A 288,358-nucleotide genomic window follows, 5' to 3' on the forward strand; every position below is an offset into this window, starting at 1 on the left:
TATAGGCAGAGGGAGAAGAAGGCTCCCTGCAGAACTCGATCCCAGGATCCTGGGATCACAACCTGAGCCAAAGGCAGACACTTAACCATTGAGCCACCCAGGTGCCGCTATAAAGACAATTCTTACATTGTTCCACTCTTAAGTATATAGTCTGCATTTGTTTGTTGAGTCCTGTCAGATTAAAGAAGTTCTTTTTACACATAGTTTGTAATAAATTGTCTTGAATATATTTAAAATTATTTCAAATATATTTTCTGAGGTGGTTGTATATATTTTTCTTTAACTTGTTAATATAATGGATTACATCAATAGATTTTTTAAATTAAATTACTGTTATTTTTCTAAGATAAACTAAAACTAGTCATGCTATATTATTTATTTTTCAATACACAATGGGTTTGTATATTGATAACACTTAGATAACAATGGGTTTGTGTATTGAGAACACTTAGATAACACTTAGAATTTTTTGTATTTATAGTTATAATTTTATGCCTTAAATTTATTATTTACATAATGTCCATCTCTGATTTTGTATCATGCATACTAATTTCATAAAACAGGGAACAATTTGGTTAAATATTACACTTTAACTTGTAAGTGTAGCAGAGCTTGTAAAAAACTCTTGACTATTACGTGTCCATGGAAAGTGAGTATATTATGAATTCAACATTTAAGATTTTTTTTTGACATTTAAGATTTTCTTAAGCTGGGGATCCCTGGGTGGCTCAGCGGTTTAGCGCCTGCCTTTGGCCCAGGGCGCGATCCTGGAGTCCCGGGATCAAGTCCCACATCAGGCTCCCAGCATGGAGCCTGCTTCTCCCTCTGCCTATGTCTCTGCCTCTCTCTCCCCCTATATCTATCATGAATAAATAAAATAAAATCTTAAAAAAAAAATTTAAAAAAAGATTTTCTTAAGCTAATTTTAGTATTTTTTATAGTGTTCTCAAATTTGTTCATTTCCTATTAAGTTTAAAATTTACTGATAGAAAATCCTTCAGAGAATTTCTCTAATTATGAACTGTTTTCACTATTGATATTGTTTATTTGTGAGGTCTCTTTTCTTAATTTTCTCTGGTGTGTGATTTTTTTTTTTATTAAACATTTCAGTTTTGCTTGAATCAAGATGTGTTCTTGAATCATTTTGGCTGGATTTTTATATGCCATTAATAATGCTTTTTCACTTTCTTAATGAAAAATTCATTTACCAATTTTTACTGTGATATATATACAAATAAATGAGAAATTCTATTAAAATGAATGCCATAATTATGGGTTTAGAATTTCTCTTCATAATTTTCTTGAGTTTTGGTTTTGCTTTGGGGCTTGTTATTAGGTGTACAAAAGTTTAGGCCTGTTTTTATAGTTAGTTCCTCCTTTTTCAGGATGAAGTAACTGTCTTCATTTCTACTAACACATTATGCCTTAATGTATATTTAGTTTGATATTTACCTATATATCTCATCTGCCAGTTATATATTTTCACATTCCTTAATGTATTTTCTATTTCCTTGTGTTGGGGGGTGTCCTTATGTATAACTTCTATCTATGATAACTATTACATAGATTTTTCCTTTTGTTTTTAATCTGAAGTCTTTTTTATTTAACAGGATTAATTTATTTATGTTCATCATATGCAGTCTTTTGAATGCAATATAGGTACAAATTTCCTTTCTTATGTGGGTCAAAGGCTACTAAAAGTATTCTGGTAAATATTTAGCAATTTCTCAAGGAAAAAAAGAAGTAAAGGAAAAACCTTAGTTTGTAGTGTCTGCCAATTACTGTAATGTGAATACTCCCACGTGACTGATTTCAAACTACTGTTACTGAAAACATAAATACTACTGGTTTTGTACACAACCATATATCTTGTACCTAGCACAGTACCAGGTACATACAAAATGCTTGGTTAAAAAAAAAATCATTGAACAGTAGACAAATATTTGCAGCATGATATAAGAAGCGATATAAAAGTGTGAGAGTACTTGCAAATAGCTTACTCCCTTGCATATCATCAAATTGCATTCCAAAGAAGAGGAGTGTCCTAAAAATTCTGTTTACAGAGTATCACAATATTATTTTTAAAAATGATTACATATTTACTCATGTGATATCTCCTCCTTCCCAAGGGCCTATGATATAATTCTGACATAATAGACAAACTAAACTGTGCTATCAGATTGGTAAGTGATGAGTTAATTAAGCCTTTTTCAAACTTTATGTACTACCTAGATTAAATTTCTCTAAGCCTCAATTTCATTACGTATAATTTCTTTTTTGCAACCACTTCACATATTTGTGGCAAGGAGTAAATGGAATAAAATGAAATTACTTAGCCCTTTACTTAGCCTATTGCAGTTGTGTGCAAAGAAGCCAACTCCCTTCACTTATTATTTCCAACTAGTGTAGGAATGCATTGGAGTCATTTTTAAGCATTATCTAGAATTACCCATTAAGTTTGGAACATGGGCAAAGTACTGGGAGGCTACTGTGTTTGGGTTTTATGGATTGTGTATCATTTTTTTTTAAGATTTTTAATTTATTTATTCATGAGATACACAGAGCACAAAAGAAAGTGGCAGAGACTCAGACAGGGAGAAGCAGGCTCCACGCAGGGAGCCAGACGTGGGACTTGATCCCCAGGTTCCTAGGATCACAACCCGGGCTGAAGGCGGCGCTAAACCACTGAACCCCCCCGGGCTGCCTGTGTATCAGTTTTTTAATGTCATAATAATTTTGCGTAACAAAGTATGTCGACACTCAGTGGCTCAAAACAAACATTTATTTGGCACACAAGATAGCAGTTCAATAATTTATGCTGGACTATCTTTTGGTCTTGCAAGGGCTCATTTACATGACTGGGGATGCACTGGTTACAAGTTGGAAGGTGAAGCATCTGGCAGTCAGCTTTCTTTTTTTTTTTTTTTTGGTGTTCAATTTACTAACATACAGAATAACCCCCAGTGCCCGTCACCCATTCACTCCCACCCCCCGCCCTCCTCCCCTTCTACCACCCCTAGTTCGTTTCCCAGAGTTAGCAGTCTTTACGTTCTGTCTCCCTTTCTGATATTTCCCACACGTTTCTTCTCCCATTCTATAGGATAGAGTTACTTGGTTCTGCACTCACATCCTTCCAGCAGACGAAATAGGCAAGTTCTTATGAAAATAGCAAGAATCCAATATGATGAGACTACTTTAGTGGCTGCTGCTCCTTTGATCAAAGTAAGTCACATGTCGAAGCCCTGAGTCAGTGTTGAGGTGGGCCAGAGCGCTGGTGGAAGGCTTGGATACGGGTTGGTGTGAACCATTGTGGCCATTGATGGCTATTTGTGTATTTGTGTAGCAAAAGTGGGATTTAACTATAAAGTTTTACCTCTAGAACCTTTAATAATTCAAATATATTTAATATATAGGCTATGTATAGATAAGTAAATCATAAAGTAGTTTTAAAATGTAGAAAGGAATAATCACTTCACCTTGAAATCAACAAGAAAGTGTTAAATAGGATTTATAGCTTGACATGGAAGATGGGAGCCGGGAGGAAGTTCATTGGAGGAAAAGGATAAATAAGCAAAAGCATAAAATAAGAATGAATGTGGTATCTGGGGGAGATGAGAGGAAGCCAGGCTAAAGCAGGTTTGTGTAGGTGTATGTTAAAATATGGCTTCAGACTGCTTTGGACTATGGTACCTAAATGCCTTATATGAGATCACAATTTATTGCCCTTCCTTTCAAGATAACTATAAATACATAGGACATACTTCAGATACCTAAGCATTGAGGTTGAGATGTTTATGGAAGGTAAGAAAATAAAAACAGTATTTGGGAATGGACCTATAATCGAATTATTTACAACACGTGAATAAATGCTTCAGATAATTAAAAAGGAAATAGCATCATAAAGCTAATGTTATAAAATCTCAAATAAAGTGTATTGAAATGTTGGAATATACCTAGATGCTATTTTTTTCAGAGAATATTAAAGAGTATATCATAATTTATAATATCAAAATCAGGGTAAATCAAATCGAGATTAATTTCTGAGTTAGGTACTCAATATAAAGATGCATTAAGGACACATGATGTCTGAACTGTTTACCTTGACTATTTTGTTTTATTTTTTACTACGGGCACACTACTAACAAAGAAGGTGTTCAAACATTTTCTTACTTTATTTCAGTGCATGCTTTAGAATAGTTTTATACATTTTTTGGAAATTCAATGAAGTTGGTGAACTTTTCAGTTAAGAGATACATTCTTGTCACTCAGCTAGGTAATTTTTGCCTTATGAAGACAAAGAGAGGGGGACAGAAATATATCAAAATGTATTATGTAAAAAAATGTATTATGTAAATTTGTTTCCAAAGTCATTCATATTGCTCAATGTAGCTCACAAACACACAGTTTAAACAGGTTACGTTTAAGTGCACTCTGATATAATTAGAGGCTAGCTGAAGGCTCAGGGTATAACTTGAGCAAAATTATCAATTCCATTTTCTCAGATTAGTAAACCCAAATATTACAATATTTCACTCTATAGTAATTTTCATTTGTTTTTTTGTTAATTAATTCCCTCTGTAATAAACAGATTAGTTTCTCTCATGACATGCATTCATATAAAAGTCACTGCATTCAAATAAAAGATTGCTACCTATATGGTGATCACATTTTTATTAAGTCAGTGCTCCAGGGCAAAGGAAGCAGTTTGAAGTTTTGAGGAATCAAGCTCAAAACTGCAAACAATAAAATTCAATATATAAGTACCACATCATTTATGACAGGTGAATTATTAAGATGAACTTCATTCTGAGATATAAAATTATTTTTCTTACATCAATTTATTAGATCTACTTGAAATAAGACATGAATATTCTTGTGCGCATTTAGAGCACTCCAAATATGTTCTTATATAGCAAGAGACACTAGAGAGAGATGCAATGTTACAATCAGGGATGACACTTAAGGGTAGTAAATTAATTCCATCAAACCCCAAGTATTTATTCTTGAGTTACTTCATATACATTGACCTGGACTATACAGTCTCCTAGGTTTGCTTTCATATGTGGCTCAAAGTACAATTTGCTTTAGCTAACAGTATCATTATAAAGTAAATCAAGTCTTTTGAAGTGTGTTTTTTCCCTTTAGTTCTGTTTGTTTTAAACTAATTGGTCTCTATTTTAAATAATTTATGGAAAAAAAAAATAAATAATTTATGGAAATAGTTCTCAAATATTGGTCTGAGAACTCCTTTACACTATTAAAATTTATCAAGACCCTGAAGAACTATTATTTATGTGGTTTATATCTATTAATATTTATCATGGAAGAAATTAAAAATGAAATTTATAATATATGTATTTATTATTTTGAAACACCAATATAAATCCTCCATACATTAACATAAGTAATATACACTGATAAAAATAATTTTCTCAGAAGAGTTAGTAAGAAAAGTTCCATTGTTTGGCAAATCCCTTTAAAATCTGACTTCACATAAGACAACTGGATTTTACACCTCTTCCTTTCAACTTATTGAAATCTGGTTGGTTGGTTGGGTGCTTGGTTGGTTGAAGGATATGACAATAATCCAACCTCACAAGATCTATATTTGGAGAAGGGAGACTTAATTTAATTGTCTTTTCAGATAATTGTGGCTATTCTTACTTGCTACTATACCAAATTTAATAAATGGTAATTTATGTGGAATATGAATCATCTTAATAATCTTTATGTACTTTGAAGTTATGGGTCTATTTTATGTTTTGAACACATTTTTTCCCAAGCATGATTTGTTAACTGCACTTTGTTATTTTGGAAAAAAAATTGGTTTATGGAGTTATGCAGATCTCCTAAATGTTGAAATATCTCATAATATAATAAAAAATACTATTCATTATTTGCAGCTGCAATATCATAATTCTTCTGAATCTGTTAAGCTCAGGAGGGCAGATATAGGTTTTTGAAACTTGTATTTTCACTTGAAAATTTGACTTTCATCATCTGCAATTAATACTATTATTTGTTTTTTATGACTAACAGACTTTTTTTGTTTATTGTCAAGAAACTGTCTACCAAATGCCCAAGTCTGAATATCCATAGGTTCCTTCTCAGTTCCTCTTTCAATTAAGGATGATGTTTTTGATAAAAATGGCTAATTCAGCCCATAACTGAGAGAAACAGGTGCTTTTCCTCAAAACAGTCATACTTTGGTATGCAGCCAAAGTGTTTTCAGCACAGTTCTCATTTTGTTAAACAGAATATTAAAAAGATGTAATTAAAAGTATAAATTAAAAAAAATATTTTATTTATTTAACAGAGAGAGAGAGCACACAAATAGGGGAACAGCAGAGGGAAAAGCAGACTCCCCACTGAGCAGGGAGCCTAATGTGGGGGCTCGATCCCAGGAGCCTGAGCCAAAGGCAGATGCTTAACCGACTGAGCTACCTAAGCACCCCAAAGGTATAATTTAATGAGATTAAGAACACTTACTAGTTTACCAACACATTCTTAGGTGAAACTGGATTTATTTTTTCCTACAAGTTCATGGTGATGAAGAAAATAATAACTACTATCAGAATCTGATGTCATTGCCTTGATTTATACTGTGGGAAAAACAATTTAAGCCATCACTGTTTTGGCACCATCTGCTCAAATATCAGCATAGTGAAAAGGAAAACAACATCATAGAATAATTATTATGAAAGTATTTTTTATTTCAAGGACTTCCTGAAAGGAAGTCAATTCCAATGCCCCCCCACCGCCACCCCAGGAGTAGCAGGAGGTCCACAGACCACACTTTTGAGAAATTTTGATCTATTAATTTAAAATCATTTACTGTGAGCACAGATTCATTTATTAAATCAGTACTATTCAAATTAAAATTATTTCACATTAATGTTTTCAAATATGAAATATGTTGGTATTTTTCATCATAATTTTAAAAAATCGAAATGATAAATGTTGAATAAATGTACATTATGAACTATAGATGCTAAAAATAGCACAACCAAACATATATAACAAAATGTTCATAATATTTGCAACTCTGAATATTCACTAATTATCATAAAAGCTTAAAAAAAGAGGAAAAATAATTTCTAATTTCCTATTACTGCAAGTGTGTTTTCATAAATTTGGAAAATCTCTCTGGGTCTCTGTATTTTACTTCTATTTTATAACAATATGCTACAATAGAAAAAAGTATATATTTAGATTACATATACCACGTATATATTAGGTGTGTGTGTGTGTGTGTGTGTATTTATTTATTTATTTATTTATTTATTTATTTATTTCCCAGTCCTACCCTAGAAGAATTTAATTCCAGGGAAATCAGATTTTTTTTTAAAGATTTTATTTATTTATTCATGATAGTCACACACACACACAGAGAGAGAGAGAGAGAGAGAGGCAGAGACACAGGCAGAGGGAGAAGCAGGCTCCTTGCAGGGAGCCCGACGTGGGATTCGATCCCGGGTCTCCAGGATCACACCCTGGGCCAAAGGCAGGTGCCAAACCGCTGTGCCACCCAGGGATCCCGGAAATCAGATTTTTTTTTAAGTCTATATTAAAACTTCAAAATAACAGTACTTCAATTGACTTTTCTTCCCTCAGATTATCCCTTTTAAGCTCTAGGAATTTTTTTTTAATGTGCAAAATTAGTGGAAGTTTATGTTTCTTAGGTAGCTCTTTTTACTTATGATGTCAAAACTTTTGATATACCTATTTTATCTCTCAAGATCAGAGTCAGATGATGTTTTCCTTTGGAATCTTATCTATCTCATGTCATTTTATGGCTTTTAAAAAAATATTTTATTTCTTTATTCATGAGAGACACAGAGAACGGTAGAGACATAGGCAGAGGGAGAAGCAGGCTCCTGCAAGGAGCCTGATGAGGAACAATTCCCAGACCCCAGAACCACGACCTGAGCCAAAGGCAGACACACTCAACCACTGAGCCACCCAGGCATCCCATGTTATGGCTTTTTAAATCAAAATATTTTACCTGTTATTGTTGATTAGTGTCTTCATTAATTCTACCAATGGCTGAAAAATTATTTATTGAGAATGTTCTGTGTGTCAGGCATGATCTAGGAAGAAGTCTTAGAGATCGAATGGCAAATAGTTCATCATGGTCTCTGTTCCCACAAAGTTTACAGTATAGTGTCAGAGATAGTCAAGTAATGGGTAACTCTTTAGGGTACATTTAAAATACTTTCAGGGGCACCAGGGTGGCTCAGTTGGTTAAGCATCTGCCTTCAGCTCAGACCATGATCCCAAGGTCCTGAGATCGAGCCCCAGGTTGGGCTCTATGCTCAGCAGGAAATCTGCTTCTCCCTCTCCCGCTGTCTGCTGCTCCACCTGCTTGTGCTCCTGTCTGTCAAATAAATAAAATCTTTAAAAAAGTAAAATACTTCCAAAAATTCTTTGATCTTCCTCGCTTTAAGAAGTGGAGCCAAATTCACCTCTGCCTTGAGTTTGTACTCCTCTGTACTCATGTTTCAAGAATAGAGTACTGTAGAAGTGATGGTGTGAGATTGGAGATTAGGTGGTAAAAGGTCGAGCAGCTTCATTCTTGCTCTCTCTCTGGGTTTGCTCACTCTATTGGAAGCTAAAAGTCCTGTCAAGAAAACACTCCAGCAACTCCATTAAGAAATCCACGTAGTCAGGACCTGAGGCTGTCTGCCAATGGCTATGTGAATCAACCATTTTGGAAGTTGATCATCTAGCCCCAGGCAAACTTTCACCAGATGACAGCTACATTTTCTCTAAGTCAGAAGTCAGCTAAACTATTCCCAAATTTCTGACCCATTGAATTTGAGAGAGAATATTTTTTTGTTGTGTTAAGCTACTAACGTTTGATTTTTTTGTTATACAGAAATAGATAACTAGTACACTGTTGTAGAGTGGATAAGTCTGGCTGGAGAGGTCAGCCTAGGATTCAATGAGAACTTGGAGATGCAGCATCTACACCAGTCTGATGATTTTGACTGTAAATAATGTCTAAGCTAGACTTGGTGAAGGAACAGAAGTTAAACAATATTACTGATTTATTTTTCCCTTTTATCTCAGTTCCTGTGTGGTCTAGTTGATCTTGTCCCTATTTAAAATTCTGATATATATTTCATCATGGATTTTTTCCACTAATATTGGTTGTTAAAAATATATCATTAGAATGTTATTTGTCTCAGGTTTTTTTGAACTCCCTTGAATTTTGCACCTGAGCAAGTGCCTCACTAGTCTCATTCTTGTCTCAGTCCCTCTGAGAGAAGAGTAACATTTCAGGCATTGGAAAGTGCATGTGCCAAAATTGGGAAACAATTTTATAGTATTTTCATGAAATATTTCAAAGGATGCCCTAAGTACTATCCACCTTCTTTTAGCTCTGTTATAATAGCTGGAATTATTGTGATGTAGTCAAAAGAAAAAACTATATAAATCCTAGGTTTGCTATTCCTGAATTTATGATCTTCGACAAGTCACTTAAGCTCTTTGAGCCCCAGTTTTTTGAAAGGTGAGAACCATAATGCTCGTGTCACAGGTTGTTATCAAGTGAAGTAGGATAATGAACATGACACCACCTCGTTCATTATAGGTAGGTCAGCATTTAATTAACAATAGTTCACTTAGTGACTGTTGAGTTGACTCTTTGGGCTATTATAATTGAGAGCTGAGTATAATATCTTTGTGTTTGAAAACATTTTGGTTCTTCTGTTGCCAATTATTTTCCAAACCCTGGTCCATATATTTTTGCCTGTAGAGACAATGTGATAAAGCTCTCCTGTGACTTTTTCTATTTTAGTACCTTATATGGTGTTAAAAAACAAAACAAAACAAAATCTTGAATAATACCATGAAAGGTATAAAGGTAGCATTAATGTGTACTCCTTGCATGCCAAGTACAGTGTGTAGCATATTAAAGACACTTTGTTTCATTCACAAGAAAGATATTGTTATTACCCTATTTCATAGCTGTGAAAACTGAGGTCTTGAGAGTTTGATAGATGACCCAGGATTGTGCAGTGCAGCTAGTTCATGCCAGAACTTGGATTTCCATGCAGGTGTTCTGAGTGGAGAGACTCGACTCCACCATTTTAAGTTCACCGCTTCCCAACATTTACCTGTGCACCCACTTTTTCATTTGATTTAGAAAGCTCTTGATAGACTGATTTTATTTAGGAAGTGCTTGATTTTGTTTACTTTCTAAAGTCAATTCTTTCATCATCTCAGATTTTCCCCTGTGATTAATTCTATGTTAACTCACATTTTAAGAAGTCTTTTGGAAGTAACCTTATCAAAGGATTTAAAGTTTCTAAATATATGAAATTTAGTGGTTGTTCATTTAATTCACTTACCTCAAAGAAATTGATTGGATTTACAAGGTATGTTTACCGGTTTCAAGGAAGAATAAGTGCCTTTTAGGTACTTGTGAAAATAGACAATACAGGACAGCACACAGTCTGTTGAGTGATTTGTTCAGCTATTCTCTGTGGTGGTGGACTGATCTGTGATAAACTGGCTATTTGTAATAAAAATAAGTTGAGTAAAATTTTATTATAGTATCAAATAGAGTTTAGGTATCTTGTACTTTAAGATAACTCTCTTTGTATCATCTCTGCTTTCCTTTGGTCTACTTCTATTGTGAGGAATATAAATATATGTAGACATACAGAAATATATAAATACATGGATGTACATAAACATTTATGTACATACACATATAAATACAGATATTTACATATTTCTGTGGATGTACATAAACATTTATACATACACACATATATATACAGGTATTTACATATTTCTGTGGATATATCTTATCTTTATTCAAAAATTTTAAATTACAGTCTTATGTTTAAAATTTCTGCTTAAATTAACAAAAATGCATTAATTTTTCATTATGTATGATGTTAAAACCATACAGTGATTTATATATTGTACTGAAATACTGTCAAAGGAATATATCTTTGGTTTACAACATAGTGTAACTATTGACCTGGGCTATGTTCAGCTAGGATTGATGTGCTTCACATGTTGTTACCAGAATAATCACAAATATGTGAACATAAAGACATTTTAGAGAAATTGGCATCCTCTTAATGATCAAGAGGACTTGCTGTTATCACTGTTACAAATATTTGCAGGGGGACTTTCCTAAATAAAATTAACATTTACTCTTACATTTTTTAGAAATTGTCTTTCCTTACACTTCGATTTAAGTTATAGTGAATACATTTCAAACCCTTCAAAGGTATCCATAGTAACCATGTTTTCTTTTTCTTTATTTTTTAAAAATTTTCATTTGATATCTGCAAGCAATTTTATTAATCAGGCAGTTTCAAAGTTTCCTATGTTCCTATAAAAATTTAACTTTGTTATGTCTGTAACTAACTTTCTTAACAGACCTTATCAATTTTTGTTGCAATACATTGCATTTTCCCTAGAGCAGTAATGCGCTTTAGTGGAGTAGTAGCTAGTACTGTACTATGGAGAATGAAGAAAACTGATTAATTGCTTTTAGAATAGTAAATGAAGCCTTTTAATTTAATGAATATTTCAACAGAATCCATTCACTTTGTCTCTCTAAAGGCAAAATCCCATAGGGAGAATTTCTTTGGGGTGACCTAGAGAGCAAATTGGAACCTCTAGTGAGGTTGGCATACAATAATAAGTTTTCACAAGCACTTAGATTTTCTGAATATCTCTAATATATTACCCCTAACCTAAAATGCATTCAGTTTCAAGAGTTTAGATTTACAAATTATCCTTGACTATTGTGAGTTGTGAGGCCAGGGCATGGGTTCTCTCTATCTGAGATCTGTCTATTCTAAGTAAACCACTGAAGTTGAATCTCTTAAAAGGCTGGAGAGTATAATAGATAGGTTGGTAGACTCAGAACATGTCTATGTGTGGTAAAGGGAATGAACTGCATCTTAAATCCTGTGAGCATGACACAATACAACTCATTTATATGACATAGCCATTTGGATCTTTGAACTAGCTTGATCTTATAATCATAGTCTAAGATTATAAGCCAAAAATCAAGGCAATTTCTTTCTACTTGCTTAACCATTACATGTTTCTTTTACTTCCTCTGTTGGACCTCACCTCATTTTTCTATTCATTTGAAAATGTAGTAACCACATCAATTATTAAGTAGCTTTCTCTCAACATTCTTTTTCTGTGATGGAAAATTGCAGAATAATTGTTGATAATTTTTTATTTAATTTGAATAAACTATTATCATGTCTTCATTAATGTATATACATAAATATGTATTCAGGAAAATTTAAGACATTAAAATATTACCCTCAGAAGTAGGGTCAGTATTTATTAAAAGCAGATGCACAGTTTGATCTTTATGATGCTCTTGGCAATTTAATTTTGCTGATTTTTACAGAAATTTCAGACACATACTTCATGACTGTTTAATGCAAATGTACCAAGAATAACATAAGACAATTTAAATATACGATAATGTATGCTATCATTGTACCACTCAATAAAAAGCCATTTTATATCCATAGCATGTTAAAATATATTGCAATTTCTTTATTTGCATCTATTTATTTTATTCTTTATGTACTTATGATTATGTCTCTCCTTTGGCTGTCTGGTTTGAATTTAACTGGTACTTTTATTCTTCAGTCCAATAAGATGTTCTAAATATATTCAGTAAATTCAAACTAATAGAGATTTATAAAATGTTGTGAGGTACAAAAATTTAGAGGTCTAGCCAACAGGGCATAAATTTGAATGATACAATAAAGTAGAAAAAGAAATTACAAAAGCTGTCTTCAGATGTCTTGTTTTTACATCAAGTCAATCCACAAAGATGTGAAAACTAGAAAGACATCAGAAACATCTGATTAGTTATTTGATTCCTTATATATAAGCATCAACAAAATTGGAAAATAATAAACTTTATTCTTACTTTTTAGATATTCAAAAATTAGGAATTCAGGTAAATATTTGTTTGATGATAAACATAGTATTTTTCAAAAAGTTTTGACCTAGTACTTATATTTAGAAATAACCTTATAATGCATCTCAGAATAGTGCATAAATAGATAAAACTGGATTTCCTGTTTAAACCTGAAGTGGAGTATCAGAGCCTGTCTGCTTCTGTTCCCTTTCTCTTCACTCTTTTTCCTCAACAATCTTTGGGAGGTTTCTGAGGTCATTAGATCAGTTGAGAATACCTGAGAAAATTTTTGAATAGAATCAGAAAAATTGAAAATATCTAGTTAATTGTGTTCCCCACATCAAGTTTATTTTCACAATAAGATCGCGTTAGGAAATTTTTATTCACCACTGAGCTGTTTTACGTTTGATTTCATCCTAAAAATCTCTGTATATTCTTTCCAGTCACTTTCAAACACTCATTTTACAACAGTCATTATTATCCATGAACTGTTTGAAGTTGGACAACTCATATTTTCTCTTTGGGAGGTAATTTGAACAGCTTGGAATAGAAGATTTATGGAAGACATGAATATACGAAGATCCTGAAGAAGACTAATGCACCACATTTATGTAGTCTGAAGTTTATAGCTGCCCTCATTAAACAGCTGGCCAGAACTAAGCTGCAAGAGTTTTTGTTACTGCTGTGAAAATGTGTTTGACCCCTTATGGTCGCTCCCAAAACTGGTTAGGAAGCATCATTCTATGTCACTGTTTTTCATATTTAATAATGCACAGGACTCATTTAAAAATGAACAGCTTCAGCAGAGTTGAATATCTTAGGGCTGCTATAACAAAATATCGCAAAGTAGGTAGTTTATAAACAACGGGGCCTTTTCTGTCATTTCTTCATTTAGTATAATTACAAGTATATTAATTTTGTTGATATTTTCAAATAAACACCTTTAAGTTTTATTGATTTTATTTCTTACCTTTTCTATTTAATTGATATTCACTCTATGTTTTCTTTCCCCATACTTATTTTGATCTTAAAGTGTTCTTCTTTTTCTATACTCCTGAGGTGTAAGCGTAGAGTTTTGGTTTTGGACTACTTTTCCTTTCTAATAAGAGCATTTAAAATTGTGACGTACCCCCTAATAATTGCTTCAGTTTTATACCACAAATTTGGATATGTTCAGAGTTTTTATTATCATTCAAGATATTGTCTAATTTTCCTTTTTATTTTTTATTTGACTCATGAGTTTTTTGGAAATATCTTGTTTAATTTCCAAATATTTAGAACTCTTTTCAAATTCCTAATTTCAAACTTAATCCTGTTTGGAAAAAAAAAAAGAAAAAGAAAGAAGGAAAGAAAAAAAAAATCCTGTTTGGCTCAGGGAACATACTCCATATGATTTTGATCCTTTTAAATTGAATAAAGCTTTTTTATGGACTAAAATATGATCTATATTGGTTAATATCTCATTTCACCTCAAAAGAGTGTATATCATCCAATTCATGTGGCAATTAGTTGAAGATGGTTTATATATTACTACAGATATTTTTTTTGGTCTAGTTTTTTTTAACAGTTACTGAACCAAGTGCATTAAAATTTCTGATTATAATTATGTTTATGTTCTTTTAGTTTTGTTGGTGTTTATTTTGTGTATTTTAAAGCTCAGTTACGATGTATATCTATGTTTAGAATTATTATATCTTTAGGAAATATATTAATTTATCATGATGAAGTGTTCTGCATTATTGTCTCTAGTAATATTCCTTGTATTTAAGTTTTATTTTTCTGATATCAATTTACTCCAATTTTTGTTAGGCTTTCGTTTTTTTAAGGTATGTTTTTCATTTTTACATTCAACTCACTTAAGTTCATATATTTGAACTGTTTATTCTGTAGACAGCATAGATTGTCCTTGTTTGTTTGTTGTCATGGTGGTTGTGTTACTTATGGACTAAAATATGATTTATGTTGGTTAATATCCCATATCACCTATAAAGAGTGTATATTTTTCAATTTTGGTGGCAATTATTTGAAGATGGTTTGCACATTACTACAGATTATTTTTGGTCTAGTTTTTTTTGTTTTTTTAATCTAATTGTGGTTGTCTTTACCTCATCTCAGCCTTTTGATTTTAATCTGAGCATTTTGACTGGAATGTCTGGTGAACTTACATTTAATGTAATCATAATATGATTGTATTTATTTTAAACTCTGATATTTTGGTACTTGTTTTCCCTTTTGCCTTCAGTTCATTTGCTTTTTTGTTTTTGTTTTTGCTTTTGATTTTGTTATTGCTTCTCTGACTCTTCTTTCTTAACTTATATTGTGTTAGTCAAAAACTGTAATATTCTTTTTTAATTCCTTGCTGACATTCTACCTGAATCTATTATATTAGTTTTTATGATTGTTTGGGGAATTAAAATATACTTCTTTAACTTATTGCAATCTTTTTACAGTTATTATTGAATTATTTTTGATAAGATATTTGAAGTGTACTTGTAATGACTTTATTTCCTTTTATACCTTTAGTCTATTGATAATGTTTTCATATGCATTATATCCATGGGTGGTGATGATATAATGCTACAATTTTGTTTTTAACAGGTCACAGTTCCAGGGGGAAAAAGATGAAAGTGTGTGTGTGTGTGTATTTTCCCACATACTTACCAGTTCCAGCATTTCAGTACTTTTCATTCATATGCATCTTGCCATCTAGGGTGATTTTCTACAACTTGAAGAACTTCAGCAATTCCTATAGTGCAGGTCTGCTGGTGATTAATTTCTTTAAGTTTTGGTTTATATGAACATGTCTTTGTATAATTTCATTAAAAAATAAATTTGCTGGATAAACAAATTTTGGTTGGCAGGTTATTTTTTTAATATGTAGGATATCATGTTGTGTTATAATTGTAATGAGAATCAGCCATTACTTATATTGTTTTCTCCTATAGTAAAGGGTTTTTTGTTGTTTCTGAAGTGTTTATTTCTAGCTGCTTTCAAGATGTTCTCTTTATAACTCCCCTTCAGCTATACTGAAGAGTGATTTTTTCCTGTTTTACTTTTACTTAGAGAAACTTTATGTCATTATTTTTTCAATTTTATTTCTGCCTCCTTTTCTGTCTCCTCTCACTCTGAGATTCAAATTTCACTTATTTTTTACTACCTGATATTTTCTTATGTGTCTCCAAGACTCATTTTTAGTTTTCTTAAATCTATTCCCTCTGTTTTCAAGATTGAATAATTTCTTTTGATATATCTTCAGAATACCAATTCTTTCTTCTGCCATTTTTAGTCTCTGTCAAAACAATCTGACAAGTATTTTATTTCAGTTATTGTATTGATCAGCTTTAGCATTTCCATTTTTTATAGTTTCTCTGTCTCTTTTAAAATCATCTGTCCTCTCTAGGCTTTTCCTTTGATTATTTGAATATACTTGTAAAACCTGTTTTGATAGTTTCATTTGCTATGTCCACCATCTGTGGGGACTGATTTGAATCAGTTTCTATAGGCTAATTTTTACTCTATTAGATCTTATTTCAATTTATTTGCATGACTATAAAATATTGGTTAAAAATGAACATTGTAGATAAGACGCAACAGTGACTCCAATTCTGTTATCCTTTTCAAAGGATTCTCAATTTTTGTTCAGTTCTGCTGCTTATTTTAACCTACTCCCTTTTTACTCTATCTTCCAGAGTATTCCTCTGCAGTAGCATAATTTGGTGGTCAGTCAAGTAAGTATTTGGGTATGATTTATACATAGACTTTGTGTTCACACTTTTTGATTCTATGAAATGCCTAATAAATTTCTAGCTATTTGCCTGTCTTGGTGTCTGTCTTCTCAGACCTCAAAGAGTTAAGTTTTAGCTTCCTGCTGCCCAAGCTGTGCAGAGATAGGAAATACACTCAGTTGAAAGCAGTAACAATGACAAACAAAAATCTCACCAAGTCACGCTTTGTCTCTGAAGAGTACATTCTTCTCTGATCTCTGCTATGATGGAGGGCCTTCATAGTTCATAATGAAAATCCTTCAAACCTATAGTTCCATAGCAAGGTGGTCTATTAAATGTAAGGTTAGCAAAATAATATTTCAGACATGCAAGATCTCAAAAAAAAGTACATCTCATGCACCCAATCTCAGAAAGCTACCAAAACAGATTCTCCCCTAAAATGGAGTGAATCAGGAAAATAACATGAGAGTTTATCTAGGAAAAAGGGGGTCTATCTAAGAAAATGGGAAAGTAAGCCCCCAGAGTGATAATGAAGGAAGCATCTGTATTTATGTTAGGTGTCCAAAATGGTAGAGAAGAAACATTTGTAAGTATTTCTAAGTGATGAAATACTTAACGAATACTTCAGATATGTGAGGGAACTAAAAGAAGATTTAGGCTATTAAGAAAGGTTTGCCTATACGCTAGGTGTAAAATCTACACAAATTAAGAATTTAAGAGGAGAATTTCAGAGAAAACAGAAGGTTGTGCAAGAAAGGTTATAATAATCACAGCAAATATAATAGCTTATCTATGACTAGTTTACAGGATCACAGTTGTGTCCCCAATGAATGATGCCCTCATCAAATGCTTACATAATAATGTTGAAAGATTGAAGAGGGGTAGGGGTGGCAAATAAAATACAGGATGATCGCTTAAATTTTAATTTCAGGTAAACAATTTTTTTGTATAAGTAAACAGGATTTAAAACATTTTATGCTAAAATATGTTCAGCTTTTCTACCTTATTTTACCTTAAATTCAAATTTAGCTGGCTATCCTATATTTTATTTAATATATCTGACAACTCAAAGAATGAGAATTGATGAGGTGGGAGTATACTAAAGAGCTGAATTCTTACCTTACGTAGTAGAAGGTAATAGAGAAACATTAAAATTTGAAAGAAAAAATAGACAATATACGTATATTTTTATAGACATGGAGGAAAATACCAAAAAAAAATAGCTCTGATAGTTGAAATTAGTTGCCTCTAAGAGGTACAAAATATGTGGGAGTTGGCAAAAAATTATTTTTTCTTTAGAAGTATTATGGAACCATATACATAAAAATGTAATGAAAATAGAAACAAAATAATTTACATGCAATCAAAAGTACAGAATAATACAAACTAGAAAAAAATAAAATTAAGGTAATGAAAAATAAGTATTTGGGGTTTAAATTAAAACCTCATTCAAACTATGAATATGGTGTGACTTCCATGTTGTCATGCCCATGTTTGGTGTGCCCATACTGATGTGTTCCATGTGTTCACTCTAAATGAATCATTTTACCACTTCTATTTTAGCTATTACAGAACTTTATTGTAGTGGATCAATATATCACTTTGCTTTCATTTAATAATGAGTTTCTATTTTTGTATTAAATATTCCTGTCATTTTCTCATTAACAAACAACATGAAAAATATTGTGATATGGGACTAATGAGATCATGAATATAAAGACAGGAATGCTAAAATTATTTACTAATGCTTAGATTTCAGTGATTGTGAACAATATTTTAATGCTAACATTAATTTTTAGTTTAATATTTAAATAGAAGCATGAAAGTCAAATATTCATATGGAAATCTCAAGTATCCCTGAGATGACTTTTATGATACCTAAAATTCATATATACCACTTTGGGAAACGGTCGCTACCTTGCTTATATTCTTCCCTTCATCCCTCCCTCCTTCCCTCCGTCTTTCTCTTCCTCCCTCCCTTCTTTCTTTCCTTCCTTTTCTTTCTTTTTTTCTTTCCTAGATTAAAGGGAGAGAGAGAAATTAAGACATTCAAGTTGTACCCCTAAACACTCACTGAATTATTAATTGAATTGAAAATATAAATAGCTGTATAATTGAAATTTTCATATATATTAAATATAAGAAATGCGTTTTAGATTCATAGAAATTCTCACACAAATTCTATTTTTTTTTTTTTTTTTTTTTAGAGAGACAGAGAAAGAGAGAGAGTGAACAAGCAGGAAGGGGCAGAGGGAGAGAATCTTAAGCAGGCTCCATACCCAGCACAGAGCCAGACACAGGCCTCGATCTCACAACCCTGAGATCGTGACCTGAGCCAAAATTAAGAATCAGATGCTTAACCAAATGAGCTATCACATGCCCCAGAAATCCTATTAAATAGATTTCATTTTGCTCCATTTAACAGACAGGAAACCAGAGCCAGAGAATTTAAGTATCATGTAGTTAAATCTACAGAGTTCAAACATCCAGTCAGAGATAGGTAGTTATACCCCAAATGCCTAACTTCATTTTCTTCTCTTATCTGGGTTGCTCCCTCTTATCTATTAAAAGGTGGTTGCCTTCAACTTAACTGCACAACTCTAATCACTTTAGAGCAAAAGCCTATCCTTGCCCATCTTCTTTCGTTCAGTGTCAGTATTGTTAATTTCAGTGCATTGGGTATCATTTTTAATAAAATTTCATTCTAGGATATTCATAAAAATAAAATATTATAAAATATATATAGTAAACATATGTTTAATGTTCAGTGTCTAGTGACATCATTATTATAAATTCAAGTACCTTGTTAGAGTACAAAGTTTGAGGCCAATCTCTACCAATTATGTTTGTTTTGCATCTGTTATGATTCTTAAAACTGTGTCTTAAAGATGACTTTTGCATATTTCCATTTAAATTTCTGAGTCTTGTAGCATAGGAGAGATCGTAGGAAGGTTAAACATTTACTGCATAAACATTTATCATTTAAAAAAAAATCAAGTACTGAAAAAGACACCTAGTGAAGCACCAGCTTCTGCATACCATGAGATTATGCACTTCCAGGATGAGGACCAGCGTTGTATGTTTGGTTTACATCTGCCTTTTATGTATTAGGAAATACTTACTTCTCCCAACCACTCCTATTTACTTCATCTTTTCAGATGGGAAAACACTTTTCTCTGAATTGATGACTACTTATTTTTCAGCTAAAGTAAATACAGGTCTATATCTCTTTTCATTTGTGTGAGAAGCTGACACATTCTGTCACAACATCTCTTGAGTAAATGGGAAAGTGACAGCTTCCTGGCAAAATTTTAAAGAGATAAACATCTATTTTTGTTTAAACAGCCACTAAAAAAAATCAGATAGAAGCTTTCCAGGTTGAAAGGATAAAGAATGCATGAGTGGTGCAAATTGGTAAATGAATGCATGTTCGAAAACTTCTGATGTTTGCCTGTGTGATTTTAAACCAGAGCTCAGTGGTTTTTTTGGGATAAAATAATAAGTCTTCGAAGAATAAATTCTATCAGTATGATTGAATTATCAAAATGTAGATTAACAGGACTTTTAAAAATTACAAAATAATATCCTTAGGAAAGAACATATCCTTAGAAACAATTCTATATTGAAATATCAAATATTTGCTTTTCCCAGCTTTTGAAATTTGTTTGTTTGAAATACTGTATTCCTAGAAATTATATTGCTGGTTTGAAAATGGCTCTAAGAAAATTACTGTTACATAGTCTTTATATATTATAATATGTAATATAATTATATATAATATATTATATATAATATTATAATATATTACAATAATATATTTTTGTACTGTTTTCCCTTTGTAGCTATTTTACTGTTATAGAATAAGCATTACTCTTTTTACTCCAGCTTCTCTTGGAATCTATTCACATAAGGAGGTAAAATTTTTATCTCAAGTAGCTATGTTACTTACAAAACTTGTGTTTTTTCTTCTTTTTTGCAATTGAGTCTTTAAAACAGAATTTTATAATTCACACTATCAGTTTAAATAATATAGGGTGAGTGAACACTATATTAAATTTAGTATAAAGAATTTATTAAATAAGAGGTATTAATTCTTGAGACATAAGATTACATGAATGGCAGTCAGAGGTAGGTATTAAATACATCGTTGTTGGATTTTATGGCTCTCCCATTTATAATTTCTATTGATAGTAACCCTCTTTATATCACTAAATGATTCTTTTTCAGAATTTCCTGGAGCAAGTAAACTGATGTTTAATCTTGCGGATTCTTTGCTGTTCCGTTAACACTCAGTGAGCCTTTCATTGAAACAACCATAGTGTATTTCCGTATTCCTGTCTCATCTCATTCCACACCTCTTCAGCCAAATCACAATTCTTGGAAGATGAGAACAGCAGGAGATTTTAATTTTCTTTTCAGTTACAAAACCAAGGTTGAGAGTACTAAACTTTACTTCTATGGTCTGTTACTGATTAAGTAGGATCATATACTGGTAACTGATTAGTTATATGATTAACACAATGATTGGCAAATAAATCAAACAAGAATAGTGCTCAGACTACTTTGACACTTAAGTAAAATGGATTTTTTTGTAGAAGATAATAGAAGAAGAGTCATAGACTATGACTCATAGAGCCCCTCGTCTGAGGGTCCCAAACAAACCAAATGCTGCCACTTGTCGCTGAAAAATCTAAAAGTAGAGAGACAGTGGTAGCGAAATGAGAAAGGAATATATTTCAGTGAGGTCGACATCAGCAAGACAGTGGACTAATGTCCCAAAGCCTATCTCTAAAGTGCTCAAAATACATCTAGGTTACACAAGGACAATGTAGGACAATGGTCAGTGGGTTCACGCGGGGAACAGTAAAGGTCAGGTCAATCATTGTCTTGGGGTCTAATCATATAAGGTCTTGCTGATACCAGGGCAGTCATTATAGCTTGAGGTGGTAGTTTCGGTTCCCATCATGAGATGCTTTGCCCCCTGGGTCTTTTGGCTGAGTTAAAACAGAAGCTGGAAAGAAGATCTTAATCAGTTACAAAGTACAGATGATCCAGATGAAGGTAGTTAAAGCCCCCTATCATAGTTACTTTATCTAAAAGTTTTTTACTGCACTATCATGAAAATTTGAAATGCTTTATTCCTGTCTTTATAAAAACTCTAAAATATTCACTAATTTCCTTTAAATATTCTTGTTTTGAAACTTTTGGAACATATACTGTTAAGGTTTATATGTGAGAAAAAATTTACTCATCTACATATTCGTAGAGGCATCTCATCCTGAACTCCATCATGGACTTTATCATTTACCTCTTCTGACAGTCTTTCTGATTTACACACACAGGGAGACCTTGAGATTGCAGTCAGGATGTCCAGGAAAAAGCAGAAGTGGGACAGCCAAAATAATATTGACTCTGTGATGACCAGGATCTCCATTTTTCCGACCTTAGTATCGAACTACTCTGAGGCAAGAAGTAAGATGGGCTGGGATTTAAATAAACAGCACATTCATTTTTACATTGAAGTCTCTTGATTAACAGTAGAAGACATCACTCCTGAAAGCATCTGCAGTGTCAGTAATTCCATTAACAAAGAAGCCACTTTATTATCAACATACTGTAGATTCATTTTAATGTGTCATTTGCACTTCAAAGTCACATAACTTTTATTATGGTAAATCAATTAAAACTATTTCTCATGATAATTTATCTTCTGCAGAGTTTATCATCTCAGAGAATGCAATATTTCCCAATTTAACTTCCAAGACAAAAGTGATGTAATTTGAATGCCTTTTACTGAGCTTATTAAGCATAAAGATCACAGAAATTTCAAACCCTGAAAGATAACTGTTTCATCTATGTGATAAAATGGAAGCCACATTTTTTTGTAGTGTACTATAGGTAGTGGAGACAATATGCTAATTAGTAATATAACCTCATTTACTGATTTTCTATGTCTCCCATTTTAAAAGATAATCTAGTAAAAGCAGATAGTTTCTCTGATATTAATTTTAAAGAGAACGTAAAGATTTATATAAAAACATTTTATTGGAGATTTGCAAATGAACTGCATTTGAGGGTGATAGAGTCACCTGTTTTGTTACTTTTAATGACTTCATAAGAGCATGCTTCAGAGATTTAATCCTTATCTTATCTTTGAAAATGCCAGTATTTTTCAGCCATTGTTGAATATTTCTAAAATTGGCAGTTTTAATATCCACTTGCTGCCTAAATAATATTTGTGTGAAATGAGGAATTATGCCTTTCTAAGTTTAGTAAACTTAAAGGATATATTCAAACACTGATCATATTTTTGCTTTAGGTATGTTGCTCAATGGAATTTAGCTCAAAAATTCTGTCAATACAGATAGAAGATAAAATCCTCATAATTTTTTATGAGTGCCAATCAGAATATTTTAGGTAAGTACTGTATAAAGTCCAGGGTACGTATATTTATTAATGCAATTTTATTAAGGTTCTATTTATTTTATGCTAAAAATAAGCAACTTAAATGGCATATTTTTCTTCTGAGATATTTATATTTCTTGAAAAACCTCATTAGATATGGATGCATTATTCATTTTCTTATCATTGTCTCTAAGTTCTCATTTTGTTCCTAAATATTAGGAAATTCATACCTAACACATATCTTTGGACCCATTCATTTAATTTCTGCAAGGAGATTGTAGTATCTAGAGAAGTAGCACTTACAAAAATTAAGCTACTATATACCATCAGAAACAGATAGTGTCCTTAATTTCAGAATTTGTAATGGGAAAATTAGAACCTAATATAAATGAGGATTTTGCTTGTAAAAATGACCAGGGAGTAGAATTATGTTAATTATAATAAACTTCCTGCCTTCCATCATCATAACAGTGCCTAAAGGATTTCCTGAACATCCTTAAGTCTTTGCAGAATAATTTGGGCGCTACTGACATTGTTGAAAATCATGAGGATTGAAACTGGAGAGACCTAGTCTAAAACCTGACATATGTCATGTGTTTGTTTTACATTAGACATTTTACAGTATCCCATACATGTTTTGTTGTTATTGATGGTGGTGGTGGTAACAGTAAAATGATATTAATGTCAATTGTTTTAAGGATACTAGTGTAAAGCATTTGGAATCCAATTGTGTGCAAATCAAAGGAAATACATTAAGCTATAATTCTGATCCCCTACCCAGTCTATACCTCTAACCTAGAGACTTACAACATCCCTGAACCTCATGGCTATGTATTCCAAATGGTAATTAGGTTTCCACACCTAAGTGATCTTGAATTTAATCAGTTCACCCATCTTTTTTTCTCACTACTGTACAATGTGACTACAAAAATAGACCTATCAACAAGAGGAGGACTTGCAAAGAAACTAAGTTTGAAGATGGTGCAGTTACCTTTTCTTTCTTTCTCTTTCTTTCTCTCTCTCTCTTTTTCTCCTCCTCCTCCTCCTCCTCCTCCTCCTCCTCCTCCTCCTCCTCCTCCTCCTCCTCCTCCTCCTTCTTCTTCTTCTTCTTCTTCTTCTTCTTCTTCTTCTTCTTCTTCTTCTTCTTCAATTACCTTTTCTGATAGTTTTAATGACTTTGTAAGAAATTACTTTGAGGACTTACATCCGTTTTCTATCTTTGGAAACTCCCAGGATTTTTTTCCTCTTTCATTATTGAATCTTTCTCAAATAAGTTTTAATATCCATTTCCAGCCTGAAAATGTTTGTGTGGAAATAAGAACTTTTATGCTTTTGTAAATTGAGTACAAATATTCTAAAGTGGTATCCACATTTTTATATTACATACTTCTATTACATTATATATATATTTATTGATGTATAGAGCATATCTATGAACTTTTAAACTAATGTATTGTATATTTAGAAAATATTAATTAATAAGATGCCTTCCTAATAATAGTGACTTAATTTTTTCAATAACTAATGTCCCAAGGGAAAATATATATATACTTGAGACAAGGCTATTGATAGCTAAGGGTGTAAATCTTCTTTTCAACCCACTTTTCAATTTCAAATCCTGATAACTTTGAGTTATTTTGAACAACTTCTTGTTAGATGTAGTACGTCAAAAGTGTGTTGCCTCTGAATGAGGTAGATGAAGAGAGCTTTGAGCAATAAACTACCAACCCTCCTATAACCTTGTTGCCCTCCTGTACTTAAACACTGGGACTATCATCAGTGCATATTTTGTAGACATCTGGTTTTACTCACTTGTCCATTTTTGATGGGTTAGTTTAGTTAAAAATGGATGATTAAATAACAAATCTATTTAATTATGGAAATATATATGAACTATTCAGCAGTACACCAAACCCATGAGGATAGCTCCTTCATTGTGGAAATCCTACTCTTCAAACCTTCCCTTATAAATGCAATGAAATGAAATGGGACCTGAGAAAGCTCTCCATGTCAATTAATGCATTAAAGACTTAAACACCTTAAAGGATACAATTTTTACAATAAAAATTAAAGATAAATAGAAATTGTAACATTTTCTTCATATAACTACGTGGTTTGTCTTGTACAACTCCTGGAGTGTTTTAATTCTGTTTTATAGCTAATGCATCAGATGCTGCTATTTGAGTGCTGTGATTCACTTTTCTTCCTCCAGATACCAGCACACACATCATAGGAAATCTTTCCCCTGGAGGAGTGATCTTACTTCTCGTTGTTAAACTTGGGCCAGAGTCAAGATTTCAGCTCTGTGTTTGGCTTCATCTGTTTCCACTACAAGCATCTTCCAGAGAGGCTCTCAACCAAAGAAGTCCTAAGGTAGAATTGGCTACTATTTGAAACCTTAAAAATTTCCTTTCTGCCTTTGGGAGCCACACCCAAGTATTTGGCAAATTTTACTTTAAAACCAGGGAAAAGCAAAGGGTCTTTCATCTTCAGTTCCACACTCATCCAGGACCCTAAAAAGACTCATTAAACCACTAGAGTTATGCAATCCATGTTCCCCATGAGTTCTCCACTTCCCTCCTCAAGAGATGTCATTTTATAAATTCAGTGTTTACTTATTGTTGTCATTATTTTAAGGAAGATCTCGTAAATGATTCCAAGTTGCTAAGTCTATTCTACATGAAAGTAGAGTGAAGGATCACTGGTATTGCTAAGGCCTTCTATATTGCCCTCCTGAGGGAGAAATGCCCTCAGTGAGTAAAAAATTACATGCAGCATATCTTTAATAAAGAAGTATAAGTGCAATTTCTAGAGAGAGGATGCCAAGCCAAAACAAATAACAAAAAGCTATTTCAACACTTCTAATCCTTTTTGTTATTATCTCTTCTCCCCATTGTAAAAATTCTTGAAAAAATTGCTTTCTTTCTTATTGACATATTCCTAAATTCTATATTCATATGCATGTAATCATCATATAAAAACAGTTCTTTGGAATGTCATCACTGGCTTCTCTTCCTTGGAAAATGAAACCAGTCATATCTAATAACATTAAGGACCAGGAGAATGCCTTCATTTACATGACTTTAATATTCAACTGTCTCCATTAATATAATTATTGATATGATATTGATATGAGTCTGACAGGAAACATGAATAAAAATATAAAGTCACAGATAACTTTATTGTTTCAGGAACTTCCTAAGGACCTATTTATCTGATAATACCACTAGTCCTCTTCAAGGACCCTTCTCATAACAACAGATTATTCAAAAGAGTTCAAAAGACTGTGTACTCTTCAAGAGTTCTCTAAAACACTTCCTCAAAACTCCCTTACTTCAGTCAGTGCATCAATTCCACCTTATCTAAAAAATATTTCTAAATCTTGATCAAACCCTTACATAAAAAGACCTACCTTAAACCAGACTCCAAACAGCCTGCCTTTGTCTTCCATCAACCAAAGAAACAAAATAGCAAGTTATTTTATAACTAACTTTATAACTGGAATTGCAGTTTGGGATAGGCAAACAATGGCAAAGTTTAGATGAGTCCAAAGAAACAAAGGGAAGGTCCACTTTCATTCAGTGTCAGGAGGAGATGGAGGAGGATAGCTTTAAGCAAAAAGTTTATTGGAGAAAAACAAGAGTTTGAGGTTGTTGATGTTTCTCACTGGTTGTGAGGTGTGGCTAGTGCCTCATGAGGCAGGGAGTGATCTTCCTTTTCACTGCTAATTAAGCAGGCTGTCAAGAGTGGTACGTGTATGTGCATGAGAGCTCCCCCTTCAGGGCTTTCCTTCATTTTAAAGAGTTTGCCTTCATTTTCGTACTTCCAACTTCCAAAAGGCCCTCAGACCCTAAAGAAGCACCTTCCCTTCCTTTATTTTAGGAATCAGTAACCTCAAATTTGCTTTTTTAACTAGTTATTTGGTGTTTTGGTTTATTTGTTGTTTGTTTTTAGGGACTTAGATATTTCACATGCTCATTTGTTCACTTGTGATATTTTAAAAACAAGTGTATATATAACGTATATGTACATTTAAATAATAATGTTAATAATTCCATGTACTTCTGCTTTCTAATTATCTATAGTACTATTATGGCAGCCCAATGTTCTGCTGCAAACAATTAAAAAGATCATTATGAATTACACAAATTTAGAAACCATCATAGATATGAGACAATGAAAACTAGATGGACTAACATTCCAAAGAGGGGGAGATTCATTCCAAAGTGAGGTCACAGTTGCTCTGAGAGAAGAATTGATCTTTGCTGGTACAGCCTGAATTTCTGTAGGGGAAAGAGAAACCAACAAAATTTTCAACAATCAGATGGGGGTAGAGGAGAAAATAGAGAACTGAGTGTCCTCAAATGTATGATCTTTTGCTCCCCAAGACATTTCATGTATTCTGAGGTTCTGCAGAAGGTTAAAATGCTATGTAGAAAGTTTCTGAAAAACAGAGCAAAATCTTTTTTTTTAAGATTATTTATTTATTTATTCATGAGAGACATGGCGGTGGGTGGGTGGGGGGGTAGCGGGCAGAGACACAGGCAGAGGGAGAAGCAGGTTCCATGCAGGGAGCCCCACTCGATTTCGGGTCTCCAGGATCACACCCTCTGCTGAAGGCAATGCTAAACTGCTGAGCCACCCAGGTTGCCCAATAGAGCAAAATCTTATAAGGTTCACCAGTCTTTAGAAAACAGAGATCTATGGTGAGGGGTGTGGTAGGGGTGGGTGGAGTCTTTCAACAGAGGAAATTAAAGTCCTAGGAGAGCTGAATGGATTTCCTACATTTCCTCTGTAGTCACTTCCTGAATGTGGGCCTAGGTGTGGACCAAGAATCTAGACTTGATCTCTAACAGAAGGTTGTTGTGGAGGGGCAGGCAATCAGCAGAGATTTTGCATTCTCTGAGTGATAAAATTGGTGACTAAATGGGCCCGAAATTCATGGTATTTTTATATATCAAGATGTTTGCTGAGGTCTGAAGCTGTGTAGTGCTGAATGATAAGGAGCTAAACCAAAAACTTCTGAATAACACAACTGAGTCATCTATTGCCTTTCCAGGCGATGGAAGCAAATGGTCATGTCCTAGAAACAGCGATAAATTAATGACTGACTGACCACCAAAAAACTGCAATCTAGTGCCAGCCTAACAAAATTTTTGACTTGATTGAGGATATCAATTAGAATTAAAAAAAAAATGTCTTAGCCCCCAAGAGTAAGTGATGGACTGAATACATCTTTGCTGATATTAGCCTACTGCCTGAGCCAGATGAGAGGTTGAATTGGAGACCTGTTCCAAAATAGCTCAATAGCTGAAATAGAAAAGAAAAACCCCAAAAAACCTGTATTGATTAGAGGTCATTGGAGATATTTGCCAATTTCACCCTTGGGTATAGGTGGACATTTTTAGAAAAAATCTTTGACTATTAAATAAGTAAGGAGTAGTTAAATAGCTTCACCAAAAATATCCATTTATCACCTCTATCCATTTATCACCAGACTATTTTTTGTTTGCATATGTGAAATTTCGTTTTTTTAAGATTTTATTTATTTATTCATGATAGACATAGAGAGAGAGAGAGGCAGAGACACAGGCAAAGGAAGAAGCAGGTTCCATGCCAGGAGCCTGACGCAGGACTGGATCCCGGGACTCCAGGATTGCGCCCTGGGACAAAGGCAAGCGCAGAACCACTGAGCTACCCAGGGATCCCCCCATATGTGAAATTTCAACATGAGGTTTTTTACTTTCTGCTTAAATTTAGTCTGCTTTGGACTTTCCATATTCCCTTACTATATTTTTTTCTTGGATTCTATTTTTAACTCTCATTCTTAATATTTTTCCTGAGTATAAAATTCCAAGTTTATAATTAATATCTCTAAGTTTTTAGGCTTATTCAATTGGTATCTTTTAAGAATTTTGAAAAATGATCATCCCATTATCTCTAGATACTATTATTTTCCCTATTCTATTGATGCTTTGGGGTTTTATATGGACCTAGTGATGTGCTGCCAAATATTTAATATTGACTTTTCAAAATAACAAGATCTGATAATAGCATTTTCAAATTTCTGTGATGTGAATAGTCCCATCATGGTCAGTTTCAAGCTACCAAAGGTAATGTTCCTAAATAGACTTTGAAAGAGATAGTGTACAAGCAGCTCTTGCAAACCCATCAGAGCTGGTTCTAGCAAACTATTGTATAGACTTAGATTATTCTCTCTGTATATATACTCTGTGTTCCATGTTACATACTTTAGTTGTTCCTCCAGGATTCTCACATTCCTCTTAGGTATGATTAAGCTGCTAATGAGAACCTTGCATTTGAATTTCAGTTTAATTTTTTTTCATTTGGGGTTATGTTGAGTAATTTTTAAATATGGTAGTTTTCTGCTCCTATTTTCAAGACTTCTTAGATTTGTTTCAACAAATACATATAAGTTACATATAAATTATGTAGTTATGCATATAAAATTTTATCTTCTGCTTAATCATTTCAAAATTGTTTTTGGAAATTTTGTCTGTTTTTGTTGGTTTTTGACTCAGAGAGCCTTATTTTCTCTCATGTGTTGTGATTTTTGACTGTGAACTACTCATTGCCACTGAAAAATTATTTTTGGAAATTGCGCTAAAGTTGAATTTCACAAAAAGGGTATGTGTTTTCTTATACTAGTGACTTTTTAAAAATTCTCTCTCAAGCTTTTAGAATCTAAACCATAATTTCCTAAACAAATCTGTATGAAAACAAACCACCCTATAGTTACAGATTTTCCAGAGATTTGTCCATTTCCACCTCATTCTCGTATTGAAAAATGGCATGTTTTCTTGCTGTTATTTTCAGCAAAATAGTTTTTATCTCTCATTATTTGTTAATCAGAGGACACAATCCTTTGAGGTTTTGGTTTTACGTGGATTTCTCCTATTTGAATTTCCATGTTATATGGTCTAGAGATTTATTTCTTATCCTCTGCGATCTTTAAAATAGCCTTCCCCACAAAAACTCAGGGTCTCCAGCATTTAGTAGATACCCTCAGGGTAAATCTTCAAGATAAAAACTGGATCTGGTCCTCATCTGACTTTGGGGTTCTGGATTTCCCAATTTGGGGTCTGGGAATTGACCTTCCTGTTTTCTGTTTTTGTGTGTTTTGGTCGGTGTCAACTTAGCAGTGAATTTTATTTACATTTATCTACCATTTTACTAGTTTTTCAGAATGTTACTTCTTTCACCATGGAAAGTAACATGAAATAGCTAATCTCTCAAGTTACATATCAAAACCTAAGGCCAGGATTTTTATTTTCTTAAACCAGAATTTTAATCTAATGAAAATCCAAAGCACAGAATATAGCAGACTACATCAACACAGAGAGCCAAAAGTTGGGCTTTTAATCTTAATCAATGCATGTTTTATCTTTTCACCTAATCCTTTTTTAAGGAGCATTTTCAATTTCTTATAATAATTTAAATTTAGAACTTTTTCAGATTGTTAAATTAGATTCAATTTGCCTAATTAAATTGACTCACCTCACTTGTTTTACACAAAGGTTTTTCTAAGTATAAAATGTAACAAGCTAGTCTAGTTCTCATGAACCACAGACAACTACATTTAACATGCATTAATCACGTCAAAATAACTTCTGAAACTGAATTGTACGCTTTAGTTGGGGTACTTAAGTAGCATCTGTTTTGGAGTTCATTCTCTGGTGTTTAAATTTTCTGTGTTCTATATGATTTGTGGAAAATCAAGGTATTTCTCTACTTACTCAAAATTATTGTCTTCACTCTTTTGATAGATATGGTTGTAGTACCCCTAACATTGAAGGATTACATTTTAATATTATACCTTTATTGTGTTTCCAAAAGTATCTAACAACAAACTGGTAATTTTTTTCTTTGAGTACAGATATTAGGAATCAAAACAGGACTGTTAGTTATTAATAACATACAACTGTTGGAGAAGGGCATCAAAAAAACATGACCTCTGGTTGACCTGGGAGCTGGACCCAGGCACTGGGAGGGTTCTCACCCCCTGCTTGTCCTTGGTATGTACCTTCCACTTGCTTTTCCTGCTCACAGACTTAGGGATCAAATTGCATATCAAACCAATGCTTTCAGCATTTTGGGTTGTGGTAGACAGAATAATAGGTCCCCAAAAATGGCCAGATCCAATTCCCTGGAACTTCTAAAACTTGAAATGGCCAACTAAAACTTGTTAGGTTATATGGCCAGGGGGAATTGAGGTAACATGCAATTAGTTTTGTTAATCAGTTGACTGTGAAATAAACTGGGTTACTCAGGTGGGCCCAATGTAATCACAAGCATTCTTAAAAGCAGAAGAGGGAGGCAAGAAAGAACCAAAGAGAGTCCTGACCAAGGAAGTATGGTCAGAGAGCTGCAATGCTGGCTTTGAAGATGGAGGAAGAGGTCCTCCTTTCAAGAAATGCAGTTGGTTACTGGAAGCTGGAAAAGGAGAAGAATGGAATCTCCCCTAGAGCCTCTAGAAAGAAAAGCATTCCTGTATAAGTTGAGTTTAGGCTGGTGATACCTGAGATGAACTTTCTTTCTTTCTTTCTTTTAAAGATTTTCTTATTTGAGAGAGAGAGCAAGAAAGAAAGAGCAGTAGCACAAGCAGGGAAAGTGGCAGAGAGGGAGAAGCAGGCTCACTGCTGGGGAGGGAGCCTGATATGGAGCTGGATCCCAGGATCATGACCTGAGCCAAAAGCAGATGCTTAACCCACTGAGTCACCCAAGCGCTCCCCTGAGATGAACTTCTGACCTGTAGAAAGGTAAGGTAATACAAATTGGTAATAGTTTAAGCCACTTATTTTGTGGGGATTTGCATATATATATATATACATATATATTATTTCTAGCTTTATTGAGATAAAACTGGCATATAACTCTATGTAAGTTTAAGATCTATAGCAGAGTTGGGACGCCTGGGTGGCTCAAAGGTTGAGCATCTGCCTTTGGCTCAGGGCATGATCCCAGATCCCTCAATCGAGTCCTGAACCGGGCTCCTGCGAGTAGCCTGCTTCTCCCTCTGCCTATGTCTCTGCCTCTCTCTCTCTCTCTCTCTCTCTCATGAATAAATAAATAAAATCTTAAAAAAAAATCTATAGCAGAGTGATTTGATACACGTAACAGTTGCAAAATGGTTAACATTTGTGGTCACTTGTCATAGAGAAAACTAATGCAGAGGTATCTGTTAGAGTTCTGTGAAATCTGTACTTTCCATACTTAATATATCCCATCCTCATTATCCAGAAATCAATAAACATAGTGCAACTATTTGATACTATTTTCAAAACGCTTTGCTATAAATTAAAGTTACAATAGTAAACAAGACAGAAATTCTACCTGTATTCAGAGAATACATAATAATATAGAATTTCCAGTATATTAACTTTATTATTAACCGTAAAAGCAAGCTCATTGGATATAATATTCTACATAAAAGGATGAAAGCCGTGTCCTCAAAATGTCATTTAATTTTGAAAATTTTGTTGGTGTAGAGGAAGATTTACTGGAGCAAATCTGAGGGTGTTGGGTGGAAAAATCTCTCCGTCATACTAAATTTCAATTGCAAAATTGGCCTATTTGCATATCTTTCACCACATTACTGTGCTCTTGCTGTGCTCTATCCAGGTTCTAGAAATAAAGGATGGTCTTTTGTACCTGTCTGAGTCTTGCATGTACTGTTCCTTTTGTTTAACCTGCTTTTTCTGATGCTTTTCACTTGGCAAACCCATGCATTACTTCTTTTTCATTTCCCCTCAGGTTTTACTTCTAGGAAGCATCCAGGATCCTCTTACTAGCCTAGGTTATTTTGTCATGTTTATGTTTCCACAGTTTTTCGTGTTCATCACTATCCTATTTTAAAAGAATATCGAAAGGAAAACTGTTATGTGACTATAATAGAAAACAGGTGCAAAAATAAGTGAGCCTGAAACCAATTCAGAACATACAAAGGAAATATCTGAGAACTAGTTCATAACTAAGCTATAAATAACATAGAAAAACATTTCCTAACATAAAGTATATTGGTATGACAAAAGTTGCCTAATGAGAGAACAGAATTTCCTTGGGAGAACTTTGCCATTCTCTCTGATGCTGAGAGCATGCCTCACACCAGGGCAGAAGGATGGAAGTTACTATCTTCCAAGCTCAAGAATAGTGCAAGGTTTTCTCTCACGAGACCAATCAGGGAGCTTGACTGGCATCTCCTGAAGTGGAGGCACTCGGCAAACTGGTGCCTGTTTCATGCCTAAGCAAGCCTGCACGCCTGTGTTATGGCTGGATAAGCACGTGGATACTAGTGATACTACACTACATTTCTAACAAATGATGAGGCAAGGGATGTTAATGTTCCCCATGGGTCAAGAGAGTTGCTCTGGAGTCATCAGATTCTTTCCATAGTGACAGAGTATTTGACTCCATGTTTTAATGCTCACTTGATTATAGAATCCTATAAATATTACGTATTTATACCTCTAATACATGGCTGGTGCATTGTTAGTATACAGTAAATTGGATGTTGAATGATGAATGATGTATGCTAAGTGGATAGGTGACTTTTTCTGGATATTTCTGGATATTTTTCGGGATATTAAGCTAATCCAAAATAGATGGCCTTTTAAAAAAGGCAAAGAGATTTTCAAAACAAGAACACTTTTCCCTCTAATTTTCTTAATATTTATCTCAAGTAGATAAGACCTAGTATTCTTTCAGATTAGGTAACCAGCTCAGGAAGAAGTTAATAAGAACAGACTTTGTTTTTCTAAATCTTTTCCTCTTTCATTGCATCATGTTGATTTAAAATGTCAATTGAATTAAAATGATGAAAGGGTCCCTATTTTGTGTACATGGAAACATTACATGAACTGTTTGAAAATTATCACTTTATTATTGTCATGACTATCATGATAATCAATACGAAATTTATTGGTTGAAAGTTGAGATGAGTAGAAAACTGAGAAGTTGATGTACCAGTCCTACTATCACAGAAGTATACATGGATGCTAAAATATCCCATTGCAAGTAGTTTTACTTTTTTTTATTAATAACATTGCTAATTTAATAGCCACACCTTGACCATGCAGCTTTTTTATAGAATCCACTTTCATTACTAGTCAGTTTTGCCAAGTAAGCTTCAGGGGGAAGTAATTAAATTTAATAGAAGCCACCTTCATTTTGAATCTGCCGTCAATTTAAAGCCATGGGGAAAGGTAATTACATTTAATAGACACCACAGTTTCTAGACGAAGATGTACGGTATGTGACGTTAATCATTAGCTCAACAGTCTGAAAAGTAAAATCTCACTTAGAACAAACTCCCTGTAAGTAAACTAGACCTTCCTTTTTCTTTTTCAACTTAATAGAAGTAAAAAATGATGCCTATTTGGCTCTTAAATATGTTATTGAAATTTTACTCAGAAGATTCAGTTCATTGATTTCAAACAGTGAAACGAAGGTAGATGGCATTTATGAATCCCACTGCAGTATTATTAACTCTTAAGGAAATATATATTGATAATATTTTTATTAAATATTCCTTAGACTCAATAACATCTTTCTCTTTCCTAATTGCTGAGGCTGGCACAATAAGCTACTGTTTGTTGTTGTTTTAATCCATTCTTAGTTTTTTATGCTGTGGTTTATGTAAATTAGAGATGTTTACTGAGTTTCAGTATATAAGAGTTTTAAATCGGTGAAAGATCATAATAAATATGAAAGCAGAACATTCCTTATTGGTAAACACATCTACAAGCCTGACTGCATTTCACTAAGCATTTTATAGGTTCATTATGCCATTTGGCTCACATTGAAGTCACCTTAGATTTAATTTTTATTTTTTCTTCAGGGTGTATGAATAATTTTTGGCTTCTGTTTAGACATTTGATTTTAGAAATAGTTTTTAAATCAGATTTAGATAATGAGCTCTTATATAGTTCCATGGAATTTCCCAAGAGCTCATGAAATTAAAAGTGCATCTAGAATTGGTGAAATTCGCAATGCTATTTTTAGGAATCTAGGATTATTACTCTTCAGTGATAATTTTATTCCACACTTTCTTACTTGTACATCTTCAGGCTAGCATAGTCCTATTAGAGACATGGAGAGAAGAATATGAATGAGAATATTTTTCAGGATTGAAGACAATATCTTAATCAAAAATTGATCTAAAAAAATAAATTGATCTAAATAGCATCTTGCCACTTACCTAAAGAATAGGTTATCAATTTATAATTATTACTAAGACACAATAATATTGTTTTTTAGAACCAAAACACTACAGAAAGAATTTTGAAAGGAAATTTTAAGGAATTATACATTTACTACTGGTGATTAAAAATGCAACCACAATTGTCCTTTTTTTTTTAAAAACATCTATAGTTTTCACTTACTTTTACCCAGCAATCTTTTTAAAAATACCAGTAGTGAGTTTGCTCATTTTTTAAAGTATGTATTCGGACTCCATTGGTTCGTTATCCTTAATGTCATTCACAGTTCTCAAGGGATATGTTTAAGACTGTAACAAATACTTAGTTATGGGGTCATGTTTCATTGGATTTTTACGAAGACTCATTTAGTGAAGAGGTTAAAACAATTGATTAATTACATCAGGTACCTTGGTTAAGTGTCTAGAGACATCCTCCAAATTTAAGAACTAAATTTGTTCAACATTTTCAAAAATCTTAAATTTTCAGTATTCATTTATAGTTTATCTGAACAATAAAACCTAAACTCTGCGGTTTTCTTTTTGAACTCAACATTGTGTATCTTATATTTTGCAACAGCCCAAAGAGTAGTTAGAAATTCATACTTTTTAAAAATATTAGTACAGTTTTTCTATTCAGCCTTGTTACAGTCATATAGTTTATGTAAGTATAAAGAAGAGTTTTACATCACTATCTACAAAGTTTGATGGTCTTTAAAACTTTTCAGTATAAAGTTTGGTGTAAAAAATTGGTTTTGAAAGGCTGTAATTTTTTTAAATCAAGTTGACCCATATTAACTACAAAGTGAATGATCTAAGTGCATCTATTTACCAGACTATTCCAATGTTCAAGTATTAGAAAGTAATATGCTTTGGTCAAATTGTATTTCAGAACTACTGTCTAAAATGTAAAGTTTTACATTTATTTTTTCAAATATTGTATATAAAGAAATACCATAAAATCTGCTAAAGCGAATAACCACGAAAAACACCTTTTGTAAATTCAATGACTTTTTGAAATGCTGTGGATATCAAATAAAGATAGCAAAACAGATAAACTCTAAAACTACCCTGTGGTGATTTAGGAATAAAGTAATATTTTCAGAATTGTATTGTTAATTATTAGTATTGATGGGTGCTGCTGTAACACCAACCTCCAAATAAGGTACCTAATATTTGCACATAATATACATTTTACTTGTAGAACATTGTGTACATCCATGCTACCTAAGCAAGTGCACCTAAGAACATAAGTTTGTAAGTTAGAGTATATTAGGGTTGAGTAATAGAAAATTACAAATTTGCTAATCTGTAGGCCAAACCCAGCCATGTTGTTCCTTATTGTTAAACATTTCCTGCTATTGCTTCCCAATGTCCTTATAGAAACCTCCATGTGAAATAATCTCTGCCTCTCTAAGAGGTCTGCCTACTATAGCATGAAACTCTAATACGTTACATTAATACTTTGTGTGTATCTCCATTAATATATTTGTCCTACTCATCTGAAAAATAAAGACCTATTATGAAAAAGAATGTCTGTTGACACTGAAATATAGCAGTAAAATCTCTCATGTGGATCATACAATTAAGTGTATTAAAATACTTTTATGTATCTATCCCATTGTGGACTGAACTATTACCTTATTTATTGAAATGTTACTTATTTTCCATTAGTATGTAGTTTCAACTGGTATAACAACTCCAAGAATGCAGTAATCGAACAAGATAGTTTCTCAGTTAAATAATAGTAAAAAAGAAACAGGAAATTTCTGGCAAGTAGATTTTGTTCCACAAAATTTTTCAGAGATCCAGGTTTTATTCCTATTATTACCACACCATTCTCTAGAGCAGCATTGTGCATCAGAAATATAATGCAAACCAAATCAGAAACTTAAAAATCTCTACTAACCATATTCAAGATAAGATAAAATTAATTTTAATGTATTTTATTCCAATATATTTCAGATCTCCAACAGATCTGGATCAATTACTGAAATATTTAACCTTTTTTTCTTTTTTCTCCCACCCCTTTAAACTTTTTTCATACTATATACTATACTTTTCATACTATATCTTTTTTCATACTATATCTTCATACTATATCTTCAAAAATAGGTATATATTTTATATTTGCAACTCATGTCAATTTGGGTTAGCCACTCAATCTGGACTAGTGTCTGCTATATCGGACTGTGTGGCTATAGAGTACTGCTCTTACATGAATGGTGGATGGTGGCTCATGACCACTATATTTAGTACCACCCTTAGAGATGGGCAGTAGGGACTGCTTCCTTGCTTTTCATGCTGCAACAGGGTCCTGCTCATTTACTCTATGCTTCTCAGCATATGGTGGTAAGCCCAAGAACAAGGGTATATGTGTACCTGAAATCTATGCTCCTATTTTTAGGCTATAGCCAGAATATCTGGGAACTCAGAATTTCCTTCCAAAAATGTCTTGCCTACGGGGCCAAGACGGTCATTCTAAAGGTAAACTTGACACCAGTATATGTACCCATTAACCTAAAGGATGACCATTCGGCTGGGATATAGATGGTGTTGGACATGTGGTTTGGGGTATCCATGCATGTCTGCAGCCAATCTCACTTCAGAATAGTACATGAGGCAGGAATAGTATACTGCTCTGTCATGGACCTTGGGCTAGGTGCCATATTTTCAAGTATTCCCAGTTGTGACACAGAACATAGAGGAGTGGAAATTCTAGAATTCAACCTGGACTTCCAGGTTGTTGGGAAGATGAAATTATCAGGTTAGAAGGATAATAAAATTATCTTGATACATCTCTTAAATACTTATGCATGTATGCAGATGTCCATTTGAACTCTTACTTCAGTCTCTACAGATGTTAAGGAGGTGTTTGGTTACATCTGTACTCAGCATGTAGGTAGGAATAAAGGAGGGAAATGTTTTTCCACTCATGTTAAGTGTAATATTCAGGAATTTCAGCCATGATCTCTATTCACAACCCATGATGAAAGCTTAATTACATAGATTCAATTAACTGTGAAAGAAGCAAGGAAATAAAGTACTGAGCTGAGAAGCCGTGTGACCAGTTAAAATATCTGTAAATGTGCAAAAAGAAAAAATATCTGTAAATGTATTAATATATAAAAAGGAAAATGAATATTGGGGAATAATTAGAGGTATCAGCTGCAACCCACCATATGCTTAACATTTCCATCAGCTTTCCTGGTGCTAAGTAATCACACAGACTCTCAAAGTTGAGTCTAGTGTGGAACAAGACAACTAAATAAGCCATCATATTATAGTGTAATGAATCTTCTAATAGTGTTAAACATAATCCAAGCTGCTTTGAAGGGCCAGTAAGAGCAGGAGCCAATATGTTTTTTGGCAAAAGAAAACCTTGTCTAACCTTATTGTTTATCATAAACACATGATTGTATTCAGTGAGTATTTGATGGATGAGTTAGCTTTCATTTGACCCATTAACAAGCATGCCGTAATTCTTTGCTTTTACATAGTCATTTAGTCATAGATTCTCAGAACATATAGAAAAAGTAAGTTATACCCATTCAACTTCTTAACCAAAAGATAGTTCATTATGATATTTGTTGAATGTCCTCTAGGTTCTGCTTTAACTTCAACTATTTTTCAACAATGTATTAATCTAAGCCCTCAGGGCATTTTGTCTAATAGAGACACATTATATTGTGATACACTTAGCTCTTTGCATCTGTTTCCCTTGCTAGAGTGTGGACAACTCAAGACCAAGCTGTATCCTATTCATCTTTATTTCCTAGCATATGTCCCAGTAGACAACATAGTAAATACTCAGTACCTAAAAGTGCTTAAACAATTTGTAAAAGATTCATCTTTCATAGATGTGAAAGATCTAACAAGTTCTTCTGCTTTCAACTAAACCCTTACCCACTTCTCTACAAGCAAACAGAGCTCACAAAGCAGTCCTATCATCAATTCCTCTAAATATCCATTACCTGCATGTACAGGAGTTGAATCATAGGAGAAGAACCCCAGCGTTGTAAAATTCAGAATTTGCATAGGATGGCTGGGTCATCTATTCCTCTGTATCTTAAGAGAGTGAAAGGGAAACCTTTACTATGGAATATAAAGAAATCATCTCTTCCCTTCTCCAGAGGATTTTTTTTTAATGAAATAGGATCTTTTTTTTTTAATTTTCTTAATTTATTTATTTATGATAGTCACACAGAGAGAGAGAGAGAGAGAGGCAGAGACATAGGCAGAGGGAGAAGCAGGCTCCATGCACCGGAAGCCCGACGTGGGATTCGATCCCGGGTCTCCAGGATCGCGCCCTGGGCCAAAGGCAGGCGCTAAACCGCTGCGCCACCCAGGGATCCCAAATAGGATCTATTTTTAATTTTCCTCCATTGCCCTGGAATGTAAACCCAGGGCTCCAGGTGCAAGGATACTTTAAATCCTTCCAGATCAGTCTGCCTTCCAAGGTAAGCTTGTCATTCAGTCACCCTTTAACCCAAGAGCCAATGTTCTGTGCTTGGGGGAATATGAAATATAGTAATTTCCCAAACTAGTTGATAAAGTTCAAAAAAATTAATAACCATTTGTGAAGTGGTTTTAGTTTTAGAAGGCTTCAGAAATGAAATCTAATCAATCCTATAGATGTTGACTCAATTCATTTGAAGCTATGTTCATGTTATTCCTATTGCAGCTTAAAGATCTCCAGTCCCTTCCTTTACTTTCTCTTAAAGAGGCATCTAGAGTTCTTTTTGTAGAACTCATTATGGTCATTGAGGTGCCAACATGCCTTTTTAAAAATAAGGAATTGGCCTATAAGTACCTTTAACTGGAACTTGCCAAGAAAAAAACAGATTTATTAAATTCCATGATCTAGACAAGAACTTGGTATTAAGACAGACTGGTTTATCTGCATCAAAGATGTCTAGATAGACTACTTTGAACATATATAATTGTTTTGAGACCAATAGAGCAATAATACATTCTTAATTTAATATTTATTTCCATCACTGCAAGTATGTTGAGTTCATGGTCTTTTAAAAATTATCTTACATACTTTTCTTCCCAACTTTCATTTTTGATCTTACAGTAGAGTAGATGGAACATGTAAGTTACTAGTACATTACAATGAGGTAAATGCTATTCTAACATAGAAATTGGGCTTTCCCATCAGATGGCATGGTCAAGGGTGATTTCCTAGCAGGAGTGATGCTTGAGTAGAAGTTTGAAGGGTAGATTAGGATTTAACTCTAGAATGCAAACACAATCCAGCAGAGTTCTCTGCCACTCTCTCATGGGATGGCTTTTACTCCAGTTTGCAATAACACATTCCACATGCCATCAGAAATCTCAGAATAGTCCTTTCTGTCCACATTTCCCACAACCTTCTATTTAGGATTACTTAGGCATTATCTAAGAAGACCAAGGCTTTTCTCTACTGCTCTTTTTTTTCTTAGCCTTCATTGAAATTCTCCATAATGTCCATTCACAGCAATGCAGGCTTTTCGAGCAAGCAGCTGGAAACTCTTCCAGCCTCTGCCCATCACCCACTTCCAAAACTGTGTGTACATTTTACCTATTCATTATAGCAGTACCCCTACTTCTCAGTTTCTTAGTCCATTCAGGCTGCTGGCACAGAATATCATAGATTAGGTGGTACAAAGGAGAGAAATGTACTTGTCTTGAGACTGAGAAGTAAGACCAAGGTGCCAGGTCATTCAGTCTCTGAGAGTCAATGGACTTTATAGATGGCTGTCTTCTCACCATGTTCTCACATGATGGAAGGAACAAAGGAGCTCCCTGGGATCTCTAATTTTTTTTTTAAACTTTAATTCCAGTATAATGAACATACAGTGTTCTATTACTTTCAGGTATACAGTACAAGGTTTCAATAATTATTTACATTGCTCTGTGTGCATCATGGTGAGTATACTCTTAATACCTATCACCTACTTATCCATCCCCTTACCTATCTACCTTCTGGTAACCATCCATTTGTTTTCTGTAGTTAAGGGTATGTTTTTTGGCTTATCTTTTTTTTTCCTTTGTTTTTTGTTTCTTTAATTCCACATTGAGTGAAATTATATGGTAATTGTCTTTCTGACTTATTTCACTTTACCTAGAAAGCAGAGTGCTATTATAACTGGCAATATTTCATTTTTTTTTATGGCTGAATAATCCATTTGTGTGTGTGTGTGTGTGTATATAATGTGTATTTTATATATATATAAAATATATATGGGTGTATATAATGTGTGTGTATATATATATATATATATATATATATATACACACACACACACACACACACACACACACATCTTTATCCATCCACTTCTCCATGAATACTTGGGCTGCTTCCATAGCTTGGCTATTGTGAAAAATGCTGCAGTAAACAGGGGGATGCATAATATCTCTTTGAATTAGTGTTTTTGTATGCTTTGGGTAAATACCCTGTAGTGGAATTACTGGATCATATAGTAATTCAATTTATATTTTTTGAGGAACCCCCATATTTTTCCACAGTGGTTGTACCAGTTGGCATTCTGGTATCTCATTGTGGTCTTAATTGCATTTCACTGAGTGGTGTTGAGCATCCTTTCAGGTGTCTGTTAGATATCTGTATGTTGTCTTTGGAAAAATGTCTGTTCAATTTTTCTGTCTCTTTTAAATTGGATCATTTGTTTTGTGGGCATTGAGTTGTAAAAGTATTTTATACATTTTGCATCCTAACCCTTTATTGGATAGGTCACTGGCAAATATCTTTTCCCATTCAGTACATTGTCTTTAGTTTTGCTTTTCTTGCTGTACAGGAGCCTTTTATTTCATAGTACCAATTGTGTGTGTTGTTTTTTTGCTTGTTTGTTTTTGTTTCCCTTGCCATAGGAAACCTTTCTAGAAAAATGTGCTACAGCCAGTATCAGGGACATTACTGTTTGTGCTGCTTTCTAGGATTTTATTATTTCAGGTCTCACATATAGGTCCTTAATTCATTTGCAGTTTATTTTTATGTGTGGTGTAAAAAGTGATCCAGTTTTATTCTTTTGCATGTAGCTGTCCAGTTTTCCCCAACCCTATTTGTTGAAAATAGTGTATTTTTCCCATTGCATATTTTTGTCTCCTTTGTTAATGATTAATTAACCATATTATTGTGGATTTATTTCTGGGATCTCTATTATTTTTCCACTGATCTAATGTGTCTGTGTTTGTGTCAGTATCCCAGTGCTTTGATTGCTACAGATTTGTAGTATAGTTTGATATCTGGGAGTGTGATATCTCCAGTTCTGGTCTGCTTTTTCGAGATTGCTTTGGCTATTAAGGGACTGAGTGGTTCCATGTAAACTTTAGGATCATTCTAGTTCTGTGAAAAATGCTGTTGATATTTGGATAGGGATTGCATTAAATATGTATATTGTTTTGGGAAGTTGAGCCATTTTAAAAATCTTTGTTCTCCCAATCAATGAACATGGAATGTTTGCCATTTGTGTTTGTCCTCTTCAATTTCTTTCATAAGTGTCTTATTTGATTTCTCAGCTGACCCCTTCATTGTTAGTAGTTCATTATTTAACCTGTAGGTACTTATGTGCTTTCCAGATTTTTGTTTATTTTTAATTATTTTTGTGGTAAATTTCTTGTTTCATGGTATTGTGGTCAGAATAGCTACATGGTATGACTTCCATCTTTCTAACTTTGTTGACAGTTGTTTTGTGGCCTTTTATGTGATTTATTGTGAAAAATGTTCCATGTGCATTTGAATAGAATGTATATTCTGTTTTAGGATAATGTTCTGAGTGATAGTTAGATCCATCTAGTCCAGTATGTCATTTAAAGCCACTGTTTCTTTGTTTTTGTTTTGTTTTGTTTTTTCCTGTTTGAATGATCTATTTAGTGATGTAAGTGGGGTATTAAAGTCCCCTACTTTTATTATATCACTGGTTTCTTTGTTATTAGCTGCTTTATGTATTGGGTGCTCACGTCTTGGGTGCATAAATACTTATGACAATTATCTTATCGATTGTTCCCTTTATGATTGATTATACATTGTCCTTCTTTGTCTAAGGTCAGATAAAATAGACTTTAAAAAAAAAAGTTAAGTATGGCTACCCTTTGATTTTCATTTCAATTTGCATGATAAATACTTTTCCATCACTTCACTTTATCTGCATGTGTCTTTAAAGTTTAAAATTAGTCTCTTTGGCAGCACTCAGATGGGTCATTTTTATCCATTCCATCCCTCTATCTCTTGATTGGAACATTTAGTAGATTTAATTCAAAGTAATAATTGATAGGTATATATTGCTGTTTTTTTTTTTTTTTTTTCCCTTATCCTGTGGTTTGCTTTGTAGTTCTCGGTTCCTTTCTTCTTTTGTTCTTCTCCCATGGTTTACTATCATTTATTTAGTGATATACTTGGATTTCTTTTTCTTTTTCTTTTTCTTTTTTTTTTTTTTTTTTTTTTTTTTTGCATGGCTGTTACTGGTTTTTGATTTGTGGTTACCGGTAGGTCTGTGTGTAACATCCTATTCATATAGCAGTCTACATTAAGTTGATGGTCACTAAAGTGTGAACCCCTTCTTTATTCCTCTCCACTGTCCCACACATTTCTTGTATAGGGTGTCATACTTCATATCCTATTTTGTAAGTCCCTTGGCTGATTAGTAAAGAGCAATTTAATTTTACTGCTTTTTGTGCTTTCTACTTTTCTTATTCCTGCTTATGGTCTTTCACTTCCACTGAAAGAGTCCCCTTTAATATTTCTTGTAGGGCTGGTGTAGTGGTTATAAATTTCTTTAACTTTTGTTTGGGGAACTCTTCATCTTTCCTTCTATTCTGAATGATAGATAGCCTTTCTGGATAGAGTATTCTTGATTGCAGATTTTTTTTTTCTTTCCATGCTTTGAATATATCATACCACTTTCTCCTGGCCTACAACATTCCTGCTGAAAATCAGCTTATAGCCTTATAGGGTTTCCCTTATAGAACTGTTTTGTCTTGCTTTTAAAATTCTTTATCACTGCTTTTCACTATTTTAATTATTATTGTCTTAGTTTTAGTGCTCCTTGGTTTGATGTGTATGTGTGTGTATGTGTGTGTGTGTATGCCTCCTGAACTTGAATTTCTGTTTCGTTGCCCTAATTTGGGAAGTTTTAAGTATTATTCAAACTTTCTGCTCCCTTTTCTTGTACTTCTTTCTGATTCCTATAATATGAATATTATTATGCTTGATGGGTTTGCTGAGTTCCCAAAGTCTGTTTTTTTTTTTTTTTTTTTTTTTTTTTGTTTTGTTTTGTTTTTCTCTCCTGTTCAGCTTGATTGCTTTCCAAGTGCTCATTCATTCTTCTGGTTCTAGTTTGATATTTATTCCATATAGGGTATTTTAAATTTCACTTATTGAGTATAATTAACTCAGTAAGAGTTCCTTATGATTTTTATTTTGTTTTCTGCCTCTTTTAGGGTCTTAACACTCTAAAGTCCAATATTTTTTTTCTTTTGATCATTACTTGAAATTCTCTATCAGGCATATTATCTCCATTTTGTTTAGCACTCATGCGTATTTTTTGTACTGTTCTTTCTTTTGGGACATACTCATCTGCCTCCTCATTTTATGTGTTTATTTCTGTGTGTTAGGAAAGTCTGCTACATGTCTTGCTCTTGAAAGCAGTGACCGTATGAAGGAGAGACCCTGCATTGCCCTGCAATGCAATTTTCCCTGTTCACCACAACCTGGTGCTTTAGGGATTGCATATACTATGTGGGTTGCATATACTCCTGTGGGTTGCTACGGTAGTGGCTGAGCTGCTCTGTTTTTAGTCCAGTCATCTGCACTGATCAGTGCCTGTTGTGGGTATAGTTTGGTCTTATTTTGTTAGTAGGCCAGTCTGGGGTCACCTTGATGATGAGTTGAGTCAGACCAGGTGTTTGTCATAGATGCAGAAGCATAGAACTGCAGGGCATTTCCCCTACATTGTCCCCTGAGGAGCTTTTGTTGTTGGGCAGGTCCTGCCATCAGGACCAGACATCGGCTCCAGCCCACTGCTGAGTCTTCTGTAGGACTGGTGTCTGAAATTATTTCACTCTCCCTGGGTGGGAGGAGGAGCATCACTTTAGAGTGGGGCTGGTCCCTGTCTGAGCTGCTTGCTCATTCTCATGCTTGTGGCACTGCTTTGAATGGGCTCCAGCCAAAGATGTATTGAAGGAGTCAGGTTTGTAGGAGAATGTGAGCATGGGGTGTGGTATTCTAGGTCTGTCGTAAGAGGTGAACTGGTGCTAATTTAGAAAACTGAGGCGGGGGTGGGGTGGGGCATGTCTGCAGGATGATGTGAGGGCAGTGTCTTTTGTTAGCCCAATAGGTGGAATGAAGCCCCATGTATGTCCCAGGACCTGTTTGCTGTGCTAAGGATAAGGATTTAGGTCCTCTTGCCTTCCTGGTTCTGCAAAAGTAGAGCCTGCTGATTTTTAAATTTCCAGGTGTGCAGTCTTACTGATTGTGAGAATTCGCAAAATTATGCGCCTCTGATCTTAATGTGGTTCCTGTGTCTGGGGTGCTTGGTTTGGAGGTTTGTTTTCTCCCCTTTTTGCCCTCCTGGTCTCCCTCCCTCCTATAGATGGTCCCAGTGGTCCACTTAGCCTCAGGCCATGTCTCTGCCCTTCCTACTGTTCACTGATTAGCTACATTTCTAACTGGAGGGTCTGTTCTTCCAGTCTTTGGGTTATTTTCTAAGTTATTTACATGGGTGTTGGTGTTACCTAGTTGTATCCATCAAATGAAGTGAGCTTAAAGTGCTCCTACTCTTCTACTTTCACCAAGAGTCCAAGAATGCATTCTGTGAGTCCTTTTTTTTTTTTTATAAGGGCATGAATCCCATTCATCAGATCTCTGTCCTTATGACCTAATCACCTCCCAAAGACCCTACTTCAAATCCCATTACACTGGGGATTAGGTTTCAACACATGAATTTTGGAGGAATGCAAACATTAAATCTATAACAATTACAAATCAGTAGTTTTGTATTTATACAAAGACTTTTGGTCAATGTTTACTTGTTCATGTATTAGAAACGTCCTAATGATAGCAGTCATAGTACAACAGGTATAGTAGTACAGTTATATTGGATAGTTGTTGCTATGTATGGAATTAGTAATATATTTTAAGATGGTTGTATTATTGCATTATACAATTGCATCTTCAATTGTATGTATAAATCAAAAGGTCATTAAAAGAACCACACTTTAAAAATAGACCTATTATTCAAACTATTATTCAAACTCTAAAATGTATCAAAAGCAGTGAGAGATGGGGGCAGCAAGAGTAAAATAGGTGAAGGAGAATGGGAGATATAGGCTCCCAGTAATGGAATGGATAAGTCCTAGGAATAAGTGGCACATCATAGGGAATATAGTCAATAATATTGTAATAATGTTGTATAGTGACAGATGGTAGCTACACACATGGTGAGCATAGCATAACGTGTAGAAATGTTAGTCTTTTGTATCTGAACCTAATGTAACATTGCGTGTCTACTATACTCAAGTAAAAAACTTTAAAATATGTTTTACAGACATACTTAATTGCCAGACATGGATATTGTATAATCTGTCACTTTAATAGTGTTCCCAATATATTCTTATTTCTCTTATCAGTGCTATTAAATGGATTGACCACTCTATACAGAGTATCATTTCTCACCTTTCAGTATGCCAGTGTTTAAATTAATTGAACCTCAGGGACAACTTACATTACATTTCCAATTTAAAATAAATATGTTGATATAACTTCTTGCTATTTCATTAATTTAACCATACCAAATAGATTTATTTAGTTTTTTTGAGTAATTTGTAGAAATGTAGTTATTAATGGGTCTTCTAAATATTTTAGAAAAAATATGAAGCACATTTTCAATGCAAATGTGACTTTATGTGAAGGTAAACTTTTTATTTAAAATGAAAATATTTGTATTTAAATATCAGTGAAGATTTAGAGTCAATAAACGAACCTTCAGGTAGCCCCAAAGTTAATGTTTGATAAGAAGGACTCTTAAATCTACCAATGCCAATCTAATAGGTCGTCTTGGTTAGCTTAAAGAGTCTAGATGTGTTCCCTTTCATTTGATCACCAGTAGTGGATTAGAAAACCTAGCTGTACAAATTCCTGCTAGTTTTGTCATTAAGACCTCAGAGTTACTTGCTCTGTCTCCATTTGAGCATGTGAGAGGACATTAAGCATATTTTCTAAAATCCACTAATAACTCAGAAATATGTACCAGTTTATTGTGGGGGGATCTGTTTGATATATATTTTGTAAATATTTTTCAGCAGGGAATAAAAGAACCAGAACTCTATACAATCTTACCACTTTTAGAAAATTTCTAAATTCCATTTATAGAGAAGTAAGTAAACACATGGAATTTATATCTATATGTACTGTCCAAGCATCCCTAGTCTGTCATATATGCAGGATCTCATAAAATGGACTTTCTAAGAATAAATGTATTTACATATGTTACATGTTTTTACAAAGTTGAATGTGTTGACTTTATGATTTTTATAAAAATGGTACGCATATTGGAATTCAAAATTGCTCAAATAAGATTACAAATTTTGTAAATTTTCATCAAATAGTTGAATTTTGGGCAATGTCATTTACTTTTGAAGGCCACTAAAAGTTTACTTTTACTAAATAGACTTATTTAGTAAAATAGATTTTACTACTAATGCAGAAACACAGATTCAGAGATTAAAGCCCAGTTATTTTCAGGGATACAGTTCACTTAGTAATTAGCAATGATTAAAAAAAAAATAGTCTGCCAAACTGTTTCATCTTGAGGGTTCTCTGCTGTGTGTTTCTGCATGTGTCTGGGGATGTGTGTGTGTGTTTGTAAACATGCATATCTATCTATACCTACACTTGAAACTACATGGTGCATAAATACAAATGAATAAAACCAACATATGTCTATATTTTAAATTTTTATGGAGGTTAGTTGACATACAATGTTATAGTAGTTTCAGGTGCACAACATAGTGATTCTATAATTTGATGCATTATGCAATGCTCACTGTAAATATCAATATCTGTATCATTAATATCTGTCACCATCATTAAATATTGACTATGTCATGGTTGTTGTACTTATCTTTGTGACTCGTTTTATAACTGGAAATTTGTACTTCTTAGTCTCCTTCACATATTTTTGCCCATTCCCCATTTTCACATATTTTTGCCCATTCTCCATTTTGCCCATTCCATTGCTCTTTTCTGGCAACTCCCAGTTTGATCTCTGTATTTGAGTCTGGTTTTGTTTTGTTGTTTTTGTTTTAATTCACGAGAGACACACAGAGAGAGGCAGAGACATATGCAGAGGGAGAAGCAGGCTCTCTGCGAGGAGCCCGATGCAGGACTTGATCCCAGGACCCCGGGATCATGCTCTGAGCCAAAGGCAGATGTCAACTGCTGAGCCAGTCTTGTGTCTGGTTTTAGTGTTGTTATTGTTCATGTTTTGTTTCTGGTTTTCCTGGGTCCCATTTATAAGTGAAATCATGCAATATTGGTCTTTGATCTGTTTCACTTAGCATAGTACCCTCTAGGTCTGTCCACGTTGTCACATATGGCAAGATTGCATTCTTTTTTATGGCTCAGTAATATTCCATTATGTATGTTTATCACGTCTTTATTCATTCTTCTGTTGATGGGTGCTTAAGTTGTCTCCATATTTTGGCTGTTGTGAATAATGCTGCAGTGAACACAGAGGTCCATTATCTTCTTAAGTTGGTGTTTTTATTTTTCTGGGTAAATACCCAGCTGAGTTGTATGGTATTTTTGTTTTTGAGGAACCACCATATTGTTTTCACAGTATTTGCATCAATTCCTATTTTCCCCAACAGTTACATGATAGTTTCCTTTTCTCCACATCCTTGTCAACTATTATTGTTTCTTACCCTTTTGATACTAGCCATTCTGTCAAATATGATATGAATCATTGTGGTTTTCATTTGTGTTTCCCTGATGATTAGTGATGTTGAGCATCTTTTCTTGTGTCTTTGGCCATCTGTATATCTTTAGAAAAACATTTATTTAGGTCCTTTGCACATTTTGTTATTATTTTTTTTATTTTTATTTATTTTATTTTTTTAATAAATTTATTTTTTATTGGTGTTCAATTTGCCAACATACAGAATAACACCCAGTGCTCATCCTGTCAAGTGCCCCCCCCAGTGCCCGTCACCCATTCACCCCCACCCCCCCGCACTCTTCCCCTTCCACCACCCCTAGTTCATTCCCCAGAGTTAGAAGTCTTTATGTTCTGTCTCCCTTCCTGATATTTTTTTAATGTGTGTATCTCTGTTGAGGTGCATGAGTTCTTTATATATTTGGGACTTTAACCACTTATTAGATATATCATTTGCAAATATCTTTTCCCATTCAGGAGGTTGCCTTTTCATTTTGTTGGTTTCCTTTGTTGTGCAAAAGCTTTTTAACACGGTAAAATCCCAATAGCTTATTTTTGCTTTTGTTTTCCTTGCCCAGAGAACTAGATCCATAAATATGTTGCTAAGGGTGATCCGAGAGTTTACTGCCTAAGTTTTCTTTTAGGGATTTTATGGTTTCAGGTCTCACATTTAGGTCTTTAATCTATTTGGAGTGTATTTGTGTATGGTGTAAGAAAGTAGTCCCGTGTCATTCTTTTGCATATAGCTGTGAAGTTTTCCCAACTGCATTTTTGAAGAGTTGGTCTTTTCGCCATCATATATTCCTGTTTACTTTGTCTTGGATTAATTGACTACATGAGTGTAGGTTTATTTCCAGGCATTCTCTTCTGGTCTGTGGATCTGTGTGTCTACTCTTGTGCCAGTACAATACTGCTTGATTACTATAGCTTTTCAACATATCTTGATATCTGGGTTTATGATACCTCCTGCTTTGTTCCTCTCAAGATCACTTTGGCTATTCATGGCCTTTGTGGTTCTGTACAGATGTTAGGATTATTTTAGTTCTGAGAAAATACTATTGACATTTTGATTGGAAATGCATTGAATCTGTAGATTGCTTCGGGTAGAATGGACATTTTAATAATGTTTTTCTAATCTGTGAGTGTGAATGGTATCTATTTATGTCACCTTCAATTTCTTTGATCAATGTCCTATGGTTTTTAGAATATAGGTCTTTCATCTGTTTGGTAAAATTATTCCTAGATATTCTTTTCGATGCAATAGTAAATGGGATTTTTTAAGTGTCTTTCTGCCACTTTATTATATAGAAATATCACAAATTTCTGTCTATTGATTTCCTACAACTGTACTGAATTCATCTATTCTAATATATAGTTCAGGTCCTTTGGTTGTTTGTTTTTTAAAATTTTTTATTTATTTTTTTATGCTGTATCATGTTATCTACAAATAGTGACAGTTCTTTTTCTTACCAGTTTGGAAGCCTTTTATTTCTTATTGCTGCAGCTAGGACTTTCAGTAATATGTTGGATAAAAGTAGCAAGTGACTGTCTTGTTACTAATTTAGGGGAATGGCTCTCTGTTGTTCAGCTGGGTGGGATGTCAGCTGTGAATTTGTCATATGTGGCCTTTATTTTGTTGTTATGTTCTCTCTACACTCACTTTTAGTTGAGAGTTCCGATCATGAGTGGATATTGAATTTTACCAAATCCTTTTTCTGTGTCTATTGAGATGTGGATTTTTATCCTTCATTTTGTTAGTGTGATTTATCACATAAATTTTGTGGATAAAGGACCATCCTTGCATCCCTGGAATAAATCCCTCTTGATTGTGGTGAATCATCTTCTTTATGTGTTGTTGAATTCAGTTTGCTAATATTTTGTTGAGGATTTATGCATTGTTGTTCATCCAGGAATATTGGCCCATAGTTTTCTTCATTTCTAATTTTAAAGTCTTTTTTTTTTTCACTAAATAAGTCTGGTAAAACTTTATCAGATTTATTAAAAAAGAAAAAAATAGCTCTTTTCTACTTTGTTCTGTTTTATTTCTGCTCTGATCTTTATTTTTTTTCCTTCTATTAATTTTGGAATTTGTTTTTATTTTAGTTCCTTCAAGTGAGACATGTATTACTATAAACTTCCATTTAGTACTGGTTTCTTTGTGACACAAAGATTTTGGACCATTGCCTTTTCATTTTCATTGCTAAGTATGTTTTGACATCCTCATGTCTTCACTGATCCACTGGTTATTTAGTAGCCTCTATGTGCTTGTGAGATTTGCAGATTTTTGTTTGTAATTTTTAGTGTTTTATTGTTGGGATCAGAAAAAAATTCTTGATAAGACTTGGGAGACTTGTTTCATGGCCTACCATTTGATCTATCCTGGAGAATGTTCATGCACTTGAAGAAAAAAAGCCTGTATTCTATCTTTGGATAGAATGCTGATCTGATAAATCTATCTGATAAATAGATATGGTCTAATGTGTCCTTAAAAACCACTATTTTCTTATTGGTTTTCTGTTTGTATGATCTATCCATTGATGTAACTGGGTGTACTGTATATTTTTATAGATATATCCTTATATATATATATATATATCCTCCTGTGTGTGTTCTTATGAAAAAAACAAAACACATTAAGAACTATATATGTAACAAGAGAGCAAGACAACATTAATACGTTTATTTAAAGAAACTTAAAGGACAATACAAAATATTCCTTGAGAATGGCAGGAGAGAGAAATCCAGGTAAAAAGTAGTGTAAGTTACGCAGAGAGAATGTGCGTGGTAGTGCCTTAAAAAAAATGGCTATAATTAAGCTCTCTAGAAGCAGAATATTAGAAAATAAAGAGAAATTATAAAGCACTAAAGAGTTTAAGATTGAATTTGAAATCAAATATTTTGAAATTGGAACATCTTTATTTTTTTAAGATTTTCATATGCCAACTACATACGTATCCTTGGACAATTGGCTCACTCTAAGATTGTGTCTATATACATAGAATAAGGTTAATAATGGTACCTCTATCACAGTAACATAGAGAGAATCAAAATAGTATCAGCTGCTGACTAATTTTATAAGGTAACTTTTCTTTTTATGAGGATAGCCTTGAAAAAATAAAGGGATAGGACCATATACATACACATCTGGCAGATGTTGAGATAGTCTCCTATGGAGGCTAAGCATTTATCCTCTATACTGTTTTCTAATAGAAAATCAAATGACTTTAAACAAAGTCTTTGCGAAAGATTGTAAATGTTTCTTCTTTGAAACTGTATTTGACACCAATAGTTAAGATAGTTGGGAAATCTAGAGAGAAATGAAGTTGCAAAGGCCACAGAGCAAATGACAAAAGGGTACTTTCAATCCAAACAGGTGAATATGCCAACTGGTGAGGTGAATGTCATGACTGATAGATTTTTCCCAAGTTTAAGAGAGGAGGAAAATAGATATTCAATGTGTGTGTGTATCAATGACATTGACACAAGATATCAATGTGTGTATCACTTTAATACTAGGAAAAATGAACTGACCCTCAAAGGGTTCTAAAAAGTAATAATTTTTAAGTAACTTAATAACTTCTCCCAAATTAGCTTTTTTGCTATAGCATTCTATCCTTTATTTTCAATCATGATTTCTTCAAATTTGAGTCCAGTTTTTAAGCATGATTTTTTCTGCATTTTAGAAATTGAAACTTAGATATAGACATGACAAAATTACTTTGTTTAGCTTGAAACTCATGTTTTTCTTTCTGCTTGAACAATTGAACTATAACTAGCTTTTTTTTTCTATTGACAAAATGTCCTAAATCAGCACCACATATCCACACACAAATTGCATTAAACATTTTTTACTCTTTATCAGTAGAATACATTTCATTCTTGCAGAATTGAAGGATGTTAACTTCTAAACAAGATTGCTGACATTAGTGGGAACGTACTGAACAGGTCCTGTCCCTCTCTACATTCTATTCTGTCAGAATATAATTAAGCAATTAGACATGACAGTGTGTATTGTAATGTAGGAATAACACAGATCCTTGGATATGTTGTGCAGTACAAGACTGAATTCCATTAGTTCTCTCCCCTTCTCCTCTGCACCAGAAAAAAATAAAAATAATAAAAAAACCCACCACCACCACACACACACACACGCGTGCGCACGCACACACCAACTTATTTACAAGAATAAAACTTACCCTTGACTGAGCACTCCAACAGAACAAGTCCATGTCAGGTCACTTTTGATGGATTATGGTAAAGTTGGAGAAAAGCAAAGGCTACATGTTGGGTGGTTATATTTTTCTTTACAAAAACATGAAATATGTTATTTTGCCTCTAGCTATTAAAGTCAGTTGGAAAAAAAAAATAAAGTCAGTTGGTATACTAGAGATGCTATTTTAATTCCATCCTAAAGTATGAAATTTCTAGTTTCACAGGTTTCCAAGTAACCCTCTAAATATAATAATGTAAAATTTAGTTCTTAAATCTTAAGTCATTTAACCTTTTTCTTTGAAGTCTTGATTCTTGTCCCCGCATAAAATTTATTAAATGGAATATCATTGAATGTATCTGTTCCAAATATGAATCATAACTTAAAAATAGGTATTTATTTCCATATGAATATGTTTGAGAATTTAAATTTATAGAATGAATATACATGTTCAATGACTCTGATAAGATTAGACATATTTTTAAATGTATGAATGTATGCACGTCCAAATTTTACCATATACTGAAATATAACCATGTGAAGGCTATATGTAATATTAAATAGAAAGATGACAGCTTAAATTTTTAAATCTTTAAAAATTTTAAATTTAATCCTATTTAGTTGCAATAGAAAAGTATGAATATTGATAAAACTTTAAAGTAGCATCTGTGAAGGCAAAGACTTTTCTAAAACAAAGAATATTCCTAATTTATTTATAGGAGTGATATTTACAATTGACTGTGAAACTATGGAACAAGTTAATTACCGAACCATTCTGTGTAGTGTGTACGTATTTGTTGAAACTTGTGTGTGTACATATAAATATACATATATCTGTAGATTTAGACTATATAACCAAATTTGTACATAAATTTATATGAGAAGACCTATATATGTGCATGCACATATAGACTTATATACATACACATATGTTGGGCATGTGTAATACCAGTAAAGGTAGAAAAACTAGATGAATATATTTATGCTAAATTGGATGTAATAACTCAAGTACGTATTTATTGTTCATACAGGACATGAAAATAATCCTGATGTTAGTAACCACTTGCGAGACCTTGAGCCAGTTACTAAACCTCTTAAAAGAATATATATATAATATATTAAAAGAATATATATGTTAAAGGAATATATAATATAAATATAATAAAAATATAGTAATTTTTTGGAGGGAAGATCAGTGGGGATAAGAGTATCTAGAATAGTGGCCAAATGTAATAAGAACCAAAATCACTTCATGGGCTTGAAACCAGCACAATCCATCAAAAGGGTTTCATGTTGAGTATTTAATCTCTGCAGTTATGTTATGAAATACTTATCTTTTATCTTTGAATCTGTGCTTTAAGTGAAGTGGGACAGCAGAATATGAACAGAGTGAGAGCTGAAGCCTGGGCTCAAGTACAACTCCCCTCCCTTTGCCTCTCAGGGGTGAGGGTGGTTTCTTTGAGGGTGGGGACAAGCCTCTCCTTCCAAATCTCCTGAGTGTGGTTTGTCTATTTGCATAGCTTTGGAGCCCTCCAGCAATGGGCCCAGGAAACCAGAATTGAGTAATGTCAGTAATTCTGCATAGAGAGGAATACTCTATTTCCTTTTAAACCTGTCATTGGACACTGTAAAAATGAAAGGTAAAATCCATGTTAATTTAAATTGTTCTTAGAACCATATTAAATAGCAAATAAAAAGTAAGTTGAAAGAGGGAGGAAATGGGAGAGGAGGGAGTGAGACAACAAGGAAAGGAGAGAAGTTTTATGTGTACCATTAATGGTAATTTTTAAAAAAGGGACCAGCCGTACTCATTTTGTACAGGGGCTGAACCCAAATGTGTTTGTTCATATTATCAAGATTTTTTTTTTAACTTAAAGTGCACTCTGTGGCAAATTTGGACAATTATGTACTTGGTTTTACTTTAATTTTCCCGCTTTGATTTTCAAAATTAAGGCTTTCTTTTTAAACTTGAATAAATGCATTATATACACAAACGTTTGGTCAAAATAACAATTCTCCTTTATATTTCTGATGAACAGTGAACGTTTGTGATGAGAAAATAGTAGATAAATATGGAATAAAGCTGTAAGTGTGCTATGCAAATGATGAATAGTAAATTGGACACATTGATTGGATTCTTAGGTGTAATAGAAAAAAAAGTCTGTCAACTAAGTTTTTGACAGGTGTCAAATACACAACTATTTTAAATGAGATTAAGTAATTGGCAGAAATGCTATGTGCACTTTTTATATTAAGTATAATACCAGGAAAAAAAAATAAGTATAATACCAGGGACTTTTTACTGGTATGAAGATTACTTCCATGATTGATAGATGAGTTCTTCAGGTCACTTGCTTTTCAAAAACGTGTCCAAATTCAGTACTAGATTCAAGGATTCTACAATGTAATCTGTATTTTGTAAGACCATGGTAGCATTGCATACTTCATTCTATAGGAGTAATGCATTACTTGTAGGCTGAACATACAATGCCATGCTGCTTCTGTATCTTAGTGTGACCATTCAAACTTTATTATTACTATGAGAGGAAGAGATCTAGATGTGGGTTTAAGAGTCGCAAGTTCAAATCACAACTCAGTCTTACTATCTATGTGACTTTGAACAGGAAATTAGCATTACTGAATCCTGGTTTTGTGATCTGTGAAATGGGTATAACATTTTCTGTATTTCATGCATAGAATGTAGATATTTATGGAAGAAATCATAAATGTAAAAACACTCTGTAAGCCTTGATCGACTATACAATTGAGAGTTTCATTAATAATGGAATAATTTCCACTATGGGCTCAATTTGTACTTATCCGGAAAATAACATTGGTAACCCATTGTGTTATGACTGGTGTGTACAAATGAATAACCATGTATATAGATTTATATTTATTTTTGGTCTAAGAGGAGTTAATTGTAGCAAGTAATACATCAAAATAGTTGTTGAGACCTAAAATTACTGGGGAGAAATGAAAGAGTTTCTAACTTAAAGTGAATTGTCTGACAATACTGTTGTGATGAGGAGGGGGCATTTGAATTGAATTTTTCTGGTTGAAAAAGTTTGCCAGGGAAAGTAAATTTTAAGGCAGAGATACCGCAAATAAAAAGTAAGGGGCTTTGTATTTGAAATGGCAATGGGAGACCATTTGAAGGGTTTCGAATAGGAAAACATAATGTACTGTATACTTTCAAATGATCACTTTAGCTGAAGTGTGGACAATGATTGGAGAAGGTGCCTAATTGGAGCAGATGCAATAGGAAGCTACTGTGGCAATCCTAATGAGAGGATATTGACTTGGATGCAGGACTGCTGTGTACAGTTGTATAGTGTGCATACTGCACAGATCTATGTGGTGCCATTCTTGTAGACTGCAAAGTGATTGGATTTCTGTGGAGTTGTACAAGAAAAAAAGTGTACAAGTGTACATAAAGATCCTGCCTGGAGCGGGTGGTATTGGAAATGGTGACAATTGGCAGAATCAAAGCACAGTTTAGAATAGAAATGGTATGCTTTTTAATTGTATGGACATTGGTAGAGAAAAAAGGAAGAATTCCTATTTTAGAACTTCTCATATTTGTTGTTTAATTCTTAACTGGTTCTATGCTTTCTTTTTCTATTAATTATTCTAAATAATTGAAGAATTCATTAAATCTGTTAAGATGGCTTGTATATATTTTTGATCCCCTGGACAAATATGTGCCATATGTATATGGTGCAAGTTTGGTTTGTCAACATGGAAACATTTTGAAAAGATTAGCCTAACAAATTAGAAACATTATGATCTTTCAAAAACTCAAAAAATACACAGTAAGTGATCAATAACTATTTATTGATGATGATGCTGTCTGCCCTTTGAGGAGCTGTTAATGATACAATGCAAACCGTGTGCTTCTGAAATCACTTGAATGGGATATTTAATAACATGATTAGACTAATTTGCTGCAAGGTTGAAATTCTTCTCTGGCATTAATGTCGACTATAGTGTAGGCCTCTAAAAGTCACAGTGGTACACAATGCTGTTTTTTGAAAATAAGCTTTTGTAGATTTATAGAATATGGCATTGAGATATTGATTTAACCTATTAAATTCAAAATGCTGAGATTCCAAGCCTTTTCTACTTTTCGTTCTGCCCAACAAATCACAGCATGTTGATTCTTTATAGGGTTTAACACATTAACTTGGTCTTATAGGATTGGTATTTAAAAGCAACAAAAAACTTCATTGTAAGGAGAATCTTCAAGGTTCCCTTTGAGAGGCCTGGCAATTGATTCAATATTTCAGTGCTGTCACTCTGTAATCTGTTGGTGTTCGTAATTCTTCAGAGATACCGTAAAGATTAACCAAATAGTTTGTAAAGTATTTTATCTCTTCAAATGCAAGTTCTGTGAGCTGAACATTTAGAAGCCTCATTATACAGAGGCTATACTGTGCCAGAGCTCTTAAACGGTTAGTAAAACCACTTAAGTGTTGTACTTTATCACTGCTGTCTTGATAATGCAGGGCTGTGCCTATCATATCAGTTTTTGTCTCTTCAAGACTGTTTAAGCATAGTACTATTTATATTTGACATTTATCAGAGTTATAGTGATCCTTTTAAATTTGGAGAGTATAGAATTTTTACTTCATCTATCACATACTATTACCTAATGTCAGACTCTATATAAGCACAACCCAGAATTACACAAAGAGCAGTTCTGTTTAACGTACACCCGGTGTGTAACAACAAATCTCCCAAAGTTTTGCTCTATGACCTAATGTGTTCTCCCAAAAGAGCTTCAAAGTATAGGAAACTTAATTAAGCTACTTAAAGTAGTACCTCCTATCAGTACAACTTCCTGGATCATTACCATAAAAGAACATTAATTCCAGAATGTAGTTTCTTCTAGAGAAGTCTTTAATTTTTAGAAGAGAGAAAACAGGCAATTCTAAATTCTGAAGAACTTTAATTCTACCTTTAGGAAGAAAGAGGTGATGAAATAGAGTTGTAAGGAAATTCTGTAGTAACCACATACTGTTCTTTCGAGTGGTAGGGGAGTCACTAGATCTTCATTCACAGCTGCTCAAAGGTTCTAGGGGCAGTCTTGCTCTGGAAGGGACTATCACTGAATTTACCGAAAGGAAAAACTGTCCAATTACTTATAGGCTAGCTTGCTTGCTTTTTTTTTTTTTTTATGAAAAAACTTTAATCTGATATAACTCAGTTGTAAAACATTTATTTTTGCCATAGAGGATATTCTGGGGAAGTCCTCTATATATATATATTCTTTGGAAAACAATTCAAATTTTGTCATACAACTCACATTAAATATATAATCTAGCTTAATGACATCAAAGAAGATTACTGAGAATAACTTTTCTTTTCTGACGGACTATACGTTTGCCAAAGTACTTCATAAGGTTAAGAGTTTCTCATGTAAATATATCAAAACAAATATGCCACTGAACTAAAAAGGTAGTGGAAACAGGTGAATTAAATAAGAACAGATACATAAAAATAGGAATACAATGTTGACAAAAAGGTCTAGGTATTGTAATTATGCATTAAGAATATATAGTGCTTTTATTTCACCCAAATACTGGTTTTTAGTCAAGATAGAATATTTTTTTTAATCATGAACATTTTAATCAGGAAGTTATCATTTTACTCAAAATGTTTTAGGCTACTTGTCACTTGGTCATCTTTAAATACTCTTCTGTATTAAAAGGAACACCTTTCATAGACTGTGTTTTTTAATATATCTTCTGAAAAATATTTTTATAAATCTCTCTATTTCAGGGTATAAAAACTATCCTCTGCTACTGAGAAAGATTTTAGATGGCCTGTAAATCTGAAGTTTAGTTTAAGACTCCATTTATGTAAGAATTTGATTTCTTGGGATCCCTGGGTGGTGCAGCGGTTTAGCGCCTGCCTTTGGCCCAGGGCGCGATCCTGGAGACCCGGGATCGAATCCCACGTCGGGCTCCCGGTGCGTGGAGCCTGCTTCTCCCTCTGCCTGTGTCTCTGCCTCTCTCTCTCTCTCTCTCTCTCTGTGTGACTATCATAAATAAATAAAAAATTAAAAAAAAAAAGAATTTGATTTCTTTACACTATCTATAGATATCTTTTAAAGTCTCTTTTGCTGAAAGTTTCTGCTTACATTTACTCTTTGCTACATATTTAAGATACATTTTGTAATGTGTTTCCTTTTTGACAAATATGTTAAATTGTAACATTTATCATGAGAGTGATATTTTAAGAGGCCCTGTATATCAGGTATACCATAGTGCTACTTTTCAGAGGTTTTCTATCTGGACAAATAGGGAATAATTTAAGCAGTAGGGAAACTGAGGGACAGTTTATGAACATCTTAAGAGTGAAAATAAGAGTCCTCTCGTTAGATATAATTATTGGTAGCAAAATTTGATACCTCAAAAGATAATTTTTAAAAGCCTGAAACAATGTGAATCCTTGTAAACTGGTAAAAATTAAAAATTAGTGTTCAACTAGTCGGAGTATCCAGTATTTCATAGGTAGTATTGAAAATTTATAACACTTGATAAAAAGTTACACTTTACCAGAATTCTGTGATCAAGACAATCAAAGGGGAAAAGCGCCACCTATTGATGAGAATATGCAAATTATTTGGTCTTTGAACTTAGCTATGTAAACTGCATTGGAGTAAAAGAACTCACTGGGTTGAGTATTTTTAGCTCTTCGGTATGAAATCCTCTAAGTCCTTTTCATTCTGAGGAATATGATCATTGCACTTAAGTATATGTTCAACGCATCTGTAAATCCTGTCTTAATTGGTTTTACTTACTGATTTTTTGCCATTTTGTCTTTATGAGCAGCAAATCACAATGCTTCTGACAGTATGTTTGGATGTCTTCTGAAATAATGAAACATAAACACCTCTCCTTTTTATTGAACAATAAACTTTATAAATAGAAAAGTGTTCATAATCCTGAGAATCTGGTGTTTAAAAAAAATAATCAAATTTTAATGAAATTGTTAGATGGAGGTCAAATGTGAATTGCCTGACATGACATCATACATGTAGCTTAATGTGTTTAATCTGTATAATTATAAATAGTCATTAGCTACATATTTAACTTTAAAATCTTAAGGCTTGATAATGAACACTTAATTCATTGAGTGACATTTCAACAAATCGTATTAAAATTCATGGACCGTGTAGGCTGTGTGAAAAGGTAACTGTTAGTATTTTAAAATAAGCTTTTATGTCTTCATAGACTTGAGAAAGATTGACCTTCATGTGGGAGATCTCGTTCTTCTGTTACATCCCCAATATCAATGGAAAAGTGTTCTTCATCTACACTAGTGTCTCATATCCTTTGAGTGCCTGGGAGATTATCGGACCTAAATCCTGAATATATTTACAGGCAGAAACTGCCCTCAATCTCTGAAGTTATGGGGAAACAATTTAGAGTGAAACTTTAGTATAGTTCTCGCTCAGCAAAATCGCTGAGCCTTTACAAAAGAAACAATACTGTTATGCAGTTGAAAGAACTATAGAACTGTAATTGTGACTAATTAGATTAAAGTGTGCTAAAATTTTCCTTAAATGGGATTTTGAAGATACAATGTTTAGAAAGAAGAAATCTCCATGTGCGTTTATTTTTCTAAAGACAATGTATGACGTTTATAATTTGTGTATCTATTCTACCAAATGTGATTGTAATGCCTCCATTTTACTAGTCTCACTGTGAAACTTTGCAGGTTATCTTTGTTCTTTTCCAGATCAATAAAGTAACAGCAGATAACTATTAATATATTTCTTTGCATCTGCACAGTGAAAACTTTAAATATTAAAACGAAATATTGCAGCCCATATATCATCTACTCTTACAAGACAAGAATGACAGTATTAAGATGCACATTCAGGATAGCACTCTTTCTACTTTGAACGCTGTCAAGAACAAAGTGCTTTACAGACTTAAAATAAATCTAGGTACTAATCCATTGAATTTCTGACAACAGGAGCCCAAGGTTTCCATGCACTTAGCTGAGTACTGCATAAGAGCTTGTGCATTATTTATGTCCACTAATGGTGTTGCAATGCGCTTTGTGTGAAGCAGTGACAGTGCAATCTGCTAAGATAGCTGCTGCTGTGGACAAAGCCATACATTTTCTTGAGCTTGAATTTTTGACAGAATACTCTATTAATGCCAATTCTGCTTAAGTAAATGCTGAACAGGGGTCAGTTGTTCCTTTTTTCCCCCTTCTCTTATTATTTAAGAAAACAGTGCCATAAAATTGAAAATGATGTTCTGAGGTTTGCTGAATTTTTCAGTACAATAGTAGCCGATAAAGGTCACTCTACTTTTTTTGTCTACTTTTATGATTTCGTGTGATGGTCCACAGACTCAATAGGAAAGCTCTTAGCACTAGGAAAGGGAGGTGCTATTAATTCTAGTTTCAGTGCCATTATACTCTTCAGTGGATCAATAGAATTAAATGAGCTGAGATATTAGGAAAATATTGAAAAAAGCAGGAGGGTTGTATTGTTTGACCAGGGTTGGGATGAGTTGAAAATAAAGAACCATCCGTGGCAGCTGTCAATAAATCAGGAAAACTATACTTTTACAAAATAGAGTACAGCAGGAGACCTCAAGTCTTAAATGCCTATAATATCTGTTGTGGTTTCTCTAATTAAACAGTTTTTGAAATATCCATTGCAGTTTTCTTTTATCAGGTAGATTTTAAAGTGCTCACAAAGGGAATATTCCTCAAGTTACATAAGTAAAGACAGTTCTGTTCACAAACTTCACAATATTTTGGTGCATGAAGCACATCAAAAAAAGGGAGATATTTCAGATGCTAAAATTCTTTTTTACTTTTTAAAAAAATTGTATTTATTCGAGAGAGAGAGAGAGAGAGAGAGAGGCAGAGATACAGGCATAGGGATAAGCAGGCTTCCAGCAAGGAGCCCATGTGGGACTCAATCCCAGATCCCAGGATCTCACCCTGAGCTGAAGAGAGATGCTCAACCGCTGAGCCAGCCAGGCATCCCCAGATGCTAAAATTTCTTGATTCTGCTCATCTTGGATATCTCTCTAGCATACAACTTTTTACATTAGAAATATATGGCTGATTTTTCTCCCCTATATTATGGTAATGTTTTGCCATTTAAATTATAAGAAGTCAATACATTTTAGTTTTCTTAATGGCAAAACATAAGTGTTTTAGCTAATAAGGGGACATATTAGATTGCACATTAGTAATTGTCCTTTGAACAGATAAGAGCAGGAAAGACTTCAATCCTTGAAAGAGTGAAGTGTGCAGCACGATACAAAGTGGGTCACAAGCATGTGTTTAATTCTTCTGTCATTAAGCCTTACTAGAATTTGGCCATATTTTAAACTGATCTTGCAGTGATAAATTTAGGATTCTTGTGATACTTTCAAAGCTAACTTCAAAAATTTTGAGAAAAATATTTTTTAATGTGTCTAAGATGGCTGAGTCTGCAAATTGCTCATCCATAGAAATAGTCTCTTTATATTGGGCATAGTTCTAGACATGTTCCTTCTGCCTTTGTGGTTCGGTGTGGGCATTTCAAGAAACTAAAGAATTGTGAAATTAAGTAGTATGTACCTTTTCTAGGTTAAGATATTTAAGTAGTGACTCTGCCTCCTCATACCTTTTTCTCCCCCTTCCACCTGAATGGGTGAGAATGATAGTAGGAATAGTAGAGATACAAAAAGGGAGACACAAGGGCACTGGAATCACTATCAATTGGGACATATGCTTGTTCTGTTATGAAACCAAGGATGATCATCAGTTGGGTCACTGAGTCAGTTGAGTTTGGTTTGTTACCAAAGCTTAGACTTCCCCAAAATAACAGAGACAGTATTATATAAAAAGGTCAGTAGTCGTTGTAAAAGTTAAATATGTAGCTCATGTTACTTTTGCACTTCTGAGTTTTTCGGTTTGACATGTAGCAATTTATGCTCTGGTTTTCCCTTTCATGACTTCGAGTTTGTCCTTTTGTGAGAAGTCCTCTCCTGTTTGAGATAGCCCAAATGAGTTTAATTTGATGACATTTTCATTTAGGCTATGTATATATATGCATTGCTAGCAGGATGAAATATAATTGGAAGATCACTTCATTTGTTCTGCAAAAAAAGTTATTTTAATCATCTTTCTGAAACAAAAATTACAGTTCTCACTCTTGAGAAGAAAAGCAAAGTGTTGATTTCTCTGAGAGAAACCTTTCCAGTTGAGCACAAGTTTGTATTGGGACAAGACTGAATAGGAATTTAGGGTTTCATTTGCTCTAACTTCATGTAGATGCATTCTGATCTCTATTGATTTTTGATAAGGTTTCTTAAAGTTGATAAAGAAAAATTGGTTGAAGTAAATGATGTCAGAACTTGGCAATAACCCTTACATCCATCTTAAATTGAAGACCAAATTTTAAGAGAGCATACTGAATTTCTAAAAGAAGAATGAATTAGAAAACCTAAAGTTGTTTTAACAATGATTGTTTTTCTTTCCAGTTTTAAAGAAATGATAAGTCCATGGAGGTAAAAAATATAAGTTCCACCATCTATAACCTCTTTTCTCAAGCCCTAGGATTTAGATTTCATAGTATGATGTTCTTCTATGTATGTCCTTGACATCAGTTTATATGTACTTCTTAAAAAATGATAGAAGTAATCTTCATATGTACCTATATACTTATCAGATGTTAGTTTTTTAAAGTTCTAATAATTTAAGATGTGTATATATATACACATATTAAATTCTTTATTATATATATATTATATATATAATGAATACCTGGATTAATAAGTAAAATATTGGTGTCAACAAGTATCCGTGAGATTTTGGTTTCCCAGGAACTATTTTTAACTCTTAAACTTCCATATCCCAAAGCACTGATGCAGCTTAACATCTTACAAAACATGTTAACCAAGAGAAATAAACAGATTTCTAACAATATCTTCTTCAGTTTGAAACTCTAAAATGGAGTATAAAGGTAGTGACACAAGAATTCCTGTGACTCTCATAACTGTTAATATGGCAAATGTCAGCCCAAAGAATGAGGAATTACTAGTGCCTCTTCTTTTTCTTTTTTTAATTTTCTCTATCTGAATTTCCAGGCTTATAAATATATTTGGCAGAATCAACAGAAAAATTGAACACTCATGAGCCCTAAGAAGGATTAAGATTGGTTAATATCTAATTTGTAGGCAGGAAAAGTAGGCTCTGATTGTCATAAATTTGTTTGAAATATACGAGAATATTTTATGGTTGCAGGAACCACTGAGCCACAGATTCAAGGGGTGAAGGAATGAGATGAAAATGAGCAGAGTTTCATCAACAGGAATGTATGCATCTTTCTTCAAAATAGTGTTGTTGGTCATGTTCCATTAGTGGCTCCTGAATTCCACTTGGTAGACCATCATCAGTACTTAAAATAATAGCTCTTCCTATTTCTATTGTATTCTACCATAATGCCTAGGGTAATTATTTTGTAGGGCATTTCTCCTAATATATACTTGGATATAGGGATTCTGTTCTATATTATTGTGGTCCCAGCCAAAAAAATTAAAAGAACTGTATTGACTTAACTCAATTTCACTATATTCAAAATACCACATTGCAAGGGAAAACATCTAATTACTTTATCTTGGGCCATATGTTCACTCAAGTGTCTTCATTCAACTATGTCCACGAATGCAAAGTCCAATAATACAGGCCTGGGGCTAGCCCCTAGGTAACTGCCTAGGTACGGTAGACTTTCTATGAGCTCTAACTTCCCATACTTATTAAATTCATGGATCTTTTTCTGAAACCTAGTGGTTTTTAATGAAATCAGAAATCTCATTGGAATACTGAATCTATGACACAAAATGTGCTTTGTTCAAATATCTAATATGTAGAAAAAAAACAGAACCGCGGGTATATGACAAGGGTTAGAGTGACTTAAAGTTGCAGAAATCACACCCTTCTTGTATTAAGTGAAATACAGTAAAACATGCAAATGCATAGCCTCTATTTTTGTTTTCTTGAAATGTCTTTTTGTGGAGAACATGCTGTAAAAATATCCTTGCACAAGCTATTTTGGTGTAATGTCAAAATCTGTTTACTCTTCCATCAATCTGTATGTGGGAAATAACCTGTCCTGACAAAACAATAGTAATGTTCTCTTTAGTACTTTAGTAATTTCAAAATACAGATTTACAACTTTAACTTCAGATTATTTTGTATGTGGCTACTAAATGTCACCATTACATCTTTTTTTTTTTCTAAAGTTAAGTTTCTGAAATTCATATGTAAAAAGAAATAATTCAGCTTCTACTTTCCTTCCAAAAGTAGAATCCCGTGTTTTTGTCTTTGGAGACTAGTTATTGGAAGTGGTTATAGTTCAGAAATCTACCAATGGGAAATTTTTTGCTGATTGGAGAATTTTCCATCAATTTCTTAGACGGACATCTTGTGAAAATATGACAATAATCTGGTACTTTCAAGAATTATTTTGAATTCTATTTCTGCTTCTTGGTATTAGTACTTATACATTTTGTTTAAAATATCCTATACAATTTTATAAAGTTTGGCTTTAAATTCAACTCCTCCAGCAGCACACATTTCTAACTGGACCAAAATTGTACAACATAGTTTTACTTATTTTTTACATATACACAAAATTATAGATACGTGTAAATGTTTTATTATACACAAATCCTTTTCTCATTCCTCCAATATCCCCTCTCATTCTGATCGAAATAAAAGCACAAGGACAATTCACAATCAAGACTAGGAATACAGCTCTCAGGGTCAGTAAAATCAGAAACCAGGCCCTTGGGTATCACCAAAAGTCTATGTTCATTCCCTCCATCTTATCTGTCCCTAAAAATTGGTTCAGTACACACTTTTTTTTAAACAACAAAAATGGCAGCCACAGCATGGGAGTTTTGCATCTCTCACCTTGAGAGATCTTTTTCTGTGATGCTCACCTAGTCCTTTCTTTGTCTTGGGTATATTGGTTCTAGACTGAGCTTATTGTCTCTTGTTAGGTCAGACACTCAAGTATGGGCTAAAGAACTATAGATAGTGTCAAGGTCAGGAAGCTGTTGTGATTATTATAATTACTGTTCTGGTATTTGTGGCAGAAAATTCGTCTGGTATAAACACTATGAAATATGTTGAGATGATATAGGGGCTTAGAATGTGGCCAAGTTTGGGGTTATCTGGAACCTTGTGGTTAAAAAGTAAAATCAAACCAAATAGTATAATGGGAAAAAATAATTCTTACCTATCCATTGGAAGATAATGAGTAGGGAATTGGCCACATAAGACAGCATGGTATCAGCATTGGTTAAGTCCATGTAATGTAATAAATAATGTTCTGGAAGAATGCATAAAAATACAGTTTAAATGACTTAGAAATTGAAATGAATGTCAAGTGGTAGAATTTCTTAAAAATCTGTTATGCAGAAATCCCACTCATGTATAAGTGAAATCATGATTTCAAATGAGATAAATTTTAAGCTTAATGTTTCTTGCATAAAACTTGGTCAGTATAGACCTAAATATCTATCTTACTATAAAAATGTAATTTCAATTAAAATATATAAGATGGGAATCCTAAAACTTATATGTATGCATGTATGTAGATGTGCATGTGTATACACACACACACATAGCAAAAGCTGGAGCACTTCTTAGGAATCAACTAATTCAGAGCTCTAGAGAAAGTAAATGACTTTCCCAAGGTCAAGGAGCCCAAAGGTGAGAGATCCAAAAAATCTTTACGTTTAGATTCAAAGTCTAGCCTCTTTTCAATTGTACTACATAAATAATGTAAATTTTCATTAATTTTTACCATTCCATATATTTTTCTGATAAAATAAAGTTGAGTACTTGAGGATAAGAACAAAATTTTTTAATAGTAAGCCAAATGTTGTAATTCTTTAAATTTAGATCTCCTTGCTAATTTCTTTCAAGGCTTGCTGGGTACCCAGTAGCCCTGAGTCTAGTATGTTCACATAGCATTCCTCTTTAGGGTTGGTAAAAATCCCTTAGGAAGCTATCAATAAGAATGACTAGTGGGTGGATTCAAACCCAAGAATGGCATGACATTATTTCAAAACCACACAATACTGTTGTCTATTCCAAATGTTCAACTTCAGACTCTTAGAATGAGGTCTTAATTGAAACAGATTCCTAGTAAAATCTCCAATGAATTTCTTTGGAATGTATGTATTTCTAACTCAGACACTATACCTTCAAAACGATACATAGATCTGAGGAAGAAAAAAGATGGACTTGGAATTATAACTTTAAAGTTGTTCGTATAAATCTGTATCTCTAGTAAATATATAACAGATGTGCTAATGTGTCCTAAGGTAAATGCATAATGGACAAAGATAATATTTTCTCTACAGTAACATTTTATTTCTTTCACCTGTTCATCTTTTATGCACCTGTGTCTTGTTGGCAGTTGGCTCAGTTGGAATTTGGAAGACATAAGTATCAACAAAGTATAACTCCTATTTTCTCTTGTGTGTTTTAAATTGTTCATAAAATGTTTATGTAGATTTTTGTATACCCTTATAATTATACTGAGTCAGGCTTTTTGGTATTTGTAGTTTTTCTTGACTTTCTCAATTTTTTTCATGAAAACAATGGAATAAAGTTGTCAGAATACTCTAATTTGGGCTAGTAGGTATTTCAATACTTTTCAAATGCTTTTGGTGATTTTACTTTGTTTCTAAATTTCTGTCATTTTATTTGACCTCAGCAGCTATGATTTTAGGACACTGCCTTATGTTCATAGGATGGAGAAAAGTAAACATTTTTATATAGATTTTTTAAAAGATTTTATTTATTTGAGATAGAGCATGATTGGGGTTGGGGGAGAGGGAGAGTGGCCTCCCCACTGAGCAGGGAGCCAAAGCGAGCCAATCCCAGGACTCTGGGATCATGAGCTGAGCCAAAAGCAGTTGTTTAACCAACTGAGTCACCTAGGTACCCCAGTTTTTATATTGATTTTAAATCTTGTTGTTAACTATCACAATTTTTATGCTTATGAGTGAGTAACATTTTTGGTTCAGCAGCTGGGGTTCAAGTTATCTAACTTTTATACATTTTTTCCAAATGGTTTCCTTTGTTTTCTTCTAGTCGCTGTAAATCATGTTCACTTAGGGATAGATTAAAAGTTGTCATTGGATATTACGTCTTTCTTACCGTTGTTACTCAAAACTTTGATATTCATACCTAAACTAATGTTAAAACTGCACTGATAAGCTATATTAGCCATTTATTTTCAGACATATGTCCTGTCTAATTTGAATCCTAGAAACTAAAAACAGAACTACCAAATTGAACTACCAAAAAGAAAGGCTACAAGTAAGCTTTTAAATAGAACAAAGTAAGTTGTGTTATTTGCCATGGAAAATAATGGAAGAAGATAATTTATTGTTTTCTATTATAATAGAATATTGTCTTACCACGTGCATGAATTATTTCCACATAGAATATAAAAGGATGGAATTACATGATACTACACATGAAATGGATTCCTTTCTTAAATCCAGTAATAACATAGTAAATGAAGTAATACAGGATAGGGAAGAAAATTTCTTTTTTTGGCAACCTAAATGTAGCATAGCCAAAGAATAGGGATAATACTCATATATACTTTATCTAGTTATATGACTTTTGAAGTTACTTTTGAAGTTACTCTTCAGGTCCAAATGTGGCATCATAAACTACCTATATGAATGTGTGCACCCCTTATACTATATAAATAATATAACTCTTAGGAATATCTCTTTCACTTCTTCCTACATTATGAAATTCACATGAAAATTTAAGTTCTCAGTAGCTACATGTGGCTAGTGGCTACCATTATCAGGCACTGCCAAAATTTTCCATTATTTGCAGCAAGTTTTATTGGATAGCGCTGCTCTAGAACTAGTCACATTCATCTCTTCAATGTGTATACTTTCGAACAATTTCTAAACCTACCATTTCATGCCTCCTGTAGAATAGAAGCAAATACAAAACTCAGGGTATCAATAGAATTTAACAAGAATTAGTGCAGTAGTAATAGTTTGGTCTGCTTTTTATAACCTGAATAGCTTTGGAAATTGGCTATAATTCAGTTTCAGTTTCTTTGTGTGCAAAGTAAGACTGATAAAAATATGTCCTCCTTGGATAATTAAGGTTATATAATATATAGAGTATATAGTTATAGGGTAAGGTGAGCTACCTAATAGCATTTGGTCAGTATTTGTTCTTAAAGTGTTTATTAATCAATAGTTCTGTCAGATGATGATGTAATAACACATGGTTTAATAAATTCATTACAATTTTCTATCCCTTATTTTGTTTTATTGTATCATTACTTCTTTGGGGAATATCAGCAAGTGCTGAGAGGGTGAGATCTTCCCATTGCAGAGCCTTTTGGAATCAGAACATTAGCATTCTTATGTAAACCTGAAGAAGACATTTAAGCTAGATAAGCCAGTTAGAAAATTGAAACTAGTATTATAGTATCATGGAATTATTAGTTGGTCTCCAGATTATTCAACATAAGTTGTAGAAAGTAGGTGAGGGATTTCTAAACAAACAAGCTGATAGTGAATACAGAGTCATCTTAATCATTTACCTGCTCAGCCTTTTACACCAGTGGCCTTTGATATACTGCACTTACTGTGAATATATTGTATATTTCCCTTGTATAATAATTTCTTGCATGCTCACTTAGGCATTAGAGCTTAGCACCAGATGTGTTGCTGTTTTCATGTTGAACCTTTTACTGCTTTTCCACAAGCAGCAGTAGATTGGTTGTCTATAAATGGACTGAGTGTAATTTTCTATTTTGTTCGAAAGCAAAGCACTCTAATCATAGAAACTAGAATGAAGCATTTGCTTTTACTTCATTAAAGCTGTTAAATTCAATTGAATTATTTAGCAATTTAGGACATATCTAGTCTATATAGAAAGGGTAAGTCTAGAAAGATGATCTTATTTAGTTAGAGTAAGTATTAAACATGAGAGTTTGAATCATTCTACCACATTTAACTTCATGCCTAACGGAAGTAGGTCTGAAATTACAGTATGTCTTATATGAACACTTGGTTTAGGAGCTCTCAACTATGTGTTCTTCAGAATACAGTTAGTGAAAGCAATCCAATTTAGTGAGCAGCTGTTAAAATGAAAGGCATTTGCCAAAAGCATATTTAATCTTTGACTTGATGTTATGTATATGTATACATGTTAATATATGTGCACTACTGCTTAACGTGTCTCAGTTCTATTATCTGGATCCAATTAGAAATTTCTCTTGCATTTTTCCCTTTACTTTGCTGAATATTCTCTCAAAATTGCTTGGACTTCTGCAGAAGTAAGCTGAAGATGTTGCTTTCTTTGGCTCCAGTCAGGATCCCACGATAGAGCCTTACAAATAGGGAAAGATGAGTTTGAATCCCAGGTATCCCCAGTTCATTCATGAGTTTGTTCCCTCATCCAAGATTCTTTTCAGAAAAAAACAATATATGAACCTGTGATAACTCCTTTGGCTTGCTTGCTATCCTGATATCAGTCTCATGTTAGCATTTCACTAGTGAACAATTTCTTCATGTGGAGATAGTTTGAAACTGGGGCTTCCAGAGATGGACTTTCTTAAGTAATGAGGTTAGAAATGAAGGAGAATGGAAACTGAAGAACTTTACTTAGGCTAGAAACCATCTGTTTCCTCTAAGTTAAAAAAAAAAAATGTTGACTGAATCCAATGCCTTAGTGAAATCCCAACTTGCATTTTTGTTTTCAAATAAGTTCCAAGAGTAATAAAAAAGATATATATATATCTTTATATATATATATATATATATATATATATATATATATATATATATATATATATATAATTTCAAACTTGGGACAATAATTGTATTAAGTGAAGATATTGGTTTTATCTCTGGATTTAACTTTTTAGGGCATGACAACATTGCGATAGAGTGTAATTCGTACCTATCTTGAATAATTTTATTTTTTTCAGTAGTAAATTTGCTAATATGCCACAGTATAGTTAAAATAATAATCCATAATTATATTTTAAAATCCAGTAGGATTTGATCCAGGATTTTGATAATCATATTATGTTACTATTACTCATGACCTTTTCCACTTAAATTTTACAAATAATGCAGATAACATTTTTTGGTGGGAAGAAAAAAAATGTAACTATAGCATTAATCAATATGAACCTCTTTTCAAAATATTTTCCTGTTTGTTTTTGACTATTTGTATGCATTTGCTTTATATTACTTGTTAGCTACAGATGTTCATAGCTAAAATTGGTTTCTAGCTAAAGGAAAACCAAGTTGCTTGGAGACGATACTTAACCTCAAACCATCAAGTAGGAAATCACCAGTATTTCATTAAAATGGGTAGCATGAGCTCTTTTTCTATTTCTGCTGTGTCTGCACATTTTTACTTTTTAGTCCTTGTCCTGCCTTGGTTTTTGTGTTCCCCTATAGCCTGACTCCATGATTTCTGATTTACCTGCTTGTCTGAAATCTCAGTATTTCTGTATCATGAACTCTTTCCCTTCTTTCAGTTCCTTGAGAGTATGAGTTGCATATTGGTATAAAGTGTAACTAAATTTGTTTCCACCAGAACTGCGATCTGTTGTTTTTAGGATCTACTTCTGAGCAAGTTATCTTGTGATTGGAGAGTCTACTACTCTGGATTTCGGTCCCTGTCTTTTGGGATGCATGGGTTTGAATAGTGCTTTCGGCCTTCTTTCATTAGACTACAAGCTCGATGAAGGCCTACATCATATAATTTTGTCTGCCCACCTCACATTGATCAAGCACCTGGAAAAGGAAAACATGCTTATGTTTCAAGACAATCTAATCCATCACTATACGCTTTAGTTTTCCTAAAATGTCATAATCTCTATGAAAAGTAATATTAATCATTCACTCTATGATTCAACTGAGTGTCATGGCCAGAATTCAAACAATACTCTAATTGCTGACATTCTCAGTATATAACTTTATTCAATCAGGAAGAAGAATAAGAAAATGCTTAGAAATATCTGAAACATAGGAAATGGCCTACATGAGCAAAAGGACTAATTTCCCACTGGAAAAATGCCATTGGTAGCTTTTATTATACTTAAGAGCTTGAAATTTGAGGTCCAATATCTGAGTTAAAATCATGCCTCTTCCTTCTCCTTGGTATACTACCTTAAACCTCAACAATTAACCTCTTTATGTTTCTGTTTTCTAATTTGTTAAATTACTATTAAGTAGAAAATGAAAACAAAATACTTTATAGGCTGTTTGCTATGTTAAATATATGAGAACTCTTATTTTTGAGACTAGATTTCTCCTATCTACCAAGAAACTGACCAATATGCAAATATATTTGCTCTTCTCTCATTCATTACACATTTCTACCAGAAGTCAGGGATACTATTTTTAGAGGCATTGACTAACATTCCAATAAAAAGGATTTATTCCTTCTGAAGCATAGACCATTTTTAATCTAATATATTATAAATACTTTAAGATATTATAGAATGAATTTCTATGTCTACAGCCTCTTTATCTTACTGATAAAACAAATTTGGAGACTTACATAAATCATAATACATATTTTTATCCTTAGGTGTTATAATCCATCCCCTACTCATGTCAGTTTGATATAATTAATTAGAGATGACCAAATAATAGAAGTAGAAAAGCAAGCAAAAATCTCACTTAGCACTTGGTCCTTTTCAGATATACTTCTGGAAACACTCTAGCTTCAATAAAGTAAATACAGAAATCTAATTGTTCCCATAAGTGTAATATTTAATCCCATCACAACATGCTGTCTATAACATTTCATATTCTACCTTGGTGGAGTAAATTTGGCAAACAACTTTGTTAGAAGTGGTTTTGTGTTTATCATGTTCCTTTTTTCATGAGGTTTCCAAGAAAAGAGGGGTTACAAGCTTGACTAACTCACAACCAGCAGAAATTTTATTGCCATTCTTTTTTAGTAGTTTTAACTGGTACTTATCCCAGAGGGATATATACTAAAAGACAGATGTTGGTTGATTCTTTTTGCTTTTCTTTTCCTTAGGCTAGAAACTTTTCTATTTATTAATCAAGGGTAAAATATATACTGACTAATTACTCAGACTCTAAAACTATACACCTTTGTAAATTTATCTCTTTGAAATCTTTGAAAACAAGAAACAAGGCATCGTTCTTAGTTTAGCATAAATAGTTTGTCAAGTCATTTGAACTGACTACCGGACAAATAACTTTTATTTTTTCTTTTCAAATAGTTGCTTTTTTATTTTTAAGATAAATGTTTTCTGAATGTATTTAACTTAATTTCAATTTACTGTCTTCTCTTTTATATCCAGGAAAAAGAATCCCTATGTAATTAGAGTATATAGAAGTAAAGATAAAATGTTAATAACAAAAAAAGTAGAAGTTCCTTCCTAATACTTTCAGATGAACCAGAAAATTTCTTTCTTGGAAACAGGGTTTTTTTCTTTTGCAGCCAAAGAACAACAAAGGCAACTTATTCCTTCCATTATAGAATGATTCACATTATAGAGGACTAAACTGTATTATATGAAAGGAGATCTTCCAAATTATTAGACGATTGAAATTTTAGAATGATAAATCAGGAGTTTCAATATATCTAAAACTATTCTTACCTGCCAGAACAAAAATTAAATTATGGGAAGCTTAAAAAAATATAATAAAACAAAAATTCCACTACCACTACCAACACACATACAAATATTTATACTTCACTTTTAAGAGAAGTTCATAAAAAAAGGTATATAAAGCCATAATAACTAAGATAATAAAAATCATTTTTGTTTGGACAAATATGTTCCTTAAAAGGGTTCACTTTAGAAAGACTTCCTTGATTCTCCCCTCAATGAAATAAAGCAAACAAAACTTCTCGGAATTAGATCTGTTCTTTGTATAAGAGTGTATGTGTGTCTCTCTCTGTTTCTTATATAATTCATATTAGAATCTATTTTTTGTGTGTAATGCACTTGATATTGCTAATTATGTTACTAAATTTTGCAATCTTTATGAACATCTAAAAAGTACAGCTCAAAAATTTCAGTTATCACTCTAGAATATAAATTTGAAAACTTTTTTTCAGGATTTGGACTGTAAAAATCAATGTATACAATAGCTAATACTTATAAAGGGGTGCATATTTTTAGAAATATGAAGTGTTTGGTAGTGGAAATTATGTAATTATATTCTACATTTGAAATTAAACTGAAGATTAAAAATTGTTTATGAAGAAAATGACAATACAAAAATGAGAGTATACAAAAAGCATTTTCATCATGGGCTTAGCATCTTGAAGGAAGGAAACAGAATTATACAGCAATGCATTTTATAATAAGGAATAAAATTTTATGAAATAAAAGTAATATAGGACATTCAATTGAATATGGAAGGTCTCCATGTAGGTTCATTTACTTTAAGCTAGTTTTCTATGCTTTCTTTTAATGTTTTTACACACCTTTAAGTATAGATTCTTCAGAAACCTTTTACAATCAATCACTGAGAATATGCCATGGACATCTATCTCGTTTTTGTTTTGATTTGTTTTTAAAATCTTTATCTCCTGCAGGCATCAAAAATATTGTATTATATTTTTAGGATTAAACTTTATATCCTAAAGCTTCAAATAACAGAATTGGAAATAGGCTTAACTTCAATTAGAAATAATACTAAAGTTTCTAAAAGTTGTCTTTGTATAATACTTTAAAAAGAGACACAGAATTCTGCGACACATAGAACCATTTTTGTTAATAAGTCTACTGTGGCATTAAAATAAAGCAAGTCTAGTTGAGGCTTTAATTCTAAGAACAGAAGTATGAGAAGAAGAAAACAAGAGTATTTAAGAAATTTCTCTATGGGAAGCAATATTTTGCTGACTAGCCAAAAATCAAAAGCACACACAAAGGAACTAGTCAAAAATCAATCACTAAGGTAGTCATGCAGATCCTTACAGTCATAAGGAAAAACATACAGATGAGGAGTATGTAAAATTTCAATTTGAAATTTCCTGTGATCATTGGGGAAGCTAATGTTTCCCAAACATTTAAGGAAAAGTCAGTGGTCTTCTGAGGCAAAGAGCTACTGGGGAAAAACCCCACCAAAATATGTAATAGGAGACAGAATACTAGCAAAGGCTTATGCTGTCCCCCGACGGCACCCAGGTTAATATCTCAAGCAGCTGTCCTGATCTCTGTGGTCTAAGCTTTTAACTAACTTTAATTAAATGGAACCTTTGGTGTGCAAGGGTACATATGCCTGGGATATGAATAAAAGAAACAAACAGCAGAGCCTGGCATATGGTTGCACACACATGCATCATTTGATTTTTGATTTTTTTTTTTTGCAAGGATATTTTAACATTCATGAGAGGTAAAAAAGATGAGAGCAGAAATAGAATTGTCTCTCTGGACTTTGACTTTTTGCCTACTATTCTTACCATCACAACTAGCATTAAGAAACACTAGGTCTTAATTGTCAGATGCACAATCTGCAATGTTTAAATGGACCCTGTGGATTTTGGTCCAAAACCAAACCAATTGGTTGCAAGCTATTTTTCTCTTCCGTTAGATGTTCTGCTGCAATATTTGCATAAATGTAACCGTGCTGTCCGTCTTTTAACTTTCACTCAATTAATTATGCTTCCAGCCCCCTGCTGATGGACAAAAATGAGACTTCATCTGCAAATAGCTTCAGCAGTTTACAGCTTATTAAATGCCAAAATCTAGTTAAGACAGTTTGAGAATTCTCATGTCAGGCATTTCAACATGCCATTTTTAACACAAAATTCTTATTAAAAAAAATGAACCTACTACTTCAAGTCAGGGAGAAAAAAATCACTGGTATAAAGGTAATGAACAGATTAGAATTTTATACAAATTGTGTACTTAGCATATGTAGCTTACTCTGAGCACACTTAATTGGTTTGCCTAATAATGAAACTGCTATGAGAAAGACTACCAAGTTGACAAGAAAATGGCCTCTACAAATTACAAACAGCTTTCATCTATGGAACCACCTTTTATAATTTATATAAAAGTCTGTGTATAGTCTGAAAAAAGAGATGAATAGGAGTTATATACTCAAATATTCTTTTAAAAATAACTTTTCTCTTACTTCATGTGACAGGTTTTACATATTGCATCAGACATCTGGTGCATTCATGATCTAGTATTCTTTATATCATTTGGGGTTAGCTCTTCATTTAAGCCAGAAAGAGAAAGTAAGAATAATATATCCATTAAAGCCAAATGAATAGATAAAAACATACAGCATTTTGCATCCTACTATGAAAGAATTGAAATAATTCTTTCCATAATTCAGTGTGATAATTTGACCTCCCTACATCCCCATGAGCATGCTTATGAAATTAGATAAAATCAAGATGTCCTTGAGAAACACCTTTTTTTTTTTTTTCTTTCATCCAGTATCTGGCAGAAAATGTTTAGTTTCTGTAGACACTTTTTTCTTGGTCTATTTTATAATATTTCTAATAATAAGATACGTGTGATTCAATTTACTTAGTTTAGGGAGAAGGGGAAAGCATTCTAATTATTTCCACAGAGGGAATTAAAATACTTTATAAAATATGTTTGTATTTGATTCCACTTTAAGAATATTTTAGCTATTGTCGCAGAAAAGTCAGGTTAAGTTCCTATGGCAATTGGCCGTCAGCCTCAAATCTGAGGTTGTTGATTTTTTTTTTCTTCAATCTTATGGCATATCATATGGTACTCTACCGTATTGGATTCTATTGACAAATTGTGTCATGTTTATGTTCTCTTCTTATAAACTACCATGATAGAGCTGAATGTGACATGATGATTTATGACAGAAATGTCAGATTATTTTAAAAGCAATTTATGTCTGATCATATCCCAATTAACAGCTTTCATAACAAATCCCCAAATATGTAATTGGCATTTGATCAAAAGCAACATATTTTATTGCTGGTATTTGAATATTTGAGACATATTAAAGAATTCATGTTATCCACTCAGTGTCTATGACTCTGGAAACCAGCAGTGGCTACAACTATTGCTTTGACACACAAATTCTACATTACTCCAAGCACATGCCATATACCAACCTTTCTAGAGCTTCTGGTAACAGGGGGAATACAAAAAAAAAAAAAAAAAGTCAAGTGCTTTCTCTGAGTTTTCATGAATCTTGCATGATTTCTTATGTATGTTTGCTATTAACAACCAGAAGAGTAGACTTCTAGAGCTAAATAGAAGCAACCAAGATAATTTGCTGACCCAGAAGAAAGGAAAATATATAGTAGCTGGAGCTTTAGATTACGTACAATGTTTGCGAAGATCTGTAAATTGTGTTGTGGACATGGTTAAGCAGTTCTGGGATTTCTTAGAATTTCTTTCCATGAGGAATTTATATGCAACAAGTGGGAGATAGAACAGAATGCTTGCTTGAATTGTTTGTTTTTTAGTTAAAAATTAAGAATTTTCATCTTTTTCATTTTTCAGAAAGACTTTGAGACTCAGTTGTGTGTGTGGTTGTAATGGGAGTTTTGAGATATTTTATGGGTATTTGTCTATTGGGATATAATAGAATGTAGAGTGCTTCCCTCTCACCAAGACCATTGCAAGTATGGGTTTTTCTTGTGTTGGGTTTTTTTTGTTTGTTTGTTTGTTTGTTTTTGGGTTTGTCTTGTTTTGTTTTTTAGCTTTCTTTCTCTGCCGCCTTCTGCATTATTCTTCATCCATATCTGGGTTTCTGGTATAGGATTTGCATTGTTCACAAACTTGAGGGAAAGTTGAAAATTACTACTCTAACTATGGCAGAAAAATATACATAAAATGGCTAAAAATTCTACAACATATAGTGAAAACAAAAATAGAATGTAGAGCAACAGCAGCTGATCTGTCAGGCAGATGATTTGACCATTTCATCTGATACAGAGAAATTCTGAAATACTACTCCAAGAGGGTTACAGATATACAACTTTAGTGCCACAGGTAATACATAGGATTTCTTAGAGAAATTTAAAAGCAGAGAAATAACAACACACATACAGTCCTCTCAATTTTCATTATTGGGTAGTATAGACCAGGCATAGGTGTTTGACATGTGTCATGATCAAGGTTCCGGCAGATGAGGCCTACCTTAACCAGCTGGAGATGGGACATACAATGGAGTGGGGCTCTTCAAGAAACAACCAGCTTCCGGGATGCCTGGGTGGCTCAATGGTTGAGCATCTGCCTTTAGTCAGGGCCTGGTCTTGGAGTCCAGGTATCAAGTCTCACATCGGGCTCCCTTGGAGGAATCTGGTTCTCTCTCTGCCTGTGTCTCTGCCTCTCTCTTTCTCTGTGTCTCTCATGAATAAATAAAATCTTGAACCAGCTTCCCTAAACTCACTTGGTTGCTTTACATATTTATACGTTAGCCTGAGAGATTGGGCGATACTTGAGTAAAAGAAATATATCTTCAAGGAGTCTCCAAACCCAGAAACACCACTAAAGGGTATGTATATTCAGGGCCCTCGTCTGCCAGGAATGATGAAGTCAGGCCAAGGCCACTGCTCTCTGCAAACTGGCTTACTGCAACTGAGCCAGCTCTCTAAGAAACCAAAGGCAGAAAGGAACTAGGGCCTAGGGCTATCCAAGCTTCTTGCAAATGAAATAGAAAGTTACTGTCAGACTTTTAATGAACTTTTAAAAGTTCTTTCATCTCCTCTTCCCTGTTTAAAACTTCACATTATCAGTTACCTTTGTGGTATAAAAATATATATCTTGTACTCTTATTATATCGTTCCAACTTCCTTTTTCCTTCCCTTCATAACCAAACTACTCTGAAGAATTGGCTGCACTCACTGTTGCTTTCATTTACCCAGTCTCTAACAAAACTGGCTTTTTTTTTTTTTTTTTAAGATTTTATTTATTCATGACAGAGAAAGAGAGAAAGGGAGGGGGGGAGCAGAGGGAGAAGCAGGCTCCATGCAGGGAGCCTGATGTGGGACTTGATCCCGGGACTCCAGGATCACACCCAGGGCTGAAGGTGGCACTAAACTGCTGGGCCACCGGGGCTGCCCAAAACTGGCTTCTATATCAACTCCATTGAATCAGTTCTCACTAAGGCCTATCTAGGTAATTAACTTTCATGACTCCAAATCAATGTCCATTACTCAGACTTCAACACTTTTTTTTTGTAAAACATGCTCTTTTCTTGGTTATTTTGTCACAACACTCTCTAGGTTTCCCTAATTGTTTGTAGTCTCTACCTATACATTTCTTTGTAAATTCCTTCTGTCTCTTGACCAATATATAATAGAAATCTGAAGACTTGATTCCATCCCATATTTTCTTCTAGATTCTCTCGGGGCAACTTCATCCATGTTTATGGCTTCCAAAGCCATAGTCCCATCCAACAGATCACCCCTGAGCTCTAGAAACCTCTATTTCCTGTTAATAGATATTTCTACTTGGATTTTTCAAAGAGACCTCAAACCAAACTTCAAAACAAAAATCATGATTTTCATCCCAACACTGTTTTTTTTGTGTGTGTGTTCTTGAAAACGGTGAGCGATAACACAAAACATCAAGCTGGAATTATTACCTGCCACATACCTCTCCCATTGTTCTATCCAATCTCTCAGCAAGTCTTGTCAATTTTACCATTTAAATATCTCCTAAATTTATGCATGTCTATCACCACTTCCTTTACTATATAGTCTTACCTAATATTTGCTTAGATTATCTCTAAATCCTGGGCATTTTCTCTCTTCATATAAGCACCTATGTTGCAGCTGGACTGCAATTTTCAAAATAAAATCTTACCATTAAAGCCCCTCAGTGACTTTGCATTGTTCAGAAAATAAATTCCTTAACACAGGCAAAGATTTTGGGGATCATAACCATGTTTATCTTTTCAGTCTCCTCTTGTACTACTTGTTGCTCCTTGCCCTCTGGCCTCTTTGAGATTCATTCTGATATCTAGAACTATATAGCATGTCTGCTTCTTAGCCCTTCCACCAACACCAGGGTTTTCCTGTGTTGTCTGCTCACTTTGCCAGATACAAAACAGCCCGTTTGAGGCCATTCCTTTAGCTTCATAGAAGTCTGAGGATTTTCTTTGACCTAATCCTCATTGCAACGTGAAATCGGGGAGTCTAAGGACAGACATGGATCCCAAATAAATGAGAACCTGAGAATATGATATACAGAGGCAAGTACCTCTCCTTTATTAAGGTAACTTAGTGAGGAGTAACTGATATTAATGAGCTACAACTGCACTGGAGAATGGATTCTAGTCACATATCTCTAAGGGGTACAGAACTGTAAAATATAAAATCCAGAGGGACTCAAAGCATATTCATTTCCTGTCATGAGGTAGTTTGCCCCAACCTACTCCTGGGCACAGTAGGCAGCTTCAATGTAACAGCTATGAGGCTTCTACTATACTTTTGTCATAAACTTAGGTCCCTGTCTACCCTGTCACCTCCCTAAAGCAAAATAAATTTGTGTTGGGTAAAACTTAAACTATCTCATATTTTATCAATCCAAACTCAAGAACTCAGGTGCTGGACAAGCAAAATAGATGTGCCCCAAGGAGGTACATTACTATGTGCACTGTAGCACATTCCTTATGTTCTTCATCCTCCTAATCTCCCCCCACCCATTAATATTTCTTCAGCGAAAACTTTAAATACCAATTTAGTTTACAAGTTTTCACTGGAATTTCCTTCAGATAACTATGTCTCCAAGAATAACATCCTTTAGTATGATTCTTCTACCCTTACCTTAGCATCCTCCTTGATTTAAGTTCCAGAAGAGTGGATACCCTGTTACATCATATCCTTGAGTATCCCAAACCCTTAATATTATGCCTGATATGTAGAAGAGTTAGTAAGTACTTGTTAAATGAAAGAATGCAGAACAGGTTCTGTGCTATCTTACATCAGAGGAGTCTGCTCCAATCTAATAATGTGGAGCTTGTTGCTATTGTTAAAAGAAGTAACGTTAAGCAAAGGCCTAAAGTTTGAGTAGTGATTGGGAAAATTAAGAGTATTGCATTTCAGGCAGAGAAAATATTTGTTCAGGCTCTGATATGGGGTGGGTGGATGGGGGATCATGCCACATTCAAGAATTGAAAGACAAAATCTGGTAAGATAAGATTATAGCTAATAAGAATGTAAGACAAGGTGAAACTATAGAGTTTCAGGGATTGGATCAGGAAATCTTTAATGGACATTTTATTTATTGATTCGTTTTTAAGATTTTATTTATTCATTGGAGACACAGAGAGGCAGAGAAATAGAGGGAGATGTAGATTCCCTATGAGGAGCCTGATGTGGGACTCGATCCCTTGAACCCCGGAATCATGCTCTGAGCTGAAAGCAGACACTCAACTGCTGAGCCACTCAGGCATCTCTTTAATGGCTATTTTAAATATAGTGTTCTATAACTTAGCTAATAGAACTCCCTGAAGGAATGTCAAAGATTTTATTTTCCCTTACATCCAACTTGAACCCAAATTCTTAACCTAATTCCTAACCCATTCTACTGGTAGTACCTTTTGCAACTCCTTAGAGTCTCATTTCCATTTCTGTTATTGGTACACATTACTTTAGGTACAGTGACAGTTATAAGTCACAAAACCTAAGTGACTTAACACACTTAATATAGGGTAACTAGGAAATCTATCTTGCTGCATATCCAAGAAGAAATTCTGATCCTGATAGGTATTTAGAAATCTCTATCATAGTTGCCTACAGACAGAAAATACTTCTACTTTCACAAAGTATATGTAAAAGTGCATTGAGTCTGTGAATTTGGTTCAGTATCTGGCATCACATTTTTCTCCATTAGATCCAATTATGTTTCCATTTGAGTTAGTCTAAAAGACTTGTTACCTGCTCCCATCCTTATACCTTCAGCCCCTAGTGTATGCTTTTCTTGAACACTCAATGTACAGCTAGCTGTCAAGCAGGTACCATAAAATGCAGTTAAAACTTGTTGGGGAAAGTGTGCAATCCAAAGAAGTCACTAGCAGAACTTCTAGGCAGGCACTGTAAGGCACTTTCCTTGTCAGGGGGAATTTTCTTGATTACCTTCCTAGGCCTATTAATGAATTTCTGATGGTGCTAGATCCATAAACCCAAGAATCACACATGTAGGAAACCTGCTTTCTTATCCTAAATGCCCTTTTTGAATGGTTAGATGAGGAAAAAAAATAAACTTTTGTTTGAGACGTATGCTTTGGGGGTCTGTTTTGGAGAAGCTATCATTTCTCCATATAATCATACACATTGCAAAAGCAATGTTAGTTTTTGACTAAAGCCATGTTGTAAAAAGCAGTTGCTTATATGCGGATGTTGTAGCATCAGGAAGAAACAGGAGTGTGAATGCTACGGCTAATTCTGTTGACTAGTTTGTAGCAGATAAAATGGGAATAGATAAAGTTTGTAATTAATTTATTTAAAGATCACTGTGTGGTTTTTAAAGAGAAAAGCAGTTACTAACAACTAAAATCCTTCTTTCTGTTAAAGAGAATGTGAAGTGAGTTAATAAAAGTGATAAGCATGCATTGATCCATTGGGGGTAAAATGATAAATAAAGGCCCTGAAACATAATGTTCTCAAGTTAAATCTCAAGTTAACTAATCAGTGCATTTCTTGAATTAAGAAATTAGACATTAAGAATGTAATACTATTTGAAGGAAAATTAAATACTGGTGTGAAACAAAATAGCAAAATTTCTTATTAGGAAATCATGTAGTATTGCAAAGTGTTTTCCTGAATTAGTGCAAATTCTCTTTGTACATACCACTGTAGATGACTTTTGTCACAGCTCTGGGAAAACAAAACTACCAACAATTTTCTGGAGACAAGTTACAATCAGGCTCAAAAAAAATTTAAAAAATCTTGTATTTGTCTTATTCCATTCTTATTCCTGGTTTCTAGACATTCAGAGCCCACGGCCAACTACTACAAACCCTATTCTCATGAGCTTTCATTCAATGAATCATTCCTAATGTCTTCCTTTCTCTTCCCAAACTATCTGTTGTGTGTCTCATTTCTACAGAACTCTATTTTCTTGCATAAGACTTAATTTGATAAATGTGCAGGGTTGATTTTGAGGGACTATATTAAGGTGTCATCTAGGGTTATTTTTTTAGGTTCCCAAAGACATGGCATTAATTCACAGGAATAACATTAAAGACAGGGAGAAAAGCTATCTTCAGGACTTCATAATTTCCTTCTTTAGTCCACATATTCATTTTTTGAGCACTATGTCATAGGTACATTTCTTTATGTAGTAATGAATTTATTATTACCTGTTATATCCTCCACTCCTGCCAGTATGTGCTTTTGCAGGCTCTAGAGTATACCATGTTCTCCTGCTGTGAGTCTTTGGACATGTTTCCCCTAAATAGAGATTGTCTGCAATGACTCTTGTGCTTTATCTCCAACACGTTTTCTTAATACAACTTAAGATCACTTCTTCGTGATGGTATTTTCCATTTCAGCTGGCTACTCATCAAAGCATCCACTAGCTTTATCCTATAATATATTTGCTTAACAAATTTTATCATAACTATTTTCTAATTTATCCAATCTCCATACTAAACTTTAGAAGTTTGAAGACCATTATCGTTGTGTCCTTGTAGAAAAAAAGCTCTTATCTTGGTAATCAGGTACAGAGATGTTTGTGAAATAGGTGAATAAATGAATGATTGAATGAATACAAGAGTGAATCTGCAATGGAAACATTATGGCAAATAAACTATAATAAGATAGAGCCAATTAGAGATGACATGTACAAATAATGTTTGATCAATTAAAGGTACCTGAATTGTGGCAGACCACCTTTTATTTCATTATTATAAAATGAAATATTCCAAAAAACACCTTGTCATCTATATCCTTTTGAAATTCACATTAACATTTTCTTTGATAAAGGCTTTCCAAGCCATTAGAATAACCCTATGTTTTGTTTTATCAATGGCATGAGGAATACATATTGACCTTAGATTAGTTTCAAGAATTTCCCAGTTCGGTGGAATCTGAACTATTGGATCCACCAGATTATTCCTCCCTTGGGCACTAAACTGAATATCAAAGCTCATCTCTAGATGTAATCATGAGCAACATTGCCCACACTTTCACTCCTTGTTACCTGGGTCTGGGCCAGACCCAGTATGCTGTCACAAAACATATACCATATGTCATAAGAAAGTACTTCAGCCTCACAAGATACTTCCTTTCTGCCTAGCAGTAGCTAGATTTTTCAATAGGCCTATCTACTATCCTACAAGGCCATTTGGTCCTATGTTAGAAAACTGGGTGCATATTAAAACCAGTGAATTCTAAATGAATTATCTTATTATCTCACACTGGGAAGTAAATTTGGATGCTATGGTTTGCAGTGTACCATTCAAGAGTGTTTCTGGAAAGAACAAGGCAAAGGAAGTCTAAATTAAGAACAAGTGTCTCTTACAGTGAGGAAACTGCTAAGTATGTCTTTCCTTTGCTGGAAGGGTCCAATTTAACCAGTATGCTAAAAACTGGCAGTGTGGAACTCTATCAGGAACTCTGAGCTGTTCAGTATTTTAGAACTCAGCAGGGAGTCTAGTGAACTCATCCTTGGTAAGGGAATATTTGTGCTTTTTGCACCATGAAGATCCTTAGTCACTGAAACAGTTTCCATGAGAATAAGCTGTTTTGCTGTTTTTGTCTGTTTTAGTCCTTTCTTTGTTGCATCAGAGCCTGAAACAGGGTCTGGCACATGATAAGAACTCAAATATTTGAATTAATATATTAATCTCTTTGTCCATGGATGCTTTGTTTTTGAAACTATTTTTTTCCCCACATCAGTTAGGCTGACAAAAAAGGTAAACAATATCCTTAGTATGGGTTATCCTGGCCATTTCATTATTTAAAAATACATTATCCCTGGTACATCTTTGAGAATTTGCAACAGAAATAGATGATCTCAGATTCTGGGCTATTCCAAAGTGTACTTCTATGAATCTCTTCCCTATCTTATTACTAATCATTGTACAACTTTAGCCACTGCCTAAGATTAGATATAGCTGTACTTCATCCTGCCTTTTTTTTCTTCTAATTATATGAGAACTATATATACTACTTACAATTATATTTATAAGATTTCCTCATCCACTCATCTGTACAGACTTCAGAATCTAGGTTCTAACTCTAGCTTTTTATTCAAAAGCTTGATTTTTTTTTAAATCAGGCTATTGAACAAAAGTAAATTTCCTATGAGACATAGATTGGAGAGATAACTTCCAGAATAGTTTCTTTGCTCTCTTCTTGCATGCCAAAGGAAAATCGCCAGATAAGCTGGATTGACGTGTTTTTTTGTTTTTGTTTTTGTTTTTTTGTAAGATTTTATTTATTTATTCATGAGAGGCACAGAGAGAGGGAGGCAGAGACACAGGCAGAGGGAGAAGCGGACCCCATGCTGGGAACCCGATGTGGGACTCAATCCCAGGTCCCCAGGATCACACCCTGGGCTGAATGCGGTGCTAAGCCCCTGAGCCACTGGGGCTGTCCGGTTTCTTAATCTTAGTAGAAAAATTTGGTGGTCACAGACCAAATGGAATGAACAATTACATCTCTGGAAATGAATTGACACTGAGGTGCTTGATTGTGGCTAATGAATTAGTGGGATCCTAGGAAAAAATGTGACAGGCAAAGTACTTGAAGTCTCATTTGATTTATATAACAACCCAAACAAACAAAAGCACCTTCTAGTTTTGGTGAATGAAAGAGTTCGACACCAGATTAGAGATTCTGGGCTCTTTTCTTAATTTTATATACTTGAGTCAGTTCACAGAATTCTTGAATGAAGGATAGGCAGGTGTCCTTGAGCAAGGACTTCATGTTGGTCTTTTGAACAACAGGTGCTTCTCCCTTTCTGCCTCTTACACAACTTCTACCTTTGCTAGTAGTTCAGAAAATTTCAGCTCATCATTTCTGTATGATAAATAACTATAATTTCATTTCACTCTTCTCATATTGAAATCTTCTTCCATTTTAGAATTTATATTACCCCCTTGACACACAATTATGAAGTCTTCGAAAGGTATAATCAAGATTTATTCATTTTTTCCCAACATCATACCTTCTGTATATTTGCTGCACTGAATGAAAAATTTAGTTCCTTTCAAAGATTTTTTTTCCCACCTAAAAACAACGAACCATAATAAAGCCTGTTTTAGAATTTTGCTTTCTCTCAATTTCATAATTTGTTAGACTTAACATATTCCTAAAAATCATTAAATGAAGGAGGATTATGTGGGGAAATTCCCAAATCCTGACGTATGGTAAAATGGTATAGTAGTTAAAAATGAAAACAAATACACTTCAAAATATGGATAAGTGCTCTTCCTTCTGTATTACCATTGTTGGACCATAGACAGGTACATTGGCCAGCTAACCATTGAGACCAGCTGTGTCAATGGTAGCTGAGAGGACAAGCAGAAAAGAAGAGGCAATTGCATCATGCTCACAATTAGTCAAAAATAAATTGCAGCATGACAAGAGATGGACATTTGAGAGCATTTTCTCAGTTTTTATATCCCAAAATACATTTTTCTTAATTGTTAAAATACAAATAAACTGCACCATTTCATATTAATCATCACCTTCCCAATGAAATCTAAATTCCATTGTATGCAATGAGAAACTGATCATGATTTTGCCTCCATGTCCATTCTGTGGCTTTATATCTCACCATAAGTCATCTCTTTATTTCCAGTTTCTTATCTTTTGCCTCATTTTGGGTTTTATAGAAGCAGATCCTGAGATGAAGTTTGGGAAAAACTATTAGGGAGTGGTATAGTGGAACAAATAGGAGACAAAATGTGTGCTGTCAAGCAAGTTAATATTGAGGGGAACTGGAGTTGACTCCTGTGGGAGTTCTGATAACATATAAGACCCCAGCTTTGGAGCTGTCCTGCAAGAGGACAGATTGCACCAGCTTCTGGCAGGCATTGCATGGTCACGGATTCATTTCTAAAAGTTTGGTTACCTGGATTATCTGTTATACCATGAATATTTATTGTCAGATTCCTATTTGGCTCTTTGTGTTGTTTTGTCTTGGGAACAAAAGCTCAAATCTCTTAAAGTTAATATTTATGTTGTCAAAAAATAGAACTCTACAGTGCAGATTGAAAATGTGAATGAATACTTCAAATCTTGGTTTTTATGGGAAAAAAAACTGAAAGAACATTCATAAGGAGCGTAATGAAACTTACATATTCAACCTTATATTTCTTAGTCTCTTTCAAAGTTACTCTGGAAAATTAGAACAAAGTAAACAATTTTAGCTAAAATGCTATGCAGGTTTATGTTTTGTTTGGATTCTCAATGAGAATGGAGAAAACTCTTCATTATGTTGGTTTTCATTTGCTTTTTACTGTTATAATGTCAAATCATATACAGTATATCACAGTAAAAGCAAACATGTTAACCTTATGGTGCTTTTTTGAGTGTTAATGATGATGTTTTTCATTATTTGTTTTTGTAACAAAGCATTATGGTGCCAATGGAAAAAATAAACCTTGTAAAACATTTTATCACCTATTCATCTTAAACAAAAGTTTCATATATTTCAATATGGTGCAATATTGCAGTACAGAATTATGCAAACTAAAAGGCATTTCCACCTGCAGAAAAACTGATTGTTATTACAGAAGCGGAGGAATGAAAGCAGATGAAGAAAGTCACCTGTGTTGTATTACGGCAATAAGTTTTAAAACACTCATAATCTAGTGATGTCAATAGCTCAGTTATGATCAAATATATATTTTCATTTTGTGTCTATGTGCTGGCCCAAGCTGACAACTAAGATACCATCAATCATAAAGGGAGAAAATAACAAAGCTAAAAGCAAGTGACACGAACTAAATACTGGGTGTTATTCTATGCAAAACAAAGTTTGTAAATCATATTGAGAGATATAAACAATTATTTGATCCCAGAAGAATCTATATAAAATATAAGACCCCAATATCAAATCTAAACCCTGTTGGATAATAATATTTTGCCCATGTGGTCTGTAACACTCCTATTTAGAATTCTGGATTCCCACATGTAAATGGTATAAATCGTACCTTTCTGGACCCACTGCCTAATGTAGTGTGAAAAATAAAAGCCCTCTCAAAGGGTTTTTGCTTTTCTTCCAAGCATCACTTCTCAAGGCAGATGCTGTGCGCTTCCCACCTGAGAATCACTCTGGCACATGCTTGGAGACCACGACAGTGTCTAGCTGAGACCTCTTGAGTGGTGATCAGAAGGGGTCTGTGAAAGAGGGAAATACAAGCTCTACCTGACTGGTAGAGTGGTAGAGACCTCATTGCTAATCTAGGGAAGATTTAGGTGGTACTTTGTTTATTGTAAATTTATTATATTCAGACATTTTCAAGTATTTCAATGCTGATGTTACAAAAGATGCAATCCAAGTTTTTCTAAGCCAAAATACTGCAGTCAGTGATAAACATATTTTCTATAGCACTTCAGCGAAAGAGACAGTATTTAAAAACTATTGTGAAAAAAATGGATTTCAAAGTATTTTAAGTTGTCTTTAAGGAATACTCATTCCGTCTTGTCTGTATATAGTTATCTTTGTCTAAGATTGCTTTTCTTTAACATTTTGGTTGTAAAGTCTCCTAACTATTCCTATTCAGGCATTGTTCTACTACAGCTGCAAAATTTCAGGTTAGAATATAACTCTCCTGACTACTAAAGCCCTATTCTGTCTAATTTCAACAGGTACTTAAAATATTGCCTATTCCTTCCAGATGGATGTTTTTAAAATTAGTATGAAAGGTAGATAAGAAAAATATATTATCCAGAAATGTATTCTGTAAGTTACTTTGTAGACCTCAAATACAACTTCGACCCAAAGAAAATAATAAAAGGACAAAAGAATAATTTTGGAAGCGCTGTGTTTATGGTATGGATTGGTGATTTCATGGATGTATACTTATTTCTGAAATTCCCTAGTTGCATACATTAAATATGTACAGTTTTTGTATGTCATTCATACCTCAATAAAGTTGTATTTTTGTTTTGATGATTTTATTTATTTATTTGAGAGAAAGTGTGCAAGCAGGCCATGAGCAGGAGGGAAGGGGTAGAAGGAGAGAGAAGCATTTTTTTTTTTTAAGATTTTATTTGAGAGAATAAAGTATTTTTAGGAGGCAATTAATGAATAAATTTGTAATGGACTAGGAAAAAGTATGAGGTAATAAGTTTTTCTTTGCCTCTGCTCCAAGTTGATCATGTGACCCAGTTCATATACCTTAACATACAAAAAATAACAGTTTAGAGTTCACAGGAAGAAAGCCAGCTTCCATGATCTGTGGTCCTTGGACTCTCACTAATGGTTTGGATGCCACGCCTGCTGATTCCCATAATAACCTGTGAATAACTCTGCTGTATACACCCTCTCCATACAACATTTTAAATTTCTTTTTTTTTAATTTTTATTTATTTATGATAGTCACAGAGAGAGAGAGAGAGAGAGAGAGAGAGAGACAGAGACAGAGACAGAGACATAGGCAGAGGGAGAAGCAGGCTCCATACACCAGGAGCCCGATGTGGGATTCGATCCCGGGTCTCCAGGATCGTGCCCTGGGCCAAAGGCAGGCGCTAAACTGCTGCACCACCCAGGGATTCCACATTTTAAATTTCTATGAATATTATCCCTGGAATATAAACTCTCAGAGAGCAAGAGATGTTTTTCTTGGCATCTCCAATATCAACCTGAGTACTCAATAAGTATTAATTGAATGTTATGAATAAAGGAGCACTCCCCATACAAAAGTGGGAGCTACCTTCATTTCATCTCTTATTTGAAAGAAATAATTCCAGTGTTCCAAGTTCCACTCATTAGTGATAAGCTCCTGTTTTGCAAAGAGATCCATTTTATCCTTATGCAAGTTGAACTCTTGGTTCCTGATAAAAGCTCACAATTTACATACATAGATTACCTTCTCCCAGGAACTGTCCTTAAATTCACAACATGTAATAGATATACAGTGGACATAATTTAACTCCTCTAAAATAAATTATACTGTGGCGAAAGCGAAGTTCAACTTCTCTTGCCAAATTACAAAGTTAAACCACTGCATGAACTTTTACAAATTTCATAGCCTGGATTAATATACAAAAATCATTATATAAATAGGATGTACTTTGGCCAAGAATATTTTAGTTTGATTACATATATTCTATAGTAGTACTAAAGTAAAACTTGAGAAAATTGCTAGAAAATTAAAGCTGGCAAAGTTGGTTGCAAAGGGGAGGTGGCAGTAAGGTTCATGTCACCATATTCTATGAATCTTAGAATATCTGAGGACATTTAGACATAGAGTTCTTGTACCATGAAACTTTTGTTTTTATTTTTAGGTGTTTTGTTTGTTTGTTTTGTTTTGTTTTAGACTTGAATTTTCTTAGATCAATGAAGTTGGCTTTTGTTCTGTTTTAGGCATTTTTTTTAATCCAGTGGGGTTTTTTTTAAAAGATTTTATTTATTTATTCGTGAGAGACAGAGAGAGAGAGAGAGAGAGAGAGAGAGGCATAGACACAGGCAGAGGCAGAGGGAGAAGCAAGCCCCATGCAGGGAGCCCAACATGGGACTCGATCCCAGGTCTCTAGGATCAGGCCCTGGGCTGAAGGCAACGCTAAACCACTGAGCCACTGGGGCTGCCCTAATCTAGTGATTTATAGATATTTCTTCCCTGTTAGAATTCCTTACTTTCTTAGTAGTTTCTAAATGGGAATCACTTTAATTAATTTTGCTACACTTATTGGGCCTTTTTGTCTGAGCACCACTTGGGACCCTATTCAGCTCAAAAATGTGCCATTATAGACTTCTTTTTTTTTCCCTTATTTTTTCAAAGGAGTATTACTTTACCTGCATAAGATCTTATGCAGATCCTGAGTGCAGATCTCACTTTTTTTCATTATTTTCTCATTTTTATATCTATTTTTACCATGGAGTTATTTGAATTCTGTTGGTATTTCTCAAGTGTGAGGTGTATATCCATGGTTTTCTACTCTATTTGGCATTTCAAATATGTCTTTTATACAGGATTAATCCTCTCACACTCCATTCCCAGTATTTTGGGGGATTTTTTGTAAGATTTTATTTTAGAGAGAGAGAGAGAAACATGGTGAGAGGGAGAGAGAGAATCCCAAGCAGACTCTGCACTGAGCACTGAGCCTGACATAGGCTCCATCCCACAACCCTGAGATCAGGACCTGAGCCGAAATCAAGAGTCAGATGCTTAACTGACTGAGCTACCCAGGTGACCCAGTATCTGCCCTTGTGACTTATTTCCCTCTTAGGCTTTTGCTGTTGAGGTTTTGCTTTAATTTTGATTTTGATTTTGTTTTGTTCTGTTCACCCATTTCCTCTAATTTTGCTCTTCTTTAAGGGAGGTTATGAGTTCTGATCTATTGGGATCAGTGGATAATTTTTTAAGAAATATATTCTGATCTCTTACAGCAACATTCCTTTGTTGTGCTATGGAAATTTCACATAGGACAGTTTTTTCCCCTCCATTTGCTTGATTCGATAATGCATTTTCTATGCAACTCGACAAGAGGAGAGGATTTGTGTGTTGCCTTTAGCCCATTCCCTGTTCTTGTGATCCCTGCAGGGTGAAGCGGAGAGCCTGTGAATGAGGCAGGCAGTCTTCCATCTTCACTGCACATTCTCTGACTGTGAGAAGGATGCTGACTGTTATGAAGAACCAGAGGAGGTATGTAACTTTAAAAAGTAATAATTCCACTAATTACATCAACCAGTACAATTTATGAGTACCCTCTGTATACCAGATGCAATACTCCTACTGACTCTCATTCCATTATTGATCCTAAAATTTAGAGATTTTTATTACTGAATGTTATAGATGAGAGGAATGGAGATAAACTCAAATTGTTCTCTTCACATATTGATTTTTGATAGGAGAAAAATTTTGGATAGTCAAGTAATAATGGAAAGAACAAAGCTTTGAGAAACAAAGATGAGGTCAGATTCTGTAGTTTTCGGTATTCATTCCAAAATATTTATGCAAGAGTAAATGTCAATTAAAATGTGTTATGAGAACTAAGCATTAGTGATTTGGCGATGTGTCTGTAAAACTTAATCAGAAGTGATATTTACATAAAAGGATCTTCAAGACTTGATCAGCTTGTGTGGTTTTATTTCTCCAACGTTGTTTGAGGTAAGTGAACACTAATGCGATAAAACTACTTTTAAACTATTGTTATTAGGAAAAATTTACTGAACATATTTTTAGCCAATTTACCTGGTAAGATTTTCATTTTAGTCTCACATACACATATGTCTTTGGCATTTCAGTTTATCTTGCATAGTATGGGGGAAATGTGGTATATAGTTCTGTTTAATAATGCTTGCTGTTTCTATTTAAGCTTCTTGAAAATAGGTTAAGGGCAGTTAAATGGATCAGGATTATGTTGTAATTAGTAAAATTTAATATTTCTTTGCCTAAATCACAGTATGCTTTTCCTCAATTTACTTTCATCAAAGTAAGTCATTATTCAAGAACATATAATTAGCTTGTTTTAATCTTATCATTTTCAGATACCTGCTAAAGTAATTAGCTTTCTCTTCTTTTTAGTTAAAAGATTGCTAAAGGATCAATGCACAATACATCATTTTTTATTCCACAACACCAATTACTTTGACCCTCAGTGTAAATTTATTGATTTTTCTTAATAGTACATTATCACCAGTTACTCACAGCATGGTGTTTATTAATTAGTAAGAGAAATATAGATTCATTTATGAATAGCTATCCTTTTAAGTTTCTTGTCTAGAATGTGTGGTAGTATGGTTGGTACCTGCTAATAGCATGTAGAATTTAAGAATCAAGTTTATTTCTCATTCCCAAGGTTTCCATATTTTTCCTCTTGAGATACATCATAAACTCAAAGTTAGTAAAAAGTAAATTGAATTTCTTATGTCAGTTACCAAGTTAATAAAAGTTTGGTTTTTCTGGCCTTTTTTTTTTCACAGACTGATTTCATTTCTTTTTCTTATGACCAAGAAATATAGGGGTGCCTGGGTGGCCCAGTTGATTTGGCATCTGCCTTTAGCTCAGGTCGTGATGCTGGGATCAAGCCCTATGTTGAGCTCCCTGCTCAGCAGAGAGTTTATTTCATGCTCTCCTTCCGCTCTGCTCATGCTTGCACATGCATTCTCTCTCCCTCTCGAATAAATAATAAAATCTTTAAAGAAAAAAAGAAATACAAAGCAGCTGTATTGAATACCTCTTTATAATATTGGTTATTGCAATATTGTGTCAAATTGAAATAATAAAGATGAAGTACATATAACTTGGTTTAATGAAGGAATATACTTTTTGACTATTTTTGTGCATTTCCCTACTAGACTGAAACTTTCTAGACACAAAGAAAAACTGAAAGATAATATTGAATTTTCTCACCCACAATCAGGGCTTATTGTACCATTTATTCAATTTTATTCACTTGTCTGGCACTAAAGATGCATAGTTCGTGCCATATAAGCCTTAGACAGTTCTTACTTATTCTTTGGTACCTTAATGATTTAATCAGTGTCTTTTATGGAATATGTTTGTGTAATTGGGTATTTATGTGTTATGTAATTTCTCTTAGTAGATTTCAAGGGAGGAGGAGAAAGAAAATGTCTTTATTTCTTTCATTTTTATCTAAATATGAATTTTAAAACCTGAAACTTCGCAGCATCACTACACCCTTATATGATAAATTAAAATTCATATTGCTTCAATGACCTGCAAAAACTGTAATTCAGTATTGAAAATAGTGTATGGATTTTAGCAGACTGCCTTAAAGAATTAAGTTTACATTTTCGAAAAGTTAACATTAGGATTGCCAGTGTCTATATATCATCTACGTTATGTTTTATTAAGTTTACTAAGAAGAGTAAGTTCCTTGTAAGTAGCTTGGAGGACCAACACGCTCTATGTTTTCTTACATACATCATTACTTATGCTATTGATCTTGAATAGTATTTTTATTTCCCCTCCTGTTTAAATCCATTATTATTGATGATTATGTAAAATGCAATTGGAAGGACCATTGAATGAGTAAATACAGATGTGCTCAGGCATTACTGAAGATAGGATGAATTTTGTTTTACTTTTTGATGACTAGAAAAGTATAACGTGTGTGTGTGTGTGTGTGTGTTTGTGTGTGTGTGACATACATAGTTTTCATGGGCTTAGTACCCTGAATATTTCTTTAGGGCTGTTATTACCAGTTAATAGTTTTGATGAGGTCACAGTGTTAACTCTTAGTTTCTGGTTTACGTAAAGTAATTTGAAAGAAAAATAGAAAAATAATCTAAATCCTACCATGTACACAACAGGATACAAACAATATGTTGATTCAGTGATGACTATTTACCTCTCTGTTTTTTATGATCACTATTGCCTTTTTCAAAACCCTAACTTCTATGAAGGGAGCTTCTGCTGTATCTCCATCATTCTCTGAGCGCTCCTTTTTCCTATTATGACAGCCTTGATACTCCAGCCCATAAATGTAATTATTTCTCAGTATTTTTCTTGGTATTGTTTCAGAGTTTAGGCTCTAGAGCCAGATTTTACGTTTCAGCCTAGATCCTAACACTTTACAACTGTGTGAACATCGGCAAATTAGCATTAATACTCTGCCTATTTTTTCATCTTTATATAACAAAATAATAATTACTTCATTATTGTTTCCATCAGCAAATATATTATTTTAGAAATATTGACTAGTATGATGTCTGATGTTCTTAGCAAGTATATTGTGAATTTATCTCCTCTCCATTGGGGCTTCCACCTTCTGTATTGGTTCAACATTTACTATTCCAAGTATTTTCATCAAATGTCATGATGATTTTATAAGTTTTATAACTTTCAGATTTAATGATTCAGTGAAATTAATTGGATTCATTTGGTGTTGAGTTGTTTGTGTGAATTAGTTGCAACTTATTAAACTTTAAACAAAACTGAAATAAAGAAGGAAATTCTATCACTGAATGTCCACATAGTGGACATTAAAATTTGAATATTAAAATAGTGAATATAAAAATTTCTAATAACCTTGGGGCACTGGTTTGCTCACTTGGTTAAAAGCATCTGAACTTGGCTCAGGTTATGGAGTTGAGGTCCTAGGATCAAGCCCTGGCTTCAAGCCCTCCGCTCAATGAGGAGTCTGTTTCTCCTACTTCCTCTGTCTCAACTCCAGCTCATGCTCTCTTTCTCTCTCTCAAATACATACAATCTTTATTTTTTTTCTAGTAACCAATGTTTGGGCACTCACCTTTTGAATTGAAAATAATTCATATAATTGTTTAAGATGTATAAAAATTCCGTTTAAAACAAGAATTTGAGTATTTTTTCTTAATTAAATATAGTTATTGGTATAAAATACTTTCATAATATCTCATCATATTATACATTGGAAATTTTGTGTGCATCATCAGTAGAAAGTGTTTTCTTTTCTTTTTTTAAATTATCTATATATTCATGAGTGACAGAGAGAGAGAGACAGAGACAGAGACATAGGCCGAGGGAGAAGCAGGCTCCATGCAGGGAGCTCTATGTGGGACTGGATCACAGGTCTCCAGGATCACGCCCTGAGCTGAAGGAGGCGCTAAACCGCTGAGCCACCTGGGCTGCCCTAGAAAGTGTTTTCTTAAAGCATATATTCTATATAATTTAAGTGACTACAATTTATCTGAGTTATTTAAACTTAGTTTTTAACCAAAAAATATGAAAGTTGTAGAAATAACCAGGCTAAAAATTAGTGTATAAATCAGGGAAGGAGGCACTATATGAGTAGGGAATGTGCTTAGTCTCCCATCAGCTCCTCCATATAAAGCGTTTCTGTGTTTCTGTTTCTTAAGTGGCTCATTCTGTTTATGATAAGACTGTGTAACTTTTTTTGGGGGGGGGGATATAACTTTATCTTACTGTGTTGGGTACTTTTGTCCCACCCTTTCCCTTCAACAAATCTTTTTTGTGCTGGACAATTAAGTCCATTTTCTAATAAGGCTGATAGGGCCCTGGTCTGTGAGGTTGCTTCTTTGTCTTTGGCTGTGTCAGTCCAGACAATTAAGATGAAAAGCACATTTATATGAAAGTAGAAAATTGAGATTACAAAAAGCCATGTTAGCTTTCGTTATCTTAGTAATATTCTAAATTTTATTTGCTCTGGTTGTCAAGAATAGACTGAGTGCAAGGGATTTTTTTTCACAAAAGTTAGTTCACCTGAAAGTGAGGTCTGATTTATTTGAGACAGGAAGAGCATAATTGATGGTGCCTGAGGTCCTGCTATCTGTTTTGCCTGCTTGCATGGTTTTGTAGGGTATTTTCCTCTATGAGTGACTTTATTTTTCATGTATTTGAAAGGGCTGGAGTAGGGAAAGCAGTAGGGGAAGTGGGAAAGGAGAAAATTATTGAAGAAATACATAATCCCAATGGAATGATAACTCTTGGATTGTTGCCAAACTAATTTCCATCCATCTTGTTGTACAGTATCTGTGACTTCATTATGAAGTATTTCTGCACTAGAGTATTCTAAGCATGTATATTATTTTTAGAGACTATTTTGGTATATGATTATTATATGTATTATGTATATATATTACACATATATTAGATATGTTATACGTTTATATAAAAAAATTCCATTTCTGTGTGTACATGTGTGGGATACGCAAAGATACACAAGGATACACAGATGATATAGATAGGAATCCAATCTCCCTTTCCTAAATGATTGCTAATAGTTTCCTAAAACCTTGGATTAAGAGATCCTGAATTCTTACTCTGGGAAAATGGGACAGAACTGTGACCAATGCTCCATGTCTGAGAGATATATAGCACTGGGCTATGTGCTTTCCACCTCTGTCTAGAGAATCGGACATTAAGGGATGTTTATCTTCATATTTTAATAGTTACTTAAATCTTATAGCACTTAGCCTAAGTTTACTTGCGTATTCAATTCTTCCCAGAATATTTTTGCTTTCACACATATTTATCACTGTATTTAATGTCTGTGACCTCCAAATTTGGAATTATCATTCTTTTATTCTTTCATTTTATACATTATTCAATTCAAATGGTAGAACCACTATGCAATCTAGGTGTGCAACTCCTATACCTAGGTCATCATGTTTGACTCCAACTCTGTGCCTCTGCATCATGCTCATTCATGAGGCACATTGATATGGCCTCTAAATTGAGATCCACAAATGTATAGATACCACCTTACCAATGACTCAGATTAGTAATCAACATTGGGGCCCCATGAATGACAGTTTGCATTTGGACTAAAATTTGTCATTTGGATTCCAAATATTTATCAACTATACCTTTCTTTCTTTCTTTCTTTCTTTCTTTCTTTCTTTCTTTCTTTCTTTCTTTCTTTCTTTCTTTCTTCCTTCCTTCCTTCCTTCCTTCCTTCCTTCCTTCCTTCCTTCCTTCCTTCCTTCCTTCCTTCCTTCCTTCCTTTCTTTCTTTCTTTCTTTCTTTCTTCCTTCCTTCCTTCCTTCCTTCCTTCCTTCCTTTCTTTCTATTTAGACATTTATTTTGGAGAGAGAGAACAGGGGGGATGGGCAGAAGGAGAGGGAGAGAGAGAATCCCAAGAGGATGTCAAGCTAAGCCTAGAGCCTGACACAGGGCTTGATCTTATGACCTGAGATCAGGACCTGAGCTGAAACCAAATGTCAGTCGCTTAACTAACTGAGCCACTTGGGTACCGCTATCCACTCAATTCCAAATCAACTTCTATCTTTTTCATTTAGGCTATTGTGAATCAGGATTGTGGTAGTGACTTCCTCATTGCCATCCTTGAATTCAGTCCCATTGTCCCTTTCTGTTAATCTCCAGAAGGCTACCAGATTGACCTATATAAAGCAAAATCCTAAAAAGATACTCCCTCCCTGATTCAACTTTATTGTCTCTCCATTGCCTCAAAATATAGAGAAACTCATTAAGATCCTCACAAAAAACATCATGATCTGATTCTTGCTTACCTCTCCATTTTCATCTCAACTTCTTGCCCCACTTGTATTCCTTTTCATACTTCATGATATTTGTCATCTCAGTTTTGGTTGTTACCTACTTGTCTAAAATTAGTAATTCACTCATTTAAAAATATATATCAAAGTACTTCTATGTGTTGGACACTGTATAAGACCCTGGGAATGCCTATTCTTTCACCTTCTAAAATATCACTTAGCAAATTCTTAATTTTCCAGCATCACTTCACCAAGAGAGATTCTTCTCACTGTCTCCCTCTGCAGACTGTATAATATAACTATTTCCCGTTTCCTTTATATTATTAAAATCTTTTTCTTTGTATAGGTTGCATTTTATTATATAACTGAGTATTTTACTAATAGAACATTTATGTTTAAAGTTTTTTGAAATATATGATTTCTAATATTGTATAGAAGTATAAAATCATGATTTGCAAATATTAATTATAGAAAAGCATAATCTTTCTGTAATAATTGGATGCAAACCTTAGTTCTACTTATTACCTATATAACATTATTTGAATTCACAGTGCCTCAATTTTTCCATCTTTAAAAATTGAAGATACCACTGTGCCAAACACAGTAGACATCAGTAATACCAACATAGGATTCCTATTTCAAATTTAGTGGTCTATGAACTGAGTTTGTGTGTGTGTGTGTGTATATATATATATATATATACACACACACACATATTATACTGTGTTTCTATTTATATATATAGTGTTTCTATTTTTAATATAATGAACACAAAATTATTTTGTGTATTATAAAGCATTATAGAAACATAATATGACCAGATATTTTGAGTTACTATTTTGCTGGTAGTTGTCCCATTGTTGGTGTCTTCTTCAGATCCCTAGGGTACCAGATGGCCAATGTACCAGGACCCAGCTGCTATGAGCTTTGGCTGTTAATGGCAACCTTGACCTGGCCCTGTCTCTGCAAATTTTCCCTCAGGCTGAACAAGAGCAGCTCCTGATGGGAGCTTGGATACCACCACTCCCAGCCTGTAAACAATAATTGACAGACAAAGGGATGTAAGATGCAGGGTCTCCTTCAAAGTATGCATTACTATGAGCTGCACTTCCTATGTGGATATCCTGCCTTTGCTCAGCTCCATAACCTGTCCTGTCAAACTTTTTTCACTCATTTTCTCTTTAAGAGCAAGATCTGAATATATCACAAGTTCCTTAACCCTTATCTCCAAGTTTACTTCAAGGGAACCCAAGCTAAGACAGTGCTTTATGTGAATTAACACCCCTCATTCTCTATTTTCTCCTAAGTCTCTCAGCCTACTTGTTACATATTGAATCCATTTTGGAGAGAGCAGAACATTTTAGAACACAATTAAAAACGATTTGGAAAAGAAAATATGTCAAAGCTCTTACCTAGGATGTTCAACATTTCAAAGTACATTAAAAAATGATGAGAAAGTGAAAGTACATGTGGATCAAGGGAGATATACATAGAACTGACATGTTTGTTTTTGGGGAAAAAACCATCTTTAGTGGATTTTTTAATGATTATGTGAAAAAGAAAAATTCTTCTCATGGAGAAGACGACTCCTAGATTCTGTTTCTTTAATCTACTTATATTGCTTTCACCAACTTTTCATTTTTAGTTAAGGATTAAAACACAAATTTTGCCTACTTATTTATCTTAAATAATTCTTTAGTGGATTTTTTAATGATTATGTGAAAAAGAAAAAAATTCTTCTCATGGAGAAGACTGACTCCTAGATTCTGTTTCTTTAATCTACTTATATTGCTTTCTCCAACTTTTCATTTTTAGTTAAGGATTAAAACACAATTTCTGCCTACTTATTTATTTAAATAATTCAAAGTATCTAAAGAACTCTATAAACACTCAGGAAAAATTCTTCCTCCCCCTCAAATAGACAAAGAAAATATAAATACATGAAAAAATTATTCTCTTTATAAGTTCCAAAATATTTAAATGTGCCTTTCAACATTAGCAAATGACTAATCCCATTATCATAATTTATTAACCAGATCTTTTGTTCTATGTAGTAATACACTGTGTTTCCATGCTGTGTGTTTTTTATCCAGTGACCTAATTTGCTTAAAAGGAAACTCTTAAAACTCCCTTGTTGTAATGAATAAAATGTTAATGAAGAACTACAGAGAAATCCCCTCTGCATTAGTTCCATATTCCCAGGAACATCATCATAAATTTGTTTGCCTGGTTCTGACAATGGTAGTGATGTTCCAGCTGCGCAGAAGCATAGTAATGCTAAATGGTTCTGATGGAAAAGTTAAAGATGTTCAAGGCACTGTCATCTGGGATGGACTCTGAGAAGTTATCTTTTGGAGGGAGTATTTGATGGATTTGGCTCTCATCCAGTTTTTTTAACATTTATTTTTTGCATTGATAACTACATTACTAGAAGCTTTTTCAAAAATTACAAATGGAAACTATTCGAACAGACATGTTTTTAGCAAGAAAATAAAATACTTTAAATTGGTGGTTTTTGCCCCTTCCAAATTAGTCCTCACAAATTTCTCAATTGTGTTGATATAAATATAATATTTAATGACTAACCCATTAAAATGTTTAAAAATTATTCTTGATCATACTATTTAGCTTAATATTCATACTTTTGTGCCTAGACCTCTGCTGTGCATGATGAATATACAATTAATTTAAAAAGTAATTTCCTTAATATTGATAGTTCAGATCAACTCCTGTGGTATTTCTCATTTTAAGCTTTGACATGTTTAAGTGTTGCTGATAAAACTTTCTATGAGCAGGTAGGAAAATTGATACTCGGTTTGAAACTTGAGTGTCTAAAGTGTTGAATCTTCTGTATCAAAATCTAAAATATATTGTTTCTACTCACAGTACAAAAATACTTCAGAAATATTAGGATCATAATGTGTTAGTATCAATTTTAATTCCTCTAAAACATGATAAGCTGAATGACCAGTAAGTGGGTACACTTTTATACCCACAAAAGAACTGAACGTATGTTTCTACATTTGAAAATTGAAAAAACTACACATCAAACTAAAATAGCAATTAAGGAAATAGAAGCTGTAAATCAGAATGAAGACTAGATATAGTTAATCTCTTTATCATATCCCTGGGGTTATCGTGTGTAAAGGGAAATATTTTTCAATACTTTTGCTTTGGGGTATAAAACTCTACCATCCTTTCATTTTGTTGTCTACATTTTTATCAACTTTTCTAACAATCAAAAACCTCTTTCTCCTGTTTTATACTCAGAGGATCTGTGTAGTCACTGAGTTTTTCTAACTTCAAAGAGAATGCCTTGTTTATATTCACTTTGAAACAGATGCAAGATAAATAACGAAGAGGTCTATAGTGTAAGCAACATATTTACCTTTGTGAAATATTCAGAAAAACAAAGGAAGAACCCCAAAATATATGAAAAACAATCATATTAATTAGTCCTCAGTGCTTCATTTGAGTTAAGAGCTCAGGGGAATAGGATGTAATAGAATGTCTCTAATATTGAACTATAATCTTTCATGTTGTGAAAAATCTCCACATTTTCACAGATATTTTGTTAGAAATAGCTATCTTTTTACTTCTAATAGAACATTTTGTTGAATTATAAAGAGTTTAAAGTGAAAAAAATAAATTTGATAACTACTATGTTATGAGATTTACATATGTTTTAAGTAACTTTCAAAGATCCTATTGTATAGTATTACTATACCCATGTTTTAATAGAAGGGAACAGGATTTGAGAGTTAGAGCTTCATACAGTTTGCAAGTATGGGGACTACAATTTGTATTTCAAGAGTATCTGACTCCAAATCCCATATTTTTCCCACTATATCATAATGCCACGACATTAATAAATAGAAAGCTTTAACACATTACAAGGCTGATTAGTGATAAAGTTACAAAGTTTTATCAATAATCTTCAATTGCCTGGGCCTCCAACAATGTTATGGGTCCTCTGTTCACATAGTAATATCTTTCCAAATTTGCGAAATTACAATATGTTGATATAATTAGTTTTCATTTAAATTTTGTGGGTGGGAATCACCCAAAATAAAATGTATCCCAATCTCTGTGTTTCTAGGACAAATTCATAACAATGCTACAAAAAGTGTATGCATCTGCATGAAGTTGCTTGGTTTCTTCACATATATTAAGACATTTCAGGTTTATCTCTAATGACTGAAATTTTGCATAATTAAAACGTTTCAATTCAGATGTCTTGTTATTACAACCTACACTAAAGATATTACATTTAGAAGAAGAAATTATATATGGGAAAACCTAGGAGATATTGAAAGATTCAACTTTTTGTCTTATATGCACACATATTTATGCACATATGTATACATACCCACAAGCATATGGCATGCACATTGACAGGCAGAGCAGAAAGAGCATGGATCTTGCTGACAAAGCCATGAAGTCTATACAATGACTTTGATATCAGATGGAGAAACAAAATCCAAGTTGAACCAAATATAATGGAAGGCCACAGATATTACTAAATAATGTAAGAAAAGAGATGCACAAAAATGCTCATGGCTGTATATGGCCAGAATCCAAGGCAAGAACATGAATATTGACCTAAGTGAATTAGAAACTTTTCATTAAGCTATTCCTTTGGCCTCAGAGGTGGCACAAGAAATTGAGGGGATGATGCTCAGCACCAAAATATGGCAGTGGAAAAATAAAGTTTTACTTAACATATGTCTAATATTTATTACATATGCATATCATATATGATTAGAATTTATTCATGAATGTAAATCTATGGAAAGTACTTGGACATCATTGTCCTCTCCTGACTTAGGGGAAAAGCTCTGTTTTTGTTCCCATTGAGTCTGATGCTTGCTGTGAGCTTTTCATATATGGCCTTTATCATGTAGAGGCATGTTTCCTCTAAGCCTATATTGTTGAGGGTTTTTATCATGAATGGGATGTTGTACACTGTTAAATGCTTTTTCTGCATTATTAAAATGATTATATGGTTTTTATCCTTCCTTTTGTTGATCTGATATACCATGATATACCATGTTGAGTGGTTTGTGAATATTAAATGAATCCCAGAAATGACACCCACTTCATTGCGGTGAATGATTTTTTTTTAATGTGTTGTTGGACTTAGTTTGCTAATATTTCTGGAGGATTTTTGCATCTATGTTCATCAGAGATTTTTCTTTCTTCTTTTCCTCTGTTTCTCTGTCTCTTGTAGTATTTATACCTGGTTTTGGTGTCAGGGCAATGTTGGCCTTATGGAACAGATTTGGAAACTAACTTTCCTCTTGTATTATGGAATAGTTTAAGAAGAATGGATATTATCTCTTCTTTAAATGTTTGGTAGAATTCACCTGTGAAGCTCTCTGGTCTTGGGCTTTTATTTCCTGGGAGTTTTTTTGATTACTTATTCAATTTCATAACTATAATAGGTCTGGTCTAATTTTCCATCTCTTTCTGAATCAGTTTTGGAAAGTTATATTTCTATGACATATCCAGTTCTTCTAGGTTGTCCAATTTTTTGGCAGGTAATTTTTCATAAACTCTTGTAATCCTTTGTATTTCTGTGGTGTGTTGGTTGTTTCACAGCAGTTTTTACATAATAAGTAACTAATACACTAGAGATTAGACTACATAAATTTTTCATTTGTCTTTAAAACTCCATGTCTCTCTAAAAATATTTGTTCTGAAATGTATATTATCCTGAGGTTGTTCTTCTATCTTAGTTTACATAATCTATGGTTTGCTCCAATGTCCAAATTACTGTAGGGAGATGAAGCATGAGGAGGGAGTACCTCTGCCAATCTTTATCAAGCAAAAAGACTCCTAAGATCTAAGCCAAAAGGAAATTATTGTCCATATTAGGTTTTTTTTTTCAGTCTATATAGTGTTTAATGAATTTTTCTTCTAACAGCTATAAAAACTGCACATTCATCCATCGCTTCAACAAATTAAAGAACTTTTCATATTGAACACATACTATGTGCCAGCTTTATTCTAAGCATATGTAAACACATACGTGTATATGTATGTCTAAATATGTGTACATTTGAGACTATGACATATGCATATATCTGTACATCTATCTATACCTCATAGTCCCTATCCTCATAGAACTTGTATTTAATGAGATATTGAAAGTGTTCTGAAAAGAAGTACAGTGTTATGGTAATCCATAGAAAGGACATCTAATTCTAATTTTGAAACTAAAAGGGTCTTCACAAATTTCTGAGAAACTGAAGTTTCTTCAGGAAACTTCAACAACTGAGGCTGGCAAACTGGACATTAAATCTCCTGTATGTGTAGTGAACCAACAAAATATCATTGCCTTCTGTACATAATATAGACGGTGTTTGATAGAAAGACCACTTTTTAAAGATAATGCAGTTTTTGCTTTTAGCAGCTGAGGTCTAGTTGGATAGAAATATCTAAACACATGATATGTATGGTAAAATGAGGATAGTGATAGGGATATGATAATGATGTAAAACTGAAGCTATTACATAGAGATTATAAAATATTTTCACATACTTAAAATATTTGTTAGCTATCAATATGAACCTTGATTTTAGCTTTAATTTTAAAATACTTTTAAAATTTGCATGATAGATCAATATCATTTGATTATCTCAAAACTCATGCTGGGCAAATATATTGATCCAAATTTTATAATTGATAGAGTACACGACTTGTTCAAATCATATGGGCGGTAGGTTGATGTTTCTGCATATAAACTTAGATCTGATGAATTAAAAGCTATTTTCTTATAAAATGCAAAAAACATATTAACATACAGAGTGCATAGAAACAACTATTATGAGAGATGGCAGTTTTGTACGGATTAAATAAATTCTGACACTTGTCTTAGAAGAGAGGAAGATACTATCATGTTAGGTTACGAAATGTTCCTTTAGGTATCAATATACAGGGAGCTCATAATTAATATCTTTTTATATAAAGGAAATATAAAATAAATTAGAAGTCCTTAGATATTTTTAAGTATAATTATATCCAATCAGAAGTTATTTGCAACTGCTTCTTGTTTTTAACTAAATTGTAAGATGAAGACCCTTAAAATGTGCCCACTTCTAGGCAAAAATTTATAATTTTGTAAATAAATATTTCAAGTCATTCCATTATAAAAAACATTATTGGTTAGACCAGTTTTGCTCAAATTGAAATAAGTGTTCTTTTACCTAATTAAAATAGTTGATTTTCAATATAAAAATAAATGAAAAGAGCTTTCACCAAGAGGCACTCACTTAAAATAGTTTTGTGGAGTTAAGTGTGTCCATTTAAAGAAACACTGAAATAAAAGTATAACCTTAATTCTAAGGCATAGCCAAAGGCTAAGAAAAGAAAAGTTTAGTAAATGACTCTTATTAATCTAGCTTTAAAATGGATGAATAATATGTTACAACCTCTCTGACATATGGTGAGGTTTGCAGCAAGTTTGGCATAATGGTTTCACTTAATAAACACCTGATTAGCATTGTTTAACAGGTTTGGAGTGCATGAAAACAGTCAAATAGCAACATTCTGTCTAGTTAATTCCTCATTAGCAGACTCACAGTCACTGCATTTGACAGATTGTATACCAGTCTTGACACAAGGTGACCTCTTGCTTGGACCTGTTCATCACCTTCAGTCTGTCATAAATGAAGTCAGTATAAATGTCAGAGTGAATGTGACATCACCAGAGACTTCATCTGATGCCTTGAAGGTTATTATTTTCCCAATATTATTATTGTAGACACAGTGAAAATAGATGTAGCTACAAACATAAATGAGAATGATAAACCAGAAAAAAGTATATATATGAAAGCTTTTGATTAATATATTATTATAAGTTATGTGACCCGTATATAAAATTCAGCAGTATTATTTCAGTTTCTTGACATCAATGTTATTTTGTAAATAATGTTTGAACTACAACCTAAATTGACAGTGGGTTTGGGGTTTAGAAGATGAATAGTAAGCTCAACTAATTTTTAATAATGTTCTTTCTATTTAATATACCATAGCAATATCTTTTCTTCATAGTCTTCTTTTTTTTTTAATGAAAGAAAACCAAACATTGAAATAAGGTTGAAGAATTGATCTGGATTAAAAACTAAATATGAAGAAAGCTTTTAAGGAACATGTTTTACGAGAAAAATCTTTGATTGTTAGATCATTGTAAATTCAACATTTCAATGAGAAAATTCTCCAAATTCCGAGGAAATACTCATTTACCATTTTTGTCATCTTTGATAAATTATCTCTACTAAAGAGCCCCTTTTGAATCACAAAATCAATTATACAATTGTACAACATTTATATTCTTCTCCTTGACAAGAAGAAATTGAACCGGTTTCAATTTATCTGAACAAAGCCTTGATTAATGCAATGTTATTATAAACAAAACAAAATAGGTATAATGCATTCTTGCTTTTTCCATCCCTTTGTAAATATTTATATTACTCTAAAACTTAAAACCTAAAATGTCTTAAAATCAGAGGGTACATATTGCAAAGAAAGAAAATAATCATTTGATAAAGGCCAATTTTAGTGCATAGAAAGAATTATGTTCCCTATTGATTTGGAACTTTTTTTAAGTTATCAAAAAAATTAAAAATCTTGTTTTCTTTGTAAGAAACAACTTTTAAGGCATGGACATTAACAAGACAAATTTTAAAAACCTTATATTTTGTAGAGATTATTTTATTTTATTTTATTTTTTTTAATAAATATATATATATATATATATATATATATTTTAATTCTTACTTATTTATGATAGTCACAGAGAGAGAAAGAGAGGCAGAAACATAGGCAGAGGGAGAAGCAGGCTCCATGCACCGGGAGCCCGACGTGGGATTCGATCCCGGGTCTCCAGGATCGTGCCCTGGGCCAAAGGCAGGCGCCAAACCGCTGCGCCACCCAGGGATCCCTGTAGAGATTATTTTAAATTATATTTTACATGAAGGCTTTTTCTAGCCTTATGCTTACAATTTTAAATAAAATGGTTATAATTATAATTACTTATAATAATTAAGATAAACAGTTGCTGAGTATCTTTTATATCCTCTTTTATTGTGTGTGTCTTATTTAATTGGATATATTTTCTGATGCACTAATTTTGAGGAATTTAGCAAAGGAATCACAGTAACCAAGGAAGATAATTCCAAGAATGTATGAAGAAATTGGGAGTTAGTCTAACTCACTTTAGGTTTGAATTGATTCCATACATCAGTTTTTCCTTGTAAGCTAGGCCTTTAATACCTTACCATATCAAATCTTGGTATAGATCTTGAGGTCTTCAACAGGGGAGGAAAGTGAAGATCAAAAAAATTAAGCAGCTTGCCCAAAGTCCTGCAGCTAGTAAATAAGAAGTTGAGATTTTAAACTGAGCTCTGTTATTTCAAGTCATAGCTACAGTACACCTAGACATTGGTACCATCCTGTTACAACTCCATGACACATTGCTTCCACATCTCCTTCATAGCTCATTCTGTGCTACAAATTTTTTGTCTGTTTACTGTATATTTTTCTTTCAATAGTAGTCTCTCTATAATTGCTTCTTTGCTAGGTTTATATGCATAAAAATATATATAGTATAAATGTAGATTTATTTTCTAAATTTTATATGTATAAAATATATATAAAATATAAATGTAGATTTATTTTCTAAATTTAATTTCTAAATTTTATGTTTTTATCTTATTTATAATTTATAAATGTCTTCCATTGAATCAACATCTTTCATTGTCATAATTAATTAGGTGTAGTCCATTTTCCTTTTATCCCCAAACTAATTGCAAGTGATTCAATATACTGGTATACAATTTTCTTAATAATCTATGATTTATCACTTCAGGGGCAGCTGATCTATAAATGCTCATTTTTTCAAGTACAATATTCCCTTATCTGCCTTTGTCAAATGTCATTCTTGAATGCTTTTCATTATTTTCTAATTGTCCAAATGTATTTTGTACATTTTTATTGTCAAAGGTTTACCTGAAGCAGGGAGTTCAGAATATGAAGCAATGCAGATCCATTAATAATTTTATACACCGGCTTTATTAATTGTCTTTATTATCATGTTAGTAGTTATTTCCTAAAAATCAAGAGAAATTTATACTTAAAAATCTCTTAAAACTCACCTTTTAAATGCTTCCCCAAATTCTTGTGAAATTGAATGAAAATAGGCAAATCCCCTTTTGTATTTGTTATAAGAAATGAACATTTTAAAAATAGAACTTCAAGAATTGGCCTCATTGTGCTGATACTAGCCAGAAGCTTAAGGGGAAGAGAGCAAACTGTCTTGTTGATATTAAGTAAATTTTCTTAGAGATAATCTACTGTATTGGTTTCCATCATTATAGTCCTTGTCATAGCTTCATTTACTTTGGAACTTTGGATGACAATATTTAAGAATTAAGCACAAACGAAAATAAACAGACATCCCCCCTAAAATAAAACCACACAAAACTTTTTGGTAAAATTACTCTCTGCTTTCCCTTATTTTTCAGGAAAACTTGAGAGGCCACCCCTGACCTAGAGAAGATAGCCACTCCTGTCCCCTAACTTTGTATAAACTCAGAGTTATTTTATATATCTGGAACTATTCATTCCAGAATAACAATAAAATCTCAAGCTTGTTTTAGACTATAGGCTTGTTCCTTATTTCTTCCAGTCATTATTCTGGTATTTTTGGTGTATCTGATCCATGTTTCTTGTGCTGATCAGATCTGGGCAGAATTAATCAAATATCTTGGTCCATTCTTAGTCTCCCTCTCCATTCTCTTTCCTTCTTACTTTTTTTTCTTTGTGTTTTTTATCTTCCTTGTAAAATTAGAGGCTATGCTATGGAATTACTTTGATTTTTTCCCCCTTGGGTTCAGTATTAGGACCTGTATATAAACTGGAATGCATATTGTTGCTTTAATCACTAAATTAAATTTTATTTAAAATGCTCACTTTGCTTATTTTCTTAGGTATCATTTGGTTAAATTAGGGCCCCAGAACGTTTTTATGAAGCTTGCATCTCCTCAATTTATGGGCTGACTAAATACAAACCATTGGATTTCCGTTTGCCAAGAAATTACATAGGACTTCAGTAGTTGCTTTAGGAAAATTGCACAAAACATTTGCGAAATTTGGATGATTCACATGTTTGAAAAATACTAAGTTCAAAAAATTTTGGCAGAGACGTATGTGGAAAGGCCTTTGAAATGAGGTGAACCATTTCTGAATCTTATGATTGTACAGACTGAGCCATTTATGGCAGGATGTGTATAATGCATCATGAGTATTATGAAATATTACTCATTTCTAATTCATTACAAAAATACTTTCCTAAACTTGCATATGTGATGGATGGCAAGAAACCAGGTATTCACATCTAATTATAAAGGTTTTTCTTTGTGCTAAAATGGACTCTATTTATCTATCAGTGCAATCAATCCATGCATTTTTCTTTATGTCTGTCACCGTACTACCTAAGCACTTAGCAAAGAGATTAAATTAGCCAAAAAGTGTGGAGTGGGATGTTTTCCTTGTCTTTACTACATTTATCTAAGCCAACCTAAAGCTAAGCAGACTGTGACTAATATTGGAAGCCTTATTCTTATCGCAGACAGAGTTGTTTTCATTCTTGTTATTATTAATTGGTTGAATGCCAACAATATATTCAGCACAGGACATAATTGCACAATATGTTCTTTTTCCTCCAACCTAGAAAGGAATCAACTGCTTTCATCTACTAACACTGATGCCAGAGTGACGAATGCCTCTTGATAACCCCAGTTTCCTATTTTGCCTCTCTTCGTGGACCTACTTCCCTCACCAGTTTCTTTACAAAAGAAACCCATTAGTTGTTTCTTAATTTTATTAGCAAAAGATTTTAGGGGGAAAACACATAACTATTCTCTTTTTCTAATTATATTTTAATTTTTCAGGGCTTTTAAAAATTATTTTTAATTTCATAATTGAACATAGAGTGTTATTAGTATTAGGTATAGAATATAGTGATTCAACAATTCTGTACATTACTCAGTGTCAAATGTTGAGGCATAAAGAGCAAATATATTTGTCTGAAGGTAATATGCGCTTGCAGTTTCTAGTCATACATGTCTGAAAAAACATTAATATACGTATTTAACTCTTAAAGCGTATCTATGATATATGTTAAAAAGGTATAGATTATGGATACAAATTTCATTTCTGATACCCCATACATACCATAAGATCTTCAGAGATCAATGTTCATATATCCCTTTTTCTCAAAGAAGTTATTATTATTAATATTTTATATATTTCACTCTGATTCTGTGTTCATACTCTAAGAAAGAAAAGGCTATTTTTATTTCTTTTGGTTTAGTTTCAGAGCTGCTTTCCTGGAAGGACTCATGGGTTTTTGATTTTTGTCTTTACATTTAAGCTATGTAACTTCTTGAGAATTGTATTTATTACATGTAAAACAGATTTGTTAAAAGTAGGAAAAATGTATTACATTTGTTTCATTTATATACACAAATATTACTTTAAACAATTTCATATTGACTGTACATGATCCTGGCCCTTAGTAAATTGAAATTTTACTTTCCTTCTACATATTAAATTTAGTCCAGTGGAAATTCAGGCTGGATGGATTCACAGGGAGTCAGTGGCTACCAACTTTAGGAGATGGGAACTATGAATAGGATCAGAAAGGCAAACTTTACATTAGATAGAAACTCATGAGTCAGGAAGATACTCCTGAAGATTTGGCTCCAGTGATACCCTGGTACAGTACAGGACCTGGAAGAGGCCCCATAAAGGAATTGGTGCAATAGCATATATTATTGAGCAAAACAAAATTTCTAATTTTAATATATTGTAGTGACTTGAAGATGGAGCACAAAGGAGGAACTGAGTGAAAACATTCAATGAGAGTTTTATAATAGGAAATCTGTAAAAGAAACTATAATATATGACAGAAAATATAAAGTAATATAAAATTACTAATTGCCATAGAAGTTCAAGAAGAACATAAATCACTTAGCTGGCATAATCATAGAACTCATCTACTTAAACTGGGCTGATAGGAAGAAATGAGTTTTAGCAAGTAATAATGTTTGTAACTTTCTATGACTGCAATAAAATTGATTTTTAGGTGAAATTTTCCTAAGATTGCAAAGATAATCCTCTAGCTTAAAGTAGGAATAACAAAATCATGTAAAAAACTTAATTTGGGGAAGAAAATCTACTCAGTGTTTTTTGCAGATAAACAGGAATTAGAATCTAAAGGATGCCAAAATATAAATCTTTCATATCTCCATATTTTATATAAATTTCAGCATTTCACACAACTTCTGAATCATTGAGACATCAAAATATAAAAAATAGCATTTCTTATCTATTTCAGTACTTAGATCAGTTTTATTTTCTATAAGTTCTTTAATTGAAGTAGAAGTTTAATCATCAGAAGTTTTATGCTTGGAGTCCTAGTATCCTTCTTCAGAAATTGTTTTATTATACTTCTATTTTATAGTATTTTTTAGTAGAGGGGAAACCAAGGAACATGAGCATTAGATTAATGTTAAGTGCTTAGAAATTCTGGTCTATAAATCTTAAATTTTTAAAAGCATTAGAAGTTTATCATGATCATTCAAATCTTGGGCAGATGCAGAGGTCATAAGAGAGAGACTCTTTCCCACAAAACTATGAAGAAACCCAGACGGAAGATGATCTGTCATCTTTGACTTCTAAAACATGATGGTCATCTACCAATTTGCCAATTACCAGATTGGAAAAAAAGAGGATTTTAGGGTAGTTTTAAGGGCCAGGCCCTGCTGTGGTACACATAACTTTCGTTCCTGTCGTTCCTGCTCCTTAAGGCTAAGAGGTCAGTCACATGTCTATACCTGCACGTTTGGCTTAGAAATAGGGCTAGCTGGGTATTCAAGTTGAAGGGGAAAAAATGTAGATTTTGTGACAACAAGCATTCTCTTTTTCCGGCCACTTTCATGATTACTAAAATATATGCCTAGTTTCCCACACAGAAAAATCAATTACCTAGTCTCTGAGGAAGTTAATACAAAGTGAATAACTGCATACAGCTCAAAATCCAGAATCTCCATAATTCCTCATGGCTGAAGATCCATAAACTAGACCAGTTACCTGCCCCCATTTCCCTCCTAACACACAACTGAGGAACAAATATGGAAAAGTGCATACACAGTAAACGATATGTGTTCCATTTTGAAACAAGGAATAATAAGAGTCATAAAATTGTGCTGGACACATAGCCCCCTGGCATTGTGAAGACCTTTTCTTTCCCAGAGAACATTCCTTTGTTGTACCCAGATTCTGCTGTAGTATAAACTCTCTTACCAGTTTTTCTCTTTTGTCCCCTAGTTCCTGCCTACTGGGAGGTCCTATCTCATCCATTGCCTCCTAACAGCCACATCTGACGTAGGTACTGGGCATGTGTTCTCCTTGAGGGCCTCAACAGCTTACATGATCTGCTTTCTTCTGATGAGAGTTTGCAAATCAAAACTTGATTTGCCCACACAGGCTTTCTCAGCACACAGTCAAGGAAATACACTCCCCCACCTAGTAACTGGAATGCTTTTGACCAATTTGCTTCAAGGCAGTTCCTGGACCTATGAACAGACCCAAAGCATTTTACTTGGCCTCGTTCTTAAATATGACTTCTTTGCTTCTCTCTCTCTCCTCATCCTGGTGAAACATGGGTAAGAGATTTTAATGGGAAGGTACCAATTTCCACTAAGCATCTGATCTTTGCTCAAGGGGTGGATTCCTGTTTACTTTTTAAGTTGAGAGGTCTTTATGGAATTTGTCACAAATCTTCCTTAGACTTATATCCTACTATTTAGAATCCAGAGCTGCTGATTCTTCTAACCCTGAGAGTTTCCAGTTTTGTGACTATTCTTTGTTCCCTTTCATTTTTGTTTGCAATCTGGTCAATTCTTTTTTTTTTTAAAATCATTTCTTTCTTGCAATATTTTGCTAAAAACAAGAAAGAATGATATATAATACCATTTTGACTCTTACGAACATTTTCCTCTAGAGCCACAGGTTTGGTAAGTACTTGTCCTTCTTTCAAATTGTTAGTAGCAATAGTTACACCAGATGTTATGCAAAAGTACAGCAAACCCCTCAAGCTTTCCAGTCTACTATGTGATCTTGTTGTCTGCTGTCTGCCTTTCAAAATACAACATAATTCAACATTGATTGTTTTTACAACAATATATTCTATTTAAGGTACGAACTTCTGTATCAGTCAAAATAATGATAGCAATTCTTACATATAATAGGTAAAAATAATAGCTCAAATATTGTGAGTTTATTTCTTGCTGATATAATAGTTCTAACTGAGCAAAAAAGACAGCAAGGCCAGGCAATTCTCCTCCACACTATCAATCAGGAACTTACGAAGGTTAGGCCATTTCCAACATTTGTCTTCATATTTTATTTTGGTAATCTTTACAGCAGCCAGCTGGAAAGGAAACAGAGCATGGATAAGAACATAGGGAAATCTGTGGTAGCCCTGAAATTGGTATTCATCACTTTTCACAGTATTGGCTAGATCTCAGGCACATGGTCATACTTTACCACCAGTGACTCTGGAAAATGTAGTCTAGCTCTGTCCCCTGGCAAAATTTGTGATCAGTCTTAGATATATGGTGAATTAAGTGAAACTTGGACTTTAGCCTGTCTGCCAACAACTTATTTCATAATAAATCTGTGAATTATAAAACTCAAAAGCAAAATAAATACCTTGTAGTAGACCATATCAAGTAGTTATACTCACTAGTTTGTGGAACTATACAAAAATTATCAGTCTTATTTCCAAGTTATTGTATAAATGTGGTAGCACGCTCTGTCATTTCCATCAGCACATTATAAAACATCAATAAACAGTGATTCAATGGTAGATTGCAGTAACTTCCAGGCCTCTAGCACTTTAGGTTTTACTACTCCCTGAAATAATTGAAACTTACTGAAGTAAAGTGTATTGGCTTTCTGTTCAAGTATCATCATCAACTTTTGAACATATCCATATTTCCTTAGGAAGAAACCTCTTCCTTCTCAAGCTCCTTAGGTGTATAGGCTGAAAAAATTATTCTTTAATATGTGGTCCTTTTATTGCAGGGAGAGCATTGCCTATAATTTTAAGATAGTTGAATAGATTGCAATTTCAATTTAGATATTAGAGGAAAACCTTCATTATAGCAATGAACTCTCATTCTGTTGGTATAAAGGATGTCCCTGACAAATTATACTTTTTCTTCCATTAAAATGATTCTGAAAACTTCCAGACTGGTGGAAAGTACTATTCTGTTGCAGTTGATATGAAATGGGCTTTTTAAAGTGCCATTTTTCTGCTTAACAAAATCAATAGTCTTTATTATATACAATAAGCATAACCTGCTGCCATTTCCCAGATCAATAAAATCTCCTCTTCCTTTTTGATATTCAAGTGCCTTAGAGACAATGTAGCCATTTGAATATTAATTCTGCTAGTGGAGCCTATGTCTTTATTAACTCTTAAGTCAGCAACCTGTATCTAAATTTCTATTGAAAGTAAAATGGTAAGCCTATTTGGGAAAAAAAGTTATAGATATTAAATATTTACCATGTTCACTTGATCCAAAGCTGTGTGTGTGTGTGTGTGTGTGTGTGTGTGTGTGTGTATTTTGAGATCATTATAGAGGTTCTACTTGTTCATAATCAGAAGTGGTATCCCTGGTTGCCTGCTTTGGACATGATAATCAACCACCCCTTCATTTAGATTAACTAAACAAAATGCATTCTGGATTCATTACTTTTTCCTCTTAAAGATCATTTCTTAATTACAGCTTCTATGTCACTGTCACAGAGTAGGGTACACTATGGACAATACTAATATGTGAATTCAAAACACTTGCTAGCTTCATTCAGGTCAGAGAAAAACTCCATTGCTTTGTTTTTCTCTTATTTACAGAGCTCACCAGCTTATTTATATTGTTTGGATTTCAAAAAGCAGGATGTGTGTTAAGTTAAAGGAATTAGCTAAATATATTCTATTAAAATACTACGCAGGATTTCTCACTCATGTTTCCTCAAAGAAACCATTTGGTCTTTGCAGCATATATGTATTCTTGAATTCTTTTATGCTGGAATACTTTCTTTCTTAGCAAGATTCCAAATTCACTCATTTGAAATGTATCTGATGTGTAAGTATATGACATTTAAAATTAAATGTGTTGTTTTTTAGGTCTGATAAATAATGTAAAAAAGCAGTCTAGTAAATTCAATGTGTAGATGAATAAAGTGAGATATATAGGGACTAGGCGACTTATTGATGATCAGTTACTTTAGAAGACAAGGACTAGAAAATATTTCCTCTGTATCTCAAGCTGATACATTTTATATCATCAGATATATTTTTTATGGAAAACATATTCACCATATAGAAAATAACCCTTCTCTAGAAATGTATTGTTGAACATTCCTGTTCAAGTTTAGAGCCACCTGACAGATGGACACAGGAAATAGATTACTGGATGTAGAATTACTAGCATTACAATAAATTCAAGTTGGATATATGTTTTTATATGGATTTAAATGAGTTAATAATTTCTATGGCTCCTAAATAATATTTTCTTACCAAATATGGCATTAGTGTCTACATTTTAACATCATAATTTTCATTTTATAAAGAATCAAAGTATGGTAATGAAGCTTTCAACTAAAGAGCCTTTTGAAGTGTGGGGAGGGAATATTTGACGTCTCAGTTACTCAGGGATGCTATTGTTACTTAATATCTGAGTGCTGAGTGATAATGTCCTCTAGTGCTTGAGTCATTCCCGTATATAAATAAGATACTAGTTGAGAACCAGCTGTGAAAGGAAGCAGCTTTTTTTTTTTTTTTGAAATGCTCACTTAAGGCCAGAGTGAGGAAGTCATATGTTAGGCCTATCCACTCGGAGCAGAGTACAAAGGTAGGTGCTCCCTATCTCATGGCAGGGAGATCCAAAATGATGAGAAAGACATGAGTGGAAATGAGAGTATCTGCCCATGCCCCCAAATTCACCAGTCAGGTCATGAATATACGACTGGAAGCTCTGTTGTTCGTCCTCTGGAGAACAGTGGAAAGAAGTAGCTTTTTATATTTGTCTTTTCTTCATTCTTTTTTCACCCTTTTTCTGTTTTTCCTAGTCCCTCCCTGTCTTGCCCTATCTCTCCATTTTAGTGATCATAAAATATTTGTTCTTATGAGGAATTGCAAAATAAATAAGCTATCATAGATTTGTTAACCTTAACCATGATTGATATTTCTGGGGGCCTATATTGGTGATGCCTTAGCCATTTGCTAATCTTCAGTACCATAGCATTGGAGAATAAAGATTTAAACTATATCATTAACAAACATAAGGAGAAATGGACAATATAAGAAGGGAAAGAGACAATTATTGAATATCTTTAAATGCCTTTATATTTTGTAAGGTGAAAATGGAAATCTGACCTTGTGTATCGCATTTAGGTGAGCCACAAAAAAAGCATTAGAGACAATGTATCAAATATTCATTGAATGTAGGGCATCACTGCCATGCAATAAGCATGTATGATAAATTGACAAAAGAAAGCACATGCTTTGGGATCCCTGGGTGGCGCAGCGGTTTGGCGCCTGCCTTTGTCCCAGGGCGCGATCCTGGAGACCCGGGATTGAATCCCACGTCGGGCTCCCGGTGCATGGAGCCTGCTTCTGTCTCTGTCTGTGTCTCTGCCTCTTTCTTTCTCTCTGTATGACTATCATAAATAAAGTTAGAAAAAAAAAGCGCATGCTTAGCAATATGATTGAGAGAAACTAAGTTTATTAGATTTTGTACTATTGTAATAGGTTACATTGTGTCTCTAGTCTTTATTTGGTTCTATCATTCGCTTTACCATTACCATTAAATATGAAAACCCCACCAGAACAAATGTTCCTGAGTACATAATCAAAAAGTTTTATTTCATTTTAGTCTCTGAACAGAAGCCACCATGATTTCACTGAAACAAGTATTAGCACCCTTTTAAGCATGTTAAGGAGAACAAGAAAAAAAAAATCCTGAACTTCCACCTAAGTGTTCCATTATTGTCCAATTGTGGAAGTCTAAAAAGTAAAAGTACTTCTTTATAAACTTTTTTTTTTTTTTTTACTTCTTTATAAACTTGAATGAACCTTGTTCTAAAGAATCAGTAGAGGAGGAAGTTGCAAAAGAATTTTCTTCAGAGTATTGCAAAAATTTGAATCTCCTTAATATTGTTAAGCTTTATAAATTAGATAGTGATAAATAGTGTGTGTGTGTGTGTGTGTGTGTGGCCTCATTTAATCCACAGAATAGTTGGAGGCAGAGGTTGTTATCTCCACTTACAGAGAAGAATCTAAGAGTCATAGAGTTTAAATAATTTTCTTAGTGTCATTAAAATAGTCAGTATTGAAGAGAGAAATCTAATCCAAGTTTATCTGATTCCAAAGTCAGAATTCCTAGCTGTTTTCCACTGACCTCTGTAGCCTAAAACTGAAGAAGCCTTGAATAATAGTTATTAGGCAGATATGAATACAAAAAGTAAAGCTAATTTTCAGAATAGTATTTCTTATTTTTATGGGGAACAAAACAAAGGAAACATGTAGTTGATATCTGGGGTGGAGGAGAGACAAACAACTACTCCTATTGATATGGTATGTAAGTTCCTTATTCTACCTTCTTATAGGTAAAATAACATTTCCTTTAAAATATAACCTATAAATTTTCATTGGAAATTAGGGTCAAGACAATATATTTTTCTATTAATTTCAGTATCTATGATTATTCATTATTAAAGCTAAAGATCATTCTTGTTAATTCATAATACATCTAATTCTATGAATGAGTTATACTATTTCATCTACAATGAAATTAATGATTGGTATTTTTTTGCATTTTAATAACTACTTTTAGTTTGATAAAAAAATAAAATTGCCTTTCATTATATCTCCTCTGCCATACCTCTATTTCAATAATAAATCTATTTTGCAATCACAATTTTTCAAGTTTGGAACATTGATGTGTTCAGCTAACCACGTATTCAAGTGATTGTGAAAAGAAGAGAAACACATCAGTATAAGTTTTGTAAAAACAGATATTAACAATGTGGACTGATTTTGCTAACAATATGCTATGCTATACTGTTAAGTATGATATAATTTACTAACATGTGCTCTTGAGCTGTAGAGAGAGGAAAAAAGAGCCAATACATGTACCTTTTCTGATCTGAGAACTGCATGTATACTATTTTAACTCTTACAATACTCCTAGGGAAATGATTATTAGTGTTTTCTTAGAAGTAGAAAGTGAATTAATATTTAACTTACCTAAAAGGCAATGATGGAAAGTATTGACAGTAGAATTGGAACAGTTAGGCTAAGCCTTTCGAACTTGTTCACTATATTACATCAATTGTACCCTTCTTCCCAACTTCCCTGTCCTCCTCACCTCCATAATTGGGCCTTTCTTAAAATCCATATATCAAATAAATTAAAGTGTGGCCTTAGGAATCAAATAGACCTGGGGATGAATTTCAGATGCAACTAGCTGTGCAACTTTGGGAGAAACCATTTAATCGTTCATAGTCTTAGCTTTCATACTAGTAAAATAATGACAGTAATAACTACTAAAGAGCATCATTCTGTGTATTAAGGATAATAAATATAAACCACTTTTATTTTTCTCTACACTTTTGGTATTTAATAAATTATGTTGAATATGTTAATGTAGGGTAAAACAAGAGAATTGATTTTTAAAAAAGGACAACTGTTGTATCACAGTTCATTGCAGTAATTGAAACAACAGTGAAACAACTCTAGATATTTTGGGTGGAATGGAAGTTAAAATGGGGTATTTGGTTGCTTACAAAATTTTTGGAAGGGTTAGAAAAGAAATACATTTAAGCATACCCTGAAGTCAAGGGGCTGAGCTACCAGAATTGATGTTGCAGTTGTCACTAATCCCATCCTTGAATCGACTGCCTCTTAACACTGAGACTCCACTACTCATAATTTGGAACACAGAATATGGCCATTCCTCACCCATTCCTCCATGATCTCATTTGCTAGAATAGCTGTTGGAAGGCGCCTGGCCTCAGCTTTACTACTGTCTTCAATTCTGTCTTACTTGGAGAAACCTAACAACAGGAGAAGACAAGGAAAAAAGGATACGTTAGTGAAGTAGCAATGACCAAAAGAGAGGTGGTAGACCTGAGGATACTATTAAGTTAGGTTTACAATTTCATCAAACCTAATCTTAAAGCTATTGGTAGTATTGTCTCACTTCTTATTTCTAATTGTTACTTCCCCAAACTCCAACTATGTGTTTATACATTGACTGCAATGGAAGTCTTTAACAGGTTGTTGATAAGTGTGTCACATTCAAATTTTCTAATAGTGAGAGCTGAATTTTCGATGGCTCACACCTCTGTGTATTTTAACTTAAAAAATAATTTGTCTATTGTCATATATTGCCAAATCACAAATCAGATTAGAGCAAAGCATGACTACTTCAAACAAACAAACAAAAATTGTACTTGTTATTCTTTAAGTTAATTTGTTTCTTTTCCAGAATCAGAAATGTATGTCTGGGTAGCCAGAATGGCTGGCTCAGTGGTTTAGCACTGCCTTCAGCCCAGGGCCTGATCCTGGAGTCCCGGAATTGAGTCCTGCACCGGGCTTCCTGCATGGAGCCTGCTTCTCCCTCTGCCTGTGTCTCTGTCTCTGTCTCTTTCTCTCTCTGTGTGTCTCATGAATAAATAAATAAATCTAAAAAAAAAAAAAAAGAAATGTATGTCTTTTTGTGATTCTTTTTTAAGGCAGAAGGTCTTTTAGTAGGGACAAGCTCCGACGATATTCATTTCATCATGATTACATTTTTTGTTCAGAATTTTAACAGCTTACAGGAACACCAAAGTCTTTGCAATTTAGTTTGCAGATATCACTATGTATTAATGATTGCCTTTTTTTTATATTTTGTTCTTTTTTAAGGTATTAAAGCAGTCAGAAGTACGTTCTGTTTAGGTTTTCATTTCTAAGACCTAAGAGAGGTATAATCAACGGAGATATTTTTGTTCTATCTGAAAAAATGCATGTTGTTAAGCCTAAACATAGGTGATTGTGCTTTGATGCCATGGAAATATAAAATAAAGTGAGATATCAATATTTATAAAGCAAACACCTTGAGAAAAATAATCCTGAAAAATGTTGAGGTTATTTGACTAATTTTGACAATTTGTCCTTTGAATTGTCTTTCCTTCTTGTTGATGGTCAGCACTTTTTCTGGACTGCTAACACAAGGGATTCTTTTAAATATCTTTTGCAGCCACTTTTCACAACTTAAGTCAATTACACTTAACCATTTAGTTTTTAGTAAAGAGAGATATAAGCCTTAAATACCTTTACTCAAGGATTGGTGATGCTAATTTCCTTTTTTTTTTTTTTTTTCTTTTCTCCTTCCTCCTCCTCCATCACCATCTTAATAGGTACTGTTTGAATACTCACTATTAAGTCAGGAACTAAACACAAATTTTGTTCAATTCTCACAACAAACCATGATTTTATTTTCCCCCTTTTAATGATGAAGAAACTGAGTCATGACTTTCCTTCACTAGATTTATTTCCTCATTTTCATACATACACTGCTTAAGATAAATCATCTTAAAAAAAAAAAAAAAGGGTAACTCCCTTGAACCATATTTCCCACTGTTTCCTCTGCTGATAGATTTTACCAGAGAGAACTGTAAGGAATATTCCTCAAAGACCGCTCTTTTTTCCCATTTCAGTTTGAATAAAAATGAAATGTGTTACCTTGAGGATAAGGCCCATTGGAATCCACATGTTAAACACTACAACCGTGTGTGCTGACACATATTAAATGTTTACTGCAAGTCAGAATTGTCCTCTTCACTGCTGTTTGATCACAGCATATTTTTTTACCTCCTCTTTCCCATGCCCTCTTCTGGCCACATTGGCCTTCCTCTGTCTCTCTTAAATACCCAGCTCCTTTCTCTGAGCACTTTTATATCTCAATTCCCTGCACCTGAGATGTCATTCAGCAATTTTCACATTTTTGCTCATGACTGCTTTCTGTCTTGGCTTAATGGTAACTTCCGCAGATGCCATCTCTGTTTGCTCTCTCTGTCCAAACTCTACCTTGTTACAATGTTTTGTTTTCACAGTACCTTTCCCACTACTGATGTTATCTTATTATTTTATGTTACCCGTCTCCCTTGGTTATTATGGAAGTTCCATAGGAGAAGAGACTATATAGTACAATATTGAACAATACACAGAATTTTTTTTAGTCTAATGGCATATTTCACCATTAAGTATATAATTATCCAAAAATATTTCTTTTGATTTTTATAGAATTCAAAGGAAATAATTCTGTTTGATATCAAATAAATACGATGTTATTTTGTTTTGTGTATTGTACTCATATACATATACATGGAAGAAACCATGCCAAGACACTTTATCTTCATTTTTTTTTTTAAGAAAAAGAGTACATACAAGCAAGGGTGGGGGTTGGGAGAAGTAAGCAGGCTCCACACCCAACACAGAGCATGATATGGGGCTCAGTCTCACACTCTTATATCATGACCTTGAGCTGAAATCAAGAGTCAGATGCTTAACCTACTGAGCCACCCAGGCGTCCCTTATCCTCAAATTGTACCTTCCAATTTCTATTGCAACATTCACCATAGGGCATTATATCTTTTTTTTTCCCCCTCAAAGTGTGAGGTTCATCTTCTGCTACAGATTTTGCCCAAACACACTTTTATCTATGAAGCTGATGCATGTGACTATATAAATTGATTAGAGTACAAAATTAGAAAATTATAAACATAAAGAGCTATAAACTAGTATAATATTTAAGTGATATAATCATTACAATTATACTCTCTGGAAACTGGGTTATAGGGTTAATGTTATGACTATTGAAATAGAAACTGGCACAATATTCATTTGTTCATTAATTAGAAGTAGAAACTTAACATGCAACTGCAGTTTACAATCATTTTAATAGATTGCATGTTAAGGCAGGAGCTTTAGGGTTCTTTTGTAACTATTTTGCCTGAAATTTTGAAAAGCAATTACTATGAACATTGTAATCATAATCCATATCAACTTTCCTGTAGGTAATTGTTTTTGCCTTTGAATTTATAAAGCATCTTTAAGAATTGTAAAAATTTATATACATGCCACTCTATTCATCCTTTTGGAACTCTATAGATAGTCTTCTATTTATTTCCTTTGAATACACAAGTGAACTTTTCAAAGCATTCTTTTGTAACATGCTAAAATTTGTTTTAATTTTTTGTTGATAAACAACTAAATGTTTCATGAGCATGCAGTATATAGCATTTTGTATCTACTTTTATGGTGTCAATAGCATTTATTTTACAAGACAAAATTTTGCAGCCACCATTTTTATTACAAAAGTGGGAATGAAAATTTTACCATTATTTTGTTTTATTGCCTTACCTTGAAGATAGTATTAGGCTTAACTCCTTGAAGGTCTTCAATAAGGACTTGCAAAAGGAGGTGGTTCTTTGCCTTTCAAGCAAACCAACACAATAAGTTTTAAGTGTTCGCCAAGGTATAAATAAATATTCCACAGGAGAAGTAAAGTTCTTAGTTATAACTGCAGGTACTCAAATGTTCTCATAAACAGCCAAATTCCTCAGGGACTGTCCTTGTAAATATTAGGCTCTGCAAACAGCACCTTAAGAAATTGATGTATAAATTTCGTTCTCTGGAAAACTATTCAATATAAATCTTATACCACCAGTCTAAACAGACTACATTTTTGTTGGACTTAATAATCTCTAAATTGATACCTGTATTGAAGGTCACCATAATTGTACAAAGTTGGACATTTATTTATAAAATTCCTTAGACTAATTAATTTTAAACAAGCAACCATAAAATAAGTGTATTTATATAATATAGTAGTAGTAATTCAGTCTAGGTCTTAAAAGTATATAAATGTTTCAAGAAAAAAATGCCTACCATGTACTTTTTCTCACCCTAGATTACCTAGATAATTACTAGTTTATAAACTTTCATGGTAGGGGGGACAAAATTTTCCTCCAAATGGAAATAAATCAATGTTATTTTAGTAAATGTTATTCTAATTTTCAGTCTCAGTATGAATGGTTTTGGCATTATATTAAAATTAAATTTAAGTTTTAAGCTAGAAACTTTTTCTGGAAGTCCATGGTCATCCATCTTGAACTCCAAGCATGTAGGAAGACATAGGTAGAAGTATATTAAATCTGACAAATGACCTCCCATGTGCAAAGGAGGAAATAAAGATTCATTCTCCGTGTTTGTGAGATCATTTTGATGAAGGAAAGGCTAATTGAGGATGACATACATTCTAAATCTAATTCAAATCAGCATTTTTACATGAAGACTCATCACATTTCCAATGGTACACGCTACCATAAAACAGCTTAGTAAAGACATTTTGAATTTGATTCTTAGAATTTTTTTAAATGCTTCATCAGAACTGACATTTTTAGGGGTAATGAGTTTCCAATCTTAGTATTAGCTCAAACTGGATACCAGTGGTATTTTACACCTTTTATTAAAAAAGAAGCATTTTTCCTTAGCATAATTAAGTCTTATGTTGCAGAGAAAATTGCAACTAATATGCGATTATGCCTAGGAAACATGTGGGGAAAGTGCCAACACAGGGTTTCTCACAGTAAAAGCAAATCACCTTGAAATGATTAAAATGTTAAATTATGAAGGACTCCTCCTTTGGCATTCAAAGAATAATCATATTCCAAGACCAAGTAGCACTACTGTTGTTTTTAAAATGAAAAGGTGATTGCTAACTCTTTCCTCTTGAAATGCTCCAAAATTAGCTTTAATATTATCTTATTAACACACAGTTAACAGCTTACTCTTTAAAAAGACCACCACATCTTTTATCTAATAGGTAGCTCTGTTAATCCTGCAAATTTCATACTATGGATGTCATTTGCTAAAAAGTCAGGGTCATTTATATTTTATACTTAGATAAAATTGTATCTTGACTATATTTACACAGTGACAACTCAAAACACAGAGGACAGCCACTTACTAGGAGGTTAGAAACAGTATTCAGGAATTGCTGCTTTTAAGATGATATACTATATGCCAGTCATTCTAATTAAATTGGAGACAAACATTAGTATGCAAGTTAGTAGTTGTAAACATGTTCTATACAAAGATCATCAGCATGGCCTGTTTATGCTACTGTATTCCCACCCATATTATGGCCGTTTGGCTTTCTTCCAAGAGTAAAATAACGCAGAATGTCTAGATATCCAGTTTTGGATTCAAGAAAAAAGTACTTTTTTTCATAGTAGAATTTACTTGTAAAAATATGTCAAGTACCCTTTCAAGATTGAGAATTTGGAAAGGTTTGATTTTACCAAAAGATTGAACAGTGGGCCTCTTTCTATCTTGAATATCCGTGAAGTCTCCTGTATCTTGATGGGCAAGTACAAGATGTAGCTATGTACTCTTCCTCATCTTAATTTCTGAAGTTGTGTATTTACCTTTCAAAGCAATTGAGTATCTAACTCATCTGCATTTTGCTGAAGGAATCCCCAAGCAATTATGCTATTTATTTCTAAAAATAACAGGGAGAATATAACGGGTATCACTTACGGTCATTTACATTGATGGAACAATGTACGATCAAATCATTTGCTCTTATAAGCTCAAAAATTTTTTTTAAATGACTATGAATCTAGATTATTTTTCTGTAAACTTCACCTCATATGTAGACATAACAATCTACCTATAACACTACCAGAGATTTCCGGAATAAGTTTTAATTAAATTTACTCAGAACATATATTCATTAGATTATTTTGCTGGTGTGTTGTCACTGAAGAAATTGAGAGAGAACAGGAAACACTGACTTTTTTATGTCAGAAAATTCTTTGACTGAATTCTGTAACACTTGATCTATTTTAATCATCTGAACCATACCACATGAAACTAGATAATAGCTCTAGATATTCATATAAATCCTTTGTTTTCTGGATACAAATTTATCAAATAGATTTTGAATTTAGGTGAAAAATGGATCTTGGGGACAGCATTACTTTTAGCAACTTCTTTATTAACAGTATCAAAGACAAGTAATCAGTATTTACTGTTTTAAACCCTTTTCTCAAAAAAATTAAAAAATTTACATAATGCACCTATGAGCTTATTAATAGTCTATATATAAGGAGATTGAGACATTTAAAAGCTAATAACTTGACAAAGGTCTCACATCTAGTCTATGACAGAGCTAGCTATTCAGTCATCAGCACCATTACTCTTAATTGGCAAAAATAAATTAATGAAATGAAGAAATACTTTGGAATTATGAGAAAATACAATTGTAGAAAATGTAGTTTCTTTTTTTTTTAAAGTTAATACAACATACATTCACTAGTTCATTAAAAACACGTTCTTGATACCTAGTATGTTCCTAGAACAATAAAGTGACTCACAATTGAAATATTAAGGGCAATACAGGCAAATGAGAGAAAGCAAAACAACTTGTAAGCAAATATTAGCAGTGAGAATAATATTGTTAAGGAGATGGAATGGGTTGGACCTTTAACCAAGTTGGGGGTAAGTCAAGGAAAGGTGACATTTGTGTCATAAATAGGTAGGAGTACAGTGAATGTGAAGGAGTGAATGTTCTAGGCAGTAAGAACAGAGCCTTAAAAATCTACGCTCTGATGTGGAAATTGCACATATTTCAGTATGGCTGGAGTTAACATTAATGTTCAGGGAGCTAACATGGCAAAGTTAGGCAAAAATTAAGACTTCAAAGGACCTGACTTAGAATTTTAAGTAGGGACAAACTTATCAGCAAAGTAATTCATAGCAAATCTAATGTTGCAGAACTATGATTCTGGCAGTACCAAATAAGGTAGACTGGAGGGGAATATCCTGGAAGAAACAAACCAGCCAGAAGACTGATTAGGAGGGCTAGCTGATGAATGTTTTGAAGATGCAAAAACATCAAGACAATGGAATTGACTGGAAATATATATGGGCAGTGGCTTCCTAAGACAAGATGACTGATTAGACTTGGGTGTGATTGATTAAATAAATTTAAGCTTTCAGGTTTCTGATTTGGGCAACTTGAAGGGATTTGGGAGATAAGGATATTAGTAGGCAGGACAAAAATCCAGAAATAGCGGTTAGTTTGAGGAAAGCTGGTAAGTGAGGATTATTCTGTCCACCCAGATGAGATGTCAAAATGCAACTGGATATGCAGATATGAAATCCATTAGAGCTCTGGGTTGAAGAGCTAGATTTAGTAATATAGAGAAATCCTTTGTTGACTGCCAACTGGATATATTTTGGGTTCTCATAACATCCATAAAGGACAATACTATATAGAGTATGATATATATATTTTTTGAGGAAATTGATGCTCAGAGACACTAAGAAAAAAAAAAAGAAAAAGCCTTTCTGCAGTTAGGGAGTAGAAGTGCTCAAATTTACGCCACATGTGCTACTAAATCCATGTGCCTTCCCCTCACCTACATGTTCATTCATACCCAGGCAACACATGAAGCTGACTGTTCATGACTGAGATTACAGAAGGGGAAGGTATTAAGGAAAGAGAAGGCTGCAAATTACTGAAAATTTATAATTTTTAAGAAGCCAGAAGAAGAGTCCAGCAAAAGAATACATAAGAGACAGAGAAAAGAGAAAATAGTGTGACAAAAGCTAAAACAGAATAGAATTTTTTAAAGCTAGAAGGATCCACAGCATCAAATAATGAAAAGAAATTAGAAAAACAAATTTTTCAGTTAGAAAGGGTTTGCTTGCTACCTTTGATACTTTCTAGAAGTTAAAATTTCACACTTTATGCATCATTTAAAACCATTGGTTTTGAGAAGATAAATAAAAACGATAGGTAAACCATGACATTTCTGATTGATTATACTTGTATGGGTGTGAGAAAAGGTGTACACAGGATATGAGGTCAAGGTCTTCAGCTCAGATTCCTTTTATGAGGGTGGGATGTGAGGAGTGGGATTGATCCTGTTCTGAACGTAATATAACATTTTTAGATTAGATGGAGGTTTTTCCTGGAAGGTGCAGTGAGATGACTGGAACAGTTGGCTGTGAGATAAAGAGACGTCAAGGTGCTCACTTCTAGCTCCGTGGCCTGATATAGATTACAACCATCAATTAAAAAGTTTTTAAACAAACATTTATCAGTGGTAGCCTTTGAACTATTAAGAAATGACTTCTACTTTCCCACTTTCCTGCTTCCCAAGAAGTTGCATATTTCGGCATGCCCCGTGAGTGAGGTCTATCTGGGAGACCTCAAGAGCCCTAGTGTAGGCAATTTTCTTTCTCACTCTGTGGTCTTTGCTTAGGAAGGCACATCAATGCCCCTGCTTTTAATTATCACCTCTCTTTCAAAGACTTTACACAGTATTTCAGCTCCAAAATCTCTGAGCACCACAACATACCTGTACAACCGCTTTTTCAGTTCTTTTATGTGAATGTAGCAAAGCAACTTGCCTCTGTTGCATCTAAAGGTCATCATGGTCCTTCCGTGAAATCTTCATCTCTTCATTCTCTGAGTTGGATTATTCACTAAGTTGCACAAAATGAATCCTGGAAGTGTCTTTGATTCATCATTCTATTTTGTCCTCTCCATGTCTAATCTATCACCAGGTCCTCCTTCTTTCCTTCTAAATATATATAGAGCATGTTTGCTTTTCTCTATCCCCACTATCCATACCTCTGTTGTCCAAGTTCCTGTCATCTTGGGTTGGAATTAGTGCAATAGCTCTTAGCTGCTTTCTTTCTTTTTCTTTCTTTCCTTTCCTTTCTTTTCTTTCTTTCTTTCTTTCTTTCTTTCTTTCTTTCTTTCTTTCTTTCTTTCTTCTTTCTTTCTTTCTTTCTTTCTTTCTTTCTTTCTTTCTTTCTTTCTTTCTTTCTTTCTTTCTTTCTTGATTTTATTTATTTATTCATGAGAGAGAGAGAGAGAGGCAGAGACATAGGCAGAGGGAGAAGCAGGCTCCCCTCAGGGAGCCTGATGTGGGACTTGATCCCAGGACCCCAGGATCATGACCTGAGTCAAAGGCAGATGCTCAATCACTGAGCCATCCATCTGCCCTCTTTATGTTGTTACACTCAGAGCACCCTATATATATTTTATTCCATGACACTAAAAGTTACACTTAACAAACTTTTAACACTTAGGAGGTTTCCAATAACCTGAAATTATATTGAAAAAGATGAGGTCAGTGTTGCCTGTAATTTTTTATTGAATATGTTAATGAGAGACAATTCAGATTCCTCTGGAGAAAACTTATATAATTATATGACTATATATAATTTAAAATATGTAATATTATGTATATAAATCCATGGCATAGAGATGTCTTAGAGACCCAGAAATTACTGAATAACTATCTCAGCTTTATATAGGTATGGAAGCCACCTTATGACTTATTTCATTATATACGTATAATGTATAAATCTGGAAGTATGATATGTAAATATACGTTGCAAACCAGGAATTCTAAAATAAAGGTCAGAGACTTGATAAAATCACTTCCTTTATCAATGCATACTCTGTGTTATTTGGTATTAAAAATATGGAGGTTGACTCCACATTCTGTTCTTCCTCTGTCTTTAACACATTTTCGCTTGGGCTGAATAAATTAACTACAAACAAATAACTGCTTTTACTAGGTTTACATTGAGCAACAAGAGTGTATTAAAATTAGCTATGGGATCCCTGGGTGGCGCAGCGGTTTGGCGCCTGCCTTTGGCCCAGGGCGCGATCCTGGAGACCCGGGATCGAATCCCACATCGGGCTCCCGGTGCATGGGGCCTGCTTCTCCCTCTGCCTGTGTCTCTGCCTCTCTCTCTCTCTCTCTCTCTCTGTGACTATCATAAATAAATAAAAATTAAAAAAAAAAAAAAAAAAAAATAAAATTAGCTATGAATGGCTCAGGCATTCAGATACCTGTTTTTGGTGCCTGAAGATGCATGCTTTAAGAATCTTTAGTCATTAATATCAACTCAGAAAACACTAAGGGTAAAAGGCCCAGTATAATATATATCTTAAGATGCTCCACTTGTAATGATTGCATTGTTCTTTTAAGGCTTCATTTATTCTTGACAGAAACAATTATGTGAAGTAATTATATCTAAAGTCAGGCATTGTGCAGTGTTCAATTTGGAAGGTAAAGAGCATTGTTTGACTGTTGTTACCAGGCACATTCCTGATAGAGAACAAATGCTTACATCAATAGGAATCATGCACTTCGTAATTTATTCTTTTATTCGCATATGCTGTTATCATAATAAGTGCCAGGTTAACCATCTTAAACACAAGGACAAAATTACTAGAATAACATCAATGGGGGAAAGCAATATAGAAGCAACTCATCAGTATTTCACTTGCATGGCTTGTTATTTTATATGGCTCTTTTTCCTTGCATGACCAAATGTTGCATAATTGACTGGACAGGATTATTCCACAAGATATCTAAACAAGATTGAAGGGCCAATGTCCTTGGTGAATAAACTGGATAATACTTAGAATTTAAAACATTTAATTTTACCAGATCCTGAAAATTAAATAAAGTTTTCTTTAGACATAAGTATTTTCTCACAAATTATTTCATTTTTAAATATAGATGATTAGATGCAAATTATCTACATTAATACTAATTCCCTTATGGTTTTAAAGAGTTCTCAAATTCTCTGAAGTTGTCTAAATTGTAACCAGCCAAACTGACATATTGGTCCTTTGCTTACATCTAAATAACTGCACATTATATGAATGTATTACACAATCAATTTACAGTAAAAGAAAAAATATAAATATTGAAGCATTCTCCCTTGAATCTATAAATCATATTTCTTTTCATTGTTTTACCTTACAGGTGTATATATATTCCAAGGTGTCTTATATTTATTTAAAGCATTCTGTTACAACACATCAACAATTCTGCATAATAATGATCTTCAGACTAGCAAGCATCTCCAGACATTGTCTTGAATATACCACTTTGCCTTGTCAAAAAAGATTGGTTTTTCCTATTAAATACCTTAGTATGACCATTACAGCATTTGCTTCATTCCATGAAAGTATCCTATTACATGCAACAAGGCTACTTCGTACTAAAAGGAACTGGCCAAAATAACCGGGTTGAAATGATTAGCAACTCTGAATACACATTTCATCTTTACTCCAAGAGAAAGTGAACAGTAATTAGCTTTACAATTATATGTAATATAATGAAATCTTTTCAGGGCTATCCTTCTTCCTATTGTTCTAGTATCTTCAACAGTGAGGGAACGAAACCTTAGTATAGTCTCCAAACTGAAGGTTAATGCCAGAGTCTAGATCCTACATGTGCATCAAGCTCTCACATGTGAGAGTTCTTAATTTGAGTTATGTAAATTTCCAGAAACTAGAGATAACCTTTAGGGATCCATTAATTCCTGATATGGTGTAAAAGTTATTGATTGTGCATTTTCTAGGGTCAGGGTAAGCAATTTTGGGCATCATGGCAACTATGATTCCTATAACTAGTTATAGTGGCTAATCATTACTTTGATTCCATAGGACCTTATCCATCTATCCATCTGGAACTACCATTCTTTACCCAAATTCCACCCACATAGTTACTGTTGGAATTTACATATTGAGTTTAGTGTTGGTCTAATGACCCACACTTAGCTAGTCCTCACGGAAATGTACAGATAAAGTTGTGAGACATAACAGTGTCTCTACCTGAACTAAGGTATGGTACATAAAAATCCAAAGCTATAAGAGGCTACATTTGTTTAACATACTCAGAAAGAAGAGAAGAAGTCAGCTTGTTGAGAGATAAACACTGAAAGAGCCACAAGACAGCCTAAGAAGAAGAGAAGGTCCTAATGATATTTGAAACAATGGGGTCCAGTTTATGAGTTCCTGGAAATACTTTACCTCAAATTATATAAACCCCTCAATATTTTGGCTGAAATTGTTTCTTGTAACCAACAAAGCAATAAGTAATCTGTTATATATATGATTTTTTAAGTCCAGTGATCTTAAGAAAAGATGATGTAGAAATAAAACCACAAAACTAAATGTCTATTTAAAAAAAAATACAGTAACAAGATGTATACACGAGAAAAATTTTGGAAACTATCAAACTAAGAGAAACTAAGGTATAAGTACAAAAAATATAAGATTATAGAAACCAGTTCATTTCCTGTACCACTTCTCAGATGTGGGAAGAAAGAAGAGGGGAACTGAAAAGAAAGTAAATACAAACAAAATTCTTAAAAATCTCATTTGGATCCGTCTGTTTAGAGTAAAGTAAATAGAGGAAATTAGGAGGAAGTAATGTCAATAGACACGGTATGGTGGTCTGCAGTGGGAAAAATTTCCCACTACCATGGAAAAAATACTGACTCACACCAGAAATGGAAAAGGCCAGGAGTCACCACTTTTTTCCTCCCTAGTTTGGAGGAATTCATATTAGAGACACAAACAATGGTTTTTCATGTTTGTAGTTCTGCAACAGCATGATGGAACAGAAAATGTTTAAAAATGAGAAAGTAGAAGACTGCTGTGAAAGATAGAAATAACAATGTGAAAGTAGCTGTGCGGTCAGGACTATGATGAGTGAGCAAGGAATTGTGTGATTAGGGAACACTGCACTAAGAAATTACATGTAAGGGACACCTGGGTGGCTCAGTGGTTGAGTGTCTGTCTGTCTTTGGCTCAGGGCTTGGTCCTGGAATCCCAGGTGGAGTACGACATTGGCTTCCCTGCCAGGGGCTTGCTTCTCCCTCTGCCTATATCTCTGCCTCATATCTCTCATGAATAAATAAATAAAATCTTGAAAAAATAAATTTCATGTAAGATCCCAATAAATTCCCATTCTTCACTAAAAGTATTAACATGGTGGTCAAGGACAGTATCTTTGAAATACTCTTTTTTCTAATTTAGAAGTATTACTACCTTAAAAAGGAAATTATATTCAGTTTTAATGGGGAATAGGGCTAATCAAAGAAATAAAGAAAATGGAGAAAATATAAAACCAAAACACATTAGAAAACAGCAATAATAGATAAGAGGACAGATAGCATTTCAAAAATCATACTTCCAAGTTACAAAAATAAGCATATCCAAAATTTAGCAGAACATTTTCTCCATCTCTGGAATTAAAAAACAAAAATGCCAAACACTGTAGGTCAAAGAGGTACATTATGTGGCACCAACATTGTTACATCATGATTATTCCTCAGCTATATCTTAGTGAATTCTATGATCTTCAAGAATCGTTATAAGTGTCCAGGCAGAAAAAGAAAGTGAAATGCAAAGGAAGAGGATGGGGAGAAACAACATAAGAAGATAGAAACAAAACAAAACAAAAACAAGTGACCCAGGCATTGTGAGAAAATTCAATGAGAGGGTATTAAATGTAATTCTGACACTAGTTGCCTGGAGTTAGTGGAGACCCCGCAGTTTGTTTGTTTATAGATTTTATTTATTCATGAGAATCACAGAGAGAGAGAGAGAGAGAGAGAGAGAGAGAGGCAGAGACACCCAATGTGGGACTCAACCCTGGGACTCCGGGATCACACCCTAAGCCAAAGGCAGACCCTCAACTGCTGAGCCACCCAGGTGTCTCCAGACCCCACAGTTTAAAGGCTCAATCATACAAGACTGACTCCAACTGCAAGTGGTGGGTCCCCAGGTTATCCACAACTTTTGTCTGAATTCCCTACAAACCAGAGGTGACCATAAGTCACCCCCACTGTTTTGATCACTTGCTAGAGCTGCTCACAGAACTCAAGAACACAATTCATTTACCATTACTGATTTATTACAAAGGTTATTGAAGGATACAAAAGAACAGGTGAAGAGATGGAGGACAGAATCTGGAAAGATCTTGAGCATAGGAGCTTCTGTCCCTGTGGAGTTTGGGGTGACCACCCTCTCACAACATAGATATGTTCTTGTTCATCAACCAGGAATCTCTCTGAACCCCATACTTCTGGGATTTTTATGGAGGCTTTATTGCACAGCTAGAGTTGATTAAATCATGGGTCTTTGGGGATTAGTTCAATTTCCAGCCCCTCATCCATCCTGAGAGGTCAGGGGTTGGGGTGGAAAGCTCCAACTCTCTAATCCCAAAATTGGTTTCCCTGACAACCAGCCTCCACTCTGTGGTTATCTAGGGACTTTCCAAAAATCACATCTTTAGCATAAAATTCAGGTGGGGTTTGAAAGGGCTTGCTATGAATAACAAAAGACGCTCACCTTTATTGTTCTCGAACTATTTCAGGAATTGAGTACCAAAGATCAAACATTGAATTAAAAAATGCTCCCATAGCTCTTATCACTTAGGAAATTACAAGTGTTTTTTAGGAACTCTATGCCAGGAATGAGATGAAGACCAGATACTATTTCTAAGTATAAACCACAGTATCACATATAAAAATTAAGAGTCAACAAAAAATAGAAAAGCCCAGAAAATGAAAAATGCAAACCTTTTAAGTAAAATAACAAGAAAAAATATTTAGAAGTACCTCAAAAAATAATATGCCACAACTTCACCGTAGTAGATCCTAGAGATGTACGAATGATGCAAAATTGGCAAGTGTTCATTGGTTTAAAAAGAATTAAAATTTAAAAATAAAAAGCATTTGACAAATTTCAAAATATATGCCTGATTTCAAAATAGAGAAATTCAAAATAGGGATAATTGTTATTTTCATTGATCATAGAATAATTGTCTTTCACATTGTTGAGGAGGAAACATTTTTATCAACACTTCAAGATCCTTCTGGCTGACAAGACAGATTAATAGGAGAAATTTAAGTTTAATTCATACTTAGGAAGATCTCATAGATATGAGACCTAAGAGATCACCAGGGCAGGAAGCTATTATACTTTTTTAGGCAAAAACATAAATCTGTGAGTAATTCATAGGACAAAGTAAACTTATGTTTGGGAGCTTCAGTTAGTATGGAATTCTGAATAGAAATTGGCCTGGGATAGTAAAATCAAAAGTAAGAAGCTTTGTTTACATTGGCTTCTCTGACACTGAACTGCCTGTCTCTGATAAGGATGCCTCTCTCTCTCCTAGTGCAAGGGGAGGTATCTTTCACACTGGAGATTTATTTCCTGCTTTCTGAAGACAAAGGAGAGTCAAAGTGTTCTTGCACTGGATGTTTCTTAAGTAGCTTTAATTCAAAATCATCAGTATGACACCATGGCATATCTTGGGGACGGCATGCATGTTACAGTGCAAGAGCACAGAACATGTATATCCTGAACAGATTTTTGATTTACAAATACTTGAGAATATAGAGTTTCATAAAAATAAAGTCATGCAGCTTATAATTTTGTCTTTATTTTTCACTCAGCACAATTATTTTGAGATTTATCCATTTTATTTAATTATATACCAGTAGTTTGTTCTATTTTCTTGCCAACTAATACTCCAATGTGTGGATGTTTCACAGTTTGTTCATTTTTCACCAATTGATGGATGTTTGGGTTGTTTCTGATTTTTATCTTTAGTATGTTAACATTGTGAAATACATCAATGTGCTTTTATACTGAAAAAAGTCAGACAAATGATTTATACGATATCTGTACCATATGGCATGCTTTATGAAACTCTAGGCAATGAAAATTTACAATAATAGAAAGTTTAGTGGGTATGAGGGACTATGGGTCTTGGTGGAGGAAAGAAGAAAGAAGAGTTAAAAGAGACAAAAAGAAACTTTAGGGAAAAAGGAAATGTTCACTATCTTTATTGTGCCAGTGGTTTCACAAATGCATACATTTGTCAAAACATAAAATTATACACTTTTTATACAGGAAGTTTATTGTACACACTTAATAATATTGTTAAAAAAGACAGGTTTCGTCTTTTGATCTTAGCTTATGGATGGTGTCTGAAATGCTTCTAATGTATATTGGCATTGATGGGGACAAGTAGGATCATCCTTATTTTATATCTTCCCCATCAATAAGCACACCAAAGTCCATGGTGACATCTGCCAAAGTCTCTGAGTTCTGTAATCTATCAGGGCTAATGCCTGGGTTCTCTAAATCCTGAAAGTAATGGTTATATAAATTATAGTCCATGGTTTGGCAATAAATGGATTTTACTTTAATTCGTTTTAAGAGGAAGGCAATTTTACCTCATTGATTTTCAATCTTTTTGTAGTCACCTGTTTATTAAACATTGCTTTATCTCCCTTTGGCTCATTTTTATCTGCAGTAAATATTAATTGTTGTTAATGAAGACAATTTTATATATATCATATTCTCTATTTAGAAGGATAGACTTCTTAATGCATACCTTCACTTAATAAACATTATCTATAATATGTAAACATTAAATGTTCATTTTACAGATGAAGAAAAGTGGATGCTAAGCAATTTTTTTATCATAGTTACAGTAAAACCAGGATAACATGATAAATTATAAGGGTTCTGGGATATTAGTCTCTTGTTATACAGCCCTCTGCAAACATAATCTATCATCAGTAGTCTTCACAAATGCCGAGCGGGTTAAACCAGTGGTATTTCCTCAGTTATATCATAGTTGTCTAAAAATGTATACCATTTTAAAGGATTTTTGTAATATGAATATGTTTTCAGTCAATTTGTTGGAAAAGAGAGACTATTTCTTATTGAAAAAGTTTGAATACATAGTTAAATGAAATAGTGTATAAAAGAAGATTAAGATACAAATGGGAAGAAATGATTAATACAGTAAGGAGAGAGGTAGGGGTACTGGGAAGAGCTGATGTCTAGAAAGTACTGGTGTCTGACTGATAGTCTTTGTACAACCCAAGCATCTTCTAAAGTGAAGTTAAGAGCTGTGGATGAATAACCATTGTACACCTAGCTTTAAATCTATTTGACCATAGTATCTTCATGGTTCTTCTAGTTATGACCAAACTGGCACCTAGTCATCTACCAGAGTAGTTTATCTCAGAAATGCATTTAGACATTTCAGTATCTGATCACTTCCTCTTAATCTTCTAGCTTTTCTGTTTACGCCTTCACAAGAGACCTCTATTCTATCTGTAACTTGTATTCAACTCTCCTGTGAGTATAGGCAACGATATGTCCCATTACCTTTTGGTCTAATTTTCTCACAACTCCTCAACTTCTAAGGAACGAAATTTTTCTTATTTTAGCCTATAATGGAGTGTGGGGGTCAGGGCAGGGTTCAGTGTTTCTAGAAAAAAATCTAACAACTCCATATACCAGCATCTTTTCCAATGCATGCTCAACTGTCCTACAGGCCCAACTATTTTATTTTTAGTTTGCTCTCCCATATGCAATAGATATTTAAGACATTGTCTGAATTCCTTGAATACCACTGCCTTACCTTCCCACCTTTTCCTCTTGTTCTCAGTAGCTGGTTTCAACACTTTGAGCACAGCAATAATAGTGACAGTCAGAGAATCACACTCTATTGATCCAGATCCCTAATGAATTTCACAAATTTGAAGTCATCTGCACTGGCATTTTCCCTTTGCTCTTCTTTTCTTGGTGCAGTGGAAAAATACATGCTTTCCCCTTAGCCTGGTACTGCTATTTTCACTTCAGATGTTGTCTCCTTCCACCTTCTCAAGTAAGAAAATGCCTCTATTTTGTCTCTCTTGTCTCTCTCTCTCTCTCACTTTCTCTCTCCCACTGTGCCTTCAACTTCTCTTTCAATAAAGTCTTGTTACCTGTATTACTTAAAGCATACATTTCATTAAAACTGATCCTTTCCTTCCCTGTCTTCACTCTGCGTGCACTTGTTTTCACTTTTTTTAACTTAACTATTATAATTTCCCTTCTACTCCCATTTCTCTAAAAAAACTGTCTTCATCTAAGTTCTCAAGCACCATATATCATCAATCAAATTATAATATCTTAGTGCTTATCACATGTAAACTGTAACAGCACTGAATATTGTTCACCTGTTTATCATTTTTGAAACTCTTTACATCCAAGATTTGCCTAGAATTTTCTCCTACTGCTTAGATGCTCCTTGTTCACCTTTTTGCAGAGTTCTCTACCTCTTCTATTGTCACATGTGTTGAGATTCCTCTGGATTGTAATGCAGCAGTATGTCCTTCTCATTCTACAAATTCCCCCAGAGGAATGCCATCCAACTTCTAGCACCCACTACCATCTATATGCTGACTAGCTTCTGACTCAGAGGACTCTCCTCTCTCCAGAACCACACTGTGTAGCTACTGAACTTCTCCATAATCACAAAACTGGAAGTGTCATCTGCTTTAACCATTTACCATTTCCACCACTATTATGTTCAACAATAATGAAAAATAAACAGCAGTAACACCTATTATCACAGCCAGAAACCAGTTCAGTTATGATCTTTTCCTCTTTCCTTCATCTTCACATTCTGTTCTTAAGTCCTGACAACTGCAAGTTTGCCACTCAGATCCATCTAATAATTCTCTCTCTCCAGAGCTATCCCTTAGATTCATGTTTCCAATGCTTCCCAGTCTACCCCAGCCCTAAGTGGTATACAGAATTGCTATCCTGTCTTGACTATCTTTCTTTTACAGAACTGCTCTTCTGTGGTGGGAGGAGCTAAATCTGGAATCAGAATAGACTTGGGATACAGTACTGCCTGTCCTACTTGTGAGCTCATGTGATCCTGGGAGATGAATTTAACCACTTTATTAACATTTACTGGTGAGGAAACAATCTTCATTTTATCATGGACCTATTGGAGAATATATGAGTTAAAAAAGCTTTATAAAAATACCCAAATCCTAAACTTGAAATATGATCAATAGATGCTACCATGGAGAAACATTATTACTATATTAAAACAAACTTCTTCATGCTGTTCTCATGCTTACTTGCTTCCATTGTCCTTAGGTAAATTCCTCAGCTCCTTCACATACCTAATAATGCCCTGAATTCTGTAGGGCTTCCTTAGATCTGTTTCATATCTGAGCTCTGACCCATTCATGCCATTTGTGTTTTCACACCATGGTACACTCTTCTCCATCTGAAATGGGACTTAGAGAAACTGTTTCAGGCAGCAGTAATGACCAAGGCCCTTGAGGTAGGAGAAAGCTTGACAGTAAAGAACCAGAAAGGAGGAGGCTGCATGGCTCAAATGTGAGTGAGTCAGTGAGTGAGGAGATTAGTAAAAGTTCTGTTGGACTGATAGGCTCCAAATCACTGAAGACTTAGGCCAAGTATTTTCAACTTTAGCACTACTGACATACTGGACCAGATAATTATTTGTTGTGAGGCGTTACTCTGTGTATTTTAAGATGGTTAGCAGCATTCCTGGCCTCTACCCACTGGATGTCAGAAGCATCTTTCCAATTGTGACAATCAAAAATGTCTTCAGGTATTCCTGAATATTCCCCAGGGAACATTTTGCCTAGGGGCAAAATTGTCCTTGGTTGAGAACTGTTAACAGGCTAAGGAGTATGCATTTTTTTTTTTAATCTAGGAGAGCAAAAGAGAGGAAAAAAAAAAGCTGTGAAAGATTCTAAGGAGTAGTGTGACATGTTCTGATTTACATTTGATAAAGATCACATTGACAATGAGGTTGGAGAGAATATACACATAAACATCAGACCCTTCTAGACTGGTAATAAGATTTGATGATTTACTATGAAACAGGTGCTACATCCTTAATTAATAAGGAAGATATCAAGGAAGTTGCCTTGGAGCTAATAAACAGCAGCATGGAGATAAAATAGGAGCACTGTCGTTGTTTTCAGGAGGCTTAAAGGAAAATCAAAATTTTTAACAGGGAGTAGCAAGGAGGTTGCAGAATATCATGCCTGCTCCCTATGGAGGTACCAAGGGACAGAAAAGTCTTACTAAACAAGACAAATTGAGGAAACTCTGTCTCAGGGAATGAACTGATGTCTAATCCCGAAGTTATCATGGGAAGGTTGGCTGTATGAAGGTTGTTTTCATTAAATTGGAGTTGCTGTGGGTACTGTGGGGGAAAAAATGGAGTTCAAAAGTGGGAGGAATATCAGAAAAGGTGTTTATAGCAATATACACACAAATCTGGTCATGTTACTGTCCCAAAAGAACTATTTTCTGGCTTCTATTATCCGTCAGAAAAAAATGGAACTCTCTTACAGGGTTTATGAAACCTGAATATGTTTAGACAGCCTTTCCCGTCTAACTTCTAATCATTCCACATGTGCCCTGGAACCATTGTATTTTTTCCAATTTCCTCTGGGTTTATTCATCGATTTCTTGCATGTTCTCTTAATTTTTGATGGCCATCTTCTACTTTACTCTGAATATTTAGCAGGGAAAGGGTAAAAATTAAAGTGGGAAAGGGGGTACCCCTGATTGGCTTAGTCAGAGGAGCATGTGACTCTTGATCTTGGGCGTCATGAGTTTGAGTCCCATACTGGGTATAGAGAGAACTTTTTTTTTTTTATAAATTTTTATTTTTATTTATGATAGTCACAGAGAGAGAGAGAGAGAGAGAGAGAGAGAGAGGCAGAGACACAGGCAGAAGGAGAAGCAGGCTCCATGCACCGGGAGCCCGACGTGGGATTCGATCCCGGGTCTCCAGGATCGCGCCCTGGGCCAAAGGCAGGCGCCAAACCGCTGCGCCACTCAGGGATCCCATAGAGATAACTTGAATAAGCAAAACTGGGAAAAAAAAAAATAAAAGGGGATAGGAAGTAAGGAAGGAAGAGATTGATGAAAAGGGAGGAGGAAAACATGCAGGCTAAAAAATATTTTTTATTGTTCTGGAGTCTATTACTGTTTCCAGTTTTGGTTTACAACCATATCTCTAGTCTTCATTGATTGATGAAGAAATATTAAATACTTAACTATGCCCTAATACTCTTTTAGTATGCTTTAGTGCTTAGAAGAGCACAATGGTTTGAAGCTTTATAGAGCTTGCATTTTAGTTGGCAGTGCATACATACTAAAGATTAAATTATGTTAGATGATAAAAAGAGGGAAAAAGGGAAGATTGTGAGTTAGTGAGTTCTGGGTTTCTGGTTTACCTAAGGGCATTAGAGAAAACCTCAGTCCCAAGTGATACTTGAGAGCGGGAACCTGGGCCCATCTATCCCTGAAGGCACCATTGTCTCAGCCTTGTTTGAAACAAGATTGTGGGGGAGATGGAGGACAGCCTAGCATGATGCTGAATTACCCTATAAAGATTAAAGATTCAGAATCTGTAGGAAAGCAATTGATAAGGAAAAGAGATCATTGGTTTAAAAACTGGACTCATATAGATTTTCAGTAACCAAAGCTCAGATAAGCATCTAACCTTTTCATAACTTTTATTGTAGTTTGACATTATATATACACACATATCTGTATTTCTGTTGTTTTGAGTTATTCCTTTTTGTGTTTATGTTAGCTCATCTACTAGCCCAAATCCCTGTTACATGAGGATTTGATCTCTTTACCAAACAATTGCATTTTTACTGCTGGACAGAGTACGTGGAATTAAGGAGATTCTTCACGAAAATTTGTTACTGAATAACAGTACTTAAGGTCATGGGAATGTCTACAATGAACTGAAACAACCTTTAGAAAATACCAATGATTTGGTGTTTATCATAATTTAGACATTGTATGTCTAATGCTCATGCAAAGTAAGAGAATGTAGTTTATCCACTTTTATGTGGATGACACACTATACATAATAAAGATGAAGCAGATTGCACATGGTTATGTATTTAGAATGTGAGAAGGGGCAAAATTTAACCAAGATCTCTTAGCTCCAATATCTACACTCATGCCATTAAATCTCAATGTCCCTCAGCGTAGAATGGAGATTGCTTTCAGAAACCCGGAGTGAAATGTAATATTGTATTACATATATCCTTTTCATGCATTTTCTCTCAAGAGCTTTCTTGCTTGCTAGAATCCTTAAAGTTCAATGGAGGATTACAGGTAAGAGTATAAACAAAAAATGCTGGCTAGTATAAGAATAGGTATACTTGAATATGACTTTGAGAATACTTAATAAAATCCTAGGTCTTTTTAGACGTCATTTATTAACTGAGGAATGGATTCACTGTTTTTCTTCTACTTGCTATTTTTTAATTCTATTGGGAATTAATATTGATAACCTGTCATAATTTTCACCTGAAAAATCATCTTTTTTATTGTTCTTGATTTTTATTGCCTCTGGACTTAACATTTCCTCCCTGAATATCTGGTCCATTATTTTATTAAGTATTGATGTCATTCTTTCAAGTTATTGGAGATCATTCTTTTTAACTCTTAAAAGTAATCAATACAGCATTTGTTTCCCTCCAATCTTCCTTGTCTCCCCAGATCCCAAGAATTTTTAAAAATATTTTTAAGTGGTTTAGTAAGTAGGTTAGCTAATACATTTAAAAACCTAGTACATAATCCATCCATCACTTGTATTTGCTATTCATGACACCCTTCATACAAACATCTCAGAATGCTTTCCTGTTATTACTATATAACAGAATATACAATTAAATGGCAAGTTGCAATCAATAAGTCTAGACTTGATTTAAACTTAGCCAACTTTTTGTATCAATAAATATGAAAGGGGAAGGATAAAAAAATAAAAGCAAAGGTAAGCACATGATTATCATCCAAAACCAGAGAAGCCCAAGATTTGGATCCAGCAAAAGTTTGATATGAGAGTGATTTATTTCTTGGAGGACCCATTAGGAAAAATAAATATTGTTTTATCCAGCCTCTTTAACCAGATCACTGAAATTCTGAAACCCCTAAAATGTTACAGATCCTATATATTCTGTCTCATTCAAAGACCTAAAGGTCTTGTCTCCTTTGGTGGGAAAAATAATAATAATTCATATCTCCTAGACATTATTTTTGGGAATGAATTGGAAAATTTCTATAGCCCTTCCATGTATATTCATGCAATTATATTATCCTCAAATATCTTATAAATGAAGGCTTGTAGAGAAGCATTGAAGGCATGCAAAAGACTGTCAACAGCTTCAAGCTTGTGAACTTTTACCCAAATTCTTTAAAAGGTAGAAAAGGAGAAACTTCAAAAGAGGCAGTCTGTGTTGTTTTTTTTCCTTCTTCAAATTGTTAACCATCCTTCTTACCTGTCAATAGGGAATAGATCCAATATAAAGCATGACTTGCTAAAAGAACCATAAGAGATTTTTAACTTTTCATATGTTTTTCCTTCTTGAAAGGTAATAATGCTGACTTATTTTGATCCCTTAAAATATACTTTTAAAATAGGATTCATTATTTGTAGTAGCTCAGGCATCAAGAACAACAACTTTAAAACAATTTGTTTCTGACCACAAATGCAAGTGGACTAGGGGACAGAACTTGAAAAACCAGACTTTGACTTGGTATCTAGCTTAGGACTGTGCATATATTGAAAAACTAGTTTAATTTTACTGTGCTGAGTGATACATGATGGTACTATAACAGGGAGTATAAAAATTCCTTATTCTGGGCCGCCTAAATAGCTCAGTCGGTGAAGTGCATCTTTGGCTTGGATCCTCATCCCAGAGTTCTGAGATCGAGCCCCACATTGGACACCCTGCTCAGTAGGGGGCCTGCTTCTCCCTCTCTCTCTGCTGTTCCACCTGTTTGTGCTGTCTCACTCTCAAATACAAAAATAAATAAAACCTTTAAAAAAATTCTTTATTCTAAGATCCTCTCCTCAAGTCATTCATTTTCTATGTTGTAGGCCTGTTATTTCACCTGTTTAAATAAAGCTCTGCTTGTTTTGTTTTAAATCAGATGCTTTCTATATCTTTACTCATGTAAAAAGATATATAAGAGGGATCCCTGGGTGGCGCAGCGGTTTGGCGCCTGCCTTTGGCCCAGGGCGCGATCCTGGAGACCCGGGATCGAATCCCACGTCGGGCTCCCGGTGCATGGAGCCTGCTTCTCCCTCTGCCTGTGTCTCTGCCTCTCTCTCTCTCTCTCTCTCTCTCTCTCTCTGTGTGACTATCATAAATAAATAAAGAAAAAAAATATTTAAAAAAAAAGATATATAAGATTGCTGCTACTATAGCCTTGTAGAATAGAGCACATCTTCAATCTGCGTAGCGAAGTTGCAAAATAGAGAATAACTGATAGAATGAGCTTCAGGCTAATATTTCGACTGGCTGGATACTTAGAAGAGACTTCATTAAGAATGGGTATATGTAAATAAAAATTTAAAAAAAGGGGGATCCCTGGGTGGCGCAGCGGTTTGGCCCCTGCCTTTGGCCCAGGGCCCGATCCTGGAGACACGGGATCAAATCCCATGTCGGGCTCCCGGTGCATGGAGCCTGTTTCTCCCTCTGCCTATGTCTCTGCCTCTCTCTCTCTCTCTCTCTGTGTGTGTGACTATCATAAATAAATAAAAATTAAAAAAAAAAAGAATGGGTATATGTTCAAGTATCTAATTCACAAAAATGTTGTATGTCTTGTTTTTCCCCTGAAAACATGCTGAGATTTGAAAGCATTTAGTTGTGTGCATATTGTATTTTCAAATTATGGTTTTAATCATATGAAAAGACATTTCTCTTTTGTACATACTATGCACATCTTGTTTAAAGACATTTCTCTTTTGTACATACTATGCACATCTTGTTTAATTCTTCTACCTTTTCATATTTTCTGTCATTACCAAATTTTATTCTTTCTAATTACTCTTCCTTGTCTTTCCTTTAAATTTTACTTGTGCATGTGCAACTTTCATATAGGGCTATCCTAATTAAATTTGAACCTAATCTCAGTATCCAACACAAAACAAGAAATTAGTTTCAAACTTTACAGGTGAAAATTTATTATTTTCATGATAGAGTTATGCGTGTATGCATTATTTAATTGTAACAAAGGAGAATAACTAAAAGGAATTGGATAAGGTGCCAGTGAATGTATGTATTTTTATTAGATAAGGGCTTTGAAGAATAAAAAATAATTGATCTTCTCTCTTGAATGATATTGCCTCAGTGATTTACTGATATGATAAATAATATGAGTTCTTAGATCTAATTGCTATGACATTATGACTTAAACAACTTAGTTGCTTTTGCTGGAGTATATTTTCCCATTTTTAAATGATACAGTTGGCTGAGATTACTTCAAAGGTCACATCTGCGATTAAGGAAGTTTCTTTCATCCCTCTATTTTTTTCTCCTTTTTCTACTGTAACACAATCTTTTTTTTTTTTTTAACACAATCTGTTTTAATCATTTGTTCTGGTCATTTGGATTATGCTTTGTCTACATAATTTTAAAGATATATAAATCGCACTTAAAATACAAACAGGATTTACACATATAATTTGGTAATGCAGTTAAATAGTGTGGGTTTCATTTTACTACCATTTTATTTCTGGTACTCCATTACTTGGTGTGAGATTTTGCTTTATTACTTGATGATATGCTTTCTATCACAAAGCTGAACTAATTATTTTTGAAATAGTACTATTGAAAGAATAAAACCAGAATCAAAACGTGTTCTCTTTTTTTCTTAAGTATGTTGTACTGTACGTGATTCAGAAAGAACTATATGAAGTCGAATATTGTTTTTCCTATTATTCTATTCCCTTATGTCCATTTGCCTATGTCTCTGAAATTCATTACCGTGGTAATGAGGAATCACTGAAGTTGAAAACTAAATAAAGGGTAAAAGTATATGTAACATTATGCTTTGAATTAATTTTATATAATAGGTCATCGTGACATTTGTATAAAAGTTCAAAGAGAAATGGAGGCTATGACTTCATTGAGAATTTATTTTTAAGACTCTTAGATAGTTCAGCAGAGAATTCAGACCTGGAACTCAAAGGGCAGAACAAGACCTATTAAGTAATTCAGTCCATTCTATAAAGCCGGAGAGAAAGGGTATGAAGGTGTAATCACTCATTTTCTGAAAGCTAAGATGTAAGAATCAGCTTAAGGATGGCAAGGATATTAGTAGGAGATAGAAAGATTCAATGGCTGCGTTAAGTTGACAGCAATTGTCTGGCTGCTTCTATGAACTGAGGTTACTAAACAAAATTATGCTTACTCAGGGAAATCATAACCAGCATCATTGAAACTGAAAACTACAATGCAATTTATTTTTTGCATTAAGGAAATACCACACAAAGAACTCTATGATACATATTTTTCTGTCATTAACTTCCATCTATAAGTTGATTTAGGCTGATAATGAACTCCATTATATCATCATGTTTCAACATTAAAAAAGGGACAAAACAAAGAAGATAAAACTTACTTAAGTAAATGGATATTCTAGGTTTGGTTTTATTTCTGCATATGAAGTCATACAGTCCTGCAAACAGAGTTTATTTTAAGAGTAGCTAATTATTTGAGAAATAAAGCTTCAAGGCAGCCCTGGTGGCTCAGCAGTTTAGCGCTGCCTTTGTGGCCCGGGGCATGATCCTGGAGACTTGAGATCAAGTTCCGCGTCGGACTCCTTGCGTGGAGCCTGCTTCTCCCTCTGCCTGTGTCTCTGCCTCTCTCTCTGTCTCATGAATAAATAAATTTAAATAAATTTAAAAAGAAATAAAGCTTCATAGATAGAGGACAAAATTGGGAAAATGTCCTAGATCATAGACCCTAAAATGCAGAAATTTTTTAATTTTAGAAAATCTTTTTGAAAGAGAAGCTTTGAAAACATTGATTTATATTTCACCAGTTGTTCATATTATAAGTATATGGAATATTTGGGGACTATGACTTCTCTTCTGAGTAAACTTTTTAGCTGTTCTTTGGTTATTAAGTTATGGAAGTATGAACTATTCAAAGAATATTCTAATCCTTTAAAACTATTATTGGTTAAGACTCATTTTTATATCGCATCATTGACTTGTGTGTATAACAAAGTATTTATAAGATGAATAAAAGAATGAAAAAACAAGATAAAACTTGAAATGTGGTAAATTATAGTAGGGAAAACCAATAAGCAATTTCAACAGTCAGGGTACACTTTTATCAGGAACTTTAAAGTGATATGTATTTTACTAAGTAGTATTTCCTTTATTTAAGATCTTGGTATATATCAAAAATGTTAGTGCATATTAATTTTTACACATGTACTTAATTTTTTTTTTCTTGGGTGTAGGACAATATGATTTAAAATATACTGTAACACCTTTGAGGATAGGAATTGATAATATACTCTATTGGTCTGTGAGAGTAACTGACCTTGTTAGGTTGAATTTAAAATCTTCTCTTAAAAAGAATTTTATTCCTTTTTCATTTTTATGGTTAGACTTGAATTCTGATTCTATAACTTTGAGTAATCCCAAACAAATCAATCTTTATCATGCTTGTCTTACATAAGCTAATTTAAACTCAATTTACTTTACTGTATTCAGGCATTAAGAAACACTCAACTTTCCCTGCATCCAAAATTAGAAATCAAAACTCACACAAGCACATTTTTAATTAGTTTTGCTACATAGCAATTTAGATCAAGTGAAGATAGTAAGGAAATATTTCTAATATTTCAGTTTAAATTCATAAATATATTCTGAACCTTTTTGGAAAATATAAATTAAATTCCTACCTACCACCATGAAAAAGTAAATTTCAGATACCTTGAAGTTTATAACTATAAAATATTATAAGATGAATTATACAGAATATTTTTGTAATCTTGGCTTTAGCATAATGCTATATAGAAAAAAAACAGATTTTCTAATAGCAAGAGGTAACTGTATAAAAACTAATAATTTGGAAAGTGTATAACCCTGACCTATGAATTCTTCTCATTCATTTTTCATACAGAAAAATAATCCCACAACTTGACAAATACATATTTGCAAGAATATTAAGTGAAACATTATTTGTAATAACAAAATCCTAAAAGTGAGTTAGGTTGCCATTAAAACTTCTGTTGTATAAATTATGGTCTATCCATATTATGATTTACAATGATGAGTTTACATTAAAGGATGCAGAGATATATTAAGTAATAAAATACGTACATCAGTATATATAATAATTTCCCATTTTATGTTAATGTAAAAACTTGAATATATGTAGAAAAATCCAGTCTGAAAATAGACTGAAAAAATGATAACTGTATATATTTTGTTTGGGTGAACTGTAGATTTTACATTTGCTTATACATGATTTGAACGTGAAATTATGCTTTCCTTCAAAAATTTTAAAAGCAAGTTGGCTATACAGTATTAGAGAATACTATATGATAGAACGTTTAAACACTCAATTTGTTTTTTTAATTAAAAATATAATATTATTCTAAAAATGTTTTCATTTCATTAGTTTACTGGTAATAAATCTTAGCCATTAAAGCAAAAAAATGACAATTTTTAAAAAATTTGAATGAAAAACAGTATAATTGTTCCTCCAAAAGTTAAATATAATTCAGCAATTACATTTCTAGATATGTATTCAAATAATTGGAAAGAAGAAAATTAAATAGATATTTGTATACCAATGTTTATAGCAGTTCATTCATAATAGTTGAAAGGTGAAAACAACCCAAATGCCCATCAGTAGATTCACAGATAAACAAAGTGTGATATATATGCAATGTTATGTTACTCAGCCCTTGAAAGGAATGAAATTCTGATATGGACAACATTGGTGACCTTTTAAAACATTATGCTAAATGAAACAAGCCAGACACAAAAGAATAAATATTGTATGGAACCACTTGTATGAAATACATAGAATAGGCAAATTTATAGAGACAGAAAGTAGAATGGTGGTTACCAGGAATGGGGAGACAGAATAATGGAGAATTATTTTTCACTGGGTACTGAGTTTCAATTTGGGATGATAAAAAAGTTCTGGAGTTAATGTTGATGGTTCCACAGCAATGTGAATGTATTTAATGCCTCTTAATTATACTCTTAAAATTATTTAAATGATATATTTTATATTATGTGTATTTTACCACAATAAAAAAAAGAATAGATAGTTGTTTTTTTTTTTTTTTACTCTTACAGTTTTATTTACTAAAACAAGAGTGATGGTATGTTAAAATTACATGCGATCTAATTTCTAAAAGGTACTGAGTTTTAAAATTTTTTTTTACTAAGAATCATTTACAGATTCATGGCAAATTAACAATATATATATATATATTTTAACATTTGCTGGCTAGATTTATTGCTGGTTGGATAAATGATTCTGGCAGTGCTTTACCTGAGGCAGTTGTATGGGCTATGTACCTTTAACATTTGTTTAGCCTATAATAAATGTTGTGCAAATCAATCTTCTTGATCTGGTATTATGAACAGTAATGCTTTTATTTTTAATGAATTTCCTTGCCAATTTGGCTGGAATCCAAGGCAAAATTAGGTCTAAGTTACTGATTTTTGGGGAAAAAAGGAATATAGTATTAATTCATATGGGAATTGAATTTTCATTTCTCTAACTTTGTTAACTCTGAAGTGAAGGAACTTTTCTAAATATAACTTTCATTTCAAATGACCTACTGGTTTCAATATAAAAGGCTTTCTTGTATCTTACACTTTTATGAATACAGAATTTGTTGGAATTAGGAATTATGTGCTTTTTTATAGGTGTGTTTACTGTGCCTCTTTAAATTTGGCTTTTTGTAAAATGTGTGTGTGTGTGTTTGTGTTAAAATATTTTATACTTTAAAATGAATATATTCTATAACTCTTTTGAGACAACTTTATACTCTTAATATTTAAAATATCATGCCTAGGCAATTACTGTATGTAATTACCTTTTACAACAATGAATGCAATTATCTTACAGTTTACTAGCAACAATAGAGAAGGAAGGACAGTATTATAATCTACTTAGGTGGTCATGCTACAGGATGAACTGAAGCCAAAGATGTACTGCTAACATAAAAGCATTACAGTTAACCCTGAGAGTGATTTCTGAGGATGTATTGGTAATAGTCCCTTTTTTTTTTTTTTTTTTTTTTTTTTTAAATTTTTATTCATTTATGATAGTCACACAGAGAGAGAGAGAGAGGCAGAGACACAGGCAGAGGGAGAAGCAGGCTCCATGCACCGGGAGCCCGATGTGGGATTCGATCCCGGGTCTCCAGGATCGTGCCCTGGGCCAAAGGCAGGCGCTAAACCGCTGCGCCACCCAGGGATCCCGGTAATAGTCCCTTTAAAGTAACTCTTCATATTATGATCACAGACCCAGATGAAGACACAGAATACATATTTACCTATGCCTAGTCTAATGAAGACTGTAGATTAAGTCATAGTAATATATATCCTCATAGGGATTTTTTAAATTTAATTTAATTTAGAATTTCTTAGGGCTTTTTTTAACATTTAATTGTCACATTAAAAAGTTAGAAAGTTTGTATAATCTTGTTTATTCTGCCACAGAACAATAGTCATGTTTTTTTTTTCTTGCAAAATTAGAAAGTAAATTCTTACTCTTGTCAATTCCAAGTATTCAGTTGGCAAATTGTGGATAAGTAGAAGAAACCATTGTTATTCACTAAGCAGCTGTAGGAAAATCAGGCCTAAGACTTTGATGGTTAATTCATTTCCTACTTACAACTTCCTTTCAGGAGAAGAGAGACAAACTTAATAAAAACTGCTGGCCATAGTGTCCAAATAATGTAAGGCAGCAAACACTGAACTTCATGTATAAAAATATTTAGATAATGAAGGGGTGTTCTTAGGAGGCAGATCTTAACTGTGCCATATTTCCAAACTTTAAATAATTAGCAATAAATTACAGAGGGAGCATTTGAAGAGTTAAACTGGGAAGATTACAGTTGACCAAACCAAAAGCTAGAAGTATTCTTTTAAGAGTACAGAACAATCCACCTCATTTCAAGATAAGCAACAAAAAATATTATGGTTAAACTCCATGCAATGGTATTTTAAGGAAAATTGTGTAAGAGAACTGAGTTCAAAGTCAACATATACATTAGAGAAAAATATAAGTACATGAATTCAAAGTAAGATAAAATAAATTAAGAAAATTATTGAAGCTACCAGAGAATTTTGATTAATGAAAAAAAGTAAAGCTCAAAAAATAAGAAGGATATACAAAGGTAGGCTGTACAGAGGACAGATTTAAAACAAAATGAATGTAAAATTATTTTGTAAAGATTGAACTAGGTGGCATACAAAAGTGAATAGACATAATGGCAAATATCATCAAGGAAAGACACAGAGCAACAAAACAATCAACTAAGTAAATGAGTAAATTAGGAAAAAACAAACTCAAAAGAGAAAGGAATAGAATTCATGTAAAGAAAAAACAAAGCAATTAAAAAGAAAAATATGTGTGCATATGTTTGTCGGTTTCTTTGTGTTAGCATATTTATGTGGAGAAGGAAGAAGAGAAAGAATTGAACATTCATACTGATAGGACATATTGTCTACACAGGAAGATGATTTTAGAACCAAATATATTCTACTTAAACTGCTGAGATTTATATACATTGTTGGGAGAAAAATTTTTCCTTCACTCTTCGAGCTTCAGCCACCTGATCTAAGAATTAAAATGACATAAAGCAGACTAACAGGAAAAAATTTTACTTCATAAACTTGAAAATCTCATAGATCTGGGACCTAACAAGTGACCAAGGTAGGCAGCTATTATACTTTTTTAGGCAAAGAAACATATGTGCAAGGAATTGACCGGACAAAGAAAACTTATGTTTGAGAACTTCAACTAGTTCAGAATTCTAAATAAAAATTAGGCTGGGGTATTAAATCAGTAAAAGTAATAAGCTTTTTTTATATAGGCTCCTTTGGCCCTGAATTCTCTGTCTCTGATAAATATGTCTCCCTACTTCCTGGTACAGGGAGGGTACATTTGACATGGGAGATTTATTTCCTGCTTTCTGGAGATAAAGGAAGGTCAGTGTTCTTCTTGCACTGGTTGTTTCTTAAGTAATTTTAATTCAAGGTAATCAGTATGCCACTGTGACATATTTTGAGGCAGCCTGTCCTGGACTTTCACAGTATCAACCAAGACAAACATGAAAGTCTCATAAAGGAAAGAAAATCCCTGTGACACTTCATCCCAAAACACAATGGATGAACATATTTCAGGTAGTCAAGGAATTAAAATATGAACTAAGATTTTTTTATTTCAGCCAAGCTGACTTTAAGTATAAAGGCCAGAGACCAATAGTTATTAAGTTATTAATATGTCAGAACTAAAGGATTGCTCTCTTGAGAGCTTGTTGAGCAATCTCCTAGGAATGAACTTCAGACAACCAAGAAAAAAAAAAAAAAAAACTAGAACAAACTTCAGCAAAATGTCTGGTGAGATTGTTGACGTATATGTAAACAAAATTACATAGATGAAAATGAAAGGATATTTTCTAACACAGTATATATAATACTAATTTTACAAGGAGTCTATAATTTTTAAATACAATTTTTGTGAATAATACTTGAATAAAGCTGAGGGGGAAAAGATTACTAATTGCCTTATAAGTATTAGTTTGTTGGTAAAATATTACTTTAAAATAAATTGGGGAAAAGTGAGTGAATAGGAAATAAATTACTAGCAAATTTAATTATTGCACAGAATGGGGATATACTAAATTTTAAAACAGGATAGGAGCTAATTAGTAAAATTATAATTTTGAAAATTAAGTACAAATATAACAAGAGAGAGGCAGCTAATTTAAGCAAATAAATTGGTCCTATTAACAAATATAAATGGCCCTATCGGGATTCCTGGGTGGCTCAGTGGTTTAGCACTTGCCTTTGGCCCAGGGCATGATTCTAGAGTCCCAGGATCGAGTCCCACATCAGGCTCCCTGCATGAGCCTACTTCTCCCTTTGCCTGTGTCTCTGCCTCTCTCTCTCTCTCTGTGTCTCTCATGAATAAATGAATAAAACCTTATTTTTTTTTAAATGGCCTTATCTTATCAATCAAAAGAAAAAATATAGCTTGCTAATAAAGCAAAATTCAAATCTGTTTATACTATTTTATAAATAAGATATTCATAAAATGAAAAAAATACCCTCCAAATTCAAAGGAGTTAAAAAAAGGATATTTAAGGATATACTAAGAAATGAAAATTAAAATATGGTAATGATATTGACACAAGGACTGATACAACTTCTTTATAATGCAAAGGGCCACAGTCCACAATGAAAACGCACCAACACCTTTCATAAAAATACCAGACAGGCAAGGATAAATACATAAAGTATAGTAATATGAGATAACTAACGCACCTCTCTGAACAAGATGAATTGAGTTGACAACAAATTAACAAGGATATAAAAGATCTAAACAGCATAATCAATATGGTACATATCAATAGTGATATTTATCTAACTCTGAGCCCAAGCTCTAATGAATGTCTTTTCAACTGCACATAGAACATTCACAAAACCTGACCATATATTAAGTAAAAAAGAAACTATAATCCTCTAATTATAGATAACACAACCCGCATTATATAACCACGCGTAATACACATAAAATTCATTTCTAAAGCTACAATTAACAACAAAATAGCAAAACTCCTTTGAATTATATCCTAAAGAAATTCTAGTAAACAACTGTTGGTACAAAAATTAAATTGGAAAATACCTAGAAAAAATAATAAAAATGATATATATAGGAGAATCTATGGGACATTGCTAAATCAATGCCTAGATATAATTCATAGCAATCAATAGTTCTACAATTTAAAAAGTGAGGAAAAATGATTAAATGAAAAGCTCAAATTATAAAATATCAGCAAAGGAAAATAAAGGATGAAAGTATAAATTAATAAAAACTAAAACATAATTTGAAGAATGGGGCTAATTAAAACAATTTAAAAACTATGTCATGGAAAAATATTTAATAAGCAGTCAACACCCTATCCAACTTAATAAAAAACTTTGAGAGGATATGTAGACACCAAGATAAAAAATGTGAATGACAAAGGAAAAATAATCTTTAAAAAAGTAAATATCTTAAAAATGACATTAAACAACTCTGCATATAAATTTGAAAGCCTTTAAAACTTTCAAAAAAATATATTTTACCAAAATAATGCCTGAGTAGTATTAGAATGTCCTAACAGAGCTAATAGAGAAGAATCAGAAAGATGTAAAAGATTGCCAGGTAAAAACAAATGCAGAAAAAAACCCATGCCCGTAGTTTTCACAGAGTATTATAATGACCTGTAACAGACCAGGTGATTCCATTGCTACTTAAACTATTCTACAGGATAGAAAAAGGAGGAACACTTCTATATCATTTTATGAAACAAAAGCTTTTGAAAACAAATCCTGAAAGCACATGGCACAGTAATAGAAAACATAATGGCATATATTCTAAAGGAAAAGATTTAGTGAGCTGAATATTGTTTTTGTCTTTTGTTTTCCTTTCTCCCTCCCTCCCGTTTTTCCTTACTGTTTTCACTTACTGGATTTTACAATCTATCAATGAAGACCATTGCAATAGGTCTTTGGGTACATGTTCAACTCCTTAGGAATGTACACCTAGAAACAATCAATTATGTGCATTTTAAAACTTAACGGAAAGCACAGATTTGCTTTAAAAAAAAAAAAAAGCTGTTCAAAACCCACTGTAAGCCAGTGAGATCTGTAAATCCCATGAGTGTGTGTTCTTCCACTTTCTTCAACACTGGGTATCTCTGTTTTCTTTCATTTTGTGAGTTTGTCAGGTAAGATGTTCTTTTTGATACATCAATGCATATTTCTCTGATTTTTAGAAATAATGAACATCATCATATATTTTTTGGGTCAAGTCTCAGCATGGTTCTACTAAGAGGAAGAATATTCATAGAGGAGCTGCAGGGGTCTGGGTAATATATACAGGCAGGAGCTCAAGAGTATGCTTTCAAATAGACCTTGGTCTAGGGGGACGGAATTTAAGTCTGGATAAGGGACAGTTTGTTGATATGAGAGCATGCTCCCCATGGCTAGGATTTAATGTCCTGGCAAGGGTACCTGGAGCTGATCCTAATATTCTTGGGTTTCTTCCTGAACACTTGGAAAAGAATGTTGGCTCACAGTAAATGAAGTGGAGATGTCATGTCTCCCCTGGTACATTGCTGAGAAAGGGATCAAAGGGCTCTGAGAGAGAGAGAGAGAGAGAGAGAGAGAGAGATCCATGCTAGAGTGGATCTATAAGACCCAGCAACATAGCAGATATCTGTGTATTTTGGAAGATTCCAGGGGATATTTGGCTCACTACAGTCTTGAGAAATGTACTAGTCAGAGGACTCCAGCATTATCAATGAGCCCAGTAGTGGTTGTGTTAAGACAAGACTGTGAACAGGAGATGCTATTATAGAACTGGGTCTCCTAGTGTTATCACTAGAATTCTGGAAGAGCAGAAGCTGTGATAGCACTTCAGTCCTCAAAGTGGACGTAATCGCCATCATGGCCTTAACGGGCAAGGACAAAGATGGGATGGGGGAAGCTGACTTAGAAGAATCTATGATGATAGCTAATAGTGATTGGAGTTCCTTAGATTAAGATAAATGTCTAGGTGAAGATGGGCAGCTAGAAAGAGTATTGTTTGCTAAAAATAAAGAGATCAAGAGTAGGCAGGATAAAAAAAAAAAAAAAAGAGTAGGCAGGATAATTGCCTGACTTCTGGTAGCCATTGCCAAAACTTGGCCTCTCATTTTGAGTCCTGTCATTCCCATTGCTATCAGTGAACCCAGTTCTGTATCAATTTCTCCTCTTGCCAACCCTGGCCTGCAGCCCTTTAGATTTGAAACAAGTAATCTGTACAAATTATAGGGTATGGAAAAAAGGCATATAACCTTGTATGGGATGTAGAACTTACCTCACACAATATCATAAATTGAGAGATAACATGAAAAAAAAAACTCAATCTCCTCTAACTCCTTAGGGAATGATATTCTATTGTGAATAAATGGAAAATGATTTCCTGTAACAGCATAAGCATATTAAAAACACACATTTCAATCATACATACATCCCAACTATGCACACATAGAAAGATACATAGGGATGTACATATGCCAACCTATTACTGTATTCCAAACTAATTTTGGAAAAATCTAAAATGTTTTACATACACATATTTATTTACTCATTTGTTTGATCCTTGCTCATAATTGTTTATGAGAATGTTAATTATTCTAGCTGTGGCTTTGATCCAAGAAAGGAGGAGCTATGCCTGATCTATGAAGATCAAGGGGAACAGGTTTCAAGGTATTCCTTAATATTAGTGGATATGAGAAAAATCAAGGATGATCCAAAATATCCCCTTTGTACTTGATTTATGACATTTCTTCCATTGGGAATCCCCTGCTTATCTCAAGACGGTATTTGATAAACACAAAATTACTACAGCAGTCAAAAACAATTCTTTTTTCTGGATTACTTTTATTATGCTAGCCTTGCTATGATTACATTTTATTATAATTTTAATGTAGTCTAAAATTTCCTTTTAACAATCTCCATTATCCTCTATATTTTACATCTATTTGGGGAGAAATGATATATTAAAAGCTGTTGCCATATGAACTTATGGGCCTGGAAGGAGAACTCAATTTTCTTTTGAAACAAAATTAGTATATTGTTGGAAGGAGAAAAAATTATGATAGATCATAAAGTTATAAAATATAAGACATGTGAGTATAACATAAATTGGAGACATTTTAGACATAGTTTTAAATTGTAAACCTTATCACTTAAGAAAGTGACATTTATTTGGCTTTAACTGGGATATTGTTTTGTAGAGGTTTTTAGCTTATTTTATTTTAGATTTTATTTCATGGGAGGAGTTTGTCATGGATTCCATAAGAAGCAGACAAGTGCGTAGGAGGTTTAGGACTGCAAGTAGAAATGGTGAGGCATTTCATATGGAGAGAAATACTTTTATATATTTTTAGGAACAATGCTGTGTTGGATTGGATTCAAAATTACTTCTTATTTGACTGATATTATAAGCCCTCTTTTACACATAAAAAGTCAGTAAATGTCTGCTACACATCAACTTTATGGACATAGTGCTTCAATAAATGAAGGAACAAAGATGAACGTATTGGTGCCCCAGGCATTGGCCAGAACTGGAACATGGTTATGAGTTCAACAGTTGTGGATAAGTGAGCTTAAGAAAGATGTGAGTCAGAAGTAAGCATAATGCCAGCCATTTCCCAGTATCACAGGTGGCCGCTGCCATGGTTAGTGAGGGATTGATAGGGAACTGACATGATTCTTTTATATATAGAATGAGCACTTGAACAATTTAATTTAGTAAGTAAAGAGAAAGGTAAGGCCAGAAAGCAAGAAAAAAACCTTATGATATTCCTGCATCACACTCTCTGATTTTGTATTTGTAAGTGGTGTAAAACATTTTGACACTTTTAAAATTTGATTTTATTAGATTTGCAAGTCTTTCTCAACAAACAAACAAGAAAACAAATTGTTCCTCTTTGTCTCTAAGGAATCAGTTGCCTTTGGGCTACATGAAATAGGTTGTTTTTTTCTCCTGGAGGTTGGGCGGGATGAGGTGGATGGATATAGACATACACACACACACACACACACACACACACACACACGTTTCTAAGATAACGTGTAATTTTTCCCACTGGTCATAGATTAATAGTTCATTAGATTCACATATGCAGAGAGTTTAAAATATTTGCTTTCTTTTTTGTCTCTGGCCACTTTTACTGATATTTGCTATCTACAGTAGATCAGAGGTGCACTATACAACTGGAGCAGTTTCCAAGTATCAAAAGAAAGCTGTTATTGCCTATTATGTTCTAAATCATGTGTGACAGAATTATTTTATTGTTCTCCAAAATCTGGAATTGGTCGTTATTTAACTAGGAACTACTTCCCTGTAAACTGGTTTCTTTTTCACATTCCTGTTCACTGCAGCCATGATGTCTGTCACAGGCAGATGTGCCCCTAAAGGGAATAACATCATCAAACTCTCACTTGGTGGTATCTTATTCAACTTCCTTAGCTGATTCTTTCATTTCCTAGTTACTTTTTAAAATACGTATGACTTGTAAATTTGAGATAATCTTATTTTGTAGAGGAACTCAGAGTTGGCCATCTGTACTAAATATTAACAGCACTACAGAAGTTCTGAAAAACTACTGTTAAGATTAACTCATCCTCTCAGTCAATGCATTCTCTATTTACTGATCACTTTTATCCCCAATTTATGATGTATTTCCTTTTCTGTAGAACAGTCCTTTTCTTTTGAATGAATGGCTGATCTTACAGATACTGATATTCTAATACATCTAAACTATTTGTGTTATATGAATCAATGGGATTTATGTAAAGCATATCTCTAAAACTGGGATTCTCTCCTGTGATTCATTCAATTTCCTATTGAGCTTTAATATCCAGCAGTGATTTTATTTTTTTGCAATTAAGATTTAAATGCCAAGTCCCACAAATCTTGGCACATAGTGAAATGCTATTAACTGATCACTGTCCCATTGTAACACTGTCATATTCCAACTCTGCAAGTCTTAACAGAAGGACTTGATTGGATGAAGAGTCTTTATAACTTCAATGCTAAATTTGAGTATCAAGTGAATAATATGTGATATCAAGAACAGCAGATAAAGAGTAATTGGACATAATTGAATTGACAGTGGTAAAACTTAACACTATTTTCTGTTCACAAAAATATTCCACATCTTAAAAATTCTCCCTAATTTCCAAACTTCTATTGAATTTTTGATATGAGTGACATGTTTTTCTTCCCATCTTAATTATATTCAGTAGTCTATTGATTAATAAAATACCATTGTATGTCTTGTGCAAAAGCACTTTAAAAAGCATATTCATCAAAGCAGAGGCAATGCATGAATACAATGGACCCTTGAAAAACATGGGTTTGAAATGCATGGGTCCACTTATGCATTTTTTTTCTAAATACAACACAAAACTGTAAATGTATTTTCTTTTTTATGATTTTCCTAATATTTTCTTTTCTCTAGCTTACTTTATTGTAAGAATACAGTGTGTAATTTACAGAATTGTGTTGACTGTTATTGATAAGGTTTCTGGTCAATAGTAGACTATTAGTAATTAAATTTAGGGGGAGTCAAAAGTTATGATCAAGGAGCACCTGGGTGGCTCAGTCAATTAAGCATCTACCCTTGGCTCAGGTCATGATGCTGGGGAGATGGGATCGAGCCCCACATCAGGCTCCCTGTTCAGCAGAGAATCTGCTTCTCCCTCTCCCTCTGACCCTGCCCCCTGTTCATGTGTGCTTTCTCTGTCAAATGAATAAATAAAATCTTTAATAAAAAAGTTATGAGCAGATTTCCAGTTGTGTGGGTCATCAGCACCCCTAACTTCCATATTGTTCAAGGGTCAACTATACTTCATATTGTGATTTATAGATGCGTATAGTGTATGAGAAATGATATTAAGCGAAGGAGTATTTGTAGAATTATTTGAAGTAAATTTAGTATTGGTAGTCAAGGAATACTGCCTAAGAAAGTGATATTTAACCTGAAGTTGGAAGAAAATTAGGAGAATTACAGGAGGAGAGGAAATTTGGAATGCAGAAACTTGCATGGGCCTCTGGGAGCCAGACTAAGGTGGAAATTATAACAAAAGGGAAAGCTGTAGAAGGGAATGCCTGAGTCTGTGTATGAACCAATACAAGTTCTATGCTAAATCCCACATTGTGCAGGTATGCAACAGACCTGAAACAGCATAGAAACTAATTGATAACTGTAATGTAAACTATCCCCAAGTCTCAGAATAAACCTATGAATAGTGCATGTGTAGGGCAAACCCAAAGAACAATGCAAAGGTTTTGATAATTGTACTGATACTGGAACTCACAGAAGGTGAGACTGAAATTGCTATCTGAACCTCACTGGACTGGAAAAAACAAAAACAATGCAACAATCAAAACAACAAAACACTTTCTCTAGAGGACTTGTAACAAAACTCAGTGTTTAATATTATATTATTTAAAATGTACAGATAGAATCCAAAATTACTAGACAAAAATTAAAGAATATCCAATAAATATTCAAAGAAAATTAAATCAGCAGACACACACCCAGAGAACCCAGATTTTGGAATTACCGAACACTTCAAAGAAGCTATTTTAAGCACTCTAAGAAGAAAGCATGTTCCTGAAACAAACTGAAATACAGAAGAACTGAACATATATAAAATAACCAAATAGAAATTTTAGAACTGAAAAATATACAATACTAAAAAAAAATAAAATCACTGCTATGACTAGATGAGATCAGCAGTAAAGTGGAAAAAATAGCTAAAAGAACCAATGACATTTGGGGATCCCTGGGTGGCTCAGTGGTTTAGTGCCTGCGTTTCGCCCAGGGCATGATCCCAGAGTCTGGGGATTGAGTCCCACATTGGACTCCCTGCATGGAGCCTGCTTCTCCCTCTGCCTGTGTTTCTACCTCTCTCCCTCTCTCTGTCTCTGTCTCTCTCTCATGAATAAATAAATAAAATCTTAAAAAAAAAGAATCAATGGCAAAGAAGATACAATAATAGAAACTGTTATATTTGAAGAATAGAAAGACAAAAGACTATCAGGAAAAGGAACAAAGCCTCAGAAACCTAAGAACAATATTAAAGGTTTAATAATGATGCCATTGAAAACTCAGAAGGGGAAAAGGAAGACTGCTGCAAAAAAAAAATAGTAACAAGTGTTGTAAATTTCCCAAATTTGTTAAAAGACATGATCAAGAGGATCAGCAAACCCAAAAGAGGATAAATTGAAAGAGGAGCAAACCCAGAAATATCATAATCAAGCTGCTGAAAACCAAAAATAAGAGGACACTTTGAAAGGCTCCAGAAAAAAAGAAAATTGCATTTATCATATAAGAATATAATAATTCAAAGGCCTGTGAATTTGTATTCAGAAACCAAGGAAGCCAAAAGAAAGTAGAACAGTATTTTTATAGTACCAAAAAAAAAAAACCCGTTAACTCATATTCTGTGTAAGGCAAAATATACTTTAAGAAATGAGAGTAAAACACAGACATATTAGATATAGAAAAAGTTAGAATTTTTTAATGACCAAACTGCTCTAAAAGAAATACTGAGACTTTTTCAGTCTGAAGGAGTATGATACGAGAAGGAAAGATAATACTTTCAGAATAAGGGAAGAATCAATATGATCAATATCTGAATAAATATACTATTTTTTCTTATTTAAAATTGTTAAGAAAGTGTATAACTATTGATCCTATAATGTTGATCTTTATAGTAGTTTTCTGAATATAGTATCTGATGTTGGCAGTAGTTAGATTCTCTCTCCCAATCAGTCTGGTTGGAAATGCCACAAATATATCAGTACTCCCAAAACACTAGCTTTTAGTTCTGTTGGTTTTTCTCTATTTCATTCTTTTGTTGTCATTATGTTATTGACACTTGTTCTTAACTTTGTTCTCTTTCTCTGCTTAAAGATTAATTTGATATTTTTTGTTTCCTAACAATTTCATTTATTTGAGATCTTTCTATATTTTTATATAAAGATTCAAGCTATATATTTGATCAATATTTTGATGGGGTGTTAAAATATCCAGTATATAATTAAGAGTTTGTTTTTCTTTCAATTCTATTTTTTCTTCATATGAAACTAAAATTATTTGTTAAAATTTTTAGAATTGTGATGTTCTTCATGAATTTATCCCTTTCTTGAAATGATCTTTACCTCAGGAAATATACTTTTTTCCTGAAATCTATTTTAGAGCAACCTAAGTGTGTTGATATTTGGATTAGGGATAATAGATCTTTTCCTCTCATTCATATTTAACAACTCTGTGTCTGCATATTTAAAGTAGCTTTCTTATTGGCACTATATAGTTTGGTTTTTACTCAGTATCATAATCTTTGCCTTTTAGTTTTGGGAAGTTTAGACTGTTTATATTTAATAATACTACTGAAATGGTTGGGCTTCCATTTACTCTCTTGCTATTTGTTTTCTACTTCTTCTGTTTTATTCTTATTATTTATTCTTACTATATTTTATAAATTTGGCAATCAACACCAGAATTGAAAGAAAATACATCACTGCCAACCTATGGAAGTTGAAAAGATTAAAGATTATAATAAACTACTTTTATATTAATAAACTGGATACATGGCAACATTTCTAGAAAGACACAAATGACCAAAACTAGTGAAAGAAATATAAAAATCAGAACAAACCTATAAATAGTAAAAATACTGAAGAAAAGACCTCAGGCTCAGATGACTTCCTTATTGAATTTTGTCAATTATTTAAGGAAGAACTATCACCAGTGCTTAAAATCTTTCAGAAAATGTACAAATAGAGACAGCTTACCAATTTATTCTGTGAGACCAATATTACTCTATTAAAAGTGAAGCAAAGATATTACAGTAAAATGTACAACTATAGAGCAATATTCCTCATGAATACAAACATAAAAATACTTAACATTAGCAGATTTTCATAAAAATTAGTAAATATCCTAGCTATGGAAGTTTGTATTAACATGCCAAAATCAATCAATATAATTAACCATTTTGATAGGAGGGAGAAAATACCATCCCAATAGACACACAAAGTTTTGGTAAAATCAAATATTCATTTGCAATAAAGCTCTCAGTAAACTAAGAATAAAAAGTAACTTTTTGTCCTGACAAGTTATATCTTATGAAAAACTTAGAGCTAAATCATGATCATGACAATGATGTCTTCTCTCTTTGTAAGTGTCAGGATACAGGATTGCAGAAATCAATGACATATACATCTCTATATCTATCAAAATGGAAAGACAAATCACAGACTAGGAGACAACAATTACAAATCATGTATCTGTTAGAAATATATTCTGGATGTAAGTCTTTTATTGTTATGCTTAATACTCCAGTATCTTGATTACTGTAGATTTTAAGCTTTATAAGAGTATTGTAAGTCCTCAAACTTTATTCATCTTTTAAGAAGATGAATAAATGAGCAATGGCTGTCTTTGGTCCTTTGCACTTTCATAACAATTTTAAGATCAGCTTGTCAACTTCTACATAAGTCTTGTTGGAAACTTGATAGATATGACACTAAGTTTGTAGTAAACTTGGGAGACAGTTGTCATCTTGATTAGACAGTCTTCCAACTCATGAACGTAGCAGGTCTCTCCATTTTTAAAAGATCTTCTTTATCTTAACAATGTTTTGTTGTGTTCAAGGTACATGTCTTGTACTTTTGTTATTTTATTCCCAAGTATTTTATTTTTGGATGCTATTAAAAACTGTTTTCTTGATTTATGTTCATATTATTACTTGCTGATATAAAGATATTTTATCTATAGATACATGAGTAGCTAAGAAGCACATGAAAAATGCTCAACCTCATTATCATTAGGGAAATGCAAATTAAAACTAGAGTGAAATACCATTACATACCTAATAAAATGGCTATCATTGAGAACTAATGGTAACAGGTGTTGAAGATGGGAAGAAACAGATGGGAATATACAATAGTTTAGCCACTCTGGAAAATACTTTGGCCTTTTCTGAAAAAGGTAAACATATTGTATCGTAACATGCAATTTAAGAATTCCTCTCCTACATATATATTCAGGAGAAAGAAAACTTTGTCCACACAGATTCTGGAACATGCTGCTTCTTGCAGCATTATTCTTAATAGCCCAAACCAAGAAATAGTCTAAATGTCCATCAACTGATAAATGGATAAGCATAATGTAGTATGTTACTAGAAATGCTAAACACATGGATGAACTTCAAAGATATTTTAAGTACAGAAGATGCTAAAACATAATGAATTATTCCACTCAATATGAAAATTCTTAGAGAAAGCAAATTTCCAGAGAATGAAAGCAAATTATTTGCCTACGTCTGGGAGTGGGCAGGATGATTGACTGCAAATGACAAAGCGAACTTTTTGATAAGAAGGGAATAGTGTATTACTAGATTGTGGTTATGGAACTATAACTTACTAGATACCATTGACCCATCCACTTAGATGGGGTAATTTTATGGGTTGTGAAAGGTGTTAAAATATATTTCTTATAATAATTTAAATATGATTTCTAATATTCTTTTGAAAATACTCATATACTTTGATGTTCTTGCTAAACTTTTCTGCTGGTTGAGCTACACAAACAATAGGGGATATCAAACAAAAGAGCAACAGACTACCTGAAGCAGTTTGATTTTCATCGACTCCTCTCCTGTCTGATGGCTGTTTTTCTGGTGATTCCCACATGCACATGATTTTGGAATCAGCTGGGGAAATGAGCAGAATTTATAATCAGGTTTTGATCCCATTCCTGGGATTTTTCTCTCTAAATTTTCAGCAGCTCTGCTGATTCATGAATGTGTCCTCTGCCACCTAAATCTAGCAGAATTTTGAGTTTTCACTTATAAGATCTGATAAAACAAGAGCACCTGCAGACCCAAAAAGCCATAAACCTAAAATTCTTACATATCATAATCTGTTTTATTTAAAAAGCACTGCTGCCTGCATAAACACTTTCTCATACTTTCAAGTAGGTCTTTTTGTTTATTTGTTTTTAATACTCTGTATTTCTAGGGGATAGCTCTTTCTTCTAAATTGATAAAGCTTGTTTGAGACCTACTACTTTGAAGCTATAAAATTGTTTCCATTACATACCATGGAAACTCAAATGGCCTGGATATGACTGGAGATTGTGTGAAAATGTTTTGCTTGAATTGTATGAAAAGAACATTGTGAGAAAGATGATATTTCTAGTGTAAGTGTGGTTTGAGATAGAGAAGAAGTTTTAAATCTTCACTCAGTAAAAGGGAATCTAATTTCTCATTTGTCTGTCTATATATTTTGCATCCTTTACTAGAAAACATTGGGAATTTTGTATAGATTTTTATGCTTCCATTGAAAGCAATAAGAAGCTTATGTTAGCTTGTCAAAAAGGAATTTATTGAAAAGAAATTAGGAACATGTGGAATAGATGGAAAGGCTGGTTACAGTAGGTCTGAATATGAAAAGGCTCCAGAGAGCCTCCAGAGGGCTAGGAATAAGGAAGTAAGAAACTGCTCATGAGTCAAGGTGCAAACGCTGGGAGAATGAATCACAGCTGCCTTGGCTTTGCCTTTGTCACTCACTCCAGATTGGAGTATGAAGGACCCAACTGGCCAAGCTCAGATCATGGGTTCACTCTGGCCTTAATGGGAATTGGACAGCCTTACTTAGATTGCTTTCATTATTCTCAAATGGACATTTGTGTTTAATTTGTCCTAGTCTACACAGAAGGTAGAAGAGGCACCCAAAGAGAAGTTGTGATTCCAAAACACAATGGATACCCACCCAGTCCATACATTTAATATATTTTCTCTCTCCACCATTACAATGAATTTATAAGCTCTATCTTGTTCAACTTTCAACTCCCAGTATACAGGCAGTGTCTGATACATAGTTAGCACATGTTTACTGACTGACTTACCGTCATCCTATTAAATAGAAATCCCTCAAATGGAATGAGAAAATTTTTATTCATAAATCTTAAAACAGAGAAAATAATTTATGATATCTTGGCTTACAGTTTTATTTTAGTATGATTAAAACAATCTAAATAATGAGTAAATTCTGCCATCATAGGGTTCCTTCACTTAATTTTTAATGTTTTAATAATTGAGAAAGAGTAACATTATAAATTGACTGGGAAAGCAGAAAATGAAGTCACGCTTGCCTGTAACAGATGGTAGAAACAAACTCATCATTGTTATCATTTCATCATTTCTCATCAAATCCATTATTGATTCTAACACTTGTATTTACACCATGTTTCCCAAGATAGAAGGAAAAATGCTTTGTTTATTACTCAAGGGGAGAGAGAAATGCCTTTGATGATCTTTACATATAAAGAATGGGATTTGATTACTTATAGTTACAGATACTTGCTATTCACATAATATATGTGGAGACAGAGTGAACCAAATCTTGAAACAGGCTGTAGGTAAAACAGGCAGCACAGTGAACACAAGAGGTAGAAGTATGGAAATTGATCCCTCTTACAAAAACAAGTTGGAGTATCTAGAAAAAGGTTCAGTTGTGCTGTTATTTTACTTAGCTCAGAGCAGTACTGGAGTTTGCATCTTACTTTACTGAAGTCTTCCCTTGCTAATAGAAGACACAAACCATTGAAAAATTCTAAAAAAGGAAGAGGATTTGTAATGTATTAATCTCTTAAGCTGATAACCTGTTTCTGAAGACCTGTGCCCTGTAAGAATTACCACCTTCATATCAGTGGCATTTAAAATCAGTCTCTTTCCTCTCTGAGTTTTGTTATACCCCAAGTCATTTTGTGCTTACATATCCTTCGGGTCATTCTTTGCAACATGAATCAGAAATTCACATGTTAGCCATGTTAGCATCAACACACCTAAAATGAGTTTTCCTACTTTTAGCTGCTAGCGTGAAATCCTCAGTAACAGCTGTCAACCCCATGTGAATCATGTAAATGACACACTGACACCTCATTACGGAATAGACTTTATGACAACTCTTGAATCCTTTACAAACAAGTAGTTCCTCTTATGAATTCAGAACTACTCCTATATCTGAGAATGTTGGCCTTGTTCTTTAAAACAGAAACAGGGAGAAGAAAATAAAAGAACAAATGTCAAAAAATTGTCAGCCCTTTTGACTCAGACCAGAATAGAGTCGGGATGGAAAAGAAACTGATGAGAGGATAAAAAAGGATTTAAGGAGAATTTTTTTCCTTTGTGGGGGAGGGTATCTGCGTGTATACATGTGTCTGAGTTTACTTTTTTAAACTTTTAAAAAATTTCATAGAAAAGTTTGAATTAATTTTACTCTTCTGCTCATTTTATCTCACAAGGTTTGTTCCTTTTAGAAAGGTGAAATGGATAGGAAATCTTCTAATTGGACAGGTGAGGAATAGGATTCAATATATCCAATCAGAGGGAAGTGAGAGGCATGGTGGGCAAGAGATATAAAATTTTATCTTAGAAATAGTAATTTTTTTCAGAAATATAATTCTTACATCATAAACATCCTGTGATTCCAAATAAATGATAACACTTTCCATTTGTGAAAAAATCAGTACTCTTTTCATAATTCACTTTGTCTCATGTGCCATTTTACAACAGGGTAGGTTAAGCAGGATATCATTAACCAGAGCTGCAGGAGAGGCAACGGTGATTCTGGAAAGTGAGTTAACTTGATTTGTAGAACATCGTTACATAGGGACAGAATCAGATATGGAATACCTCCCCTCTTACTGATTTCTGGTCCAGGGCATTTAATTCAGTTCAATGAATCATACCTCCTGAGTAGTAATTATTTGAATATTAGGGGAGCTGGGAAGCTAAACTCCTTTATATGTTATTTTCTTGCACAATAGAAGCACACACAGGTAAAAGTACAGATCCACATCTGGTGGCCTGCAGAGTCCTTGAACCTGGGGATTAACACGGAAATGCACCACCAAATATGGCAATCTTACCTTGTGGTGGAAAATACTGCTTTTTCTTTAGTTGGAACAGGTGAAAGGCACTAAAGAAATCAGGTTAATGGTATTAATTACAATGATCATAGAAGTAAAAACAGGAGTTATGTCTTTTTTTTTTTTACCCAGTTTTTATTTTTTATTGGTGTTCAATTTACTAACATACAGAATAACCCCCAATGCCCGTCACCCATTCACTCCCACCCCCCGCCCTCCTCCCCTTCCAACACCCCTAGTTCGTTTCCCAGAGTTAGCAGTCTTTACGTTCTGTCTCCCTTTCTGATATTTCCCACACATTTCTTCCCCCTTCCCTTATATTACTCAGCTATTAGAAATGACAAATACCCACCATTTGCTTCAACGTGGATGGAACTGGAGGGTATTATGCTGAGTGAAGTAAGCCAGTCGGAGAAGGAGTTATGTCTTAATTGGGTTCCACATGTTTTGTTAAATTTCAAATTCATAATGGAAAATCATTGTTGACCTACATTTAAGAGCCTAGCACTTTACTATGTGTCAGAGGGGGCAAAAAAAGTCTTTTTGGTAGAATATTTCATTATTTTTGAATTCCTCAAGATCCATGTTAGGAAATTATAAATTATCTATGAGTCTTTGATATTATAATTTGGTAAGATGAATCTTGGGGCTTAACATTATATTTGTTCCAAATATTATGGATAAATTTAAAGCAGTTTTTACCATTGAACAGAACTTTTTTTCTCATGATGTGCAGTCTGATAGATGCTATGAAAAACTGAAGTTCATCGTTCAATAATTTTGTAAAAAAGAAAGTAAAACAATGTTGTTGCCATGAAGTTGAACAAAGGAAAACAGACATTATAACTTTAGTGCTTATTCAAGTAATGTACAGTATAATTTTTATGAATCCCCAAGTGTGGAATATAAAATACAGTATTTCTGTTTGCAAGCAGTTGTTACCCAGAAAGTAGAATGTCACATGAAACTCTTGCCTTGGCACACCCTAAACAAATTAAATTTGTAATTTGTAAGATTGTAACTTTAAACAAAAAACTTAAGTTTCCTGATTTTTCATTAGTAAAAATAGGTGAATGTGTACCATTTTGAGGGGAATTATAATTTATTAACCTACAAATAAGTAATTTCATAGATCTCTGTGTTATAGACCATATCACTGAACTATTATTTCAGAAAACATATATTTTAAGCCCTGAAATATTTAATAATCTAGGAACCAAAGTTATTAGGCACATGCCATGTAGTTTCATTTAATTATGCACATGTAAAAAATATAAGGCAATCATATGCTCACCTCATGAAACAGAAATATTGTTACTTGTCGTGCTAAGGGAAAAGAAGATGTGGGGTTTGAACATATATATGACTGACATGAAAATTAAGACACTTTTCATTATACCACATAGAACTTCTAAAATGAAGTGCCTGTCATAATGGAGTGCGCCCATAATGCAGTAGGAATTTTATTTACACTATGGCTGTTTGTTGTCTCTTTAGCTGACCTTATGAAATTCTTGAAGTAAAGCACTAGATTCTATTGATACTGAATCACCATGTCTCATAAGGGACCTGGGAACATGGTGAGTTTCCTATAAAAACTTGTTCAATGAATGAATGTTTACTCTAAATTTGAAAGCTGCAGAGAAATAATAAAGAAGATAGCAGGAGACCTAGCAAAAGTTGGGAAAATGTCCAGTGGAAATGCTTAAAATTGTGGTGGCCAAATATATTCTAACAGTAACATTGACTAACATTTAATGTTCATATGATTACTTTAGTTTCCAAAGATTTAAACCTGTCCTTTATCTCTCCTATAAATCTTTTAAACATTCTATCACCCTCATAAATACTATTGTGTGTTATGAAGAGGATTTAAAGAAGGGAGTTTGTTTCTGTCCTTCTGCATAGCGCAGAATGGAGCAAGAGTGAGATCATGTAAGTTTTGTGAACATTTGCAAAAAGTGTGAAGAAGGCTTTTTTTCTTTTAAGAATTTTCTTCATTCCTTGGACTATCATCTGGATTATTGGCCAGCTGCACAGTTTATTGAGGTTTCTTATGATAAGTGAATGTTACAAATTAGAGGCATATGAAATTTTATACAAATTTTACTTTATGACAACATGGATTTGTTTTACATCAGGATTCGCTTTCTTATATGAAATTCAGAAGTTACAGGATTACACCATGCTTATATTTTTTTTATAAAGACCTTACACATTTTTCATTAGAGAAATTGATTTCTTGGCAAATTATGTACTACCTTGGTGACTCTGTAGATAGGGGTAACAGAGTATTTTCTCTCCTGGCTGCCATAGGCATAGAGCCAATGATTCTCAGTTCAAAAATAACTTCATTGGAAGCTTCAAAAATCCATGTTATAATTTGAAGAGATGTTATTTTGCTTATTGAAGGGGTTTAGTTTTCATAAGGTTTAAATGTTAAAGTGACATACAAGCATTTAAAGGTAACAGAATAACATATCTCTAAATTCCTATTTAAATTATTTTAAATAATATAATAAGATACAACATATACAGTACTATACTATACAAAATATATTATGTTATAATATTATAAGGGATGAAATCACCTGGTGAGATCACATGCAAAATTTGTTGAGATAAAAATGTCCGTATTCCTTTCCATTGACAGTTACAATGCAACCAAAGTATTTTTTTGCAGATGTGCTCAGATTGCTTTTCTTCCATTTTTAATACTCTTTCCTTCTCTTAAGATAAAAATAAAAATACTTCTTATACCATGTTTTGCATATTCTGAATTCTATCTCTTTCTTCGGAATCCTTGCTAATCAGCCTCTTCCCCTCTTGGTGAATCACTCCTGGTGACCTTATTTTCACCATGTTCCCTTCTATTTTAAGGATTGCATGAAGTTTTTCTCTCTCCTCATTTTGCCAGATTGCCTTTTACATAACCAATAAATTTTATCTGAGATAGCCTTCCTTATGGAAACTTTGCCAAATATCCAGAGATGGTCATATGTCCCCTGGTCTTTATTCTTATGGTTTTCTTTAAAGTTCTTATCAAAGTGACTTAAATAATTGTTCCATCAATATATGCCTCCAACTGTAATCTCTATGAAGGTAAAGGTCATGACCAATTTACTCTTCACTCTGTACCACCAAGACTGTTCCTGATATTTGTTGAACAGAAGAATCCTCAATAAATATTTTACATGTCTAGTTTCAGTTAAAGGATCATATATTTACAGTTTTATGGGGATATTCTCAATAATGGGATAATGGAAGTTACAAAAACACATTTGGCAAATAGTAACTAAATGTTTAGTTTTAACATTTAAGACGATTACTTCCTAAACCCTGTGGAACAACATTATTCACATTTTCAAAGATGAATACAATAAGTTTAATAGAATTAAATGACTTTTTAAATATAAAATATATATATTATTTTAATTATATATATTTTTAATGAACTTATATGTCAGATAAAGCTAGGTTTAAATAATTCATTTTCTTATTACAGAGTGATCCAAGTAATGCCGCATGAATTCCCAACCTAGGATAGAAAAGGAAACACTTCTTCACTTAGCCATCTTGGGATGCCCATCTTTAAGCCCAGCCACCATGCAGGGAGAAGCGCAGGTCATGTTGTAGTGGTAAGTAAGAGCCTGCTGAGGTCTCTGGTCACTAATAGAATCAAATAGCAGGTATGAGTGAAAAGACCTTTGAGATAACTCAGGCTTCAGCTGCTCTCTGATTACAGAGAAAGTCCTAATAAGAACTATCACCGGAGTCCAACTAACCCACAAATTCTGATAACAAATAATTATAAATGATTACCATTTTTTATTCCAATTGGTTTGGGGATTGTTAACAGCAGATTAATCAAAATTGTAAAAAGACCAGAGAAATAATAGACATTGTAGTAGAAACAATCTAAACTGAGATAAATAGAAAAATAAAAGAACATCAGTTACCTATAGGGAAATACTAAATGTTGTAATAAAGTCCAAAAAAAAAGAATTTATATTTAAAGAAATAGTGGCCAAACGTTATCAATTTGATTTCAGATTATAAATTCATAAATCTAAGAAGCTTGACAAATCTGAAGCAGAAGGATTATATAATTAAAAATGGAACAAAGCACTCTGCAAATTGTTTACAACACAGTGAAAGACACATTTTAAAAGAGCCAGAGCAAAAGGAAATACCACACACAGAGAAGTAAAAAAAAAAAAAAAAAAAAACAATTGCAGTAGGTATGTTATCAGATGACTTTATATATATAAAGATAGTTTTCACAGCAGCAGAAAAAAAAGCATGCTAATGTAAAATTAAAGTTTCCCTGAAAATATTTAACAAAAATGAAGACAAAATGAAAACTTCTCTAGACAGGAACTGAATAAATTCATCACCAGCAGGCCTATACTTTAGGAAATTGCTTTTTTAATTTTAATTACAATATAGTTAACATACAGTCTTGTATTAATTTCAGGAGTAAAACATAGTAATTCAATACTTCTATGTATTACTCAGTGTTCATCATGGTAAGTGCATTCCTTAATCTCTACCTGTTTCACACATCCCCCCAGCCATCTCTCCTCTGGTAAATATCACTTCCCTATAGTTAAGAGTCTGGGTTTTTTTGCCTCTCCTTTTCCCTTTGCTGATTTGTTTTCTCTCTTAAATTCCACATATGAGTGAAATCATATGGTATTTGTCTTTCTGACTTATTTCACTTAGCATAATAGTCTAGCTCCACCTACATTTTTGCAACCGGCAAGATTTCATTCTTTTTATGGCTGAATAACATTCATGTGTGTATATACCTCTTCTATTTATTTATTTGTTAGAGAGAGAGAATGAGTGGGGGAGAAGCTAGAGAAGGAGGACAGGGCAAGAAAGAATCTCTCAGGCAGATTCTACCCTCAGCAAGAAGCCCAATTTGGGCTCAATCTTATAACCCAGAGATCATGACCTGAGCTAAAACCAAGAGTCAGAAACTCAAACAACTGAGCCACCCAGGCACCCCTACCACTTTTTTATCCATTTATCTATCAATGGACACTTCCATAAGTTTGGCTATTTTAAATAATGCTGCAATAAACACAGGGGTACATTTATCCCTTTGGATTAGTTTTTTGTATTTTTGGGGTGTGTATAAATATACAGGAGTGTGATTACTGGATTGTAGAATAGCTCAGTTTTCAATGTTTGAGGAGCCTCCATACTGCTTTTCTATAGTGGCTGCGCCAGTTTGCATTCCCGCCAACAGCACAGGAGGATTCCTTTTTCTCCACATCTTCACCAACACTTGTTGTTTCTTGTGTTTTTCATTTTATCCATTCTGACAGGGGTGAGGTAATACCTCATACTTTTAATTTGCATCTCCCTAGTGATGAGTGATTTGAGCAATTTCATGGTCTGTTGAATGTCTTCTTTGGAGAAATGTCTTTTCATGTCTTCTGCTCATTTTTATTAGATTATTTTGTTTTGAGGTGTTGAGTTCTAGAAGTTCTTCATATATTTTGAATGCTGACCATTTATCAGATATGTCATTTGCAAATATCTTCTCCCATTCAGTAGGTTGTCTTTTAGTTGATTGTTTCCTTCTCAGTGCAGAAGGCTTTTTTTTTTAATATAGTCCCAATAGTATATTTTTGCTTTTATTTCCCTTGCTTCAAGAAACATATCAAGAAGAATGTCACCATGGCTGATATCAGAGACATTACTGCCTCTGCTTTCTTCTTAGATTTTTATTGTTTCAGGTCTCACATTTAGGTCTTTAAACATTTTTAAAGACCCAAACTTTATTTTTGTGTATGGTAGAAGAAAGTGGTCCAGTGTCATTGCTTTTGCATGGAGCTGTCCAGTTTTCCCAAAACTATTTGTTGAAGAGATTCTCTTTTCCCATTATGTATTCTTGCCTATTTCTTCATCAAAGATTAATTGACCATAAATATGTGGGTTTATTTCTGGGTTTTCTGTTCTGTTCTCTTCTATGTATCTATTTTTGTGTCAGTATCATACTGTTACTACAGCTTTGTTTTTTTAGTATTTTATTTATTTATTCATGAGAGACACAAGAGAGAGGTAGAAACATAGGGAGAGGGAAAAGGAGGCTCCCTGTGGGGAGAAAAGCTTTGCTTTTCTTTTTCAAGATTCCTTGGGCTATTTGAGGTCTTTTGTGGTTCCATACAAATTTTAGAATTATTCTAGTTATCTGAAAAATGCTGTTTCTATTTTGATAGGGATTGTATTAAATCTATAGATTGTGTAATATAGACATTTTAACAATATTTATTCAAATCCATGAATATGAAATGTGTTTCCATTTGTGTCATCCTCAATGCTTTCATCAGTGTTTTATTGTTTTGAGAATATATGTCTTTAACCTCAAGTTTATACCTAGGTATTATTTTTGGTGCAATTGTAAATAGGATTATTTTCTTCTTTTTCTGTTACTTCATTATTAGTATGTAGAAATGCAACATTTTTCTGCACATTGATTTTGTATCTTGACATTTTACTGAATTCATTTATCAGTTCTAGTAGTTTTTTGGTGGAGTCTTTCTGGTTTTCTATAGTGTCATGTCATCTGCACATAGTGAAAATTTTACCTATTCCTTACCAATTGGGTGCTTTTTATTTCTTTTTGTTATCTGATTCTGTGACTACTCTAGGAAATTTAAGTTTGTAAGATAAAGAAGAAAATGATAGTAGATGGAAATTTTAATGTAAAAGAATAGTATCAGGAATGGTAAATATTTGAGAAATATAAAGCATTTTTCTTATTTTTAAAATCTCTTAAAGATAATTGGCTGTGTGAAGCAAAGATAATTGATCACATATGCAGAAATGATGTATGTAACAGAACAGCATAAGATAGTGAGAAGAGGAAAATTCAGTGTACTATTTTATGGTTCTTAGATAACAGATGATATATCATTATTTGAAGATATATTATAGTAAATTAAAGATTTATTTCAGAAGTCACAGAATAACCACTAAAAATATACAGTAAGGTATGGAACTCATGAATCTAATGCTCAATTAAGCAACAAAAAAGTGGAAAAAGGAGAGAAGGGAAACAAAAATAGGGCAAATAGAAAACAAAGGACAAGATGGTATATTGAGACCAAACTGTGTCCACAATTCCAATAAATGTAAATGTTGTAAAGTCCCAATTATAAGGAAACAAGTATCAGCTTGACAGTTACATAAGGACTAGGTATAAACTGTTTATGAGAAACTATTTTAAATACAAAGATGCACAATAAAAGAACAGAAAACTACCAGGAAAATAACAATTCACATTTTGAGTAGCTATATTCATATAAGGCAATGTAGACTTTAGTTAAGAAATATTACATTGGATAAAAGGGTCAACTTACCAAAAAATAGCAGTCCTAAATATGGATTCACCTAATAATACAGGTTCAAAATACATGAAATGAAAAATGAATAGACTTAAGAGCAACTTAAGAGTTTTAAGTATTAATATTGTAAAGTTTTAAAGGTGGTCTAAGCATCTACTTTAAGAAACTAGAACAAACATAAAAGCATATTAAATCCATATAAATGGAATGAAGTAAATAACAAGGATTGAACAAAAATCAGTAAGATGGAAAATAATAGGAAAAATCAATAATATTGAAGCTAGTTCTCAAAAAAGAAATAGAACTCATAAACCTCTAGCCATATGGATAAATACAGACAAAAAGGGGAAAAGGAGAGATACCAAGATATATCCTACTAATATTTTAAAAACAGTGAGGTATATCATCTATCAGTAAACTTTACATTTAAATGCTTTGAGGCTCATATACTACCAAAGCTCACTCATGAAGAAATAGATAATCTAAATAGCTCTACATTTAGTAAGTAATACTGCCACTTTCAAATTTTCCCCCAGTACATGGTTCTGCAGATAGACCCTTATACACTCACAGTAGACTGGAAATAACTGAATCTCTTTGTTAATAGAAAGTGTTTCACATAAATCTCTACTCTCAGATATATGTATTTCCTAGTTCTTACTTGTTTGTTCATACTTAAGACATAAATCTGCATTTAATACATTCTTTTTACATGTCAATTTATTTTCTATACTGAAGATTAAAAATAACTTTATTAGTATGATAAAGTATTTCCTTAAGTTAGAAAATGTGCTGTGATCTTGAAATTTCAAACTATGAATCCATGTTTTAAGTGGTATATTTTAAATGGTACAGGTCTAATTAGTATAAAAGGCAGATGGTCATTTGGCAGTACACCAAAGTTATAATTTAAGACTGTTTGAAAAATCCTAGTTTGATCCTTTTCTGCTTTCTGTGGCATATGCTTCTTCTGATGGAAGATCAGAATATGTGATGAAGTGAATGATAAATAAGGACATATGGTATATATCTGTCCATTTTTAATGAAGTCCAAGAGTTTAATAAGTGTGTTTAAATGCTTCAATGAATCTCAAACTTAACAATGTGTTATAGCATTTGATTATTTTTGTCTTTTCATAACTATGGAGTTATTTTAATAATTGGTCTCTTCAGTTAATTTCCAATAAAACTGCTCTATACATTTTTAGAGATTATGAAATAATAATATTTAATATTTAATCTCAAGGACAGTGAAGTCGGAGAGGTCATACATAGTTCACAGTTCATAGTCTGTGCCAGCAAGTAAAACTTTTTTTAGAATGGCATTTAATAATAATTCCTGGGAGTATATCAGTGATTACATAAAATGATGCATGTTAAGGATTTAGTAGGCTGCATTTTGAAAATACTGAACAATTATTATTATTGTTACTATTCTATCAACTATTCTGTCATTTTATTCATGTAATGATGCTAGCTGATTTTCAGGTAGTTGCTATAAATATGTGCTGTATCATTTATACAGACATGCTTACATTTTGTTCAATGTACTAGAGAATTTTCATCTTGTTAGATAGCTGTCTTCAGTTGAAGTATCATCTTTGGCTTGTCGAGAGATCCAGTAGTTCCTATATAGCAGTGACTACTGCAGTTGTTAGGTCAGTATTCTAATCTTCCATATATTCAGCCTGTAGGGAGACCATATGCCGAAATGGCTTTGTTCATGCTTTTTATTTTCTGAGTTTAGTTGACACCCAATGTTACATCAATTTTAGGTTCACAGCAGAGTGATTCAACTTCTCTGTGTTATTCTATGCTCACCACAAGTGCAGCTATCATCTGCCACCATACAAGGCTATTGATTATTTAACACAGATGAGATCAGCAAGAATAGCATGGTGTCTATTATCTGTGTCACAGAACCAGAGGCATAGACAGTTGGTGCCATGAGCGAATGGTTTGATGTGCCACCAAGAAGCCAACCTAGACTGTAGTTAAGTGGTTTTATAAGGGAGGTGAGACTGAAGTTTCTATGCCTTACTAGCTCTATAGAGGTGGATGAGAAACTGCCTCCAGTAAGATGGGGAGCCTCCCATGAGATAGAGAGGTAGATAGGAAATGGCATTTGTGATAGCCTCTTATAAGACTGCCAATTTGACGTATTCCTGGGAGAATCAGAGGCCATTCTGCCAAGTAGGTCTTGGGTGATACTGAAGGTGAGATTCACCTATTTCATTTATAGGGAGACATACAAAGTCACCACCATGCCATGGCAGACCATTCACCTACATGTCTATGAATAGTCTTCTCTCTTTTTGTATGGAGCTGACAATAGTTTTTGAAATATTTTCTTTGCTTAAAATCTTCCCCGTGTTCCAGGTTATTTTATCTCCATTGATACCACCACCACCATTGTCATCATCATTGTGTCATCACTACAGAAAACTTACAGGTTCCAGACATACATATCATTACCATTTAATCCTCACAGCAGCCCTACAGAGTTCGTATCTCAATCTAAGATGGGTAATGTTATGTATGTCATACAAATATATGCTAATTCTTTTCATAAAAAATATTTTTTATCAAACTTCTCAGCTTTCATGGAGTATTAACCCTATCTCCAGATGAATTGACTTTAAAACATATGGTTCTGTATTATTTGGGTAAATACCTAAGTTGCACAATTGCTGGTTCATAGGGTACTTCTATGATTAACTTTTTGAGGAACCTCTATACTGTTTTCCAGAGTGGCTGCACCAGTTTGCATTCCCACCAACAGTGCAGATCCCCACATCCTTGCGAACACCTTTTGTTTCTTGTGGTGTTGACTTTAGCCATTCTGACATGTGTGAGGTGATATATCATTGTAGTTTTAATTTGTATTTACCTGATGATGAGTGATGTGGAGCTCCGTTGTGAACCCTCCACATAAACAAATTGATGAGGGCATAGATCACTTTCATTTATCTGTGTTTTACAAAAACAAAAGTATATACAGATCAGCCTGATTGGCATTCAGTCTACTATTTGTGTGCTAAATAATTTTCTCACATTGTTCAAGACCAACAGAAGCCTTACAAACATTCACTATTTTACTTCTCTTACTACCGTTTTGGATTAATTGTAGTCAGGTTTTATAATATCGACCTATTTTAAAAGCTCTTACCAAAGAACTCTGAAACTCTTTATAATATTATAAATACTGTTGAAAATATTGTTAAATCGTTTTTTTCCATCATCTTTAAATAAGTATACAAGATAAATTTCTGATTTTCACTACAGGTGTTTTGTCCCTTTTTGAGTAACTAGTTTGTTTCTCCTTTTCATAATTCTAAATAATTTAATTCAGACTTTTAAAAATTCCTTAGAGGAATTTCCTGGTTATGTTTTTAGATATTCTAGGATGAAAAAAAAAATCCCTTTCACTAATAAATATGTTGACTTAATCAAGAAAGTTAATATATGTCATTTTTTTCTCCAGTTTTTCACACCTTTGCTATGTGAGATTTAAACTTCCTAGAAAAGAGTATACTATGTTTTGAAAATAAAAATTTACTTCAGTCTTATTTTCTTAATGTCTCAATAATCAATAATTGATTATATTGACCATATTTTCCTTTGCCCTCACTGCTAAAAAGGAGATAGTTTAAGTTATGGCCCCATATTAGGAAATGAGTAAAACTAGAGAGTAATCCTGGTTTCTTATTTCTATTGTTCTTTGCTCTGAATATCTCAAATAATATATTCAACTGCAACTTCCTTTTATGTTCTGTATAAATGCTTTCAATACAGTTTTTCACATTAAAATAGTTGATAATACAATAAATGTTGAACTGATAACCTTGTTCTAGTTATAGAACTATTTCTATTTATTATCATTTCTACTCACCTAAAACTCATAGCAACACAGCAATGGTATATATAGCTTTTTTTTTTAACAGTTTTATTATCTGGAATATTGTGGAATTTGGTTCAATTTTTAGACTGCATAAACTATGTTATTGAGCCTACTATAGAAAAAGTATTTCTTTCTAATTTTTTTTTACATTATAATAAGATTGTGAAACAAGCATGCATTATTAGGCCAATTGAATTCTCTTAAACATTTTCAACTCATACCACAAGTTCACAAAATCTGCCTCAGGCACTAAAAAACTTAAAAGCCAGTCTGATAGTGTTTCTTACAAATATTCTTTGAATTTTATGACTTGTCTCCCACATGAGGCGTAATAGTTTCAATGTTCTAATTAGTACTTGTGTATATTGCTATTACTTTGTCTCTTTAATCACATTATTAAGACTGTTATGGAGATTCCTTATAGAATCACACTTTATAATAGTGTTTCTAATTTGAATATGTCCTTTTTTATGTTGTCTGATTCTGAAACATCATAAACTCTTTTTATGGGTCCTTTGATAGTAGTCACTTTCCTTCTTTATGCTTGATTAGAACATACAGTACTAAGTAATAAAGAAATTTCCTGAAGCTTTAGAGTTTTAGCATCAGGGAACAAAAAAATGAACTTCCTCTCCCTTGTGTCTTTATGCTGGAACAAGGAAAGGTATTTTTAAGCCAATACCATTTTTGCATTCTTTTTTGGGACATATGCAAGGAATTCTTCTGAAGTTATATTTGATTTTTTTAAAGATTTATTTGTTTATTCATGATAGAAAGAGAGAGAGGAGAGAGAGACAGAGACACAGGAGGAGGGAGAAGGAGGCTCCATGCCTGGACCCCGACGCGGAACTCGATCCCAGGACTCCAGGATCGCGCCCTGGGCCAAAGGCAGGTGCCAAACCACTGAGTCACCCAGGGATCCTCTTATTTTTTTTTCATTTAAACCTAATTGCCCGTACCCTGATATCCTTAAGACCCTCCTCTCTAAATGGATTTTTTTTGAGTTAACATGTATCATTTTAAAAAGAAAACCTTTGATTTTTTACATATTGATAAACAATACAGTAGGGAGAGGGAAAGCCTGATGATAGCTTTCTTTTCTTTTTTTTTTTTTTTTTAAGATTTTATTTATTGATTGATGAGACAGGCAGAGACATAGGCAGAGGGAGAAGCAGGTTCCCTGCAGGGAGCCTGATAAGGGACTTGATCCCAGGACCCCTGGCATCATGACCTGAGTCAAAGGCAGATGCTCAACCACTGAGCTACACAAGTGCCCTAATGATAGTTTTCTAAAGGCTCCTGAAATGGGACTTCAAGATCATTGATTAGAATAGTCTCTGCCTTTATTTCTATCATTTCCCTTAAAAATAAAAATTAGAGAATTGAAAATGGAAACATTTAGCAAAAACTGTATTAGATAGATGTCTTGGCCTATATGTATTTAGGAGTACTTTCACAAAATCCTTTGCGAATATAGGGAGTTTTAGTCTTAAACTTTCAAATGTTTTGCCAATCACTTGGAACATGTGTCCTATACTATGACATAGACTTATTCTAATTGAAACAGAAACATTTTAAATATTTATTTATTTATTGGAAGGGGTGGGCAGAAGAAGGGCAGAGGGAGAAAGAGAATCCTGATAGGAGTTTCCTCTCCGAGCAAGGAGCCTGACATGGGGTTTGCTCCCTTGAGCCTGAGATCATGACCTGAGCTGAAGTCAAGTCAGTTGCTTAAATGCCTGAGTTCCCTAAGCGCCCCAGATGTAAAAATATTTTAATGACTTACATACATTTTTGTGTTAGTTTAATTTTGACTCTCTAGAACAGAATTGCAGAAATTCTTCTCTACAATTTGCTTAATTCCTTTCTCCATTTTAACCTTGCAAATCCCTTATATTAGAATAATTTCAGTCATAGCTGTGTGCCTCCCATTAACCCAGATACATCTGCAAATTCTATCACCATCATAGTCAAAAGAGATATGCAGATTGATTTTGCTATTCTGTTCTAGAATAGAATTTAGTTCTGTTTTCTCACTGCTTTTTTGCATTGCTTTGGACAAGAGTTTGATATAGGGCTATCAGATTTAATAAACAAAAATTTAGGACATCCAGTTAAATTTGCATTTCAGATAAACAACAGATAATATTTTAGTTATGTTTTATGGAATATTTGGAACACATGTATACTAAAATGTGTATTTGTTGTGTATCTGAAATACAGATTTTACTGGATGTCTATTTAATTCTACCTTGGCGCAGAAAGGGCACAGAACAAGTGTTAACTACTTATGTTCTAAATGTGGAAATGTGTGAGAGTAGAGATAAAGCTGCTGTAAAAGTGCTTTCTAGTTTGCCAAGATAGTTGGATTATACTTGTCACACTATTTCCACTTAGCATATGTAATTTAGAATATAGTCAAAAGTCACTTTAAACTTAAAATTTAAATCTTAAAATACAATTTTTGAAATCTAAGGCACTAGTTTTCATTATATCCATTTAAATCAAAGAGCAGAGAATGATGGTTCTGGTCAATGTCAAAATACTTTTGCATCTTGATATGGGATGCCTGAGTGGCTCAGTCAGCTAAGTGGCTGCCTTTGGCTCAGGTCATGATCCCAGGGTCCTGGGATAGAGCCCCACATAGGGCTCCCTGCTTAGTGGGGAGTCCGCTTGTCTCTCTCCCTCTTCCTCTCCCTCTGTCTCCGCCATCCCCTTCCCCCATTCGTGTTCTCTCCCTCAAATAAATAAATAAACAAATAAAATATTAAAAAATACTTTTTCATCTCAACTGAAGATATACTGAGCCTTAGTTGAGTGAGTTGCTTGGGATGTTATACAAGTGTTTGAAGAATGAGAGAAGTGAGAACCACCAGACAGGGCATAGCTGGAGGGCAATTAAACACAGTTTATCATCAGAAAGCAACTAGGAAAGACAAACCAACCAGTTAGCATCAGTAAAGGCATAGTAAACAATCCAGAACTCCGGTTTGTTAAGTGTGGTTTTATGTCTATTTGCAGAGGTGAGAAAGTCTGACAAAAGCAAATTGGTGATAAAGTGGAGGAGTTAGCATGGCAAATTATGTATGCCTGGCTCCACCCTAAGATATTCAGGTCTAGTATATTTAGTAGAGCAATTGTCATTTTTAAAAACCAAAGAGATCAGTTGTAATCTGAATCTGTAGTTGTGTTTGAGATCTCTGGAAAAATCTCCTTTGCCTAAAATATGTTAATAGTAGTATAGTCCCCCCCACCCCCACCCAGTGTATCGCTTGTTTTAAGGCTCCATTTTATTTTTTTATTTTTTTAAAGATTTTATTTATTTATTCATGAGAGACTCAGAGAAAGAGAGGGAGGCAGAGACAGAAGCAAAGGGAGAAGCAGGCTCCATGCAGGGAGCCCGACGTGGGACTCGATCCTAGATCTCCAGAATCACACCTTGGGCTGAAGGCGGCGCTAAACTGCTGAGCCACCGGCGCTGCCCAAGACTCCTATTTTAATGATTTATATTGTATATTCCATGGACATATAGAATTTAAATTTGTAGAAACATGTGTGTGTGCATGTGTGTGTGTATGTATAAAGGGAATAAAATAATATTTATAGCTTTCCTCCATTTGTACTGTCAGGAAAAAATTATTTAGGTCAGGCCAGGATTTTTCCCAAGTGTTCTTAGATTAGATGCACAAATAAAATATGCTCTGAGTTCTTGTATATATTTCAATAGGTTCCTTTCGTGATAACTTGTAAATATTACATTGAATACTTGGGTTTGGGAGATTTTTGACCCTTTCTCTCATTAGTTGGTACATGCAACTCTATTCTCATTTAGCTCCCAGTGTTGGAGAAAATATATAAAAGTTTAATGCAAATTCCTTTGTTAGTAAGTTTTTGTTTCTGCCTGAGAGGCTGTAGGTAAATCTCTTTATACTTAGATTTCAGGAATTGTGGAAAGTTGCATTCTAACAAGTTTTTAATTTTTTTTTGTTGAATTAGGAGTATATATTACTATATAAATGGTATATTAGTATTATTTATGTGCTGCCCAAGCCAGCGAAGAAAATTCTATTTGATCTGTATATACTATGGTATTCAGAATATATTTCAATAAAATGACTGAATTTCACCTGAGAAGGCCAACTGACCCCTGGAAATATCCACATAGAGAATGAGGGGGATTCACCATCATCCATAGTTTGAATGTTGTGGCTCAGAAAAGTATTTTTGTTATTGACCCAATGTTGACCATGCCCCAGATACTGCGTAAGTTTGGAAAGTTCATAAAATGTGAAGTATATAAAAATAATACAAATGTCTTAAATTATAATAAGTGGTAGACTAAATGGGAACACAAGATGTTGAAATTAGTGGAGCTATCATATTCTTCTCCTTGTAGCCAGCCTATACTCAAATCCACAGTGTCTAGTAGTCATAGAGTGAGCATTCTTTTCTTTAAGAATAAAAATATATTATTTATTGAATGTCTACCATGTACTATGTCTTGTCCTAGGTGTTGGAGATAGAGGATTAAGCAAGATAGGCATGATTCATGCTATCAGTAAGCTTATATTCTAGCGGAAAAGATAGATATTTTACAAACAACAAAGTAATAAATGCCAAATTACTAGGACAAAAAGGCAATAGTTTTCAGAAAGTATAGAATATGAGGAGATAAGGTAGTTTGAAGTGAAAAGGAAATATGCCCTGGGAAGATGATGTTCTAGCTAAGATCTGAAAATGGTTCATTTGGTGAGGAGGTTAGAAGAAGTACACTGAAAATAGAAGACTGCTTATATGGTGACTGCAAGGTAGAAAAGAGTTTGATTGTCAAGTCACTGAATGAAGGTATCTATGCCTGGAGGATAGAAAGCAACAGAGCTAATGGTGAGAGAGGAGATATAAATACAGAAAGCGGGCAGATCATGTAGGGTCTTCTAAGCAATATAGGTTTTATTCTGAAGGCAATAGATAGATCTTGAGCTCTTTTAATCTAATAAATAATCTAACTTTTATTTAAAAAGGAAACAAACTACTTTTGGTTCTGGATGGAAGACAGGAACAAATGTAAATGAAGAGGCTGGTAGTGGAAGAGAAAGGAGCAAGTTGGAGTAGGGTTGTTATCAGTAGAGATGAAGAGAAATGGGAAAAAAATTTAGTTATATTTGGAGATAGGGATCACAGAATTTGGTAGTGACTTAGACATGAGAACTAAATAAAGAATAAACAAAGTATGGAGGTAGTGGTACTGATTTTGAGCAAGTGAATGGATGGAATTATTTTTAGTCACCTAAAAATAAAGAGAATGTAGAAAGTACAGCAGATGAGAAAGGCAGATGATATCAAGATTTGAATTTTGGAAAATCTAAAGGATAAATGTGAGTAAGATATAAATGTAGACATGTTGGCTGTACATTTGAATAGATAGATAAATGATAGGTGGTAGAGATAGATGATAGATGATTAGATAGATAGATAGATAGATAGATAGATAGATAGATAGATAGAGCAATCTGACCTGGCACTACAATTTCAGAACCAATGGAATAAAATTATATTTACACCTATGGGGATACACAAGATTTCCTCTTAAAACCATGGAAAGTGGGATATAAAGAGAAATTTATCCTTGAATCTGAGGAAGCTCCACTACTTAAAAAGGGGCAAAGAAGCAACCAAAGAGGACTAGGAAGGAACAACCAGAGACATATTAAAGAAATAAGAAATTAGAAAAAAAATGTTGGCAAAGTATATAGGAAATAAAGAAGAAACCTGACAGATTACTTGGGCTTAACTAAATTAATAATCTTTCATGATCCCAACAATTGCTAAAGCCAGTAGAGACTGAATTGATATGTGAATTGAGTAATAGGTGATGAAATGAAGATTATTTGTGTGGACGGCTTGTTCAAAAAGCAATGCTAGAAACAAGATAAAAAAGCAAATGAAATGAGATTGGAGGTCAAGAATCTGCTCTTTTTCAGAGAGAGAGAGATTATAGCTGGTTTTAATATTAAAATTTTTCAGTAGAAATAGATTTAAAATCCAGAAAATAATGAAAATGATCATGTTGAGAATGGATGAGATTCCAGCATATATGAGGTTGTTGATATTTGAAAGGAGTTCATTCCCTGTAACTGGAGTGAAGAATACTCTGGAGGAAAAATATCAGTATTGATGGTTTTTGTTGGAAAGAAAATGGGAAATATGAATCTTAGAGCTATTGTTTTTTTTTTTTTTTTCTCACCAAAATATGAAGGCAGCTGAGGTTTGGATAGGAGATGGAAAATGAGTACTTGGTTCAGAAGAAGTTAGAAAACAGAATGAAATATTTGACATAGTGAGTAAGAAAGTAAGCTTACAAGAGAATTGCATTACATTTCAGCAATATGTTAAAAGCCTATCTGAGGATAGTGATCATGAACATATAGTAATTCCAAAAGTTTCTACTTTCTAATTTCATTGGGCAGAGAGGAGAATCTTGTGAGTTAATCTAAGACTAGAGTATTATAGGCAGATTATAAATGTGTGATATGTAAAGAGAACAAGGGATTTAAGGATATGTAAAAGGTATGATTAAAATAAAAATCTGTGCCAGGATGCCATTTTAGCTGTATCGAATAATGGGCAGATGGCAATGACTTAATTAAGACATAATTTTTCATGAAACAGTAGTAAGTCCAGAGTTGGTTTAAGAATTCTGTAATGATAGGAACCAAAATTTTCTATTCTTTTCTATGCCAGCCTCAATATCAGCTTCCATACTGTATTCTACTCTTATGTACCAGCTCCTGCCATCTCATCTACCTTCCATTCAGAAGGAAGAGTAGAAAAACAAGGGGATACCTGTTACTTTTGAGCTAATGGCTTAAGTCAGGACCTGAGCTCAACAATTCTGTCTGTATCTCATTGAACAGAATGTATTGATATGGACACATCCAACTGAAAAAGAACCTGAGTTATGTCATCTTTCTGATCCTTCCTATGCCTAATTCTAATTGTCACTAGAGAAGAGGAGGACAGCTAGCAGTGTCTGCCTCGGGCACTATGGAGTATATGTTGAGAAGACAGAAGAGAGAGGAGCTTAGTTAACAGCTCTTTCATGTGCTTGTATCACTTTAAAGAAAGGTAATCAAAGCAACATGTATTTCAGGTATAAGTGTTGTGTGGCAAAGGGTTAACTTAACTCATTGGGCTTGGGATGCTCAAACCCTGCATACTCCAAAGAAAGAAATAATTAATTAGAAATGACATTTATTTTGGAACCAAAAGGAATTTGACAAATTCAAAATAAATGGCAAAAAAAAATCAAATTTGTTATATGTGATGAGTTTTTAAATCATGGAAAAAGAGTTCTTTTTCTTTTCCTGGATGTGTATTTATGTACCTTGACCTTGTTTTTGTTTACACTTTAACAATAAAACTGTGGATTAGTCCATAATAGGGCTAAATTATTGGAACATGATCTAGCCTCAAAAGTTAATGAAAATATAATTAGCGTTGCTTGTGCTACATGTAGCTGAAAAGAGTCGTAAATCCTATTAATCCTTCTTAGTTCACAAATTATTGACCTGATAGGCAATAATCTCTTAGCTTATTATGTCAATTTAGCTAAAGTATTTGAAAACTATCTTGAGCTTAAAATTCTTTCCCATTATTTCAGTGGTTTAAAGAAACAAAACATATTTTAATGAAGACCAGAAAATATAATAGAAAACTTAATAAAATTTTATAAAAGTTTATATATAAACATGTATTTATGCACATACATATATATAACAGAAGCAAAATATTTGGATACAAAACATTTGGATTTAAAACTAGGAAGTTCTTTCAAAAATACTTCTAAATTTCTGAACATAATAGTAAATTGAAATATCTTACACATTGATACATGCAATAATTATGGGTTTTATTTAGTTATATTGGAAGAATTAGTATTAATATTGCTCAGTTTTGAAACTTTCTTCAGCCTACTCCAGTCAAGAAAACAGATCATAGTCTGGAGATTATATGTTGTAATGAAACTAATACAAACTTGGGGGAAAGGTCTTCGGTTTATATTCTAGGGCTTTCCACTAACAGCTGCATAGCTTTGGTTGTGTTTTAAAATCTTGGTAATTTTCCATTTCTCATTGTAAAATTGGATTGATAACAAGGACCACACATTTTTTGTTGTGGAGACTGATTCATCATTATACCCAATCTTCAATAAATCCTAAATAATCTGAATCTGCTGAATGAGCACTGACCAGCATCTCTTTAGAGTAGAGCCTTTGTCTTGCTACTCCTGTTGCTTCTCAGCATTTGTCATGTGTTTTTCAATTTTGTGTTAACTTGTGGGTTCTGTGTTTTAAATGGCATTCAGCTATTCATAAATGAGTATGTATATAAAATGGTTAGCTCTCTTCAGATTCGTTTTTATCCTGAATTCCTCAAAGTAACATTTACTTACTTCATTTGTCATTAGGTCTTATGATAGAAACTTTGCCCTATCATTTAATTAAGAGACATAGCATATCATTCAGTAGTTGAATCTTTTAACAGTAATGAAAGCAAATCTTACACTTTTTAAAGACATTGAGCTACTCTATATACTGTGATGATACTTATGATTAAAATTGAAACTAAAAAGATGGATGAACACTAATATAGTCTGTAATTTTCTTATACCATAAGCATAGGCTTTTATTAGCTTTAATTGAGGGATGAATTAATCCAGAATCTTTCAGTTGTAAATAATAGAAATCCAACTCAGTCTTGCTTCAGTTAAGAAACTGTTATTGTCAAATAACTGGCAAGTTCACATAAATATCATTACTAATATGTGGCAAATATTAGATGAGTGCTGTTTAGGGGGGGTTAGTCAGTCTCTTACATACAGTCTTTCAAATGCTGCTCAGCCACAAATAAATTAATTAATAATTTTAAAAAACGTCTTGGGCTTGGAACGTGTCCTATCAAAAGATAAAGAGCCCACAGAGCTTATCATTTTGTCCTTGTCTCAGGCTCAATTAGCCCTCTTTTGTCTTTGCTGAAAGCATGTTTAGCATAGGCAGCTGGCTAACCCCACTACCTCATGTGTCCTCTGCATATAGAGCAATTGCCCTGTGTTGGCCACAGAGAGACCCTCTGGCCATAGGACATGATCACCCACTATTGGAGCTATTTCTCTGTCTTCTCAGTAAAATGTTCCATCCAGTGCTTGATTCTGTTGTTCTCCTTGGTAACTCTATACCAAGATGCAGTGGCCAGAAGAAGGGTCTAGATTTCTCCTTTGGGATTCATACTGGGTGCATAGTATTCTGCTTGACACACTCTTAATTTAAGACAGCATCTGTGAATGCTTAACACACATTGTTTGCCTTTTCCAGGGCATAGTTCTAAGACTTCCTTGGAAGACTTCCCCACCCTAATCAGAGTAACCCATCTAGCTCCAGAGTCTCTCTAAATCTGACTTCTGCCCAACTTTGGACCCATCCTCTTTCCTACAGTCACTGTCATTCTGCTTTCCATGGACCAAATGTCCATGTGCTGACTGAAATTCAAAATATTCCCTGACAGAAAAATGCAAATCATTTTCACATCTTGTCTCATTCACTTGTTAAGATACCTTATTGCTTTGTAATAGATCTATTGGCTCTTTGCCTATGCTACCTCCCCTTTTGCGGTCTGGATGAAGTCTTCTGACCTAGGAATAGGTTTTCTTGCAGCTTCTAGCTGGTAAGACTTCAACAAGAGCTTAGCAGATTTTCAGATCCTGTACTTTCTTAGAAAAGGTAAAAAAACAAAAACAAAAACAAAAGCATCCAGTGTATCTAGCAAGCCTGGCCATTTGGAAAAGTACAGCATACCCGTGGAAAGGCATATCACAATTTCTGAAATCCAAAGTGGTGCTCATGTTTGGAACAGATCAGAAAAAAAGTTCTTGTTTATTCCTCTTGCAGTGATTATGAGACTTCTTTTCAAGGAAAAGCCTATCTTAGTTAAAAATCTTTGCAAAGAGTAGAAAACTAGAATAGAAATTGAAAACCAGATCTCAAGGGGGCTGAGTGCTATCAAGGGTAGATTTATTTGGCTGCATCACAGAAAAGGGAGAGAGATGGAAAAAATAGAACTTGGAGCTACAAGATAGCAGAATGCTGCAAGTGACATAAACTCCTTCCTCATAGCATCCTAAACTCCAATTAATTCTAAAACTCATTAGATATTTCATGTGAATGGATATTTTTCTCAAACCCACTGAAGGGGATATCTGTGAATCGAGGTTAATGTGGAAAAGAACTGATCCAGAAAATGAGAATTCAGAACAAGGAACTAGCAAGTCATGAGGAAAGCGCTGTCATAAAGTCACAGTACCTGGACCCTCACCAGTTGTGGATTTGGGAACTGAGTCATTTTTCACAATCTCCATGTGGCCAGGGAGCCCCAGCTAACTCTGAATTACATGTAGAGGAATATCTCACTTCTAGATACTATACACATTTAGAAAGGGTCACCATGCTTCTGAAAAAAAAAAGTATATATAATGTATTATGTTCATTTATCTATAAATATTTTGGTGCATATATCAGAGAATAGGTTCTTCAGTGTCAGCAATTCCCCTAAACAAAATAATGTAAGGGAAATGTTTTTCTGTTTATACAGAACAGGCATGTAACTATGTGGTCAGGCATAATTTCAGAAAGGATGGGAAACATCCAGAAAGATAAAACACCACCCTCAAAATGGACCACATGAAACTTTTGGCTGTGATTTTTACTATGTGTCAGGTGCTTTTAAACCATTTAAAAGTATTAACTCATTTAATCCTAGCAATAATCCATATCAAGCATTAGCTTTCAGATGAGGAAAGTACGGCAAGACAGCTGAAGAACTGGTTGAAATTTTACAGCTAGTAAGTGACGAAGGCAGGATATAAACACAGGCCCTCTGACTGCAGAGCTCTTGCTCTTAAACATCATGGTTAAGGTGGGACGCCTGGGTGGCTCAGTGGTTGAGCATCTGCCTTGGGCTCAGGGCGTGATCCCGGGGTCTAGGATCAAGTCCCACATAGGGCTCCTTGTAGGGAACATGCTTCTCTCTCTGCCTAGGTCTCTGCCTCTCTCTGTGTCTTTCATGAATAAATAAATAAAATCTTTTTAAAAATCATGGATAGGGCTTTGGAGAAATCAATGATGAGTTATTTGTCATTTACAAACATGGCCGTTTTGAGCAGAGTGCAGCAGAGTAACAGTTATGTGAAGTAGTTCTTGCTGAGAGAGAATGAAGGTTCCCCAGGGGGATGCAAAAACCAAGAAGGGTGGCAGCACCTTAGAAATGTGTACTCTTCTCTCTGTGTGAATCTTTCTCTGTACAGAGAGATCATCTCATAAACAAGAAAATATTTCTGGTTTCAAGGAGCATTGCTAGAAATGGTCCCAAACTGTACTGTACTGTAAAAACTTAGGATGATTTAGAGAGAGAACTAACAGGTTGCATGGAAGCACTCTAAGGAAAGGGAATTATTGACAGCAATTTTACTGACAAAATAGAATCACCATATAATAAGCTTATTTTCAAATAGTACAACAAGCTGCTTCTTGAAGTGTTTTGAATTTAGGTACCTTAAAACATTTTACCATAATCTACAATTCTGCTCTGTCTCTGATTCACTTAGGCAGTAAACATTTTCTCCTCTGTTTGTAACATGTTTATTTTAAGTTACCCTCTGATAACCTTTCCTAATTGGAGAAGTTACTTTAACAGTTGTTAGTAGAATAAACTCAACTATTCATGTATACTAACCAGTGAAACTAATTGACAATCTTTCTGTCACAGTTGATTTCAAACATCTCTGTAATGAATCCTTTGAATAATTAAATGAATAAATTCTTAGTAAAATAAAAGTAACTGCATTTATAAGACAAATTTTAGATAATTTGCTACAGATATAACCAGGAAGAAGCAGTGGAAGAATTATTTAAAAAACCTTAAAATAACAAGTCTAGAAAGGCTTTAGAAAGGCAATTAAAAACAACAAAAAAATAGAAATAGAAATAAATATTAATATTTCAATTTATTCCTTGTAGCATGCTTAAAATTCTAAATATTTAACAAGAAAATAAAAATATATTATGCAAATGATGGAATTCATGAAAATGAAAGATGGAAATAAAAGAGGAGATATTTAATGAATATGAATTGAGAAAATATTTAAAGTTTTAATGTGTCTGGATTTTATACATATGACACAATATTTTGTACTTATATATAGGAGGGACTAAATATACTACTTTAACAAATTTAATAATTGATATATACTTGTTACTAAGTAAGAAGGGATAGGAGGACAGTAAAAGACAACTGAACATCATAGTTGATATATTTATCAGTATAGACTATTCTAATTCCACACAATGGCAAAACTTACGGGAACCTGTAGAAAATAGCACTATTAGTAACCTTCCACAATAAGACCCCACAGGACCACATAGGTAATTTCTAAATACCAAGGCCAAGTGCCAATCCAATCATTTTTTCACTTTTACAAAAAATAGTTCTCTTTATATCTTTTTTTTATAATCGCTCACATACTATTAATGATCAAAATGATTAGCTCTAATGATTAGAGCTATGTCAGGGTCCTAACTTGATAGCTCTAAGACTTATACTGAAATTAGCCTTCTTTTTCACTTGTCAAATACAGTAAATTTTTGAAATAAAGTTTCTTCCAGTTTATCTGTTATAATATTTTTCATTTTAATGACTGATTTGTCATATTTAAAGTGAATTAATAAACTATCTCTCTTTTGCACTAATTTTAATTGAATTTCTGCCATTTGTTACAATAGTACTCTTGACTACCCTATAGCTCTTTCTTTCCATGCTTTCAGTTATCAGGGACCCTGACTCATCTTAACTTCAACCTTGAACAAACACTAAAAGAATTATATAAAATGTATAGTTAAAACAATATAAAACTAAAATATTACAAAATATTTGAACTATGTTAGGAAAAGTAACATGAATATAGGAGACACACACAAAAATAAATACTATAATGAAGAACCTATATTTTGCCATTACAGTAAGTGATACCGACAAAACAATACATTTAGAAGGCAGACGTTAACAGAATGGATTTAAAGAAAATCAGTACCTAACTATGCTTCCTACAAGAGGCACATGTTAAATAAAAAACTACAAATATTTTGAAAATAAATTGATGTAAAAAGATGCACCATGTTTATAGTATACATAAGCTTAATGTTGCTATGTTAGAGTGACATATGTCAGGAAGAAGATTAATAACAGAGGAAAAGGATACTTCGTGATGATAAATAAGTCAACTCATCAAGAAGACCTAGCAATCATTTATGTACATGTGACTAATCATAGAACTTCACTGTACTTGCAAAAACAGGATTAAAAGGAAAATAGACAATACCATAATAATTGTAAGATATTATAACCCCATCTTTCACTAAACTGATAGAACAAATGGGAAAAGTCACAACCCATAGATGAGTGAAAAACACTGTCAACCACATTGACCTACGACATAATCAACCGTTTTAGAATAATCTTGATTTTTAAATGCGCATGATTGACCATATGCTAGGATGAAAACAAATCTGATTACATTCAAAGGATACATATCATTCAGAGTATGGTGAGAGAACAGTCTTAAATTACAACCACATATTTAGATACCTTTTCAATAATTATTGTAAATACAGATATAGGAATAATAGACATTTGGGTGATATGAAAACTATAGCTCAAGAACAGTGAGGGCATCTGGGTAGCTCAGTCAGTTAAATATCTGCCTTCAGCTCAGGTCATGATCCTGGCATCCTAGTATAGAGCCCTCACATCACGCTCCCTGCTCCAAGGGGAGCCTGCTTCTCTCTCTCCCTCTGCCCCTCACCCTGCGCATGCTTTCTTTGTCTCATTCTCTCTCTCAAATAAATAAATCATTTTTAAAAAAAGAATAGATCTCAGTAACATTTCTGAAGCAATATTTACATTAATAAGTAAACCATGAGTTTTATGTATTATGCTCAAACATTATAATTAGATAGCCAAAGATTATTACTGAATAAAAATTATAAAATATTTTAATATCATGTTACTATATATTTTATCATGTCTTTAACCTTCCTTTAAAGCAGTATTTAAATCCAGGAAAAAATCTTAAGCATGTATTTATTTTACATTTTTCAATGCCTGGAAATTATAAACAAAGCTGAAAATAATATTATATTGCTCAGTTTGTTCACATCTTTTACCAGTGGAGATGATAACTTGACTGACAAAGGCCAGTGCTAGGAACTGCAGAAACTACTTTGATGAATGTTAGCATGTGTCTCCTTTTAATCACACAAATATTTATGCTTCCTTGTTCTTGTTTTATTTTTTTATTGCATTTAACATTTTTGTTACATTTTTCAGATGGTTTTTCGACTTAAAAAAAATCAACTTTCTAAAAGAAAATAACCAACAATGGTATTCCTTCAAAAGTGAAATAGCAGACATAGATCTGTTAGGTATTTTGTCACATTATAAATAGCAAACGACTGTTTATAATCATGTATCTTTAGATAATTCAGGCTCAACTTTAATTTCATTTATGTCAAAAAATGCAATTTACTGCTTCTTTCAAGATCTTGTCTTGTTTTGCTTACCACTTTCTGCATCATACATCTAGGTAAATGCAAAGCAAATCTAATTGTCTTACAGTGTTTAGTTGCCATTTTTATTGTATATCGATTGTCAGGTCAAATGTTTTCTATGTTTCATGTCTTAAACTCCTGTTTCCTATTTCAGAGTATAAGATTAGTACTATCTCAAGGACCATAAGAGCTTGAACCACCCATTGGGAAGTAGGAATTTCCTCTATAGATTGTTCAGTGTGACCATATCCATGCAAAGTTCTTTCGGTATTTTCTTACCATATAAATTATTCATTTCCATTCATCATTCTCAGTTATTTGAAATGTGTTAAATGTATTGGCAAAGGCATGTAATTGCATGTAGGACTCATTCTAAGGCCCGTTTTTATTCTTCCTTTTCTCTCCCTTGTTCCTTTCCTTTCATCCTTCCTTTTTTCCTTCCTAACCCGTTTCCATGGGTACTATATCAATAGGGGGTTTTAAATCGGCATCCCCGAATGTTTTGTCATCTTGAAGTAGTGTTGTCTACATAAATCTGATTCTTACTTAATATTCCCAGGAGGCATTTAAGCCCTTTGTTTCACTATGTATCTATGGAAGAGAAAGTATATATCAATTAAAATTACTGTTTTAATTTCGTCACAATAGAATGTGTTTCCATATACTTTTATATTCACAGTGATTGATATTATCACTAGCGGCCACTGTTCAATAAATTCTAGATTCCAGCAGATTTGTGCACATATTCCCAATTCAGACCACAGATTCTTATAGCAGTGTGTGGATTATACCATGAGAATCCAGTCAATGATATCCAGTTGTTAATTGAGGCAAGGTAAGAGCTGTGTCTTTTAGGCAGAGCTCCCAAATGAGCAGTAGTCTAATTCCTCTTTTCCAGAGAAAATAATTTCAGTGTTTTCCCCCCACCATTGGTCATTGATAAGCACCTAATCTGAGAAGTGTGTTTGAGAATAGCAAAGTATTCTCTAGCTCTTTAGTGCTTTCATGGGAAAATTAGAATTATACTTGACCTTTCCTGGAAATGTGTGGAGATGTTTAGATTTAGGCACTTTATTAGTTGAAATTGGTTTTATAAATTAGTTGATACGTCTTTTGCAATTTAGCTACGAACATGCGTATTGGGATGAAATAGCTCTATTTTCATACTATTGAAATAACCTAGTAGCTAGTAAGAAAAGCAAGTATTCCAGGTTCCATTTAATGACATATAATATCTGTATGTCAAAAATTACAGAATGATGATAATAGAAATTTTAAAAAATACCTAGATAAATGGAGGGAGCCACTGTGTTCATGGAGTGGAAGTCTTCTATGGAAAATGTCTGTTTTCCCCAAATTGATCATAGGTTTTAAGCAATTCCTATCAAAATGCCAGCAAGGTTTTACATGAACAAGATAAAGCTTCTTCTATTTATATGGAACAACTCCAATTTTAACAATTAAGGGATCTTATGTTGCAATTGATTTAAGCCTTAATTATGTTGTAAAGACCCCAAATGAGGTCTACAAATGCTAATGTTCTTCATGTCTTCTTATAATATTGCATGGGCACTATTTTGTCTCCTATAGTTTTCAAATTCTATTTACAATATAAAATGGGCCTTTTCATTTTCCATGTTATTATAGTCACATTTTGCTATTTCTAACACAACATGGAGATAATTTTATCTGATATAGTATTTTAATAAGTCATCAACAAAGCCACTTGTGTGAGAATTTTATGGGGTGTGCAGTATTATGTTATGAATTTAGGTAACATGTTTAAAACTTTACTAGCATTACAAAGATGTGAATAAACCATTGGAGACATATACATTATCTGTTTACATCATGTTAAGATTAAAAAATATATATATCCTGAAGAGAAGTACATTTTTAAAAATCCATAGTAAAAGACTGTTATACTACTTAATAATTGTACTTTGTATGAGTTTAAAAGCAAAAGAATCATGGGATCTATAAAATTAAATGAACTCACATGGAGTTTGTATTTCATGTCATGAAGCACATGTAATAAAAATTGCCAGTACATGGAATACTACATAGGAGTATTACAATGATTAAATTAGTTAATGTTTATAAATTACTTAGAATAGCGCCTTGCATACATAAGTACTAATTATGTTGATTAAAATAAATATAGTAAAAGTAAACTGAGAGATTAGAAGTGGGTTCAAGTTATTACCTCATTGCTTAGTTTTGTGCCTTTTAGAAAGGTATTTGTTTCAAACTCATTTTACCATCTGTAAATTGAGAATAATATCTAGCCAACTTTGGTAGGAATAAATACAAAATGTTTTAAATACTTAGCATTATGTTAGGTGCGTAATAAATGCTTGACAATTTTAGATGCTAGGTTAATAAAAATTGTGGCATGGCTACCATATATACACATGTATACATGTCTGTGTGTGCATAGACACATGTACATACATATATAAACTTATGTACATCTGTATATATACATATATATGTAAATATACAAACATCTGTATACATGCATATATGCATACATGATGGCATGTATATAGATGTATTTATAAACATATACATATGTATATATGTACATAATGTATAACATACACATACATGCATACAAATATGTGTGAACATAATTTATGTACGTTAATAAACATGGTAGCATGACCACCATATATACATATGCATATTTTATGTATATACATATATGTGTGCATACAATATAAAATGTGTATATACATGAATATGTTGTGCATATGATAACTGTGCACATGTGTATAAATATATGTGGACATACATGTACGTGCACACAATATATGTAGGCATATGTGTTGTGCAGACATGGGCACATGAGCATATATTGTATATGTATACTTATATACATATATAATACAAATATAAAATACATATACATATATTTTTATATATATATATATTCCATATTCATTCAATGTTAGGTTCTTTAATTATACATCTAGATTGAGCTAATGTGTCCATAGGTGGGATTAAGTTCAAATAATGACTTCTCATAATTTATAAGGGAGCTGAAGCTAAATGAGGGAAGATAGCTGCAGAGCTTTCTCCAGAATGAGTTTAGCAGAAAAAACACTAGACAAAGATTCAGGAAACAGAGTTCTTCATCTCAGCCTAACTACCTAAGTATTGTCTATTCCATAAGTCACTTCATCTCTCTGAATCTTAGCTTCAGCATTTGAAAAAGAATGTGGAGGTTGATACCAGTTTTATCTCCTGACAGAGTTGTGGAGATGATCAGATGAAAAAATTAACACATGTCCATGAATTTCAAATACCATGAAGCCCAGTCTCATGAATGTTGAGCCATGCTGAGTAGTTATATGAGCAAATCTAATCTCCAGCCTATCTGACGCCTGAATGTTTTTGCCAGCAGGCACACTTAGGTGTGCATCTGGTAGCCAGATGAAGCACGAACAGCATTAAGAGTGTTGAGCACAAAGTAGTAAAACAGTTTTTTGGTTTTAAAAATAAGAAAGATCAGGAACAGTGTAACTGGTAAAGCCTGTTGGTAAAACTCTGTTACAGACCAAATCTAGTAGTTTGGGAAAAAATCATCTGAAGATGAAAAGTCAGGTCCCTCTGGTGGTGGTATGTAAGAAAGAGGTCATCCAGTTGAGCCAATGTGATCATTCTGTGTACAGATGTCAAGATACTTTCAAAGTGAAATAGAAAAATCCAGGTGTTGATTTTGATCAAGAGACTGAGAGAAGGATTGTTACATATGTTCGTGCATTATCTTTCCTCACACAAGTGATAACATACTGATAGTTTTTTTTCTGTAAAATTATTACTGTAAAATAAAGGAAGCTGATCATACCATAATTGATTAGAAAGCAGGTATTAACATTGTTGATGGGGGAAAAATTACATGTTTGATATATTACTACAATGTAACTCCTAACCCCCGCCCCTTAATCCCGCTTATATTCAGAAGATAACCTTTAAAATCAGGATCAAAGGGTATGATAAAATTCCCAATGAGTAAGCCAATATTAACATTCAATTGCATACATTTGTGTAGTACTGCCTGAATGAATATCTTTCCACTGCCTATCGTAATTCTTTTTCCTGTTTAATTATAAACCAAAAAAAATGATAAATTTCAATTTTTAGGGAAAAATACCACTTATACTTTTCTTTCATGTGCTTAGTTTCAAGAATACAGAAATGCAGAAACACCCACATGATAGCCATATACATTTTATTGAAAAGAATAAAACTGACATTATTCAATTCCATTTTAAATAAACTCTTTGAATTTTCTAACAGGCACTTATTTTAATCTGAATATGGACTGTAAAGGGGCAGGCCATCATCATTACATGAAGCTGGTATTTACAATAAAATAGACCTCTCAGATTTCAAAGATGTGCCTTAAAAATCTATAATAGGTAGTAAAAAAGAATACTGAGAAAATTCTGTGGTTATATGGATTCAGGTGAGTTAAAAATGCTTTCCCGTTCAGAGAGAGGTCACTTTAAATTGCCCAACCGTGAATAATGTAAATTCTAAATTAGGAACTTAACTGAGTTACAACACAATGCATTAAAAATTCATTAAATGTTAAATAATATTTCTAAATGTATTTTAAGTCAGATTATTACTACATATTTAAACTATAAAATCTATAGTTGCCACCACCAGAATGCAAATAACAGAAAACTGGAATCAAAAATAGAAAAAAAAAAAAGGTACCCATTTTCCCCATTCCATTTTCAAATCATTATCACTATTAGCATTTTTGAGAAATGGTTACTTTCCTGCACTGATGATAGGAGGGTAAGTTGTATCCTTTGAAAACATACGGTGTCTTAAGAGCCAGCTTTTTTTATTTTTTAATTTTATCTATTTATTCATGAGAGACACAGAAAGAGAGAGAGAGAGACAGGCGGAGGGAGGAGAAGCAGGCTTCATGCAAGGAGCACACTGCAGGGGATGGGGATCAGGCCCTGAGCCATAGGCAGACAAGCTCAACCACTGGGCCATCCAGATGCCCCAGGATCCAGCTTTGATTTTGTTTGAAAATAGCATAATTTATTTACATCATTAAATAAATTTTTTATAAGAATGAAAATATATATCGGATCTCAAGTATTAACATTAGTATTCAGGTTTGAGAAAAATGATTTACTTCTATTGACCATTTAGAAGGATTTCAATTCATACCTATAAATACTTAGATTTTTTCGTTTGCGTATAAGAAGAGAGTAGAACCCAGTATAGCACAAAAAAAATTACTTATTTCAGATATATTTATTTGTAAGACTCAGGTGATACCATACTCTGCATAAATTAATCAATACTGTGGTACCCTATTAATTGTCATAAAAGGTACTGGTAACCCCAAGCAACCAAAAATATGACAAACTCAGAATGATAATGCAAAATGCAAAACAGCCAAATACGTGCACTTAGTCATCTGCCTAGCTGTCAAAAAAACTTTGACCCACAAAAAATTGCAGAAGTCACTTTAGAAGAGTTTATGTCAGTTACAGCTGTTGAGAAAGCTTGGAAGAGCAGCTTACAGTTTATAGGCTATGCTGATTCCCAGCCTGAACAGTAAAACCTGTATGAAAGGCGGAGGGATAGCTTGAGATGAGTTCCTGTTTACACATAATTCTCTGAGGACTTCTGAAGCTATCAGCTTTCTTCTTGTTTTTAACCTGTTCAATGTGTACTTTCGATATAAGGGAGAAGAGTGATTGAGCCCCTAGCCCATATTTATTTTACTAGCCAAGAGGCCCAGGAGAAACCTGAACATTTATATATCATTAATCTTTTAAGCCAATTATTCATTCAAATGTTCTTTCATAGTCATTTTTGAAAACCTACTATGCACTGTGCCCATATTTTCAATGGCCTAGTTATTTTGACAAATACCTTCAGTTATGTTACTCATTTATTTTCAATTAGGAAACACCTGCCATTTCTTAAACTTCCAAAGATTACTCTTTCTGATTTGTGTGAGGCAGCGTGGAACTATTTTATTTTTTTCTCTTCCAGGTTTATTCTATTTCGCTTAAGTCATCAGAGACAAATTTACCTTGGCATTTTTATGAGGGCTTTTCTAAATGTGTTGACATTGTTATTCCTGATCATTTTTATTAGAATAAAGACTTGTATTTCAGAAAACTTTAAATGTCTAACATCTAACAGGGATTTCACCCAGTATGCTTGAGCGTAGATAAATGAGCATTCTAGAATCAAGTTTTCTGTTTCAGGCTAGCCTTTTCTAGAATAATAGTTTCACAGCACAAATGGATTCTTACTTAATCAAACAGTCAGTTGAAACTAAGCCTTGTTTTCTTAACCATATTTTCCCTTATGCATTGAAATAAAATGAAGAAAAATAGAGTGTGAAGTAAAATTTAACCTATAACATTTTTTTTTTCAGACAGAAGATACATGTAAAACATGGCCTATATAGCAAGCTCCACACACTGTATCTCTGTTTAGGATTATGTCATACCAAAGATCATCTCTATTTCTAGAACTTTCAGAAAACAGCAAAGCCAGTTTCTAAAAGATTAAATTCAAGGATTTAATAATTGACTTTGGTCCAGTTGTAGCATTCCCACTAATGAGGCAATAGAGACAAGGAGATGATACTGTGTAATGAACAGGACCTCAATTACCACTATAAGATAGAAACTACAACTAAATACCTATTAAAGTAAAATAAATATGTTTTGATCTGATTTCTTCTTCTAAACAATCAACCTAAAATATAAGATTTTTAAAAATATTTTATGTATTTATTTATGAGAGACACACAGAGAGAGGCGGAGACATAAGCAGAGGGAGAAGCAAGCTCCCTATGGGGAGCCTGATGTAGGACTCAATCCCAGGACCCCAGGATCACGACCTGAGCTGAAGGCAGATGCTTAACCACTGAGCCACCCAGGTGCCCCAAGATCTTTTTGATAGGCAAAAGATTCTCTTTGACAGAAGATTCTCTTTTTCATGTTGATAGCTTGGCTAGTGTTCTTAAACTTCAGGTATAGGGCCACTCAAATATAGAGAGCAAGCAGAGCTGAATGATTAGATGCTTCCTCTGACGTGATTTCTTTGTTTCTACTGAATTCAAAGGAACCCATGTTTTCAATTATCCCCTCTTTAAGTGGGAGTGATAACACTTACCTCATTTTTTTCATGAGTTATATTCATTTATTTGGGGAATAGTTAAGTGTGTTATTGTTGCTAGGCAGTTGTCCATGGGTCTCATGCATTTCTACTCCTCTTATGAAGCAAAGTAATAACTGCACTTTGTTACAGACCAACTTTTTAAAGATATTTATATAGTGAACATCTTTGGATGATAGAGATAGTGTCTCCCTCCAGAGCAACAGCCAGGTATACTTATAGTCCAGGGTAAGAAATGTGATGCCTCCCTTTGGAGCTAAAGTCATGCATGCTTATAGCCCATTATGAAGATTTAAGTTTCCTAAACTTAAATTTCCTGTCCTCCAGTGCAACTCACTGTGTGTCCAGAAGTCTGTGCAGTCTATTTATGTTACTATTGAGGAACTAGGGAGAAAGGATAAAAATGACAGTAATAAGCTGACCTCATGCTACTTTCTCTGAGTTATGAGTCTGTTCTTGCCCAGGAAATACATGCCTTCTGCCAGCATGCAAGAAACTGAGGCAGGCTAATTTGAAAGTAAGGCGATAAAGGTAGGATGCTTGCAAATAGAGTAACATACCAAGCTCTTCACAGTTCTTGACAAATATGGACTAGAAACCCAGGTTGATGCCAGACTAAAAAGATTAATACGATCTCATAACTGACTTGGAAAAATTTGATCTATAAATTACGACAGTTCAAGTTATGCTGCAAATGAACTAGGATTTGTGGGGTTACAGAAGGAGATTTTATCTCTGCTGACTGACGGGATGCTGTGCAATGGGTCACTGCCCTGTGTTACACATGTGATGCTCATCTTGAATGAAATTCATTTACATTCTCCTTTTTAAAAATATTCTTCTTTGTGAAATTCCCTATCAAGAATGGATTTTGAATTTTTCCAAATGCTAGGTTGAGAGTTATCAAGATATTTTTTCCTAAGACAATTGTGATAATTTTATAAGATTTATCCTAATTTTGCAACATCCTTACTTTTATAAAACAAACGTCATGTCATCATGGCTTACTATACTATTAACATGTATGTCCCCTTTGTGAATATTTTTTTACATAAATATACAGAATCAGATTTAGAATGTGTTGTTGTTTTTCTTTTAAAATTTCAAAGTTTTGGGATGCCTGGGTGGCTCAGAGGTTGAGCATCTGCCTTTGGCTCAGGGTATGATCCTGGAGTCACAGGATCGGGTCCCACATCGGGCTTCCTGCGTGGAGCCTGCTTCTCTGCCTATGTCTCTGCCTCTTTCTGTGTGTGTCTCTCATGAATAAATAAATAAAATCTTTAAATACAATAGATAAAATACTTAAATAAAATAATATTTTAAGTTTCAGTATTTTTTTACTTAAGGATTTGGATTTCATTCACTTTTATGTGGCTTATAGCTAGTTTAATGTCATTGAATTTATCCAATTTTTAATTTTTTTGATAAAATTCTTAGTGAAAACATATATGCTTATTAGTGCCTGTCACCAGGGAGAAAGCAAGAAAGAGTTGAACTCCAAGCCTTTCCCTAATTTGTTCTCTGAAAATTAAGTTTACTTAACTGTTCCAGAGTCACTTTTGATAAATATTTTCGGTACAGTTCATACAGATTTATAAATAGTTATTTGTGTAAAGTTTAGAAAATGTATCTTATGGCACTTATGTTTCCTTATCTACGGATAATGTCCCTTAAGCATTTTATTTCTGTATTTGTAAACTCTTTCCAAAACTTTTCTTTCCTTAATTGGGTTAACTATTAGCTTCTCTGTTTTTTTGTTTTTTGTTTTTTTTTGAAATGAGTATTTATAATCTATTTATTCTAGTATCTTCAATGCATAATTTCCCCTTGATAATATTACTCCTTTTTTTTTCTGTTTTGTTTGTATTTTTTTCTAACTAGTCAACTTGGATTATTATTTAACTTACTTTATATTTCATGTCGCTGTAATCTTGAATGCTCTGCACATTTTTCTGCATTCTGATATAGATACAGTCAGGTGTATAACAGAACGGTTGTGACATTCAGAGTCATTACCTAAAAATGCTGATGAAAAGATTATTATAAGAGTGTGGGATGGGACAAATATATTTATCATTTTGTAATTTTGCATTGCAAAATGATAAATGCAATTGACATTATTTTGTATAATTTTAATTTTTTTTAAATTTTTATTTATTTATGATAGTCACAGAGAGAGAGAGAGGCGCAGAGACACAGGCACAGGGAGAAGCAGGCTCCATGCACCGGGAGCCCGACGTGGGATTCGATCCCGGGTCTCCAGGATCGCGCCCTGGGCCAAAGGCAGGCGCCAAACCACTGCGCCACCCAGGGATCCCTATAATTTTAAATTTCACATTCGTTTTAGATTAGTTGTACCATTAAATGTATTCACTTTTATCAGTCCTTCAGCTGTAGTTTTCGTAATCATGTTTTCATTGCTTGATGTTTTTCTTCCAGTAGGTTTCTCAATAATGGTGCATACCAAAAATATTCCTTGTGTTCTTTCATGTTTTTTTGCTATTGAATTTGAGTGACAGGAACAACATTTAGGTTCCATTTTCTTTCCTTGACAAGTCTGTGTGTATTAGTGTGAGCAACAGGATAAAATTTTTACCTATTGAAGTGACAGTATTTTTGCCTATCTGCCAAAAGAAAATCCCATTTGAATTCTGAAAATACTGCTAGGATCTGAATCAATATTTATTATTCTTATTTAACTTAACCTGACATATATTGTGACCTTCCACATTTTAGAATACAGTTTCAAAACCTTTGACAAATATTTTGAATTATACACTTGATTCTTTTTCCTTATTTCAATTTTTTCCTGCAGCTTCTAAAATTTGTGGTTTATTTTTCTTGTGCCAATGTTTTCCATCTAATTCTTAAAATTATTTTTATCTGCACACTTTTGTCATTTTGGCCCTCTAAATCTCCTACCAAGTATATCACAATCTCTTTTCTCTTAATATTTGTTTATTTCTTTTTACTTATTTCTCTGGATGCTTTTAATGCTTTGATATGAATTTTCATGTTCTATTTTCTTCTTTTGAATCATACTAATTCTTTGAGTTCCATGACTATGCTCTGTCATAGTGCTTCATAGGAGTAATTACACTTTTGAGGATTTATGTTTTTGTTTTATTTTGGTTGATAAAATTTGGTCATAAATTTCACTGTAATTTTTTTTTTCTGATGAGGTTTCTTTATAATTATTTCTAACTTGATTCCTTCCTTGGCACCATCCTCCTTTCTTTTTCTTTTTCTTTCCATGTAGTATCCTTGTAATGGTGCCATATTGGCTCTTTCTTTCTTTCTTTCTTTCTTTCTTTCTTTCTTTCTTTCTTTCTTTCTTTCTTTCTTTCTTTCCTTCCTTCCTTCCTTCCTTCCTTCCTTCTTTCTTTTCCTTTCCTTTCCTTTCCTTTCCTTTCCTTTCCTTTCCTTTCCTTTCCTTTCCTTTCCTTCTCTTTCTCTTTCTCTTTCTCTTTCTCTTTCTCTTTCTCTTTCTTTTATTTTTAAATTAACCATTTAAAGATGCAAATTTCTTCAGGTATTTAAAGTTGTGTGTAATTGGTCTGCTTTGCTGGTAGTGGTAGAATGGAATGGGACTCTACTCCAAATTAACTGAGACTTGGGACACCTGGGTGGCTTAGTAGTTAAACGTCTGCCTTTGGCTCAGGGAGTGATCCCAGAGTCCCGGGATCAAGTCTCACATTGAGCTCCCTGCGAGGAGCCTGCTTCTTTCTCTGCCTATGTCTCTGCCTTCTATATGTGTGTCTCATGAATAAATAAATGAAATCATTTAAAAAAACCAAATTAACTGGACTTTTTTTAATGATGGATGATTTTGTATGCATTTCTGTAGTTTTTTTTTTTTTCCTTTCCTTGCCAATGGAGATAGAGGATATGTTTTCTTAGGTATTTTCATTTCTCATGTTGCAACAGAGACAGACTGTGATAGATTTTACTTTGGTGGCCCCAGTGAACCATAGTCTTTTATACATGCTCTTCTGTAGTACCCTCTTCCTGAATCTGGGATGACACTGCTTTAATCAGTGCAAAGAGACAGAAGTCACAATGTGACAGTTTCAAGATTTCAAGATCAAGCATTGAGAAGGCCTAGCAGCTTCCATCTTTGAGTTCTTGGAATCTAGTCCCTGATGTCAGAGTTCTTGAAACCCTGAGGCATCATCTGTGAGGAACTCCAAACAGCCATAAGAAGAGGCCCAACTGAATCAAGGCCATGGCAGCATCACTTGCCAGCCATAGGAAAGAGGCCATTTTGGACCTTTCAACCATGTCAGCATCTCAACTGACACCACTCAAGACATAAAATAATTCAGTTCACCTTAATCATGAGATATAATTGTTGTTTATTTGAGTCACTGTGTTTTAGGGTGGTTTTCTGCATTGTAATAGAGAACTGAAATGACCAATGAGTTGTAGAGCACTGCTACTGTCACTTCTTTTCCTGTCATTAGAAGCTTTTGGACTCCAGCAGTAGAGTTTACTTTGAGAAGTATAATCTTTGTGTTCTAAAGCTACAATTTTTTTTGTCTCTTTCATTCTTATTCCTCTTTTGGTGATATTTTCTTGCCATTTGCTACTTGCATGGAATCTTCCTATCCCTACTGTCACTCTATTGATTTTAGCAGCTCATGCATCTACTTGAGAGAACAGGAATTTTGAAGAAAGTAAAGTTGTATTGTTACTACTGTTTTCTTGTTTCTTTTAGATGTTTTTCAAAAGAAGGATGAAATGTAGACTTAATGATAGTACGTCTACAATTATATTGTAGACTTAATGATAGTATGATAGATGAAAGGCTATCAACAAGAAAGGCTATCAACAATGCTCATAGGGTAGAAGTTCATTAAGCATTCTAGATTTTATTTTAGCAGACACTTGTTATTTTTGTTAATCGTGTTTTATTCTGGTGTAATTAACATACAGTGTTATAGTAATTTCGGGTATACAATACAGTGATTCAACAATTCTATGCATTATTCAATGCTCACCATGATGAGAGTACTCTTAATCTTCTATACCTGTTACACCTATCTCCCCACTGACCCCTCAGATAAGCATCAGTTCTCTATACTTAAAGAGTCTGTTTTGTTGGTTGCTCTTTTTTTTTTTTTTTTTTTTTTTGCTGTTTGCTTGCTTCTTAAATTCCACATATGAGTGAAATCATATGGTATTTGTCCTTCTCTGACTTCTTTGACTTAGCATTATACCCTCTCGACCCATCCATGTTGTTAAAAATGGCAAAATTGCATTAAATTGCATTCTTTTTTACCCACTAATGCAGCAATAAATAAAGGGGTATATATATCTTTTCAAAATAGTGTTTTGGTGGCTTTTGGGGGGCAAATATCTTGGAGTAGAATTATTGTATCATATGGTAATTCTATTTTTAATTTTTTGAGGAACCTCCACATTGTTTTCCATAATGGCCACACCAGTTAGCATTCCCACCAACAGTATATAGGATGGTTCGTTTTTCTCTACATCCTCACCAATAATTACTGTTTCTTGTGTTTTTTTTTATTTTTTATTTTAGCCATCTGACAGGTATGAGGTGATAGCTCATTCTGGTTTTGATTTGCATTTCCCTGATGATAAGTGACATTGAGCATCTTTTCATGTGTTGGCTGTATTCATGTCTTCTTTGGAGAAATGACCATTCATGTCTTCTGCCTATTTTAAATTGTATTATTTTGTTTTTTAGGTGTTGAGTTGTATAGTTTTTTTTATAAGTTTTGGATACTAATGTTCTATCAGATATGCCATTTGAAGGTATCTTCCTATTAAGTAAATGGTCTCTTAGTTTTGTTGGTTTTCTTTGCTTTGTAGAAGCTTTTTATTTTTATGTGGTCTCAATAGTTTATTTTTGCTTTTGTTTCCATTGCCTCAGGAGAACTATCTAGAAAAATATTGCTATGACCAATGTCATAAAAACTACTGCCTATGTTCTGTTCTAGGATTTTTATGGGTTCAGGTCTCCCATTTAAGTATGCAATCCATGTTGAGTTTATTTTTATGTATGGTGTAAGAAAGTCATCCAGTTTCATTCTTTTGAAAATAGTTCAGTTTTCCCAATAGCATTTGTTGAAAAGACCATTTCTTTTACATTGCATATTCTTGCCTCCTATATGGAAGGTTGACCATATAATCATGGGTTTATTTTTGGGTTCTTTATTCTGTTCTGTTGATCTATATGTCTGCTTTTGTGTCAGTAACATACTGTTTTGATTCCGACCACTTTTTAGTGTATCTTGAAACCTGTGATTGTGCTACCTCCAATTTGTTCTTTGTCAAGGTTGCTTTGGCTATTTGGAGTCTTTTGTGGTTCTATCTACATTTTAGGATTATTCAAGTTCTGTGAAAAATGCTGTTGGATTGCATTAACTTTGAGATTGCTTTGGATAGTATAGACATCTTAATATTTTTTCCTCAATCCCATGAGTGTGGAATATCTTTCCATTTGTTTATGTCACCTTCGATTTCTTTTTATAGAAAAAGAAAAAAAGTGTTTTATAGTTGCAAAAGTATAAATTTCACCTCTTAGTTAAGTTTATGCCCAAGAATTTTAGTTTTTATGCAATTGTAAATTGTACTATTTTCTTAATTTCTCATTCTGTTCATTATAGAGTAGAGAAATGCAACAGATTTCTAGATATTGGTTTTGTATCCTGGGGCAAGGATCTTACTGAATTCATTTATCAGTTCTAATAGTTTTTGTGGGAGTTTTATGGTTTTCTATATATAGTATCATGTCATCTACAAATAATGAAAGTTTTACTTCTTTCTTACCAATGTAGATGCCTTTTATTTCTTGTCTGTTGCTATGGATAGGAGTTCTAGTATTGTGTTGAAGAAAAGTGGTGAGAGTGGACATCCTTGTCTTGTTCCTGATCTTAGGGGAAAAGCTGAAAGCTTTTCACCATAATGTTGGCAGTGTTTTTTTTTTTTTCATAGATGGTCTTTATTATATTGAGGCATGTTCCCTCTAAATCTATTCTGTTGGAGTGTTTATCATGAAGGGATATTGCACTTTGTCAAATTCACTTTCTGCATCAACTGAAACAATTGCATGGTTTTGATCCTTTCTCTTGTTGATGTGATGTATCACATTGACTGGTTTGTGAATGCTGAACCACCCTTGCATCCAGGGAATAAGTTTCACTTCATCTTGGTGAATGATTTTTATGTATTGTTGGATTAGATTTGCTGATATTTTTCTGAGAATTTTTCATCTATGTTCATCAGAGCTATTCACCAGCAGGTTTTCATTTTTGTTTTTCATTTTTGCTTTGTAGTGTCTTTGTATGGTTTTGGTGTCGGGGCAATGTTTGCCTCATTGAATGAATTTGGAAGCTCTTCTATTTATATTTATTTACTTACTGAATGGCTAAAGAAGATAGATATAAACTATTCTTTAAATATTTGATAGAATTCGCCTGTAAAGCTGTCTGGTCCTGGGCTTTTATTGATGGAAGTTTTTTTTTTTTAATTACTGATTTAATTTCATTGCTGGTAATGAGTCTTCAAATTTTCTATTCCTGATTCAGTTATGGGAGGTGATGCTTTTAGGAATTTATGTATTTCTTCTAGGTTGTCTAGTTTGTTGGTGTATAATTTTCATGATACTGTCTTATAATTTTTTGTATTTCTGTGGTGTCCTTTGTTATTTCTCCTCTTCCATTTGATTTTGAGCTCTAGCTCTCTATTTTGTTGTATTTTTAAAAATTTCTTCTTTGACATCTTGGTTGACCTGTTCATTGTTTAGTAGCAAGTTATTTAACTTTCATTCTTTTTAGATCTTTCTTGCAGTTGATTTCTATTTTCATAGAGCTGTGGTTAGAAATGATGCACAGTATGATCTTTTTGAATTTTTGCGACAGGTTTTGTGGCCTATCATGTGATCTATTCTTGAGAATGTTCCATGTGCACATGGAAACAATATGTATTCTCTGTTTTAGCATTTCAAATATATCTGTTAGATCCATCTAGTACAATATGCCACTCAAAGCCACTATTTCCTTGATGATTTTCTGTTTGGATGATCTATCCATTGAACTAAATGAGGTGTTTAAAGTCCCCTAAGATGATTGTATTACTGTCAATTGGTTTCTTTGTTTGTTATTAGTTGCTTTATGTATTTGGGTGCTTATACGTTGGTGCATAAATATTTATAATTGCTATAAGTTCTTGCTGGATTGTTCTCTTCATAGTTATACATCATTTTTTTGTCACTTGTTACAGTTTGTTTTAAAGTCTCTTGTCTGATATAATAAGTATTATTACTCCAATCTTCTTTTTCACTGTCATTTGTATGATAAGGCTTTCCTTTTTCTTCTCTTTGCATCTGTATGTATCTTTAGGCCTGAAATTAGTTTCTTGTAGGCAGCATATAGATGAGTCTTGTTTTTTTATCCATTACATCACCCTGTGTCTTGATTAGTGTCTTTTGACCATTTATTTTCAAAATAATAATTGATAGGTATGTACTTTTATCACTGTTTCGTTACTTGTTTTTTAATTGTCTTTTTGGTTTTCCTCAGTTCTTCTCTTCTCTTTTTCTCTCATGATTTGTTGTCCTTCTTTAATGATACTCTTTTTCTTTCTTCTTTTTCCCTTGAATATCTGTTACATTTTTTTATTTGTGGTTTCAATCCAGTTAATAAATAGCATGCATATAGTAGTCTATATTAAGTTGAAGTTCACTTAAGGTTGAACTCATTCTATAGGCACTAAATGTTTGTTCCTCTCCTCCCACATTTTAGATATATGATGTCCTATTTTACATCCTTTTATTTTGTGAGTCCCTTGTCTGATTTTTATAGATAAACTTAATTTTACTGCTTTTGTGCTTTTCACTTTTCTTACTTCTGCTAATGATTTTTCTTTTTAATTCAGAGTCCCTTTAACATATCTTATAAGGCTAGTTTAGTGCAATGAACTTCTTTCATTTTTTCTGGAATACTTTTTCTCTCTCCCTCTACTCTGAATAATAGAACTGCTGAAGAGAGTATTCTTGTTTGCAGAGTTTTGTTTGTTTGTTTGCCTTTTGCAGCACTTTGCATATACTGTGCCACTTTCTTCTGGCCTATAAAGTTTCTGCTGAAATATCAGCTGATAGCTTTATGGAATTTCCCTTATTTGTAATTGTGTGTGTGTGTGTGTTTGTTTTGTTTTTGCTTGTTTGTTTTTATCTCACTGCTTAAAAATTCTCTCTTTTAGGGCACCCGGGTGGCTCAATCAGTTGAGCGTCTGCTTTTGACTCAGATTGAGATTTCGGGTCCTGGGATTGAGCCCTGCCTCAGGCTTCCTGCTCAGCAAGGAGTCTGCATTTCCCTCTGCCTCCTCACTCTGCTCGTGCTCTCTCTCTCTCTCTCTCTCTGCCTCTTCACTCTGCTCATGCTCTCTCTCTCTCTCTCTCTCTGCCTCCTCACTCTGCTCGTGTTCTCTCTCTCTCTCTCTCTCAAATACATAAATAAAATCTTAAAAAATAAATAAGTAAAATAAATAAAAAGTCTCTACTATTAATTTTTGGCATTTTAATTAACATGCATCTTAATATATAGACAACCTTGGGTTGATTTTGGGGGGGAGATTCTTTGTCTCCTGAATCTGAACTTCTAATTCCTTCCCCAAATTGGAGTTTTCCACTACTATGGTTTCAAATAAATTATCTACCCCTGTTTCTCTCTTCTCCTTCTGGGATCTTCGTAATACAAATGTTACTACACTCGATAATTTTTCTGAGTTTCCTTAGTCTAATTTTCCTTTATTATTATTTTTCTCTCTATTATTCAGATTGATTACTGTCCATTACTGTATCTTCTAAGGTGCTGATCTATCATTCTACTTCTTCTAGTCTACTACTTATTTCTTCTAGTGTATTTTTAATTTCATTTATTGTATTCTTTATCTCTGAGTGATCATCTTTTATATTTTCTAACTCTTTGTTGAGAGTCTTACTGAGTTCTTCTTTTATAAAGTCAAATGAGTGTGTTTATGATTATTACTTTATATTCTCTGTTAGGCATATTACCATATCTCCATTTCACTTAGCTCTCTTGCTGTGATTTTGTCTATTCTTCCATTTAGGACATAGTCCTCTATCTCCTCATTTTGCCTAACTCTTTGTGTCTGTTTCTCTGTGTTAAGAAAGTCAGCTATGTCTCCTGCTCTTGAAAGTATTGGCCTTAAGAAGAAGAGGTCCTATAGTACGCTGCAGTGCAGTGTCTCCTGTTCACCAGATCCTGGTGCTTCGGGAATGTCTTTATGTGTGTTGTGTGCATCCTACTGCTGTGACTGAGCTATGTTTGGCTTTAGTCTGGTCATCTGAAATGGCTCTCTTTGCCTGTTGTGGGCAGGGTTTGGCCACTGTATTACTAGTAGGCCAGTCTGGAGTCATCTGAGGCCTGTAGTGAATCAGATGAGGCATTAGCCAGAGATGCAATAGCACCAAACTGCAGGACCCTTTCCCTGTGTTGTCTCCTGAGAAACCTTGGTCGATGTACAGGGCCTGTAGTCAGAGAAGATGTCTGCTCCTGGCCCACTGCTGGGGCTGCTATCTGACTGGTATCTGTGATTATCTTCCCCTCTCTCCAGGCCACAAGACTGGAATGGTGAAATCAGAACTGATTTCATACTGCCAGGTTTGTGGCACCACTTTGGATGGGCTCTGACCAAGAATGTACCCAAAGGGGCAGGTTCCCAGGAGAACATGGGGCGGGGTATGCAGTGTCAGCATACCTGACCACTACAGGAGGGGACTTCATCTACTGGGAAAATTTCTCCATGTGCTGGGTGGGTTGGAGGGGTAGGAACCTATAAAAGGACTTGGCAATGGTATGTGCAGTGTCAGCAATGTCCTCACTCTTCTGTTGGAGGGGACCCTGCAGCCGCTTTAAAATTCTTATTCAGGCCAGATAGAGGGGGAGGATCTGCTGAAGCATTTAGGGGAAGGGTGTGCTGTTAACAAGTTGGGTGAAGAGTGTTGGGACTGTGGTGTTTTCCCAAAGTGTCTATGTAACTAGGCTGGTGGGTAAGGGAAGGAAATGGCACCTGCTAGCTCTTTGATTCTTGGAGAAGTTTCCCAAAGATCTCTTGCCCATTTAGTACAAACTCTGAGGTTAGTAAATGCATTTCTTTCTATATATCCCAGGTGCTTTTCACACTGCTGCTTCTATGCTGTATTTCTGCAGGGCTGTTATTCTGCTATCTCCTTAAAGTTAGGGACTCAGTTTAATCTTTCTGTCCCCGCTCTCCCATAGCTAAGGTCACTGATTTTTAACATTCCAGGTGTTAAGTTCCACTGATTGTTCGAACTTGCAAAGTTAGGTTCTCTTGTTTTCAAAGCTGTATTATGGGGATTCGTCTTCTCAGTGTAAATATCTGCACCTGGGGTGCCGGGAGTAGAGCCTGATCTTCTCCTTTCTGTGTGCCCACCATATGTCTCACCCATGAACAGTCTCATGGGTTCTTTTGACTCTTGACTCCATCTCCTTCCTTCTTAACCTCTTTAATGAGGCCTCTTCATTACATTTATCTACGAAAAGTCTGTTGTGCCTCTGTTTTGGTCATTTTCTGCATTATTTACACTGATGTGGGTGTTATCTAGTTCTATCCATGAAAGGAGATGAGCTTAGGGTCCTCCTACTCTGCCATCATCCCAGAAGTTCTATCATTGTTTTGTTTTGTTTTTCTTCTATGCTTATTTTTTTTAATTCTGAAAGCAACTATTCCAAGCTCATTAGTTCAAATTCAAAAACAAGATTTTATACATAATTGCAATTTGAGATTATGAGATTTTATTTCATTGAAATATCAGAAATATCCCTGAGCCAGTGGTCATATTTTTCAAATTCTTTCCTCAGTGATATAACTTTCTTCTCCATTCTTAAAATTATCCTTCATTTTATGCAGTAAACTTCATTTTATGCAGTAACCCTAAGGATAGAGGAGGATCACAACAACATTTGCAGTTAGATTACATATAACTGGCTTTGTGTGTGTGTGTGTGTGTGTGTGTGTTTTGTTTCACTTCGAGTTGCCTGCTTCAAAATAAGAGGGACTCTTACGAGGGTCCCTTTACTTATTTCTTTCTCATTCAAAAAGAAGTTCTGAGGTCGCCTGGATGGCTCAGTCTGTTAAGCTCAGGTCATGATCACAGGGTCCCTGAGATTGAGTCCTACATGAGGATACTGCTGAGCAGGGAGGCTGCTTCTCCCTCTGCCCTTCCTCTCTGCTTGTGATGTCTCACTCTCTTTTTTTCTCAAATAAATAATAAATAAAACATCTTTTTAAAAAAAATTCTGAAAGTCTTGAGAAATATTCCAAATGCTTTCATAGAAATTACTAAACAAAGCCATAAAGAGGATATTAACCAACATTGAGTAACAGTGTAAGAAGACAGATAAAGAGGAGACATGTATGAGCCCCGATTTGGACAGGACAAATTAGAGGAAAAAGCTAAGATACCATTTCATTTCTACCAATTATCAAAATATAAGATAAAATTATTACTAAAATTGTACTTCCTCCCATTATTATTATATCAGGCTAATGAATTATAGTAGATATATTAACCTGAAATATTGCCCTTTAAAATATTTGTCCTTTGTCTTATCATCAATTTTGTGAGTTATAATAAATTGCATGACCATGATAAATAACATCAGTTTATTTAACACCAAATATTTAGTTGGGTTTTGAGAAATTAGGAGTGAAAAAGAAAATTCGTTCATCAAAGTGCTTTATTTTCCCACAAAAACTCTTCTGGGCTGGCAGAAGCAGCACAATATTCATAGGTAAGGTAATAGATGTGGAGAATAAAGTGCAAGAAACCACATGTTTAATAAATAGGGGAGATTCCTCATACTCAACACTGAGTCTTATACATAATCCATTTTTAGTATATGATCATAAAATTGATAAGAGAATAATACACAGATATTCACAATCTGTATTTTTTTTGGCACAGAGCCCTAGAGGCAGATATATTTAGAGGCATTAGCTATATATTCATAAGACAAAGAGAATAAATCAGAAAAGTAGAAGATGAATATATAATCATGCAACCATTTTGTACCAATAACATGTTTTTCTAGCACATTATTTTAGCTCACTTTTAAAAGCTGTATATTTGATTGAAATATATGTTATGTTTTATAAGTGGAGAAGTATGGTAGAGATCTCACTGAACATTTTTTTAATTCTATAGTCTGTTTCTTATATAACAAACTCAGTGTACCCCAATTATATCTTGTTGCTTGCCTGACTGAGCACAGACCTTATGGAATTTAACAGAACAATCACTTGACCTGTTTACTGCCATTCAGCAGACCACAAAGGATGAAACACTTTCCTGTCTGAAGTCATAGAGAAAGACAGGCAACTCTGTATAATATATTTTTGATTTCCTTCTTCCAGGGCATGAAGTCCAGGCTGAGAAAAACACACACTTACAGTAATATGAAGTTACTAAGTAGATAGCCAAGATATATTTTAAAATCTAAAATGGTACTTAAATACTATTAATAGAATCAAATGAAAGGTTTTAAAACCCCAATTCCAGCAGAACTGAGGGAAAGATCACAGAAAGGAAGGTAACTCTGTCAGGCTGAGAGCATGTTTCCTATAAGACTGAATATCTGAAGTTACATATGGAAATGGATTGGGATAGTTCTCTTCAGAGTCTTACTGTTTTTAAAAGGAAATCAAATTAGATTGTCATTATAAAATCACAGACGTATCCAAATTCCCAACGATGTTAAGAAATGTAATGAAAGCAATGGAAAGAGTACATGAAATATACACTCAGTAGTCAATTCATTTGAGTTTAGAACATTTGAAGACAGACACAATTTTAATTTTATTAGTGTAAATAAGACAGATTTCTTCATTTCCCTAGAGATATTTATGCTTGATAAAAAAAAAAGTCTTTTTAACAAATCCCAAACCCTTTACCTCACCCCAGCTGTTAGATGACTAGGGAACCAGAAATGCAGAGATTTGTTTGTACACACTAGCATAATTGTGTGCTAGCTTTATTTGTATGCATTCCTATAATAGTAAAGTCCTAATGTATTTTACTTGATAAATTTTTATGCAGATCTTACAGCACATTTTTTGACCACATGTTGGAACATTTGTGCACAAAAAATTCCCATCTTTATGTTTGAAATTTATGGGAACACAATTAAAATGAGAGGGGTCCAAAGGTATCAAGATAATTACATTTTTCTAATCTTACTAAACAAGATAAATTACCTGCAGGCCCTCTTATAAAAGATGAAATCTTCATAATAAGTGAATTAATCAAGCAGCAGCTTGCTACTGCACTTGCATTTATAACAGAAATGATTCAAAGACTTATTTTATGGGGAAATTAATGGAAACAGGCTTTTCATTCTTCTGCACCAATTGAAAACCTCAGCAACCAGCTGCCCACTTGTCAAGAAAACAGAAAGAAGCTGGAAACAAAGATAAATAAAAACACCTTTTTCCTGGCACTTTTGAAGAGAAAAAGGAGCTCTCATTTACAGCAGCCATCTGTTTGTTATTTAATATGGGTGAATTACATGCTGTAATGAGTTTGTTTCTGCATCACTCACTGCAATGGAACACAAGTTCACTCTCATAATGTGCAGCAGTTTTTAAAAGCTAATCATTTAATTGGACACAATCGTCAATGACAAATGGAGATGTAAAAACTTCAGCCAGCTGTAGAGTGAATATGTAATCATTGTGAAATCATATTATTTTACACGCTTGAAGACTTCTTAATAGTATCTGATGTTGGTCATCACTGCAGACTGAAGAATTGAAGAAACATGGCGAAAAGCAGCCTTTCCCAATGGCTTTATGTAATTGGCCCATGTTAATGCTGATTTTAGACCCACCATTTGCCTTGGGTACCTGTAGTCTCTCTAAAGTATCAATTGCTCTCCTAATTTCAGTTTTGATTTTCATGTATCTTTCAGATATTCCATGGTTTAGTAGGCGAGAGTGATTGTTTAGGAGCAGCTTCAGTATTTGTATTTTTCAATCTGCTTCAGTAAGGCATCCACTGATTTGTTGCTTTTGCACGTGACCTCACACACACGGATAGATGCAGAGATGGGAGGTTGTGTGCCTCCAGATTTTTTTTTTTTTAATCACGCACAAAAGCTCTACTTCAGGAAACCAAACCTGAGTGCCTACACCTGCATGCATTACAGTCAGAATTTACCCAATGCTGCCATAGTCTTTAATAGAAGAATAAAAATCTCCATTACAAAGAATTTTCCCTTTGGATTTTCCACAAAGGAACTATGCTTATTAGCAGATTTCTACAATGACAGTCATTTTCCAATTTCTAGGCATCACAAAGAAATAAAAACAAAAATTCAAGTTATTGAATAGGCTATTTTTGTACTTAATTATGCAATTTGTGGCTGTTTTAGATGTTGTGTTATTGTTAGGGACAGTATAACCAGATGTATTTTCATCTTTATTGTCCTTCCAAGAATGTTAGACTTAGTGGCAAGTTCTCAAGACTGAAAAGTGTCTGGGGCATATCAATACGTAATTAATTTGGATTAAAATTCTATGGGGCTAACTCTATACTCCATTTAATCTTAGCCTTTTTAAAACATATTTCAGAAAGGGAAATAAGAGAGAACCCTTCTCCCATTTCAGAAAAATCCTACTATCCTTTCTCCTCTGCAAAAATATTTAAAACATAATCATTCAATTCCAATAAAACACAAGAGTTCATGTCTTATAAACAACTCCTATCTCGAAACATTGTGTTTCATTTGTTATGCAATATATGTGTATAGATAGATAGATAGATAGATAGATAGATAGATATGCTTATGACTGTATATGCCCTCCTTTCATATTCAAAATCAAAATTGTTTTCTGGGTATCTTAGCCCTTAAAGAATGAATGTTGTTTGCTCTTTACAGCCCTACCACCCTTTTAACGTAGGGACCCTTTAATAAACATTGTTGAACTGAATTTACAGTTTACTAAAGAGAAAGCAAATTTTGAACTCTTTTGAAGAATAAACATGTGAAAAGGGGGTATGTTTTAATGTTTTCCTTAAGTGTCACATTACTATTTATATATAGAAATTCTTGACATTGAAAATGAAATACAGTACTAAAAATGTAAGTCCACAACCAGAAAAAAAAATTGCATTAACAAAAAGAAAGAAACACAGATGTTTAAAAGACAGAGTAGAAAAGCAACTTCAACATACTAGAATAATCACTCAGGAAATAAGATAAAGACAGATGCCTTGTAAATTAAGAAAACAACCCAAATGTGCAATGTAAGTGTGATCTGAAAGAAACCACTGTCACATTCTTTCTAATGAATGATTAACACATAGGAAAGGAAAGATAGGACATCTGAGTAAATTAAAAAGTGAAATAGAGTAACTATGAAGAAACCAGAATTCAACCCTAAACATAAATTCACAGAAGTGCAATTAGCTAGATCATTATTCTTGGGTGAACCTGCTCTAATTACAATATTTAAGTTGCATTCATTTAGACAGACCTATTGTAATATGAAGAAACAATGAGATACCAGAGAAAACCTCCTTGGAGTAGAGACTCATGGACTTAGACATTGGTGATATATTTAAATGGAAATTACCCATAGGAGACAATGCCTTATTTTTCACTTTGCCTTGATTTGCTCTTAGAAGTACTACTTAACAATAGAAATCGAAGAAGAATCCCAAAGGAAATAGTAGTTTAAGAAGGAAAAATGCCGAGTTATCCCCAAGTACCCTTACAAAGAGGAGGGAAAATACTGTTCCAGGATTTATGTTCTAGAAAAATACATGTGATCACCAATACCTCACAACTGAGTATCTTTCAGTAGCTTCCCACTGCCATGAACATTCCTTTAATTTGTGAAGACTTTTCACAGTATAATGCTTTCATATCTCAAATTGCATGTTGACTACTCTTTACAGAAATACTTTGCTAGGGGTGCATAGGTGGCTCAGTCTTCAAGCATCTGACTCTTGATTTTGGCTCAGGTCATGATCTCCAAGTCATGAGATTGAGCCCACCTTGGGCTTCCATGCTGGGTAAGATTCCAAGCCTGCTTAAGATTCTCTCTCTCCTTCTTCTTTTGCCCTTCTTTCCCCCCCACACCAACTTGCTCTTTTGCATGTGCTCTCAAACAAACAACTAAACTGGAATGAATGGGAAGAAATTATAAATATCTGTGACTCCTAATTGTTAGGTAAGATTGTCTTTTTTTTTTTTTTTTAATATTAGATTCTGTTACTCCAAGGCTGAGTTCTTCTGATGGGCTCTTCTCCATGGTCTCCATTCATAGTGATGTTGCCCTAAGCTAAATCTCTAAAGTATTTGTCTTCACCATTTATGTGGAATTAATGCATTGTGTATGAGCATATTTTGTTCTGACTATTCTTTTCATATGACAAGTGTTCAATAAATATTTGAATAGGTGGTCGTCAAAGCTTTTTAGAGGACAAAGTTAAATACGGTTCGCATGATATTTTAAATGTGCCCAGCCGCTGATACTAAGAGTGCCAATTAGAATTCATGTAACTGGTAATTTCAAATGCCAACTTTTTCAGAAGTTCCTGGACCACTTAAGAGTCACTCTCCCTATCACACCCCATAGTGTATTATAAATATACAGTATTTACCTTGTTATAATACATTCATTAACTATAGTTCAGGGGTTTGTCTTCTTCATTTTTGAGTCTTCAATGTCCTGCCATAAATTCTGGAGTTATTTAGAAGAAAACTATGGATATTTACTAGTATCTCTAATGCAGAGAAAATTATTATGACTTCTTTCTCTTATTTTTGATCAACTCTGGAAAAAAGCAGCATCATTAATCCTACATTTTTCCATCTTTCATAGAGAAATAAAATATGCTTATACAAAGATTATTATACATTTGGAAACAAGACTATGCTATATTATTTTAACAAATTACAGGTGTGAACATCTCTTTTTTAATTAGCTATCAGAAATTATTTTCATGTCAATATTTTAATATTGAAAAACACTACTGATTTTGTAGTATGTTATTTAACCTCCATGTACTTGTGGTCTTTCTAGATTTTTTTCTTGTAGTTGACTTCTAGTTTCATAGCTTTGTGGTTAGAAATGATCCATAATATGACTTCAATCTTCTCGAATCTATTGAGTTTTGTTTTGTGGCCTAATGGTAGTGTATTTTGGAAAAAGAACACTACTGATTTTGAATATTGAGTATGTAAGTGACACACAAGGAAGTTAAAGAAGAACTTTAAAAAAATAATTCTATCCCAAGCTATGATCAGAGGATTTATTTTCCCCTCTAGAAGCATGCCTTCCCAATATATCCTATGAACAGTGGCTTTCCTAAGGATTTAGTATAGCTCTCATCATTGTGAAGGTGATCATTTAAAAAAGAAAAAATATATTTATTACAAGGATCTTCTAATACATAAAGGTAGTTTAGGAGAGAAAGATAGGAGCGATTAGATTAAGAATATTTCCTTTGTATTTACTCCTAATTCTGTATAAAATAGAAGATATCTGTGTAAAAGTCCTACTTTGACTTACTTAATGTGTACTAATATTACTCTGAATATTTTCATTGAAAATAAAAAACAGAATTTCCTCTGATTGCCAAAGTGAAAACGTTTGGTTTATTGTTAATCTGTATTTTATACAGCTCCAATGAGCACACACACACACAAAAATTTCCAGTAGAGGTACAGTTTTTTTTTTCACCTGCCCAATTCATTACATTATAAATGAAGTTCCAACAATTGCATACCATTTAGCTATATCTTATTGTTTCAGATTTATAAAGAAATTTACATCCGTCAATCAGTAGGCTGGAGATCTATGGAAAGTAAGGTAATTGACCATAGTTGCCACCCAAATTCAAACAACCCCAGGGTAATAAGGATATTGTTCAGAAGGTAAATTATTTCCTTTAACTGAGAAATTATAAAAGCATTTATCATAATGTCCAGATATTTTTCTTGCTGATATTGTAACTCATCCATTTAACTGTCATGGAAGCCCCTGCATCTGTGCTCCTAATTTAAGTGAAGAGGAAATAACGAGTGAATGCAATATCTGAGTTAAAACAAAAGAGAAAGTGAAAATAAGCATGATGTATTTGCTGCAGACAACAAATCTTAAATAATTTTAGAACTATTCTGTTTAACTAGCATAATATATGCTTTTCTAAATGTAATTTTTCAGATGATTTTTTTTTGTTTCTACATTGTTCTACACAGTGGAAAGTTTTGTCCAATCCAATTGAACAGTATAAAAAAGGACCATTGCTACCACTTTAACAAAATTGCTGGGAGTTTTTTTAGAAAATTACGGAACAGATGGGTAACTTACTATATATAAATTTTCTTTTTATCTCCTCTCTAGTCTTTTCTAATTATTTCTTTCTAAGATTCAGTACTCAGATTGACAATTACATTGTTTCTCACACTTCTAATGGAGAATATACTGTATATAAGAAACAAAATATAAATTTATTTCTATTTTATAATAGAAAAAGGAAATAATTTATGTATTTTTAAAATTATCCCTTGAAAGAATGGTTCATATATTAAGAGAGAATTTTGCCAGTTGCCAAGTGACAGAGATTTAAATTATCCAATACTGGAAATTATAAATAAGAAGAAAAATCACTTATAGAGGGATTATTATAAGTAATATTTTTACAAATAAAAGTGAATAAGTTCATGTGAGGATATGTGATCCAAACTCTACCATTTGAAATGTGTGATCTTGAGCAAGTCATTTTCATTTATAAAATGGTGGCAATACATTGTTCAGGACTTATGGTGGGTGGTATTATACATATATGTACTACATATATAATATATATAATACATATATATCACATTTAATTATTTAAGAGTTTGTTGTCTAAAACTTTGGAATGAGTACAGTTCAGTGGATAAGAGCATAAACTCACTCTTGGGATCATATCTTGGAGATATTATACCCTACTGGTTTTTTGAGAGTGTCCAATATGCAACATATATGTAAAAAGTCCAATCCATCTCTATCAAAAGGTGAAGATAAAGGCAATCAAACATTTATTTATTTTTAATTTTAAATTAAAAGGTGTATGTTTTTTTTAAAAGTTGCTTTTTTAAAAAACTGCATTTTATCATATCCTCGTTTCTTGCTTAGATTTTAAATCCCAAAATGCAAAATTTAGGCTGAGTTAACGTCACTAGAAGATAAAATTATAAAAACTCAGTCTTTTTTTTTTTTTAATTTTTTTTATTTATTTATGATAGGCACACAGTGAGAGAGAGAGAGAGAGAGGCAGAGACACAGGCAGAGGGAGAAGCAGGCTCCATGCACTGGGAGCCCGACGTGGGATTCGATCCTGGATCTCCAGGATCGCGCCCTGGGCCAAAGGCAGGCGCCAAACCGCTGCGCCACCCAGGGATCCCTAAAAACTCAGTCTTATTGCAATAATTACCCTAGGAATTGTCAGGATATTTTCTGGAACATAGTAGGTACCCAAACTATTATTTACAATGAATGAATACATCTCTCTAATTCTGTAACGTTGGGGCAGCCCAGGTGGCTTAGCGGTTTAGTGCCGCCTTCAGCCCAGAGCCTGATCCTGGAGACCTGGAATCGAGTCTCACATCGGGCTCCCTGCATGGAGCCTGCTTCTCCCTCCCTCTGCCTGTGTCTATGCCTCTCTCTTTCTCTCTCTCTATCTCTCTCTCTCTCTCTCAATCTGTGTGTCTCTCATGGATAAATAAAATCTAAAAAAAAAAAAATCTGTAACATTAGCTAAAATTTATTTCTTTTATTTAGTCATTAATAAATAAGTATCAATCGGAGCATCTATTACATACTTTGATTAGAAGATGGCAATGTAGAGATGGATGGCCTTAAAAAAATAATATCTAATGATGAGACTGAACCAGACACACACACACACACACACACACACACACACACACCATACAAACTTGTATTAACGGGTACTATAGAAGATGTTGGAAGAGTATGTAGATGAAGAAGATGGAGGTTTGGTGGAAACTTCTGTGGCACTGTATTTTATTTGATACTGAAAATTAAAAAAAATAGTAGTTATCTAAGTAGAGAAGCATTTCAGGAAGGAGAGACTTGCAGGCACAAGAAGTAGCATGTTCATATGCAGTGTATTTGAGAGAGGGTGACTAAGTAGTTCAATGTGGCTAGCTTATTTGTAGTGGTACAAGTTTTAAAATGCCTTATAAGCCATCTAATAGCCACTATTTAGTCTTCATAATTCAAGTGAGTGGGGAATGCCTCAGATTGTTCAGATTGCTGTAACAAATAGCATAGTCTGAATGGCTTATACACAATAAACATTTCTCACAATTCTGGAGTCCAGGAAGTCTAATGTGTTGGTACCATAGATTCAGTGTCTGGTGAGGGTCCACTTGCTCATAGATGGTACATACCTTCTCACTGGGTCCTCACACTGTGAAAGGGGCAGGGACCTCTTCAGAGCCCCTTTTATGAGGGCACTAATCTCATTCATGTGGGCTCTGCCTAGATCCATGATCTAATCACATCCCAAAGACCCTGACTCTTAATATCATCATTTTGGGGTTTAAGATTTCAACATAAAAATTTGGTGAGAACACAAATGTTCAGTCCATAGCAGGGAGCTACTGTAAGCTTTTATGTAGAGGAGTGATTTTATTTCTATAATGGCAACAATTGTACCATGCACATGAGGGGAAAACCTTAATAAATATTCTTATTAGTAATGATGAAAGCCTTGTAGAAATTAATCAAAGAAGAAAATATATAACACAAAGCAAATAACTAGATATGACATTCTTATTATTATTATTAAAATAGAGCCTCTCAGCCACCATTCTTTTCAGTGGTCTGTTATCAAAATAAAACAGCCAATGAAAAACAAAGACATTATTTAAAATCTATTGGTTGACATGAAGTTTACCTTATTATGTTTGGTGTGATCAAAATTCTCCTCCCTTTTATGAATGATTTATTGTGTGTCAATATCCTATATTACTATAGTACATTAAGTTGTATTGTGGAGAAGAAAATCACAAAAGGATGAGTCCCATAACTTGCAAAGAAGCAGAGTAGATGTTATGAGATCTTATTTTATTTAGCTGCTGTTTTTATTAAATAACAGAATTTCCATTAGATCAAGTTCTTCATTATCCGTAGCAGCACATAAATATTTCTAAGAACGGTGGCTTGGATGAGTACAAATGATAAGATTAGGCTACGCCTTACCCTGAAAACTGCAATTCAGAGTTTTGCTATTTGATTAAGAATTGTAATGACCTACCTTATTTTTGCCTGTCCATTTCTAACTATTTGTGACACTATCTTGATCCTGGCAAAACTAATGAAACATAGTACAAATAACACTTTTTGCTGGATCATTCGAAAGTGATGAAATGTTAATTGATAGCCAGAGCACATCAGTAGACTTAAAGTAGTGGATTGAGGGTAACTGGAGATATTCTACGACTGTCAATTTAGTGTCTTTTGAGATCTGCCAATCAGTATGTATAATTTAGTATCCAAACCAGAACACTTGTGAAGTGAAGGGAGGCAGGGGGACAATTAATAATTATGTCAAGGCCATATGTTTAAACTGAGACTGCTCTAGGTAAATGGGGATGTAGTGTCACCCTACCAATAGCATTTGTTTCTATTCTTTTTCATATCTAAAGATTGGCATAGGTAAGACAGGATTTTGCTGAAGAGAAGTATGTATGTGGCATTTTAAACATTGATTGACTCACTTAAACTATCTGGCCACCAACATAGATAAACAATTCTGAATACTTTTTGACAAATTTCCATCTTCTCAGTTTTCTGCATCTCAATCTTAATCAAAGTTGACCTCTACCTTAGAAATGATTGTTTCCTTGGAAGCCCTGTGCTTAATATCAAAGTCTGCAGTTCTTCTTTGAAAAGATCCCCATCCCTTGTGCCAGGAGAGCTAAAGCTTTTGGTGCTGCGTCTCTTGCTAAAATAAATGAGAAGCAAAAGTGAATACTCTTCTCCACTTGGAACCTGTTATTTTTCAACATGATTCCCAAGTCCATTCTGGTTCTACCAGAGTTCTTGCTTAACTACCTATCAAAGCAACTTAAAAAAAAATGAGGTGGATGTGGGGGACAACTTAGAAAGAAACCCAAGCCCTGCCTTGTAAAGAGAACTCACCTCCAATTGGAGCACCCAAGCCCTGAAAGCTGCCATATTCGCCAGACATCCCAAGGTCCAATCCTACCTCCTAACCCATGAACTATTTTCATTATATCTAATCCTACTATGCTTTGGATATAGTGTGGATAAGTGTATTTATGTAATTTAGTTTTGTTCTACAAAGGAAGGGCGGTCTGTTCTATAGGTACACACTTGATTTCCTGTGGTCATAGGTGAGGATACTGAGACTCAGTTTTTCTATCATCCTCTGTTAAAACATGGAAATCTCATGAAGAAAGTCACAATGGAAAGTTAGATTCCATAGTTCCATTAATAGTACAGTGCAATGGCCTGGGAATGAGTTCAATGGGCTTTTAAGAGCTTAGCAGTAAAGTCATAACTTTTAAAGGAATTTCCAGACCAAAAAAAAAATTATTTTGAGTTCCAAACCTCAAGGAAATCACCCATTTAATTCAGTACTAGTTTCTAAAGCTTTTACAACATCCTGTAGGAGTCCGCCTGCTTGCTCCAGATTCACTCAGGTGATTTTTTTTTTTTGATCATAGTAAATATTAATGCCTAAAACATACCCAAATTCTGTACTTTTTCAGTGACAATTTGAGTCGTCCATTGAAGCTTTAATTATATCCAAGTAGTAGTTGGGGGTATATATGCTCTCTCTTTGTAAAATAATGGGGGGGGATATATATATAAAGAACATTTACAACTTTAGTTTTTCCTCATGGCTATGCTTTTGTAGATGTATATTTTACATAGATATCAATTGGAATCTACTTCAGCATTCAGCATTTTAGTTTCCAAATCCTTGGCTTATTTTTAACCACAATATGTTGGACTACCTAGTCCATGAATCGAGCCCCCAATCTTTAAGCCCTGTCAAGCTTCTAACTCCAAGAAGCCCCCTAACTAACAGCCTCTGCCATACACCTAGCAATCAGCCAATGACAATATCTGTGTCCAGACTTCTCTTGATTTTGGTTCTCCACTAAATCTGTATCCAGTTAATGCCTATGTTTTGATATTGAGTACTATGCAAAGATTTGTTGAGAAAGGCAAAAATCTCGATTTATCTTTTTGGAATAAAACTGAATGATAAACTTTATAAAATTGAATAATTTTGCATTATCTCTTTGAACTACACACTTGTGATGTCTTTTCTTATTGAAAACTTCTAATTTACCTATGCAGTCTTTATGATGTTTACACTGTCTTTTGTTAGATTAATAGAAGTATCTTCTATGCTGCCTTCTCCCAGTGGATGCAAGTTTACATTATACTCTAAATATACAGAACTTACCATTCTGTGGCCACTCAGATTTTTCTACATGCAGATGTGCATACTTTAGAAGTGAGGAATATTGGATGCTTTATTAAATGATTGATTTCTCTTATTTCATTTCTTAAGTTCTGTATTAATCAAAAAGCTCAGCCTTTACACCTGTATTAAAATACACTGCATTATTTTCTCATACTTCTCTTTATTTGTGCCATACATTATGATATGAGTATGGATTTTGAATTTGTCTCTCCGGTTCTGCCTTTAGAATAAAATAATACATTTTATTTGTTAGAAGAACGTGCCTAAGATTTTTGACTGACTAATATAATTACTCTTGAGAGAAAAGCAAAGCAGAAACCTAGTTTATTTTGATGTTTGCCAGCATACCTAAAATGCCAACATGGAAGGAGCTCAGAAGAAAAATGCTAGAATCTTTCAGATGTTAAAGGGAAGTAGGATAACAAAAAGCACAAAAAAGACAGCAAAATCAATAGATGTGCTGATCTATTCACTTTTATTACTGAACTTCGGGGTTTTGAGCTGAATTTCAGCTATTTCACATGTCCCTTGATATAATGAAGGGATGATATAGACTTCAGTAAGTTATGGGGTTTATCTCATACATGTGAGCGCCTCATAACTTATTAGTGCCTGAAGCTATAATGAGTTATGTTACAGTTCTCATACAGAGCCTCCAAAACTTGTAACTCACCAAAACCTTGGGCAATTTCATTTATTTAATGCCTTTTTAGTATTGGAGTTCTAATCCAGAATTTGTTAATTTTTTTTTTCATGGTTACTGGGTAGTGTCCCCCGTGGTATGTTAAATTCAAAAGGTCATAAGTCCCTATATATTTTGCTGAAGTGAACACTCTCTGCCACAACATCTAAAGAATAACATTTGGGGGTGGCACTCTAATACATCATGTCAAGCTGACATTTATATCATGAAGTTTACTGTTTTCTGGTGATATTGTTCATAATATAAGCCTTTGACTTGTTTGCAATCACAAGTTGGTAGGATATAGTGTTCTGTTAAGCATCTCTGGTGGTGGTTTGCAATGAATATGTGACTGCTCTACAAATTTTCAGAGATGTTTTGCCCTTTCATTTTGGTAGGAGTATAGAGAAGATGATAAAAGGCTCTATTCATCAAATGTTGTTTCTGTGGGAGTATCTTCAAATTTTCCTGGATTCTCTTTTCAGGTGGCCAGATGTGTATATATGTGGTTCATCATTCTGAACAATAGCCCTGTAGAAAATTGCATTTGTTGTAACTGATTCCGAAAACAAAGTTGTATTAAAAATGTTTTTTTTGAACATAATAAAACAAGATTGCTTTTGGTTGAATTTGCCTCTCCACTGTATTATGGCTTTTAGTAAGCTTTGTCATCAAATACAACAGACAAAAAATAATGGAGACTTTTTTTTTTTAATGGAGAAACTCATTAAGTGCTAACATGCATTTCTCTTGGAAAAGAAGTATAGAAATTATTTTACAAGAAACTAAGATCATTTAATGAAAAAAAATGTTTCCGAAAGAGTTCAACCTTTCATTACTTACAGCTTTATAATGAAAGTAACATTTTAAGACCTAAAGACAATAAATCCTTGATTAAATATGTCTACTGTTTTTATTCCTATCATCAATGGCTACCTGTCTGAAAGAACATACACATGAGATTCTAACTATAATATACATTGAAATGGCTACCTGCCTCCTCCCCAAACTGGTATATCTAACAAATGCAAACCAATGATATATGAAACTAGAAAAAATATGATTTAAAAAGTCTTTCTGCCTGGGAACAATATAACAGTCTATTTCAAAGTCAAAAGTAATTATTATTGGATTCTCTCCTTTACTGGAATATCTATACAACTTCTCTGTATTCTTGGGAGTAATTGAGAGATGATGGCATTTATATCTTACTTTTTTTAAAGCACTTACATTTGCTAATTCCAAAAGCAAAAGTCCATTAAAAAAGGACCTAATTAAAATAAAGTAGTTGAAATCCCTGGAGAAAACTAGTTTTTCCCCTAAGAGCTCAGCTGCAATCAAGAAAAGCAGATAAACATTCATGTCATAGAACTTGACAGACCTAAAATTGATTCCTTTAAAAGTTAAAGAATTTTTATAATGGGTGATATATAAGTAAGTAAACTGAAAAAAAAAAGAATATATCATTTTCCTTATAATAGGTGTTTTCCGTCTTATCACTATTTTGCTACTTCAATTTTATGTGTGTTTCTAAATTTTGGTCAATGTATATTAAGGAGTAATTCTTTGCATTATAAATGCAATATAAAACTAATTTAATGAGATGCTGACAAGCCCAAAAGAGAGATATAGGGAAACATTATAAAGGCAAATGAACAAGGACACTCTCCAGTAAATGCTAAGAACCTAACTGCAAAGGAAATGAGTTGTTTTCACAATAAAGTGGCAAGCTGTTTGATTTGTATTCTCTTGCCTCCATTGTCCTCTTACTGTTTAAAACAAACAAAAACCTATAGAGGCCCACTGAATACTGCCTGGAACTAACATTTTTTTTCTTGATTTTAAAAGAAAAAAAAAACAAAACAACCTCTGTTTTAGAAATAAAGTCTACTTAGAGTATACCTTCCCTGAACATGTATCTGAGTACAAGTTTGGTTACTTAAATCACTTTCAAAGTTCAAGTTGTGAATATATAGAGAGACTATTGATGTGTGGATAAACTAAGAGTGCTAGGCACAAATAATCTATAGAGAGCAAAGCAGAGAAGTTAATATCAATTTTAAGACATCCAGTTCTTAGATTATTTGAGCAATTAAGTCTTACTTTCAAAGAGTACCTCACTCTGATACAGAATATTAGCTAAAGAAATTACACAAGAAAGTGCATAGAACAACGTATAAAGGGGGGGCTGATAAAATAATTTTTAAAAGATTATAAAGCAAAGTTATCATAATTTTGGAACTGAAAATGGCTAAACCTGGGATACTAAAACTCGAGAAGAGGCCCACAGAGGTTAATGTAACTTGGTTACGGTAATAGAATCCATTAATAGCAGGAGTGAGATTAGATCTGTGTTACGTACTATGATTTTTGTGTCTTACACCATTGTTTAAAAAGGTCTTCTTATAATGTCAGTCAACCAAAACATCTAATCTTTTATATTTGCAGCTTAAACATCGTTTATGAAATTTTTATATGTAAGCTCTGTGTAGGGTGTGTGCCTACGTGTGTTTGTAAAATCATCAGGAAATGTATTAAATATATCTACATTCACCTCACTTCTCCAACCTTTAAGTAAGAATGATCATTGTACCAGTGTAAACCTAATTACATAGTATTCTTTTAGGTACCCAAAGGTAAGATTTTTTTCCTGGCAGAATTTTGTAAAGCTGCTATAGGACTCCAGCTGGGGTACAGAATAATTACTGTATTCTTGATGAGTATATCATGCCATTTCTTACAATTACTTTGTATTTCCAGATACATTATTTCTATAGTGGTCTGACTTGGAAATTTTGACACTCATAACAGGAAAACAAAAAGCATTTGGGAAAATACATCCATCCCTATATAAAAATCTTGGTTGCCATGTCTTCATAACTGAACTGAAAAAGTAGTGCTCTTCCTCAACTACCATATTTCACCAAGAAGCTGTCCTAGCTATTTTGAATAACTTAGATTTGCAGAGATAATTCAATAGATGGCTCTAGAAGAATGCTAGGACTTCTATGATATTCCTCCTGGCTGCTAGCAGAAATACCATAAATGAGAAATGTTTTTATATCAGTATTGGAGATTAGAAGTTTAAGACCAGACTGCCAGCATGGTTGAATGGGAGCTGTTTCATTTTGGAAATTTCTGGTATCCTTTCATAGTGGAAAGGGCAACTTAGCTTCCTGGGGTCTTTTTTATCAGAGCACTGATTCCATTCATGTGGGTGGAGGCCCATGACCTCAGTACCTCTCAAAGTCCCCACCTCTGAATACTTTCACATTGCCTGTAAGTGTCAACATTTTGAATTTGGGGACAGGAGTTGGGGGGAACACAAACATTTATTCCATAGGAGCTAAAGAATAGAGATCTTAAAAAATAATCTCTTCATACTCTCTTTATCTCATATACACACATATATATGTATTTATACACATATGTACATTTTAAAATATATTTTTCCATATATATATATATTGTATATATACATATATGGAAAAAATAGTAGATATTTTGTCTTGTTTTCAGAAGGCTTCATTTTTTAGAGGACCTGTAGATTCACAGGAAAAATTAGAGGAAGGTAAATATTTCCCCTGTACCTTTAGTCCCCACATATACACAGCCTCCCTTATTATCAATATCTCCCCCCACCCCTGCCAGAGTGGTACATTTGTTATAAGTAATGAACTTACATTGACATAGCATAATCACCCAAAGGCAAATTTTTATAACAGGCTTCGCTTTCAGTGTTATACATTCTGTGGGTCTGGACAGATGTATAACAACATTCATTAGCCATCACATTGTCATGCAGAGTAGTTTCACTGCCCTAAAAATTCCCTGCTCTGCCTCTTCATGTCCCTCTCCTTTTTTTTAAATATTGTATTTATTTATTCATGAGAGGAAAAGAGAGAGAGGCCAAGACATAGGCAGAGGGAGAAACAGGATCCTTGTGGGGAGACTGATGCAGGACTTGACCAGGACCCAGTGACCTGAGTCAAAGGCAAACACTCAACCATTGAGCCACTCAGGTGTCCCTCTCCCTCTCCTTTAACTTCTGGAAACCACTGTTTTCTTTACTGATTCCATAGTTTTGCCTTTTCCACAGTGTCCTGTAGTTGAAATCATAAAGTAGCCTTTTCATACTGTTCTTACATTTAGTAATATTCATTTAAGTTTCCACCATGTCTTTTCTCAGCTTGATACCTCATTTATTTTCATTGTGGAGTAATATTTCATTGTCTGGAAGCACCACAAATTGTCCATTTACCTACATCTTGGTTACTTCTAAGTTAAGGCATTTACGAATAAAAGTGTTAAGCCATGTGCAGTTAAGTGTGTGTGTGAACATAAGTTTTCACCCTGTTTGGGTAAGTACCATAAAACATTGCTAGAGTGCGTCATTATAATATGTTTACTTTTGAAAAAAATGTCAAACTGTCTTCCAAAGTGGCTGTACTATTTTGCATTCCCACCAACAATAAGTGAATTTCTGTTATCCACATCCTTGCCAATGTTTAGTGTTTTTGGTCTTCTAGATTTTGGTCATTTCCCTAAGTGCATAGTGCTATCTTATTTTAATTTGCATTTCCCCAATTACATATGATGTGTAGCATCCTCTTATGCTTACTCTCTATCTGTAGATTTCTTTGATGACGTGTCATTAAGGTCTTCTTTCCATTTTTAAATCAGGTTGTTTTGTTACCATTGGATTTTAAGAGTTCTTTGTATATTTTGTATAGTGGTCCTTATCAAATATGTCTCTTGCAAACATTTTTTCTAAGATTGTGGCATATTTTTATTCTCTTGACAGTGTTTTTCACAGAGCAGAAATTTTTGATGAAGTCTAAAATTTGATGTTGTATCAAAATTCATTGCCAAACCCAAGATCGTCTAGATTTTCTCAGATTTAATCTTCTAGGAGTTTTACAGTTTGTGTTTTACATTTAAATTTGTGACTCATTTTGAGTTTTCATGAGGAGCCTGTGTCTAGATTTACTTTGTAAACATATGCTTCTTAATTTTTTTGGATATACAATTATTTCAGCACCATTTGTTGAAAAAAACTATCTTAACTCTATCACATTGCCTTTATTCCTTTGTCAAAGATCAGTTGACTATTCTTTGGAGGGTCTAATACTGGGCTTTCTATTCTATCTTATTGATCTATTTGCTCTTCTTTCACCAACACCATACCATTGATTAATGTACTTTATGAGAAGACATCAAGTTGAGTAATAGTAGTCTTTCAACTGTGTTCTCCTTCAATATCGTGTTAACTCTCCTGGTCTTTTGCCTCTCTATGTAGAGTTTACAATTCATTTGTCAATATGAACAAAATAATTTTCTTGCATTATGATGGAAATTGTTTTGAGTCTGTAGCTGAGATTGGGAAGAACTGACATCTTGACTGCATTTCCCATTCATAAGCATGGACTTTCCATTTATTTAATTATTTAATTATTCTTTGATTATTTCTTTCATGAGAGTATTGTAGTTTTCTTCATACAGATCTTGCACATATTTAATTTCTAGCTAATTATTTCATTTCCAAGGTTGATAATGTAAATTATTTTAATTTGAAATTCTACTTGTTTATTCCTAGTATATAGTCATGCAATTGACTTTCATCTAGTAACCTTGTATTTTGCAACCTTGCTGTCATTGCTGATTTGTTTCAGAAGTATTTCTGTTGTTGAGTCTTTCAGATCTTCTACATTAGCAATCATGTCATCTGTGAACAGTTTTATGTCTTCTTTTTCAACCTGTATACTTTTCATTTCCTTTTTTCTTACTGCATGAGGTAGAACTTAAAGTATAGTATTGAAAAGTTGTGGTGAAAGGGGGGAGATCCTTACTCTACTCTTGATTATAGTATGACATCTCTAAGTTTCTTCACAAGTACAGATGGTCCCCAACTTACAGTGGTTGGGCTTACAATTTTGATTATTACAGTGGTGTGAAAGCCAGCGCACATTCAGTAGAAACTGTACTTCAGATTTCGATTTTTGATCTTTTCCTTGGCTAGCAATATGTGGTAAGATACTCTTTTGTGCTGCTGTGCAGTAACAACTTCCTTTCAGAAACAGGATCATGAGAGTGAACAGCCAGTACACTCATACCCATTCTGTTTTTTGCTTTCAGTATCCTATAAATTACATGAAGTATTTAACATTTTATAAGAGGTTTTGTGTTAGTTGATTTTGCCCAACTGAAGGCTAATGTAAACATTTTGAGCTTTAAGACAAGTCTAGCATAAGCTATGATATTTAATAGGTGTATTAAATGCTTTTTCAATTTATAATATGTTTAATTTATGCTGGGTTTATTAGGATGTAACCCCATTGTAAGTCAAGTTTCCTGATTGTTTGCAAGCTTCCATTCTCAGGACCCATGTACATTTTTAAAGAACCTGTGAGCACTTGGAGAGCCTAAAGAATCTGCAAACAGAAGTACCAAAATAATGTTGGTTGATCAACTGAATGAAAGATTTTCTCTAAGGACTATTTATTTATTATTTATTTATTTATTTATTTATTTATTTATTTATTTATTTATTTATTTGAGGGAACTACATGATGTGAATGATAGGGTTTTTTTTTTAAGATTTTATTTATTTATTCATGAGAGAGGCAGACACAGGCAGAGGGAGAAGCAGAGTCTATGCAGGGAGCCCGATGCGGGACTTGATTCCGGGACCCCAAGATCATGCCTTGAGCAGAAGGCAGACACTTAATAGCTAAGCTGCCCAGGCATCCCAACAATAAGTTTTTTGTAGAAATCTTTATCAAGTTAGGGACATTCCTTCCTATTCTGCTAGATTATTGATAGTTTCTTTTAATGAATGTTTATCAAATACTTTTCCTGCATTTATGATAGGATCATGTGATTTTTTATTAAGCCTATTGATGAGATAGATAATATTAATTGATTTTTGTGAATGTTGAATCAGCCCTGAATACCTGAGAAAAAGCTACCTTGGTTGTGGTGGTGGTAGGTGTTTATGAAAGCAGATAATAAGCTCAGAAACATTATCCCATTTGTGTGACAAATAGGGAAGAAGCTATTGCTAAATATCTGTCAGCAATCTGCATAGGTGAATGTGTGTGTGTTTGGGGGGGCACATAAGGAAGGGGAAGGAGAGAGAGGAAAGGAAGAAAGGAGAGACACAAGGATGGGAAATAGGTTTCAAAAATCCTACTATGAAATAATCCATATTGATTATGAATGTGTTTTTGAGAAAATTGTATGTATAATGGTCAGGAATGTGGTCTCCAAAGTCAAACTCTCTAGTTTCAAATCTTGTTTCAAGCACTTATTGTCTGATCTAGGTCAAGCTTCTTGGCCATTTTGTTTCTGTTTTTTTCATCTATACTAGGAACAATGATGAAAATTATAGTTTCTTCTCCCTAAATTTGTTGTAATAAAATGGTTAACATAAATGAAAGACCTAAGAAAGCACCTAGCATTAGTCGTTTAATCATTCATGTTTAGGGGATCCCTGGGTGGCTCAGCGGTTTGGCCGCCTGCCTTTGGTCCAGGGAACAACCCTGGAGTCCCAGGATCGAGTCCCGCATCAGGCTCCTTGCATGGAGCCTGCTTATCCCTCCTCCTGTGTCTCTGCCTCTCTCTCTCTCTCTCTCTCTCTCTCTATGTCTATCATAAATAAATAAATCTTTAAAAAAATATCTATGCTTACAGATATAGCAGTCAATAATAGGGCATTCAATTTTCTCAAGGTATTTGTGAATTACAAAGAGAATATGTATGAGAAATGACAAACTTGTGTTCAACAAACTTGTGGCCAAGGCCCCAATTTTTTCATTCTTTGTGACATTAAAAGTTCTTTAAGTTAAGAACTTCACAAATACCTTTTAGTCTGTTATTTTCACTCACATTCAATTGACTTTTCCAAGGTATATTCTAATCTTATTTGATTTTGGGTTACTCTGAAATTTCTTACCTTTTGGATACGTTCTCTTGAAATGAAGCACACTTATTAGCAAGTAAATTGATTTCCAAATGTGTATGTCACCCAAAGTGTACATGAAGGTACACATGGGTGTTTTAAAAGAGATTAATCACAAATATTTGGAAGAGAACCTTTTATTTCACCTAGTAAATAGAAATAAAGTGTTTCATTAATATATCCAGGCTAGCAATGAAAAGTTTGTTGCAGATGCTTTTCTGTAGAACCCCCACATTTAAGTCAGTATTGAAGTGATGCCTCGGTACAGCAGAATAATGAGTAAACTGAGTCACATACCTCATCCCAGCAGCCTTCAAATGGTGAATAGGAAAGTTGGCAGTGACTTTCTACAGAGATGAGCAGTTGGGTGAATGACTTGTTCGAAACTTTGTATAGAACTCTAAGTAAAGTAATTTATAATCAGATAGTTAAACCATTACTCTTTTGTTTGCGGGAAAACCTGTACTGTTTCTACACTGTGTATCTTTTAATCTACTCCTCATGGTAGCTGTTCTGTAAATTGTGTACGGTGCCACATATAACTGCTTATAAATCAGTTAATGCATGTGTCTCACAAAAGAATATTCTTATATTATTCATGTCAAAGAGTTTTAGATCATTTAAAAAATACTTTTAATGCAAGAGGCTGTTCTTTTCGTGTTTGCTTTTTCCCCTCAATGGGAAGATGGAAAAATTATCCAAAACCCACCAATCAATACATCAGAACTGTTGAGACTGTGGTAACACATTTAGCAATAGCTTTTTTTTTCTCTAGTTGGCACACAAGTGACATGAGCTATCTATGGACTGTCACCAGCTTTATAAAGGACATTTATACAATGCTATTTCATTATAATCCATAGCTTCATATATCAGCAAGTACTTTGTTCTTTATTGTTTCAAATGTTTAAATTTAGCTATACTTTGTGGAGTGGGGGTGGACATTTATTTTTCCAGGAAAAATATTTTCTGAGTCATAATTTAATCATAAGGAATGAGCAGAGTAAGAATTTGGATGTCTTGCTTTGCTGAAGTTTTTTCATTCTTGAGACTGGTATAAAGTGGTTCTTTGTTTTTTGAAGGTCAGGTGACAATTACACTAACTATAAACATTCATTCTATTTCACTGCTAAGTGATTTCTACTTTAAATTGCTTCTAAATCTTTTCTTACCCACCTTAAATCCAATATTTATTTTAACCTTGAGCTGCCTAAGACCTTTAATAGGAAGCTTCAAAGCATTTTAAAAATCGTATCCTTTTTAAATCTTTCTCATTTGAATGCAAGTGCCTTGAAAGCTCAAACAGTGTTGGTTGTTCTTATTGAAGTTTATAATGCTTTAGATATTCAAATCAGCTCTATGTCTTCCATTTGTTATGCAAATCTTTAAACTTTCTATACCACATGGTTTATCTACATTAATACAGCTCTCACTAACAGGTCTTACCAGAGCAGACATATACTCTAAAGGTGCACATTTTTAGTGTCTTGAATTACCATAAAATCATAAAAATAGTGTGTATTGCTTTGCTCTAATCAGACTCAGTTTTATGTGGTTGTTGAAAGCCCTTTTACATTCCATTCTGTGTCTGGAGGTCTGTGTATAAAACTGATTCAGAAAAAGCAAAGTGAAGACACCTGCTGGCTTATAGCACAAATACTAAAATATCTTAGAGCCTGCTGAAAGGAGAATTGGAACAATATGTCATTACTGAAGGCTCACTTGCAAGTTCTAATGTATTATAATGAAAACAGTATGACAAACCTAATGAGACAGTGAAGATTTGGGTAATTGTTCCTACAATGTATGGTAACTTTTCCAGCCTTTATTGGCAAACATAAAACCTAATGAGATTTTATTAATTTAAATGCAGTACATCTGCAAAACATTTCCTTCCTTGCATTCTCCTCTGATAGTCTTCCTTTCCTCGTGGACTTGATCCTTTTAAGTTAATTGTTCTGTATAGTACACTCTCCAAACAAAACACTTGTCATAAATTTGAATCAAACTTTTTTCCATTTATTTTTGTATACCTTGTCCTGAAACATAATGGTACATTGCAAGCTGGCGAAGACAATAAGTACAACATTGAATGTATAGCATAAGAATTGAATTTATAATAAAAACTATTTTGCTGGACTCTTTTTTGAGTGTCCTTTGAAGGCTCTAGAAATGTCATTATTTTCTTAATTTGTGAAGGGAAGAAATCAATTTCCTGTTACTTACAGCCATATGTTTTAAATTGTCAAAAGACAAAAAAATGAACGGGCAGTACTGTTCTGCCCATGGACTGCCTCTTCCTCCACCAGTCACTATTTGTTAATTTTTTAAGTATGAAATATGATCGAGAGGCTCAGTCTACTTCCATGAGGTCTAAATTTAAATTTTCTACACGTCTTTATATATGCAGCACAAATATGTTTCTGTTTAAAAATGAAAATGTTTCCACACAGTGGATTTTATACATAGCTTTACTTTATGCATGAAAAAACATGAAAAGAATGCTCATTTGCTACTATTAACCTTTAATTGTTGTCTGTTTGGGGCTTAATTCACTTTGCTCTTTTTCAGGCTACAGTGTCATAAAGATATGATAGGCGAAATCTTGAAATCTTGACTGTGCAATGTTAGGTGAAAGAACATTTCTTGATGAAGGCACTGGTAACACATTGCCAGCTCATGGTAGAGAAAGCAATAGAGCTGTCAGGAAGTTCAAAAATTATATTGTCTCCGCCAGAATAACTGGAAAGAGATCATATTCACTTTCCCCCTGAGTTTTGCAGGTCATTTTGGATTTACAGTACAGCATTTTATTACAGTTTGAAAACTTTATAAAAAAAACTTAGTTGTCTAGTTCATTGTTATTGAATGCTTTTCCATGCAAACAGATACAGTTGGATAAAAACACATTTAAGTATTTCTGTGTATTTTTTTCTAAGTTCTGATTATAAGAAATTAATTGAAGCAGAGGGTTATTCTCCTTTATATTTTGGACTTTATGTGAATTCATATTTCATATTATAAATGGGATAGATTTTGTAAAATACCTTGAATATTGAAGTGCTAAATAATTTTATAATGACCTTTCGAAAGTTTGAGTAAAAAAAAAAAACTGTATTTACCTTAAATGTCAAATATTTGGTTAATGAGTTTAGAGCAACATGATTTTAAATTTACCATATGTTCTATGAATATTGCTTGTTTTCTATCTCTTCCAAAATGTCTATGTCACTTGGGGGAAGCATTTTCTGTAAGGAATTACAAAACAACTCCTACCATTGGAGAAAATGTAAGCATATTGTTCTCTCCCTCGTTGATTTTGTGAGAGGATATTAGGCTCTTAATTAGTAAACTGTTTAGATAAGTATATGATTTTATGAATGTAACTTAAGAGTATTTTGATATAACATGATCTGATGGTTTCCTTTATCTTGTTATAATGTTTCAGAGAGGTATATTTTTACTATAAAAGAAAACAAAGAAAGATACAATTGAGTGGCTTAAAATCTATGAAAATCTATTGCTAACCATATTTTCATTATTGAAATTTTCTGGTGGTATTATGATTAAAGAATGAGCTCTCTGGGTCATTACTCTAACCTTGTTTTATATTGCTACCTGTTAATGCTGTTTCATTAAACTACAAATATATTTTTACCATACCTGTACATTTCACTGTTTCACATTTAATCTTGGCCAGTCTCCTTGAAAAGCATAGGTGTAGTGAGAACAGGCATATAAAATGTGTATTCTCAAAAGTGTAAGAGTAATAAAATATGCAGATTCAAAAAATTGCACATTTCTATTGATTAATTGTTTATAACAAAATTAAGTGGTCTTAATTCTGACTTTATATTACCTTTATATAGATTTTTGAATGATTCTGCAACCAAATATTCAATGGAAGTCTCTCTATCTTTCTTTCTTTCTTTCTTTCTTTCTTTCTTTCTTTCTTTCTCTCTCTCTCTCTCTCTCTCTCTCTCTCTCTCTGTGTCTCTCTCACACACACATACACACACACATACACACACACTGAATACAGTTTAGTTGGATCATTTGGTTCTTTGGTGATAACATTTAGCTAAAATGAGTCTGTGAAATAATCCTGACTTAATAATTTCCAGTAATTTATTTAATCAGAGACAATAATCCTTCCACTACAAACTAAAGTATAATGAATATACAGAAAGATTTACCATTTTTTTTAGTATTGTCTTTTTTCCCCTTTAGGGTTTTTTCAGGAGCTAAGGCTCAACTTTCATATATATATTTCATAATCTGCATTTTGGGGGCAATGGGAAAATAAGCTTTTAGTCAGGCTGATCTTGATAGAAATCCTGTATGCCACTTACTAGCTATGCAAATTTTGGTGAGTTATTAATTTCTTTTCATCTCTAGTTTACCTATGGAGATAGTTGAGAACACTTTGAGAATAATTCAGAGAACATTATATGAAATATTGTATAGGACATGCTGACTTCAAACCATGGCATATAATAGAGTCTAAAAATGCTGCCCTCACCTTTCATTTTAAGCATTTTGTTTTTGTTTACTTAATCACAACTTAAGCTGTAGGTTAATACAACTTAATTTCTTTCTCTTTCCATGAACATAGAAATGGATAGTGACCATGTGCCACATCCTTACTAGTTTCAACAACCCATCCTCTCTATAAACTAAATAAAGTGTATTTAATAAAATTTTACTTGGCTTGTTATGAAAAGAACACTCATAAATTCAGTAAAAGCTCTTTTATTTTCATTCTCATTCTCCAAATGTCATGCATTTCTTGCTTTTGCTTTTCTTCCCAGAGACAAAGCTGCAGTGCTAAAATTTACAATTGTGAAGCATTGTCTTTGAGGTGGGGGGTGGGAAGTGGCTAAGGAGGAGATTGCCAAGAACAAAATAAATTTCCTGCTTAGCTGCATTTTTAATGGGATTGGTATGGTTACCATATTTCTCTAAGGAGAGGGGATTTTACATTTTGGAAACTGATAAAAAAAAAATTCCTAAGGTGAAAGTGGGAGAAAGCAGTAAAGGCAGCAAGAGAGTATATTATCAGTAGAAAATTTCAAAACAATAATAATACTGACCCAATGTCATCTACATTTTATCATAACCATACTCTAGAAATTATAAAGAATTCCAGTGATAAAATTCTTCTTCAATCTGGAGAGGCCTGACCCAACATGCCACTTAATTAAAGATGGTTCCCATTCCATCATCCCAAAATGTGGGTGTGGAAAGTATTTTTCTGACCTATATTTAGAACAATAGGAGTAGTCAGTGACCTATACTGCTACCGGTGCTCAAATTAGGTGACCTTATCCAAAAATTCACTTAGGTCCATGCAGCATATTTTATAATGAAAAATAGCACATAATATCTTTTTAAAGAATCCCGTAGATCATACTCAACACAAAGTAAGTTAGCTTTGTTTTCCCTTGGTACATATTTTAGGTTCAATTTTTGCTAATGTTTATGTCCTTGAGAGCAGAGTGGGCATTACAATTTGATGCTTAACAAAAATAACCTACCTCCCGTAATAATAACTGATCACATGGTTCAAGGAAGATTTCACAAAAAGTGTTGAGAGAGAACTGGATTTTTTGTCCATTTACTATGAGACATCATTTCTAATTCATATGCCATTTTATAGTAGTTGAAAAATGTGTAATAAATTCATAGATTAAATACCACTCCAACTAAGAATAATCAATCAAAAATGACAGCTGATTGATTTCTTTTGTAAATGAGAATATACTTATTGTTTAATTGATTTCAATATGCTCAAAAGGTGATTTGAAAGTCATATATTCAAAAGAATATTGCTGCTGTTTTAGTGAAAATTTTAGGAGTTCAAAAAAGTGAGTCATTGACTGACTTAAGATCTTTTTTCCCTGTCAAGACAAGGAAATTTATGACCTAGTCACTCATTTTGAATTCATTGTGAATGTAGATAATAGGAAAAAAATTTAGACTTATAAAGAAGTCTCAGTTTTTAATTTTATCAACAGTTTCTTCCAGTTACTTTGGAGTTTGAATCAAACAATTTATTTTGAAGGAAATGTAGAATGCCTCCTATATCACGAAGAAAAATTATGATCTCCCTTGAGTGCTATGATTATAGAACTTAGGTACCATAATAGGCAAGAAACAGATGGTAACACAATACAGGAACATTTTAAAATAAACATTAATACATGTTAGAATAAAAGTCTTATAAAAAATGCAGTTTTAATCATGTTAACTGTTGTTGACTTTGCTACTTAAAACTATTTCACAGATCCTAGAAAGGAAAAAAACCAATTAGTACAGAGTATGATGAATGTATGGCATTATGTTATTTACAATAAAGTCGTCTCCTAGAAAAAAATAGTTGTATTTTGGTTTCATAAGACATGGTCTATAAATATTTTTAATTGCTTTCATAATATTTGAGTAGGCTTATTACATGTGTCTACTTATTTTCTCATCCTAAAATATGTTTGTTAGTTTACGTGGTACACTACCACATAAGCATCCACACTAAGGAATTTTTTTCTTTGGCTTGGTAATCTTAAGTGTTTAATAGACCATATAAAAATGCAGATCATTTCTATATTGAACTAAATGAATGCATAATGGTTAAAGACACATTTGTAAATAGCTGGCTTCAATATCTTTGAAGGCATATTTCCCTGGTAACAATATACTACATATATAGACAAAAATTGCATTGAATATATTTCTTAGTCTGCTAGAGACTTAAAGTTGGTGATGATGATTTACATATGTTTTGTTTTTGCAACGTCTGATTTTCACAAATGATTGACATTAGTTAGAACTTTTTAGCATAAAATTATAGGACAGATAGACAAACTCCCTCATTTATGATCTTCTATAGATTCAGGAGAAACATAGGAGTGTGGCATGTTAGAATATAGTGAAAGGAAAATGGACTATGGCATTACACATGGTTTGAAAATCTAGTTTCAGGGATGCTTGGGTGGCTCAGTCCGTTAAGCACCTACCTTTGGCTCAGGTCATGATCTCAAGGTCCTGAGATGGAGCACCGCATTGGGCTCCTGGCTCAGTGGGGAGCCTGCTTCTCCCTCTCCTTCTGCCTGCAGCTCCCCCTACTTGTGCTTTCTCTGTCTCCATCAATTAAATATATCTTTAAAAAAAAAAAGAAAAAGAAAATCTAGCTCCTACATTCTCTTCTTTATGTACTTTGGCATTACCTTTCAGCTCTATGCCTATTATACTCCAAAAGCAAAAGCAGCTAATTACACATTTTGCACCCAGTTTTGTGAGGAGTAAATCAGTTATAATACATGATATGTTTGATACATGTTCAGCCTTTCAAGTAATATTAGTTTCATCTTCCTTCCATTTTGTATTTTCTAGCCTAAAGTTATAGTATGATGTTTTTAAATTTGGCAAAATAAACATTAAATTTATAATCCTGAGGCTCATTACGTCTTGGTTCTATACCCATCTTTTCCCACATATTTACTCCTTTAAATTTTGTCTACTACATGGTAATTTTCTAAGCTCAGAGCTTTGCCAGAGTCCCATACTCTGATGTTTAATACAGTTCTTTTCCCACGTATTAAACATAGATTTTTGGATATACCAAGATTTTGAACATGATAAAATGTGAGCTATTTTGTTGTGGGAAGGAAAATGAACTGAAATTATTTGCCTAAAATCATGCAACTAGCAAGGAGCAGATCTTAAATTTAAATAAGTGCTATTTTTGTTGTTTTATACCATTGTTTCATAGAAATATATGTGTCTTTAATATGATTTTGTTTTTGAGTAGTATGCCAAAGAGGAAATCATATTAGGAAAACTAAGAAGCCATTTAAGCTTTTGGATGCTAAGTCACAAAAAATAATTGCCTACCTGAAATCAATCACAACTACTATTTAAATAATAGTCTAAAGGTGACAGATCTGATATCAACAGATGATTTGGGTCTTAAAAAAAATCTAGTGAAATCATAATATATCAGGATTTCACTGATGTTCTTTCTCGTATTTCCTACACACATTCAAGGGGAATATTCATTGCTTTATCAATTTAATATAAACTAATATTTTTATTACAAAACTAACACATGATCACTAAATTAAAAAATAAATACATAAATACATACATTGAAAAATGCTTATACATGTATTTCCCAACTGAAAATTGAACTTAGAATATGAAACTTACTTTCTCAGACCACCAAATATGAGCAAACAAGATGCTGTGTAGTGTCTATAATAGTTCATTTTATGAATGCATGATTATATGGATACACATTATACATATGTGACAATTATATAATCCTATATAATTATATATGTAACAATTTTTATTATATAGTTTGGTTGTTTTTAGAGTTTTTCTATCACAAATTAAAAACCACAATTCTAAACATATGTGATTTTATCCCTATGGTAAATGAAAGACAAATTTCTGTGTCAAAATTATATGACTGCTTTTAATACATTTGATAAATATAGTCAACCTACATTCTACGTGATTATATCAATTTAAGTTTTTTTTTTAATTTTATTTATTTATGATAGTCACACAGAGAGAGAGAGAGAGGCAGAGACACAGGCAGAGGGAGAAGCAGGCTCCATGCACCGGGAGCCTGACGTGGGATTCGATCCCGGGTCTCCAGGATCGCGCCCTGGGCCAAAGGCAGGCTCCAAACCGCTGCGCCACCCAGGGATCCCTCAATTTAAGTTTTTTATTCAGGTAATTTACTTCTTTGATGTTATGTGTTTCTCTATTGCTACCTACAGTTTGAAACCAATAGTTATGCCTAAAATGTGTTTAATAGCTTTTTCCTGTTTACTAAGGAAATGTATAGAGCCTCACAGTAGAAAATCAGACAACCTAGCATTAAGTATTGTTTCTATTTCTTGTTGGGTATTTTTCCTTTCTGAGTATCAAAGTTAGGGCTAAAGTTCTTATTCTTCAGGCTGTAAGATGGTTGCATTGCCACCATTAAGTACCTGGGTATTTGGAAGAAGATACTGAAATTATGAAAGAGAGTCAGGAAATATCTGAAAGGATATATGTGGATGAACACGAGGGATTGTTTTATTATTTGTTATTTGCTTCATTAGCTTGTTGTTATTATTTTAGAGTTGTAATTGATGATTTACCTCACCTATTAAATTTTTAGGACTGTATAATGGAAAATTCTAGCCATTCTAATCTACACTCACAATAATGAACAGTTAGTTTTCTTTGCCTTAACAAGCAATAATTAAATATTTGACATACAGGGACCCTTGGGTGGCTCAGCAGTTGAACATCTGCCTTTGGCTCAGTGTGTAATACTAGGGCCTGGGGATTGAGTCCTTCATTGGGGTCCCTGCAGGGAGCCTGCTTCTCCCTGTCTATGTCTCTGCTTCTCTCTCTGTGCCTCTCATGAATAAATGAATAAAATCTTTAAAAATGAATAAAAAATAAACATAGCCATAGCATAAACAAACAAATGAATAAATAAAACCCAATGATGTATAAAACCATTTTTCCAAATTGATAACATCCATCCTTAAGGTCAGAGCCAGGATCCCTGTTCCCATGTTCCAACTGATGACTTGTCAATATTTCTCACTCTGACAGTTTAACAAAATACCAGTAGATTTCCCAACAGAACACATTAAGAAGAGTTAGTGATTGTATCTTTTAAAATCAAAATAGAGGTGCCAGGGTGGCTCAGTCAGTTGAGGGTCTGACTCTTGGTTTTAGCTCAGGTCATAATCTTAGGGTCATGAGATTGAGCTCTGCATTGGGCTCCATGTTCAGCAGTGTGTCTGCTTGAGATTCTCCCTCTCCCTCTACCCCTTCCCCTTGCTTGTGCTCTCTCTCTCTCTCTAAAGTAAATAAGTCTTTAAAAAATTAAAAAATATAAAGTAAGATATTTAACAGCCTCATATATACTTTTCACTGAATTATCTAGTCTGATTCCACACGTACAGTAAACTATCCAAATAAATGTACCTTTGTCATTTGAGCTATTTTTTTTGTCTAAGATCTTTTGTGGGATTACCTTTCCAAGCTTATTATCATGTAATGAGAAATACATAGAATATGAGTCATAGAAAACTTAATAGATGAACAGCCTTAATGTTTCGTCCACAGTCAGCTCTATAAGACTACCATCTGTGTGAAAATTAGCTACAGTTAGGTGATGCCTGCAAAGAATCCGTTTCGTTCTGAGGCAACTCAAGTGATTGTAAAATTCTTTAATATATTGAGCAAACTCAGTCTGCTTTTTAACTCTTTCCTCTTTGCCCAGTTTTCTCACTTTTAGTTAATACGCATGTAATTGACCTCCATCATTCACAGTCCACCTTTTCAAATCTAAGAAGGCAGCTTATTTTATGAACCAAGAGTTGGATCCAGGCCAAACCTTAGCTTTTGGTTTGAGTATCTTTAATTCTTTTAGTCGTTTTGAAATGATATGGTTTTGAAGACTTCTGTTATTCTATTTGTTTTTTTCTGTACCCAGTAAATCTTCTATCATATGGTTTGTTTTGTGACAGTTATTTCACTGAAATAGTTAACTAGAGCTCTCTTTAAGAAGTATTTTAGAAATTATTTACCACTCTGAATTGTAACATGATAGTTGGTACAGACAAAACATAAGATAGATGTATTTAAAATAATTAAAAACTTCTTTCAAAGATATTACACTATGATTCAGACTCTACTAAAAACTTTAACTCTTCATTAAAAATAACAGCAAATCTTAACTACAATTCTCTAAATCGATATGAATAGTGTATAATAACAGTTATGTAAAAAATGATAATGCAAAAAATAAAAGAAAAAATCTGATTTCTCTCATCAATTTCGTTAATTCCAAACAGATTAATATTACGTTTTCTTTTTACCTCAAAGATCTTGGACCTCTAAAATTCTAACTCCTCCAGCATCAGACTTTGGATGAAACAGATGAAAAGAGATGTTTCATCTGCTGCTACATTAACAGCAAAACTTTATTCACAAAACTTATCAGAGAAGGGTTTCAGCATTGCCTTTTAATTTGGCAAGTTCTTTAGTAAATTTTCTTTACCCATCCTTTGCCTGTTGGAACACCTGTCCTTTCTATAAAATATGAAAGGACAATGAATAACATACCATATAACTCTTACCAATGAATGGAATTTTAGCTGGTCAGAAAGAAAAAAAAAACAACAACAACACTTTTTTTAAACAATACCTCCTACCTCTGTAACATGACAGTTATCATAGCCAAAGATTGTATGAAAGCTTCTCTGCCAGTAGTTTTAAAATTGAATTATTTCTCCCATCCTATCAGAAAAGTTACAGAGAAAAAGTTGTCTGTTTCAATAATGATGAGATTATAAAATGAAAGAAGACACTGAAAGGACCTTTGTGGAGAGTGAGTCACAGATATATAACTTTCTAAATTCAGACACTAAAGCTAATCATCAGTAGAACTGAAATCTAATGAGATTTTATTAGTCCCAAAGTCTATATTCTTTCATTGATACTTCATTGCCAAGATTTGGAGTCTTAAAACTATGATTCATATCAAAAAAATCAAATCTGAATGTGATCAAACAGATGTCATATATCAAACTAGCTCACTTATCAATATTGAAGAAATAAAAAGGGTAGAGGGAAAATTGAAAATGACCACAGCTATGCAATGAAAAAAAAAATCAATGATCTGACAATGGATAAGCTACTTTTAAAGATAAATTGTGGGATTAGAAAGAGAAAAGGAGGATAAATTTACACATTAAAAGTGATGTAGGGGTATTAACATATTGTTTTTTTTTTTATTCTTTTTTTTTTTTTTTTATTGGTGTTCAATTTACTAACATACAGAATAACACCCAGTGCCCGTCACCCATTCACTCCCACCCCCCGCCCTCCTCCCCTTCTACCACCCCTAGTTCGTTTCCCAGAGTTAGCAGTCTTTATGGATTGTCTAGAAGCAAACAATTAGAAAAGTAGACAATTAGGGAAATCTGGGACAATAACTCAATAGTTGATCATAGGAAAAAAATTGTTAATACTTGAAAAATTTGGCAATATGGAGCTTGTTTTAAGAAAGAATTCTATATTTTCAGAGATTCATATAAAATACTTAACTGATAAATTATATGACATTTGGCACTTCCTTTAAAATAATCTGTGTGCCTTGCCAGGTGGTTAAGTGGCTAGGATCTAGATAAATTTAGATTAGCACTAGGTGATGGATTCAGGAAAAGTCTTCATACCATTCTTTTAGTTATTGTGACTGAAAATTTCCTTAATAATAATTTAATCACTTTTAAAGTACCTTTCTTTATAGAAACATTGAAAAACTATTTACATATTAATTGTTTTCAAATATATCAATGTCATACTGTAACAGGAGAGGCCATCATTGTACTAGGTATCACTTAAAATTTATTGAATAAGACCATTATTTCTAAGTTACATTGTGTTTTTATCTACCACATTCCTCATGTTTTGGTAACATATAATCAAAAGTAAAAAGGCAGTTTCAAAACCATTTTTAAACATTGAGAATATTTTCATTAATAAGAATTTTCTTGATATCAGAGACATGAAGTCACAGTCTTTTTGGTTTGGTGGGGGTGTCAGCTATTCTGTCTACATTTTCTATTATTAGACTGGATGTCAACACAGAGAAAAGGATGTTCATGCTGTCACAGGGCGTATACTTAGACTACTTCTGAACATTATTTTTCAGGAAGAACTGTTCAATGATTTGATCACTTGTCAGAAGCGTCTCACTGAAAGATCTTGCAAAGCTTTCAGTTTTCTTTTCTTTTCCATCTGGAAAACAAAGAACAAAGATTCCATTCTTTAGTGTGGTGTATTAAAACCCATGCATTTCATACAAATCCTTCTGGATATCAAGAAATATATTGATTTTTACCACTTTTATCACTCCTATTACCAATTTTGTTATTGTTACTATTCACAGGCTTAAACCAATTTGTTCAGATTTGGGGGAGTGTGGGGTGCTTGGAGGAAGTTGTTATACAATTGTGTGGTAAGAAACTTTTTAAAAGAGCTCTGCAATCAAGTCATATAGTAGACAATACTGATGAATATGTTGTGAAGAATATTTTAAGCAGATGGTATCCACAGTGGTATATCTACATTTTCCTCTAAAATTGCCTTCTGTCATTGAATGAGCCATACTGTAGCTGAAAGTAAAGCCTCAAAATATACTATCTCTGAAAAAGATGTCACAGTTTGATAACTTGCTCCCACCTCACAGGAATGTTGGGTAAACAAATGAGATAATCAATGTGAAAATTCCTTGAGCATTTCAAGAGTAAGGTGCAAAAAGAGTCCAATATTTTCATATTGTTATAATATTTTAATTTGGGAGTTGATACATTTTTATATGTCTATATATAGTTATGATTAATCATAGGATATGAAGAATATTTTCTATATTCTACAAAATTCACTGGCATCCTATATTCTAAGATTATCCATATGAATAATACATGAATACATTTCTTATGCTGTGTTTCATCTTCATACATGCTATTTTTTTTTAATCTTATGGGGAAGAAGCTAGGTAGATTTGCATAGTCTTGGAAGATACCAGTCTTAGGCAAGTAAGGATTCAGATCCCACTCTTCCATTTTTAACTCATCACTACAAAGGTTCAAAAATATATATTTCCTTAATTGGTAAATAATATTTTAATGCAATTAGGTATATATTATTGGCCCCCAAACTTGAAACTTTACATGTAGAATTAGACTTTCTTTGAATAAAAGAAAGGAAAAGGTTATCTGAATTCATAAATAAATCTATCAAGCATCAGTGTTGGCAGTGACTGCATCTATAGTAAATTACTCTACATTTACCAATTCAAAAATATCATAAAGTTTATAGGAAGCCAAGTTCTTAACCCCAAACAAACAGTAAACAATGAAACATCTGACTTCACAACTCTGTAGACCATCTTTAAAAATTTTAATTTTTCCTTTTTAAATAGAAACTTCTTACTTTAGTTTTCACTTCAGTTTATCCTTATTATTTCTCTACATAAAATTTCTTAAGACATACTTGAAATTTTCTTACACTGTCATATAAATTATTGATAAAAACTTTCTTAGGGCATTTGCATATTAAAAGAGATCAAAAAGGTAAACTTGTTGCCCTGAATCAGTAGTTAGTTTTCAACTGTATGATTATAATTTAATCACTACATGGGGTGAAAAAATTGGAGTAGGGGCAAAAATTAATACTTATTGAGAGGTATCCTTATGTAGAACCTTGAGATTTAATTCTTAAAAAAATCTGCAAGGATTTGCAGAATGCAAGGGTTCAGTGAGTTCCCATCAAAATTACTAGATGACAAAACACAAGGTGTATCATCTTGTGATATCCAAACCCCATGGTTAGTGATGAGCTCATGAGAGCTTTGAGACAGGCAAAAGCTTTAATTTTGTAAATATGTAGAATGGCATTGGATTGCTTGTTAGCATCTAAAAAGTTTGGAATATGTGATGCCTTAAAATTCTGAAGGAAGATTATTTCAAATTTTCAATTCCACTTCCAGAAATCTAAACACTTAAAGATGGTAGAATTTTCAAACATACAATGAAAAAAAAAACCTTTATCAGCTTTATTTTCAAAATAGAATTTGGAGGACTGTTACATAGAGGACTCTTTTAGGATATAATATTTTCACCAAGACTTATGAGTGAAAATCAAGTTAGGAGTAACTTCCTAGCTTCCTTTTGAAAACATTTTGACTTGACTTTTATTCTCCCACCTGTAATGCTAGTCTAAGAAATGTTTACACTTGCATCTGTCTCTGTGTGAGAGGGGGAATAAAGCATTTCACCTTCCTCTGCCCCATTGTTATTTTAAAGAACAGGGAAATAATCCTTAGAACTAAACTGGAAATAAAATGTCCACTATACCCAGAGTATCTCCCAACTGCATTTCAGATAGATTGCACTGTGTTTAAATCCAAATACTTAGTACTTTCAATAAATATACCTTAGCCTGGCTTACCTGGGTAGCTCAGTGGGTTAAGCATCAACTCTTTATTTCTATTCAGGTTGGCCTCAGGGTGATGAACCTCCCAACCCCCAAATTGGACTCTGTACTAGAGGCAGAGCCTGCTTAGGATTCTATCTTCTCCTCCTCTCCCCCTGCCCCAGTTCACACATGTGCACTCCCTCCTCTCTCTGTCTTTAAAAAACAACAACAACAACAACAACAACAAACCAAAAAAACACACTTGAGCAGAAAGAGTGGAGTAGATTTTGCCAGGAATAAGGGACAGTATGGAAATTCAGCATGAATTTCAATCCTTATAAGATGCAAATCTACCAAGACATGATCTAGATGTCCATGGAAGGCAGTGGGGTAGATGGCTCTTTAGATCAGAGCTATTGGGATTTTAATGAAATAGTAAAATCAACCCAATCAAGCTAAACAAAACGAATAAAATACTGTCAAAATTTGAAACCAGGCTCTAAGTACAGGGAATAAGACAATTGCCCTATTTACTATGTTAAAGGAATTGGTTCTATTTGACTCAACTTATTCAATGAAAAAGGTGTAGAAATATGGATTTTTTTCCTCTTTTCTGTTTTCAGATTACATCTTCTACATTTTCTAGCAACAATAATGTTATTTTATTGTTGTGTAATTACCCTGATATTGGTAGCTATTTTATACTAACTTGGTTTGAAGGCCTATCATGTCATTATCTAATGTAATTAGCATTTTTACTTTGGCCATTTACTGATAGAACCATTACCATTGCATCATACCACTTCTGTATAAATACAGACACCTTCATGATTTTTAAAGTATAAAATCAACATTCAAATAGGATTCTCTTTATTTAAATAGACTTATTAGAAATTTAAAGCAGATGAAGATGGTTTCAATGAAATGAATAAATAATTAAGGCAAATCTGTATACTTGTCAGAAATTCCATATTAAGAATCAGGTGAGGGGAGACAGTCTCCTGACAGAGCTGTCATTTTTTTTAGTTAAAGGTAATGTTAATTTTTTTTTAAATCTTGATGTTCTTTTCAAGTTTACTTGATCAAACCAAAAGCTAAAAAAAAAAGCTGCCAGATAACTTACACAGGTAATAATCAGAACCTTTAATCACACATAAAAAGAGCCATTCAATTCTATGTATTGCAAAAATCATCAGCTGGTTGGGAAGGCAGGTTTTTGTACTTCAAGCAGTTTTAATCATTGATCAGGTTGTGAAATAAAATAACAGATTGCATTTTACAAACTGGTCACTAGCAATGCCTCGTCAGCAGACCTAGACAATAATCCCCGAGTGTTGTAGGACCGCGGCCGTTAATAACCTGGCTTGTTAGTTGAAAGCTGGCAAAGTCTCAAGCATTTAAGAGGATTACTGCTATAAACCATATTAATTTTTTTTCTTAACATTCAAGCCCGTGGTGATGAAGAGCTTCTGTAATAGAAATAGTAAAGTCAAACACACAGCAAAACCTCATGCAATTCTTTTTTTGTTTAGCGGCTGATTTTACAAGAGGAAAATAACCGTCAAGCTTCATTGTACTAAGTTGGAATATTAATTTTTGATGAAATAATTTTTAATTGCAAATCCTACAAAATAAAATAAGACATAATGCTAGAGAAGCTTGCCCAAAGGGTTTGTTTCTCATAAGACTTGTTCAAACAATTTTTTTTTAATTGGCCTCTCACTATGGAAAGAATTAGGCAAAGAGCCCAATAAAATCAAAGCTTCCAACTTTTGACCTCAAAGAAATTTATCAATCTCATGTCGGAGGCAAAGAGTGTGAGTTAAGAGTATAACTTTGGGCCAGATTGCCTGGGCTTGAATTCTGATTTCATCACTTTGGGCTACCTGCAGGGTCCTGGGTGAATTATAGAGCCTCTCCTTGTCTTGGTTTCCTCACCTGTAAAAAAAGAGGTAATAATATCTAACTCTTAGGAATGCAATAAAGATCACATGGTTTGATAAGTGGATAGTTCATTAAACAGTGGCTGGCATATGATAAATTCTATACAGTTTATAAAATTAAAACCCAAGAATATAAATTAATGTATGTCAGAGATACAATAAAATCAATAAGTTTTATTTATTGGCCTTTAGTGTAGAATACAGCCTAAAATAGAAAATAGTTGTTCAGTCAAAAATACTCAAGCATCTGGTATTTACAGACACAGCCAATGATAAGCTTGAATATATACCTCTGAAAATTGTGTACTTAAAATAATTTCCATACAGTCACAGAAAATTTACTTTAATTCCATCAGCCAGAAAATGTGAGGATGTATGCTCAACTGATTTGAAGATTCTTAAGTGAGAATATTACATGTTGTACTCCGTATCAAAACTTTGTTGAATAGAATATTATTTTTTGAAGAGCATGAGCTCATAAAGGGTCAGAATACCAGAGGTTCTTCAACTTAGAAATACTTAAGAAACACCACAGGAACTTGTTAAGAATGCAACCTTGGAGATTCTAACTCAGGTGCTATGTCAATGAGTCCACGAATCTGCATTTTAAGAAGGATCACAGAATATTTTGGAAGTTCCCTTGAGAATCCATTTTTAAGGAACAATTTATAGTCAAGTATTGCTGCTGCAGAAAGCATTAGTAATTTTTCTAAATTATATCAAGCTCACAAAATACCAGGTAACTTAAATAAACCCACAGGATCAAACTGTTTCCTTACCTTTCCTCTCTTTTTCAAAGAAAAGGTCCTCTGGTAATGTATATTTTAACCACATTATTATTAAACGTTTTGATGAAAGGAGAGTTAAGCTATTGTGGGATTAGATGTTTTACTAAATATATGCCAGGAGAAGAATCAGTACCTTCTATTCGACCCAACAAAAGTCTCGATTCATATAAACCATGTTACGTAGCCATTACTCATTAATTCCATTATATTTTTAAAAGATGATTATAAATATGCCTCCTAATAGTTATTTTAATTACTAAATTGAAATCATATTTCCTTATTTATTTAGAACTAGCTTATTTTTATGCACAACATTAAAAATTTGAGGACGTCAACAAAGCACCTGGCTATTTCGCATTCAATTGAATGCCACTGTTAAGGGGCCAGTAAAAGAGGAATGGAAAAGAACATGTGCTACTATACAATGTTCTGTTCCTATTAAAAATTGTGCAGGAGTTTATCCAGTATTCTTAAGAAGTTATATTTTGTACTTAACAGGTCTTTTTAATAAATTGTGAACTTGTTAGGCAGAGAATCTAAGCATTGATCAATGCAGTAATTGTCAATATCTGAGACACTGACTGAGGGTATCTGACAAACATATAGCTAAGAAAGGAAGTCCTGGACTCTACAGCTTTAGCACCAATTGACTTAGTCAATGACCTTACAAAGTCACGTGAACATTTTGAAGGCTTTTCCTCAGTAATACAAAAAGAAAGTTAATTTTTAAGATCCTTTTCACCATTGTGATACTTAGTGTCCCAATTATTTGTGACAGTTACCCTTGATCAAAGGCATTTTGTCACTATATAGTCAGTCAGTTTCTGTGAACATGACCAACCAGTCCAGTGTAGTTCAATTTTATATCATGCCTAATTTAATTAGTTTGACAACATTTAAATAATACCTCTAACATTTATTAAGTGTTACTCCACCTAAATGTGCCTTCTAGTATTACAATTAATCTTCACAAATTTGAGAAATAGTTATTGTTGTTCATTTTGTTTTTTTAGATCAGGTAACTGAGTCTCTGAGAAATAAAATATACTCCGGTTACACAGGTCATAATTGACAGATCCTAGGTCTCAAGTGCAGTTCTCTTTGATAAATGAGAAGCTGCCTGCCTTTACCCTATGCCTTGTTCAATGCATTTCTTACATCTGGCTGTTCCATGTTATATCCCTTTATACTAAACCCATGATCTAGTAAGCAAAATGTTTCTCTGAGTTCTGTGAGCTGCTCTAGCAAGTTAGTCAAACATGAGGAGGAAGTCATTGGAGCCTGTGATCTCTAACAGGTTAGTCAGTGACAACCTGTACTTGAAATTGACTTCTAAAGCAGAGTAGGGAAAGAGATGGTTTTGGGGGGCTTAGCCTTAAACACATTTCTGGGTACACAGTATCAGAATTTAGTTAAATTATAGGAACCGAGCTGATGTTGGAGAATTGCTTGGTCTGGAGAAACACCTTCCACCCATTGTAGTTAATGACTGGAACTTTAATGATAATATTATCTGACCTCAGTTTATATTTAAGAGCTTACAATTGCTTTTATTCTAAGTAACGTAACTCTCTGAAATTCTCTTGATGTTGATAGACTCTAGAGCAACCACTCATTTTGTTGTTTTTATTGATATTTATTTTTATCAACCAGTTGACAAATACACATTGACTAGTAGAGTCTGTCATTGCTATCTAGCTTAATTTTAGGCAATTCTAATGGCAAGTGGTTCGCTAAACTTTGAGGCAGTCAGTTCAATTATTTGTATATCTCTGGTTGTTAAAAATGTCTTCTTTATATTGAATAAGCTCTATCACCTACAATAGTCCTACATGTATAACACAAATACATGCATATATTCATAAAAGTTGATAGAGAGCCTGGATACAAACTTGAGAAAGTGCTTACAATATGTTACACTTTTACAAAATCAGAATAATGAATATATTTTTGTATTTTAAAATCATACTGCCTTTTTGCATAATCTTTTACTTTTCTCTAGCTAATAATATTTTCCTTGTTACTCTATTTTCCTAACATGCTGGCACTTTAGCAAAGTATTTTTTTTCTATAGAATTATTTTGACAGCACCATGCAAATAAATGCTTATTTCTGGCAGTGTAAGGTAGTAATGGAAAGATTCTGAACTTTGAAGTCAGAAAAGCAAGATGAAATTGTTGATTCTGTCACTAACTATGTGACTAGGGCTGGTTGACTCATTTACTGCAACTCTGTTTCTTCATTTGTAAATTACAAGTAATATCCAACTCAAAACAATACTGCTCTGTGGATTCGTCATGATACATGGACAGTGATCTCAATCAATGTTCTTACACCTTTGTCACCTGTTTATTGCATGGGGAAATCTGAAAGCAAAATTCTATATTTAATTAAGTAATTAATACTTCAGAGTCCGGAAAACTGTTTACTATGTCCTACATCAATTTGTTAAATACCATAGAAATGTGATACTTTTCAAAATTTTGACAGATTGTAATGTTCAATTCTATAAAACTCTCCAGAATTCCAATCACTTAATTTTGTTGACTTTGATAAATACTGCATAAATAATAAGAAATCTAAGTATAATTATTGAGACCTGGTGTATGTGTACACAGGTACTTGTTTATCTCAAGTAGAAGAATCCAATCTAAAGTATATTTTCAAATCCCACAACTTAGTGACCTACCTTTTGAGGGTCATTCACAAGTATTTTTGAGAATGATGACCAGATGATATTTTTCAGATGTCTTCATTTACAAGAACAATTTGGCCTTGCATATATTCAGAAATATATAACACTTTTTAAATGTTCTTATAACTCTCTTACATTTTTCTTTGTTGTTAAATGAAAAATAAGCAATCTCCCTGCTATTTCTCCAACTTATTCCTAAGAATAAACAATGTTATGTAATATATATTAATCAATCTTTATTAATATCATTCTAATGGAAAGATTCATGCATGTAGTTTTTTCTTTCAACATGAAAATCAAATCTATCATAGTGTATTGATAAATATTCCATAAATACACATTGCAAATACAATTGAAGTTCTTTTTCACCAAAATCTAATTTCAGAATTTATTGATAACTCTATTCAAAACAATATTAAATACAACTGGAATCGTAAAGGATAGGGGTGGGTATTGGTAGATATAGATTTATAATGTAACCTTTCACTTCTTACTTGGAGGTCAAATCTGATTCTATCAACTGAATATGATTGCTGTTCAGACTAATTTTATATAAAATTATAAATCTTTACTGATTTAAGTCCAGTTATATGTGTTTTTCTTTTTCCAGAAATCAGGCACATAAAAAAGATTTAACTCTGTTAAATTAAATTATTTCTTTTTAAGTCAATACACACACACACACAAAATCCCATAAGCTATATGCCATGACAGATTAATATGCAGTAGTTAAGAGTCAGATTACCTTGAATCTGGAAGTCTGGAAAATAATTAAGCAATATATAGAAACATTCTGTTGAGGAATTCAAAGATTCAGTTGGGTCTGTGGATTAGTAATGACATCTTTACTACTAGTTTAAGTACAGGGAATCAAAATTCTCAGCCATCTGCTGTTTTGGATCTGTTTTCTAAGAATTGCTGACATGATAGCTAACAGATTTAGAAAATATATTCAGCTTGCAGTGACCCAGTATGTGACAGTATTCATATGTCCCACTACAAAGTGGCTTTAGAAAATATCAGGCTATTGTAATGAATATCTCATTACACCTGTAGGGGAAAAATGCTTAAATATCCCACTTCAGGTAGAGCTTTCTTTATTTTCAAATATATGTTTCCCAAACACAGATAAAGTAATTCCAGAGGCAGTATTAAGAGAATAAGTTTGATATTTTGAAGTGTGTAGTAGAATCGTCATTGCTGTTTTAATTAATAAATAAATTTCTGGAGTCCTGCTTTCTCTAGGATCCATTCTACTTATCTCTTTCAGAGTACATTTCAGTTAGAGGGCTTGGGACAATTTCTGGAGCTATCTTCATGAAAGATATAAAGAGGATATTTTGGGCTAAGTTTCAGATGATTAATATTATGAAACAAAATCAGTCTTCTTCATTAAGTTAAATTGGATGACCTATCATTAGTTATCTGAAGAAGACAATATGCTAATTCATAAGGGTCAGTAGATTTCTCAGTTAAATTGAGATAAAATAGGAGATTAATAAGCCCTTTGAACTAACCTGGCATCAAAATAACTGACATATAAGTAGGATATAGATAGATAGATAGATAGATAGATAGATAGATAGATAGATAGATGATAGATAGATGATAGATAGATAGATAGATAGATAGATAGATAGATAGATAGGCAGATATGTACAACTCCATGCAGATGCAGATAAGTACAGCTAGATACACATGGATACAGATAGGTACAACTAGATACACATGGATAGAGATACAACTAGATACACAAGGATGCAGATAGATACAACTAGATACACACAGATAGATGTAACTAGCTACACAGGGATACAGATAGGTACAACTAGCTATACATGGATAGAGATAGGTACAACTAGATACACATGGATGCAGATAGATACAACTAGATTGGATAGAGATACAACTAGATTGGATAGAGATAACTAGATACACGTGGATGCAGATAGATATAACTAGATACACATGGATACAGTTAGATACAACTAGAGATACACATGGATACAGATACAATCCGATACACATGGATAGAGAGATAGGTAAACTAGATACCCATGGATACAGATAGATGCAACTAGATACACATGGATATAGGTAGATATGTATATATTTAATTATATATAACTATAGATATTTATATCTATATCCAAAAAAATCACAGCTCTGTATTTTTTTTATGTCAGAATTCCTGACAGAATTGAGCTCTCAGTGGATATTTGATGAATGGTTAGCAGCATAATGAAGACTCATACAGATATTCTGACTCAAAAGCAGTTCTCTTATATTCATTCTATGTCCATTAAACTCTTTTGTTGCCATATAATATGGTAGAATTTGTTTACTTGTTGAAATATATATGCCTTTGCTTGAGCCTATTGAGTAAGGGAGACAGAAGCATAAGATGTTGTTCTTACTACTTCGGTTTGGAAAGAGTATTAAGTAGGAATTAGAATACATAGTCTTGACTCTGCCACTAAAAATGGTTACTTGTTCTTCCCTGGAATTAAGAGTATCCCTTTGTACCTGTTTCTACACCTGTGAAATGAGAATAATAATAATAGCTACTAGGCAGAAATCTTGTAAATATCAAGTAATACAGACAAAAGTCCATTCACAAATTAAGTTCAGACTAAATATTATCTATTAACAGTATAATCTGCATTTATAGATAAGAAAACGGAGACCTACAGTCACTGAGTATTGTTTTGTATTCATTCATTTACTTTGAATTTTTTATATATTTATGTTGTAGTCCTTTAGTTGTCCAACACTTCTGGAGGCTGATAGCACTCTCTCCAGTGTCCTCTATATTCCCCAGCTATAGCTAATAGATCAGTTGTCCAGGATTTTGAAGCTCCATGAGGGAAGAATAGGAATGCTCACTTATAACTACTGCTTCCATATTTATCTGTTCCCACCACCTCATAATCAGGGATACATTTTACAGCTATATAAAATTATAGTTTAAAAGAAGACCCATGTTTTGCTTATAAGTTATTTTGTAGTAATTGATAAATATTTGAGTTTTGACCTAGAAGAAACAAATATATATGTCAAATAAAACAGCCAACTTTGCTTCTCCTGTGTGTAAATTTGTTGGCTGATCACTTATTATATATATAATATAATTTCTCAAATGCTGTTGGAGAAAAAAAATTGTTAAATTCTGTAAATTATGTTAAAATTCTGCATGCCAGAGACCTATCAACAAAGTAATTATATGGAAAACATTTTCTAAATAATAGATTTATATATATGAAATATTCTTTCCAAAACACATCTATGATCTACATTAAACTTTATTAAAATTATGGATCCAGTCCTGTTTCCCTAGGAAAATGTACATTTATTGTTCAAATTTGAATACTGTGCTAAAAACAAAATACAAGGGACTTCTAATTAAGTTGGGTAACAGGAACCTAACTTACACCCCCTGATCACACAACTGAAAAAAAATCTGACGAAATATATATAAAATTGTGCTCTTCGGATATAGGAAAACTGACAGTACAAAATAGGGCTCTCTTAGAAAGCAAACAGTGTGACCCTAAGTTGTCCCAGCTCACTGCCTGGAGGAATTTCCCAACCACAGTTAAGGAATGGGAATGGAGCATGATGATCTTCCTGAGTAGAGAAACATAGAGCTAGGAGACCTTGAGGGTAAGGAGGTTAACAGTTCACATCAAAGAATGCAGGAAAGAACTGCATAAAGAGAGAGCTCAAGAAATCTGAAGAGGGTCTCTCTTGAGTCTTCAGTTAAATACTTTTAGAGCATTGGTGTGAAGAAACAATATGAAGCTGGTGAAAATGGCCATATGAATGGAACTGAAGAACAATCACTAAAGCTCACACAAGACCAGGAATGATCTGTATTCCCTATCAGCTATATTTGAAAATACTGAGAATTTTGAGAAATCACATAGAGCACTCTTAGAGACATTGCCTATTAGTGGACAAAGTTAAGCCTAGAATTGTGGTTGCTCTGGTCCCATATAAAAAAGCTTAAAAGAAAGCCTCTCAAATATGTTTTTTCAGTAATGGTTCTATTGACATTTGGAGCCAGATAATTCTTCACTGTGGGACTGCCTTGTGATTTGTAGGATGTTTAGCAGCATCTAGCCTCTACCCACTAGATTATAGTAGTAAGCAGCCTCTCTTAACTATGACAATCAAAAATGTCTTTAGAAATTGACTAATGTCCCAGGGAGGAGGGAGTTACCTCTAGTTGAGAACCAGTGTCCTAAGCATCAGATTCTTTCCAAAAAAACTGCATCCAAGAACAGAATATTTATAGCAATACAGAAATACCCAGCACTTATCAAAGTAAAACTCAGTATGTCTGGGTTCCATGTAAAAATTATCAGGCATGCATAGAGCAGGAAAACAGAAAAATATATCAATTAAAACAGACCAAAAAAAAAAAAAGCAGATAATAGAAGTAATAGTCTCAGACACAAAAACATTTTGTTCTATACATTCAAGAGACTAAGACTAAGCATATGAAAAAGAGGACAATGTAGGACGTGGGGGGGGGAAACACAAAAAACTGAACAACTTGAATGGTGGCTGAAATAAAAAATACATTGTGTGATAGTAACATAAAATTATATACTGCAAAAGAAAAGATTACTGAACTTGAAGAAATAGCAACAGAAACATTCTAAAATTAAACAGAGGGGAGAATACTGAAAAAAAAAGTGTGAAAAGAGCATCAATAAATTGTGGGCCATCTTCAAATAGTGGAAGAAAGAAAAAAGAGAAGAAAGATAGAAGAAAGAAAAGAAAGAAAGAAAGAAAGAAAGAAAGAAAGAAAGAAGAAAGAAAAAAGAAAAAAAAAGAAAAAAGAAAAGAAAGAAAAGAAAAGAAAAAAAAATATACACACACATATATATTTATCATTATTGGAATTCAAAAAGATTGAAGGAGCTGAAAACATATTTCCAAAAGGTTGAAATTTTTCTACATATGTTGAAAACAGTAAACTCATAGATCAGAAATGCTCAATATATTTCAAGCATTAACAAAATGAAGAGAACTGTACTGAAGATTAATATCAAAGATATAGAGAAAATCTTGAAATCATCCAGAGAGAAGAAATTATGTAGAGATGAAGGATAATGATGACAGCCAACTTCATAGCTTATAAAAGTACAAAGTAGAAGATAGTGAAACAACATCTTTAATGCCCTCAAGTCCTTGGAAAAACCAAGGACTTGGCCAAGATTATACAGTTGTGTAGTGATTCTTGATCTTTTCTTTTTATACCCTAGTCTGTCTTACCCTGGAACTTGAAGACAATGTCAGATTATTATTTTTTTAATATTGTGAATTTTTCTCTTGAATTTGTTTCATCAAAAAAAATATATGCCTCATGACAGCTTTTCCTTTGCTTTGTAGAATTGGGGGTTATTATCTAATAAAACATAATAACAGAATACCAAAATTTCAAAAAAAAAAAAAAAAAAACAGAAAAGAAAAAAAAAAAAAAGTGCGCTCAAGTGAGGGCGATCCCTGGTTTAGCGGTTTAGCGCCTGCCTTTGGCCCGGGGCGTGATCGGGTCCTGCGTCGGGCTCCCAGCCTGGAGCCTGCTTGTCCCTCTGCCTGTGTCTCTGCCTCTCTCTCTCTGTATCTATCGTAAATAAATAAATGAATAAATCTTAAAGTGCTCAAGTGAGAAAAACTAAAATCCTACCATAATAATTAAAAATTATATATACAATTTAAAATTCTGTACTCAGGGAAAAATCTATCAATCACACAGGTGAACTAAAGACTTTTCAGATATGCTAAAGCTGAATTCATTCATCTCTAGCATATCTGAATTATAGTAACTGTTAAATTATTTCTTAGAGAAAGGAATCAGATGGAAATCAAAAAGTGCTCAAGAATAAAAGCATCAGAAGATATATATAAAAGATTCTTCACTCTTAAATTAATGAAAAAGAAAAAAGTAATATGGATTCAAAATATATGTGAAGTGAAATGTGTGAAAAACACCATAAATGCATGAAAGGGGAAATACAGGTATTTTTGTAAAGCTGTTATATGTGAAGTGAAATAAATTACCTATAAGGTAAAGCTGTATGCTATAAATCCTAAAGTAATAATAACTACAAATAAAAGAGAGTTATGGCTAAAAAGCCAGAAAAAGATATAAAATGAAATTTTAAAAATTATTAAATCTGGAAAAAAAAAGTAAGGATGGAAATGAAGAACTAAGAGATGAGTCAAATAGGAAACATATAACAATATGGTAGATTTAAAGCAAATCACATTGTTAAAGCCAAACATTAAATGAAGTGATAGAAGCACTATACAATTAAAAACCGAGGATTATAAATTCAGATTAAACATTAAGACCAAAATATTTATTGCGTTCAAGAAACTTTATTTAAAGATAAATAGTTTAGGAACTCCTGGGTGGCTCAGCGGTTAAGCATCTGCCTTTGGCTCAGGGCGTGATCCTGGAGTCCTGGGATTGAGTCCCACCTCAGGCTCTGTGCAGGCTCCATGCTTCTCCCTCTGCCTATGTCTCTACCTCTCTCTCTCTCTCTCTGTGTCTCTCATAAATAAATAAAATATTTAAAAAAGATAAATAGTCTAAAAGTAACGTGATAAGGGAAAAAATATACCATACTAGTGTATGCTTACACGCATGCACACACACACATCTGGGAGTAATGTCTTAATATCAGATTAAGTAGTTTTCAGAGCAGAGCATATCATTATGGGTATTATTTTATAATGAGAAAGGTGTCAATTTATAAATAGGACCTCGCAATCCTAAAAGTTTTGGCTTCTAATAACTAAGATTTAAAAAGCAATGTTCTGCATAAAGTAAAAATTTTAGGACTTCAAAGAGAAATACACAAATCTACAGTTACCATTAGAGATTTTAACACCACTACTTTGATAATTGATATTACAAAGAGAGACCAAGTCAGTAAAGATAGAAAGGATATGAGTAACACTATTACCACCTTGACCTAGTTGTTATCTATAGAAACTCCACACAATGAGCAGAATGCATGTTATTTTCAACTGTATGTAGCACATTGGTCAGGCAAAAATACATACAATGAAAAGATCATTAAAATTGTATCAAACCTCTAGCCAAACTAACTAGAAAAAGATAGGAGACATAAACTATAAAGAATATTTGTTTATTTTTAGTGAGAGAAAGTATGTATGTGAGTTGGGTGAGGAACAGACAGAGAGGGACTCATGTAACATGAGTTTCTACAAGTATTAAAACAATAATAAGGATATATTAATATACTGATCATTTAGATGAAATGGACAAATGTTGAATGTTACATATTTACAATGCTTACTAATATAAGTAAAAGCAACCTGAATAGCCCTATATCTCCTCAGGAAGTTAATTTGTAATTGAAAACATTCCCACAGAGAGAACTCCAGTCCCAGTGAATTTGGCTTCACAGGTGAGTTTTATCAAATAAAAGGAAGAAGAAATGCCAATTTTATACAAATTCTTTAAGAACATTGAAAAGCTCTGTGTGTGTGTGTGTGTCTCATGAATAAATAAATAAAAATCTTTATTTAAAAAAAAAAGGGACAGCCAGGTGGCTCAGCAGTTTAGCACAGCCTTAAAACAAGGGCATGATTATGGAGACACAGGATTGAGTCCCATGTTGGGCTCCCTGCATGGAGCCTCCTTCTCCCTTGCCTGTGTTTCTGCCTCTCTCTCTGTGTCTTTCATGAATAAATAAATTAAAAATCTTTGTTTAATTTTTTTTTTAAAAACGAACATTGAAAGTATGGAATATTCTGAAACCAGTATTATTCAAATAACAGAGTCAGACAAAGACATTTCAGGGGAAAAAACTGAAGACCAATATCCCACATGTACATATATATATAAATAATAAATATATTTATAAAATTATAATTTATTTATAAAAATTGTTAAAATTTGTGCAAACCAAAACTAATAATATATAAGAGGGCTAATACATCATGGGCAAATGAGATTTATCCTACAAGTATTCGTTTGGGTTAATATTTAAAAGTTAATGTAAATTATCATTTTACCAAACTTAATACAGAAAAAAAATGATAATCTAAATAGGTGCTGGACATATATCTGACAAAATCTTATATCCATTCTTAATTTTTAAAATGTCCCCTGTAAATTGGCAATATAAGTGCTTTTCCTCTTTAGAAAAGGGCATCATCAGTAAATTGGTATGATTTTTTCCAAACATTAGCAACAGAGCAAGGATCTCAGAACTTCCATCAACTTTGTACTAAACGGGCTAATGCAATAAGGAGAGAAAAAGAAGTGTCCACATTGTATAACAAGAAATTACCTTTAATTCACAGAAAATATGTTTTTTTTTTCTATACAGAATCTACCAGAGAATCTACTGTAGATTCTACATGGAATCTACCAGGAAGATACTAGAACTTATGAGTAAATATAGCAAGAATCTTGGATCCATGATCAATAAACTAAGAGGACAAAAAAGTATTTCTATATATTAGCAACAATCAGAAGTGAACATTAAAATAGCATCAAAAGGAGATGGTGGCTCAGCGGTTTAGCACCTGCCTTCTGCCCAGGGCATGATCCTGGAGTCCTGGGATCAAGTCCCACATTAGGGTCCCTGCATGGAGCCTCCTTGTCCCTCTGCCTGTGTCTCTGCCCCCCCCCCCGTGTCTCATGAATAAATAAATAAAATCTTTTAAAAATAGCATCAAAATATGAAATATTTGAAGATAAATTAGACAAAGTTGTGTAACATCTGTACACTGATGTTTGAAATGGAATACTAAGAGAAGTTAAAAATCAAAGTAAATTAAGGAATCTGTTATGTACTTACGATAGCAAGTTTCTTCAAATTTATCTGTAGATTCTACTCAATTGAAATAAAAAACCTAAGAAAGTTTTGTTTTGTTGTAGAAATTGATAAGCTACTTTGAGGTGCCTGAGTGGCTCAGTTGATTAAGTGTTCAACTCTTGATTTTGGCTCAGGTTATGGTCTCAGGGTCAAGAGATGAAGCCCTGCATGGGACTCTGGGCTCTACAGGAAATCTGCTTGGACTCTTTCCCTCTCTCTCCCCCTCTGCCCTTCCCCTTTTTTTGTGCTGTTTCTCTAAAATAAATAAATTGGGAAAAAATTAATAAGTACTTCTAAAATGTATATAACAATGCAAAATACCGACAGCAGCTAAAACAACTTTGAAAAAATAGTAACCATTTCAACATGCATTATAAAGCTAAATTATTGGCATAAAGATAGGTAGATCAGTGTAACAGAATGAAGTCTATAAATAGACTTAAACATATGAAGAAGGAATAATTTTAATAACAAATAATACTGGAACAATTGGTAGCCATTATCAAGTTTTACTGCATACTATACATGAAAAAATGACACAAAATGGATTTTAGTTCCAAAGGTAAAGTCTAAAACCAGAACATTTCTAGAATTAAACTGGAGAATATTTGAGTGATCTTCGTTTTTTTTTTTTTTTTCAGGGATTTTCCAAATACAACATGAATAGCCTAAGCTATTAAAAAAAATCAATATATTGGATTTCACCAAAATCGAAACATTTTGTTCCTCAAAAGATACTGTTAATGAATGGAGAGGAAAGCTATAGACTGATAGAGAATATTTTAAAAATACATTCCTAACATAGGATTTTTATGTAAAAAATATTTTAAAATCCTGTAGCTCAATATTAAGAAGGCAGACTAATCAGTGTAAAAAAAATGGGCAAAATATTTGAAGAGACACTTTCCCAAAGAAGATACATGTATAGCATCTACGCATATATACTATACAGAAATGGAAATGAGCATCAAAATTTTATTTTTATTTTTTTAAAGGCTTCATTTACTTGGGGAACACAAACAGGGAGAATGGCAGAGAGAGAGGGAGAAAGAGGCTCTCTGCTGAGCAGGGAGCCACATATGGAGCTCAATCCCAGGACCCTGGATCATAACCTGAGCTGAAGGCAGATGTCTGACCGACTGAGCCACCCAGGTACCCTGAGCATCAAAATTTTAAAGTGGAAATCTAAACTACTGTTGCAAATATAAAATTATACATCCACTTTGTAAAACAATTTGTCATTCTCTTATGAAGTGGACCATATAGTTACCATGTAGCATAGTCATTCTACTCTTAGGTATTTATCCAAGTGAAAGTATATATTTACACTAAGAATGAATGCAAATATTCATAGCAGACTTATTGTTATTAGCCCAAACAACAAAAATGTCCAACTGATGAAAGAATAAATTCTAGTATATCCCAATAATAGAATTGTACTCAGCAATAAAAAAGAAATGTACCACTGATACATACTACAACATTAATCTCTAATATTTGTGGCTCAATCCTAAATAATTATTCTGAGTAAAAGAATCGATTTTAAAAATAGTATACATAGTGTATGATTCCATTTGTATGCAATTCTAGAAAATGAAAATTTACCTATAGTGAAAACAAGCAGCTCAATGTTTGTGTGGAAATTGAGGAAAGTTTGGGGATGTGTAGAATCCAAAGAGATGTGAACTATGATTTTTTTAAAAGATTTTATTTATTCATGAGACACATGGGAAGAGAGGGAGAGAGAGAGAGAGAGAGGCAGAGACACAGGCAGAGGGAGAAGCAGGCCTCATGCAGGGAGCCCGACATGGGACTTGATCCAGGGGCTCCAGGATCATGCCCTGGGCTGAAGGTGGTGCTAAACCGCTGGGCCACCTGGGCTGCCCTGAACTATGATTTAATGGTCCGAATGTGGTATTGACTTCATGGCTGTATACAGAGGTGTATACATATGTGCTTCATGGATATATACATATGGAAAATTTATCAAATTGTTCAGTATAAGTAAGTACAGTTCATTGTATCCCAATTACACCTGTCAAAGTGAGTTTCAAAGATCTAGATTTATGATTACTCCTAATGTAGCTTTTTAATAAATTTTATATTAACAATCTCACTTTGTATTATGAATACTGTTAAAAGTATTATACAGATATCAATATGACTTGCTGATGCAGTTTCCATACTACTCAGATCATTTTGGAAAATATAATTCAAACCCTCTCTAGCATTTTAAAATTATATTTGGAAGCATAATCGTTTCATGTATGAAAAAAATGCAACTCATTTTAGTAATCATATAATCAAAGGTATTTTGCTTTTAAAAAAGAAATGTTAAATATTAATCCAAATCAGAATAGTTGTCAACAGTCATGAATTTGGAAAGTTTCTGTAGTTGTTTAATACTTGTTTTTATTTAGTACCATGTATCAGTGAGAATATTGCATGATTTCTTTCTTGGGTGGTTTTCATAGACATAATTTTACAATTTCTGACCTGATGAACTGACCTTCAGGAAGTAATGCTTTCTATAAATTATCTTCTTCAATTTCCCCTTGCAGTTCTGGGCCTACTAGCTACACTAGCACCTGGCAACTGTGTCCTAACAATTGCTGGCTGTCATAGACTGCTTTTTATTTCTCACCTTTTTACAGTGGTTTTCTCATGTGTAAAATAATTCTATTACTGCAGAGATAATTTTTGCTGAACAAGAGACAATAACTAAATCAGTTAATAAAATGCTTTACTAAGTGCCTTGAATACAGTAAATACTATGTGTGTTTGCTGTTACTATTTTTAAAGCACATTAATAAAAGAGAAGAGAGGAGCTGAAAGGGAAAGAATTGAGCAAAAAAAAAAGTGTAAAAGCAAAAACAAAATAAAAATTCGAGGATTGGCAAGTATTTTCAATGGAACTGTTCAGAGTATCTTCACCATCAATAATCATTCAAATCAATCTAAATATATAGAATTCCTTTGTTCACAACTTTCCTTAGTGTTTTACAGTTTGAAATTTCAATGTAACTCAGTGAAACTGTCAAGGAAAAAAGTGGAACTAACATAAGTCAAATCAGGTACTTTGAAATAAAACCCATTTGGAGATCAGTGTGTCTAATATAAATAACACAAGGTAGTTCAAGGGAATGGCTGTAAATTTAGAGATTAAAATTTAAAATTTGGGGCTTACTCAATTAGTTATATATATATTTTTTTCAAATTTTTTCCAGAGTTAACTTTGGTAGAAAGTGAACATGTCAAAAAAAAAAAAAAAAAAAAAGAAAGTGAACATGTCATCACATATTCAATAATAAATATATATTATTTTTGAGATACTAAAGGAATTGACAAGGAAGAAAAAGAAAAGCTATTCTCCAGAATTCTCAGCTTGATCTTAGTGAAAATACCGAAAAGTGATGTCATGGCCACTATATTATTCTTCTGGTTTAACATTTCCTTTGACACTCATGCTCTTTAGCTTCAAAGACATTTCATTTTAAAGAAAATGGATCTTTTTTTTTAATTTCATCAGTGGCATAATAAGTTTTGATAAGAAAAGATATACGTCTTCCATAATATTAAAAAAAAACTTTGTTGACTGATATTTTGTTAGTAAATGAGAATACAAGCTACATTTGATAGTGAGGACTGATCATTAATTAATTGTAATTAATAGTCACAACCAGTTTCAACAAATGTACATGGACTTTATGGACTGTTAAATGTTTCTCTTTGTTTTGAAGTTAGCACAATGTATCTAGGCTGTACTATGAATGGTTTTTATCTAGTAATGGTGATTTAGTTATCCTATTCTATTTATAGAGCCTCAGTACATTTACTTAGTATAATGGGTAGAGAGCAGGGAGGATAATGTTTATAAGTTTGGATTCTGCAAACTACAACAAAGATATGACCAGAATCTAGCTTCTAATAGGTGTGCCAAATCAAATACAATTGTTTAACATCTTTTTTTCCCCCCTTCGGTTATTTAACTTCTGTAAGCCTCATTTCTATTTCTCATGTCTTGTTTGCGGTTGCAGCAGAAGCACAATTTTATTTTATTTTTTATTTGTATATATATTTTTTTAAGATTTTGTTTATTTATTAATGAGAGACACACAGAGAAAGGCAGAGACACAGGCAGAGGGAGAAGCAGGCTCCATGCAGAAGCCTGACGTGGGAATCGATCCGGGATCATGCCCTGGGCCGAAGGCAGGCACTAAGCCACTGAGCCACCTAGGGATCCCCAAGAAGCACAATTTTAGGCAAGGATTCTAGAACAAGAAATTTATCTAGGTATAATTGCAGGAAACCCTGATAGAGCATAAATGAAGTGAGATAGAGAAAAGAGGGTAGCCAATTAAGTTTGCGTTATTTAGACAATGCTACTGAAGGTGTTTAGAGCTGAGCCCTGCTGTAGTGAAGAGGCTCTTCAGAGTTACTCCATCTGAAGAGTGAGGAACTAGGGTGCTCTTCGTGGAATGCTGTTGGGTAGGCCTATGGGTGTGGAGAAGGGAGAAATATTCTCAGGAATATCCCTTCCATTTGAGTGGGTTCTGGCCCTAGAGAAGGTCCGCAGCAAAGAAACACAGATGTAAGTCTGGCCTGCCTATCTCAGACAGGGCAGGGTATCCCGAAAGGACCTGCTGTCATTATACTACACAAAGGTTCACAGCACACAAAATAATAATAAACAAAGAGTAGTTTTTAGCATGGCTTCTGAGATTCCTTGGCATCCTCCTCTGGGAAATAGAGATAACAATGAAACTTATCTCCAAGATACTCTGTGGGATTTTAGTGATAGAATACATGTAGTGTCTGGCCCACAGTTAAAAACTATTAAACTTTGCTATTCATATTTCGTCAGTGTTATCTCTTGTTTATTTTGATCAAACTATGAATTCAAAACTAATCCTGCCTATAGCATAGTCAATTTACTTAAGCAGGAAATAATTTTATGTTTTAATGGCATGAATACCAGAATTTTAAAGACAAGATGGCAATATTTTTATCACTGTGAGTCTTGTCAGTATTGATATGTCAACCACCACTATTGGATTGACTCTGAAATATATAACAAAGGAAAAAAAGCCCCAAAGCTATTGCAAGAATTATCCTACCTGAAGTTCTCTTGCAGGTGCTACAATTTCCAACACTTTCTAATAATTTTCAACTGCAAAAGAAAATTTCTGAATATCTATTTTAGGTGTTAAATACTGTACATATCCTTCATTTTAATTTTAAAAACCAAAATATTAGGGTACCTAGGTTGCTCAGTGGTTGAGCATCCGTCTTCAGGTCAGGTCATGATCCTGGTGTCCTGGGATTGAGTCCCATATCAGGCTCCCTGCAGGGATACTGCTTCTTTCTCCCTCTGCCTGTCTCTGCCTCTCTCTGTGTGTCTCTCATGAATAAATAAATAAAATCTTTTAGTGAAAGACACAGAGAGAGAGGCAGAGATATAGGCAGAGGGAGAAGCAGGCTCCATGCAGGAAGCCCAATGTGGGACTCAATCCTGGGACTCTGGGATCATGCCCTGAGCCAAAGGCAGACGCTCAACTGCTAAGCCATCCAGGCGTCCCAGATAAATAAAATCTTAATTTTTTAAAAAAAGTATCTTAAAGACCAGGCAGCCCCGATGGCCCAGCAGTTTAGCGCCGCCTTCAGCTCAGGGCCTGATCCTGGAGACCCAGGATGGAGTCCCACGTCAGGCTCCCTGCATGGAGCCTGCTTCTCCCTCTGCCTGTGTCTCTGCCTCTCTCTCTCTCTGTCACGAATAAATAAATAAAATCTTTAAAAAAAAAAAAAGATAAAAAAAAGTATCTTAAAGACCATGAAATATTTTGCACTAACTTGAACTAAATTTCTTTTATACTGCTGCCAATTATTAAAAATATAGTAACTGAATACATGGTTGGTGATTTTGGTCTTTTGGAATTATGTATTCAATGTTTTGTAGATTTTCCCCCTGAAACAAAATGTCGAATGGAAATCGTTTTTCTTAGAGTTTAATGATACCAAATTAAATTCTTCGAAGCAATAAAGCTATAGACCTAGGAGGAACCTTGGGAACTGTCTAGTATAAACACACCATTGCACAGATGAGGAAATTAAGGTCCAGAGGGGGAGTGTGCCTTGGCCAAGGTTGCATGGCTCATTGGGTCTCCATACTTCACTACGTTGCATTTGCTGATCTTTTCTTTTTTAAAACCATAATTAAGGTATTCATTTCCTTCACCTTGGAAAAATTACTTAATATGTCTTAAACTTAGTTTTTTTTTTTTACCTATTATGTGATGATAATTTTATTAACACATTTTGTTACATTCATGCACAGTTACTATGTGCCAGGCATTCTTCAGAGCACTTTACAAGTAAGTGTTTTACAAGAGTAAATGCTTTGCAAGTATTCCAAGTGTTTGATGCTTATAGCAACCCTGTGAATTAGATACTGTCATCATCATCATCATGTAAAGGATGTTACTACTGAGGCCCAGAGAGATTTTGTGACTTAGCCTAAAGTCACACAGTTAATAAATCAGAGCAAGGCTTCAAACCCATGCAGCCTGGCTCCAGAGGCCATGCTCTTAATTATTATACAGGGCTGCCTCTCATAACTCATACTGAAATCACAATAATGTATGGAAAACCAATGGAAGCCCATATAGTCATATTATTTTTTAAAATGTGGGAAAAATTAAGATATCAAGATCTTATGTTTGAATATTGGCTCCACCATTATTAGCTGTGTGACACTAAAAGAGTCACATTTTTTTTTTTGATTTTCAGATTTTTATTTTTTAATTAATTAATTAATTAATTTTTAAATTTATTTATGATAGTCACAGAGAGAGAGAGAGAGAGGCAGAGACACAGGCAGAGGGAGAAGCAGGCTCCATGCACCGGGAGCCCGACGTGGGATTCGATCCCGGGTCTCCAGGATCGCGCCCTGAGCCAAAGGCAGGCGCCAAACTGCTGCGCCACCCAGGGATCCCGATTTTCAGATTTTTAATCTTAATAGTGGGAGCAATTATTATTCATGTAATGAAATTATCCAAGGTAATATAAATATATTAATATATCATGTAGTATATTACACTATGTTAAATAGTACCTATGGAAGTTCTGTATAAACTTTGAAGACAGGTAGTGATTTACTATGAGGACAGATTGTAAAATGTATGATATATGATCAGTCCTGAATAAAAAGAACCTAAACACAACTTTAATTATTAATGAAAAATATTTTTCCATCTTCAAATCAATAGGTTGTAGAAAATGTGAACAAAAATAATGAAAAGATAATAAGAAAAAGTAGATACCTATTGTGGAGGCCATGGAAGTGAGCCTTTCATATCGCTTTCAAGAGAACCTGCTTTGGGAGCAGAGTTGATGGATGGCCCCATTTGCAGCCCCTTTTCGATCTTCCATTACGTTCATTCAAATAGGGCCATAATTCCCCTGGCCGCTTCCAGCCAGTAGCCAAGCACAACCAACCTAGTGTTGGCATTCCCATATGATGCAGATCTCCTCTAAAGAGCAACTGTCACTTGGGGTCTCCCCACTGTCCTAGTAGAGATTTTCCCACAACTTATGTTGAGGTCTGGGGTCTCAAGCTCTTCCTAATTAACCTTTCCATCCCCATCCTCCTTTCACAAGTGGAAAACCTACCTTATGGCCTGAAGACTCTCTCCTTGCCTTATCTAGCTCTCTCTTCTTATATCTTTCATAGACTTCTCCTCACCGAGTCCCTTGTACTTTTAAACTCATGTTTTCTCTTAGAGGACCTGAAATGACACACATTCCTGCCATCTAGAATTTACATTTAGTGTGTGGCATGCTAAAGCCAGCCTGTACTGGCTCTCAAAGCTAAATATTTGTCTCTTCCCAGGTCTGGTAGCTTCCCAAATATTTTACACAGGTAACTTAAAATCAGCCAGGATGTGAGCATTCACATTGTGGAAATATTTTTCTTCCCAGAGAGCCAATTGTTAAACATTTACCAGCACACCACCAGTATTTTTCTTTTTTATAAATGAAATGATACATTATTTAGTAAGCTGTTTACTCCCAACTCAATAAACCGTGAATAGTTTTCACATGCCAGTAGTCTTCTACTACAATATTTTTAATGCTTTCATATTATTCCATCCTAGGGATAAGCGTACTATATAACTAACCCTCTACTGCTGACATTTAAGGTTTTCCCAACATCACTTTTGTCAAAATACTTGCACCAGGATAGCCCCCGTGGCCCAGCGGTTTAGCGCAGCCTTCAGCCCAGGGCCTGATCCTGGAGACCTGGGATCAAGTCCCACGTCAGGCTCCCTGCATGGAGCCTGTGTCTCCTTCTGCCTGCATCTCTGCCTCTATCTGTCTGTCTGTCTCTTTCTGTCTGTCTGTCTCTCTCTCTCTGTGTGTCTGTCATAAATAAATAAAAAATCTTAAAATAAATAAATAAATAAATAAATAAATAAATAAATAAATAAATAAATAAATAAATAAATACTGGCACCATAAGCAATATAACACTTTCAAGTTTTTGATTACTCATACAGGTTAATTTTCAACATTTTAATCTTAAATACTAATGAATACAGGAGTTTTGTTACAAATCTCCACACTTCTGACATAAAATTCATAACAACATAGCAAAGATATTTTAATGGTTAGAAGTATGGGTTCCACTATAAGGCTGCTCTGTTCAAATCTGATCGTAGCACTTTTCAATTAAGTGACTTTGGGGAATCTGTGCTTTAGCTATTTCTTCAGTAAAATTGAAATAATAATAGTATTTGCCTCACAAGTTTTTTATGAATATATAATTAGTGTATTAGGATCCCTGGGTGGCGCAGCGGTTTGGCGCCTGCCTTTGGCTCAGGGCGCGATCCTGGAGACCCGGGATCGAATCCCACGTCGGGCTCCCGGTGCATGGAGCCTGCTTCTCCCTCTGCCTGTGTCTCTGCCTCTCTCTCTCTCTCTGTGTGACTATCATAAATAAATAAAAATTAAATAAAAATTAAAAAAATATATATATAATTAGTGTATTAAAAGGGCTATAGAATACTCTTCTTATTACAATTGTTATTATTTTTATTTTTTTATTTTTTGTTATTATTTTTAAATCTCAATTGGTACTATTTAAATGTAGTCCAATGATTGATAAATGGCATTTTCAGATAGTATGTTAGGCTTCATTCAGGAGTTTCATATATGCTTGTTTTTGTGGGGAATATATAAAGAGATAATACTTGCCATTTGCTAATGTTTTATGTGTAATATTAAATATATATATCAGGAATTATTATTTATATTTCAATGGCCAGCACTTGGCTTATAGTTATACCTAACTTCAGATGGGTGGGAAACTGTAAGTTTTCTCGGTTTTCAGAAATAGAGAAAAACCAAATATTGGTATGTATTTGTAGTATATACCACACTTTCAAAGATCTAGTTTTCCTATAAAAACAAATTTAAATTTGGAAAAAATTTACTTGAGTATAAAGTGGAATAGTGTTCTTTTTTCAGATTATATTCTAGTCAATATCCATAATAGTTTCTATCATTAATTCAAATTATTTCACATGAAATAAGATAATTCATATGAATATGTATCAATAACTTTATTCTACCAAGAAAATGTGCTAGAGTTTATGTACTATATAAGTGATGGAGATTTAAAATAAAGCAAAAGAAGATGTATAAATCCCTGTCTCTGACATGAAGTTTATAAAAGCTAAATCAGTTTTCAGCAAACTAGGACCTGTGGGGCAAATCCAGTGTGCTGCCTGTTTTTGTAAATAAAGTTTTATTAGCAACCATTTGCACTCACTGTTTTATGGATCCTTTGTGGCTGCTTTAGTGATTCAACAGCGGAGTTGAATAGTTGTAACAGAGACCCTATAGCTTGCAAAGCATGAGATATTTACTATCAGATCCCTTTATATTAAAAATCTACTGACTTCTGTTCAGAAGACAGAAACTGACATGGAAATTAAATAAACACACATGCAAAAAAAAACCAAAACAAACCCACAATGCAATCACCTGAAATTCCTACGAACAAGAGTAAAGTGATAGGGTTAGTATATAGAAAAGGATTAACTCTAGTTGAGTTTTGACAAGAAGATTCAGATTCTTGCAACAATAACCAGATAGTATAACAGAATTACAATATTGCTTGTTAACCATAAATCATAACTGTTATGCATCTAAATTACTGGTAAACTTTAGCAGTTTAAGAAACCCTGGGATATGACTTACTTTGAGATCTAAAACTTTATTACATTGTTTTTCAAAGAAACATGACCTAAAATACTGTTGTGCTGGGATTTTATAGAAAAGCCAAGTGAATAATTAGGGTAATTATGTGGAAAGTTTGGGCAAAAGCCACACATTTGCCTCAATTACAAGCAATTTGCAAAATCACTTTGCATGGTATAATTTGGTAATTTCTGAGATTACAAGAGAAGAAGGAAATTTCTGGAAAAATTGTAACGCTTTAAAGTTGGGGTGATTTGGGGTATAATGACTGAGGTAAATCTTTTAGTTTTAATGCATATTACTACTTTTAATGTGCTATAATTGACAATAGGAAGCCAGGAGTGGCGATAGTATAAAAATTATAAACTATTTCATTCCTTTTCATTTTTATCTCATTGTTGTTATTTGACCTCTGATTATTAGTTAACTAGACTTTGTTTATCTGCAGCCAGAAACAAAGTGGAAAATGTTTTACGAGGTAAGAACAAGGCCTTGTCTTCTACTTTGGCTTTTTACCTTTATAATGTGAACACAAAGGAAAAAAGGGCTTCTGTGTGAAACACTCCCTAGAGGCAATCCTAGAAACCATATATCTCTCTACAGTTTAGGTTTTCATCGTATTTTTAAATTAATAAGTTAGACTACCTCAAAAGCTTTAATCCGGACTGTGGTATTGAGGAATGTACATTAGACATTTCTGTTTTAATTTCTACAGAGCTTGGTATAAAAAGGTTCTTTTTTTTTTCTTTTACATTTGTTGAAGAGTATTGAGGACCTTAATGCACCATATTGACAGAGTAATAAAAATAGCAAATTGCATTTCAGGCCTTATGCCAACATCATTAAACTCCCAGTCATACCCAAAACAATAACGAGGGCAAAACAAAAGCTGTAGCTCTCTCCAGCTCAACTAGGAGGCCTGTTGAACTATAGTCAGTAGCCCCTGACTTGGGTTCCTTTTACACTCAAACTATTGAACAACAGCTTGAGCGTATTTTGGCGTCGGTTCTATAAACAGCCTGCCCTTTTTTCCCCCAGGTTTATGTCTTAAAGAAAAAGTTTCATTGATAACTCTTCTGTGAGTTGGCCACTTAGATGCTGTTACAAAATGTTTGAGTGTCCCTCTCCCCTACCTAGCCAACCCCCTCTTCAGATTTACATGCAAAGAATTTAAATGTGCCAGAATTAATTAACTAAAAAGTTAAATCAGTGACCTCCCACATAAAATCACATTCCACAATTTTAATACCGTACTTGTCCATGGCAAATTGAGCAATAGAAAGGGCTGTTTGACCCAGTCTACCAAAATACAACCCTGTAAGTTATCAGAATAAATTCAAGTACATCTTTAAAGTGGTCCACTCCATTTCAAATCGATCAGAAAAGAATAATGTCTTATAGCTGCATTTATAGATTACTAACACTTTTTTTCCAGCTGGCACAAAATAGTATTTTAAAAAGAAAACTTGAATTTTTTTTAAAAAAATATTTTATTTATTTACTTGTCAGAGAGAGAAGGAGAGACAGAGCACACAAACAAGCAGGGGGAGTGGCTGGCAGAGAGGGAAACAGGCTCCCCATTGAGCAGAAAGCCCAATATAGGACTCAATACCAGGACCCTGAGATCATGACTTGAGCCAAAGGCAGACACTTAACTGACTAAGCTTCCCAAGTGCCCTGAAAATTTGGATTTTTAAAAGAAGTATGGTGCTCTTAAAAATATTTTGATGTTTAAAAATATATAAATATAATACTGTAGCCTGTAATTCAAACCTGCATTAAATATTGTCTACTATGTCTGCATTCATTTAGAAATAAGACAGCATCAAATACTTTCTTTTTCCCCTTTATTTTCACATTCTATCCTTTAAATAGGAAACATATTCTCTTTCTTAATTCCAAAATCATTTTTAAAGAAAATAAGTAGGAATCAGTGGAGATATTGGTAGAAGAGCAAATCAAGAGAACTATGCCATATATACTCAGGACAAAATTTTTATCTGTTACTTTTCTGAAAATTCTTTGTAATAGAGAGTGCAAGAGTATAACTGTTCAACATTACACCACGCCATCTTCAATTGCTTTATACAATATCTCAGGAAATGGTCCAGCAGGTTTGTAGTAGCTCAAATGAGATTCATCTCCAGTATCGATTCACTTATCCCATGACAGCATTCCCATCTTGAAAGTTCTCAGATGCTTTGAAATCCTCATTTTTGTTCACTTGACTGTGAACTTAGCTGCTTGTTCTTTCAAAATTGCAATATGTGGGCAAGCTTTCACTAAATTTGTTCATGAACCATTTAAACCAACCTACATTTAAGAACTTCTGGAACTACAAACTCAAAATTTTTGGTACTTTTCTCCCCTCACCTCCCAGTTAAACAAAACTAATTGTGAAATAGTTCATACATACAGTACCAAAAAAATGAGCAAATAGTCTTGCATCTTTGACTCGTACAGACTTGTGTGCCTATTACAAAACTAGATTTCTATTTCCACATGGCACAACTATTGCATGTGCCATGGTGTGTGATCACTATGTATTAAGTCAGGGATGATAAATCTCTTTTATGAAACCTACACTGAAAGACTGTGTTTCATAGACTAGATTGTCCTCACCTAAGCAACAAGTCAAAATTGGGCCCAAACCATCTTCCTATAGACAGAATATAATTGTAAAAAGTGGAAATTATAAAGAAAGACCAATGGAAACCCAGATTAAAGCTACATTGTAGCTAACCATGGAAAACGGAATGAGGAGGAGAGACAAAATCTGAAGGTTAAAAACTGTTTAGTTTGGGGAATCAGATAAGGTTTTCTGTGGATGTAGTTTGAACAGAAAATGGGAATTACATACTAAATAAGAGTTTCTACTTCCATTGAGCTACAATGATTCATCTTAAATCATGATTGAAAGCTTAGTGAACAAAAGGTTAGAGAAGAACTCAAGAAAGGAAAACAAAATCATCCAGAAGAAAGGGGCATTCGATGAAATGAAAATCCGTTGATTAAGAAGTTGAATTGGCTATCAGTAAGGACAATTTCTTTTAAAATTTTTAGAAATCACCCTGGAAGCATTTTGCCAAAATTAAATTTCTTCAAATGTGATTGTTTGACAAATCTATACATGTTCCTTGTGTGGGACAATAGTTTTAAGATACTGCATACTCATCCCCTGTTATCTGTTGGTCAGAGAAAAGTATCCCAGAGGTAGATTCCATCAAATAGGAGTATCTGCACCTTTGTAGTGGACTTACGTTGATTTTTTTTTTCTGGTGTCTATTCTTCTTATGATAGTATTCTCTTGAGTCCCAGTCACATGATGTATAATTATTATATACTAAAATATTTATATTATAAAATATAATAAAGCTATATAATTACAGTATTATACTGAGACTAAAACTTATATAACTCTTATTATGTATCAAAAACCACGTGGAAAGTTTCATCCTTAATATATTCATGCTATTTTTTCTGCATTTTACTAATGAGACAAGTAGGAAGAGGAAGTTTTAATGTCTTGTATAAGATCACTCAGATAGTTAATTGGTGGAACCAGGATATAAATCAGAAAGTCTAGCTCCAAATCAATCTATACATATACATATGTATACATCCCCTCTATATTTACTAGCTATCCTATCTGTATATTTTTTCCTTAGCTCCTTGACTATTTTCTGTTTTCAGAAAATTTTCCATAAGAATACATAAAGTTACTTCACCATTGGTCACATTTGCATGTGTGATCATAGCATAATTTATTAAGTCATTCCCCCATTGATGAATATTTATATGTTTCATTTAATTTTTTGCTGGTACAAAAAAATGCACCCAAAAATCTTTATAAAAGTTTACACATTTAAGAGTGAATCTTTAGAATAAAATGTTTGTTGGATCTAAGAGAATATTTAAATGTAATCTCAAATGATGTCACCAAATCACTTCCCAAAAGCAAAATATAGGACTACTTATTTCCCCACAGCTGATTAGAAGAGTGTTTTATCAAATATGGCTTTAATTTTTTTTATCTTACAGATTAGAAAAGGAATCTCAGTACGATTTTACATAGAAATTCTCTCATTATTGATTGAGATGGAGCATATTTTTATAACTTCAAGAGTCATTGTATTTCCCTTCCTTCTCATTTTCTCTTCACATCATTTTTTCCATTTTTCTATTACACTGGTCATTTTTTTTCTAAGAGCTATTTATACATGAATGAAATTAGCCCTTTGTGATATATTTGAAATTTTTTTCTCCACAGATTTGCAGTCATTTTCATTTGTCTTTTGATTTTCCCTACCACTAAGACATTTTTTTCTTTTTTCTTTTTGTTTTAATATAGTGAACTATAGCAATTTGTTAGTTTATGGCTCTGAATTTAGTGTTATGTTTTGAAAGAAAGGAAGGCCTAAGACCTTTTTCATTTGAGTTTAATAAATAATTTCTCCATATTTTAATTTCATTTCATTTCAAAACATTTAGTCCATTTGGAATTTATCATTTAGTCTACTTTGGAGTTATATATTTTAGATGTGGTATTTTTGGCTAGAGCCCAGCAGGCTATAGAATTCTTTCTTCTTCATCAATTCAGTTTTTCACTCATTCACAAACATAAGTTGAATTCTTGTCGTATGTATGGGCTATGGCCATACAAATATGTTTAAGACTCAGACATTAAACATGTCAAAGGCAATAACACAGTACTTTCTGCTTCTTGGTTTCTACATTCCTATAAATTCTATCTTATTTTCATACTCAAAACTAAATTTTGGTAATAGGATGCTAGAAAAAAAATCACCAAAAATATCTAATCAAGAGAAGGCTTAAAAAAATCTTTGAGTATTACTTAACTTAGAAAGTTATCAAACACTAAAGTGGTATTTCCCCAGACTAGTATCCAAGCATAATTGCTGGCAAGATCAAGGGAAAACCTTTTTAATGGCATAATGGAAGTTCTGTTACTTGATGTAGTTTCTTTTCAATGAACTATGGTTCTATTGAACTATTTTAACCCTTTTCATTATAGTGAAATTAATACTTTAATAATATTTCTACCGTATGTAGGAATGGACAATTGTACAAGATTAAAGTATCACCTGAGGATCTGGTGAGATTTTTGGCTCACAGACCTAATGCTGTCTTGAGTGAACTTTGAAATCTCAGGCATAAGATCTTTTATTTATATAAAGGAATTGGAATAAATGGTTTCTAATTTCACTCTCAATTCTAAAATGCTATGATCCTTGGCTGTTTTAAACATTCATCTGGAGTCCCTGATTGTTTGATAGCTTAGTTCAAACAACAGAATTTGACCTCAGCACAAATTTGTTTTGAAGTCTGGTTTAAAAAAAATTGCAATGAAGGCTCATATCTTTATTTTTTTAACAAAATCTAAAATAATAATCATTTGAAATTCTCCTTGAGTTGAGGCATAAGTTATTAAACCACAAGAGAAGTAAATTGAGTGGAACATTGTATAAATAACAATGGAGAATCACAGCATTAAAATATTATTGAGTAATTTCCTAGCCACAAAACCTGCAACCAAATATCAACTCATGAAGGCTTCTGTCTATATTTGGATTCATTCAAAAGATTCAAAATAGCATATTCTACTACATCAATTTACTCTGTTCATAGGAGAGTAACCTTAGTGAACTTTGGCCCATCTATAGCTCCTAACCATCTGCTTCCAAAGGAAAATGATGCTTTCTTCAATGAAAGACATAAAAACACCAAGTATATGCCTAATTGCCCAGCTGGCTGAGTTTAGAATAAAACACTGCAAAGCTGATTGGTGAATTGATTTTGCCATTTGCTGTGGTTTTCTGCAAGCATCTAATCAATTGGATAGTTTGTGCTGACCCATTTTTGGGTTATTGTGTTCTCTGTAATATTTATCTTCAATACCATTTTAGCTTTATGTATTTTTATACATTTGTAAAATGAAAGCACTCTCCTTGTGCTGATCCTAGAGCTTTTGTATGACAGGTCCATATAATGTGTAAGTATACATAATTTTAAAAATTAAGCCAGTGTTCAGCATAACAAAAAGTTTCTACATCAACCATATTCAGGATAGATTTTTTTTTTTTACTTAATTAAGCTAAGGGCCAACAATTTTGAGATTCAGAAATTTGAAAAATACATCAGTGACCAATTTGAGACTTTTTTCTTTATATGTGACCCATTAATTGACAGATTCCAGAATTCGGAAGTAACCTTAAATGTCCTCTATTCCAACAAGCCCTCTAACACTGGAATTCCCTCTACAACATCTCCACCATGTGGTTATTTGGCCTAAGTCACCACCAGTGACAGGAAACACACTATGTCCAGAGAAAATTTTATCTGTGTTCAGCTGACTGTGCATAGTCCCTTTTTGTGTTCAACTCAAACTGATCTACCTGAAGCTCCGAACAACTGGTTTTAAGTCCATCCGTTAATCATTAATGTGCTGAGCCTAAATCATCCTTACTAAAGCTTCCTTCCCGTTGAAAGATCTTCCAATATACAAAGAGATACTAATATCCTCTAAATCCCTATATAATTTTTTTTTTACTGATCTCTTCTAAATTTCTGTAGTGTTTTCACGTACCCATTAAAATATGAAATGTAAAACTATACCTTATGCACTAGGTGGTAGCTGAATACAGAGTTAAAGGAAAATTTTTACTTTACCCACCAACGTTCTTGACATGATACTTCTGTTAATGCAGCCCAAAGGGATATTAATTGAAAGTACACACTATCGAACTATTGTCTATAGCCCCCTACATCGCTAAAGGATAGACCTGTTTTCTGTAATCATGCAGTTTGCTTTTATCTTTCCATACCTAATGGAATACATTTAAGTTTGCTCAGAGTAACTATGAGCTTTCAACCGTCAGCCTTTCGTTCAAATTAAAAGCTTAATGAATTTGATTTTACAATTTAAATTCTATATTTAATATCTATACTTCAATTAGCTAGTTTAGCTATAGATGATGAGAAGAAACAGTAATTGTGACTGAAACAAAATAAAATTTTATTTCTGCCTTATGTGGAATCTTCAGGAGGCGGTGTAGTCCTAAACTGCTACCCTGTCTCCACAGTGCCTCTAGCGGCTCAGGTTTTGAATTTCTTCCCTCTCAGGCGCATGATTTCCTTCTTCCAGAACACTGTGTTCCATAGGGAGCACTGATGCTCCAGCTGTCACCCCCAAGTAGCCTCTATCACCATAGAACCCCTGAACTTAAAGAGAAAAAAATTGGAATGCCTACGTAGTTCATCCCTTGAGTGTCTGCCTTTGCCTGAGGTCGTGATCCTGGGGTCCTGGCATTGAATCCCTCATCAGGCTCCCTTCAAAGAGCCTGTATCTCCATCTGCCTATGTCTCTTCTTCTCACTCCATGTCTCTCATGAATAAATAAATTTAATCTTAAAAAAAAGAAAAAATCAAAACTGATGTTGTAAATTATCTGAAAATCAATTGGCCACATTTCACACCAAACCACCAATGATTAGCAACATGGTATGCAGAAGGAAATGTGAAGACTTAATCATCTTCCTTATTAAATTAAAGAAAAAAGTAAACTAAGAAATCATTTTTTTAATGAAAGAAAGTAGAGGTTTCCTAAAGAGCTGAAGTTGAATAAATAGGAAAATATAAAATAACCATTGATGTTGCAGAGATGAGAATGTCATTTAGAAGCTTAGTGAGATTGAAGAAACAAGGAGGACAAAATATAAATATTAGGAGAATATTAAATAGATATGACCGTAGATATGGATAGAATAAGACCCAAATCTATATTTACAAACTTACAAATATATGGTAATTGAATAATTAGTTAACTAAAAATATCAATGTTTACGCAAGAATGATTGGAAAATATATCATGAGAACTTGAACAGTTGATTTAAAATCTTTCATTAAGGGATGCCTGCGTGGCTCAGTGGTTGAATGTCTGCCTTTGGCTGAGGACATGATCCCGGTCCTGGGATCGAGTCCCACATTGGGCCACCTGCGAGGAGCCTGCTTCTTTCTCTGCCTGTGTCTGGGCCTTTCTCTGTGTATCTCTCATGAATAAATAAGTAAAATCTTTAAAAAATAAAATCTTTCATTAAGAAATACAATAGAAAGGGACACCTGGGTGGCTCAGTCACTTGAGCATCTGACTCTTGATCTCAGCTCAGGTCTTGATCTCAGGGTCATGAGTTTGAGCCCCACTTAAAAAGTATGATACAACAAAATGATTTCACATCTGAGTTCTGTATGAAACTTGTATATCATTCCAAGTATGGAAAAAGCTACTTGATTTCTTTGATGTGCCATCATAAATTATAGTAAATTATAATAAAGATGAGTAAAATTTTTAGACCCACAAACATCTTCCAAAAGTAAAAGATACTGAATTTATTTTAGTTAATAAAAAGAATTGTATCAGCATTTTTACTATTGCAGTCATAGTTTTTATAGCAATTTCAATAAAATATGTATAATATAAATTTGCATTAACATGTTAATCAACATATACAATATAAGTGTATTTATTTATACTTAAAAATTTTGATAGTCTATTCCTGTGACTGTACATTATACTTTAAGGAAACCTATAATACTCTGGGGGAAGAAGAAACCTACTAGAATTCACAAACTCAACTGACAATGAGGTAATACTGAATGTTAACTGCTCTCACAAGCAATAAACACTTAAAATTGAAATGTGGAAAGTAATCTATGGGTAACAACAAAAAAACCCATAAAGCACCTTGAAAAAATTAATGAGAAAAACAAGCACTTTAAAACTGTAGTGATTGAAAGGCATACATCAAGATAAGAACAAATAGAAATAAATAATGCATTCTTGGATAAATCCTTAATATCCTAAAAATATAAATTTCCAAAAACCCAAGTATACACATTACTGCACAAAACATTTCATATACTGATTTATTTTAATTACTATGTTGCCAGAGTTAACTATCCACTGAAAAATGTACTTTGATAAATTTGAGGACATAGTAAACGGAAATGTGACAACTGACAGTCAAACTAGTTGCCTGGTACACAGAATCTTGTATACCGTGACCTTGACTTATGACATAATTGCTATTCATCAGTAGGTATTTGCATGAATGGTTTTGGAAAATAACACATCAAAACTATTAGGTAATTTATTCTAATATTTGAGCAATACTAACATTTACAAAAGCTATTTTAAAAACGTTATTTCACAAATACATAATCCCAGGTACTCTGCTCATTATTGCTATTCTCTTGTTGTCACCAAGCAAGTGGATAGCTGGTGTGTAAGCTATGGAATCTTTCTAGAATCCTGTTTCTGTGACCTTATTTTTATTGTCTTGTAGAGACTATCACTGGATTATACTATTGATGTGATACACATGTATTTTACTTTAAGTTAGCTAATAACATGCAAACCGCTTAATTCTTTCTTTAGTGCATTATCCAGTGTTTAAAGAAAATGATCTGCCACTATTTGAGTTCTGTAGGCTAAGGCACATCTTCATCTCCAGCTAATGCGGTATCTGCGCTCTCAGAAGACACGGGCAGAGACGATGGAGGATGCCTCCACATCTGTCTCCTCCAGGTGGCAGTTGTGCTTCCTTCCCCACTGTTTTCTTCATTAATGCTAATTTAGTCTTTTAAGAATTGGCAACTGTTTTGCAAAATTTGAGCATTTTTTCCCCTTAGAGGAATAGGTCTGAGGATTTGCAGGACTGATTAAATTTTTAAAAAATAGTTATGGAGTAAGCCTCATGGCCTCACAGATATTACTCTGTTTCCCAACCTGAGCATGTCGTTTACTGGCGTGATTCTCAGCACTGTAAACAAATCATCATTCCAAGAAACCTCATTCTGTGAGGAATTTGAATAAGTAGTTTGAAAAATAAAATATGTATTTTTTTTTACAAAAGTAGTGAAATTTTAATGTTACCCTAAAATGAATCCCATTCTCCTACCCTGCAAATCTTTAGCATGTGCGAGAGCTGAATGTAAGAGGCAGTAACAACTTTATAATGTTTGTGTTCGGAAATAGAAGTCTCTTTAAATAGAAATGGGAAAGACATTTTCTTTTTTTCTTTTTATTTTTAGGGGGAAAGACATTTTCTATGCTTCTTTTTTGAAAGCTAGGAGAAATAATATTCTTTTATTTCCATTTATTCACTCCTTCACTCAATAAATAATTGTTGAGCTTTTCGACATTGTTGAGCTTTTCGACATATTGTAGTTGCTGTGAGGATCAAGTACTGTTTTTAGGAAACAGATTTTAGCAGGACAGATGATATATTTGCAGTAGTTCTAGATAAAGTGAGAAATCATGAGAATTTGAAAAGGAATTCTGATGGGGGGGTAAAGTATGTTCATGAGTCAGAGTGCTCAGCGGTAGACAGCTCCTGAAAGGTTTCCCCCCTTTGCATTCTCACCATTGTGTAATTCCTTCCTCTTACATGTGGCTGGATGTAGCGACTTGCTTCTATGCAAAAGCATAGAGCAGAAATGATGGGGAATTACTTCTGAGGTATAGGTAGGTGTAAGAGGGACTGACTTTCATATGACTCATATGGTCTCTTAGTCTCTTCTTTCCTCACCGTATTGCCAAAGTACTGCAGTGTTGTGAGGTACCCTATGGTGAGGTCCATATGGGAAAGAACTGAGGTCAACTCCTGGCCAACAGCCAGCAAGAGACTGAGGATCTCAGCCTTTTGGGAACTGAATGCCAACAAATATATGTATGAGCCTGGGAAATAGATCCTTTTACAGTAAAGTCTTGAGATAGCTACAATCTGGGGGAATCCCTGGGTGACTCAGCGGTTTAGTGCCTGCCTTCAGCCCAGGGAGTGATCCTGGAGTCCTGGGATCGAGCCCCGCGTTTGATTCCTTGTATGGAGCCTGCTTCCCCCTCTGCCTGGGTCTCTGCCTCTCTCTCTCTGTGTGTCTCTCATGAATAAATAAAAAATAAAATCTTAACAACAACAACAAAAAGAGATAGCTACAGTATTGGTGGGCATCCTGGCTACCTACTACCTTGTGAGAGACTCTGAGCCCAGAGTTAGAGTTCCTGGATTCCTGACCCACAGAAACTATGAGATTATAAATGTTTACTGTCTCAAGATGGTTTGGGGTTATTTGTAAGCAGTAATATATTAACTAATCTAAACCTTCAGGAATGCTGAGAGGAAGAATCCAGTACTAATTCAGGTAATAGTCTTGGAAAACCACTGTATGGTAGGTACTAGTTACACAGTGATGGACAAAACAGACAAAACCCTGTGTTCATCAACCTCATGGTCTGCTAATAGCAATAATTGTGCAGATAATTATTGAAGTTGTGCTAAGTTCAGTGAAGGAAATGTGCCATGTGCAGGGAGTACGTAAAGTCATGATATCCTATTTAGGCTGGGAGATAAGTAATGACTTCCATCAAGAAATCATATTTAATGCTATGAAAAAAATTGGGTAGGAGGATGAGAATAGTGGTTGGGATAGAGTAGAAAACTCCCCTTATAGAGAAGGCAAAGTGCATGCAAAGGTCCTGGGGTTAGAAACTAGTTTGTCAAAGGCTTCAACATGTTGAGTTTTATAGAACATTAAGTACTTGGAATTATTTCCTAAGAGCAATAACAAGATATTGAGGTTTAAGAAAGGGTACTACATAATCATATTTAACATTTTAAATGAATCATTCTAGTTACAGTGTGGAGAAAACATGGATATTGGGAGTCCTGTTAGGAAGCTGCAGGATGACGGTGATTTCATCTAAGGTGGCTATCATGAGGATAAGAAGTGGAGAGAGAATATCATATTCTGTAGAATGTGATTAGGTAGGACACCACAACAAATATTTACAAAATATCTAGATTTTACAGAGACACAGAATATTTATTAATATAAATGCATTTTGTTCAATAAATCAGAGGTACTTGATGATAACTTGTAATACATAAAAATAGTCTTCACATATGAAAAAATAATCCATGAGGGCAGAGGAGTAAAAAAGAGAATACTTCTATTTTGCTACAGATTTTACTAATAAAACACTGTTTCTTCCCTAAAGAAAAAGTGATCATAATAACTTCTTTAAAGTGTTTAATTTATGCCAAGAATGAGCTAATGGTGTTTTTATTTCCATGTCCATTCTTTTCAACTATTTTGTTTTCTAGCATGGCTACAAAGATTGACACAAATTGAAAAACAATATTTTTTTCCAAATACATGTGAGGAAGAGATAAGTACATAGTATATAATAGCAGAATATTTTTTTTTCCTTTACAACATTTACTCCCAGAAAGATCATAGTTCAAGTAGTCAGACATGTAAAATGAGATAATGCCAGACATATTAAGAAGTGAAATCTATCAATGGACACTTAGAAATCACCTTCTACTTTAATGTGATAGATTCTAGAGGGTAATCCGGCCCAGTCACTTGACAGAAAACTTTCTTTCCAACCTGCTATTGTACAAAGAATGATATTTCATATTTTAGGATATTCTATGTTATTCTGCTGTATGAAAATATAGTCTGATCATTTGATCTTGCCACATCTTTGATGATGAGATCACATAGCAAGCAGGATTGTTTTTCTATCCTAACAGTCACTTAGAGGGAAATTTAAAATAGCGTATTTTGCCCTGATATGCTACTTTGCTTTTCATCTTCTACTCTACCTCAGAAAGATAAATAACAAGTATGGAATTTCTCTAGTTAGATCCTATGTTGTAAAGATCAACTTATGAAAAAGGATATTCTATAAATTGCAGAGTCAGTATTGTGGCTATTATAAAGTATTCTAAAAGATAATGTGCATTCATTCCTCTCCAGAGGACTATGAAATTATTAGCCTTCCTAATGTACATACTTTTTCTGTAGCAAGTTTTATACAAGTATCATATTTAACCATGCCCTCCTAATATGCTAAGAAGCAGCATCTAGAAATTTGACTTTGAGTTCACTACTACCTTCAGCTCCAAATTCTGCAATTCTCCTGATAAAAGCAGGCCTTGTTTTGCCAAACACTGGTGCCTTCCCAAGAGTCTAGTTCCCTGCCTTCATTTAATGATTATTGGGCATAATTGTTCAGGTTTCACTGATTAGCGTCTGTCACCTTGACAGCCGTTTTAACCTTATTCTGATAAAGGGCAAATACTGTCTCATCATCTTTGGGTTATTACACTTGGTTCATACTCAGTGATTATTGACTCTGTTCCTCCAACTCAGATTTAAATAAAAGGCCACTTATACCATATTAGTCAACCCATGCTTTAATTTTATGAAGGTCATGCTTATGTCAGGCGCTGTTAAGCCATCAACCTAGACTCCAAACATCTGCTCAGGGTTAGCATTAAATAGATCCCCAGAAATCCACAGGAGAAATAAAATGAACTTATATATGGGGAAAAAAAGAATACACTTATTATTGTATTAAACAATACTGAAGATAAAGCTATTTAAAGACATTTTGACGATTGTTCTTGTCACTACAACTTAGTGTACATAGAAATGTGATAAATAAACATTTATTGAACATCTGTTGAACAATAAAATACAATATTATACAAATAAGAAAAGGTGATAAATGACTTGATTCTTCTTTATTCACCACCTAACCAGTTTTCTTATAACAACAAAATAAATAAAACACTGTAATAGGAATATTTGTTAACATATTTTTATAAGTCTGTAATGCTGAACACCATATTTTACCTAGTACCTTAGAGAAAACACTTATGCATGTTTTTTCATATGATAATATAGTCCTGTAATACTGCCAAGAACAGTAAGGAAGTCGGTCAAATAATATCTTTTTCTTCAAAGCTTGGCAGGATATAAAGCTCTGTTCTTAAAGATAAAGGACTGCTATTGAGACATCTGCCTTTGTCACTTACAGACCAGTAGACTACTGAGAATTGTTTCAGAGTGCAGCTCTGTTAAGTGAAAAATAACTAATAGAGGAAAAATAAAATGCCACTTGTTCCTAGCCCTGAGTTACCACTGAATCACTGTTTCTCATTTTGACATATTAATCAGTTACAATTTACATTCATTGTTGCATTAGTTCTCATAACGAAATTGAGTCACAAGCATTTGTTTTTAAAGATTTTATTTATTTATTTGAGATAGAGTGAGAGAGCAGAAGCCAGGGGATAGAGAGAGGGGGAGAAGCAGGCTCCCCACTGAACAGGAGCCCAATGTGGGACTTGAATCTAGGACCTCAGCATCATGACCTGAGCTGAAGGCAGACGCTTAACCTACTGATCCACCCAGTCGCCCTGAGTCATGGGCATTTTTATTTCCTTTTCACAGGGAAGACAACCAAAGATCATAGAACCTCAAAAATGTACCAAGACAGTGAGAGTTGAGGCCAAAATGTAACTCAAATCTGTCTGGTCACTAATAATGTGAAATCGGTGAAACTATAGATTTTTAAAACTTAAGTCTCTAAGAAGTTCTCCTTCTTCAGAAAATAAACATATTACCCTGACCTGTAAAGTCTAAATGGTATAAATTCTCTTGTACAAGTGTTCTAAGATACACTCTTTTGACTCAGATTATTTATCAGAGCATTTATTTCATTAAAAAAATACTTTATTTATTCATGAGAGACACAGAGAGAGAGACACAGATATAGGCTGAGGGAGAAACAGGTTCTCTGTGGGAAGCCTGATGCAGGCAGGACTCGATCCCCGAATCTGGGGATCATGCCCTGAGCCAAAGGCAGAGGCTCAACCGCTGAGCCACCCAGGCCTCCCTTATCAGAACATTTAAAAGACATGAACTAACTTAAACATTTTGGCTGCTATGGAAAACATGTGTTAGGATTTCTTGGTCCAGCTGGTACCAGAAATTTAAATCAGTTATATAGTTTTTACAGCTTTGTATACAGAAGATACAAACTTGTAGTTAATATATAACTAATTCCAATTATTATATGATATGCAAAACAGAGGCTTGTTATAGTTCACTAAGATTCATTTATTTATGGGGACATGTTATATACATGACAAAATCAATGGGGAATTAAAGGCTGCATTTGGAAAAATTGATTTATTATCTAGAAAGAGGAATAAAAAGATTCCTACCTAATATTTTACAAAGATAAATTATTAAAAGATTAAAGACCAAAATATGAAATGTCAAACTCTAAGGCTAATACAAAGAAACATATGATATTAGTGCTGGAAAGAACTTCTTAAACTTGACATGAATGACACAGTCTATAATGTAAAAATGAGATAGATTAGATTACACTGATATCATGGACTTCCCTTGAATAAAAAACACCAAATAAACATAGGAGTCAAGTGACAGGTTGGTAAAGGTTGTATGTAACCTTGAAAACTCACAAGGAATTAATATCCTTTGGCTCTAGCTTCAAAATATGACCAGAATTCCAGTAGCTCTAACCGAGGCTATAGTTAAAATCACATTCAAGTCCTCATCATCTTGAACCTGGATGCTGTCTGTGGCTTCCGGACTGGACTGTCTGCTTCTCCACCTGCCCATCTAATATCCATTTTCAGCACACAACCAGATTAT

At 33.6% G+C, this 288,358-nt stretch overlaps 2 long non-coding RNA genes across 3 annotated transcripts; one reads left to right on the plus strand and one right to left on the minus strand.

Moving 5' to 3' along the window:
• The first annotated feature begins 2,791 nt into the window (after window positions 1–2,791).
• LOC140608385 (uncharacterized) lies at window positions 2,792–120,303 on the plus strand. 2 transcript variants are annotated; one of them, XR_012010400.1, is made up of 9 exons: window positions 2,792–2,887; window positions 3,101–3,222; window positions 15,524–15,682; window positions 16,615–16,653; window positions 21,993–22,122; window positions 22,970–23,067; window positions 25,268–25,428; window positions 92,134–92,235; window positions 120,137–120,303. It is a non-coding gene; the product is annotated as an uncharacterized lncRNA (long non-coding RNA). The 2 variants fall into 2 exon arrangements; XR_012010401.1 differs by lacking the exons at window positions 15,524–15,682; window positions 16,615–16,653.
• Window positions 113,876–167,017, minus strand: LOC140608386 (uncharacterized). Its single transcript, XR_012010402.1, has 5 exons — window positions 166,958–167,017; window positions 163,650–163,736; window positions 123,055–123,126; window positions 119,608–119,702; window positions 113,876–114,009 (listed from the first exon to the last, which is right to left on the minus strand). It is a non-coding gene; the product is annotated as an uncharacterized lncRNA (long non-coding RNA).
• Between the last annotated feature and the right edge of the window lie 121,341 nt (window positions 167,018–288,358).

Source organism: Canis lupus, chromosome 17 (genome assembly GCF_048164855.1).
Source record: "Canis lupus baileyi chromosome 17, mCanLup2.hap1, whole genome shotgun sequence".
Lineage (NCBI taxonomy): Eukaryota > Metazoa > Chordata > Mammalia > Carnivora > Canidae > Canis > Canis lupus.